A 288,358-nucleotide genomic window follows, 5' to 3' on the forward strand; every position below is an offset into this window, starting at 1 on the left:
TCATCCCCAATGCAGCAATGTCCAGAGGTGGGATTTTCAGGAATGATTGGCTCATGTGGCTTCTGACCTCAGCAGTGGATTAATCTACTGATGCATTAGTAATTTTATGGCATTATGGGGAGGTGGTGGAAATTTTAGGAGGTAGGGGTTAGTTGGAAGATGTTTTAGTCAGCTTTTTCTTTGTTGTGAACAAAAGACCCAACGAGACCAACATAGAAGAGGAAAACATTTATTTGGGGGCTCATGGTTTCAGAGCTCTCAGTCCATAGATGACCAATTCTACTGCTCTGGGCTCAAGGTGAGGTAGAACATCACAGCAGAAGAGTGTGGTAGAAGGCAACTCAGAACATGGCAACAAGAAAATGGAGAGAGCGCTGCAGACCGAGGATAAAACATACACCCCAGAGGCACGCTCCCAATTACCTGCCTCCTGCAATCACACCATAATCACCTGAAGTTACACCAGTTCATCGATAGCAGGGGATGAATGCACCAATTAGGTTAAGATAATCATAGCCCAATCGTTCCACTTCTGAAATGTCTTGCATTGTCTCACAGATGAGCTTTCAGGGACACTTCATATCTAAACCATAATAGAGGACGTAGGTTGCTGGGGGATCTGGTATAGTATTTTCTTGTGTCCCGTGTCCACTCTTCTCAGCTGCCCTGAGCTGAGCAGCTTTCCGCCACCACACTCTTCCACCATGATATTTCTATCTTGGAGTCAGTCAACCATGAACTGAAACTTCTGAAACTATGAGCCAAAATAAATCTTTCCTCTTCTAAATTTTTTTTCCGTGTATCTGTCACAGTGATAAAAAGTTGATTAACACAGTTACAAAATTAACTTGGGGGCATTTTTCTCATTAGAAGCTTACAATCAAGTGTATAAAATATATGTATAGGTAAATAAATGTAACACAAAGTGGAAAGTATGAAGGTTATGTGGGTTAATTAGAGAAGAGTAAGGAAATATTAAGTCATATCTATAGAAACTTCAGGAAAAGTTTACTACTTTAGCTTGACTTGACATTGTGCAGAGTCCACTTCCACAATCCATTCATAGAACAAGAAAATGTACCTGGTAGGAACTAAGAATCTAATCCTAAACAAGGCAACAACAATCCTGCCTTCAAGGTGGCCAGAATGAAATCAATAGTTTTCCAAGTTTCTTTGGGCTAAATTTTTTGTGATATCCACAGATTCCAAGGAAAAAGTAACTAGAAAGAGGAGTTTGGGGCAGTATAATAACTATCATTATTTAAAAAAAAAAAAAAAAAAAAAACTTGATTTCCAGGAACTGTGGACTAGATAACTGTGATACTTACAAGAATGTGTTTGGCAGGATTATTGGTGACAGTCCAAAACAACTCAAATATCCATTCACAGAGGAACGGATAAATTGTGGTGTGTTCCTACAGCATGACATGTACAGCAATAAAAATGAAAAACTATGGTTGTACCAATCAAAATGAATGACTCTTAAAAACATAGTGAGCCAAGGAATTCAGACATTAAAATAATATACACTGTACATTTCCATCCCTACAAAGTTCAAAACCAAGAAACACTAAAGCATAATGTTAAGAGATACACAAGATGGCGGTAAAACTCTAAGGAGAAGCAAGCAAAAGCCCACAGTACAATCAGGCCACGGTTTCCTTTAGAGGGGAGAACAGGTGATGTGACAAGAAGGAGCGTGAGGGACTTCTAGGGCTTAGCATGATCTTTTCTAAGTTGGTTACAGAGATATTTACTTTGTAATGATTTTCCCACTCTATCATTTTGTTTTCTGCAGTCTGTAAATGTGTGCTGTTGAGCAAAACTAGAAGAATGATAAACTAGCACCCATACCAGCCTAGAGACAGGACAGCAGAAGGGTGCCCACCACACATCATGTTCTGGAACCACACACAAGTATTTAACGGGGCTGGACAACAGAAACCAAGAGGGACCATGATCCTTGGTTGGAGCTTTAAGACTACAAGAATGAGGGAAGAAGCAGCTTCTCCCTGCCATGATCAGGGATTGAGATCCATTGTAGTTTGAAGAGCCCCCCTGGGTTTCCAGCCCAATCCCAGCATTTTGTGGCTGAGGGAGAACCAGCCCCTCACCTGGCATAACCAGGAACTGAGGCCCACTCGATGGTCTTCAGCCTCTTCGGCAGCTGGTCCATGAAGGTCTGTGGAAGGCGATCTCCTTCTCCTGCAAGGCTATCCACAAGGAATCAGCCCCGGCTCTCGTGAGTTATATTTCACAATTAAAGGAAAAGAAAAAAGAAAAGGAAGACATGGTAGGCAGACGAAGCTCCTATCCTAATTCCCAGCACCTGTAAATGATACTTATATGGCAAAAGAAATTTATCAGATGTGATTAAGTTAAAGATCTTAAGATGGGGAGATTATTCTGGATTATCCAAGTGAGCCCAATGTAAGCATAGGAGTCTTGTAAAGGAAAGAGGGAGATAAAATAATCAGAGAAGGAGATGGAACGGTGGCAGGAGAGATTGGACTAATGTGACTGCTACAGTTGAAAAATGGAAGAAGATTACGAGGCAAGGAAAATGGGCAGCCTCTGGAGGCTGGAAAAATAGTAAATTCACAAATATGTGGAAATCAAGTGACACATTTCTAAATAACAATGGAAGAAATCACAAAAGAAATTAGAAAATACCTTATTATGAAGGAAAACGAAAATGCAACACACCAAAACTCATTTGACCAAACTAAAGTAGCATTTAGATGCTACAATCAAACAGATGTAAATTTCTGAAACATTTCAAGTCAATATCCTAATGTTCTCCTCTAAGACATTAGAAAAAGAAGAACAAACTAAAATTAAAGGAAGCAGAAAGGAGGGAATGATCAAGATCAGAGCAGAAATAAATGAAATCAGGACTAGAAAAACAACAGAGGAAAGAAATGAAGACAAACATTTTTTTTACAAGATAAATAAAATTGACAAAACTTTAGCCAGACTGATAAGAAAAAAAGACTAAAATTTATAAAATTAGTAATGAAAGAGGAGACATCACTACTAATCTTACAGAAATGACAAGCCTTACGAGAGAGTACTATGAAAACTGTGTGTCAAGAAGTTAAATTTAAGTGAAACTGGCAGATTCCTAGAAAGATAAAAACTGACTCTAGAAAACTTTTTTAAAAGTCTAAGTAGACCTATAATAAGAGTTTTAATTCCATAATTAACTATTTCCCACAGAGAAAAACTGATAAATTCTTTAAAATCTGTTGTCCTAAAGCCAATTTGAAGAAACTCTTCAAAAAATTGAAGAGAAGGGAATACATTTTGACTCATTGTATGAAGTTATTGTTATCCTGATACCAAATACAGATGATTACACCAGAAAACTATAGTCCACTCTCATTTATGAAAATTGATGCAAAAATCTTCAATAAAATACTAGCAAACTAAGTTGAGTGACATATGGTGGAATTTATCCCAGGAGTATAGTTGTTTTAACATCCAAAATCAATTAATGAGCCAGGTGTGGTGGCCTACACCTGTAATCCCAGAGACTTAGGAGGCTGAGGCAGGAGGATCACAAGTTCAAAGCCAGCCTCAGCAAAAGCGAGGTGCTCAGCAACTCAGTGAGACCCTGTCTCTAAATAAAATACAAAATAGGGCTGGAGATGTAGCTCAGTGGTCCAGTGCCTCTGAGTTCAATCCCCAGTACCAAAAACAAAACAAAACAAAAACAAAGATCAATTAATGTAATACACAATACTGATAAATCACAAAAAGACAAAAAACACATGATCATGTCCATAGATGCAGAAAATGCCTTGGACAAAAGTCCATTTCATGGTAAAAATCCTCATCAAACTAGGAACAGAAGAAAACTTCCTAAATCTGAACTACATCATCTATTTTAAAAAAATGTATATATACACACACACTTACTCACTGGTAAAAGACTGAATTCCTTCCTCCTTAAATCAGAATTAAGATAGAATGTCAGTTTTTATTGTTTTAATTCAACATTGTACTGAATGCTATTGTCAGAACTACTAGGCAAGAAAAAGAAATAAACGGCATCCATATTGAAAGAAAAGAAGTAAAACCATTTCTATTCACAGATGACAAGTTCTTACCTATCAAAAGTCCTAAGTAATCACTAAAAAACTACCAAACATAGTAAGTGAATTCAGTAAGGTAGCAGAATACAAAATCAATACACAAAAACAAATTTATTTTTATACGTTAGCAGATGAATGATACGTGAAGGAAACTAAGAAAACAACTCCACTTACAAGAACATCCAAAAGAATAAAACACTTAGGAATAACTTTAACAAAAAAGTGCAGAACTTGTAATTTGAAAACGACAGAACACCCAGGCACAGTGGTGCACACCTGTAATCCTAGCAGCTCCAGAGGTTGAGGCAGGAGAATTGCAAATCCAAAGCCAGCTCCAGCAACTTAGCAAGACCGTGTCTCAAAATAAAAAATAAAAAGGACTGGAAATGTGGCTCAGAGGTTAAATGCCCCTGGGTTCCCCTGGTACAGAATTAAATAGAAAGGAAGGAAGAAAGCAAGAAAGGAAAGCAGGAAACTACAAAATGTTACTGAAAGAAATTAAAGATGTAAATAAATGGAAAAACAACCTATGCTTATGAATTTTAAGACTTAATATTTTTAAGATGACAGTATTCACCAAATTGACCTAAGTTCGATGCTATTCAATCAAAAATCTCTGCTGATTCTTTTTGTGGAATTTGCAAGCTAATCATAAAATGTATATAGACATGCAAAGGACCAAAACAGCAAAAGAAGTATAAAGAACACACAAAGTTGGAGGACTCACACTTACTGATTTTAGAATTTAATCCTAAACTACAGGTTTGAGGACATTTTTTCAGTGTCACATAATCAGGAGTCCAGAAATAAACCTGAACATTCATGTTCAATTAATTTTTTTTTAATATTAGGGATTGAACTCATGAGTGCTCAACCATTGAGTTACAACCCCAGCCCTTTTTATTTATTTATTTATTTATTTTTTGAGACAGGGTCTCTTTAAGTTGCTTAGGGCCTCACTAAGTGGCTAAGGCTGACTTTGAACTTGCAATCCTCCTCCCTTAGCCTCCCAGGCTTCTGGGACTACAGGTACATGCTACCACACCTGACTCTATTGATTTTTGACATGAGTTCCAAAACACTTCAATTTGGGTGAAGGACAACAAATATGCTCAACAAATGGTGTCAAAATAAATAGATAAGACATTTAAAGTGCATCAAACAGGGTTGGGGATGTGGTTCAGCAATAGAGCACTTGCCTAGCTAGCATGCATGAGGCCCTGGGTTTTATCCTTAGCACTACAAAAAGAAAAAGAAGGAAGGAAGGAAGGAAGGAAGGAAGGAAGGAAGGAAGGAAGGAAGGGAGGGAGGGAGGGAGGGAGGATAAATTGTACCATACAGAAATTTCACTTGAATGGATTATAGACCTAACTTTAAGAGATAAAACTACAAAAACTCATAGCAGAAAACAGGTATAAATCTTCATGACATATAAAAGTAGAAATAATGAGCTTCATTAAAATTAAAAACTCCTCCACCTCAAAAACAGCCATCAAGAAATTGAAAGGACAACCCACAGAAAGGAAGATAATATTTTAAAAGTATCTATCTGATAAGGGACTTATTAATAATAAAGAACTCTTACAACTCAACAAGAAAAAGAAAAATAATTCAATTTAAAAACAAAGGATGCAAATAGATTTTGCTCCAAAGAAGATATACAAATAACCAATATGCCTAAGAATAAATATACAATATCATTAGCCAGTGGAGAAATGCAGATAAAAACCACACTAAGATATTTCCTTATGCTCGGGAATAGCTATCGTCAAAAAGGTAGGTAATAAGTTTTGATGAAGATGTAAGAGACACTGTAACCCTGATGAGAACTTTAAATGGTTCAGTCACTATGAGAAGCAGCTGGACAATTCCACAAAATGTGAAGCACGGGGCTGCCATATGACCCAGCGAGTCTACTCCCAGGTAGATACCTAAGAAACATGAAAACAAATGTCCACAAAAACACATACACAGATGTTCAGAGCAGCATATTCATAAGAAAAAAAGCATGAAACCAGCCTGAATGCCCTCAGCTGATGGATGGCTAAACAAAATGTGGTCTGTCCATACAATGGAATATTAACCAGTCCTGAAAAGGAATGAATCACTCTCATGTACAACAGCAGGAGTGAACCTTGAAAACACGCCAGTGAGAGCCGAGTGGGAGGAACAGGGAGTGACTGCTAATGGGTTCTGGGTTTCTTACAGAGGTGATGAAAAGTTTTTAAATTTGATTTTGGTGATATATGCTCTACCCTGGGAACACAGTAAAAACCACTGAATTTTATACTTTAAATGGACAAATTGAGTGATATATGAATTATTGGGGGTTTTAAAAAATATTCTTCTTAGTTGTCAATGAACCTTTATTTTATTTATTTATTTTTTGTGTTGCTGAGGATGGAATCCAGTGCCTCACACATGCTAGGCAATCTCTCTACCACTGAGTCATGGCCCTAGACCCTCTGTTTTGCTTTGATTTTTGTGGTCCTGGAGCTCAAACCAAGGGCTGCATACACCCAAAGCAAGCACATTTCTACTGAGGTGTATCTGTAACCCCAGTGAATTTATTTAAAACAAAATACTTGTCCTTAAGTAAAAATGTAAAAAGGCCCCTCAGGGAGATAGCAACAACTTAGAATGATGGTTCACATTCTAGTCAGGAAAATAGATCCTTTAAAGACCAAGATAAATCCAACTGAAGTCCTATATGGTAATGAAGAATGAGTGTCACTTTGAGGACTCTGGGATTTGGCGAGTGAGGAGAGGCCTCTCGAGCAGGGGCAGAGGTGACGGGTGGGTGTTTCAGGAAAAGCTAGAACTTCAGCCGGGCCTGGAAAATTCATTAATAGAAAGTTGGGAGAAGCAGGGTGTGTGGTCTTGCAGCTGGGTCACATCACGCACAGAGCAGAAAGCACAGAAATGAGAGGTTGTGCTGGGGAAGCTGGGCTTCTATCAGGGGGGTGTGTAAGAAAGCAATTGAAATTTAAGAAACATATCCATTTGATAGGTTAAAATGGTTTCTTTTGTGCTAATTTGCACTTCTGTTATTAGTGAGGATGTATTTGCAATGTTCTTTTTCCTTTCTAATGTATGAGTTCAGTATAAATTATTTAGTATAGGATCTATAATACACAAATATGCATACAGACACGTTAATATTTAACTCATAATTCAATCAGGACTTGAGGTGAGGATATGACAAGGTATAGGAATCTATTTACATTATGACTCTTTTTTTTTTTTTTTTTTTTTTTTTTTTTACAGAGATAGCACATTGTCCCAGCATCATTTATCAAGTAACCCACTCTTTTCTACACAGATATCAGGTGCCTCCTGAATCAATCACCCAAGCAGCAGCTCCAAGTCAAGGGCCTCTCTCCTCTGGCTTCTCAGGCTCCATAGTACAGCACAGGGTGGCAGGGTGGTGCAGTTTGGGAAGCACCTTGCAAAGACTATCCAGAAGGGACTTTATCGCTTCAAAATAAGCAACAAGAGAAGACCACAACACATTCCACACAACACAGACTTTGCAGAAAACATCTAATGATGTGTTTGCTCCCCTCCCTTAGTATCTTTTTTTTGAGGAGGTGGTACCAGGAATTGAACTCAGAGGCATTTGACCACCGAGCCACATCCCCAATCCTATTTTGTATTTTATTTAGAGACAAGTTCTCACTGAGTTGCTTAGCGCCTCACTTTACTGAGACTGGCTTTGAACTCGTGATCCTCCTGCCTCAGCCTCTCAAGTCGCTGGGATTACAGGCATGTGCCAGCCTCCCTTAGTATCTTTAGGTGGCAGAATCACCATTATTTTTCACTTTCCTGTTTTCTTTCATTCACATCTTCTGTGAAAAATATTCAGAAGACAAACAATAAGCATTCATTAAACAAAAATACTGCCAGGACTTTTATTTCATAAATATTTATTTATGTTTGTTCTTCATGGTACTAGGGATTGATTAAATCTAGGGCCTTGTGCCTGCTAGACAAGCACTCTACCACTGAGCTACACCCCCAGCCCTCTCAGGACATATAAATCCTTCAAACTTAAAAAAAAAAAAAAAGTCATCGATATGTTCGGGTCCACCATGTAGCATTATTCTGGGTTCAGGAGCAGCTAGAGATGTGCAAAGTGAACCCAGGCTGGTTCAAGAGCCACCATCTAGGATGTGACCTTAGCATCCCCACTCGACCCTGGTCTACCTAAACGCTTTCTGTGGGTGTGGCATGTCCTTGTTTCCTCCTCTGTGAGGAGATCTCCTGGGAGAATCACCCCTTAACTGAATAACGGAGGGGTGGGGAGGTGCTCGGTGGGAGGTGCCGCACACAAACCCCCAGGGAGAGAGGAAGTCCACAGACCTTCCGTTGATGCAGGCCAATATCTCTTTGGAAGACATACAAAGTAACTTTTTTTCTGAGTTTTGGAGAAACCAAGTGGGGAATCCTCAAAAAGAAAGAGGGGTGCTGGTCAGGGGGGCTGTCTAGTGTGAAGCCCATCTGGACAACCAGTTAAGGTATGAGTGTGGGAACCAGAGCAGAAAACACATTTGGGTTCCACCTGGAGGGAAGGCATGACCGAGAAGGTGGGGTGTGGAATCTGCTGAACCTGAGCAGTCTCCTGGAGGGCCGTGTGCACACGTGAGGCTTCTCTGCGTCAGTTCCTCATTTAAACAATGAGGATATTCTATGTCCCTGGGATGTTATGATGATTAAATGACAAACTACCAAAATATAGCAGGGGCTGGATTTCGCCCCCCCCCCCTTTTTTTTTTTAGTTTGTTCTTTTTAGTTATACACGAGAGTAGAATCCATTTTGATATTTTTATTCAAGCATGGAATACACCTTATTCTAATTAGGATCCCAGTCTTGTGGAAGTACATGATGGTGAGATTCACTGTGGTGTATTCATATGCGTACAAAGGAAAGTTAGGTCAGATTCATTCCATTGTCTTTCTTATTCCTGTCTCACTGCCCCCACCCCCACCCCGCCCTTCATCCTCATTTGTCTAATCTACTGAACTTCTATTCTTCCCCTCTTTCCTCCTTATTGTGGGTTAGCAGCCACATATGAGAGAAAACATTCAACCTTTGTTTTTTGGGGGATTGGCTTATTTCACTTAGCCTGATAGTCTCTAGATTCATCCATTTACCAGTGAATGTCATAAAGCCATTCTTCTTTATGACTGAGTAATATTCCATTGTGTATATATACCATAATTTCTTTATCCATTCATATATTGATGGGTTGGCTCCATAGCTTAGCCATTGTGAATTCAGCTGCTGTAAACATTGATGTGGCTGCATCACTATAATACGCTGATTTTAACTTCTTTGGATATATACCAAGGAGTAGGATAACTGAGTCAAATGGTGGTTCTATACCTAGTTTTTTAAGGAATCTCCATACTGGTTTCCAGAGTGATTGCACTAAGTCTGTAGTTCTACCAACAATGTATGAGTCAACCCTTTTTCCTACATCCTTGCTAATATTTATTGTTACTTATATTGAAAATTGCCAAATTGGAGTGAAGTGAAATCTTCGTGTAGTTTTGTTGTTGTTTTGGAATTTTTTTGTTTTGTTTTGTTTTGTTTTTGTTACTGGTGATTGAATCCAGAAGTGCTTAGCCACTGAGTCACATCTCTGGCCCTTTTCTATATTTTATTTAGAGACAGGGTCTCGCAGAGTTGCTTAGGGCCTTGCTAAGGTGCTGAGCTGAACTTGAACTCACAATCCTCCTGCCTCAGCCTCCCAAGACACTGGGATTACAGGTGTGCTCCACCACCTGGCTCATGGTCGTTATAATTCGCATTTCTCTAATCATTAGAGATGTTGAACATTTTTCATATATTTGTTGACCGTTCAAAATTCTTTTGAGAAGTGTCTGTTTAGTTCCTTTTCCCATTTATTGACTGGGTTATTTGTTTTTGTTTTGTTTTGTTTTGTTTTGGTTTTGGTTTTGGTATTGAGCTTTTTGAGTTCTTTGTATATCCTGGAAATTAATGCTCTGAGGTGCAGGTGGCAAAGCTTTTTCTCCCACTCTGTAGGCTCTCTCTTTATGCTCTTGATTGCTTCCTTTGCCATGAAGGGGCTAGATTTTATTGAGTGGGCGTGGTGCTTTCCTCCACTCTGCCCTGACTCATGTGCACACAAGGCAAGGCCCCTGTCCCCCTTGGGGACCTGGAATGTGCCTTTAAGCAGAACCCCGTGCAGGAAGACCGTGCAGTACGTCTCTGCCTCCGTCATGAAAGCCAAGGCCAGGCCGGCTTTGTCTGCCCAGCATCAAGGTAAAAACGACAACAGCACAGGAAGCGCTGTGATTGCTGCAGAAAACCCCCGTGCTGGCCTGGCCATTGTTTCTCTGGCCCAGCAGAGAGGCATTGTGCAAATTAAACAAACAACAGCAGTGCCCTGGCCTTAAGTTTAAGAGACTTTTCCACCTTCTGTTTCTCCCCTGAGTGTGCCATCCTGGCATTTCTGTTTTATCCGTAGGGTTCCAGCAGACCCTCTGCTTCCCATCACCCCAGGCCACCAGCTCTCTCTCTGGGAGAACCTAATGGCCTGTCCACTCCCCCCACCCCAGCAATGCCCACCCAGGCTTGTCCTGTCCCCACAGCAGCCAGGTGGGCCTTTTCCAACCCCAGAATGGATCCCATTGCTTCCCTGGACACCTACTTAGAACCCAACGAACATCTCCCCTTCACTTCCCCTCACTGCACAGCCTCAAGGGGTCCTTTTCTACCCGGCTGGACACCTGTGGAACCTGTCGCCGCTCTCCGGGCCACACTGGGGCCCAGCCACCCTGGCTTCCCTTTCTCCACTGATGTGGCCCTCCAGCCAGCCCTCCCGGAGACATCCTTTCTCCTGACAGCCCTGTGCAGCTCTGCCCTGCTGGACACCATGGTGGTCGTGTCCTCGGACAGGCCTCCCTACCCACCCATTGGAGGCTGGAGTCGCCTCGTTTGCTTGCTCCACAGCGGTTGTCTGTTCCTTTGTCTTTTACCCATGGCATGACCCTCACTGGGAGGCCAAGGGGCAGGCACCATGCATGACCGTGGCTACTGTGCACTGTCCCAGCCAGGGTTGGGTGCAGAGTAGGTGCTCACCAACACCAGCGAAATAACTGAGGGACCAAATAAGTAAGCAATGGAAAGAATGGATCGACAAAAGATGCCATGGAGCCAGGCGCCCTTCTTTGAAGATACAATGCCACGGCAGGAGGGCAGGACACCCACATATCGAACCTCAGTCTGGCTTAGAGCCCAGAAATCCTCATGGGAACCTTGAGTGCTGATCCTGGCAGAGAACTCAGCATCTGGCATGCCTGCACCTCCGCCCTGGGTTATCTGCATTTCATCTGTCCTTGTTCAGTGTGGGAGATGGGAGAAACAAAGCAACAACAAAAAGAAAAGTATTTTCCCTACTGTCACACACTCAACACAGAAGCTTCCCGCCCCAGGTGTCCCACACGGAGCAGCTCTCAGTGAACACAGCTGTCAACCTGGATTAGAGGCAGATCCCTCAGGTGAAGGATTCAGTCCCACAAGACTGCCCCAACTTTAGACACCCATTACAAATAATCAGTTGTCACCCCCACTTCCGACTGACCAGCTGTAAATGCGGGTTCCTGTGACTGCCCCCCACACAGGTTTGGGTTATTTACCAAGATGGCTCATGGAACTCTGGGAAACACTTTCCTTATGTCTGCCAGTTTATTATCTTAATAAGAGAAATGATAAGGATACAAATAAATAGGCAAGTGAAGAGATACATAGGTCAAGGTCTGGAAGGGTCCCGAACACAGGAGTTTGTCCCCATGGATTCAGGACATACCATCCTCTCAGGGGCTAGATGGGCCTGTCAACCCTGAGGCTTTCCAAACCCCATGGTTTGGAATTTTTTTATGGAAGTTTCATCATATAGACATGCTCAGTTATTAACTCAATCTCCAGCCCCTCTCCCCTTCCCAGAGAATGGGGGCAGGGAGGGTTTGAAAGGTCTAAGCTTCTGACCATGGCTTAGTCCTTCAGGTGACCAGTCCCCACCCGGAGTCCACCAGGAGTCACCTCATTTGAACAAAAAAGATGTTCCTATCACCCAGGAAATCCAAGGGACTTTGGAGCCCGGTGCCAGATGCTCCTATTACTCTGAAATCACAAGTCGTAGGAGCTCTGTGCCAGGAACTGAAAGCAGAGATCAAATATAGATTCGTTATTATATCCCTGCTATGGTTGAACATGTCATCTCCAAAATTCAGATGTTGCCAGTGTGATAATATTAAAAGATGGAATGTTCAAGAGGTGAGGAGGCCGTGAGGGCGGCTCTGTGTGGAGGGGATCAGGTGCCCTTATAAAGGCCTCGACAGACAGTGTTCATCCTTCTTTGTCCTTCTGCCTTCTGCCATGGAAGACACAGCTTTTTTTCCTCCAGAGGATGCACCACAGGGTGCCATCTTGTCAGCAGAGACCTGACTCCTCAGACAAGCAAATGTCCTGGGGCCTTGATCTTAGGATTCCCACCTCTAGAATTGTGGAAAAATTAATTTGTGTTTAAAGATTACCTAAGGGCTGGGTCTGTGACTCAGTGATAGAGTGCCTGCCTAGCATACGTGAGGCCCTGAGTTCAATCCCCAATTCTATAAAATAAAATAAAATTTAATTTAATTTTAAAAAAAATAAAATAAATCAGTTTGGGGAATTCTGTGATAGTAGCAGTAATAAACTAAGACACCCACAATATCATTTTCAGTCATCAGCAAATATTCATTGAATTCCTGCTTTGCCCAGGCATTGTCAAAGGTACTGAGGAATCAGGAATTATCCTGCTCTCACAGAGACTACATTTCCACGGTGGGGAGTGGCTTCCAAATCAGTAAACAAACCCGTAGAAAAGAACATACGGACTGGGCCCCATCAAGCAGAGCCATGATGAAATCACACCCTCAGAAGACAGTGAGCTAGGGCCAGGCAAGTTCCTCACTTTGCCTCAGTGTCCTCATCTGTGAAATGGGCTAATGAGAGTTCCTCCTCTTAGGACCAGGCCCTGTCCTCCTCTGTCTTCATCCCAGCCCACCAAGCCTGAAGCGAGACCCCTTCCTTACTCCATAATGCTCAAATCCTACTCCCTAAACTCACTTCCTCCCACTGTCCCCGCAGCTCCCACTGAGCATCATGCTGCTCTTCCGTTGACAGCTCTGCTCAGGAACAAGGAACTAGGCTCTCAGTAAGGTCCCTGAGTCCTTGCTGACACCACAGAAAAGTCACTCTCAGTGACCTTGCAGCTACCCCTTCCCCAGAATGTCTAGAAAGTGTGTGCCTACGTATCGATACCTAGGCAAGCCCATGACCAGCCCCTTGAGCTACAGCTGGAGATTCTGCCCTCCCAGACACTCACACGCTTTCTAGACATTCTGGGGAAGGGTAGCTAAGTACAGCTGCAAGGACACTGAGAGTGACTTTTCTGTGGTGTCAGCAAGGACTCAGGGACCTTCCTGAGAGCCTAGTTCCTTGTTCCTGAGCAGAGCTGTCAACAGAAGTGCCCAGGGCCCACATTCTATCTACAGATTTGTGTTTTGTTGTGGTTTATCTTGGACATAAACAATAAGTGGACAAATTTAGCACTGGATGTACCGCCAAGCTCCCTTTAGAGAGTCATGCTGTTTCTTTTCTTCCTTTTTTTCCTTCTTCTCTTTGCCCACCAAACATCCAGCACCTGCTGCATGCAAACCTCAGGCTGGGAATGATACAGGGAACCACAGCTGTGAATAGCAAATTTTAATTCGCATCAGAGTAAAATAGGGGCTGAGAACTGGGACATGCATGATGCTGCCCTGCTGGAAAAAGGCTTCATCCCAACCCTGGGGGTCAGCAAAGGTTTCATCCTTGCAGAGTTCTTGAGCTTTCACAGGGAAACTGAGGTTGGAGAAAGGAGTGGAATTCCTAGTACAGGAGGCAGACAGAAGGGCTGAGGTAAAGGCTGGGACAGGAGTCTCCTGGCCCAAGCGGGCAGTCCTCCTGCCATGGGAACCTTGGTCTGGAGGAAGCACAGGATGGAGGGTGTGGTGGATTGGGGAAAACAACAGCAGTGCCAGAAAAACAACTCTAGATACCTACCCTTGTCGGGACAGAGGCTGCCTGGGAAGTGATTCCTATTGTTTCTGTTTCCTCCGTGGGGGCCTGTTTGAGAGGAGGCCATGGGCCTGCTAATCATCTGAGTGGCCCTGAGAGCTCCTTAAGAAGTCAAGAGGGAGGCAGAATAGGAAATGGCCACCTTCAAAGATAAAAAAGATAAGCAATGAGCAAGTGAAACAAGCCCGGATTTGGAGAGAAAATAGATTCAGAAAAACAGAGCTAGAAGGGACTAACATATCATCTCCTTTAACCTCATCATTTTGTAGAATAAGATACCCAGCCCCAGAGAGGTAAAGTGACTGGTTTGAGGTCACACAGCCAGTAGTTCTCCTGACTTACATTATAGTGCTCAGATTACTTCCTGGGGCTGAGAGCAAACGGAAAAGAAAGTTCTAAATGCCTTCTCCCTCCAAATGCAATTCCCAACAAGTCAGAGCAAACTGCCTTTGTGCTTTTGATGAGCTCAGAGCCCAGGGACTCAGCAGGGCCTCCAGGTGAGCGCTGCCCCTTGCGGCCACCACTCCCTGACTTTGGAGATCCATGTCAGGTTGAGACACCTGCCCACCTGCATGGCTGGAAGGCCTGGATATCTGGGAGACCTCTGTTTCCAGTCTCAGCCAACCAGGAGAGCACACAGGTAAGGCAGTGTTCACCTGAGAAGACCTCTCTTCCCTTTACCCCTGCACTTGCCAAGATCAGCCATGACTGAGGTCGGGTCTGAGTATAGTCATGATCACTGGCTTTCTCGTGCTTTGAGGCCTTTACCCATGTCCTCCTCCTCTCCTCAGCTCCTCCTCTACCTGGGCCACCCCCGCTTATCCTACAGGCCCCAGCTCGGGCATCCCTTTCTTTTGGGAGGCCTTCCCCAAATGGGCTAGGGTGCCTCTCCTAAGGACCCCTCTACCCACTGGTCACACTGGATTATAATTTTCTGCAACTAGATGCAACAATGCACACGGTTCTTCCCACGGTTGCCACCATCGTACCACTCTATCCTTCTGGCAGATGTAAAGTGTTACTTCCCCATTTTTCAGATGAATGAATTATGATTCAGAGGGATCTTGCCCACTGTCACACAGTGAGATTACACGAAGCCAGATGGGAGAACAGGACAATGTGCCATGCTGGCAACCTGGCAGGGTCATCTGGAGACTAATCTTCAGCTCAGAGCCCTTTCAAGTATTGCTTCACCAACTTAGAGGCTGCCCTTGCCAGGGTATCTCATCCACGTGCCAGTTGATGTGGGGTTCAGAGGCTTGGTCATCTTATCTAGAAGGGCCATTCTAACTGCAAAACTCCGTATGGGGAGGGCAGAGGCTTTTGCTGGACCTGCCTAACAGTTCACCTTCTCCTTCGCTCAATCCTGCTTCCTTTTTGTGAGGTTGATTCCAAGGCTTCCCCAATAGCTACCCTATGAGTCTGCCACTACCCACAGCCATAGATGCTTGGTTCCAGTGCTGCCCAGTGTTACAGGCCTGGCCTCTGGCATGAGGCCAGCATACAGAGGTGCTTAATACTGATCTGTTGGAAAAATGAATAAATGCACAAATGAAGCAACAGTGTGGTTAAGAAAAGTGCATAATACCCTTCCAGGTTCTCAGTTGCTGTTACTGAGTAAGTAGGAGGCCATCATGTTCACCATGTGCCCCTCCCGACAGTCTTAAACTGCGTGTTTGTCCCCTGAACACTTGGTGCACTGGGGAGGTGGCCCTTCTGCCTGCCCGTGGGTTTTAGTCAGCTTTTTTGTTGTTGTGATCAAAGATCTGACAAGAACAGTTTTAGAGGAGGAAAAGGTTATTTGGTGCTCATGGTTTTGTTACAGAGCTGGGGCCTCCCGGGAAACTGAGGCAGTGTGAAGACCTCTCCCTTTCAAACCCCAATTCTTAAGATCAAGTCAAAGATTTCAGACATGTTGCTCAGAGGAACAAGAGTGAGTTTATTGAAGGGATAGGAAAAGGGGAAGAAGACACTCTCAAGGGAGAGAGTGGATCCTCTCAGAGAGGACCTCTCCTGCGTGCCGCTCCTGAACTCGTTTTATTGAGGATCCTAGAGAAGTTTCCAGAGAGTCCCGCTCAAGTTCACCTATTGACTTTTGATTGACAGCAGAATGACATCAGACTTTCAAGTTCCCACTGCCCTGACAACTCTAGGTCACCTTGGCCCATATTGACCAGCTCTAATTGGATTCTTAACCAGATTTTATGGTTAGGAGGAATTATCCTTATCTCCCTGAGTTTTGGGATCTGGTCTATGAAAAGGGTCACAAAAGTGTCCCCCTTCTCTGGAGTAACTTGGATTCCTCTTATCAACATTATTTCAGGCCTGCATTTCTCCTACAGATAACAGGCAGTTTGCTGAGGAATGTGATATAACCTGTCCACTTAAGCCAGGCAGAACTGCAGGTAAATTGCTTCTTAGAAAAGAAAGCATGTGGGGGTCAGCACAGTGGGCCCATTTCATAGACTTGTTCCCTTAACCTTGAGTTCCCACCATTCCTCCCTGTCTGTCCCCTAAAGGTTTCAGAGGTCTTAGTCCATAGTTGGCCAACTGCATTGCTCTGGGCCTAAAGTGAAGCTGGACATCATAGCAGAAGGGTGCATAGGACAGAAGCAGCTCAGGACATGACAATCAGGAAACAGAGAGAGAGAGTTTATGCACCAGGGCAAATATAAAAGCCCAAAGACTTTCTGCCAGTGACCTTCCTCCTCCAGCCACAACCTAACTGCCTAAAGTTACCACCCAGTTAATCCATTAATGTGGATTAAGCACAGTCTTATGTTAAGGCTCTCATAACTGAATCATCTCACCCCTAAACTTTTCTTGCATTGTCTCACATGTGAGCTTTTGGGGAACACTTTTTTTTTTTTTTTGGTACTGGGGATTAACTCCAGGGACGCTTTATACCATGCTATATCTCCAATCCTTCTTATTTTTTATTTTGAGACAGGGTCTCATTAAGTTGCTTAGGTTTTCCCTGAGTTGCCCAGGCTGGTCTTGAACTTCTGATCCTCCTGCCTCAACCTCCTGAGTTGCTGGGAATATAGGCTTGCACCACCGTGCCCTGCTGGGGGACACCTTCTATCTAAACCATAACACCATGTTATAGATAATGCAGTTTGGCTGTGCAGAAACAAGGACAAACTGGAATGAGTTCAGGATAGAGTTCTTTGGGTGACTAGCAGAAACCAAAAACCGCAGAGAAACCCTCTCCTGCCCCCTCAAGTAAGTTGTCCATCTCCATCCTTCACCCCCGCCCTTGATCCTGCCTCGTGCTGCTCCTGAGTCCTCAACCCAACACCTCTGAAGCTTCAACCAGCAAAAGGAAAGCAGCCTCTAATCAGTATCATGAACATGAAAGAGGAAAACCCTGATGGATGGATAGGCAGGTTGTGTCTCTCCTCCTCTCCTTTCCTTCCCACCCTGGTTGGGTCTCTCCAGTCTGGCTCACCCCTGAGCTCTCAGGCCTTCTTCCTTCCTTCCCACCAGTCAGGGGCAAATGAAGAGGGGACTGTGCAGCTGCAGAAGGAGGACACTTAGTATCCTACCTACTAGTGTCTTAGAAAACTTCATATCTAACCTTAACAGATAAGGCTCTGGAGAGATACCATTTGCTCTACTTTACAATCGAATCAAAAACAAACCCTGAAATTTGAAGAAGCTGAGGAATTTGTCCAAGGTCACATGGCTAGAAGATCAAAAGCCAGGTTGTCTGATGCCAACACTGTTCCTATTATGCAGGGTGGTTTTTGCAGTCCCTGGGGCTTTGGCTTGTGGCCCCTGGATCCTGGGGTGGACAACAGAAGGCTGGCTCAATGGAAACAAAATTACTAGTCAGTGGGAACAGTAACTACAGTTGTAGAAATAGGCCAGGCATGGCGACATTGCAAAATAAATGCAACACCACTGATTTGGGGTCACACATCCCCTCCCTGGCTCAGCCCTGGGTCCTCCCCTCTGGATCTCGACTGTGGCAAATCAGCAGTTAAGCCATCCCAGTATCTCCAAAATCCAGAAGATGGGCTGGGCAGCACTGCCACTCTTTCTTGGAGTCCTCCAAGAATGTGGGTTGAATGGGATTACATTTAAAGCTTCTCTTTTCCTTGTGGTCCCTGGATGTATCAGGAGCCTGAGAAGAAATGGAAATAAGAGGCTGCTGGAGCTGGCAGAAAGAGCACAGCCGTAGGTCCTGGTTCAGCATCCCCTGACCCTGACTTTGCAGATGACTGCCCTACAACTTCCCTGAGCTTGGTTTCCTTTCGCATTTTTAAAACCCAGATAATCAATGATGAAATCAATTGAGAATGAAATGAAATCGAACATTAAATAAAATGTTCTAACCCGGTGCCTCACATACCTACTAGATATTGAATGCAAGTTCGTTCTTGTCTCCAATCCCACAAGCCCCAGAACTGAGACCAGGGGAAGTAAGTGGGATCAGGAGCTCCCCGGATTCTATAAACAGCTTGCCGATTCATTAATACAGATACACTGAGACAAATTTCAAGACTAGTTTTGGCAGAACGAGAGCTATGAAGAAAGTTCACAATGGACATATGCTTTTCTCCCTACTTTGTATTTATTTGTTTGGTTTTTTTGTTTTTGTTTTATTGCTGTTGTTTTTATTATTATTTCACAGCATGGGCGATTGAACCCCATGGTGCTCTGTCATTAAGCAACAACCCTGTACCTTCTTTATAGTTTAAATTTTTGAGACAGTGTCTCACTAAGTTGCCCAGCCTGGCCTCAAACCTTCTCCTCACTCTTAAAACTATTCAAAAAAAAACATTTGTAAACATGTTTCTCCCATAGCTACGCCTCCACCAAAAAAAAAAAAAAAAGAAAGAAAAAAAGTCATTTCACCACTCTTTATCTTTTGTAGCAATTCCAAATATTTCTCATAGCAAGTCAAAAACAAAAACAAATTATCTCGATTATGAGTGAAGAAAGCAAGTGCAGGGTAGAAGTGATTTACCATGGATTTGCAGAGCCAGGGAAGGAAACAAGAACCCTTCAGTCCTATTTCTTTCTAGTTCTTTGGCTCTGATTATTATGTCTGGTTTGAACCAGATGCATTTGTTTAGAGCTTTCTCACCAGGTTACACAAGAGGAATCACCTGAGAAACACCTTTTTAAAAAAAGCAAAGCCAGTCCTCAAGGTGCTGAATTCTGATCTAATTTGTGTCTCTAGACAGAGCTGAAGTTTGGAAAGCACGAAGCACCCCAGGGGTGCAGATGTGGCCCAGGCATCCAGCCATCCAGCCTTTGTTCTCCCCTCCCCTGCCCCTCCCAGCCCTGCCCCTGTGCCCCTGCAGGGCTGGGGCTCCCGCCAGGCTTTGGCACTGAGCCACTTAGAAGATCTGAAGAGATCTCCTTTTCCCCTTGGCTATTATGTTCAGGGGAGTGCTTTGGCTCAAAAACAAGCTTGCTTCTTAAAAAAAAAAAAAAAAAAAAAGAATTATTTTCCCACATTTCCCTGTGAATGGTCAAGGAAGTGAGAATATTTTTCTTTTTTTAAATTTACTCAGGAACCATCTGGCCGTTTTGGCAAAACTGTGGAGACCCTCAAATGCAGCCTTTACAGGGATGCCTGGTATGCCCCCCTCCCTTTTAACTGCTGTGTTCCAAACACTTTAATTTCATTTATATGTGCTCCTGCAGAGTCAGGAGCTGGAAAAAGACAAGACGGGTACAAACCCCCTAACATCAGTTGCCTAAGTCAAATGCTGATCACCCGTCCCAGTCATTCCTGAAGGGAATGCTGGATGGCATAACGGGAGGTCCCAGTTCAAGTCCTGCTTCTGATCACAAATACCAGTTGGGGGCTCTCTGACTAGACACAGGTGCTGGTCAGGGGCATCAGGGTGACTCCACAGTAGCTGAAGATGTTGGTAGCTTGCCTGTTTTGCTTTAATCCTATAGCAGGTAGGGACCCCATTACTCCCAAACCTGCCCAGGTAAAAAATCTAATGGCCACCCAGGGCCACTTTTCTCCTATTTACCTTTCCCACCCCCAGGTCCTTTCCCATGATTTTGTGAGGATTCAGTGAGCAGGCATGGCACATATGACCCGCAAGGGACTGGCACCCAAGATGATAGGTCCCCTTGCTGGCCCAGCCTCCCGCATTTAAAGATCCCCTGACATATGCAACTAGGGGCCACCATTTCTCAGGTGAGGCAGAGGACAGCTGTGTCAGAGTATTCTCAGTGTTCTCAGCTGCTTACAGGAAACACAGTCTCCTGGCCCCACCCCTGGATTCTCCAAATACAAGTCAGAGGTTCTGGAAATTGTCATTTTTAACAGACACATGGGCTCAGGCTCCTGTTAACCTAGAGTCTGTTCTGCCAGCCTTCAAGGAACTGATCCTTTTGACACCCAGGTGAGTCAGGGCCTCTCCTTCCACTGGTCTCTTGGAGAGCAGTTGTGGATTCCTACTGGGTTCCCAAGGATGTCTCTGACACTGACCATCACTTGCTGTACCAAGTTCTCAGGCTTGGCAGGAACTCCAGGAATCTCCTTCAGGCAAGGCAAAAAGCAAGGAGAAACCAACCTCCAAACACACAAACGATAAACAAGCTGGGGCTTTTATTTACATCATAGGACAAGAAAAGGATACAAAAGAAGCCTCTTGGTGAGCCAGTAAAGGGAAAGCTCTAAAATTTAATTCTCTGTAGGGTGTGGTGCTTGATTCTAAAAAAACTGATGAAAAAGAAAAGACAAAAGGGTAATTTGCAACATAATGCAAATTCTTAAATTCAAAGAACTGATTATGAGAACATTCTGGAGCCTGCCCATTATAGGGGAAATGACCACACAGGCTGGGAGAGGGTTTGAAGTCCATACTTGAACCTGACTCGCAGGACAACACCTGTGAGCTTTCGACATTCCTGAGTTAATTCTTAACCAGGGCCAGATATGCTTGACCTTGCAGTTTTTCCAATTTGGGATTTGGAGAAGAGCTCTTCCTTGGTAGACTTGCCAGGCAAGAAAAGGCCCCAGCAGCCCTGGTCTCTTCTTTGGACCACACTTCCATTTCCCTGCATTCACTTCCTGTGACCAAAACCCCACACAGGCCTTGACTGTCCTTCCTTCAGCTCTGGCTTTTCCCTCCACTTAGGTCGGTCTCCCCTTTTCTCCCATGCCAGTGTTAACCAGACAAGCTATAATAATCTCACACGTGTGAAACGTGCTATTATCCATTTTCATCATTTGGGCTAAAACAAGATTGTTTGCTCTTTTCCTCACAAATATTAATGATGCAGGAATTGGGCCCTGGTATATCTTCAACGTGAGTCTCCAGAAAGAGAAGCTGAGTCCAGCTTTATAGCTACCACTTTCTCTTCCACTCATGCCTTTTTCTGTCCACCTGTCTGTCTGTCTCCCTGCATTTTCTACCTCCTGGTTGCACTGGATGGGTGAGGCAAGAGTGCGAAGGTCTCCTGGGGCAATGGGTTGCCACTGATCTTGCAGACAGAGCAGAACAACAGTTCTGGGCATCCTAGAAGCAAACCCACACCACAGGCCCGAGAGGGGTTTTAAGCACCACCATGGCACCCTTGGCCACCCAACTTCCTTCTGCCCCTACTTAGGGCCAAAGGCTCTGCCCTTTTGAGATTCCCCACCACTGAGCACCCAGACCTGGCTCCTGACTTCCATTGTTCTCTTCCAACATCCTTCTCACCCTGTTCTACTTCCTTCACACCTGTCTCCTATTTAGTGGGTTCTTCTCTAAATCGACATTTTCATTCCCAGGTTTTGTGTCTCCCTCTCTCTTTTTCTCATCCCCTGTGTCCCAGGACAAAGCACCCTTCATTGGCCTGGCACAGAGGAGCAGCTGAGCAGTTGTCGGGAGGGACCTGATGCAGCTAGGAGGTCTACAACAAGCCAGTCACACATTTGTGGGGTGAGGGTGAATCTGGCCAGCTCCAAACATGTGGCTGAGCTCGCCTGGGCAGGACCAGGTACAGCCTCTCAGACTACCTGCCCAGCCACCCAGTCTGTGTCCAGACTGCCCTTCCTCCTTCCCTCATTGCCAGCTGCACATCTATGCAGAGACGGGTGACAGCAATGGGTTTTTACCTACTTTAAACAGTCATGACACAACTGTGAACATGGTTTTCAAAGCATCACAGTATTTCAAGAGATTTTTTTTTCCTTCCTTCTTCTCAAACCTGTAATTAAATTCCTGGTGACAGAGTGGTGGAGGAAGGAGATAGGGGGAGAATAACTTCAGAAATAAACAGCTCTTTTGCTGCTCGCAGAAGAGAGGCAGCCCAGGACTGTGAGCAGCCTGGTCAGCCAGGACCTCTCTGCCCAAATCTAGCAAACTCTCTGATCCCAGTCAACACGTTTTTCCTGCTTAAAATCACCATTTGCTCAAATCTGTCAAGTGTCTGTCTCCATCTTTGCCCCTGCCACCTTCATATGAAGCTCTCACCCTTACATGAAGCAAATTAATCCTAATCCCCAAACCTAACCCGGCCTAATTCTCTGCAGGATTGACTACTGGATCCACCATGTCCAAGAGATGTCAAAAGCTCAGCAGATGGCGGGAATGGCCCCATCAGAACACTCTTCCAATTCAACAAAGAAAGACATTTTTTCTCTTCTAAGTATTCTGTGAGTTCAAGTCTGAAATGCTCCTGGGTTCTCACTGTCCCCAGAGCAGAGGCTTCTATTCCTTCTTGTGGTGCGTACCCTAGTGGCTCTTGTTAGCGCACAAAGGATACCACGCTGGTGGCTACTCCAAAAGGGGCAGAGTAGGCCGCTGCGAATCCTTGCAGGCCGATGACTATATAGCGACATCCTTTGGTGATGACTTTCCCGACATTCTGTTTTAAGGAACAAAAGGGAAAAGCAAAGGGTTAGGTTAGGCCACTTTTGAATTCCATCATGAACCATGGTGACACACAGGAAGAGTCATTTAATTGAGTCATTATCCTCAATCTCCCAGGACAAATAAGCAAGTTGCCACGTTTCCATATCTCTGGTGCCCACAACCACATTGGAACATGGGGAGACTCGGAACAGACACCATCTGCTTGCAAAGTGTTTACAAACACAATGAACCCAAACCCCTCTCCTCGTCTCTGTTTCAGCTAAAAGTTACCGGAGCATCTGTAGACCAGGTCAAGTTCTCCTTCATGTGCCTTATCTGAAAGCCCAGCCTCTCTGTCCTCTCCCTATCTGACCTACACATTTGTTCCTTTTGTGGCTTTATCCAAATACTACACACATGTAAGTCTTGCGTTTCCAAAAGAGTCCTACACTCCTTGAGGGTAAAAACCAGAAAACGCCTTCTTGGAATCTTCTCCCTCCGTCTATGCTGGGGTTGGTGCTGGACAGAGGACACCCAAGGGATTCAAATGGAATTGCAACAGAAAATAGCCCAAGGGCTAACATTCATTGCACTGTTGTCCCTGGTTGTTCTCTCCCCACCACCTAATTGTGTCATCATTCTTGGTGACATCTGTGTCCACGTAACTGACCTGAACTTTATCTCACACACGTTGTCTCTCAGTCCTATGACCTTCCCAACTACAATAAACACACCTAGAATTCCTGATCCTGATCACAAAGCTTGCTCTGACTTCCAGTGCTGATTGGCAAACCCCATCATACAGTCTGGTAGGCTGACTTTCCACACGCAAACTCATACAGCTGCCTATCAAGCCTCCCTGCCCTCAGCAACCTCCATACATTAGATGATCGCACTTCTCTCACTGCAAAGATGAGACATCATCGAGGAACTTGTTCACCTTCTCACCATCTTTATAAACCTACTTTTACCTGCCCATGGTTTCTTGCCCCTGCCACTCCTGCCTGTGTGACAGAGGAAACAGCCCTCTTCTGGCAAGGTTGTTCTCTTGAACTTGCTGTCTCCCATCATGCCTTTGGCTTTCCCTTCTCCAGCATCATCCTTCCTTTTTCCATTGGATCATTCCCAGTAGCTTACACTGACATTCAAGTGTCACCTTGACTCCACAGCCTGCCCCAGGGCTTTGCTCTCCTTCATGCCAAACTAACTGAAAGAAATACCCACATACTGTCGCCGCTTGACACTCCTTATTCCCCCTTGCTCTGGCTCCTACCTCTATCCATTCAGGGGCTGCTTGGTCATGGCCTTCTCCAACCTCCATGTTATCTGATCTAAAGGATAACCTCCTGTCTTCCCCCTCCTTGACCTCTCAGCAGCTTCTGACACACTTTGTAAAATAATCATTTGGCCCTACTGACTCCACTTTCTCTTGGTTGTCCTCTGCTTCTCAGGGAGCTACTTATTTCTTTTACCAAAGATTAAAATGTTGAAGGACTTCAGTTCTCAGTCCTGGATCCTCCTTTTCCTCTCTCTGCCTTCCCCCTGCTACCTATAATCATGACTTAGGTTGTGTCATCTATTTCTAGGACTTTATCTCTAGGATGCTGATAACTTCTTGGTTCAGACTCAGATATTCAACTCTACTTGAGATCCCTACTTCTTGAGGTCCCATGATTCCTTTGGCACATATTCTCCCTCCTTGCACCAAACAAATAAACCTAACAAGCTATTGGCTTGTCCCAGATGGACTTTGGCCATTGGGTTTCAACAAGAAGAAAATACAGAGGAGTTAAATTTATCCAGATGGTAAGATGCAGAATAGAAATTCAATCCCAAAGAAATCTTACCTCAAAGCCCATTTCCGTAGCCCTCACAGCATACTTCCTTCTGTAATGAAGACACTGTGTTTACAGTTAACTGTTCCCTACTGAGAGTGAATGCCAGCCCCATTTTTTACTTAATTGTCCTCACTTTCAGCTTCCTCATTTTTACAATGGAATTATGTAGCAACTACCTCATTAGGTTCTTAGAAAGATTAAATGAGCTTATTCGAGGAAAGCACTCAGTTTCTGTTTTGTTTTTTGATTTTTTTTTTTTTTTTTGGTGGTACTGAGGATGGGACCAAGAGCCTAGAGCATGCTGGGCAAATGCTCTGCCACTGAGCTGTGCCCCCTAAGGAGAGCACTTAGAATTATACCCAACATGAGCTCCAGCAACATGGGAGCCACAATGTCAGCTAGTATAACTGTAAAATAGCATTTCCTTCTTCTTATTACATAGGAATTTAGGTGTGTGTTGATGATATGTCTATCTAAGATACTTTGTTCTTTACAGGAAAGTTTCTTAAGAGTATAATTTCCTACCATTTCTGGCTTACTTGGGCCTTCTGTTAATTACGTTTCAGATTCCCCTACAATAAGAGAGTGAGGACAAGAATTCTATTGCCCTCATCACTGTACCCCTAGCATGCAAAAGGATCCCAGGTGTTTTCTTTGGTACCTCTCCAGTTACATGAGGAGCTTTGGGAAAACCAGGTACATCTATGTCCTCTCTAGACACTGCTTGCCTGGACACTGCCTAATTAATTTCTCAGTGAGACACCGGTGTGCACATGAGCACATGTATGCACTTTGTGTGTGTGTGTGTGCGTGTGTGTGTGTGTGTGATGTTGCTAAGAGATACACTTCTATAATTATGTGATGATGATAACAGGAGAATTTTACTTATATGTGTGAAACAACAAAAACCATGTTCTCTGGGAAAATGTGATCCTTTATAAACAATGCCACAGCATCACAATTGCCTGCCTTAAACTTGACATGTTTGGTCTTTGTATATCCATTTTCCTTAACCTGATATATTTTACATTGCTCTGTTGCTTCATCTTTGCAATATAAGGTGGGGGGGAATCTACTAAAGTAGTTCATTAATTGGAACACTGTCAAAACACAGAATTGAGAAATGCAAAAAAAAAAAATCAGCCTCCATTCTAATGTCATTCAGGGAACAGATTTAGGATTTTCTTTCTTTCTTTTTTTTTTTTTTTTTTTTTTTTTTCGGGGATTGAACTCGGGGGCACTTAACCACTGAGTCACATCCCCATTACTTTTTTGTATTTTATTTAGAGACAGGGTCTCACTGAGTTGCTTAGGGCTTTGCTAATTTGCTGAGGCTGGCTTTGAACTCACAATCCTACTGCCTCAGCCTCCTAAACTGCTGAGATTATAAGTGTGCACCACTGTGCCCAGCTGGGATTCTTTGATCTGAGTAAAATTAATCTCTCAGGCACTAAAGGAACATGTGTGTGCCAGGCTGAATAATGGTCCCCCAGATGCCCATGTCTTAATTCCTCAGAACAAGTATATGTGACTCTATTACCTTACATGACAAAAGGGATTTTTTTTTTTTCCAGAAGTGATTAAGTTAAGGATATTGAGATGGGAAGGTTAGCCAGATTATCCAGGCGACTCTCATTTTTGTGGTGCTGGGGATGGAAAGCAGGGCCTCATATATGCTACACAAGTCCACCCATATGAGTATCCTTATGAAGAGGGATGTAGGAGGACTCAGTCAGAAGGCAATGTAATGAAGGAGGCAGAGGGACAGAGAGAGATTTGAAGAATCTACACTAGAAGCTTGGCAGATAGAGGAAGGGGGCTTCTGGAAGCTGGAAGTTGGAAAGGGCAAAGAAATGAATTCTCTCCTGGAGTCTCCAGAAGGAAACAGCCCTGATGATTTTAGTTGTGCAAGACTAATTGGGACTCTGGCCTCCAGAATTGTAGGAGAATACATTTGTTTGGTAGTAAGCCATGAAGTATATGATAATTTATTACAGCAGTCATAGGAAACTAATACAGGTAGGAGGACTTTCTGGGGGCTTGTTCATATTCAATCTATCCCTAATGATGCCCATTCAGTTTCCAAAAGGAAACCATCTATCTTCAAAGATCACTTTCTCTGAACACAAAGGTCATGTCTTCAGTTCTGAAAGGCAGTCAGGACCTAAGCACCAGCCTGCAGTGAATAGTCAGTGATTTTATTCTGAGTTAGAACTCACTTACAAACCAATCAGGAGCTGGGTGCGGTGGCACATGCCTGTAACCCCAGCAACTCAGGAGATTGAGGAAGGAGGATCACAAAACCAGTGTCAGCAACTTAGGACCTAAGCAACTTAGTGAGACCCTGTCTCAAAACAAAAAATAGAAAGGGCTGGGGATGTGGCTCAGTGGTAAAGTGCCCCTGGGTTCAATCCCTGGTAACAAAAAAAGAAGAAAAAAACAAAACAAAGAAAAACCAATCAGGAGAAAGAGCCACCTCTCCTCTACCCTCTCAGATGAAGGTAGAGTTACAGAACCCTTGCCAGGTGCCTGGTAGAATCTAAGACTTCTTCATGGATTAGTGAATTTACTCTCACTACCACCCTATTATTATCTTATAGTACAGATGAGAAGATTGAGGTATAGTCTGACATCACACAGCCAGTAGGTGACCAGGTACACCTTTCTTGCTTGCGTTCTTTTCTTTTTTCCCTCTTCCTTTTTCTTTTTTGTGGTGCTGGGGATTGAACCCAGGACCTAACACACACTAGGCAAGTGCTCTGCTATTGAGTTAAGTCACCAGCCTAAAATGAGGGGCCATTTCTAATGGTCATTCCATGCCTTCTATTTCCTTTCTCCAACCCTCTCCTAGCCACATCATTAACAAAATTTGACTACTTTTCTTACCTACACCTCCCCTTGTTGTTCTCAAGGGTATCTGGGAAAGGTAACCTGTATTTTTTGTTTTTGTTTTTGTTTTTGTTTTAGTTTTCTAAGTTTGCAATGCTGGGAATCAAACCTGGGACCCCATATATATTAGGCAAGTGCTCTACTACTGAGCTACACCCCCAGACACAAAGTGTTATCTTAAATTAAGTTCTGAGGGGGATCTCCTTCTTTCTTTATGCCAACTGCTCTGGCACAGGAAAGGGCCAGGCCAGACTCAAGTCCCAGCTCAGTTGCTCTCTGGCTGCATGTCCTTGAACAAATAGCTTAACTTCCTTCAACTCCAGCCTCCTTCGCTACAAAACAGGGATAATCACAGCTTTCCAAGGTTGCTGAGAGGATTCAGAGGTACTAGTATAAAGTACAAAGCAGGGTACAGGCACCCTGGAGGAGCACAGCAAATTATATTCCTTCCTCTCTAATGCTCAGCAAATAGCATTTGAACAATAAATGCACCATATGCATGCTATTATCACTACTTAAAAATCAACTGGGAACACTGATCTCCAGAAGAGTCCCAGGAACACAGGCTTCCAGAAGGCTGGGCCAGCTCAGCCTTAGGGTCCAGCCCCAGGAGGGACTAGGCGGGCAGCCTGAGAGTGTGAGCCACTCTTTCATGTTCCACAAAGGCAAACACTTCTCTTTAAATAGAAGCAGGAAGGGGCTAGGGTGAGGGATCTGAGAAGTTAACAGGAATAGTAATTGAAAGAAAATGTGTTTGTTAATAATATGGAGCTATTTGCACATCATTCTTTATTGTACTGGACCCTAGTAAGAAAATGTCATCTAGTGACCAAAGCAGGTAAAAATCATCTACCATATTCCTAGGTGAGCCTTAGTTATTCTCATGGCTTTTCAGCAAAAAGAGGTCGCTGTTTTCTTTCTCTTTTTTGGAGCTTGGAACCTTCTCAGTGGGCTCTGAGAAAGTGGAACATGAAATCTCTCTTTTGAATTCTAACATGGGAATGTCATCTCCTTTGGTTTCTTGGATCTACTGAACTAGTGTGTAATCCTCTGGAACTTTCACATGTACACTTCTCTGTTCCTTCCACCACCGATAACATCCCTTTTCTGTCAAAAAATTTTTTTTTAATTCAGGGAAAATTCACATAACATAAAACTAACCACAATTTAATGGCATTTAATGCATTTACTTTTGTTTAGTTTCAAAACATCATCATCATCATCCCAAAAGGAAAGCACACACTCCATTAAGCAGTTATCTCTATTCCTTCCCCTAGTTCCTGGATTCTATTTCTCTGGCTTTACCTATTCTGGATATGTTTGAAAAATAGAATCAAAGAAACACTGTGTAACCTTGAGGTCTGGTTTATTTCATTGAGCACGTCTTTTGAGCAACATCTGTGTGGCAGCATATATCAATACTTAATTTCTTTTAGTGATTGGATGATATTCCATTGAATATACAATCACACTTTATTCATTCATCCACTGATGGAAATTTGGTTGTCTTCACCTTTTAGCTATACGTAAATAATGTTTCTATGAACATTTGTGTATAAATATTTGTTTGAGTAACTGTTCTCAATTTTTGTTGTTGTCATTATATACCTAGAGTGGAATCGCTGGATCACAGAGTAATTCCATGTTCAGCATTTTGAGGAACCTCCAAATTGTTTTCCACAGTGGCTGCACCATTTTACATTGCCATCAGAAATTGTACAAGGGTCTCAATTTCTCTGCATGCTCACAAATATTTGTTACTTTATGTTTGGATTTTTTGTTTTTTTTTAACAATAGCCATCCTAGTAGGTGTGAAGTGGTACCTTGTTGCTATTTGGTGAATCTTAACTAATCCTTCTATGTGCAGTGTTCACTTCACCATGATTTGAAGACTTCCCTGGATTTGACTCATCCTCATCAGGAACTGCTGAGCTCCATGCAGCTCCATGGTGGTGCTCCAGCTATATCAAGTCTCTCTTAGAGGCTGTGGGTCCTCTAGGGCAAGGCTACATTGTTTTCAATTTTGCATTTCTAGTGTAGGCACAAAGCCTGGCACAGAGTGAGTATCCCCAAAACATCAAGTGCCAACCCCTGAGCTAAGGAATCCATATCCTCAGTCTACCAGCTAAGAGGCAAATGGTGGATTCTTTGCGCTCAAGATTAATCCTAGCACAACCTGGAGACTTAAAGTTTATTAAAACCTTATAGTTTTAATTAATATATTTTACCACTCTCTGCTTGTATACTGCTTCCAAAGCTGTGGACATACCTTTCAAGAAAATGATAAATCTAACCTCCCAGCGTGGAGACTGAATGACGGAATGACTTCAGGTTTGATAAGAGATCATTAAAGGACACAGATAACTACACAGTAAATCAGGTGGAGCACATGGCCTTTGGCCAGGACACAGTGAGTTAGTTTTGTGATTCTTTTCTGGTGACCTTATCTAGACCAAGGGAGTAGGGGCAGTGGCAGCTCTCAGCTGTTTCCAGGTAGGGGGACCTGGTAACTGACTTTGGGCTTTGATCTTTGGGAAGGATTCTGTCATTCAATGCCATATCCATGTTTTCTTTCACTCTCCTGACCCTCCCTTCCTCTCCTCCAAGGCCCAGAGTATAGAAAAGTAGACTCAACAGGTGCATACGAACTTGTTGAGCATCCAGGCCCTGGAAATAACCCTGGGCTTTCGGGAGAATAACCCAAACATTTCTCAGCTAGTGGGATATCATGGTGAGGATGTTGCCAGAAAACATGAACTTGGCTGGAACTCCCTACTTCCCAACTGGGTCACCTCCTCCAAGTCATCTAACTGCGCCAGAGCTTTAGTATTTCCATCTATAACAGGACTGATTCCTGTCCTGCCCAAGTAAGTTAAGAACCCCTTGGGCAGACCCTTTGAGAAGGTTATCCACCCGCCAGCAGACGGGTAGCGGGCATCACGCGACCCCGCGCAAGCCGGGCTCCAGTACGTAACACGACCGGCCTCGGGCGTAGGAGTGGAGCTGAGCAGGGTCGCAGGGCAGCCCAGATAAGCTGAGCGGTGACTGACCATCGGCCGGTCCCTCCCGAGCCCCGGGGCGAGAGACGCGCCAAAGCCCATCCCCGCTGTGACTGTGCAGGGGCGCCGCGGCCCCGACCCCGCGGACAGTGGCAGGCGCAGGTCCCTACCTTGCCGTACTTCTTCAGCTTCTGCCGGTACTTCCTCCTGGGCTTCTCGCCGGGCGCGGGCTCCTCCAGCGGCTCGTAGCGCTCCGGGAGGACCGCGAGGTGCACCCTGCGTGCGCTGCGGGCCCCCGCGCGCCGCCCGCCCGCCTCGCTCTCCGCGGCTTCGTCCCCGCACTCCAGGTGCTCCAGGATGGCGTCTGTGTCCTCATCCCTCTCTGTCCGCGCTCGTCCTAGGGGTCCACGGAGCGGGAAGCTGTTCGCCGCCTTATTTCGGAGCCTGGCTCCCACGGTCATGATGTCTCGGCCCCTCCGACGAAAGTCCGAGCGCGAAGAAGACAACCTTTGCTCCCAGTCCGCTCTCCACACCCGCCTCCCTCCCCAACCGGTTCCCGGCGGGGGACTTGGGTCACAGCGCCCCCTGGCGATGGGGTTCGGGATTGCGGCGGCTTCATCCGGCACTGACCTTCCAGGCGGAGAGCCCGACCGCACGCATCCCACCTGTAGGGGAGAGGGGTGCAGAATAAACAAAAGGTCAGTGACAATGGACAAGGGAACGCGTTCAACCGTACTTGCAACGAAATTAATGAACCCCAGACAATGACTCTTTTTGCCTGCGTTCAAGATTATGATAGAGATCATTAGTGAAGATCACAGCGCTAGCGAGGGTGTGATGAAATGATCATGATAATGCGATATTAATGGGAGTGCAAATTGTCAAACCTCTGGGAAGTCTTCAGAAAATGTTTTTCGAGTACCAAAATAGTCCATATTTTTCTAAGAAGTATTTAGAAACACTAGTGTGTCCAGTGTTCATCACAGTGACACACAACGAAAAACTGAAGGAAGCCAACAGGGTTGGGCAAGCTAAATTCTGGTGCATATGACAGGATCTGTAATAATCCTTAAAAATCATGATTTTTCGTATATCACTCTACGAGATACGCATTGTCAGTGTACTATGAATATCAACCCCCTTGAAAAGTCTGGAGGGGTGGTGGTGGTGGTGTTTTGTTTGGTTTTGGTACTGAGGATTGAACCCAGGGGTGCTTCACTTTGCCACTAAGCCACATCCCCAGCCCTTTTGATTTTTGATTTTAAGACATTAGTGAGGCAGGCCTTGAACTTGCAATCACCTTCCCTAAGCCTACCCAGTCTCTCGGATTACAGGCAAGAGTCCCTGCTGTTTTGTTTATGAGCCAGTGTCTCCCTATGTTGCCCAGGCTCAAGCCATCCTCCTGGGTCTGCCTCTGGAGTAGCTGGGCCTACGGGTGCTGTCACCAAGTCCAGCTTTTACCTTCCTTTTTATGTGGTCAAACGTCTCTGAATTCTGGGGAGTACGGAAATAATAGTAACATAACATTAATTTAATAAATATTTTAACATTAATGTTGGGATAAGTTTAAAAATAATTTGAATATCTTGGTATAAGCACATGAAATGTTCATGATAATTTAGCATATTAGAATACAAAAAAATTAGTTTGGAGATTCCAGCTTAAAATGTGTAATCAAGTATTTAATTCAGATTTATACTGGTCAAGTAAATCATTTGATTTAAATTATATTTAGTATTTTAAATACACATAAGCTCTGTATGTAAAATATAATTATGTAAAATATAATTTCACATATATAATTCAATTTAAGGTGAAAGGATACGAAAATGTTTATGATTTACTGTATTTAGAAGAATTACATAGGTTCTTGTTACATAGTTGAAGTACTTGAAGAGAAAGTCAAACATTGTTTGTAAAAATTGCTTAAAATATTTAACAGAATTAAATTAATTAAATGGTACCCTCAAACACACACACACACACACACACACACACACACAGAGGGATTATGAAATTATTAGATTTGTAAATAGTTTAAAACAATATGGTAGTTGAATTTTAAAAATCAAGGAGATTTGTGGATCTTTAATTTCACTAAAGCAACTATTAATTTGTAAACAAATAGAGATCCTCATAGTCCCTTTTCTTTGTATAAAATGGACCTCAGAGACCCCCAGACTGTTTATCCAATGGAGACAGAGGTGGAGCAATGGTGGGATCTAAAATGTGTTTTATCCATACAAAATACTGTTCAAATATCACAAGGCAAAACCCTAGAACAATTGAAAACTAATCTCCAGATTAAATCTCTATAATCAGTGACTGAGCAGGATTCAAGAGGTAATCAGAATCTATCCTCATGTCTTTCCATTGCCCTTTTAGAATTACTCCTCCCCAGGGCTTCCCTAGCTCCTAGGTGAAAACTTAGACAGTCATATAGTTTTTCTTCTTCCATTGAAGTAATAAAAATTCCCAGTGTTGTAAACATAACCTCACTTTATATAATCTTAAATCTTCTAATGTTCGATTCCATGTAATCCTCAGAAACTTGGACTCGATTTAAAGTAAAGCCTCTCTCCTTCCTCAGGCAGCACCTTTAGTGAGCTGTCTGTTATGTATGTGGTGGTGGTGATGGGGTCGCACAGTTTCTCTTCTGTTCTGCCTCACCTAATGCTTCTTCATTTCCCAAACTTGTGAAAGGGTTTCTGAACCCTCTAAGGTCAAAACAGAGAAGAGACCAGAAAGCATTCTTCCCTGGTGTTGTCCAGGTTGCCCTCCCATCATTAGGGCATGTATTTGAAGCTGGCACTTTCTTTCGTTCTTGCTAGAGTCCCTTGTTGTCAACGTTCTACACTATTGGTCATGACCCAGCAAATGTCCTCTAATCCCCGATTGCCCGTACCTACTTCAATCCCCAGAACCTCCATGTTTCGCTAATGCTATGATCTGATTGTTTTCCCCAACAATATATGTGCTAAAATTCTGACTCCCAAAGTGATGGTATTAGAAAGTGGGAGGTAACTAGGTCCTGGGGCTGAAGGCCCCATGGATGGGGTTAGTGCTCTTATAAAACAGGTCCAAGAGAGACCTTCACCCCTTCTGCCATGAGAATCAGGAAGAAACCGAATCTGCCAGTACCTTGATCTTGGACTTCCTGATCTTCAGAATCATGGGAAAGAAATTTCTGTTATTTATAAACTATCCAGTTGGTGCTATTTCAATACAGTAATCTGAACAGACTAAGAAAAAACTGCTTTTCCTATTCTGAGCCTGTGAGTCCTTCAAGATGTGAGGACAGGATTTGATAGGAAATTCAGTGCTTCCAAATCACCCAATGGCCTACAAAGCAGGCTGTAGTCCGTACCACCTTCAGTGGAACTCCACAAAGCTGTTGCCTGTAGTATAGTCAGGAGTTTGGAGCACTAGGAGACTCCACTGGAGCTGTTGGTTGTAAGGACACACCACCTTAGATGCCGTTTAGGAATCCTCCAAAACCCTCAGTTAGCTACAACCCTGTGCCATACCTGTGTACTAATCTGCTAGAGCTTCCATAACAATGTCATCATAGACTGGTTGGCTTAAGCTACAGAAATTTATTTTCTTACAGTCCTGGAAGCTAGAAGTCAGAAAACTCAAGGTGTCAGCAGGTTTGGTTCTCCTGAGGCCTCTTTCCTTGACTTGCAGATGGCCATCTTCTTTCTGTCCTCACATGCCCTTTAGACTCTCTGAACACAACTTCCTGGTGCCTTTTTCTATAAGAACACCAGTCTTAGTGGATTAGGGCCCCACCCTTATGACCGCATTTAACCTTAATTACCTCTTTAGAGGCCCTACCTCCAAATACAGTCACCTTCTAAGGTAATGGGGGTGAGGGTTTTCACATACAAAATTGGAGGGAACACAACTCATTCCATAACAACCTTTGGGGCTTCTCTGGCAAAACCCAGATACCACTGCCCTGAGACTGATATCCTGAGACTGGACCAAACACTGGTATTTTGGCACCAAAATAGCCAGCCCTGCAGAACCGCTTGCTAGCAGAAGCAATGTGAACAGTGGAAGCATGGCTTCCATCCACTCCTCCTTCCAGAACTCTTGGAAGTCACCTGATTAGCCTAAGCTAACTTGCTCAATTTCCTCCAGTCCCCAGGGGAGACTGGATCATGGTTTTTTGTTTGTTTGCTGGTTTAACCTCCTAGCCTCTGCATCCTAGAAGGAGGGAGGGGTGCCGAGGGACAATTCACATCACCACCCATTGGAATCTTTCTTAACTAGTATGAATTAGTAAATTACCTTTCATAGGAGCTAGAACATTGGAGAACTGAGATTCATGAATATGTATTATCTGTCCTTGAGTAAAAATGTTCAGAGATCTCAGAGGCTTAAGAACAATTGCTTATTTGAAATAAATTCCATAAAAACAGTTGTGAGTATTTTTCCATTTGTAGACATATAAAATCATTTGTAATACATGTGTGAATTTAGAAAGAGAGAGATAATATAATATATATGGACCTGAAGTTATACGAATTAAAGTTGCTTAAAATTATTAATTTTTTTTACAGGATAGATTTAGATGGAAGAAGAAATATAACTTTGGAGCAGAAATAAACTAAAATAAACTAAATAAGAACTAAAATTAAACCATGAAACATGATAATAGGTTTAATTTTCCAAAGGTTGCAACTTACGAGGATGTGTGTGTGTGTGGGGGGGGGGGCAGCTTTTAAAAAAAAGATTGATTGACTGATTGATTTTGTGGTGCTGAGGATCAAACCCAGTGCCTCACACATGCTAGGCAAGGGCTCTGCCACTGAGTTACAGCCCCAGCCCTGTGTGGCAGTTTTTAATCCCAGCTAAGCCTTTAGGTTAAACACTTTATTTTGTAAAGTTTTTTTTTTTTTTTTTAATTCGAGGCTTCCTCTACTAAATGTCTTTTAGTTTAAAAGGTGATCAAAATAGATAAAAGGAAAAAATTAACCTTTGCATTTAAGTTTTTTCTCAAAGTATACATCTATGTAAATCATGCAGGTCCTACAGAATGCAAAATTTGAAATTTTGAGCACAGCACATTTGTGTTTCACTTAAGGGTTATATTTCTGCACCAAAGAGAAAGGGAAAAGTTTTGAGGTAAATATAACGTAAACATAGGGTTACAGGTAAAGGTGTTAAAACTGAAATTTGCTACAATCATAAATCATGACACTTCCATATATTGTTTCTTGTGGAATCTGAATAATTTTAAAAATTATGTCTTGTTCCCAGAGAGGGCAACTGCTTCCTGTGGCTGTAGCAAGCATGAAAGGCTGACCATTGAGACCCACCAAGAGTTGGCTGAGCTGGGCTGGGCCGGTCCAGACCCCTAATTAGACTGTGTTCAAGTCTGGTTAGCCCAAGCCTTCTACCCTCGGCCCTTCACTGTCAAGGGTAGGGACTGGAGGACAGAGTCTGAGTTTTGGATCACCCACTGCACTACTGTGGGAGGAAGCACACATGTTCTTGGCTTTGCTGGCGCCTCTCCGGGTGGGGCAGCTTTCTCAGCATTTACTCTGGGGGTGAGGGATGTCTCTCAGGTCTGGGCAATTTTGTACTGGGTGCTTTTTTCAGAGTCCAGTCTATCCTGCCAGCCCACACACTGTAACTAAAAGCTTGACTGGCTTCTCCTTAACCCGGAAGAGGCATTATTAAGTGCCACGCTCACTTTCTGCCCACCTGCACCCAGAGCAGTGACTTGTGCCAGTGTGGAAACTGCCAGGGTCAGGACAGGCCTGCCAGACGGAAGGCCTGTCTGTCTTTGGAATCCTATTCATTGCATCATCCTCTTTTATATCACCAAAGAATATGGCTTTTAATTTGTGTGTGCGTAGATTTATACCTGTGCTATTATCTGATTGAAAATCCCTTTGAAACATTTTACATCAGAAACAGAATCAGAAGTCTCTGGAGGATCAAGTTTTAAAGCATTCTATCTGACATTTAAAATAATTCTTTAACGATATAATGGGATTGTATCGTATTTGGTTGTATTTATCTAAAAGCCACGGAGGGATTGGGAAGACTTCTGAGCTATCTGCCCTTAATAATATGTATAATAGATAAATATATGTACAGAGAAATAAGGTCAGAATTATGGCCTAATAAGTCAAAATAATATTTTGGACAAAATCTAAAATTCCTGCATTAGTATGTTTTCTCCCTTGCCCACAGAATGCCACTGTAATATATATTATTAGAACACACACAAATACATCACACATGTATATCTAAAACACACACATGCATATGCCAACAGCACAAAGCCTCACAAGCATTGTGTAGCACCCAGTGGGTTACCAATATCAGTGTCCCCTGAAAGGAACTGGGATTTAGAAAATCAACTGATTGTACTCCTGGGACAAGAACATACCAAATGGTCCTGGAATATTTTGTTGCCCAAAACACTTTGAAATGTTTGTGTATTTTTGTCAAAACTATCAAATTTGGTTAAGGCTCCATCAGCCAATTCAAGGGCTGTTTTGGCTTAATAGTGACATTTTGAGCACCAAAAAAGAACTAATGGCCAGGTGCAGTGGTACATGCCTGTGAACCAGAAGTTTGGGAGGCAAGACAGGAGAATCATGAGTTCAAAGCCAGCCTCAGCAAAAATGAGGTGCTAAGCAACTCAGTGACACCCTGTCTCTAAACAAAATACAAAATAGGGCTGGGGATGTGGCTCAGTGGTCGAGTGCCTCTGAGTTCAATCCCCAGCAGCCCCCCCCCCCCCCGAAAAAACTACAAATGACTACTAATGACTACAAATAGTTGAAACAAATTATGTGGGTGGAAGCTATGAGTTCACCACAGTATTCTGGGGAAAAGATACAGCATAAAGAGAATATAACTCTAAAAGACTGTCATTTTGAAATGTCATTTTAATATCCCTAAGTGTTTTGACGCTCACACACAATGAAAAGAATGGAAGATTCCAAATCTCCCCAAATTTATGAAAGCATCACATTAGGATACAAGGGAGCCAGTGGAATGGAATTAAGGTGTCTTTGTAGCCAGATGGAAAGATGGTAAAATAACAAAAGTGAGTGAAAAAAGTGCAAAATCCCACTGAAAAAGGGAAGGACTTTTGCCTGAAATCCATGGGTAGGTAGAAGAAATAAGATACGGTATTTGCTAAATCTAAGGAGTGTGAGCCATGAGATCAAGTGCTTTTTGGGAGGCACTGGGGCAATATGCCCTACAGCCAGATCCATAGATTTCCAACTCTTGTGGGCAGCAGGACACACACTGTGTCCTGGGCAGGGGTTTTTCTGACCTCTAGTGGTTCTCTCTGGTAATAACAGGATATAACAATATCAACGTGTCAAAAAAATTTAAAGAAATAGTGTGGCATCTCTGCGCCTTGGACTGGTATTATCTCCATTCAATATGGTAGCAGGAGTCATCTCATACCAAGCAGGATCTTTGACAAATGAGTTATCACTTATATTCGGCTTGATGGAACAAGACTTTCCAAAGTTGGGTCCACAAAGAACAATGTGGTTGTTGGTGGGTGTTTGTCTGGGATGATGTTGAAAGAACTAGCAGCACAGTAGACTGAGATTCCAGAACCAGGGTTAAGAACTTGCTGACCTGGACCAACCTGCTTACAACATCTTTGAACCATTTTGCTTCTGCAAGAAACGAGGCCATGAATGAAATGGTTTCTCAGGCCTCATCTGTCTGTAATATTCTCAGAAGAAAAATGTGGAAGAGTTTAAAAATCAGAACCGATTTCTCAGTCTGGATATCTCTTTTCACAGTTAAATCCCTTTAACAAATAGGATCATACTTTTTAAAAGCAGCAGGTTAAAGAAAATATTACAGCTCACATTTTTTATCTTATTTTGTACTTAACATTGAAGCTAAAGTACTTAGATTAGTCCACCCTTTCCAGTCTCTTTACAAACAGCTGAGAAAAAATATTATGCCTGTTTTATTCCTATTTTGAGGCCACTTAATATTCAAATAAAAAATAATGCATTTTACAAAAGTCATCCTAACGTTTGCAAATTTGGAGCTACTTGTCTTTAAAGGAGACTGTCAAAGAGGTCCATTAAATGAAGTTGTTGGCACTAATAATACCTGCTAATTTTAGAAACAGCAATCAATTATATATTAAAGAATATATGTCTACGTAGGGTGAGCGTCTAGTTCCAATGACCTTGGGTTATTCTTGTCTTTGCTTTAGTCCTTACTATTTTTTCCTTCTTTCATTGCGGTTAAATATACATGACATCTAGTTTATCATCTGAACTACCTTTAAGTTTACATATAGGTCAGTGTATTGGGTATATTCGCATTGCTGGATACATTCGCACTGTTGTTCAAGTGATCTTCAGAACTTTTTTGCAGAACTGAAGCTTTCTATTCGTTAAACACAAATTCCTCATTTCTCCTTTTCACTGGCCACTTGTGACCACCAGTCTCCTTTCTGTCCCTATGACTTTGACTACTCTAGGTAGCTCATATAAGAGAAACCTTATGGTATTTGTCCTGCTGTGACTGGTTTATTTCATTTTGCATAATGTCTTCAAGGGTCATCCATGTCAGAACACGTGTCAATCTCCTGCCCTGATCAATAGTATTCCATTCCTAATTCCATTCCATTGCTAATTCCATTCCATTCCATTTTGCTTATTCTGTCATCTGCCAATGAACACCTGGGTTGCTTCCACCTTCTGGCAAATGTGAAAAGAGCTGCTATGAACACGGGTGTAAAAGTGTCTGGATGAGACCCTGCTTTCACTTCTCTTTGGGCTATACCAAGAAGAGGAATGCTGCATCATAATCCTGTTTCTCATTTTCTGAGGAATCATCATACTGTTTTCCACAGCGGCAGCAACATTTTCACATTCCCATCAGCAATTCACAAGGTTTGCAATTTCTGCACATCCTCCCCAAGACTTGTTATTTTCTGTTATTGATGGATTGATTGATTGCTAGCAGATTGATAACAGGCAGACCTGAGCAGTGCAAACATGAGCCTAAGGAGATAATTCTATGAACTAGGCCAACTGTGCTGGCCTCCACATGGTTTCTTTTCTTTTTTATTCTAGCATTATATTTGTACAAAGTCCTTGGGTTCCTTTTGACATAAATATACATATAAGGAATTTGATTTCAACCCCCACCCCTCTTGTTTCCTCTCTCCTCCCTTTCCCTTTTCTCTCCATTCTGCTGATCTTCCTTTTTGCCTTTATTTGTTTTTGATTGGTACTTTCTACATATACATAAGGAAGATCTGTATATATGTATAACATGATTCCATTAGATTTATTCCATACATGCTTTCTTTTGAAAAGCAATTTACCTGTGGTCCTGCCTGGCTTAAATCAAAAAGATATGCCATATTCCCTGGTAAACAACCTGTTGTCTGCAAGATGAATGCATACCGGAAAAAGGATCCTTCCTGCCTCTAAGGAGAACACAAGTTGTCTTCGGGGAGGGGTGTCTTATGATCCTTACACAGATCAGATTCCAAAACTCAGGGCGCTTAGACAATTAGAACCAGTCAGAATGGGCTAAAGTGATCCAAAGTTGATTTGGACATTTACATGCCCAGTGGGGACTTAAAGTCTAATGCATTCCTGCTGTCAGGTAAAAGTCAAGAACAGGATCTGGCCAGGACTCTCTGAAAACTTCCCTGGGGCCCCCAATAAAACTGGAGGGCAGCAGAGCCATCCCTCTCTTCTCTGAGATGACCCACTCTCTCCCTAGAGATTGTCCCTTTTCCCCTTTTCCAATCCCTTCTCATAGACTGCTACTCTGAGTGTCATGTCTGAAATCTTTCCGGAGTGATTGTCAGAACGGGGATCTGAGGACCTAGGTGGCTGCCTTAGCTCTGCTGTGGACCCTTGCTCACTAATGTGTAAGAGGTGGTCTCTCATTGTGGTTTTGATTTGCATTTCCCTAATAATTAGTGATGTTGAGCCTCTTTTCATGTGTTTTTTGTGTCTTTTGTATCTTCTTTATAGCATGCCTATTCAAACCCTTTGCCCATTTGAAAAATCACATTGTTTTTTGTGGTTGTCCTTGACGTTTTTAAGTACTGTGCCTGACAAGAAGTTTGGTTTCGTTAAGGACTGCTGAGCAAGCTCCAAGAGAGAAAGAGGCCAGGTCCGCTGCGGGGCATGGGTAGGTTTTTTGACCGTTATCATTTAGCACTGTAGTCTCTTACCCAGTCAAGGATGAGTCCCTTTGCCACTATTCACCCCACCTCCTCCAGAGCAGCAGGATGAGGTGGGGGCAAGGAGAAACTCAGGGCACAGAAAAATGAGTAGCTTCTATTTGCAGAGGCTGAGGGGAAATGCTACCTCCTGGAAGGAGGAAGCCAACGGTGCTGGGGCAAGCTGGTAGGTGGCCTGGGAGTGGGTTTCCAGAGGTTAGGAAAGAGCCGAACACTGAGAGGAGGAGCTGGAGGGGATCAGAGCATCACCAGAACGAGAGGCAAGCAGAGAGCGAGCCTGAGGAAGGGCAAGGCCAAAGCCGGAGCCGAAACAGTTTCAAAGATGTGAAGGCCAGCTCCAGGTACTTTAAACCTGTGTTCACAGTATGAGGAACAAGGACCGATTTCCACAAGGGAACAGGTTGAGGTTGTGTTGAAAGTGGACAGTGGTCACAGCTGGATGAGGAGACTTCTTTAAAAGCTATCGCTTAAAAACACTTGTTGGTAAGGGTGGGGTTGTGGCTCAGTGGTAGAGTACTTGCCTAGCATGTGTCAGGCACTGGGTTCGATCCTCAACACCACGTAAAAATAAATAATAAAATATAAGTTTAAAAAACTCAACATTTGCGGGTGTTTAGGGTTATCACTGAATGCTGGGGCAGGGGGAAAGAGGGCCAACAACACACACAACCTTTTTGGCCAAACTGATTCAGCTATGATTCCAGAGTTTCCATAAAAGACAAGCCCTTGAGTGTTCTTATCATATAAGCGTATCCCTGGGGCTCTCTCATCTCTCTTCCTCATCCCAGATCCCTATCAAACTGACACTTTTTCTAAGAGGAATGTTGGTGGATATAATTTTTTCTATCTCCTTATACTTCAGTCATGTCTTGGCACCTCCTATGAATTGGAACCCTGGACAGTTGTCCAAATGGTCCAACTCTTAAGTCCAAGACTTTTGTGACAAAGCAAAGACATTATTTTTACAAATTTGTTCTAATTAGTTATACATGACAGTAGAATGCATTTTAACACATCATACATAAATGGAATATAACCCTTCATTCTTCTGGTTGTACATGGTGTAGAGTTACACCGGTTGTGTAATCATATATGCACATAGGGTAATAATATCCCACTCATTCTACTATCATTCCTACCCCACTACCCACTCACCTCCCTTCACTCTCCTCTGTCCACTACAAAGTACCTCTGTTCTCTCCCCTGCCCCTTATTGTGAATTAGCATCCACATATCAGAAAAAACATTTGGTCTTTGGTTCTTCAGGATTGGCTTATTTTGCTTAGTATAATATTCTCCATCTGTCCATTTACCAGTAAATACCACAATTTCATTCTTCTTTAAGACTGAGCAATATTGCATTTGTATATATACCACATTTTCTTTATCCATTCATCTGTTGAAGGGCACCTGAGTGGCTCCATAGTTTAACCGTTGTGAATTGAGCTTCCATAAACATTGATGTGGCTACATCGTCGTATGCTGATTTTAAGTTCTTTGGGTATAAACCAAGGAGTGCGATGACCGGGTCACTTCCATTCTAGGTTTTTAAGGAATCTCCATACTGCTTTTCATAATGATTGCACCAATTTGCAGTCCCACCAGCAATGTATGAAAGTACCTTTTCCCCCACATCCTCGCCAACATTTATTGTTGCTTGTATTCTTGATAATTGCCATTCTGACTAGAGTAAGATGAAATTTCAGTGTAGTGTTGATTTGCATTTCTCTAATTGGTAGAGATGATGAACATTTTTTCATATATTTGTTGATCAATTGTATTTCTTCTGTGAAGTGTCTGTTCAGTTCCTTAGCGCATTTATTGATTGGGTTATTTGGTGTTAAGTTTTTTGAGTTCTTTATATATCCTGAAGATTAATGCTCTGAGGTGTGTGTGGTAAAGATTTACTCCCATTCTATAGGTTCTCTCTTCACATTATTGATTGTTAAGGAAACACATTCTAAACTAAATTTTTGTTCTAGTCTTTGCTCTCAAGGAAAATGATTGCTAGGCTTCACGGGTAGAATATAAACATAGTTAAAAGAAAAAATTTAAAAAAGCCTTTAAAAACATTCACAGGCTGTTTTTCTTGGGTGGAGGTACTAGGTATTGAACTCAGGGACACATGACCACTGAGCCACATCCCCAGCCCTATTTCATATTTTATTTAGAGACAGGGTGTCACTGAGTGCTGAGCACCTTGCTTTTTCTGAGGTTGGCTTTGAACTTGCAATCCTCCTGCCTCAGCCTCCCAAGCACCACCATGCCTGGCTTTCACAGGCTTTTTTTGTTTTTTGTTTTTTTTTGTGAACCCCTTGATTTACCTGAGGTCAATTATGGAAGTATGACACAAAAAAAGTCACTAAGTCATTATGACATCATGGTAGATCATTATGACACCATAGCCGGTCATTACAACATCATGGATGGTCACTGTAACACCACAGCAGGTCATTATGACATCAAGGCAGGTCATTACATCATGGATGTTCATTATGACGCCATAGTAAGTCATTATAACATCATGGACGGTCAATGTGACTGTCACTATGATATCATGGCAGATCACTGTGGCAACATAGGTCATTATGACATGAACAATCATTGTAACACCACAGCAGGTTATTATGACATCATGATGGTCATTATGATATCGTGGTAGGTTATTATGACACACAACAGGTCATTATGACATCATGGATGGTCATTGTGATGCCACGGCTGGTCATTATGACACCATGTAGACATATATAGTTCCATGTGTGTACATGTCTGTAACTTGCATGGGTATATAATTTTCATGTATAATTTCCATGTGTTTTTCCATAACATTCAATGGGTGATCATAAAAAGCTTGAAGAATGTTGAAGAATAATGACGAATGACACAGAAAGAGGTTCATAGATTTCAAGTAAAAAAGGTATGTTGTAAAGCAACCTTCAATATGTATGATTCCCATTTTGTAAATGACTGTTATATAAATGGGTTAAAAGGGGCTCCTGTTTTACTCTAACAGCCCGGGGCTGTTAGTTCCAGCCTGCTGGAACCAAACTCAAAATTTTTACACATATAGTCCAAATGTGTGTGTATTCATATTTTTAATTTTTTAAAATAACTTTTAGATGTTGATGGATCTTTATTTTATTCATTTATTTATATGTGGTGCTGAGAATCAAACCCAGTGTCTCGCACATGCTAGGTAAGTGATCTATGACTGAGCCACCACCCCAGCTCCTGTACTCATGTTTTAAAAATTGATATAGAGTCTATCTGCTTTGTATAACTTGCAAACCCACACCCAATATACCCCTGCCATAAATAAGATAAACCCTGGGCGTTAAGAGACCCCAAAGGGCTGCAGCCCTTCAGAACTCTCTAACCTAGAAGATCTCTTCCATGCTGGTGAGTGGCACCCCTAAGACATGTAAGCTCCCCTTCCCAGGAAATTTCCTTGCCCTTCCTCCCTTTGGTCAGGGTCCCAAGCTGGATCTGAAAGGTCTCCTGAAGGGCTCCCCTCCATGAAACCTGACCATGCTAATTGCATGCTACTGCATTTCCTGGCTCCCAATCAGTCTCAATCTCCAAATTAACTATAGTTATACACAGACTTTCCCACGGAAAGAAGAATGAAGGACATATGTCAAAATATTAACAATATTAACAGTGGTATATGGACAGTGAGATATTTCAGTTTTATTTTTTTCTTCTTTGATTTGTCTATATTCTCATTGAACATGTATAATTTTATAAGGAAAAAACTTAAAGGTTTTTTTTTTTTTTTTTTTTTTTTTTTTTTTTTTTTTTTTTTTTTTTTTTTTTTTTTTTGGTACTGGGGATTGAACCCAGGGGCACTCAACCACTGAGCCACATCCCCGATCAGTTTTATTTTTCTCAAAAGGGGTATCATATAAAGATGATTTTTATTGCTATTCTGAATTATTTTATCGTTTTCAGCTAGAAAAGTAACATTTTAAGCCCAGAGAAACAACTCAGAGTAAAATTTCTGAATTACTTTAAATGGCCTTTGAGAAAACAGAGCCAAACAGAAGAGGCACCAAGAGACTAAAAAACTAATCAATATTGATTCTAGAAAAATCTTTGGCTTAGAAACGAAGTACTTCAGAAAATGAAAGGTAATTATTAGCAGTTAGTGTTCACTAGGACAAACTATACCAGATAACCTTTTTCTTCCTCCTTTTTCTTAACAATCAATATTGTAAAAAGTATTTCTAGATTTATTTCAGTGAAACATTTGGCAAAATCAAATATGGAACTGTGAGTCATATGATAAGATTTAGTAAGACTCACAACTAGTTAAACGAAATACATGCAGTGTGTGTCAGACCCGGCCCAGCACAGGATGGAGCCGGAAGGAGGAAGTGAGGCAGAGGAGGTGTGTGCTTTGGGAGAGTGGTCATCTTTGTCACTATTGTAACAGCAACAGCATGACCAGTTTTGGGAGAGATTCAGCATCATAAAGCCCATTAAATCCATGATATTTTCATTCTCAGACTGCTTATTATTAGTTAATCTGGAGATGGATAATGATAATCTATACAAATTACTGTTGTATTTAAAAAATTTGTCCAGTTGGTACAGTGATGTTAAACTTCAGAATGCCTCAGGCATAATTTAATTACTGATGATATAAAGAAAACAAACCAACTTAATGTAACGCAGATTTCACTTTAATAGCATTTCAAGAATCTATATGGAAATCCAGTTGGCTTTGTTTATATGTAATAAGACATGAGTTAGATGTTACAAACATGTTTAAGAAAATATTTGCCAGAAACATTAAGGGGGTTTTCTCTTTTGCTTGCTTTACTATTTTCATGGCACCATCTAAGTTAAAATATGACTTACTTATATAGAGATGTACTAAGGCTAGTGTTTCTCAAAAGTCAACTTTGTTGCCGGGCACACACATGCAATCCCAGTGACTCTGGAGGCTGAGGCAGGAGTATCACAAGTTCAAAGCCAGTCTCAGCAATTTAGGGAGGCCCTAAGCAACTTAGCAAGACCCCGTCTCAAAATAAAAAAGTGAAACAGACTGGGGATGTGGCTCAGTGGTTAAGGGCCCTGGGTTCAAACCCCAGTACCCCCCCCCCAAAAAAAAAAAGTCAGCTTTGTTCAATTTCATATTTTAATTTTGAGTAATATCATTAAATTTTTAAAAATTGTTTCTTCTTAAAAAGGTAATCACCAATATTGAAATGCTATTTCCCCAAATCTTGTCCATATTTCAAATGTATTAGCATCAACCTGCTTAGTGTAAGCTGAGCCAGGAACAATTACTAAGAATTTACAGAACATGCCTATTCACAACCAGGTTACACTAGGGCTTTTGTAATTGGATAAACATTTTTAAAAAAGGCAGATGACATACATGTAATATTCCATATCTATAAATTCTTAAACATTGCCATACTACAATATGTTCTGCGAGTCTTGAAAAACTAGTGATGGTGTTTTTCTAAATGATTCACCTTTATCATATATTCTTCTGTTTCATACACCTCATTTCACACTCATGAAAATATATTGTGATGTTGTTATGTAAGTGGAAAGTGCAAATTATTATAGATCAATGAGCTGAATAAAAAAAAAACTTTTTACCATTCTGGCTTTTAAAAAAATTCTAAATGCTATGTAGTTAAGTTTCAATATAAGTGTGTAATCTAATTTTTGGCAATAAATTTCAGTTGGAATATTTAGATAAAATATTAAATTATATACTCCCAAAATAAATCAAGAGAATTCATTTTTAATGTTTCCAAATCTAGAGACTCAGGCCATATGATCATCATATTTAAAGACATCTATAAACTTACTTGATATTCTCACAAATACTCATCATTGGATAGTGGCTCTGTGTTCTTTACTTTAGTTACTGATCACAGCCTGAATCAACAACCCTCACATTTGCCAACAACATCCACAACTGCCTTCATGTCCAGATCAGCTTCTCACCCAAGGGTCCAGTTTACAATCTTATGTCTACAGGACATCTCATTCAGGGTCTGTCACTTCTACCTGCTCTCTAAGTTACTGCACCAAGCAGGAGTCTGTTAGAGAGGGTACACTTGATCTTTATCCTGCGACTTTAACATTTTAAGCATGAAAGCATACTTTTTTCCCTTTATATATCCATTTGGTGGTAGTGGGAAATCAAATCAGAGCCCTGCACATGCTAAGCAAGTGCTCTATCCTGAGCTACATCTCCAAGCCCTTACTTTCACATCTAAATCAGGCAACTTACCATTCATTTTCCACCCCAAGACTTTATTTAATTTACAACAAAGTAGAGGGAATTTTGTAACAAACATCCCAATACTTATCACCTACATTTGACCATTTACATTTTAATAGATTTGTTTTCTGATATATTTTCCTCTCTCCACATTCCATCCATATTATTTTTATGCATTTCAAAGTTAATTGCATATATCAGGTTTAATTCACATTTCCCTGAGGTCCGATGATGCTCATCACTTTTTTCATGAGCTTACTGTCTTCTCATATATCTTTTTTTAAACAACAATCATTCCTTTTACCTTAGGTATTATTATTATTTGGCAAATATCAAATATCTCCCCATTAACTGCCATGAGAAGAGCATACTTTCCTTACACATTTTGTTGTTTTTGTTTTGGTGGGGTACTGGGGATTTAACCACAGAGTGACAGCCCCAGCCTTTTTTTTTTTTTTTTTTTTTTTTTTTTTTAATTTTGAGATGGGATCTAAGTTGCTTAAGGCCTTGCTAAATTGTTGAGGCTGGTCTTGAACTTATGATCTTCCTGTCTCAGACTCCCAAGCCGCTGGAACTACAGGCATCCACCACCAACACCTGGCTACTTATACACTTTTAAAGAATCTCTGAAATTGTTGTATTATAATTATACATAATAGTGAAATTCATTGTGACAAAAATGGGTTTCTTGTAGACAGTATATGGTTGGGTCTTGACTTCTTTTTAATCAGATCTGAAAACTGCAACCTTTGCATTGAAGATTTTAGACCATTTACATCTATTATTAAGACATGGTTGTGTTTAAAACTGCCACTTGCTGTTTTCTGATCTGTTCCTTTGCTCCCCCTTGTTTTTCTGCCTTTTTTCTTACATCTTGAGGATAACTGTTCCAATTTAATTGACAAGTAAAATTTTGTACATTTATACATCACATCAGCAAGTAAAATTTATAAATGTATAATTTACAACACTGTATAAACTTCATATAAAATTTTTACATTTTATCAGCATTTTGATACATGTTGCATAATGTATACATTATGGAATGGGCCAAATCAAACTAGTGTATACATTATCTCTCAAACTTAACATCTGTGTGTGTAGTGAGAACACTTAAAAATCTACTCATCACTGTTTAAATGTACAACATATGGTTATTGCATACAGGCACCATGATGACCGTGAGGTACACTACATCCCTTGAACTTACTCATCCCTAACTATAATTTTGTGTTCTTTTACCAATCCCTCCAACTCCCAGCCTCTAGCTACCATAATTTCACTGTTTCTATGAGTTTGATTTTTAAAAAAATTCCACATATTAGTGAGATCATGCTGTGTTTGTCTTTCTGTGCCTAGTATATTTAACTCAACATACAGGTTCATCCATATCATCACAAATAACAGAATTTTCTTCTTTTTAAAGGCAGAATAGTATTCCATAATATATACAGATCACATTTTTGATATTTGTTCATATTTCCACGTACACTTAAGTTGCTTCCATACCTTATTTATCGTAATGCTGCAATGAATGTGGACGTGCAGATATTTCTTTTCATTATTTTTTTGGTTATACATGACAATAGAATCCATTTTGACAGAATTATAAAAGCATGGGATGTATCTTGTTCTAATTTAGTTCCCAGTACCTCCCCTCCCCTCCCTTTGCTCCCTTCCCTCACTGATGTTTCTGGAAGTGCAGATATTTCTTTGACATTCTGACAACAAACCTTTCGATGTACACTCAGGAGTGGGGCTGTTGGATCTTATAGTTCTACTTACTTCCCCACTAAGTGTGTGCAAATACTCATCCAAGTACTCATCAACACTTATCTTTTGTTTTTTGATAAAAGCTTATGGGGGCTGGGGTTGTGGCTCAGTGGCACAGTGCTTGCCTCCCATGTGTGAGGCACTAGGTTTGATTCTCAGCACCACATATAAATAAATAAAAAATAAAGAAAGGTCCATCAATAACTAAAAAAGACTTTTTAAAAGGTTATGAGATGTGACTGTGGTTTGAATTGTATTTCCCTGATTAGTGATTTTGAGCATTTTTTTTCATATGCCTGTTGACATCTGGATGTCTCACTTGGCTGTTTTCTTAGCTATAAAGGAACTTTTAGATCAATGTAATCCCAAGAGTACTATTTTTAAAAAATTTAATTTTATCTCCTTTGTTGACTTATTAGCTGTAACTTATGTATTTTTGGTGGTTGCTTTAGGGTATATGGTATACAACTTTAATTTATAATTCATCTTAAAATGAAATTAAACCATAAGAACATATATAATAAAAGCTTTGCAAAAAACCTTCAGGTTTTGTGCTATATTGTCCTAAGTTTTACTTTTACACGTTGTATATCTCATAGTACACTGTTACTGTTTTTACTCTTAACATAGTTGGTGTTTTGGGTGTTCTTTATTCTTTTGGATAGATGCAGATTTCCAGCTGGTGTACTTTTCCTTTTGCTTGAAGGTATTTCCTTTAACATTTCTTGTAGTGCAAGTCTGCTGGTGATAAATTCTTTTAGGTTTTGTACATCCAAAACACCTTTATTTTGGAAAGATATGTTATTGGGCATAGAATCTTTATTTTTTTCCCAAAATTTTCTGGTTTGCACTGTTTCTGACAAAAAATTGTTCTTATCATCTTTGTTTCTTGCTCTTCAGTGTGTTCCCCCACCCTGAAGTGTGGGCTTGCTTTTATTTCAATCACTAGTTTTCAAGTAACTTGTGATATGAAAACTTGACTGTGTTCTTCATTGGTGTTTTATTAAACGTTTTGGGTCTACAGGTTTATGGTTCCAGCATACTTTTGAAAAATTATGGCTATTACATCTTCTAATGGTTTTTTGTTCCCCCTCATCCTCCCCAAGGACTTCACTAATATACAGGTTGTCCTACAGCTCTAATACACTATTCTTTTTTTGGTTGTTTTTTGATTTCATTTTGGATAGTTTCTATTCTGTCTTCAAGTCCACTATCTTTTCTTCTACAGTTTAATTTGCTAATTCCATCTAGTGTGTTTTCAGAAATGACAATTTTCATTTCTAGATGTCTGAACTGTTTTTTATACCACTTACTTCTCTACTCCCCTTCACTTTTTCTCTAACCTCTTGAACATAGTTATAATTGTTTTAATGTCCTCATCTAATAATTCTACCATCTTTTCCATTTCTGGGTCAGTGTTCATGGACATTTTTGCCCCACCCCTCATCCTACCTTGTGTTTACCACTATTATCTATGCTATTTTATAGATGTTTTACTGTTAATAACCTCTGAAAAGATTCCTAGCTCTAGTCTTCAACCCAGCTTATAAATTTGTTATAAATTTTTTAAAAACTATAATTTCCTCAGAACTTAGAATCTGATATATATATTCTCACTAAAAATACCTTGCTGAATTAATGAATTACTCTTCTTTAATAACCATGTATTAGAAAATCCCATTGCTCCCCCCAACCATATGTCAAGTCAGTGAGGTTGACTGATGCTTTGTATGATCTGTTAATCGACCTATGAGAACCCTGCCACCATCCAGAATAAGTGCTTCATTTCTAACACGTGTCTGAAAGCTGTCTCTACCTTCGAGCCTTTTCTTGCGTGTACCTTCCATCTGGAGGGTCTTTTCCAGTTTGTCACTTAAAGGGCTTTCCTTTCTGGTGTCCATATAGAACCTACTCTTCTCTGAATTTCCACAGCACCTATTGTCTGTGTTTGTCATGGCATTTTCATTGTTTTCTATTTGAGTGTTTTTTGGTTGTGCACATTTACATTTGTCTTCTCAAATGGATCAAAATCTTGGAGAGGAAGAAACCTTTTCTTACAACTCCTTTACGCATCTTAAGACACAGTAAGTACTCAACAGAGATTTTAAAAATGAAGGCAGAGATCTTGATTAGTTTTACACAGGCTGACAGAATTTTTTACAGTAAACAGGTGCCTCACCAATCATGTTGTACTTGTTGTTCACACTGTGAAATGGTAGTTCTGATGAAAAGCACCTCATAATAAAGCCTTTTGAGTTTAAAATCAAATTCTACTGCACAGAATATTATTGGGTCAAGGTTCTGGAGTATATTTCATCTATTTTTATTTCACAAATAAAATACTGTGCCCTCAGTTTCTACAAAATAATTAATATAACATAAGGGATGTCATATCAAATAGTATTTCCACAGAAGCCAAGAAAATCCTGGTATCACATAGCCAGTTAATATAAACTGGTACTTAAAATGAAAACATTCAAAATTCCTCTAAGTCTTCAAAAGAATATTTATGTTGTTATGAACACATAAAATGGAAATCTAAAGCAAATATCAAGATTTCATTTTTCAGTTTGTAAAAAACAGTGAAGTAAAATTTCCTTTCACAAAACAAGAGTTGGCCAGAGTGAGAAAATGTAAAAAACATCAGTTTCTACTTTGAAAAAGGCCTGAGGTCTATGTTTTGAAAAGCATTTCAATGATAGGAATTCTTATAAAAAAAATCAAATTTCTTTCTCATAATGACATCTTGAAAACCTACATAATTTTACTCCTTGCCAACTAAATTTAGAACACATCAAATAAACTCCCCATTCAGAATATTTTTGTCCTAGTAAACAGGTAATTCACATTCTGATAAAGAGCCAAAGACGAGTGCTTTATTATGAGAACTGTTCAAGTAAAATTTCAGTGGCACCAGTGAAAGTGAAGAAAGGACCGCATCACTCGTTCTGAAGGACACTAGATTAAAAAGGGGCTACAGTTTTGTTTTTGCTTTTTTCCAAACACCACCCTTTGCTAAGGCAAAAATACACTTCATTTTAGAACAGAACTGTTACAGAAGAAAGCTACATCACAGTACAGTACAGAACGTAAAATTCACCTTCGTCCAGAAGCCATTATGGAATGGCAAATCACCTACACTTAGAGCTTTCCAATGCAGGTTAGAACTACAGCATTTATCACAGCTTTATTTCTCTTTGATAAAATCTGAATACTATTTCTCAGGAGTGTGCAGATGGGGCCCATATGTTGATATTACAGTAATTACAACATTAAATAACATTGCACAGTCAACCTCCAAGGCTAATTCAGTATAAAATAACAAGTATTAAAAGGTACCTTTACTAGTGGTTTTACATTGTATACATCACTAATTATGAAAGAAAAGTAAGCAAATGCCCAATTACAAAGCTGCACATTAAAGGCATAATGATGAAGAATAATACAAGAAATTTGGCAAAATACTGAAAACAAATGGGTTACATGGGAACAAACTGAACAGCCACATAAGCATAAATCATTAATAAACTGTTATAAATAGTATGTTTTGTTCACAAGTCTCTTAAGTACTTACAGAGATTATAGAGGCAGGGTGGATGGTGGATGAAGAGGATGGGAGGAGAATGAAGCAAAAGTTCCCAATGCCAGTTAATTCCTGAGGTGGCATTATTTCTTAACTGGTGCATTGATCAACACTGTAAAGATGAGTTTGTGCTATGAAACAGTCCCAATATTATTACATTTTGACAATTACACTGTGGTATTCTGAAGGCAGCTGACTTAAGTGACGTTTACATTATAAGAGCCTGTTGAAGTATTGAATCTTTTCAATTTTGCTGCTACAATTATCAGTGGGACACAAAAACACTTCAAAGTTCAAAAGAAACCTGGTATAGATTTATTTTTTCCTCAGTACTTCTTAGCTCAAGCCAAAGCTATTATTTATTTTCATGTACTTTATTTTAAAAACTCTAAGTGCTGACACTGTAAACATTTTGTATCTTCTTAACTAAACCTTGTTTGATAACAAGGTTAAGAGCAAAGATAAGCAGGAATAATTCTGTGTATAATAAAGCTATCAGCTTCTGGTTTGATTTTAAATATGATTTTAAAACAATTTTTAAAAGTCCATGCTACAATGGTGAAGACTACTTCTGTGCACTTTTAATCTTGGACACAATTTTCAAAATTGCATGATGGAGGTAAGAATTTTAAAAACCCACCAAAATGTAAATAACAGGGAAAAACACTTTCAACTCAAAGCATCAAACGTACATTTATGTGCAGAAATCTAGACAACTATACAAGTTTTTAAGCAATCATATTTTATTATACAATTCTATGAACAGAAAATGAACAGAAATACACAATATACTTACCTGTACATGTGAACCTACTTTTTAAGCTACAGATTTATTATAGTTCATACTGACTTTAATTTTACAGTTCATAACTATGTATAACCTTATTGCATTAAGGGAAAATTCTACATGGGGAGATTCACAGGTGAACCACATTAGGCATTACCAGTACATTCAAAAACTGTACCTCATTTATGGATGTATCATCCCTGTTCCTGTAAATTTGGATTTCTTTATAGCTTAAGCTCATTTGCTATTTTGGATGCAATGTTCTTGAAGGCAATAGAAGTCCCAGATATTCGCTTGAAACGGACCCCATTAAGTGACAGACGCGGCAGTTTGCAGACTTCCATCTCCCACTGCACGAGGCTATCCTGTCTAGCATCTCCATGGACACAGAAAAGTAAAAACCTCTCTTTTTGTTCATAATCACAGTTATTTGCATCTAACACTTTTCGGATTTCTCTCATCATGTCATTAGGGTCCATTGAACTAGTGGTCTTCATACTCCATGTGAACCGCAAAGAACGCGGCTTGGAATCTTTACCCTCTTCCTTGTCTCTTTCTTTTGCTTCCCCTGACGTACTTCTGGAAGCAGAGGATAAAGGGAAAGAATGAAAACAGAATTCCATTCAGCAAAGAAATAAATACATAGATAAAATACGAGTGATCACAACTCAGTGCCTACTAAAGCTATTCAACTTATACGTAGACAGAAATATTAATGTTAGCTCGCTGCTCTAAAGCAGACCTGAGAATGTCATCTGTTTTGACTTTCAGCATCATCCATCTAAAGTAGCACATTTTCTTAAATACATTTGTTTGTGGGAAACAGATTTGCAGCTTAAAATGAAGAACTGAATTTTTTTTCAGTTTCTTTCATACTTCTCTGTTCAAGTTGGCAAAAACGAATTGTCTATCTTCTGCACACAAACACACACACACACACACACACTAGGAACCACTAGCAGGCATCATTAGTATTCTGCTTGTAAAACATATGTATGAAATATAATGAAAAATGTCCTCTTTTTTTGTCCTTTCTGGGTAGAAGGAATGTAATGACTATAGAGGAAAAGAGAATTATTTACACCTGATAACACTGAGAAAGAATGTTGTACTGTAATTGCATAAAGATGTTATATGTACACTTCATGATATTCTCCAATGGCTTCCCATTTCACTAAAGATAACCTTAAAACCATCTGTAAGGCTGCTTTTCTTTTCTTCTCTCTTTCTTTGTCCTGGGGTTTGAAACCAGGGGCACCTTGCCACTGAGCTGCATCCCTCGTCCTTTTTATTTTATTTTATTTATTTTATTTATTTATTTTTATTTTTTTGCGGTGCTGGGGATTGAACCCAGGGCCTTGTGCTTGAGAGGCAAGCACTCTACCAACTGAGCTACATCCCCAGCCCTTATTTTTTTATTTTGAGACAGGGTCCTGCCAAGTGCCTGTGACTGGCCTGGAACTTGCAATCTTCTTGTCCCAGCCTCCTGAGTTACTGTGATTACAAGTATGAGCCACTACATGGGGCCTGCCCCCTCTTCTCTTATCATCTCCCTCCTTATTCACTCTAATCACGTCATTCTGGTCTCCATGCTACTCTTTAAACACACTGGGTATCTTCTTGTCTCCAGGTTTTTACACAGGCAGTTCCCCAGATGGCTGCATGGTTAATTCCCTTGCTTTTTCCAAATCTCTGTTCATGTTCTCCCTGAAGATTCCCCTAACCACCCTACTATACCCTGACTCTGACCCTAGTATGACTCTACTCTATTTTCTCTAGAGCACTAATCACATTAGAATATACTATTTAACCCATTAATTAGGTTAATTATCATTTAAATCTACCACTAGATTGTGAACTCCAAGAGGACCAGGAATTTTGTCTTTCATTCACTGACATACTAGAACTATGTTGGGCACCTAGAACTATGTTGGGCACAGAGTAGCATATGATTAACACATATTTGTTAAATTAATCTACCTCACTGAATTTTGCTTATGGAGGTACCTTCAAAATAACATAGAACAAGAAAAATCTATTTCAAGTAACCACAGGAAAGCAAAATTAGTAGATTGTTCATTAATACCAGGTAATTAAATTTATAAATTATCTAAATACAGATAAATGTTACAACTTTTTAAACTTAACCTAGATCACTAATCTGTGATTTAAGGAAAAAATTACATACTCTGAAAGAAGTTTATAATCCACTATATAAATATTTTATATAAATAATGATATATATATATTTATGTATATATCCGCATGTATACATTATATGTGTGTGTGTGTATAGTGCCTTTCATTTCTATGTATTTGAGTATCCAAAATTTGCTAACTATGCAAACTTGAGAAAATAATGAAAAAGGTAGAGAAAATAAATTTCCACAGACTGTTAAATAAGCATAGAAAGTACTTACTTCACATCTCTACCTCCCTCTCTTTGCTCACTAAATCTAAGCCATTGCATCATAGCTTCTTTGGGCCGGGAGAGCCAACCAGAGTCCTCTATTAGCATCACTTGCATAACTCCAGTGGTGGACTCATTATGCATGCTAGGAATGGAGGGGGCCTGCCACATCACTTGATTGGGCACTCTTTTTAAAAACACAACTGATGGCTAGAAAACTACTTTTCTAAGGTCATGGAACTACTGAGTTGAAAGTTGAAGAGTAAAAATTAGGTGTCTTATTCCCCAGATGATCTTAAGGTGACCTTAGGACAACAGGCAGATATAAGAGGTTATTCTACTGTGTCTCACAGGCATTGCCACTGATAACGTTAGTTTGTAGAAAGCTCCTAGAAGTGCTGATATGAACAGAATTACAGCTAACATTTATTGAGTCCTTCCTAGGCACAGGAGCTGTCCTATGTGTCTGCCATGTATTATTCCCTCATTTACCCCTCACAACAACCCTATGAGGCAGTCAGGATGAGGAAATAGAGGCACGAAGCACTGAAGTAACTTCCCCAAAGTCATACAAGAAGGTCAATGGTAGAACACATCTCCAACCTTCATGGCCTAGCTCAAGAGCCTATGCTTTTAATCATGGTACCACACCATCTCTCTGAAACAAAGGAACCTCATTAGGACTGATGTACCCCACCTATGACCCTTGCAATTTCCTCATTTGTAAAAAAGGTATTTTTTAACCTGGTTGTTGTGAAGATTAAATGACCAGCAAGTACCTTATAGACAGTAGGTATTCAATAAGTATTTGTTCAAAAACAAACCAAAAAAACCCAACAACAATCAAGAAAAGGAAATGTGAAAATTGCTTTGTAACATTTATAAAAGATTAGTTATTAAATTCTTATGTTAAACTAGGTAGTCATACTAAAAGGATAAAAGTGCATGCAGATTAATTACAATATTATTAGTGGCCACTTGTGACACTACACACTACTCAATGTCTCCAGGGGAAACTTAGTGGAAATACACTATGAGATGCGAGGGAGGCGCTAAAAACAAAAGTACTCCATGTTTATTTAATAGGTAGAAAAAAAGTTAAAAATATTGGTTTTGCTTCCTACCATGGGGACTCAGGTACCTACCCTCTACAAAGAAGCAGGTCAATGATTATTACTAAACATAAATATAGCACAGTTTATAAAGAACACTGCATAGCAAGTTTTTCCAAAGCTCATTATGTTTCACATTTCAAATACTTTGAAAAAAAAGTCAAAATTAAATCAAAGGCTTGTGTTGAGCTGCTCAAAATTATTCCTAAATAAAGCTAGATCTGAGAGTTATACTGTATCCCTTAATGTTTGTGTATACTCAAAATAATAATTTAATGCTCTCACTTTCTAAAATTTTCACTTATCAAATATGAACACACAGGCTAACTTGTCTGTAATGTGATTCTCAGACCAGAATCCATAAGACCTGGAACCTTGTTTGAAATGCAAATGCTCAGGTCTCCCTCACCCTGCACTGAGTCACAAGGGGACAGGACCAGCACTATTTTTATTTATTTATTTTTTTAAATCAAATCCTCCCTATGAGTCTGACTGTGCTCAGGTTTGAGACCCCTTGCGAGAATGGATACCCAAGTAGTACTAAAGGTCAAAACCCCCATAAAGTATGGCAGGACACAGTTTTAAAATGTGGCCCAAGACTGACCATTCACCTAAAATACACATTAATATCAAATCTTCCTGCATATTACCTCAATGCACTATTATTTCTGCTATTTGACTTAGGATAATTTAGTCACACTGTAATAGTGAAAAGAACCAGTTAATTTTAACCTATTAAATTTTCTGCTGTAACATATCTGATAGAATAGGAAGGCTTAACCAAGTATACAATGCAAAACAATTTTGGAAAACACAAACTTAAAATTAATTAAACTTAATTAAATGCTAGGCAACATTAGAAAACCCATCCCAATACAAAAATTTACAACATACATACTATCTATTTATTTTAGTTCTATTCATGATTATTAAGTGCTGAAAGTATTTCGAATGTCCGCTTCCATTCACGGGGACCTAGCAGCGAAGTATTAATAGTGGCTCCTCACCTTGAGGTGTCGGTTCTGCCACTGGCTTCGCCTTCACTTGGATCCCTCAAAACAAAGTGAAGGTTGAGATTTAATGATAAAAGTGAAAAATATATCAAGAAAACCTACATCTAAAATGATTTTAAAATTAGCTTGTTGAGCAAACTTCTACCACAACAGTTTTCTATTACTAGGCAGTCTTATACTGTTGCTCACATCTTTCATCATAACTGCATGTTGCCATCATTTATTGAGCGTCTACTGGGTATTGTCAAGAGGAGATACTAGGTGAAAGCTTAGGAGTTTTGTTTTTGTTTTTGTTTTTAACATGATCTTCCAATTCCCAGACACAATTTTAATCATAATTTATCTTTTAGTATAGCATAATCTAAAGATAGGGCTATTTAATAATTACTAGTAGGAAGATTTAACTTCATCTTTTTTATTACATATAAATCTAGTAGTCGCTCAATTGAGAAAAATCACCTTGCAGTTAGTACATACATACATATATTTCTAAAAATAAATACCAATTTTAAATAAGAAATTGACATCACAAGTTATACAACAATTCATGCACAGCAAGTCAATAGCCTACTGAAACAAATGAGTATAAAAACATGTATTCAACCTTGAACAAAAACACTGATCTTACCTGAATATCCACTTGTGAAATAAAACCAGGAAAACACTACTAATTGTCCTTATGTTGAAGGTTATTAATATTGTCGAAGTCTCCCAAAATTTAAACCACTTTGTCATTTTCAAAGGTAATTCAATATCTACACAGGAGTATCAAGTTACAAACCAGTTCAAAAATATTAAGAGATGGCCTGTGATATAGAGCAAAGTACTCTGAAGTAGCTGGGAAAACTCATCAACTTGAATCTGTAAGTTAAGGTTGTCTTATTGTTTTAACCATTCCAGAAACATTTACATTATATCAAAAGTGAAGCAACAGGAAGAAAATCAGTGCCACTCTCCCTCTCCCCAAATTAAAACAAGCTCTACTGAAATGGTTATTAGAAATATAAGTTATCTCATGCCTTGAAGGACCTTATGGCTTTTCTTGACAAACATACTGCATAAAAAACATTTTTCTGTCAAAATTGAAAAGGATAAAACTGTATTCTCACATTCAAAAAGTTTCTTCTATTTCTACTTTAAATAACATTTTCATTGGAAAGTTTAATAAAAATTCACAACCATCTCTACAAATCTAGTTTCATTATAGCAAACTGAAATAAATAAAAAGATTTCTGGGCATGTTTAAAATGAAAAGTACATTTTCAGTTACATGTAGATGTACTGATATACTAAAGAAGGTCAGTGCTCTAATTTGGCAAAAAAGATAGTAATGCTGTTGATCTCTGAGGCAAAGATAAAATGACTTTATAAGAGGGGATACAGATATCACTGGATTTTTCTGTCCTACTTACATTTTGCATTTTAACTCACTCTTAGATACCTACCCTACTATGCCTGAACTTTAAGCAATAGGAATGAAATTTCCTTTATACACTACTTTCTGTATTATAATGAGTTGAAGTAGCGATTGGCTCCTACTCTGTCCAGCCTACCTGCCAGTAGGAACACTGGAAGAACCTTTGCTACTTAGCAATTGTTTCTCACAGCCCAGGGAGTCTGCTCTAAGTAGTCTGGTGGGAGGCAGCTAGGGATACAGAAGGTGTAGCTAGCTATAAGATCACATGCAGTATAGTTTGGCTCTTCAGCACTTAAAACTTAAAAAACAAATACCTTATACATGGCAATATATACTTGACTGAACAGACAGGTTATTCCCTATATAAGAACATGCTATGGTTAGAAAATCATAACATTTGGTGCAGAAGCAGCAAGTCATGTGGGTATTGGGGACAAAGGTTTCCAGGCAGAATGAACAGCAAGTACCAACTCCTGGAACAGATATGCCTAGGGTGTCCAAGGATAGTCAGGGTCCTACATGGCAGATGTGCAACCAGCAAGGGGAAGAGTAAAAGAGAAGGTCTGAAATTGAAAAGAACCAGCAAAAGGGTCTTGAAGGGATACTTAGTTTCTGAGGTGAAAGAAAATTAGAGCCAAGTGAGGAAAATGTGTGTGAAACGCTGCAGAAAGTAAGCTGCTCATAGGAAGGCAGGGGTCATACTAGTCTCCTAAGTACTGCATCAACTGTACCTAAAAAAGTGCCTAGCATATAGTAGGTCTTCAAATATCTATTAAATAACTATATGGCAATCCTTTTTCTGAAACTTCCAACAGACCCTCTCTTAGGAACTTTCTTATTCTGACATTCTGTCCCCCTGACTTTTTGTCCATATCACTTTCTATTATGTTTTCCCCAGAATCTAAATTTTTCTTGCAAGGTAAAGACAAATGTTTTGCACAACACTTAATGTACAACTAGCAATTAAACATTAAACTCAAAACCTATTTTTCTACACTTTAAAATCAATGCAGGCTTAACCATGAGAAGGTTATGGCTTCCTAAAAATAGCTTAAGTAGTCAGCCATATTCCAAAAGCAGATACTACTGATAATCTGATGAGTACCTTGCAAATGGTCAGTCAAGTCCTCTAACTTTCTTGATGACTCTGCTGTGAGCCTCTGATCTTTCTCTAGTGCTGCATAGTAATTGCCCAAATAGCATAAAATCATTGACTGATATGGTCAGAAACTGTGGCGCATTTGAGGACAAAGTTTTAAATTCAACTGTGTGATCCTGGGCAAGTGGATCTATGAGCTGAGTCCATAAATGGCTCCATAACAAGGCAGCAGACTAAAGCTGATTCTTCTCTTTCCCATATCCACTCTTTGAAATCCTAGGAACACTAATGACATTGAAAATTAATGTTCTTTAAAGAAAGTATAATAATTTCATACCCATCAGTTAAGGATCAGTTGAAGTGGCTATATGGATGGAGCCCCTAGACAGAAACAATGGTGCCTTACTCTGGACTCTTAGCACCTTGCACATACTTTTTCTATCACACATTCTGCTTTACATCATGGTTAGCTGTTTTACATGTCTGCTTCTTGCAAGACTGCAAAGATGCCATCTCATTCATCTTTATATCCTGCTTTGCACGTGGCACAATGCTTTGTACATAATAGGCCTAAGTAAGCATTTAGTGGTAACAGTAGTAGGTCAAATTTACATCAGCTGGCATGTGTTCAGCAACCTGTGTGATTAATGTGCATTGTACATGTATGCTAACTTTTTGGGAAAAAAGTAAAACTGTACTGTTTTATTAGATCAGAAGTTTATTATACAAGCATTCATTTTGTGTTTACTATATTTTGGTGTGATGTTAAGATTTTATGAGGTTAAATTACATAAGAAATCTGTGATTCTAGTATTTAGTATTTTTATACAAAGAAGGAAAAAGGTAAACTACATATATATTATTAGTGAGCAATTTAAAAGTATTTTTAAGGGCTGGGGATGTGGCTCAGGGGTAAAGCACTTGCCTAGCGTGTATGAGGCCCTGAGTTCAATCCTCAGCACTGCCAAAACAAAAAGTTTAAAAAAGTACTTTTAAGATAAGAATTATTATTTGAAGGATACAGGTTAGTTCACAATTGATTCCTTTTTCTAAATCAAGGTCTTTAAATAAGAGATAATCTTTATGTTAAAATGCACATTTTCAATCTTTCTTAAGTTCTCGATCTTTCTACCCTATTTGATAAAAGTTTTAAATCCTAATTTTGTCCATTTTTTCCTTTTCTTTCTTAAGGAAAAAGATTTTATATCTTCCTAAAAAGATTTTTGTCCAACTTCTATAAAAGAGCAGCTCTAATGAAATGTCATGAAACTGTTCTGGAAAAAAAAATCAGTGAAAATATCAATGGAAAAAACAAGTTTCTTCCTAATTCCTAGAAGAAACAAAACATGACAGTGCATTGGTACTGACCTGCGAACGAATTTGGATGTGATTTTGCTTATTATACCAGTGGACGTTCCCCTTCTGGCATGTGCAAATGCACCTGTTTCATGGGACGGTGAAGCAGGTGGTCCATTATAAGCAGCACTGCGTCGCTCCCGGAGCTGTTCCCCATGGAAAGTGCTTCGGCTTGAACTCCCTCGGGGAAAACGGGTCCGGTCTGGAGTGGTGGCACTAATACTGTGAGCAGATGGGGAAGCAGCAGGCACTCTTTGGGTTGTACTATTGGGACAAATTAAGATGTATTATTCAGAATAATGACAGTGAATGCTTTTACTCGGCTAAAAACTGAAAAAATAAAAATGGCTATGGCTACTTCTTTTTTGCTCAATTTTATTTGTTCACTACAGAGATGTGATACACGGGTTAGCATTTTAGAATGAAATCAACACATTTTATAAAATTAAAATTACTGAAACAGGAACACAGACAAATGTCTTTTTATATCAGCAATGCCCCACTAGGGTGCTGAATTTACATATATATGTTCATATAAATAAATAAATAAATAAATAAATAAAACTTCATGATCTAAAAATCTGAAATTCAAAATCCCAAACTAATTCTGGTCCCAAAAATTTCAGATAAAGAATACTCCTTTTGTATTCTATTAAACTACTTGGCAATGTGGAACATGAATTTTATTGTTTATTAAAAATCCTTTGATGAAAATCATTTCCTATTTCTAATGTAGGCTTCAGTGATAGCATAATGCTATATGGCATTACCACCATGACTTATAACACCTAATTATTAAAGGGTTAAAATATTCAGATATTCTGAAGTTGAGAAATGCTAAAACAGATTAAAAACTAGAAAAACAGATATCTAATTTTAATTTTATACCTGACAGTTCTCTGAGTTCATCTGTTTCATTGATAATACAAGTAACTTGTAGGAGTCAGTTACTCCTTTGTCTATTTTTTTTTTTTTTTTGAGTATGTTTAAATAGTAAAAAACTCAGTTTACTTAAATGATAAATTAGGCAGCAATATATTACTTCATGGATGGGTTTAAAATAAAATCCTTTTAAGAAAATTCTTCTAGGAAATTATTTGAATTATACAGCAACATTTCTGATAACAGCTAAAGCACATAGTAATTGTGTATGTTACAATTAGACCTTTCCTCCACCACACTGAGTCTTTTCAGAAAACTTTCATGTGATGGCGACTAGCATGTATTTTCAAATGGTTCTATATTTTCTAAAACAACGAAGAAGATGAAATGTGATCAAGATGTTACCCAGGTCGGTAAGCTTCAGAGCCATCTTTAATGGTTGGCAGTGTGACTTTAATAGGGTGACCAGAAGTGGACATGGATTTCTGGTGGCGAGGTCGGGCTGAGGCAACAGCAGAGGCCACAGCAGATCCTGCAGAAGATATGCTACTTGCAGACATCTCTGTAAGGCTTTCGACATGAAATGGTTGAGAAGACCGTGAAAATGGAGAAAAAAATTAACTTCATTAAAATTTAAGAAATAGGTTTTGAAAAGTCTACATTGACTAACACTTTTCATGATTGAAACGCTTGAAAGAAGCTAACACTAGTGGCATTACTGGTGACTATGGCACAATATTCTTGTTAAAAGTACATAGGGAAAAAAATTATATAGGGAGAATTTATCTACTACTGAAGATTTCACATACCTTGCTCTATATATGTGAATGTGAGAAGGTATGAAACAATTTTTGTATATGTGTGACACTTTCAGATGAAATGATTATGATTGGAGGTGTTCTTCACTTCTCCCGAATTACAACTTTGTGTGATGTGTTGCTGTGGTGCACTGTCCTAAATTATTCATAAAAGAAGCCTTAATTATACCAAAACCACTATCTGGAAATATCACCAAAATACTTTTAGCTCATATCATGAATCAATAGGTTAACTGTTGTAAACATAGGGTCTGTAGATTAGTAGTTAGCATAGGAAAAACAGTAAATCATTAATCTATTTTCAGCTGTCTAGCATAAAGGATCTTATGTCCAAGTAAGATACATTTATCTTTGCATATCTTACACTAACAATTTACATGGCTATTCATTGAGAAGAAATGAATATGACAAGGTCTATCCACTCCACTGAAATGATTAGTGGTAGAACTAAGAAAAGAATTTAGTTTAAGTAGCAAAAAGATTCCATATTTGTTTGAGTTATTTTAATAAGTAATTCTTTCCACTCAAGAGAAAATAAGTTAATTTCTTAAAATAATAAATATATTATTTATCATAATTTACTTAAAACACTAAGAATTTCATGGTCTTGTCTAATCAGTTGGCATGGCTACATTTCTTTAAAGGAAGAAAAGTAACCTCTTATTATTTGGATAATAATAATAGCTTGGCAGGAAGTGGAAAGGGAAGGAGAGAAGGAAGCAGTAGCTGCATAAGAGAATAAGATTCAAATTATGAAGAACAGATTAGGATCATATGATCTGCTTTGCTGCAGGGAAATATATACTACCATATATTATTCAGAAATTCACAGGTTTCCAGATTTGCCTCCTGCTTTCCCTAAATATTTTCCTGGTACAAAAGGGAGATGCCTTAGTAAGACGCATGTTACAACCTTACTAGTTTATATTTCTTTTCCTCTTGTTTATTTACAGGCACTTGTTTATTTACAAAAGCACTATGCAGAACAGTGACAAAGATATTACTACTTGGAACTATGACATTTACCTACTGTCTTTTCCATTCTGCAATGCTGTATATCGATCTGTGGTCCTTTCACAGACGTATGTATTCCTTCTTGCCATGCTACCTCCAGTATACACATTGTTCTTCAGTAAGAAAGAAAAGCAATTTTAAAATTAGAACTATTTGTGGAAAGTCAAAGAAATGTGTTTAAACTGCTAAGGATTTGAAAAAAATTCATATTAGAATCTTAGCTGCTTAGAATTTTATATTAATAAGCTCTATCTCCTCTCCTCTGTTCACTCTCATATTTGGATTTTTGGAGAGAAGGTAAACCATTAAAAGAAGCAAACTTATCATGGTTAAAATCCTACAGTATCAGTCAGCAGTCATTTGGAAGCAACAAAAGGCTGGGTTTTCATTCACTCCTTCTTTTTGTGAGCTGCTGGTAGGGAGAGGGCAGAGTATTGGTACAGGCAGCTCCAAGTAACTAGGAGTGCCATCTCCCTACTGAATCTCTCAGGATCCCATGCAATGAAGATGGCACACCTTCCCAGAAGCCTGTGGGCTACCATGCGTCACCTGCTGGACAACCCTTATCACCCCAGCTGATTTTAACAGCAAGTTATCTAAAGCTCCAGGTTAAAGGCACACCTCACAGAGGCTGCCAATAGAGTGGGTCAGTGCCACTCTGAGGATATTTCCTCTGGTCTCAGGTTTTAGCCAGGAGGCAGGCCAAGCCTGAGGAAGAGAAAGAATAAGCAAAACATGGATAGACAGATGGATGATTCTTCACACATACAATCCTTGCCTGGTAACCCCCATTGCCATGCCTGCCAAAGACCTTGACTGTTATCAGTAATAAAATATACAAAAATGATTTTCAAAAAGGATAAAACAATCTTGTTTCACTCTTACTCCAACAGAAAAAGTTATCCTCTTTTTGGATAGTCTAGCTTTCACTATTCTTTAAAATATACAATTAACCTAAAATTTGTTTAATAATGGGGGCTAGAAAGTCCCCCATTATTCAGTTGGGAGAAGGACAAGAATATCTCATAAGCAAAACTGTGTAAGTGCAGATTTAAAACCTTTCAACAGTGCAGGTTGCTAGGCAGAATAAGTTTTGTCATGCTATATGAAAAGCATAAATTAAAAACTATAAAATATGTTAGCTATATGAAAAGCATAAATTAAAAACTATAAAATATGTTAGCAAAAGAGGCTAAGATTATTAAATTTTTTTTAAGATAAGACTTAGTCTATGTTAACCAAAAGAAAAAAGAAATGGAGTTAGGAAACTAACTTGCATTACAATTCTTAAAAAACTAACACATCACTTCATTACTGCATTCTTAATTAACAGGTCATTAATTTCTATCTATGTTAAATGATAAAAAGTTTTATGGCTGCAGAATATACAGCTATGCAGATAAACCATATTTTATTTTGACCAATAGATTTCTAATTATTGAGCTTTTAAATTATTTTCTACTTTGCTTCTACAAGCTATTGAGGAGGTTAAATTATATAGAGTTCATGAAAACTTAAAATCTAGAGGAAAAATCCTAGAAATAATGAAAATAGAGAACAGTGCTTGAAAAATTATTAAAACTGCATGGAGATTACTAACAAGTTACATCAGTCACGCTATGGGCACCAAAAGTACCAACGTAAGAATATTAGCTTTTGACATTTTCATAATTTTGGCTAACTCATCATGAGTCATCTCAGTTTGAATAAACTTGTCAAATTGTGCAGCCATCCATCCCTTGGAAGTCTCTGAGATGTTTCTGACTGTTCTCAATGATGTGTCTTCCCTTCTCAATGTGTGATGGCGAATGGCATCTCCTTCCAAGTAGTACCAATGATGCCCAGGTGTAATAGCCAATCTGCCAAAGCTGCATTTTACAGAGGGGAACTTAGAGTACAATTAGCAAAAGTTAAGTTACAGAAACAGTCTAGCTAGTTCTATATCACATAGGTTCCATACAAATTTGACTTTTATAATTGGCATTCCTATTCAAATAACAAAGCTCTAGGGACTGCTAAGCAGGAAAGACTTTTCTGTTGATGAGCTGGGGGCATGTGGAAACTATCCTTCCAGATTTATTGAACTTCAGTTTGGCAACTTCCCAAGGCAGAAACCAACCATGCAAAGCCTTCTTTGGGCTTATTTTGTAGTAAAGAGATTACATTTTACATAATTATGTCATAATTTTATATATAATATATTATAATTATTATTGCATTCTAAAGCTTTCTGAGTCTCCCAGAAAGAAGTAATTTCTTCTTTCATTTTTCAAAGTTATTCTTTACTGAGAGTTCATATTTTAGTCTTTTTGGCTGCTACCGACTTGCAGTTTTTAAACAACAGAAATTTAAGGCTCACAATTATGGAGCTGGGAAGTCTAAGATTGAGGTGCTAGGAGATGCAGGGTCTAGTGAGGGCCTCCTCCTAGATGGCTGTTTTTTTGCCATAATCTCACATGGCAGAATGGGCAAACCAGCTCTCTCAGTTGCCTCTTTTATAAGGGCACTAATTCCATTGGTGAGGCTCAGTTCTCATGACCTAGTCAGCTCCCAAAGGCACCACCTGCTAATACCATCACATTTGGGGTTAAGATTTCAATGTATGAATTCTGGGGCAAAACTAACATTCAGACTACAGCAGTTCATATCATTTTTGTATTTTGTATTGTTAATATTTATATATCTATGTTTATGTGTATCTATATTGTTTATAATATATTTGTGCTGATATATACATAAAACATCATTACATGGAAAACATATTTATAAGTGTTATTGTCTTTTTGATTAAAAAACAGCACAACATATGTACATTTCCAAAACTCAATATTTGATTTCCAAGTTTTTAGGCTAGCTAAGTGTTTTTCCTCAACTCCTATGTAGTTTTTGGATGGAAATTTCTAGAAATAGTTTTTCTTGTAGCATACTGCAGAGAGAGTTCTAAGTTCCCTTACAAAGAATAACATTCCTATCATTTATAGTCTAGAATGGACATGGGTGATGAACAATGAAATAGGTAATTCAGATAATTTGCCAACAAATTTCACTAAGAATTTATCTATTTAACCTGATTTTCTCCTCATTGTTATCAACTGGTCAGTTTTATATATCTGTCAATATCACCCTTAAGTTAAATATCAAACTAATGTTAAATTATACTGTCATGTCAACAACATCATATTATAAAACAAGAACTTTTACTACTAAAAAAAGTTCCTATTTATAAACATTACATGTACTGTTAAACTATCACTTCTAAATTATCTATGCATGTGATGGGTATTACTTCTTTTTCCATCAGAAATTAAGGAGCCGTGTCATGTTACTTGAGTAGAGTAAGTACTTTTCACTTACTCCATTTTACTGATAAATAATCATCATTGGCAAAAGCTGTTTAGTTGTTCAGTCAATATTTTCACAATAATGCAGAGCTTGGATCATAAATGCTCAAGTTTCTTTCAACTTAGAAATTATCTTAAATAAAAGGGATGAGAGCTGGTATTTTGGCTTAAAGCAGGAAATCAGTCAGCTTATTCTGTAAAGAGCCAGACAGTGAGCTGGTTAGGTTTTGTGGATTACACTTTCAAGATCACCAATAGTTAGGATAATGGGATTAAAATTAAAGGATACATTTTTTTTTTTCCTTTCAGACTGGCAAAACCTATAATGATGGATAATATTCAGTTGTTTATATGCTTGTGGAAAAATACTCTAAATTATCCACCATTTGGTAATTACTCTGGTAGCATTTATTAAAACTTTAAATGTGTATATGGAAAGGCCAACCAATGATGTGTGTTAAAACACAGGAGTGTTGGTGCTTTAGGTGAGGTGAGTGGGAGTGAGGGTGAGGTCTGCACAGACCGAGGGTGACTGTGACAAAGAGAAGGGGATCACCTGCCACTCAGCAGCTGAGGTTAAAAAAGGCTCAGACATAGGCCCAGATCTTTAACAGAAATACATTAATTAGAGAAATGTAGCACAAGGATACACACACACTGGAAAAATGGAACTCTGAACAATCACTCTGAAGGAGAGGTTGAATATTAATATTCATACTGATTAAATAATATATAGCTATTAAAAAGATCTGCATGTTCAGATCTGGCAGGATCCCATGCTTTTCTAAGTGAGAAAAACTAAAATGTACTAGATACGGTATGATATAATTTTTATAAAAAGCAAAATAAAATAATCTGATATGCTCATTTATGTTTTCTTTAACAAAGAAAATATTATAGAATTCACCCAAATCATTAGCACTATTTATTTCAAGAGTTGAGAATGGAAGTCAATGAACAGGAAAGGGGAGACTATTAATTTTACTTTAGAAACTTCTGAACTTCTAAAATTAAATAAGCATGTTACTTTGGTTCCTCAGATTACCAAAATTAAACTAAATTTTTAAAATTTAGTATTAAGTAGCTAAGAAAAGGATTTCTCTACCAATCTTTTCACTTAGGTTAAAAGATGATGATAAATAATATAGAATAGTTCATTTAAATTCAAACTAATGCTTGTTTGTTTGTTTAGTTGTGGATGGACCCTTTTTTTATTTATTTTTATATGGTGCAGGGGATGGAACCCAGTGCCTCTACACATGCTAGGCAAGTGCTCTACCACTGAGCCACAACCCCAGCTCATAATATTTTAAATACCATGCCTTCTTTAAATTAACATGATATGGTTCGTGAACCCACTGTGCACTTCAGAACTAAGGACTCTCAGGCAGCTACTATGTCAATATACAACAGATTATAAATACGAGCAGGCAAGGTTTACATGGGGGAAACAACAGTGAACAAAACTGGACAACACAAAACTGTTTAAGAGCCAGAAAGGCTGACAAGATCTAGAGCAGGGGTCACAGGAGGCTCACCCAGGAAACAGGACTTGAAGTGACCTATGGAAACAGGGTTGAGCAAGAGAACGGCATAAAACTGGGCATGGAGACAGTAAAGCTGAGTGTTTTCGTGGCAAAATAAGATCAAGCTAAGTCAAATGACAGTATACCATGGGGCAGTGGTAAAAAAAATGGGACCAAATGATTTATTTCTGCTATGTGAGATGAGAATACTGGAAACTGTCCTCCAGCTGACAGGGATATAATGGCTTGCCCAGGAAAATTACTTTAAAATATATTAAGCCCTTTTATAATTAAGTCATTTCCAAGTAGTTTAGTAGAAGTACTTCCCCAACCTTTTGTGTATACGCTCCAATCAAGATTTTTTTCCCCTTCTGTTGGTCTAAAAGTTACAATTCTATTTTTGTTCTTCTACTATTCACCTCTAAGTTATTCTAAATTGCTTGCTATTGCTGATTTCTTAAACTTATTCCTATTATTTGTCTAACAAGTCACATGTTTATTATATCCCTTTAATCTTTACTCCATCCTTACCCCCGAGTATTGTTCAGACTTTTGGTTCTGAATTTCCATTATTTCATGTGTGTCTATATGTTACTACAGAGTCTTCATACTTTTCTTGGAAGAATACTTCCAATGGTATGACACCTTCAAACAGTCACTGTGTAGCCAAACCATTGAGACATTTTATGCCCAGGAATATGGTAATCATACTGCATATTTAAACGGCAATTTGACTAGATATAACATTTGGGGCCCAAAGTGTTTTCTTTTAATACTTTAAAGTCATCTGCTCTCTTGCCCTGGAAAAAAGTAAAATTTTCACTTTGTTTTGGTGTCTATACACTCCACTTTAATGAGTCCAGGAATAGGTTTTCCTTCTGGCTTCTGTTTGTCCGAGTCTTCTCTTTCTTTCTTTATTGTTATTATTTGTTCAAATATTTCTTCCCCTTTGTTACATTTGCTTTCTTTTCAAAACCCTTATTATTTAAATATTCCCTCTAGTCTCAGTGTTCTTTTATACTTTCTCTTTATTCTTCCCTGCTGCCTTAGAAGGAGGCATCTTAGTCTGTCTTCTAGCTCTCACTGCATAACTTCTATAGTGTGCTGCTTCAGTTAGTAATGTGAGGTAACTTTATAAATCATTAACTGAGTCTGCTTCAGTTGAACAGTTTATCTGTAAATGTAAGATTAAATGCACTGATGTAACATTAAGACAATGTTACAAACAGGAAAAATAAAGCAGGAAGGTTAATGTAGCATTTTATGTGAAGGCTGTTACATGAAGATTGTTCTATCTATCTATCTATCTATCTATCTATCTATCTATCTATCTATCTATCTATCTATCTATCTATCTATCCATCCATTCACCCACCCACCCATCAGTACTGGGGATTGAACCCAGGAGTGCTTTACCATTAAGCCACATCTTCAGTCCTTTTTATTTTGAGACAAGGTCTTATTAAATTGCTTAGGACCTTGCTAAGTTGCTGAGGCTGGCCTGGAACTTGCAATCCTCCTACCTCCCAAGTCAGCCTCCCAAGTCGCTGGGATTACAGTTGTGTGCCACTGTGCCCAACGGGTTGTTTTCTTAATTTGCATTTATGAAAAGCATGGCTCCCTTTTCACATTTTTCAAATTATGATTCATTTTGAAACATTTCAAAACACAAAAGATAAACATTTAAAAGAAAAACTGATAATAAGTACATTCAACAAATTGCAATACACCAGAAATTTACTCACGCTTGGAATAGTTGAAGATTTTTTCCTCTCTGGACCCACAAGTGGGCTTGCAGTCATCTCACTTTTTGATCCAACTGTGGTGCTGCCAAGTTTACGAGCCACATCTTTGTCCCACTCCTCTTTCTGTTCACTTTCTACACTATTAGCCTGAGGCCTTTTAGAGTATGATACAGCGGGGGGAATGGATGGACCAGCTGTAATTAAAAAAAAAAAAATAGCATAATTAGATAAAATTGATAGAAATGACTGGCATATTTTCTTCTCACAAACAAAAACTCTACAATATAAAAATATCTATATGTTTTACACTCTGAATCGAGATTAAACTATTCAAATAAAGAATCCGATCAATTCTTGCAAAAGGGTTCCTATTTATCATTTGATAATGTAAATCTGTGACAACTACATGACACACAGAGATGTGACTTTATAACGCTTAAAGTAAAAACGTGGGTAGAACCAGCCTGTGTTTTCACTTATTTGACTTGTTCCCCCACCATGATCACTAAAACGCCGCTGCTTCTGATTTGCTGAGATGCTTCGCTGGACCTTCAGGTGAGCAGGGGACTGAAGAGTGCTGTTGTTTAGGTCACTACTGGGCCGGGACCTCTGACACAAGTTTCCACTGGAGAGCGACTCACTGCCTTCGAACTAAAAGAAGAAAGACCACCAGACTTTTAAAACAGGATAATGTTTAGACAAACAAATGCACTCTTGATTTTCTAAATGATTCAAAGCTACATAAGAAGTAATCAGAGCTAAAAGGAGACAGCTCAAAATATAGAACCTTGAGTTAGAGGGAAGTGGATATAATTTGCTCTCATGAGTACCTGTAATTTCCTGTTATTTTGTACAAATCCTTAGCTTAGTCAAAATACCAAATAATATCTACAATTACTGGATGACAATGACATGCTAGACCCTGTCCTAAGCTTTTATTTATATCTGTCACTTTAAACATTACAACAAACCTACAATGTACTACCCTGAACTTTTTGGATAGAAAAACTGAAGAGTCAAGGGATAAAATTTTAAACACATATGCACCTATGTAAGTATATACACATACATATATATACCTACACACATACATAGAAAAACTATATTAAAATATCTACATTTGCATGTTTTACACTCTAAGATTAAATTGCTTTGTTTTCTCCCCATTTACAAAACAAAATTTGATTTATTGGCTCGATCAGGAAATTACCTCTCCTTAGAACTAAACTTGGGGGTTGTTATACTACTTATCTCTATAATACAAAGTAGCCAGATGCTAGCAAACTTTTGGCTAAATGCCATGGTGTAGACATGAGGTTCCCCAGAATCTCATGTGTAAGACAATGCAAGAAAGTTTAAGAGATGAAATGATTGGGGTGTAAGAGTTTTAACATAACCAGAGCATTAATCCCCTGATAGGTGTTAACTGGGTGGTAACTGTAGGCAGGTAGGGGAGTTAGAAGAGGTGGGTCATTGGGGGCATTGCCTTTGGGGTGTATATTTTGTTCTTGGTTAGAGAAGTCTCTTTCTTTCTGCTTCCTGGTGCAGTGCCATGTTCTGAGATGCTTTCCTCTGCCATGATGTTCTGCCTCACCTCTGGCCCAAAGCAATGAAGCCAGCTGTATATGAACTGAGACCTTGAAACTGAAAGTGTCAAATAAACGTTTTCTTCTCTAAAATTGTTCTTGTCAGGTCTTTTGGTCACAGTGGTAAAAAATTTGGCTAAAACACTGCATCACAGACATTCCAATGTGAAATTCAAATTCATATATAGATGACACTAGTAACAAATGAGAGATTAATAATGATGGTGGTAGTTATAACAAATATTAGCTACAATGGAGCACACAGTAATCTGCCGGCAACTATTCTAAGTACTAATTTTTAAAATTCTCACAATGACCCTAAGAGGTAAATGCTATTATTATTCTCACTTTGTAGATAAGGAAACTGAGGCAAAGAAAATTAAATTGCCAAAGTGACACAGCTGCTGTGTGGGTGGGGGAGGTAAACCTGGCTCTGAAGTTCAGGTTCTTACTTAGAGTAGCTTCATTAGATTATATTCAATTCGTACTTCAATTTACCTCACAGACGGGGTGGACTGTATACTTATAAAATTAGTGCTCCCTTTGTATTTAAATTAATAAGACAATTAAAGATCTTAGGACTGAAATTTAAATTCTAAGTAGAAACAGTTAAAAGACTTTAGAAATGATCTTTTGTGCTATTCCCACTTAAAATTCTCTTGACTTGGCTTCTTAGATACCACTTCCTAGCTATCAGTGACCCCACTGAAGATTCTTCTCTACTATAATAATAGCACCGTCCTGAGGGGTTCATTGAGAAGAGTAGTTGAATTATACTTGTTAAATCCTTAGAATAGTTCCTGGCACATGAGTGCATGCAACATGTGCTCTCTGATGATGACTCCAAAATCTCTTAATTCTGCTTGAATCTTTCCCTGCAGATCCAGATCTTTACATATGAATATCTACTACACAGCTCCACTCAAGAGAAATCTCCAATTCAGCCATCCCAACTGGACTTCCTATTCTGGCCTTCAGAATGCATTAAAGTCACTTGACATGCTATGAGACAAAATATCAACTTTTCCTGGGTTTCCACTTACACAAATAGATTTATTTCACACATACATTTAGTTTGAACTGCTCTCACTTCCTTCTGTTTCAGTCAGTGTACTATCTGCAAACCCAGACTCATCATAGTGCCTCTGGCAGGGCTGTTGCACTGAAGCTGCACATTGTACAACTCTGGGGGGACACCATTTTTAGAGACCAGTGAGTGGTGCTTCTTGGAGTCAAGTGGGACAGTGGGCCTGCTCTTGCATAAAATCCCTCCTGATACCCAGAAATGAAATTGGTTCATAATTTAGCCCTTTGATTTTTGAATTCTAATAAATAAGAATGCTAGAATCTTTGTATTTTTATATCACAAAAAACATTTACTAACATTATATCTTATACTCAGCTGTTATTTAACTAAAGAAATAATTCATATTACTTTAAAAAGGAGGAAGACTTACTTCAGGTGGTTTTCTACCTAGAAGAATATAAGTAGCCATAACTTCATCATATTTCTGACTTATCAAGGCATCATTTATTTCATCTCGTGCAAAACCCATGGTGACCATAATGTCTAGGAAAAGAAAGTGTAAATTTTCTGAATGAGCTCATTTTAGTAACAAATCAGCGAAAGTGGGCAAGTTTTCCAAGACCAGATGTGAAAATTAAGTCTTAAGAAATTTAAAGTATAGTTTTAATTTTCCAAACTTTTGCATTATTAACTTACAGATACTGTGTTCATACACACTACACATTCACAATTATTCATACAGAATTACCTACATAGTACATTATATACTTATGAGCCCACTTGATTTCTCAGTGCCTACTACATTCCTGAGCTGACTTCCTTTGTCCAGTCAGACTATCAGTCTGTGTCACATACAAAATCCCTCTTCTTTGGCTCTTTCTCTCTCACTGCATTCCCAACTACTCATGGAATGATTTTTTTTCCTCTCTTAACAGTTTCAGCTTTGGAGAACAAATCCTTCTCTGAAGGGCTCGAATTCCACAATGGTTCTGATTAGGATCTTAGTGCTCTCCCCTGCCACTCTGCCCTTCAGTCAGATAAAAGCCCAGTTGAGATGACTCCTGTGCGTTTCTGATGGCTTTAGATAGGCACAGAGAAACAAAGAAAGCTGAGCATGGGCAGCACACCAGGACCAGGGCAGAGGGACCATGGACTTTGCTAAGGAAGTGAGAACAAAGGGTGAATCAGAGTTCAGACCCTTTTATTGAGTGCTTCTAAAGTTTTGGTAAAAATACATGTTGTGTTTGCTGATATTTATCCATCTGATTAGTGCTGATAGTTAAATCAGTCAGCCCTCCTGTGAGGGACTGATAAAGGAAAAAATTAGGTTTATCTGCATGATTTTCACTTTCATGTTACAGTTGCCAACAACTAACTTAGACCATAATATATATGAGAAAAAACCAAGGAGCTTGAATTTTTAATGTATAATGTTTATCATTAAGATGATAAATATTTTTCTAATAAAAGTTGCTTCCTATTTATATTTTTAAACATCATTTTGTAGATTAAAGGACTCTTACTGTGGCCTATTGTAGCACATCTCACAATATTTAAATACTTACCTATTCTTTTTGTATCATTGAAATCTGGTTCAGGCTCAGTATATGGCTTTAATTCTTCTTCTTCATGACCAACATTCATCCACCGATCTTTCATTATTTGCTAGGGAATAACCTCTATGTTAAATTTGGTCACTTGAAACATTCAGTGATTTATTTTAACAAATGTGAAATTTACTGGTTCACTCAACAAGAATCACATAACATATTCAAACAGTTATTGTGTTTCTTTAGTCCAATAAGAGGTGTGGAACGTTGGGACCCCACATACAGCATCTTAAGATAACTGTGATTATCATTATATCATTATAGTATATATCTGAGTATTATTCCAAATACTCACCAAATATAATGATTCAAAATAACTTTTCTCCCATATTCCTTTAAAAGGAATATTTTCAAATTTGAAGGCTTTAAGAACCTACCAATTTTAACCTTTGCTTCATATTCATACTTCTACGATTACTGAAAAGAAATTTTTGTCTGGTCTTCTACCAAATACATACCTGTTTTTAAAAATCAGTACTTATTCAGATATTAAGAAAGGAGAGGGTTAGTCAGTAAAGACAACTCAGAGAATATGGGAAGAATTGAGCCTAGAGTTAGAAATTAGGTGAAAATCGGGGTGAAGGCAGGTGTTGATGTAAATTACCAGAGGCAGAATTGAGCTGAGGCTATAGAACAACCTATATAGTCCTGGCTATTAAGATAACCTAATGGGGGCAACCTATGGAATGGGAGCAACCATTTGCAAACCATTTGTTGGTTAAGGGGTTAATATCCAGAACTCCTACAACTCAATTATGTAAAAATAAATAACTTGATTTTAAAAAGGGCAAAGAAATTGTACAGACATTTCTCCAAAGAAGACATACAATGGCCAAGAAGCATATGAGAAACTGCTTGTATGAAATCTTAATAATCAGGGAAAATCAAAACCACAATGAAATATCTCAAATCTTTTAGGTTGGCCACTATAAAAAAAACAACAGTATAATTGTTGACTGGAACCCTTGTACAATACTGATGTGATTGTAAAATGGTACAGCACCTATGTAAAATAGCATAAACTTTCCTCAGGAAATTAATAGAACTACCACATGACCCAGAAATCCCATTTCTGATTATGTACTCAAATAGGGTATCTGAGAGATATTTTCACACCTGTGTTCACTGCAGCATCATTCACAATAGCCAAGATGTAGAAGCAACTAAATGTTCATTGACAGATGAATGGATACAGAAAATGTGTTGTATAAATGCAATGGAATATTATGGAATATTATTCAGCCTTATAGAAGAAATTCTGTCACATGCTACAACTTGATAAATTTTGGGGACTTTAAGTAAAATGTCTGACAACTAGAAAAAGACAAATACTACATGATTCCACTTAGATGAGGCCCTAAAGGAGTCAAACTCCCAGCAGCAGAAGGCAGAATGGTAGTTACTAGAGACTGAAGGAGAAGAATATGCCAGAACTATTCAATGGGTTTAGAGTTTTTGCCACAAGATGAAAAGGTTCTGGAGATCTTTGTACAACAATACACATAGTTAACCAAACTGTAATTATAATGAGAAATTGTTAAGAGGGCATGTTTATGCTATTTTTAAAAAAATGTCCTTTTATTTTATTTTTTTTTAAATTTATTTCATTGTGCTGGGGATCGAATCCAGGGCCTTGCACATGCTAGGCAAGTGATGAACCATTGAGTTACATCCTTAGCACCCCCAAAAAAACCTAGTGCGTAAATTACTACCTTCATAGCCAGGCAATGAGGAACTGGCAGCTGGAGATCCATGATAAAATTATTATACAGATGATGGAAAACCTCATTTTCAGCATTTAAAGACAAACTCAAATAATTCTGTATTAATTTTTAAAATGGTTAATTTTTTATTACTACAGAATTCTAGGCTTTCATTCTGGGTAATGTATATTAGTTTTCTTTTTTCAAGCCCTATAAAATATATTCTCCAGCTCTATATTTATTTGCCAAGAGTCTACTAATTAGAAAAATAACTCTCTTTTTATGGCTAATTCCTTGATTGCCTAGGTATTACCCCTCATTTATATTAATATTTACCCAAAGTCAAGCTCTAGAAGACAAAAACTCAAGCAGATTTTTTTCATAACCACTCTGAGCAATGGTAATTTAAGTATATCATCCAATAAGTTAAACAAAAGTAGATCTACTACAAATTTTAAAATAATATTGCTACCATGTAAGTTTTTATTTTTGCTTTTTTGATTCTAGGGATTGAACCAAGGGGTGCTTAACCACTAAGTCACATCCCCAGCCCTTTTTATTATTTTTTATTTTGAGACAGGGCCTCATGAAGCTGCTGAGGCTGGCTTTGAAACTTGTGATCCTCCTGCCTCAGCCTCCTAAGTTGCTGGGATTGCAGGAGTTCACCACCATGCCTGGCCATGTAAGCTTTTAGTGATTACTCATCAATTAAAGAAAGTGTTGGGGAGGTTGCATTCCAAAAGAAAAAATAAGAACAAAGCAGAGCTGCAAATTTCTGCACAATTTCCCCCTTCTTGTTCCTCATTTCTTCCTTCTCAAATAGTATATTTGACAGAAGCCTATACAAGAGTCATGTAGTAGCATATATAGGAAAAAAAAAACATTATAATTGACAGAATTTCCTAGGTTGTAAGGTGAAGACATATCTTTTTTGTATCCATGGTTTTGCTTTCCATGGTCTTATACTGTCTTTTTTGGCACAAATACTTCTTGGTTTTTTTTTCCCTCTCAATAACCACCTTCTTGTTTTTGAAGAAGGTAGTTCAAATAAAATAAGGAAGCTAAAGAGCCATGGGTAAGATAGAATGCAGCTAGATGATACAGTAGGATGCTGTGAAAATGTCCAGGAGGGAGACAAAAGAGGACTGATTTGGATATATGGAGATGGAAGAAAGAAAACAAATTCATCTCAAGACCTTGATGATAAAATTTGTTTTGGTATTAATGAAAAGGGACAAATCCAAGAGAGCTCTGAAGATTTTAACTCAAATGTCAGCAAAATAGGGTTTCTATGAATTAAACAAGAACTATAGGAGCAACAGCAGACTTGACAGTTGAATACAGGCAACTTAGAGGAAAATGACAATAATTCAAATGTTTTGATGTCTCAATCAAACTGTTTATTTGGTAGTCATATCATACTCGTGTGTCCATGTCAAGAAAAAAATATACATACCTGGACCAATGTTGAGTGTATGTATGTACGTGTGTGTACATGTGTGTGTGTATACTGATATGTGCTCTCTCTCTTACTCAGGAAATAAGATTTATTCATGAAATCTAAAGATATTTTAATACACAACATTTGTCTATTCAAAGTTATGCTATTAATAGCAAGTGCTTAAAAAAGACCAAAAAGAATAACTTGCAGTATGTACTGTAGTTTTCTGAGAAAGAATCATTAGGAGGTAGGAAGTGAACCCACTTAAGATATAAGTAGTATTTGAACTGGTGGAAAGTTGAGGCGGAAAGATGTGAGCAGAAGTGAGGATGAATAAACTCCCCTCTCTGACTTGGAACAAAGATGATATGCAATGAAAGAGTGGAAGGTAGGGTTAGTATCTTCTGATGGTTAATCAAAAATTAATCTGAAAGGCAATGGAGAAATGCTACATTTTATTAACAAATAAGATAAACCATATTTTAGAAAAAATACTAGAAAAAGAACAGTAGGCAGTGATACAGAAGAAGCACTGATCTGGCCAGCCTCCTATGAAAGAGATGTGAGGCAAGGCTGATCCAGGAAAAGGAGAAACACAGTGATGAGGAAAGACAACTGGGCAGCCATGAGAGAATCAGCCCAGCTTAACTCTCCCTTCCTGTTACTCCAGTTATTGGGAATTGCCAAGAGTCTACTTAGAAGTGTGTCTCACAACACTTCTAAGTAGAATAACAATAATCTAAGAATGGAAGCAAAGACAAGAAGGAAGAAATGTGCCTAAGGAAGGGTCTCTATTAATTTTAAAGTTGAGGATTTTTTTCTAAGAATAAGGCACAAAAAGAAATAAAATAGAGATATATGAAAGAAAAGAGAGAGAAAGAAGTGCCTGTCCTTAGTTGTGTGAAACTCAGGCTTATAAAAAATCCTTTTAGAGCAATCACAAGAGTTAATGTTAAAAAAAAAAAAAAAAAAAGGCTGAAGAAGAAATGTCTCCAGGAACTGAAAGTGTACTGTGTGATAGAGACGTCATGAAACCCTAGTCTGAGTGGTTTTAGGTAAGGTAAAAAGAACTAGGCCAATAAAGTGCACTAGACATAGGAACCACTTGGATAAATTAATCTACGTCAGATTTCATTTCAGCTACCTCGTGAGAAACAAAGAGGGCAAACAAAGTTAATAGAAGAAAGCTTACTCTCCCATAACTGCAAATGAACATACATGGCTACTTGCTGACTGTGTAAGAGTAAATACTAAGAAAATAATTGCTTCAGATGAATTATAAAGAATCAGAATAATTAACTATAGGAAATATACACTCTACTTGGTACACATTTAAAAAACAGAATTTAGGATGGTCAGACGCAAATAATTTTACTTAAATTATTAAATCTTTGTATTTGTTTTTGGATAGTTTTCTTTTTTCGAAAAAAATGGTTATTATCAATTAATTATTCTTTTTGCTTTATTGTCACTTGTACTACATGGACATAAACAAGATTTTAAAGATTATTTTAGCAGCACCTGAAGAAAGTATTAAAAGTCAAAATATATACTTTACGCGGGAGGGCCAAAGATGACAGAAAGAGAACAATAAGAGGAATGTTACTTCAGGATCAAGTTTCGTATTATGTGAAAAGCAATAAAGTCTATTCTGGCTAAGAATTGGAAAAATAAGACCTGGGGATGCAGTTCAGTGCTAGAGTTCCTGCCTAGGTCGCACTACTGCTACCACAACAAAAACTAGAAAAATGAATGAACATGAACATAGTGGGGAAAGGAGAAAAGCGTTTTTGTTCCTTTCAAATAGAAAAATCTAGACATACGAATATCCAGTAAACAACATAAAACATAAATCCTTTTAAAATCATGTGTGTTACAGTTTCCTATCACTATTAGTGCAAATAGGAAGAGCTGACAGCATTCATACATGCCACCTGAAAAGGTCTACAACTGTTTAAATCTAGAAACAACTACTGGTCAATAGTAGAATGTGAAACTAATTTCATTATTTTCATAGAGTATAAATATAGTGTTTGACTTACAAATCCTTAAGAAACCCTTTAATAAAATATGTAGTTATATCTGGTAAGGAAAAGAAAGGCATATGAGCTAAGTAAGAAGTTTAGTAAAACAAGAAACAAGATTCTCTAAATCAAATTTCAGTGTTAGCAAAACACATATGAAGAAAGACTAGAAGTTACTCTAATCAATAATTCATGATACTTTTGTGACACTGAAAAGAAACAGATGAAATTCTATTTTTTAAAATATGAGAATTAGGAGGAAATATTTCATATTAAAATTGACAAAGCTGGTACAAATCTATAAGGCAATTAATCAGATTTTTAGACAGTTGAGACATTAAAGAGATTATACCTGAGAAAGCACAGTCAATCTATTAATTAAAAATATAGAGTTTTATCACTAACAAAAGAAACACAAACAATTTATAAAGCAATTATAATAAATTACACCAAGGCATTATATACTAGACCTCATTATAGTCAATACTGGATCAAGCCGTGGAGAATAGACATAGTCAAAAGTCTTGAGTCACACACTTCTTTTTGGCAAAGATATACTAGAGCTATCAGATCACTTATACCCTTTGGCCCAGTAATTCCACTCTGGAGAATTTAACTAAGTATATATATCTCAACAGGAAAAATAAAGTACACCATGTTATTTTTAGCAAAAGTAATGGAAACAACTCAAATGTGCAACAAACAAGGAAGGGTTAAATTAATTATGATAGTAACCCAAGGAGAACCTAAGGACACATCTAATTAAAAAGGAGCTCACTCTTACAATAAAACAAGTACATACCCAAAACTTTCAAGCTAAAAAAAGAATGACATAGAAACATTATTAACTGGATAAAAGTTATGTTTACATGTGAAAGATAAGTGTTTTGAAAATAGATTTTTTAAAATAGTTTACAGATTTTTCCTATAAAGCTGATAATAAAGTGTGTACTAAAATAAACTCAAAGACTAATATTATGATTTAAGTCATTGGTATTTCAAAAGTTTGGTGTTAGGTTTCTCTGGGAAGTCTCTTTGGAGAATTGTGAAGCAGACCAATCTCTGTATAGTGAAATCTGCACTATTATGATAATATTTTCAAGGTGAATGCATGGTTTTGAGGTTGAAAAATTTTAGTTTTGATAAGTTGGAACAGAAGGTCCAGATTACACTCAAATATGTCAACTTGAACTTGAGAAGACTGAATGTTTTAACAATAATAATTATAATTTGGCATTTAAATTGAACTCAAATAACTCTTAATACTTTAAATCCTCAACCATGTAATGTTACGGGTAAAAGATTAAAATATTTGGCTACTGTAAATTCATCATCTTTAAGATATAAGGACATATTTTAACTGTTCACAGAGATTCGCAAGATCTACTCTCCCCAAATAAATTTCGTATGTTATTTTCACTCTGCCTATTAACTGAGCTGCTGCCTGAACTCTGGATATTTGGTAAGTGATGCTCAGGTAAAGTGGGTTCCTATGATAAAAGAGGGTCATAATGTAGGAATAGGAAGATTAATGGTCTCTAAATTTCTTGAATTTTCGAACAGATAGTGTTAACAATTCTAACTTTTTAAATATTTCATGTTATTGTCTATGAATAATGGTCGTAGGTAAGCTTAGAAAAAGCATGATATAAAATGGGTCTTTTTACTGCACATGTTCTCCATTACAATATTACTGACATATCCTTTTACCCACAAAGGAAAAAGCACAAAAATCTTAAGTTTAGAACTAATCACATAAACAAATAATTCAATTAAAAAAAAAACTGATAACTGATTCACTGACACAAAGCATTTACAATAATTTCCCAATGGAAGTCACCATCCCTTAACTTCCATCAAAACATATTGAATTTTTTAGTGAAAAATAATTGTGGAAACAGAATTACAAAGCCCAAACTAACCTGAGAGCTCTGTACACAAGGATGGCTCACTATAAGGCTGCCTCCTAACCAGCATGGAGTCCGTGCCAGAAAGCCCCATTGCTACACTAAAAAAGTACAGTTTAAATGAGGTTAATTCTCTGAATCTTCTACCCTTCCAATTAAGGCAAATAAAAGAAGACAAAAAAAAGCACAAGTGAATAATGCATGCTGAATCTCTGAAATTATATTAGTACAGGCCAAAATATCACTCTTAAAAATAGATGGGCAAAATACTTAAGAAACAAGTTATATTAATTGTAGCATCAAAAGGAAGAAAGATTAGACATTTTGGTTATGTGAATCTCTGACATAATTTGGCAGTAACATACTTAGTACACATATAATAGTACATAGGAAATGAATGTAGACAACAGCAATGTGTCAAAAAATAAAAATAACTGCTTCTAATGTGTTCTACTTCTGTATTAGTAAATTTTCTGTACTGATATACAGAAAATTAATGTTTATATTAAATTTTTTAATATCACATACTAATTTCAGAAAGAGCCATGAAGTAGTCACTGGAATTTTCACAATTTTCTTTCATTCTTGTGTCCTTACTAAAAGCAAGGCTTCTGTTTTGGACCCACTGGTTTCTGACACAGGTTAAGTTTTCTTTTTTCTCCAACTAAAAATCAATTTTATTCCCATTTTTATTTCATTTTTAATCTAATATTTCAATGAAGAAGCAAGAAGAAATAACAGTCCTTAGAGAAACCCACTGTGACAAATTTTTAATAATCACTTCACTTTCTCTACCTTAAACAAAAGGCGAACTATATGTGACTTGGTGATTTTCCAAAGAAAACCGGGGATCTAGTACTCTTCAGTTCCTGAAACATCTTAACTTCAAACTTTATATCTGGAGCACAAAAGTTCACTCACTTCCAAGCTGCCTCTCTTTATTGGATTCAGCACTAATAATTTCTTCAGAAGATTTTCACAGTCAGTGGACATGTAGAAGGGGATACGGTACTTCCCTCGTAAGACTCGCTCCCGTAGTTCCTTAAAAACATGAAATAAAGCACTTACAACTAGCTTTTAAAATTATCGTGTCTGGGGATAAAAACATGAACATAAAATTCAGCTGATACCTTTAAATTCTGGCCATCAAAAGGCAAGGAGCCACTGACTAATGTATAGAGAATGACACCAAGACTCCATACGTCCACCTCAGGCCCATCATACTTCTTTCCTTGGAAAAGCTCAGGAGCAGCATAGGGTGGGCTTCCACAAAATGTGTCCAATTTGTTCCCGACTGTGAATTCATTACTAAAACCAAAGTCAGCAATTTTAATATTCATATCACCATCAAGGAGAAGGTTTTCAGCCTAAGAGGAAAATAATAAAAAGGACAATGTAAAAAGCATATATGAAATAAAAATCTGTACTTGATTCAGATCCCAGACTTACATATTTCTTGCCTCTCAGTTTTAAACGCAATACCAAATTTAGAAGCCCGGTATGGTATTTCAATATATAACTGTTGGAGACAACATCTATGTAAGACTGAATTTTAACACCAGGAAAGGAAAGATTTCATTTACATGCACATATGCAACAATTTAAGAAAGGTTATTTAAAACTCATTTTCTCCTTTATGGTTAAGAAACATTGTGGAACTACACCTCAGTAGGATGTATTCTAAAGCATAATCCTATTCTACCTGAGATTTCAACGAAATTTACCTGGAGGAGCTCTAATTTAACAGCATACCCTTGGCTGATGCAAGGCTCAAGGGCATATCTAAAAATCTGCCAGCCAGGGTTCTGTGACTAGTTTATTCGTCCTTTGTCCTTTCTTCTAGAATGCTTCTTCAATGAAGTACTGGTTAAGAGAAACAAAACATAACCATACAGCCTCCCTAGACCTTGTCTATTTTCAACTCCTTTTGCCTCTAGAACTAGAATCTCCTCTGGAGGGACAGTATGTAGGAAAGAGGGAGTTTTGCCCCTGTCTTTGGTAATGCTGGTTTCCTAAAATCTGATCACAGAATCATTCAAAGACAAAATTTTAAATGTGCCTTTTGTAAATGCAAGTAATTCATTAAAGGATTTGCTTTTGTATATGTTTCATTTCAAACTCTGAGTTTCAACTGATGAATAGGCTAACAAAATTAGAGGTTACTTTGTAGGTGTGTTTTATCAGCTTCTGCAACAGTAAAATTCGGCCAAAATGAAAATCAAAGACACCTCTGCTCTATCTTTGGAGGCTCCAACAGTCATTAGCACCAAGAACTCTGCCCCCATCATATGTGTGTTCCCTGTCTCTCACATTCCTTCTTCTTTTCCTTTCACATTCCTTCTTCTTTTCCTTATTTTATGGTTTACTAGCTTGGGACATTTGTTTCCATTTTGTTTTGGAAAATGGAAATATGTCTCACACTCAAAATAGGGAATTAAAAATGTGGTATCACTTATGATATAAATACTACAAAACAAATGCATTTGATAGATTTATATTAGATCCTAACAATTATGGACTGTGAAAAATATGATGTTCTGATGTAAAAGCCTGGTCAGTGTACATTTCTGAGGCTGTCTGTGAGCAAGCTGGACCTTCTTTAGTCTCCCTGGAACTGTCTGGATGAACACTAAGTACCCATGCTACCTCAGACAAGAACTGCAAGGGGTTCTGAGCTGTCCTATGAGGGACAACTAGGAAAAATCTCTCCACTGGATTGAAGGGAGACTAACATGGGTGGTGTTAAACATGATTTTTTTTGGCAGAATGTTTTTTCCATGTAAGAAATGAGATAATAAGCTGGGAGTCAAACACAGAAGCAAGGGGAACGATCTTCTCTTTCTTTGTGCAAGTGATTTCCCCTTAAAATATCTAAGGAAGGAAAGTGAGAAATAGAAACATTGGGAGTAGTAGAAAGTCTGTGAGCTCAGAAAAATGGAGCCAAAATACAAGATTAAAATTTTGACAACTGTTTAGAGAAATTTACTCAAATATAACCCAAATTGGTGCTAGTAATTGATAAAGGCAATGGGAAAAGAAGTAATAAAGAAAAACAGACTTCTAGATAAAGAGGTAAAAAACAATGCAACTTAGATTTGGAAGAATAAAGAAAAGAGGGAAAAAATGAAACATTTTAGCTCAGAGAGATTAAACTTTCATTTTTCTTAAAACTAGTTGGCCACCATCATTTGACTTTCATATTTTTAAAAATTATTTATTTTTTTTATTTTTTACAGACTGCAATGTTCATAAAAACATTTAAAAGCTTTCCTTATTTTGAGCTTTAATGTAGAAAATAGACCATATAGGTGAACATGGATTTGTGCTTTGACCTTGCTTCTGTCTAATGAGACATGAGGTATTTTTTGTTGGGGACAGAGTTCTACATTTATCTATTTAAAACAAGCTAATTAAATGTGGATCATATCCTCTAGTCTTTGATGCTGAATAACTTTATATCCATATGTTTTTCATTTGCTCATGGAAAATATCACCTTTCATAAAGTTACTGTGAGGATTATATAAAAACTACCTTTGCACAGCACCTGGAACTGTCAAAGAGACAGCTCCAAACTTATTGTTAAATATCTGCTTTAATTTAATTAAGATTTTTTGTTATAAAATCAGGAGCTTACCTTAAGATCACGGTGAACAATGCACTTTTGATGACAATACTGTACGGCAGATACAATCTGAAATAAATATTTGGATAAAATAGTCAAAATTATTTTATGGTAAAAACACTAATTTTTCTATAATCGCCACCTCCAATTTAAATAAATTACTAACTCAGATTTCAAAATAACAGTCATTTCACTATTCCTTTAGTTAAGAAAACTATACAGATTTAAGTGATAAAACATTTGCTTTTTAATGTTGAAAATGTGGAAAGGTAATATTGTCTTCCTAAAACATACTATAATATTTTTTGTCAGAGCCCATGAAGTTTTTGTATGAGTTGTCATCATTCTCTATTTACATGACTGAACATGTATAATTTGTATTTTTGGCCAAATGGTTTATTACAATGTTGAAGTAAGTACTTTAACACACATGAATTAGCATTCGAAATAGCCTGCTAGAGCTAAAAAACAAAACTCTGATGTTAGGAATAAAATCAAATGTGTTCAAGGCATGTTTCCTCAATTTATTAAGAACTTATTAAAGTATTTAGCAATATCTTACATCATATTTTTCACAGTCCATAATTGTTAGGATCTAATATAAATCTATCAAATGCATTTGTTTTGTAGTATTTATATCATAAGTGATACCACATTTTTAATTCCCTATTTTGAGTGTAGACATATTTCCATTTTCCAAAACAAAATGAAAACAAATGTCCCGAGCTAGTAAACCATAAAATAAGGAGAAGAAGAAGGAATGTGAAAGGAAAAGAAGAAGGAATGTGAGAGGAAAAAATTTGAGGATTAAAAGACCTCAATGATCAAAATTAAAAATGAAATTTAATCTTACACCTCTCACTAATTCAAAAAAGCAAAGTATTCTACACCTATTTTGTACATAGCCATAATTTTTAACCATTACATATGGCTCATTGGTGATAAGGGCTATACAGGAAAGACAGTATAAATGAATTTAAAGGCCAAAAATCTAAAGTGAGAAATAGATTATAAACAATTTCATGACAGTTCTTTACTATATAAAATAGGGAAATGGGAAGACTCTGACAGCATCAATAAAAGGCTGTTTTGTATTATATCTGATGTATATGACAATAACCATTTTAATGCACAGCAGAACATTCAATTTTGTGGATTCATTTAAATGTAAACACAGTTTGAATGCTGAATGTTGGTTAGTTATTACAAGTGAAGAAAGAAATGATATTTTTTAAAAGTCTAAAAGTGATGTGACTAATAGAAATATGGGTAAAAAAAGAACCTCAAAGTAGAGTGAAACTGATATTTTGGTATTAGAAAGTAATTCTAAGGTATATTGAAATGGTTCAAAGACAGAGAAGACATGAATTCAAAACAAAATAGTCAACATAAAATGAGTAATATATAATTGAATTCATTTGATTCAATAGTTTATTGAGTACCTGCTATGTGCAAGAAAATGTGCTGGTCGCTAGGGAAACACAAAAATGAACGCTACATGGACCCTGCTCTTAAGGAGCTTACAATCTGGAAAGGGAAAACATGTACATGAGTAACTATAAAACAAGTTAACACCATAGAAGCAGTGGTACAAAATAATGAAAGAATAATAAAAGAATAATTTCAGTTAGAAATGCTTCCTGGAATGGGTTCTATTTGATCTAAGCCATTCTTGAAGGATAGAAATATTGAAAATGTTAAGATTTTGGTATGCAGAAGTAGGAGTAAGGTGGCAAAATGCATTAATGACAAGGGGGCACAATGTTATTTAAAAAATTGATGGGAAAATGATGAGATTAGGGAACTCCCTAAGTTCCAAAGTAAGCAAGTACTATAGAACCACTATGTTTTGGGGTAGGATGATTGTGAATGTTTATGATCATTTAGAAGTATGAGTCTTTAAAATACATACCTAACAACAAATATTTGTATCATTAGTCTTTTTAAGCAATATGCTTCAAAACTCTAACACCTAATTTTCACTAAATTATGTTTGCTGGTCACAGGACACTACACATTTATATGCATATTTTATTGGATATACCCACAGGTGATAGTGTGTCCATACTACCAGGCTACTTTTGTATCTCAGATGACAGAAATTTGCTGATAATGTTATTATCTTTTACAAGTCACACATCTGTATGATATAGTGGAGGTGTACTACAAATAATGATTTGCTTATCAGACATTGTCAGAGGCCGTGCATTTCACATTAGACACAACAGTCTCCATGAAAGCAGTTCCATAGGCATTTCTGGAATCAAAAACTCTCCAGGCCTTTAAACTTTAAGAATGGAAAGACAATTAAAGAGAATGCTCTGTATTAAGGATGCATTCTTTTTTTTGGGTACTGGGGATTGAACTCAAGGGTACTTGACCACTGAGCCCCTTCCCAGCCCTATTTTGTATTTTATTTAGAGACAGGGTCTCACTGAGTTGCTTAGCACCATGCTTTTGCTGAAGCTGGCTTTGAATTATCAATCCTCTTGCCTTAGCTTCCCAAGCTACTGGGATTACAGGTGGGCATCACTGCACCTGGCCTAAGCATGCATTCTCACAAAAAATGACCTCTGAGCTAGCATTAATTCAATGTGGTGGTTCATAGTTTACTATGCTAGCCTTACAGGGAACAGATTCTGCCATAGAGAAGTTATGGCTTCTGACTAACAGCAAAAATCCCCATCCACAAACCAGTTTCACTGCATTATTCTATGGTTAGACTCTCCCATCTCAAACATTCTGTAACCCATAAATCTTAAATATTGTGGGAACTTCTTGATGATCCTTCTACAATAGACCTTGAAAACAGGATTTATAATCAGCACTGCACTAACCTTAAGGCTACAGGGTTCAGTGTTTCCTGGGAAGGTACAGTGGTTAGTGTTGCTCTGCCATTACTTACAAGTGGGTCACAAATTCTTACGCTGTAAATAGTGGTTGTGATACTGGAAGCAATACTATGATTTTTTTGTAGCCCCTCAAATTTCAGGAATGCAGAGGTACTTGCTAGGTGATGGCTGATAAAATAGCCTTAACCTGTCACATATGTCTTTGGTGTATCTCACAGTGGGATCAAAGACATGTACTTGTACACCTTTGGTAATGTAGTACATCCTTTTAATGTTAAAAGAAAAAAGTTTATAAAACACAGAGAAAATAAAAATAAAATGTACTTTTATTAATTTTTTAGGAGTTTGAGTTAATTCCAGAGAGAAAAACAAGTTCCTCAGAAATAAACTCCAATTTTGGGGGAACACATATAGATATTAAATATATTTAATATTTACAGCACATAATTTTAAAGAAAATATTTTTCATTGTTTTATATTTTAAATAGCATTAATTTGACACAGCCTCAGCAACATGAGGAATATAAATCTGATTTCTAAATAATTCATACTTTATTCAAAGAACCAAACCAATTTTAGTAATTATTTGAGCTATAAAAAATAATCCTTTTTCTTTTTTTCAGTGCCAGAGATAGAACCCAGGGCTGCATGTGTGCAGGGTATATGAAAATATCTTTGTTATAACTTCCTATCCTGCTTTTGTCCATCAGCAAAGATGGTAAATTCTTTACAATGGCAAGCATTTTCAACTTAACTAATTTCATACAGTACCAAGTATAATTTTCTAAAAATACACATAAGTATTTTAGAAAAGAAGTAAAACTACCTAATTAAAAAAAGTATAAGTAGCATTCATCTTTAAAATATACATTAATATACCAGTGGAAATATTTAATCCCAATTGGAATCAACTTGCAAGTCTACTACTAACTGAAACTACTGTGACTAACAATGAAAGAACAACAACATTTAAAGTGAAGTTTGTAGGATTTACTTAAGAGTAAGCTTGGAATGCATTCTACTGTCATGTACAACTAATTAGAACAATTTAAAAAAAATTTTTTAAAAAGAGTAAGCTTGGACTTCCATCACAGGACAGCAAAGAATTTAACAGTAAGGGGCTGAACATAATTCAGTTTCTTAATGTTGCTTTTCTCATTACTAGTTGTTTTTAACTTCACTGTTTTAATATTAATACTTCTAGGAATCTATCCTGAAAAAAGGACTAAGCATGTCTTTGGTATAAAGCATTTCACCAACTATGCTTAAAAAAGTAATAATTCCATAAGATATAAATAATAAAGTTTTCACTAAAAGAAGTCACTCCACAATCATTTTGGAGAATGCCATGTCCAGAACATCAGGTATTTACCTCCCTTGCCCTTGGGGACATCTGAGTGTTCAGTATGTGAACATACTCATAACTACCATAGAGGCAGATCATACGTGGACATTCGGTGTTGTCCAAACACTGATCATTGAACCTCTAATTGTAGAATCAGTGTTTATGCTTAGAGAAGAGGTACTGAGCCATTTTAAAGGAAAATTTTAAATTCACTGAGGGAAAGTTTAGGATACAATATGTTTTCTGCTGAAACTTTACTTCAGAATATTTTATGAATGGTTTACAATTCATTAATTAGTCATTCTATTATAATTTATTAAGCAAGCTAATTTTAATTACCTCAATCATTAAAATTAAAAATAAAAATTCTAGATAGACTTAAATTATTTTTCCTTATTTTATCATTTCTGTAACAAGTATTCAATTGAAGCTGAATTGTAAATATAAAGGTCTTACCACAATCTTCTGCCACATATGCATCATGGTTCCTTCCCTACAAGGCTAAATAAAATTAACTGTATTCTTTAAATCTGTGAGTTTTAAATTTCTACACATCTTTAATTATAAAAAATAATATAACAACCTCTTAAATAGTACACATATATGCTGTATACATAAAGTTAATAATACTTGATAAGAGTTACTGGATACAGGCATAAAAGGATTAAGTGTTTCTTTTCTATCTTAGTCTAGTCTGCATTTCCAAGATTCAAAAAGTTAACAAGATGAGTTTCACTTTAAAAAATTCGCTATTTATGACCATATAAAAGTAACTATCTGCAAATATTTTAAATTTAAATTCAGGAAAAACAGGCTTCTTTTCCAGGAGCTTTCCTTTCTTAAGAAGTATGACAAATCATACTTCTTTTAAAATCGTACTTTAAAAAAAGTCATGTACTTTTAAAGTCCAGTTTGTGATACTGTCCACTGTACATCACTGAAAATATCAGCAAAACAAAGTTGAAAACTACTTTCCATACCTGCCTAAATTTTGCACGGGCCTCTTTCTCTTTCATTCTTCCATGGGCAACTAAGTAATCAAACACTTCACCTGAATCAGAAAGGTAAAGCAGGCAGTAAAATATATGTAGATTTTTGGTTAACAATATATACAATATCAAGACTTTGCCTTATTTATAAAGAAACTTTTGGCCCACAATTTTCTGCTATGTCTGTGTAAGTCACAACCTAATACACAAAGAGTTAAAAAAATAAAAAAGGAAAAATTCCATACAGAATTGAGTATCTGCAGCAATTTATGATTTAATAAAACTCTTTAAAAATTATAAAAACATAACAAAGAAAACTTGTTTTCTGCTTTCAGGTATTATGTAAAAATACAGTCAACTCTTTATTATTCATCCAAATAAAGGGAAGCCACAGCATAGGTAATCAAAAATTATATTTGGCTTTGTATTAGGGCCTCCATTTCAAACAAAATGTCATATTATGTTGGATCTCTGTTTTAAATTCTTCCCATAACACAGTCTTGGTCAAATTCCATCTCACTACTTAACTACCACATTGATTTTTTTCTTTTTCTTTTCATATTCGGATTATGTTTATTCTTATTCTACTCATTCATTCCGGTAGCTAACTACAAATTATATAGAATTAAATCATCCTTGTATGTATCTCTATTATCCCCAAACTACTTGGAACAGTTTCATAATATCTGTACTTTATTTATATCTTCATCTCTATGACAGAATACAAAGCGCACAGGCAATAAATATGTATTGAAATAATTTGAAAATAACTAGAAGCTAAAGATAATTTTTGCTGGAGCCATTATTCACATGTTCCTAAGTTTTTTCATGTTTTTCTAGTTAGTAATAGTTTAGAAAACAAACCAATCTTTAGTTACAGTATTAAGAATATTTCTCAGTATCAGAGAGAAATTTATTTTGTGTCCCTATAATTTATACCATACATACATGAATATCAAAATTTCATAAAATGACTTAAAGAGTTCTTATACAGTACAGCAGAGTAGTTAAAACCCAAGCTTTAGAATCAGACCAATTTTGGCATGAATTCTGGTTTAGTTCTAAGTAGCTACTAAGAAACATTTAGATTTCTAAACTTCATTAATTGCCTATTCACATGGCTAGTGTGAGGAATAAATGAAATAATGCATGTGCTTGGCACAATGACTGGCATATAGTAAGCACTCAATAAATGATATATTTATGCCTAGGTATACAGTTATATTACATATACATATATGCAATATCAATCCTAGGATATAGCAAAATATTAAAAATCAAATATGTAATGGATGTATGTGAGATGAAACTTATATATCTACAACGCTTAACAATATATTGTATCAAGAATACGTGATTAAATGAGATGAGAACAGAGAAATGAATTGATGCTCTAGTTGATTCATCAAAGCAGTTAATTCTAGATATGTGTTAATAGTTGTTAATTCCAGTTAACCCATCGAAATAGTCAATTCTAGATACGTAGATTTAGGCTGGGAAAGATGTGTGCAAGCGTTCAAAAATTTGAATCTACTCATAGGTTATTCCTAGACTGCTCATACTACAGATAATTATGTGACTCAGCCCTTTGCTTATTATATATTGCTGGTGTATGACTTGCTTCCCCGACTCCATTGTAATCTTCTTGAAGGCAGTGAATTTATCTTTGCTCACCTGTTTATTCCCAGGACCTAGAATATTACTTGGTAATTGTTTAATAAACATTGTTGGCATGAACAAAAGAAGGACTAGACACACTATTCCAGAGTAGCCCTGACACCAATTTTTATAGGTTCCTTTGGATTTAACATTGTTCAAAAATCATAAAGGGTTTCCCTCACTTCCTAATCACTGAAGATCGTTGCTTCATTAGTGAATTAGAATCAAGTGATCGACTCCTGGCAAAGAGGTAGCTGTCTGGCTCAACTCTTGCTCACACTAAATTTCTAGTGTGCATGTCACATCCAATCTTAAACTACCTGGATATTTCAGAAGAAAAATATTCAGTGTTTTATTTTCCAGAGTCACCCTGCCATTTGTGGAATTTGTGGAATTAAAGGGCAAGAAAATGATTCTAGATTTACTGCCACAGAACCATGATACTTGTGTTACAGAATCACTGATCTGCAAGAACCAAAGAAAAGCTATCACCAGGAATCAGAACTCAGTAAGAGACTGGCTGGTTTGGGTTGAATGCCAGAAACCACCTCCCCATCCCACTCCCTGCTGCCTCTCCCAGTTATGCTACTGAAGGAGAGCAGTGATGACCTGCGAGTTTGTTCCTCCAGCCATCGCTCCCCTTCATTAGCACCAATAGAGAGTTGACTGTACTTGGTGGTAATACGTAAATCAGCTCACCTATCAATATTAACACAGCCTTTGGTGGACTTCACAGTAGCAGAAAGGTATGCACAGATTTTAGTGGCCTATAATTTCTCATTTCAAAGCATGCCTAGTCCCCAAATTTATTTATTTATTTTTTTTAGGAAAAAATAGTCTAATTGAACTAAAACTAACATTCCTGTTAAGCTAACAGACTGGTATGGATATCTAACTAAAGGATAGAAAAATAAAAAGTTCATTATGCAATATTTTCAGGTTTATTAGTTTTATTATATAAAAACATTTTATGCAAATTTCCATGACTATATAAATATAATTGTGAAAATCCAATAATAAGCGTTAATGACCCAGGTTTTCATGTTATGTCAGAAAACCTATATTGAAATGTTTTTTTCAGAATGGAAAAGGTTTGTAAAAAGCAAATCTACTAAAACATTTAATTGGTATAAACAACTTAAAATGTAATCAAGTATGTTTAATATTTATAATAAAAGTTCTGAGAAATTTGAGACCATATAAAATATAGTTTACATGCTACAGACTAGAGTAAATCCTCTTTACTTCAGTTTTCATAAAATCTGTCTCACTAAAAAAATCTATTAACTTTGTTAGCTAGAAGGACTAAATATTAAGTTAAACACTAAGTTTTTCTATTGATTCACAAAAAGTTAATAGACCAAATAGTGGCAGCTACCCTTTCTTTTCCAGTTGCTTATATTCTCTAGGCCTTAAAAATGTTTCTTTAAGTATTCTTGTTTTACTTGTTAAATGATTTAATTCCATAAATTTTGGATATATTTCAGAGAAGTCTTAACAAAAATAATTTTGAGTCAATGTATTGTTAGTTTAAAAGAACATGGAGTCCCCGGCCCCTCAGATGGGGAAAAAAAAAAAAAGAACATGGAGAAGATAAATAGATTTTCTATTATATCTTGGCACTTAAAAAATCTACAAATGTATCTTGCTATCTCCTTGTCAATGCAGTACTCTAACATAAAATATATAGACTGAAGCTTATTTAAATTGAAACGTTTTATGGATTATCTTAGAAAATGTACATATATTGAAAATCTGTCATTATGTGAACAGTCAGTGAAATAAACATCTGACCTAGAACAAAGTTTTACTATGGACTTGATTAAATACTTCTAGTACTGAGATTCTATTTAGAGCCAAGAGCTCCTAATCATATCATGACATATTTAAATATGTAAATCAAAACAATACTAAGATTTCAAAACAAAAAAGTCCCTAAGTATTTTTTAAATAAGTCAAAAATTCTATTTATAATGTAGAACCAAAAGGTCTTGAAAACAAACACTGAATTTTCCTTAGGATTATGATTTAAAGGCATTTCAATAAATTATAGATTGATTTATAACCCTGAAGAAAAATGTCATGCTGAACTGTTATTAATTCAGTGTCATTAAAGAGAACTTTTTCAATCCCCCTCATTTCTTACCCCCACTCGCATACTCCATGACTAAATAGAGGGTCTTCTCTGTTTCTATAACTTCAAACAATTTCACTGTAAAAAGAAATTAGAGATATAACTTTTTGATTGTTAGCACAGAATGGATATATTAAGAAATCTAAGGTAATACTTGACAAGTGGAAAATTGGAGTATTTGCTAAAAATGTTTAAAACTTTAAACTCAAAAAGTCTCTCAAGAGTTATTACTCCTACAGAAGAAAACTACTTGCTAAAAAGTGATTTGGAAATAACTTCTTAAGTGAAAAAAGTTTCTGAGATTTAAAAAAAATTTACCTTTTCTAATTAGAGTAAGATAATAAAAACAGAAATCTTAAAATCAGAAAAACAGAAGTTTAATCAAAGCTTAAAAGAGACTATACTATAATGAGGTATCATAAAATATTAGGTAAGCTTTGATAAAAACAAAAAAATCTAAATTTATATGACACAGTTGAAAGTATTCCCACAAATAATCACATTAATAGCTATACACAGATAAGATTTGTAAATGCTCAAGAAACCAGGGTAGAAAAATGAATAGATTTTTAAAGAACTGGCTTTTTACTTTTTACAATTATATATAATAATATATCTGATCAATAAATTTATTGTAAACATGGGGGAAATCAGAACTTACGAAAATAAATGCATTAAAACTGAAAGTATTTTCTTTAAAATAAAAATTTCTTTTGCCCATAGCTAATATCAAACTCAAGTGCATATTATCAAAATACCTGGAATTCATATTATATAAATATGTAAATGGTATGCAATCTCTATGTAGCAAGATACATTACTAAAGAAGATAAAAAATACTGTATGCATGAACTCCAAGTTATATCAATTATTTTGGTAATGAGCAGATGACAGCAAGGTAGTCGAAAATACAAGCTGTAATCTTCAGTTAACTTTCTTATCATCTATTTTTATACAAAGTATCACTTTCCCAGGTTATCACTTTCTTTCAGTTTATATAAAGCATCCTTAAAATTGGACCTTTTCAAATACCCTCAAATTAAGGAAATCATTGTGTTACTAATTGGATGTATAAATTTCATACCTATATTAGGATGATTCAGTATCTTCATTATTCGTACTTCTCGAAACAGCTGTTAAAGAAAACAGGTAGATATATTTCTGTTAAAAAAAAAAAAAACAAGACTCAAGCAGAGAGCCAATTGAAACACTTATTTGAAAAACTCCACCTGCTTTCAAAAGACACAGCAACACTTCGGCAATAAACAGAAATGAAGTGTTTCTCAGTGCCAACTCTGCACAAATGAGCTATGTAACTTAGATCAACAGGTCAGCCTCACTGAGACTGGGTTTCTAAAAGAATTTTAACTAAGTGAAAACAAATGGTTCTGTGCCTGTGTGGTAAGTGAATGCACTATATGCAATAACACTTACACTATATTCAACAACTCTCTGACTAGGAACAAAAGAAAAATACTATGGAAATGAAATCAAATGATCCTTCATAGGATCTTTATCCAGAAACAACCTTCACTGGGGGTCCAACTCTTTAAAGATATCTCCTTTGGCTGATCAGACATTTTAATGAAAGATTCAGGAGCATTTTTATATAGACTTGTAGAATAATAATAAAGGATAGCAAAATATATTCACTACTTTATATAAAACTAAAACAAAATGACAAGAAATTACTTGAAAAACAAATGTTAAAATTTTCTATATGGCCCATTTTTCAAAGGTATGATGTGGCATTTTTTCCATCTCTCCTGTCTTTGCGTATGTGTTAGATTCTAAATCAAGCAATTTGTTCAAGAGAAGAGAATAACCAAGACTTGGTGATATTCCAAAAAGTCTATATTAAGACATATGAGTTGTGTCAGAATAAAATCTAAATTCGGTGCTTCCAGAGGTGACATTCCTCCAAAGAAGATATATAATGGCTAAAAAGAAAACGAAAAGATGCTCAACATTGTTAATTATTAGGGAATCAGAAATCAAATCTGCAATGAGATACAACCTCACACCCATTAGGATGACTAATATCAAAACCAAACAAAGATGCAAACAAAACACACCCCCAGAAAATACTAAGTGTTGGATGTGGTGAAAATGGGACCCTTGTATACTGCTGATGGGAATGTCAAATGATGAAGCTGTTGTGGAAAACAATATAATATGATGAAACACAATATTCTTAAAATAATTAACAGAATTACCACATGATTTAACAATCAGTTCCACTTTTAGGTAGATACCATATTCTCAAAATAATTAAAATCAGGGACTCTAACAGATATTTGTAAACCAGTGTTCACAGCAGCATTATTCACATTAGCCAAAATGTGGAAGCAACTCAGAATTTATCAACAGATGAACAGATAAACAAAATGTGGTATATACATACAATGGAATATTATTCAGCTTTAAAAAGGAAGGAAACTGACACATACCATGACATGGACTGAACCTTGAGGACATTGTGCTAAGTGAAATAAGCCCATCACAAAAGGACAAATATTGTATAACTATATTGATAAAAGGTATCTAAAGTAGAGTGGATGAATTCATAAAGATGGAAGGCAGAATGAGATTGCCAAGGGCTGGGAGGATGTGGGGTGAGAGGGATACTGTTTAATAGGTACAGCATTTGGGAAGATGCAGCGTTCTGGAGATGGATAGTGTTAGCTGCACAATGTGAATATACTTAATGCCATTGAACTGCACACTTAAAGATGATTAAAATGGTAAATTGTATGTACATTTTATCACAATCTGAAAAAGTAAATAGAATGGTACAAAAGTCCATCAATAAAATTTCATCCCAATGGAAAAGCATAATAATACTTCAGGTTTACCGGCTACAAAAAGCTTGCCCTAGCTATCCTCAATATTCCTACACAAGATCTAGGAAGTATATAAGTCTGTTAAGTGTATATATTTACATAAGTAAACTTTTATGAAAACCATAATACTTAATAACTAAAAATTTCACGACAGTAAATGGAATACAAAGACAAGTTCATTCACATTCAAGACAATCCCTTTCTCTAACCATGAAGCATATTCTTGATTTGTGTTTGGCACAAAGAACACTCAGCTTAACCTATCAGTGGCTTTCAGAACACTTGAGATTTCCTCCTCAGTTCTCAACCTATCTTTCTGACCCTCTGCCGTCCTCTTACCTTGTTGACTGCTCAGTCTTCCACTAGATCCTCTCCCTGTTCTTCAGTCTTTAAACAAGGGTCTCCTCAGTGTTCAGCTCTTAGCCCCCTTTTTCTCCCACTCTACACTCTCTTCCTGGGTGCTTTCATGGCTTCAGCAATTTGTTGCAGACCCCTACATTCATATTCCTTATCCAGAACATTTTTTAAATCTCAAAGTTCATATCCACATTATCTACTCCATATTTTCACTTGGCTCACAGGAATACAAGCCCGATAATTGATTTCTCACACTGAATGGGTGGTTTACCAATGCCATTAGATCAAAATCCATGATTGTGAACCCCAAGATCCCATTTCCCTCTCCAGCCTCATCTCATGATGCTCTTGCTCCAGAACAACTGCACTCCAGTCACCCGGCATTTCTCCTCAGTTCTCTGTACTCACTCGGTCCTCCTCTGATACTTAGGGGCTTAAAAAATGTGTCCCTCTGACTGGAATGAATGTTCTTATTTGTTTTTTGGAATATAAAATATTTCAAATCTTTTGAAAAGTACAAAAATCAATATAGTATCTCTGAATTTATCACCAAGATTAAAACAAATGATGTATTGTCCCATTAGGTTACATTTTTATCTTTTTTATTTTTAAGAATTTATGAATTTTGGTTACTATTTTAATAAAGTATTATTAAGACATTCCAGTCAGAACTAGACACTCAACCATCTCTTTTTCTCCCTTTTCATCCTAAGCATTACCCTAAGGACAGTACATATCATTGCACGCTTTTTCTACATGTAGCAATGTTACTTTTTGTGCTTTAAACTTTAGATAAATGGAATCATATTGAATATATCTTTCTAAACTTATCCTTTAAACATCTTGCTTTGAGATTTGTCCCTATATTTAGAGAGAGAGATCTGGCTGATCCATCTTACTCACTGTGTTCTATTGCATTATTTGAAGACACCATCATTTATTCAGTGTCCTACTAAAGATGCTTAATTTACTTCCACTTTTCACTGTGGCAAACATTGCTATAATGAACATATCTGAATGCTTCTCTAAGGTATACCTAGAAATAATTGTTTGATAGTGGGGTATACACATCTTAAATTCTGTTAGGTCTTGCCAAATTACTAGCTTCAGCCTCTGCCCCACTCCGCATCTGAAGGCCTAGTACTGAAGAAATAGCACTGTTTTCAGTGCCTCGATCACTCTACCTTTGGGGCCCCACAGTCCTAATGACTTTTTTGAGCTCCAGGTCACTCATGACAGTGCTGACCTGAGGCTCTAACAAAGGGAAGTAGCTTCCAACCAAGAAGGGCCCCTTGGTGTTCTGGACTCTTCACCTCCCAAACAGGGCTAACAGGTTTTTAAAAAGCGACTATTAGCTTTTCCTGGGCTCTTGTTGAAACTGAACACCTGACCACAGAGGCACAGCCACATTCACTGACCAAACTGCCTTACTTAGATGTGTGAATCAGGACAAGGTAAGAAAGGCAGCACCAGAAGTCGTTTCACACACACACAAATTTATTTTTTAGAGCAGTTTTAGGTTCACAGCAAATTGAGCATAAAGCACAAAGTTTTTATACCCCCTTGCCCTTCCTAAACACACACAGCTTCACTCCCAACCCCATCAAAATCCCAAACTGGAGTAGTGTATTTGTTTTAATCAATGAACCTGCACTTAACAAACCATTACTGCTCAAAGCCTATACTGTACATTAGGGTTCACTTTGTGTTGTATATTCTGTGAGTTTGGACAAAAATATGCTAAAATACCCTGCAGTCTACCTATTTACCCCCAGATCTTGGTACCCACTAATCTTTTTACTGTTGCTCCATAGTTTTGCCTTTTCCAGAATGTCATATATTTGGAATAATATGGTATGTACCCTTTTCAGATTCACTTCTTTCACTCAATTATAGGCATTTCAGGTTCCTCTGTCTTCTCAAGGCTTTATAGCTCATTTCCTTTCTGTGCTGAATAATAGTTCACTGTCTAAATGTTCAACATTTTATTTATCCATTCACCCACTGAAAGATGGCTTGGATGATTCCAACTTTTGTCAATAATCAATAAAGCTGCTATCAACATCTGTGTGCAGGTGTCTGTGTAGACCTATGTTTCCACCTCCTTTGGCAAATACTGAAGAGTGCAACTGCTGAATCACATAGTAAAAGTATGTTTAGTCTGATAAGAAACTACCAAACTGTCTTCCACCATGGCTGTACCATTATACGTTCCCACTAACAATGTGAGAGTTCCTGCTTCTCCACATCCTAAAAGCATTTGGTGTTGTCAGGGTTTTGGCTTTTCACCATTTCCAACAGGTGTGGATATTTTTGTTGATATTTCATTATCGTATTAATTTTCATTTCCCTGATGACATGTGAGGTGAAGCATCTTTCCATATGCTTATTTGCCATTTATACAGTTTCTTCAATAAGGTGTTCGTTCAGATCATTTCTCCATGTTTTATAAGCAAATTATGCTGCTTGTTTTCTTTTCAAAACAGTTTTTGAGGAGGCTGTTCCAATCCTCAATAACACCAGATGCCTGTGGACAATGAGGAGCTTGGAATATACATCAGATACTGGTTGATTCATTTGTAACATGAGAGAATGGGTCCTTACTCTGGGCAGTCCTGGAGGCCCTGGGCAAAAGGAGCCAGAAGTTACATACTCTCATTTCTTCCCTGGGGGTCTCAGGGAAGTGAGGACCTTAGTCTGAGTGGTGTGCCCTTAGGTCAGCAGGGAAGAATGTGCCTAGAATCTGGGTGAATATTCAGAGTGAAGCACTGAAGGTACACTCCACCCTAAGACAGAGAAGATGCTACTCCTGCCTGTTATTTTCCAGAACTGACCACAGGGGTGGAGCTCTGTGAGGTCTCTCCTGTTTTCAGTGGGGACCCCCCTCATAATGTACTCCGTCTTCTTACCTGGGCTTCTGACCCCACCTGGGCCTCTTTTCTCTGAAAACCTGATCCCCCAACCCCAGACTAAAGCTCATCTCCCTGATGGGCACTTCATCAGAGGGCTACAGCCCTTTGCCTCCCAGGGCTGACTGCAAAGGGTGACTCGATGGGTTACATTTTCAGGAGCTCTAGACTTATGGTTTCAATCTTTTTTTTTTTTCCTTCTTTACATGTAACTATAAAATCAAAACTCATAAATCTAATTATCCTAGGTTTTAATGTAACCAAAAAATGTTTAAAAAAAAACAAATATTATGACAGTTTATTTTGTGATGATTTTCATAAAATCATTCTATAAGCACTGAGTAATAAAGTCAGCCATTTAAACATTTTAAAATCATTTTTAAGAAAACTACTTAATTTTAACCAAGTTAATTTTAAAAAACCACTGGACATTATCTTTTTTTTTTTTTATTGTAAACAAATGGGATACATGTTGTTTGTTTGTACATGGCGTAAAGGCATACCATTTGTGTAATCATAAATTTACATAGAGTAATGTTGTTTGATTCATTCTGTTATTTTTTCCCTTCCCCCCACCCCTCCCACCCCTCTTTACCCTCTATACAGTACTTCCTTCCTCCATACTTGCCCCCCTCCCTAACCCTAACTCTAACCCTAACACTAACCCTTCTCTCCCCCTCATTATGTGTCATCCTCCACTTATTAGCGATATCATTCGTCCTTTGGCTTTTTGAGATTGGCTTATCTCACTTAGCATGATATTCTCCAATTTCATCCATTTGCCTGCAAATGCCATAATTTTATCATTCTTTATGGCTGAGTAATATTCCATTGTATGTATATACCACAGTTTCTTTATCCACTCATCAATTGAAGGGCATCTAGGTTGGTTCCACAGTCTGGCTATTGTGAATTGAGCAGCTATGAACATTGATGTGGCTGTATCTCTGTAGTATGCTGATTTTAAGTCCTTTGGGTATAGGCCAAGGAGTGGGATAGCTGCGTCAAATGGAGGGTCCATTCCAAGTTTTCTAAGGAATCTCCACACTGCTTTCCAGAGTGGCTGCACTAATTTGCAGCCCCACCAGCAATGTATGAGTGTACCTTTTTCCCCACATCCTCTCCAACACCTATTGTTGCTTGCATTCTTGATAATCGCCATTCTACTTGGGGTGAGATGGAATCTTAGGGTAGTTTTGATTTGCATTTCTCTTATTACTAAAGATGGTGAACATTTTTTCATAGGTTTGTTGATTGCTTGTCGACCATCTTCTGTGAAGTGTCTGTTCATTTCCTTAGCCCATTTTTTGATTGGGTTATTTGTATTCTTCGTGTAGAGTTTTTTGAGTTCTTTATAGATTCTGGAAATTAATGCTCTATCTGAAGTATGAGTGGAAAAGATTTTCTCCCACTCTGTAGGCTCTCTCTTCACATTGCTGATAGTTTCCTTTGTTGAGAGAAAGCTTCTTAGTTTGAATCTGTCCCAGTTATTGATTCTTGCTTTTATTTCTTGTGCTATGGGAGTCCTGTTAAGGAAGTCTGATCCTAAGCCAACAAGTTGAAGATTTGGACCTACTTTTTCTTCTATAAGATGCAGGGTCTCTGGTCTGATTTCAAGGTCCTTGATCCATTGTGAGTTGAGTTTTGTGCAGGGTGAGAGATAGGGGTTTAGTTTCATTCTGTTGCATATGGATTTCCAATTTTCCCAGCACCATTTGTTGAAGAAGCTATCTTTTCTCCATTGCATATTTTTGGCACATTTGTCTAGTATGAGAAAATTGTATTTATTTGGGTTTGTGTCCGTGTCCTCTATTCTGTACCATTGGTCTTCCTGTCTATTTTGGTGCCAATACCATGCCTTTTTTGTAGTATAGTTGAAGGTCTGGTATTGTGATATCCCCTGTTTCATTCTTCCTGCTAAGGAATGCTTTAGCTATTCTGGGTTTCTTATTCCTCCAGATGAATTTCATGATTGCTTGTTCTATTTCTGAAAAGTACATCATTGGGATTTTAATTGGAATTGCATTGAATCTGTATAGCACTTTTGGTAGTATGGCCATTTTGACAATATTAATTCTGCCTATCCAAGAACATGGGAGATCTTTCCATCTTCTAAGCTCTTCCTCAATTTCTTCAATGTTTTGTAGTTTTCATTGTAGAGATCTTTTACCTCTTTGGTTAGATTGATTCCCAAGTATTTTATTTTTTTCAGGCTATTGCAAATGGAGTTGTTTTCCTCATTTCCCTTTCAGCTGTTTTGTCGCTTGCATATAAAAATGCTTTAGATTTATGCGTGTTGATTTTATAGCCTGCTATTTTGCTGAATTCATTGATGAGGTCTAGACGTTTTCTGGAGGAGGTTTTTGGATCCTGTAAATATGGAATCATGTCATCCGCAAATAGTGACAGCTTAAGTTCCTCTTTTCCTATTCGTACCCCTTAATTTCTTTGGTCTGCCTAATTGCTCTGGCTAGAGTTTCGAGGAAAATGTTGAATAGAAGTGGTGAAAGAGGACATCCCTGTCTTGTTCCCATTTTTAAAGGGAATGGTTTCAGTTTTTCTCCATTAAGAATGATGTTGGCCATGGGCTTAGCATAAATAGCCTTTACATGTTCAGGTATGTTCCTACTATCCCTCTTTTTTCTAGTGTTTTGAGCATGAAGGGGTGTGTTGTATTTTGTTGAACGCTTTTTCTGCATCAATTGATATTACCATATGATTCTTATCCTTAAGTCTATTGACATGATGGGTTATGTTTACTGATTTACGGATGTTAAACCATCCTAGCATTCCAGGGATGAACCCCACTTGATCGTGGTGCACAATTTTCTTAATATGTTTTTGGATATGGTTTGCCAATATTTTGTTAAGGATCTTTGCATCTATATTCATCAAGGATATTGGTCTAAAATTTTCTTTCCTTGATGTGTCTTTGCCTGGTTTGGGTATGAGGGTGATATTAGCTTCATAGAATGAGTTTGGTAGGGTACCCTCCTTCTCTATTTCCTGGAATACTTTGAGAAGTATTGGAATGAGTTCTTCTTTGAAGGTCTTGTAGAACTCGGCTGAGAATCCGTCTGGACTTTTCTTGGATGGTAGATTTTTAATGGCTTCTTCTATTTCATTGCTTTATATTGATCTGTTTAAATTGTGTATGTCCTCCTGGTTCAGTTTGGGAGGAGCATATGTCTAGAAATTTGTCAATGTCTTTGGTAGTTTCTATTTTGTTGGAATACAGATTTTCAAAGTAGCTTCTCATTATGTTATGTATCTCAGTGGTGTCTGTCGTGATATTTCCTTTTTCATCACTAATTTTAGTAATTTGAGTTTTCTCTCTCCTTCTCTTTGTTAGTGTGGCTAAGGGTTTGTCTATTATGTTTACTTTCTCAAAGAACAAACTTTTTGTTTTGTCAATTTTTGAACTGTTTCTTTTGTTTCAATTTCATTGATTTCAGCTCTGATTTTAATTATTTCCTATCTTCTACTACTTTTGCTGTTATGGAATGGAAGTTTTTGTAACTGGTCTCCACTGAACCAATCTGCCAGAACTCTTACTCTACAGTCCCCTGCAAAACTCAAGTCACAGCCCTGCATCCACAATGTGCACAGCTAGTGATGTTCCCTGCACCCTTACACTTTCTGTAAATGATGCTCACCAAAGGTTATTGAGGTCCCAAACATGTTTGTCACTGCAAATAGGTGATTTGGCTAATATATGTGCTTTATATTACCACACCCTCTGCTTAGAGTCTCATGGGGCTAAAATCAGAGTATTGTCCAGGCTGTACTTTCATCTGGAATTTTGACTGGGGAAGGATCTATGTCCAAGCTACTGCAGTTGGCAGAATTCATCTTCTTTAAGCTATAAGACTGCAGACATTGGCTTCTCTCTGGCTCTCAGTTAGAGACCACCCTTACCTCTCCTTGCCAAGTGGGCTTCTCCAACATGGCCATTTACTTCTCAAGCCAGCAATGATAAGTGAGTTTGCTTAGCAAGACAGGCTTATTAATATAATATAATCTTGGGAGTGAAATTCTATTACCTTTTTCCTGTTACTAGTGGGAACCAAGTCACAGGCTACGCCCATAACCCAGGGAAGGGATAACACAAAGGTGTGAACACCTGAAGGTGAGGCTCACTGGGGGTTGCCGTAGAGTCTGTCCAATATGATTAAACTTTACATAAACCAGTGAATTATAGGTTTGTTATTTAATGCAACAAAGCAAATGAGATACTTTGCAAATACTGAATAAAAGCTGTTAACAAAATTGCTGTTCAACTAGGTGTGGGTGAATGAAATGTAAAAGATTAAAATAAAATGTAAGACTGTGCTCTCAGATTGCTTCCTGAATATCATTAAACTCTTCTTTCATGAGCTAAAATAGAACAAAACTGGAAATAGTAGCAAATGTATTGTGAATTTGAGTGTGATTTATACAAGATAACCAAAGTAGAATTCCAATTTGTACACTCAAATTGAAAAAAGAAGCTTTGACCTTATGTTGGTCAATGAATGTACACTCTTGTATTCAATTACAATGTTAAAAGATTGTATTCTTTTAAATAAATTCTCCCTTTCAGCCCATGAAACAGGGCTCGTACCCTAATGCCTCTTACTTTGGCATAGGCATTTCCTATGTACTGGGAAGGGCAGCCAAGGAGCTATGCACGAAAAAGCCATACCACCTCCTTGACTGACTTCTTTTCTTTCTCTTCTGTCTTGAGAAAGCACATCAAATTACAAACTAGTGAGGACAGTATTGCTATATGGAGGGCACTGGTTAATTTAAATTAAATTACTGACAAACTTGGTAGTTTTCTAGCAGGAAAGTGGCTATGATGTATCTTAAAACTAACTGAAACATACTGATGTCTCCTGGTAGCTCCATATTTGAGCATAACTTACCTAAAAGAATAGATTAACCACATATCCTTCAGGCATTGTTCCCTAAATGATGTTACTTTTTTTATTTCATTGCTTTATAAATGGGCTTTTAAACAACACAGTTCATGAATTTAGTCCTTGACCAGTACCCAGAATGTATTTATTCCACTTTTATCAAGAACAGAGATGAGCTGGGGACAGGATTAAGATAATCTTGTGAATATTAAGGTATCTAACAAAAATAGCACCTGCACAGAAATCCACTCTGCTTTTGCTGGGAGATGAAGCATGAGAAAATAGTTATAGACAGGGCCAATGTTCTCATCAGAAATTTTTATTCTAATTAAAACAATAATACACATTCATTGGGGTTCCTGCATCTCAAAGATGTCTTAAATACATTATTCTAGACTTAGTTTCCTCTCCTTCAGCAGTTTTTGACAAAGAGTGAGAATAAAACTGTAACAAATAAGAACATGAAGGTATGTGTGGGTTGGGAGTACATTGGCTAAATGATAGGCAGTTGTGCAAAAGGAAGAGTGGTTGCTTTTGGAAGGAGTGGATATTTTATATGGCATGCTGCTTAAGGACAATAAAATGCCAGAATCCTGTCCCATCAATCAATCCTCAACTCCCTGTCCCCCAGAAAATGACTTGTCAGTTAGATTTGGGTCACACTATAAACTGTGTACCTCCAAAATTCCTGTTATATCCCTAACTCACAGTGTCACATGACTGCTCTTATATACAGATAGGGACTCAGAAGAAAATAAAGGTTAAATGAGGTCATACAGGTGGTACCTTAATTCAGTATGACTGCTGTCCTTAAAGAGGAAGGTACACCAGGGATGAGCTGGTACAGAGGAAAGGCCATATGAGGCCACAGTGAGAAGACAACTATTTGTAACCCAAGGAGAAAGTCCTCTGTAGGGATCAAGCCTCCGCTGTTATCTTGGACTTCTAGCCTCCAGAACTGTGAAAAAATTTCTGTTGTATAAGTCACAACTTATTATGGCATTTTATTATGGAAGCCCTAGCAAACTAATACATTAACCCCCTCAAATCTAGAGGATTTTGGTCAACTAAACTTCAGCCATGGCTTCAGCAAAGATCTAAGATATCTCTTATTCTCCATGACACCCTTTAAACCCTGCCTAAACCTCTTTATTTTTCAGTTGGTCATATAGAAGAAAGAAAACCAAAGTTAATGTCAGAGTCTTCGGCATGAACTATGTGAGCTAGAATGGGCAGGGAGAACAAGGGAAGTGAGCCACATATGCACCAGTGATCTTTTAATCCATAGTAGGTCCTTCCCAACAAGGGTACCAATCTTATCAATGTTTGTCTTTTCTTAAGAAAGTGGACAGGGTTGAAGGAAGAGGCAGGAACTTTAGACCTTTTTTAGAAGTTTATCCTGAAATGGAGAGTTGTTGATTTAAAAAAGACAATTATTCTATGTGTCATATGTTCTGGGTACAAGTAAGGAAAGCAGAAGTGCTTACAAGTGTAAATTAATCACACGCTAGTATTTGAGCTTCCGAGTCTAATTTTTAGCTCTATTTTTTATTTCTCATTTTCAAACTGTGATGTGATGCTTCTAGCATACATAAATTTAGCAACAGAGCTCCAAGTCTACTAATCCCCTTCAAACTCATTGCTTCAGGTTTGATATGAACCAGAAATTAAGGCCAAAATTTTTTGAAATTGTATGTTAAATAAGAGAAATAAATGAGTGAGAGCTTGAGAAGAGTCTTCTGTGACTAAAAAGTAAGAATTTTACAATTTAGACTTGATGATAGCTACTTTAGTTGTTCAGAGGCCTTTACTGTTGTTCCTTCTTGGTTCTTGGCTTAGTTCCAGATAACTGAAGCTAGTAAACAATCTTCAACTTTATGGAAGATATTTACTTTTCAATTCAGTCCTTCCAGGTTAAGGCTGAGTATAGGATTAGCTAAACTCCATGAGCATAATCAATATTTGCCTTGATTATGAGTATTTCCCTTTTTTCCTTCTGATCTCTTATGTTCCTTCTGTCCATTACTCCTTCTGATGGTGGGAAAATCTGTTATATTTAAAACTAGTTAATTGGACATGGCTTAGTCTACTGTCATTCCAGTTACATGCAGAGCATCACAGTGAGGAGCCAACCAAATGCACATCAACTTCTCTGCAGCAGACCTGATAGACTGTGTGGTTCTTTTCCTCATCAGTGTCATGGGACTTTTTCACAGTTTGCTTGGTCTTGAGGCAGGTGGAGGGCAATGCTGTAGCTATGGGAAACTTGACAAACAGTGACCAAGCTATCCTGCCTGGGAGAGCTCTTCCCAGGAAAAAGCCATAGGAAACTGAGGAGGGTGACATGCAGATTTCTTGTGCCTTTCAGTACAGCCTTCTTGGTCTTTGTCTATTTTGTTCTGATTTGAGTTTTAGGAACTTAAATCTTTGTCTTCACTACAATATTTGTAAACATCTCATTTGTATCTCTAACAACAGTTTACCAGCTTATTAATGCAAAATAGGGGCACCGTTTTATCACCCTGCAGGTGACGTTCAGTTCCAAGAGACTGCCAGGTCTTTGGCTATACTCCCTCATAGGTACCATTCACTGAGGGAATACATATGTGATTTGCCTACATTAAGAGAACACTACAGACAACACTTTCAGCTCTTTAATTTCTAGAATCATCAAGTCACTCCTCTTTTGGCTTTCAGACATCTTACTGGGATACCAAACATCAAAATTATTGCTAGTAGTACTATAAAAATTTAAGCTAACTTAAGCCAAGAATAGGGTACACACTTAAGAGTCCAACCTACTTGGGAAGCTAAGATGGGAGGATTGCCCGAGTTCAAGAGTTTCAGACCAGCCCAGGTGACACAAGGAGATCTCATATCAAAAAAAAAAAAAAAAAAAAAAAAGAAAGAAAAAAATTTAATCTTAAGTTCTTCCCATGAAATAGTAGCACAGGGAAAGAGACCTGAGTATAATTAAGTATACACTGGGTTATTCTAGCTAAAATATAAAATAATTATTCAGCATTACTTCCTAAACTTTAAAACTTATAATCAATTTTTCATTGCAAAGCACCAGAAGGAAATGATAGAAGAAAGACTGTCAGTTTCCCAAAGTTTTTAACTTCACAGATAGATTAGGTTATGAGATTCTTATTTCTTATGAACTGGTATCAATTTTACATTACTTGAGTCTCTCCTATGGCCTTGTACCACTTTGGGTACAAGACCGTGTTCAGTAAATGTAGCTGTTTCAGACAGGAAATTAAATAACTTCAGAAAGAAGATATTAAGTTTATAAACATTAAATTTAAAAGGATGGTAGTAATATCATAAGAAATTATGGAAATTCAAATTAAAACAAGGTATAATTTTACATCTATAAGGCTAGCAAAAAATTACAAAACATGAAAATACAGTATTGCCAAGAACGTGAAGTAACAGTAAATATCATACAGTGCTGGGAGAAGTAGACAGTGGTGCAATCACCTTGAGCAATTTGACATTATCTAGTAAAGATGAGGATATGCATGCCCCTCAACCCAGCAATTACACTTGGAGACAGAGTCCTTTATACAACTGCACAAAAAAGATATACATCATAGTGATCATTGCAGTATTGCCTGTAGCAGCAAAAACAAAGTTAACTAGAAACATAAAATGGAAACACAAACACGATCTAAGATACACCAACATGAAAACTGATACATCACAGGGAGAATGAATAAATGGTGGTATAATCACAAAGTGGGATACAACTAAAGCAGTGAAAATAAACTAGACTATATAACTAATATGAATAAAACTATAAGACAATTTTCAATGAAGGAAAACAGTTACAGGATATAAAGTTTAAAAATAAATAATACATAGTATTTTATGTACAAACACATGTAAAATATTTTTGAAAACTGAATGGAAACAAGAAAGATCCAGTTCAGAATAGTAGTTGCTTCTGGGTAGGAAGAGAAAATGAGACCAAGAGGCTGCACACAGGGTTTCAAATATATCTGTGATGCATTATTTCTTTTTTAAAAAAACTTGAGAAAAAACATTTTAGTATAATAAATTTCACAAGAAAGTCATTTTCTTTAATGGAAAAGATATTTAGCTTAAACTACAAGAAAGTTTGCACTTCTAATTATTTCCTTTTTCTTCATCTTCTTTTATTTTACCTCTATGAAATTTTTAAAAATCCCAAGTCACAATCATAGATGATTGGGGAAAGGATTAGGTGATATGCCAGAAAAATCCCAGAAACGTTCATAATTTGTTCAACTTTACAGAGATTTTTCTCCCTGAAGATTATGTGCAGGTATCAAATTCTAGGTTGCTGAGCTTATCCCACTTAAAAATGGAAAGACTGGAAATGTTAATTTGAGAGATACTAGCAAATAGTATACTCTTTGGATATGCTTGCTCTGGAGAGTATTTTTCAAATGTGGGCACAGAACTATATATTAAACATGCCTAATAATATGTCATTGAACACTTTCTCCAATAAATAAAGAGGGCAGATGAGTTTCAGACATCAGATTTTTAGTCAGTAAACTGCTTGAAACAGGTTGATTCTTCAAAGCAAATCTTTTCCCCAACATTTAAATTATTCATATATTAGATTTATATTAATATTATATTATCACTTTCTTTTAAAAAACTTGTTAGAATGGGTACAAGACTGTTCAGTAACTTTTTAAGATAAGAAATTAAATAACTTCAGAAAGAAGATATTAAGTTTCAAAGTAAAAGATACACTTCCCATCAATTCTTCACACTGTATGCTAGAGATATAACTCAGCTATGATTTTACGATAATCCTTATTTTCAGTATTTTGTTTGAAACCAAATCAAGATCCGAGGCATGTTGCTGACCACTATTCACAGAGAATGAAGCAATGAGTAGCTGGGCATTAGGTATAATCTTATTTGTTCACATGGCAATATCACTTTTGCAGAATGAAAGAAAGAAGGAAAGGAAAAGAAAAACTCCAGACATACCTCATCATTACTGATTCATTAATCTATTACTGATTTCGCAAGGCAGGCAATAGTCCTTATAAATATATTATACACATAAGAGGATAAAAGGAGATCAGCTTAAGTTCAGATAAAACCAAAAGAAGTTAACAAAACACTTCTGAAGGTGTGATTAAAATGAATTCTTAAGTATCTTCTTATCTGCCTTTTAGTAGGCACAACTGACATGGAGGCATATTTCACTATTTTTATTTTTTCTTTACCAAGAGAACTTAACTGACAATGCTAGGGAAAACAAACAGACTGCATTTCATTCCACTATTTAATTTTTAGATATGACTGACTAGGAGATGATATTGAGCAGACAGGTAAAGTCAAATGAATGTTCTATAATGAGAACTAATCGAGCTTTGATCCGTTTTTTCCCTCAAAACTTAATAAGCAAAAAAACTTAATAGAAAGCACATCTATGAACATAAATGCTACGAAGAACAACAACGTAACACATAGTGTACTGGTTACATTTAGTGAATCTCAATCTTTCTTTTGCTCTTATTTTCAGAGGTTAAAGAAAACAAAATTGTATCATCGCTGGATGGACATGATCAATGCATGACATATGCATGTATGGAAATATCACAATGAATTCCATTAATATGTGCAAGTTATATGCACTAGCAATTATAATGAAAAATTACATCATTCTTTACATGCTTGTTTAAAAAAAGTAACACTTAACAAAGATAAGCAGAAATTAGTTATCATCAACAAGCAAATTTTTAGTTATTGAGATAAATAAAGCAACATTCAGCTTTATGTTCAAATGTGTCAACAACTAAAACTGTGCTTTAAAACATTTTCTGGAACCCCTTGGTAAAGACAGTGGGAGTCACATTACTGTGTATCCCAGCTATAAGTTATAAATGTCACTAAAAATCACTCAGTTTACCAGAGTAATCCATGGCTCAATCCAGGACAAGAACAAAAGCAGGTGGGCCATGAAGAGAGTCCCTAGGTAGAGTTAGGTAGTTCATGTGTTTCAAAAGAGACCCCAGCACATGGGTGAACAAAATTCTATCTCACTGCCACTCCAGCCCAATAAAAGATAACACCTCTGGGTAATGCATCAGTCCAGGAAGGGTGACTTGTTGTCATTCACACAAACGCATCATTAGCTGAAAGACTGGTAATGTAGAAGACACTTTCTCCCAGAAGAGACCCATAACAATTATTTCGCATTCACAGCAAAAGAAGAATCCAGGAAACTTTTTATGTTCTCACTGAGCAGAAATATCAGTACTATGAAAAGTCAGATTCATTGTCAAATTTAAAAGGATTCTCAGAAAAGTACAATGACAGCTCTCTTAGGAGACATATAAAAGTACACTTGAGTTATGTGGCACTAAGCCAAGTAGGAAGAAAGTTTTGATATCACAAACTCATATTTTTTTAATGTAATGTTAGAATTATGGCAGATGTAGTTAAACACACCATACTAAAACTTTCTTTTCTTCTTCTTCTTCTTCTTTTTTTTTTTTTTTTTTTTTTAATTTTGGCACAAAAGATGATTGAACTCAGGGACATTTAATTGAGCCACATCCCCAGCTCTTTTTAGTTTTTATTTTGGATCTTCCTGCCTAGGTCTCCAGAGCCACTGGGATTACAAGTGCACCACTGCACCTGGCCTAAATCTTCTTATAAGAATCTCTGTTTTGAGATTCCGAAAGTCACTTATGTCACATTTGCCTATGTGACTATGATCTTACTCTGTTCTAATAAAAATCACTACATATATATATGTAATACATATATATAAAATCTCACTATATACAAACAGCATACAGCATACATGACCTAAATAATAAATTACTTGCTTCATTCTTAAAATATGGAAACGTACATCTGAGAAAGTTTTCCCCCTGAAGTAATTAATGAAGTAATAAGAAATAGCTTTTGTTTACCAAGACAATTCCCATCCTAACTGCTTTCTTTTTTCCCCATGTGGTTTTATATCTTCACCCTTTTGAGAAACATTCCTATCTTACTGTGAGTTATCTGTGCTTATGAGAAGGAAGAAGAGTCAAGTGAGGCATAAAAGAAAACTCAACTGTTATTATATTAACTCAGAACTAGATTTTAAACTTAAGAAGAATCCTGAATACTTCAAAATATGATACAAAGTTTTATTTTTCTGAATTAAGAGATAAATTCCTTTGATATGGAGCATGTATTTCAATAAAGTTTATGTAAGTATTCCAAAATCCAAAAATCTCTAAAATCATAAACACTTGCTTTCAAACTTTTTGGGTAAAGAGTACTCAGCCTATAGTAGATATTTTTCAAACAACTACCTAATTATTCATAAACATTATGTTTTATATCATGTCCTTTCCTCATATATGCATGAACTATATAGTACTACACTTAATAAAAGATTTCAGAAAACTGGCTTTAAAGAACTTTATGTATTAATAATAAACTCACATTCTAGTTACATATTAAAATTAATTACCTTTTGTAGACTGGTAGGATTTAGCTGAGTTTTATCTATTATTTTCACAGCAACCTAGAAAAGAGAATCATTAAACTGTATTTGAGACTATATATTTTAATGATTAAAAACTTAAAAAGAAAATGTCTTGTGTTTCATTCCTAACTATGCATTATTTAATTCTATTTGAGTATTCACAAAATTGGTAAAGTTTTGAAAACTTGTCAGCCTTAGAATATATTCCATTGACCTGTCTTTAACCTATCTGATCCTAAGTCAATGAAATTAAACCTTTGCTATTTATTCCAAGTTTCCTTTTTTAATGTAGAAATCACCCCATATCTTAATTGTTTACTCATGATCTCAATAAGCAATAAATATGGGGGGATGGCTTATAAATGTGCAATAATTTAAGTATTATGGGAATAAAATGATTACATGAATATAGAGATTAGCTATGCAAGCTTTCTTACAGCAAACTGACAACATGGATTTGAATATCACTGAAGGCTCTATCTGGTGTTGCCTGTCTGAACAGTTCTTGGGGTTAGAATGAACTAAATTAAATGGGAAATGCAATAAAATTATATATAAAGTGAAAACTTATTAAAGTCATTTTATGGTTGAGATTTTTAAAAATAATGTTCTAATCAGATCTTGTAAGCACTACATAATACAAATGTGGGCTATTTATTTAAATGAAGTCTTTTACCCAAATGTACAGATATAAATATAAAATGTACAATGTACAAATATATAAATTTTTATCATATAAGTACAGATTATTTAAAACACAAGGGATTTTAGAAATTCAATTCTTTCACCAGCTGAGAAAACCACCTATATAGCAATACTTATTTACTGGGGTCTCTAAACAAAAACTAGTGAGGAATTTTCTACATATTTACACTTAGCTTACCTTAAGCTAAGAACTTAAGCTAGCCTTGTTCCTGATATTAGTAGTGATGATAATCCGAAATGTACAGAGAAAACAAAAAATAAAAGACAGAAGGCTGAAAGCTGCTCATTTGCAGCACACTTGATTTGTAAGAGATGCTAACATGTAGGGGTGAGTCTTTCCTAAGTGCTACAAGGTCAAATTTTACACCAGGATATAGATCTGTTTACTAATGTTCCATTCACATGGAACATGACATGTTGCAACTGTCATTTATTCCTCAACATCAACTATTAAGAAAGCTCTTTCACAACACTCTGGAGAGGTCCAGGCAAATATTAAAAGGCATCATGAAAACTTACCTCTCTACCAGTTAGAACATGTCTTGCCAATTTCACTTTGGCAAAATTCCCCTTCCCTATTGTTTTTTGTAAACGGTAATTTCCAATGTGAGGCTGTTCATCTGTTGCTGAAGTAATGGAGTTTCTACACCGGGGGATGTTCTGTCTGCTACTTGATTTGGTAGGCTGGATATGTGGTTCCGTATACCCATCCACAGATGTATGCTAAGAAAAAAGGTATAAGATTTCAACATTAATTAAATTATACTATAAAAGAACAATTAAAAAGACTACAAATAATTTTCATTAACAGTTATTCCTCAATGAAAATATACTATGCTATACAATTTTAAAGTCTGAGCATTCTATTCACAATTTCTTCTTGACTTCGACTCCTTTTACTGGTAAGTTCAACCATTTAAAATGAAATGTTCTTCAGTTTCAAGTATACACTTTTATTTACTTACTTTATTATTTTTGCAGTGCTGAGGGTCAAATTCAGGGCCTGTGCATGCTAGGCAAGTGCTCTATCACTGAGTCATATCCCTGGCCCTTAAATGCTTTGATTGAAAAATGGAAATGGGAAGATAGCCAGATACTTAACAGACCATTATTGCTATAGAGGGTATTGCCCTTTTACATTGAATGACAGCATAGACCAAGATTGTTCATTAGAAGGAAAGAATATCTTTACTCTGAAGTCAAAACAACCTCGTGACATAGAATACTTCACTAAACTAGCCCAGCCACTCAGGATAGCCATTTCATGTTCCCTTATATTTCTTGGGTATATAACGACCAACTGATCAAAGGGTGCCTGCTGCAAGTATACCTCTAATCAAATACTGCCTAACCTCTTCCCCTAGCTCACCATGCCCAGGTAAGATGCATCTATATCCCTGTCCAGGTTCATGGTTCAAGATCCTTTGCATTCCTCCTTAGTGTTGTTTTTGACACAAAGATGTCACTTGTCTCAGTCTCATGCTAGCCTATAATTGCAGTGTATATCTGATCCTGTTCACTTGGGGGCTTAGTATGTGGACTCACAGGTTAAGGTGCCTAACCAACTCTGTTTCTCTAGTTCTGATTATTTATGCTGCTAATTTTGTCTGCTTTATGACATACATAAAAGCTCTTGCAAAAATACAATCATACATGACAAACTTAACGTTTTTCTCTTCCTTCTTAAAAAATAGCTGCAGATGTGCTGGAATGTGGCTCAGAGCACCTTACCTGGCATACAGGAGGCCCTAGATTCAATCCCCACCACAGTAAGTAAGTAAATAAATAAATAAATAAATTTTTAAAAAATAGCTGCAGGTCAAATTAAAAGAAGGGATATCTTATTTGTAAAGTAACTAATTCAGATTCATGTTGCACTAACCTATATAAGCAAAAGCTTGTCTAACACATTATCAGCACATATTTCATTTCTCTTTCTCCTTGATTTTTTCACTGGTGCAAAATTACACAATAATAGTTGGATTCATTATGCCATATTTGTGCATGTATATAACATTTATTCAATCTCCTTCCCCAGTACCTTCCCTTCCTCTCTCCCCCAATCCACTTACTCTACTGATTTCCCATCTATAATAATTATTATTTAATCAGTGCATTTCATACATATATATATATATATATATACAAATACAACATATATAAGGTATATAAAACATATAATATATATTTGCAGGATTCATTGTGGTATATTTGTACATAAACGTAGCATAATTTGGTAGATTCTGCTGAATAGAAATCTCTTAAAAGCAACATCAGTGTGGAGAATCCTCAGAAAACTTGGAATGGACCCACCTTTTGACTCAGTTATCCCACTCCTCGGTTTATACCCAAAGTACTTAAAATTAGCATACTACAGTAACACAGCCACATCAATGTTTATAGCAGCTCAGTTCACAATAGCTGGATTGTGGAACCCACCTAGACGCCCTTCAACAGATAAATGGATAAAGAAACTGTGGAATATATACACAATGGAATATTATTTAGACATAAAGAAGAGTAACATTTTGGCATTTGCAAATAAACGGATGGAATTGGAGAATATCATGCTAAGTGAGATAAGCCAATCCCAAAAAACCAAAGGCTGAACATTTTCCCTGGTAAGTGGAGAATAATATATAATAGGGGTGGGGGTGTGGGGAGTGAGAGAAGAATGGGTAACTTTAGATTATGTAGAAGGAAATGAGAGGGAAGGGGATATGAAAAATGGTGGAATAAGACAGACATCATTACCCTATGTACATGAATGATTGCACGAATGGTATGAATCTACATCGTGCACAACCATAGAAATGAAATGATGTACCCCATTTGTGGACAATGAATCAAAATGCAGTCTGTGAAAAACTTAAAATAAATAATTTTAAAAAAAGAATGAATCTATTTACCAGTCTTGTGCAAAGCCATGATTCATACTCATTTTTCTATTATTACTTTCTGATTTTTTTATAAATAATTTCTTTGTTTTAATTCAGCTCAGGATTCAGGTGTTTTTCTGGGTCTTATACACAACTGTAGCCTCTGGCTTCCTTCTGAATTAGAGGGCCCTTGGGGGCATTCTTACCGTAACCTGTACTTCCATGTAATATAGCATCCATCACAACTTCCATGATAGCATCCATCACATTGTACTATCATTATACAATTACTGGTTACTGGCACTCTACCATGAACAATTCTAGAGCAAGGATGTTTTCTTTTCATCTCTATAAGCGTACCACACTGCAAGTGCCAGATATACAGAAAGGATTCAATAAATAAATAGTTCTCAAAGTATTATCCTAGACCAGCACCATCAGCATCATCTGGGCACTTGTCAGAAATACGAATTCTCCAGTCCTGTTATAGGTCTACTGAATAATAAACTCTGTGGGCAGGTTGCAACAATCTGTGTTTCAACAAGCGTCTTCTGATGCATACCACATTTGAGAACTACAGCAATAAATCACGTGAAAAAGAGTTATTTACTGTCTCTTAGAGACTTTTCTATTATCTGGCCACAAACAAGATTTTAACTCCATTCAATTCTAAGAGTTAACAGATTGCTATAATATTTTCCACAAATGGCATTGACATTTCTCTAACTGAGCTTGTTCTACAGGGAATGCTAACTTGTCCATACTTCAATTCAATATGAATATTCCTCCTTTATGAAGCCTTTTGTCTTTTCACAAAGCAGAGTTTACTCCTCTCTTCTGTTGCTACTTTTATATCCAGTAAATATTTCCACAATTGGAACCATCACACCATCTTATAATTATCTGTCCATGGTCTATTTTTTAAAATTTTAAATAATTATCATTATCATCATCAATAGCATCATTATTTTTCAGTATTGAGTTTTCTCCCCTAGCCCTTTTTATTTTTTATTTTGAGAATTTTTTGAGGTGCTGGGGATTAAACCCAGGATCTCATGCACGCTAGACAAGTATTCTACTACTGAGTCAGATTTCTCTGCCTTATTTTTTATCTTGAGACGGCCTCAATAAGTTGTCGAGGTTGGCCTCAAACTTGTAATACTGCTGCCTCAACCTCCCAAATTGCTGGGATTACAGGCACGCACCAGGTCTCTTTCTGCTATAAATCTAATAGTCCCAAACCTACGTAATTTAACGTAACGTTAGGGACAAAGAAGGCACCACTACACATTACATTGAAGGGGTTTAATATGAGTCCTCATACCCTGGACTTTTAAGGAATGATTCCTTGCTGTCCACATCTGAGATGTGTATAAGAACAGTATTAGTTAAAATACTTGAGATGTACCCGGCTCCTAAAGCCAGTTATAGGTTATATCCTGATGCTAAACCAAACTGACTGAATTTATTAGTTCCAAGTTTCTGTACCCTTTCCTATGTAACTTTCCAGTGCCCTCCCACTTAAGGTAGGGTAAAATTCCCAGTCTCTGGATTCAGTTATGTCATTTTCTTTGGCTAACAGAATAAATTGGATGTAACAGTTTATGAAAGACCCAAGCAAATCTTCAAGTGCTATGTTTCAACTTGCTCTCATAAAATTCTGCCATCACCATGAGAAGAACTTATCCAGGATGACGTCAAAGGAAGATGAGATATACGTGGAGAAGAACCACTCCCAGCTAAGCCCAGATCAAATCAACCGACTCCAGATGACCCTCTGACTCAAAAGAAATAATAAATGACTGTTGGTTTAAGCTACTGAGTGTTGGGAAGATTTGTTACACAGCAATGAAACCAAGAAAGCAGACTGGCAGCTTCTCAGCAAGGTGGGTGAACAAAAAAAGGGGCGGGAGGACTTTACTGGAATTTAAAACTGGACATTCAATGCAGATTGGGGACTCAGGAGGTTCCCAGAGGCACAGCTGCTGCTGTGGCCGGGCCAGAAGCACAGCAAGAGCAGTCCCTCTGCGAGCAAAGTGGAAGGGTTAGGGAATTAAGCGACCTGCATTTTTAGGAGGCCTGAGGCATGCTGTGTACAGAGAATTTAGAGGTCAAGGACATTCCCCAATCAAACTGAAAGGCACACTGCATGATATCCTAGTGTAGGAAAGAAACTGCCATCTCTCTAGGCAACATGCGGAGAACAAAGGAAGGAACCATTTTGCAGCCATGACTTGGGGACCAGCAGCTGAAGGAGGTGATTCCTGGAAAACCCAAGTTTGGCCCAAAATATAGGCCCAGTAAACACACACTGCATGCTATAGAGTGAGTTTACGTGACCAGGAGAAAATCAAACTTGGACAGAGGTTTACACAGGGGACAACCAGTTGTGGAAACTCACCTGGCTCTACTCCTATCTTTCCAACCTGACTGCTTGCAGGACCTCAACTAACCAGGAATTCAGAAGGGCAGGGGCTGGAGAGATTGAGTTTGGAGACTGAACTAAAGACCAGGAAACATTGTGGGGGCGGGGGCTGCAGGTCATGTAGGGGACTAAAAATTGGCTCTTCCCCACACAAGTGGAACCGAGGAGAGATACCTGGGGTACAGCCTTCCAGCATGGACTGGCAATTACTAGGCCCTGGAGATGCACTGACTTAAAATCTCCAGACCAACTGGCATACAGTGAAGAACCTGGAGCTCACCTAAGGCTAAACCTGTCTCCAGTAGTTCTGCCTAAAGGATTACCTCTCTCACTCCAGCAATCCAGGGGTGGAGCATCACATTCCAGAGGACTCCACCCAAAACTGCTGCCAAGAGAAGTTAAGGATCTTTTGAATTCCAATGGAAAGAATTCTTTAACTTATCAAGGTTTTTTTCTTTTCTTTTTTCCTTTACTGTTTAATTGTGATATTAATGGTACATGGACATTTATACACATTCATATTTTTTTTCTCATTTCTACCATTTTTGAAGCTAGTTATTTTTTCATGGATCAGTTTTATAAGGACTAGGATGCTTGACTGAAATATTTTAGTTTAGTTTTGTTTTATATTCTTTTATTTTTATTTTTAATTTAAAATTTTTAAATTTTATATATATTTTTTCTCTTACTGATCTGTTTCCCTTGATTGTTTCCCTCTTTTCTTCCACAACAATCTCTATTGTCTCTTTCACTCTTCCTTTAATTTTTTACTTCTGTCTTCTTTCTTCTTACCTCATACTCATCACATACTATATATATCACTTCTATTCTTTCCCTGTCCACCATCTGAAATTGTAAACCCTTTTACAAACTTGCTGTTTTCACGGTCGGCAATAACTGATCATATTATTTCTGTTTATTGTTGTAATTTATGTTGCAGACATGACAGTAGGAACTATTTGGCTTAATGCTGTATATGTTTACACTGGTGGTTGTTATTATTTGTCTCCCCCTAAACAGTGAGGCACTAGAAACCTTCAGGGACACTATAAGTCCACAAAGTAGAATCTACTGCCTCAGGTCCATACTGTTAGATAGGTAGACACACAACAACATGAAAAAGGGAACAAATTGCCCCAAACTAAGGTACTCCAATAACAGAATCCATCGACAGAACAGTGGAAGAAATGTCAGAGGATCTTAGAATGTACATGGTTAAACTGATCTGCGAAGTAAACGACAGCATAAGGAGTGATATCAGAGAGAAAATAAAGTGAAAGACTTCAATAAGGAGAGATTCTGGAAAAAAAAAAAGCAGAAATTCTTGAAATGAAGGAATCAATAAATCAAATTAAAAATCCACTTGAAAGCATCACTTGGAAGACAAAGTTTCAGACAATGAAGACAAAATATATAATCTTGAAAACAAAGTTGACTGTGGAGAAAAGATGTTAAGAGACCATGAACAGAAATTCCAAGAAATGTGGGATAACCTGAAAAGACTAAATTAAGATTCACTGGGATAGATGGAGGTTCAGAGATAGAAATGAAAGGAATGCACAATATTTTCAATGAAATAGGTCAGAAATTTCCCAAACCTAAAAAATGAAGTGGAAAATCAAATACAGGAGGCTTATAGGACCCCAAATATACAAAATTACAATAGACCCACACCAAGGTACATTATTATGAAAATGTCTAACATATAGAATTTTAAAGACTACCAGAGAAAAAGGACAGGGAAGCCAATCCAGATCTCAGCTCATCTCTCAATCCAGACCTTCAAAGTCACGTCTTGGAATATTATATACCAAGCTCTTAAAGAAAATGGATGCCAGCCAAGAATACTACACCCAGCAAAATTAAGCTTCAGAACTGATGAAATAAAACCTCCCATGAGAAACAAAAGTAAAAGAATTCACAACTAGAAAGCCTGCACTACAAAACATACTCAAGATATTTCATGAAGAAGAAATGAAAAATAAAAGTGAAAACCAACAAAGGGAGGAACTATGCTAAAAGAACAGTGAATCAATGGAGAAACAAATTCAAACTAAAAACCAGAAATAAATCAAAATGACAGGGAATACAAATCAGATCTTAATAACATGGAATGTAAATGGCCTAAACTCATCAATCCAAAGACAGAGACTGGCAGATTGTATTCAAAAACAAGACCCAACAATATGCTGTATCCAAGAGACTCACCTCATAGGCAAACATATTCACAGACTAAAGGTAAAAGGATGAGAAAAAATGTATCATTCACATGGATTTCGTAAATAAGTAGGGGTTTCTACCCTCGTATCAGATAAAGTGGACTTTAAGTCAAAGTTAATCAGAAGTAACAAAGAAGGACATGTCATATTGCTTAAGGGATTGCTTAAGGGAATTATACATCAATAAGACACAATTGTAATTATTTATGTCCCAAACAATGGAGCATTAACATACATCAAAGAAACCCTTCTCAATTTCAAGAAGCAAACAGAATAATACAACACAATAATACTGGGTGACTTTAACATACCTCTCTCACCACTGGATAGATCTTCAAAACAAGAACTAAATAAAGAAGCTATAGAACTAAAAATGCAATTAATAATTTAGATTGAACAGACATATAGAGAATATTTCATCCATTAATGACTGAATATACTTTCTTCTCAGCAGCACATGGATCCTTCTCTAAAACAGACCATTTCTTAGGCCACAAAGCAACTCTTAGCAAATACAAATATATATACACATATATATATGTGTGTGTGTGTGTATATATATATATATATATATATATATATATAGAGAGAGAGAGAGAGAGAGAGAGAGAGAGAGAGAGAGAGAGAGAGAGATAATACCTTGCATCCTATCAGATCATAATGGAATAAAATTAGAAATCAATGGTAAAATAAAAAAATAGAAGCTACTCTACACCAGGAAACCAAATGATACACTAATGAATGATGAATGGATAGCAGAAGAAATCAGGGATGAAATAAAAACATACTTAGAGGTAAATGAGAATGGCAATACAACCACAAAATCTCGGAGACATTTTGAAGGCAGTGTTAAGAGGAAAGTTCATTGCACTCAGCTCATTCATTAAAAAAACAGAAAGTCAACAAATAACCTAACATTACATCTCTAGAAAAAAGAACAAATCAACACCAAAAGCAGAAGGAAGAAAATGATTAAAATCAGAGCTGAAATCAATGAAACTGAAACAAAAGAAACAGTCTTAAAAGACTGGCCAAAAAAAAAGTTGGTTCTTTGAAAAATATCAAGAAAACTGATAAACTGTTAGCCAAGCTAAAAAGAAAAAGAGAACACTCAAATTTCTAAAATTTGCAATAAAAAAGGAAATATCACAAAGATACTACTGAAACACAGATGATAATCAGAATCTATTTTGAAAATTTATACTCTAATAAAATAGAAAATCTTGAAGACATTGACAAATTTCTAGAGACATACGACCTACCCAAATTGAATCAGAATACAAAAAATTTAAACAGATCAATTTCAAGCAATGAAATTGAAGAAGCCATCAAAAACCTATCAAGAACGAAAAGCTCAGGACCAGAAGGATTCTCAGACCTTCAAAGAAGAATTAACACCAATCCTCCTCAATTTATTCCATGACATAGAAAAGGAGGGAACCCTTCCAAACTCATTCTATAAAGCTAGTATCACTCTGATACCAAAACCAAAGACACATCAAGGAAAGAAAATTTCAAACCAATCCCTGATGAACACAGATGCAAAAATTCTTAATAAAATCCTGGCAAATTGCATGCAAAAACATTAAAAAGATAGTGCACCATGATCAAGTGGGGTTCATCCCAGTGATGCAAGGCTGGTTCAACATATGAGAATCAATAAACATTATTCATCACATCAGTAGACTTAAAGACAAGAATCACATGATTATCTCAGTAGATGCAGAGAAAGCATTTGACAAAATAGGAGCATCCACTCATTCAAAACCCTAGAAAAACTAGGGATAGTAGAAACATACCTTAATATTATAAAAGCTATATATACTAAACTCAAGGCCAACATCATTCTAAATACCGAAAAATCAAAAGCATTCCCTATAAAAACTGGAACAAGACAGGGATGCCCTCTTTCACTACTTCTATTCAATGTAGTCCTGGAAGCTCTAGCCAGAGCAATCAGAAAGAAGATAGAAATTAAAGGGACACAAATCGGAAAAGAAGAATTCAAACTATCCCTTTTTGCTGAGGACATAATTCTATATTCAGTAGACACAAAAAACTCCACCAGAAAACTTACTATAACTCATAAATGAATTCAGCAAAATAGTAGGACATAAAATTAACACCCATAAATCAATTGCATTCCTATACATCAGAGATGAATCAACTGAAAGAGAAGTAGATAAACTATCCCATTAACAATAGCCTCAAAGAAAATAAAATATTTGGGAATCAATCTAACAAAAGAGGTAAAAGATCTCTACAATGATTACTACAGAACACTAAAGAAAGAAATCGAAGACGACCTTAGAAGTTGGAAAGATCTCCCATGTTCTTGGATAGAAAGAATTAATATTGTCAAAATGGCCATAGTACAAAAAGTGCTATACAGATTCAATACAATTCATATTAAGGTTCTAATGATGTTCTTCATAGAAAAAAACCCATGAAATTATTTGCAAAATAAGAGTCCAGAATAGCCAAAGCACCCCCAGAAAGAAAAGTGAAGCAGGAGGTATCACAATACCAGACCTTAAATATTACTACAGATATAGTAACAAAAACATACACAGCACCAAAACATACATGAAGACCAGTGATACAGAATAGAGGACACAGAGACAAAACCACAAAAATACAGTTATCTCATACTAGACAAAGGTGTCATAAACATATATTTGAGAAAAGATAGTCTCTTCAATAAATGGTGCACAGAAAATTGAAAAGCCATATGTGATGAAATAAAATTATACCCCTATCTCTCACCTACCCAACTCAAAGTGGATCAAAGACCTAGGCATTAGACCAGAGACCTTGAATATACTAGAAGAAGAAGTAGGTCCAAATCTCCATCATGTTGGTTTAGGAACCAATTTCCTCAACAAGACTACAAAAGCGCAGAGGTAAAACCAAGAATCAATAAATGGGTTTGTATCAAACTAAAAAGCTTCACAGTAAAGGAAACAATCAAGAACATGAAGAGAGAGTATAAAGAATGGGAGAAAATCTGCCACCTGCACCTCAGATACAGCATTAATCTCCAGGATATATAATGAACTCAGAAAACTTAAAACCAAAAAATTCCCAAATAACCCTATCATGAAAGGGCAAAGAAACTCAAAAGATAATTCACAGAAGAAGAAACATGAATGGTCATCAAATATATGAAAAAATGTTCAACACTTCTAGCAATTAAAGAAATACAAATTAAAACTACACTTAGATTTCATCTCACTCCAGTCAGAATGGCAATTATCAAGAATACAGGTAACAATAAATGTTGGTGAAGATGTGGGGCAAAAAGACACACTCATACATTGCTGGTGGGACTGCAAATTGGTGCAACCCCTCTGGAAAGCAGTATGCAGATTCCTTAGAAAACTTGGAATGAAAGCACCATTTGACCCAGTCATCCTACTCCTCAGCATATACCCAAAGGACTTAAAATCAGCACAATATAGTAACTCAGCCACATGAATGTTCACAGCAGCTTAATTCACAATAGCTAAGCTATGGAACCAACCTATATGCCCTTCAATAGATGAATGGATCAAGAAAATGTGGTACACAGACACAATGGAATATTACTCAGCCATAAAGAAGAACTAAATCATGGCATTGGTGGGTAAACAGATGGAACTGAAGGCTATCATGCTAAGTGAAGTAAACCAATTCCAAAAAATCAAAGGTTGAATGTTCTCTCTGATATGCAAATGATGACTCACAATAGGCAGAGCTGGGGGGGGGTGTTGAGAGGAATGATGGGAAGGGAGGAAAGGGAACAGGAAAGACAGAAGAATGAAATGGACATAACTTTCCAGTGTTCATATATGAATACAAGACCAGTGTAACTCCACATCACATACGACCGCAAGAATGGGAAGTTACACTCCATATACAGATAATAGCTCACATACATTCTACTGTCATTTATAGCTACAAGGATTTAAGAAAGAAAAAAGAAAACAATATATAACCGCAATATATTATGTAGTTCTGATTATAAGACACCATCAAAATAAACATTAAAAAAATATGTGTCTTTTCACTGCAAACACTTAGAAGCACATCTTTCCTTGAGAGGACTCCAAAGAAGAGTTTAGGGTAGCTGATCTTACTCCTTCCTAATCAATAGCTTAATTCGCAAGTAGAAAATCTGGCAAGAAGACAATTTTGCTCAGGCTAGATTAAAGAGTGAATTTAATTAGAACCATCCAAACCCTAAGGTTGTCAGATAGAAGAAGTTGTGTTAGCTTAATTGTAGCAGGTATCTGAGTTTTAATTTCCACCATTAGCTGAAAATGAATTCAAATCCTGTCATTCTTTCTTCACGTCATCCACTCAATCCAGCAGACCTTGACTTCCTTCATTTTTTCTGCAGCAGTGGCAACCATGGCCCTAAATCTTGCCCTGCACTTGCTGTGTAGTCAGAGTAACAAGAGGTAGTTTCATGCCTTCTTTAACACTGCATTCCATGAACTGACCAGACTCCAACTCCTAAATAAGAACAAAGGTTCTCCTGCCTATAACACTAACTGAATGATCTTCTACTCACTTGCCGTGTGCATCCTTGGGCACACATAACCTTTATGTGATTACTTCCTTATCTATAAAATGGAGCTAATAAATAAAGTCTCTTTGCCTCAGAACTATCTCAGGTTGTCTGAGGATTATACAAAATAAGATATGTAAAGGTGCTAAGAATACTACTCGGTAAGCCAACATAAGTGTGTGTTAATTTTTTTTAAAAAGTGTTTGTTAATTAAAACTACACAAATGAATGAGACAAAAATAACCCATCTCCTAGGTTCAGTAAACAAGACCATTTCCCTGAATGCCTATTGCTTGCAACAACTTGTGTACCTGACAGGTTTCTAGCCAGTTTTTTTTTTTTTTTTAATTTTATTTCGTCTTCAGTTTTTCTTTCTTTTCTTTTACTTTTCTGGTGGTGATGGGGATTGAACCCCACTGGGGTCTAAGCAGGCTAGACAAGGGCTCTATGGCTAAGCTATATGGCTAGCCCTTTAGTGGGTTTCTTGTCTACAAACAATGTAAACCAATTCAGGCTATTTGAGTTAATAGAAAAGAATTTTTTTTAAAGTCTATAAGTAGCTGAAAAAAAATTCTGAAGGATGAAACTTGTATTCTAGTGAAAGAAGACAAGAATGAGAAAATAGCCAAAATAAAATAATTATACTTGGTAATAAAGGCTAAAAGTGAAATAAACTAAGGTGATAGGTTGACCTGACAGAGTGATTGGAGGTAACAAAAGTATTCCAGATTGGATTTAACAGATGCAAACTAAGCTGAACCTAAAAGACAACAAGGACCTAGATACCTAAAGGAAGAGCACTCAGGCAGTAAAATGAATACACAGAAAAATCCCAAGGTAAGATATGTTTGGTATGTTCAAAGGAGATAAATACATAAGTAAGTAGTAAATTAAGTGGTTAAGATCTACCTCTTGGAAATTCAATGCTCTGAAAGGAAAATCTACAAATTTATATTATAGCATTCAAATGGTTTTCAGTTACAAATATAAATTCCTACAATGATCACACTAAGCCATATTTAAAAGGCAAAGAAAGGAAGGTGCTGTTTCGCTAGCAAATAGGAAAAGAATGAGTAACAAACTAATTAACTGTGAAACAAACAGTAAACAAGAAAAAAAATCTGTTAAATGTAAGCCACATTTCATCCTGAGTGGTTCTCACTAGGAACAAGAAAACTTTTTTTTAAATTCGTTTTACTGTAAACAAATGGGATACATCTCGTTTCTCTGTTTGTACATAAAGTAGAGGCATACCATTTGTGTAATCATACATTTACCTAGGGTAATAGTTTGATTCATTCTGTTATTTCCCCCCCTACCCCTCCCACCCCTCTTATCCCTCTATAGAGTCCCTCCTTCCTCCATTCATGCCCCCCTCCCATCCCCTATAGGTGTCATCATCCGCTTATCAGTGAGATCATTCATCCTTTGGTTTTTTGAGATTGGCTTATCTCACTTAGCATGATATTCTCCAACTGCATCCATTTGCCTGAAAATGTCATAATTTTATTATTCTTTATGGCTAAGTAATATTCCATTGTATATATATACCACAGTTTCTTTATCCATTCATCAATTGAAGGACATCTAGGTTGGTTCCACAGTCTGGCTATTGTAAATTGAGCAGCTGTGAACATTGATGTGGCTGTATCTCTGTAGTATGCTGATTTTAAGTCCTTTGGGTATAGACCTAGGACTGGGATAGCTGGGTCAAATGGTGGTTCCATTCCAAGTTTTCTAAGGAATCTCCACACTGCTTTCCAGAGTGGCTGCACTAATTTGCAGCCCCACCAGCAATGTATGAGTGTATCTTTTTCCCCACATCCTTGCCAACACCTATTGTTGCTTGCATTCTTGATAATCGCCATTCTACTTGGGGTGAGATGGAATCTTAGGGTAGTTTTGATTTGTATTTCTCTTATTACTAAACATGGTGAACATTTTTTCATATGTTTGTTGATTGCTTATAGATCTTCTTCTGTGAAGTGTCTGTTCATTTCCTTAGCCCATTTTTTGATTGGGTTATTTGTATTCTTGGTGTAGAGTTTTTTGAGTTCTTTATAGATTCTGGAAATTAGTGCTCTATCTGAAGTATGAGTGGAAAAGATTTTCTCCCACTCTGTAGGCTCTCTCTTCACATTGCTGATAGTTTCCTTTGTTGAGAGAAAGCTTCTTAGTTTGAATCTGTACCAGTTATTGATTCTTGCTATTATTTCTGGTGCTATGGGAGTCCTGTTAAGGAAGTCTGATCCTAAGCCAACAAGTTGAAGATTTGGACTTACTTTTTCTTCTGTAAGATGCAGGGTCTCTGGTCTGATCCATTTTGAGTTGAGTTTTGTGCAGGGTGAGAGATAGGGGTTTGGTTTCATTCTGTTGCATATGGATTTCCAATTCTCCCAGCACCATTTGTTGAAGAGGCTACCTTTTCTCCATTGCATATTTTTGGCCCCTTTGTCTAGTATGAGAAAATTGTATTTATTTGGGTTTGTGTCCGTGTCCTCTATTCTGTACCATTGATCTACCTGTCTATTTTGGTACCAGTACCATGCCATTTTTGTAGTATAGTTGAAGGTTGGGTATGCGATACCCCCTGCTTCACTCTTCCTGCTAAGGATTGCTTTAGCTATTCTGGGTTTCTTATTCCTCCAGATGAATTTCATGATTTGCTTGCTCTATTTCTGTAAAGTACGTCATTGGGATTTTAATTGGAATTGCATTGAATCTGTATAGCACTTTTGGTAGTATGGCCATTTTGACGATATTAGTTCTGCCTATCCAAGAACATGGGAGATCTTTCCATCTTCTAAGTTTTTCTTTCTTTCTTGAGTGTTCTGCAGTTCTCATTGTAGAGGTCTTTCACCTCTTTTGTGAGATTGATTCCCACGTATTTTATTTTTTTCGAGGCTATTCTGAATGGGGTAGTTTTCCTAATTTCTCTTTCTGAAGATTCATCACTTATGTATAAAAATGCATTAGATTTATGAGCATTCATCTTATATCCTGCTACTTTACTGAATACATTTATGAGTTCTAAAAGTTTTCTGGTAGAATTTCCAGGTTCCTCTAAATGTATGATCATGTCATCAGCGAACAGGGATAGTTTGAGTTCTTCTTTTCCTATTGATATCCCTTTAATTTCTTTTGCTCTAGCTAGAGTTTCAAGGACAATGTTGAATAGAAGTGGTGAAAGAGGGCATCCCTGTCTTGTTCCAGTTTTTAGGGGGAATGCTTTCAGTTTTTCACCAGTTAGAATGATATTGGCCATGGGTTTAGCATAGATGGCCTTTACAATGTTAAGGAATGTTCCCACTATCCCTATTTTTTCCAGTGTTTTGGGCATGAAGGGATGCTGTATTTTATCAAATGCTTTTTCTGCTTCTATCGAAATAATCATGTGATTCTTGACTTTAAGTCTACTGACATGGTGAATTACATATATTGATTTTCAGATGTTGAACCAACCTTGCATACCTGGGATAAAACCCACATGATCGTGGTGCTCTATTTTTTTAATATATTTTTGTATGTGATTTGCTAATATTTTGTTGGGAATTTTTGCATCAATGTTCACTAAGGATATTGGTCTGAAATTTTCTTTCTTCAATGTGTCTCTGTTGGTTTAGGTATTAGGGTGATATTGGCTTCATAGAATGAGTTTGGGAGGGTTCCTTCCTCTTCTATTTTATGGAATATTTTGAGGAGTATTGGAAAGAGCTCTTCTTTAAAGGTTTTGTAGAACTCGGCTGAGAACCCATCTGGTCCTGGACTTTTCTTTGTTGGTAGGTTTTTGATGACTTCTTCTATTTCAGTACTTGAAATTAATCTATTTAAATTGTGTATGTCCTCCTCCTTTGATTTAGGTAATTCATCCAATAACTCACCTCTTTGTCTTCAGTAGCCTGAAGTCTTGGAGGAACTTGATAATGTGGTGCTCCACTAGGAAGCTGGCCTTCCAGGGGTGGTGGCCTTCAGGTGGGGTATATTCCCTGGTGGCTCTGAGTTGGTCCCGAGACTCTCAATACCTCCTCTTCTTGGCTCCTGGGTCTTGTCAAAGGTCCTCTAACCTCTTGTAGGTGTCTCAGGAAGGGAGTTGCCCTTCCAATGATGACGGCCACGCCCTCAGGAGTAATTCAAAATGCACGCACCAGCTATAATGAAGCCTCTGGCTAGCTCCGTGATGGTGACAAACCTTGGTGTGGTGGTCGGGTGGGGTTCTTCAGTGTTGGCATCTGTCTCTGGAATGGTGGTGGGGCGGGTCGGCTACCTGCCGACCCGCCGACGAGCTCTGCAAGGCAAGCACGTTGGGTGCCCACCAATACCTCCATGATATAAGCAGCCTGACTCGCCCGTCAGCTCGCTCCAGGACTGAGACCAACCAGTGATGGCACCAATCTAGGTGCAGGGGTTAGGCGGGGTCGGCTCAGTTATGACGTCTATCTTCACCTGCTGGCTGGGCGGTTAGCTGCCCGGGGCCTACCTCTGCAATGTAGGCGGCCTGGCTCACCCTCCAGCTTGCTCCGCAATTCACAAACTTTTTATATCAAGAGAATCTGGCTTGCACTAGAACTTCTGCTGCTTTCATAATATTTTTCCTCTATAAGAACCGCAATAGGCTTTTCAAGATGGCGGCCTAGAGGGTGGCTGCATTTCATGTTGCTCCAGGACTCAGGATTCAAAAGAGGAGATATTGAAGGACTTGGGACCAACTCAAAGCAGCCGGGTGAGTCTCTCCCGTTGGGGAGGCGACCCGAATGGGGCGGTGGTCCCAGAACGCAGGAAACTTTGTGAAGTAGAGCTGCCGGCGAGACACCCCTCCCCCCGCTGGAGCAGTGAACTCGGACAACTGGGAGCGTCGTAGAGGAGGCTGCTCAGCACAGCGCTGGGACTCGGAGCAACCACTGGGGCTTCAGGCAGCTGCCCAGAGGAGGAGAGGCGAGGAGAGCTGTTTGGAATCAGAGCGACCACTCCTGAACACCGGGGACCTGCCCGGAGGAGTAGGAGGAGGAGGAGCGTGGCCACTTGGATTCGGAGTGACTGCACCAGAGCTACAGGCGGTTGCCAGAGGAGGAGCCGCGTGGCGAGCTGTTTGGACTCAGAGCGACCACTTCTGAACACCGGGGCCTGCCTGGAGGAGGAGGAGGAAGAGGAGGAGGAGAAGGAGTGCAGCGGGTCGTTTGGACTCGCAGTGACTGCATTAGAGCTCCAGGCGGCTGCTCAGAGGAGGAGGCGAGTGGTGAGTTGTTTGAACTCACAGTGACCGCTCCTGAACACTGGGGGGCTGCCTGGAGGAGAAGTGCAATGGGTTGCTTGGTCTCGAGTGGCCGCACCAGAGCTCCGGGCGGCTGTACGGAGGAGGCTTGCAGTGGGTCACGTGGACTCAGAGCGACTGAGAGTGACCGCTCCTGAACGACCGGGGGGTTACCTGGAGGAGGAGGAGGAAGGGGCGGGTCACTTGGACTCGGAGTGACTGCCCAGGGCTATGGGTGATTGGCGGGAGGGAGGAGGAGGCACGCAGTAAGTTGCTTGGAGTCCTAGTGACCGCACCTGAACACCGGGTGGCTGCCTGGAGGAAGAGGCGAGCGGCGGGTCTCTGGGACTCAGAGCAGTTGTACGGGGCTCCAGGTGGCTGCTCACAGGAGGGGCCGCATAGCCAGGCGATTAAGTGCAGAGCAGGGTCCCACGACCTAGGAGGCTTCTTGGTGGAAGAGCCGAACAGAGACAGGCTTAAGGGCGGAGCGAAGGTTCCAGGACTGTGGGCAGGTTCTCTGAGGAGGGGCAGCCGAAGGAGACTCATCTGCGAAGGGTGAGGCTCCCAGGCCCAGGAGGTAGGGACGGGCCCCTGGGAACTTTGCAGAGGAAGGCAGCCCAGCCCAGACGGTAGCTGTAAATTGAGAAGAACCTCTAGGAGGGGAACTGACCAGCAAGACCTCCCCACCGGGTGAGTCTTCCCTGCCGGGTAAGGTTTCCCCACAAGGACGGTAAAACCAGAGACACAAGCCCAAACAGGCCTTGCTTCAGCCCGCAGCCTAGTTCCCCTTTGGATGACCATTGGTCAACAAGTGGAGGCACCTCTGCCCACTAGCAGGGAATATACCCCACCTGAAGGCCACCACTCCTAGAGAGGCAGCTTCCTTGTGGAGCACCCCATTATCAACGTCCTCCAAGATTTCAGCCTACTGAAGGCTAAGGGGGGATATATAGAAATCTTCAGGGACATTGTAATTCGGTGGAGGAAATCTGCAATATCTCAGCAGTCCACTGATACCTGAACAATATGAGAAAATAAGGAAAGAAAATGCCGCAAACAAATCTAGATGTTACATCAATAAAACCCAACGACAGCATGGCAGAAGAAATGACAAAAAAGGAGTTCAGAATGTACATAATAAAAATGATCAGGGAAGCAAACGATGAGATGAAAGAGCAAATGCAGGCACTGAATGATGAGAGGAAAGAGCAAATGCAGGCATTGAATGATCGCACCAATCGACAGTTAAAAGAGCAAATACAGGAAGCAAAAGATCATTTCAATAAAGAGTTAGAGATATTGATAAAAAAACAGAGAAATCCTTGACATGAAGGAAACAATAAACGAAATTAAGAACTCCATAGAAAGCATTTCCAGTAGGATAGAACACCTGGAAGACAGAACGTCAGACATTGAAGACAAAATATTTAACCTTGAAAACAAAGTTGAACAGAGAAGATGGTAAGAAATCAAAACAGAATCTACAAGAACTATGGGATATCATGAAAAGGCCAAATTTAAGAATTATTGGGATCAAGGAAGGCTTAGAGAAACAAACCAAAGGAATGAACAATCTATTCAATGAAATAATATCAGAAAATTTCCTACATCTGAAGAATGAAATGGAAAATCAAGTTCAAGAGGCTTATAGGACACAAAATTAAAACAGACCCACACCAAGGCACATTATTATGAAAATACCTAACATACAAAATAAAGACAGAATTTTAAAGGCTGTGAGAGAAAACAACCAAATTACATTAGGGGGAAACCAATACGGATATCAGCAGATTTTTCAATCCAGACCCTAAAAGCTAGAAGGGCCTGACACCACATTTTTCAAGCCCTGAAAGAAAATGGATGTCAACCAAGAATCTTATAACCAGCAAAACTTACCTTCAAATTTGACGATGGAATAAAATCCTTCCATGATAAACAAAAGCTAAAAGAATTTACAAAAAGAAAGCCAGCACTACAGAACATTCTCAGTCAAATATTCCATGAGGAAGAGATGAAAAACAAAGAAGCAAATCAGCAAAGGGAGGAATTATCCTAAAGGAACTGTCAAATAAAGGAGGAACCAAGTCGTGTCAAATAAATAAATACATAAATAAAATTTAAAAAATGAACCAAATGACTGGGAAACCAAATCATATCTCAATAATAACCCTGAATGTTAATGGCCTGAATTCATCAATCAAAAGACATAGACTGGCAGATTGGATTAAAAAGAAAGATCCAACAATATGTTGCCTACAAGAGACTCACCTCATAGAAAAAGATACCCATAGACTAAAGGTGAAAGGATGGGAAAAACATACCATGCACATGGACTCAGCAAAAAAGCTGGAGTATCCATCCTCATTTCAGATAATGTGGACTTCAAGCCAAAGTTAGTCAGAAGGGATAAAGAAGGACATTTCATACTGCTTAAGGGAAGCATAAATCAGCAAGTTATAACAATCATAAACATCTATGCCCCAAACAGTGGCTCATTCATGTATGTCAAACAAATCCTTCCCAATTTCAGAAACCAAATAGACCACAACACAATAATACTAGGTGATTTTAACACGCCTCTCTCATCACTGGAGAGGTCTTCCAAACAAAAATTGAATAAAGAAACCATAGATCTCAATAACACAATCAATAATTTAGACTTAATGGACATTTATAGAATATACCATCCAACCAAGAGCGAATACACTTTCTTCTCAGCAGCACATGGATCCTTCTCCAAAATAGACCATATATTATGTCACAAAGCTAATGTTAGCAAATACAAGAAGATAGAGACACTACCTTGTATTCTATCAGATCATAATGGATTGAAGTTAGAAATAAATGAAAGAGTAAAACACAGAAACTATTCCAACATCTGGAGATTAAGCAATATGCTATTATATGATGAATGGATAACAGAAGATATTAGGAAGGAAATTAAAAAATTCTTAGAGGTAAATGAGAACAAAGAAACATCATATCAAAATCTCTAGGACACTATGAAACCAGTACTTAGAGGGAAATTTATTTCATGGAGCGCATTTAATAAGAGAAGTAAAACTCAACAAATAAACAACCTAACACTACAGCTCAAAGCCCTAGAAAAAGAAGAACAGAACAGCACCAAAAGTAGTAGAAGACAGGAAATAGTTAAACTCAGAGCTGAAATCAATGAAATTGAAACAAAAGAAACAATACAAAAATTTGACAAAATAAATAGTTGGTTCTTTGAGAAAATAAACAAAATTGATAAACCTTTAGCCACACTAACAAAGAGAGCACGAGAGAAAACCCAAATCACTAAACTTCGGAATGAACAAGTAAATATCACAACAGACAGGATTGAAATACAAAATATAATTAGAAGCTATTTTGAAAATCTATACTCCAACAAAATAGAAAATTTTGAAGACATCAACAGGTTTCTAGAGACATATGAATTGCCTAAACTGAATGAGGTGGACATACACAATTTAAATAGACCAATTTCAAGTACTGAAATAGAAGAAGTCATCAAAAGCCTACCAACAAAGAAAAGTTCGGGACCAGAAGGGTTCTCAGCCGAGTTCTACAAAACCTTTAAAGAAGAGCTCATTCCAATACTTCTCAAAGTATTCCATAAAATAGAAGAAGAGGGAACCCTCCCAAACTCATTCTATGAAGCCAATATCACCCTGATCCCTAAACCAGACAGAGACACATCGAGGAAAGAAAATTTCAGACCAATATCCTTAATGAACATCGACGCAAAAATTCTCAACAAAATTTTAGCAAATCACATACAAAAACATATTAAAAAGATAGTGCACCATGATCAAGTGGGTTTCATCCCAGGGATGCAAGCTTGGTTCAACATCAGGAAATCAATAAATGTCATTCACCATATCAATAGACTTAAAGTCAAGAATCACATGATTATTTCAATAGATGCAGAAAAAGCATTTGATAAAATACAGCTCCCCTTCATGCTCAAAACACTAGAAAAAATAGGGATAGTGGGAACATTCCTTAACATTGTAAAGGCCATTTATGCTAAGCCCATGGCTAATATCATTCTAAATGGTGAAAAACTGAAAGCATTCCCCCTAAAAACTGGAACAAGGCAGGAATGCCCTCTTTCACCACTTCTATTCAACATCGTTATTGAGACTCTAGCCAGAGCAATTAGACAAACCAAAGAAATTTAAAGGGATACGAATTGGAAAAGAAGAACTCAAACTATCCCTGTTCCCTGATGACATGATTATATATTTAGAGGAACCTGGAAATTCCACCAGAAAACTCTTAGAACTCATAAGTGAATTCAGTAAAGTAGCAGGTTACAAGATCAATGCTCATAAGTCCAATGCATTTTTATATATAAGTGATGAATCTTCAGAAAGAGAAATTAGGAAAACTACCCCATTCACAATAGCCTCGAAAAAAATAAAATACTTGGGAATCAATCTCACGAAAGAGGTGAAAGACCTCTACAATGAGAACTACAAGAACACTAAAGAAAGAAATTAAAGAACACCTTAGAAGATGGAAAGATCTTCCATGTTCTTGGACAGGAAGAATTAATATTGTCAAAATGGCCATACTACCTAAAGTGCTATACAAATTCAATGCAATTCCAATTAAAATCCCAATGACGTATTTTACAGAAATGGAGCAAGCAATTATGAAATTCATCTGGAAGAATAAGAAACCCAGAATAGCTAAAGCAATCCTTAGCAGGAAGAGTGAAATAGGGGGTATTGCAATACCAGATCTTCAACTCTACTACAAAGCAATACTAACAAAAACAGCATGGTATTGGTATCAAAATAGAAAGGTAGATCAATGTTACAGAATAGAGGACACGGACACAAACCCAAATAAATACCATTTTCTCATACTAGACAAAGGGGCCAAAAATATGCAATGGAGAAAAGGTAGCCTCTTCAACAAATGGTGCTGGGAGAATTGGAAATCCATATGCAACAGAATGAAACTAAACCCATATCTCTCACCATGCACGAAACTAAACTCAAAATGGATTAAGGACCTCGGAATCAGACCAGAGACCCTGCAGATTATAGAAGAAAAAGTAGGTCCAGATCTTCAACATGTTGGCCTAGGACCAGACTTCCTTAACAGGACTCCCATAGCACAAGAAATAAAAGCAAGAATCAATAACTGGGATACATTCAAACTAAAAAGTTTTCTCTCAGCAAAGGAAACTATCAGCAATGAAAGAGCCTACAGAGTGGGAGAAAATCTTTGCCAATCATACTTCAGATAGAGCACTAATCTCCAGAATCTATAAAGAACTCAAAAAACTCTACACCAAGAATACAAATAATCCAATCGACAAATGGGCTAAGGAAATAAATAGACACTTCACAGAAGATCTACAAGCAATCAACAAACATATGGAAAAATGTTCAACATCTCTAGTAATAAGAGAAATGCAAATCAAAACCACCCTAAGATTCCATCTCACCCCAATTAGAATGGCGATTATCAAGAATACAAGCAACAACAGGTGTTGGTGAGGATGCGGGGAGAAAGGTACACTCATACATTGCTGGTGGGGCTGCAAATTAGTGCAACCACTCTGGAAAGCAGTGTGGAGATTCCTTAGGAAACTTGGAATGAAACCATTTGACCCAGCTATCCCACTCCTTGGCCTATACCCAAAGGACTTAAAATCAGCATACTACAGAGATACAGCCACATCAATGTTCATAGCTGCTCAATTTACAATAGCCAGACTGTGGAACCAACCTAGATGCCCTTCAATTGATGAGTGGATAAAGAAACTGTGGTATATATATACAATGGAATGTTACTCAGCCATAAAGAATGATAAAATTATGACATTTGCAGGCAAATGGATGAAATTGGAGAATATCATGCTAAGTGAGATAAGCCAATCTCAAAAAGCCAAAGGACGAATGATATCACTAATAAGTGGATGATGACACATAATGGGGGGGAGGGAAGAGTTAGTGTTAGGGTTAGAGTTAGGGTTAGGGAGGGGAGGAAGAATGGAGGAAGGAAAGACTGTATAGAGGAAAAAGAGGGGTGGGAGGGGTCGGGGGAAGGGAAAAAATAACAATGAATCAAACAACATTACTCTATGTAAATTTATGATTACACAAATGGTATGCCTTTATGCCATGTACAAACAGAGAAACAACATGTATCCCATTTGTTTACAATAAAAAAAAAATTAAAAAAAAAAAAGAAAAAAAAAAAGAACCGCAATATTGCCTATAATCCCAGCAGCTTAGGAGGTTGAGGTAGGAGAATCTCAAGTTCAAAGACAGCCTTAGCAATGGTGAGGCGCTAAGCCACTTGGTGAGACCCGTGTCTCTATAAATAAAAAATAAGGGTGGGATGTGGTTCAGTGGTCAAGTGCCCTGAGTTCAATCACGGTATACCCCTCCCCCCCCCCAAAAAAAAGAACAGCAATATCTTCTTATTAAAATATACTAAAAATATCAGTTTTCTTATTATGTGCTAGGTACTATATTAAATGCTTTTAATTTTCATAGTAACTATCAAGAAGCATGCACCACTTCAGAGAGGAGGAAAACATGGCTCAGAGAGGTTATATACTATTGGGTTCTGACTTTTCTGGTGTTCATGCCCAGTTCTGTGTGAATATCACCTAAAATGTGTACGTGGTATGTTGAGGTGGGTTGTATTCCTTAAGGAGTTTATATCTCCTTGTCCTGCACGCTGGGTAAAAATGTCAAAACCAACAACAAATTAAAATCTACTGGATTTATAACTTTATGCTATTCCTACTGTTAATAAAGAGTATCATGATCATACAGAAAGATACCAACTTCCAAGTACAATGTGTCTGAGAAAAGACACTTCAGTAATGTAACAAAGACAAAAACAAGAACAAATAGGCATTTGTTTTTATTTAAACCATATAGAAATTAGAGCTAGACAAAAAGCTGGCATTTTGTGGGGATACAGATGTGGTCGTATTTTTTCTTTCTTTAAATATTCTGTCAATGTAAGAAAAAGAAAATTTCTTTGGGTGCTTTAAACTGGCTGTATTATTTCTGATCTTGTTAATAAAGTCAGAAAGTAGCTCAGGAACCAGAAAGTTCAAAGCAACTAAGAAGCAATTAGGTATAATTTATACAATCAAAGAAAAACAGGTACCTTCCAAGTTAATAAAGATCTAATGTCTATAATTTTGCTCACCAGATTCACAGCACATACAAATATACCTTAAAATTAAGACCCAATTTTAATTGCTAAGCTCAAATCCTCCCACAAAGACATAGCATGCTTGCTTTTTATCTAGGCAAGGAATATTTCTTCCATATGTTGCCTCACTAACTTGGCTAAGGTTTATTTCACTTTATTATTTTCACTACACATCAACTGTTGTGAAGCCAGATATATGAGCACTTTATCTTTCCATATGCGGAATTAGAAACAGTTGAGTAAGAAGAGCTCTCCTATTCTGCACTCACAATGGAGCTCAAGTCCTGATTCAACATCTAGTTAATTCAAAATAACACCAAAGCTTCTCACTTCATCTTATTCTTTGAACTCCACCTTCCACCTCACTGTTCAGTAATTCATTTACTCTTTAATAAACAAAAATTTACTTTGACTTCCTTGTGTAGAAGCCTTACTGATTCATATGCTGGAGAAATGAGAGAAAACAAAAGGTCTTTGTCCTTATGAAATTTCTATTTTAGCAGAGGAGGGGAGAAGGAGAAAACGATAAATATACCCACAACTACAGGCTGTGGTATGAGAAATGAAATCAACCAGAGTAAGGGACTGAAAATGAGAGCTGTCATGGATGAGATGACACTTGACAAGACCTGAGTAAAGTGAGGGAGCTAGGATTAGGAGTCAAGAAAGGAGGGAAGACGTCAGAGGGAGAGACACAAATCTGTAAATAATTTTTTGCTAAAGGAAGCACTTCATACTCACTTTTCCCTTTGAAACAACTAAGTTGTAAAAATAAAATTACATTTATTTACATTCTCTTCCCAGGTGTATGTGCACACACACATACTAAAAACCTACTAATCTTGTTCCCTTTGATGTTACTTCAAGTTAAAAGCACCCAATATCTCACCAAGGAAAACCAAATAGGTGCCAGAGGATACGGAAGACTATTGATTCTCAAATGAATTTACATTTTCTCCTTGTGAAAATCTTCTGGCCACCCTTGAAAAGATGATACTGCCCAGAAGAGACAGTAAAATAGGAAAAAAAAACACTCCCCAAATTAACAGTGAATAGATATGGCTCATCACGCTGTACCACAGTGCCATCATAACAGTTACACAGAGCCCTATGAATTCATTAAATACTCTAATATCAAAAGTGTATTGTGATGTTTTATGACAGTCAGTGAACCTGCTTTAGTGAGTGAATATTCAAATGCTCCCAAAAGTGATAATGCACAGTATTACCCCTGAAAGTAGAGATGCCACAGTTCTGTCCCCAAGATGCAGCAATATGCCACTTTCACACACCTGGATCCACTCTTTGGTCAAATGATATCAGCATCAATATAGGCCCTGGTAACTTAGAAACAATAACCAAACTTTCATTTCTTAAAGTTAAGTTAGTAAAAGAGTAAGGCTGATTAACAGATGAATAGCTTGTATATATGTAAATTCACCAGCAGATAAAAATATAATCTCTAGGAAAAAATTTAAAGACGATTCTTTAAAGGCTCTAACGAGTCACAAAGAGCAGGAAAAACCTGGGGGGGCAGCTAAGAATGTAAGATACAAAATGTGGTTTGTTTGTTTTTTATAATTTTCACTGGGGGGCCAACCCTGGTCTAGCTCTAGGTGACTTTATTGAGGCAGAAACCAATAGCTTTACTAGCTACAAGAGTCAGGATAGAGCTGAGAGCTAACAGAATGACTGGAAAGTGAAAGAAAATATTGAGAAAAATGAAGCAGAGAGAACTGAAAATTTTATATCAACTACAGGTGCTTTGCTGAGTCCTGAATTAAGTATGACCAACAGAACCTCCTAGGAACACATCAAAAGGAAGCAGAAGTTGAAGAAAATAGATGGAGATCCAGGCTGCTCAACTCCATAAAGGAGACTGAATTTGAAGTTAGAAAGTTTGCAGAAAACAGATGCACCCTAAAGTTCTTTTTGCAGAGGAAATAGTCTTCAAAAATGAAAGCAAAACCACATTTTTAGATGACAAAAACTGAATTTGTTACTAGCAGACATACTGTAAGAAATGCTAAAGAAAATGACTATGGGGATAAACAATCTATAGAAAGTAATAAAGAGCTCTGTTAAGTAGTAAATATGACAGTACATATTTATCCATTTCTTGATTTCTTTAAAAATTATGCGACTATTTAAAGTAAAACATAATAACACTCTATGCTGAACTTACAACATGTAAGTTAAGTATATGTGAAAACAAAAGTACAGAGGTCTGCAAAATTATAAGAGTCTTATATTAGATCTGAACTGGTACAAGATTAATTCTATGTAGACTATAATAAGTCATGGGGGTATTCTGTAAACTCTAGCGAAACCACTAAAAAATGCAAAAGTGTAGGTAAAAAGCCAATAGAGGAATTAAAATGGATACTAAGAAAATGTTTGATAAATTCAAAAGCAGGCAAGGAAGAAAAAAGAACACCAATAATAAAAACACTCAAAAAGAGATAAAGTAAAAAACACAAAAGAACAAAATTTTAGACTTAAAACCAAACATGTTAATAATTATTCTTTATGTAAATACACTAAAAATTCAATATGAAAAAGAGATTTTCAAGTGAATTTTTAAAATAAAGACCCAATTATATACTGTTTCCAACAGATGCACTTTCAGTGTGCAGATAGATTTAAAGAAAAATGATGGGAAAAACATATATGAACTGTGAGAATGAGAGATGGAAAAGCTATAATACTGTCAGACAAAACAGATTCAACCCCAAAAGTAAGAAGAGTTCAGAACGACACAAAGGCCATCAGGGACACATAACAATCCTAAATGTTTTCTGCCTAATAACTGAATTTTGTAAGCAAAACCTGACAGAACAAAAAAGATAAATTTTTAAAAATCCACAAATACAGCTAAGAGATTTTAATATCATACCCTCAATAGCTGAAAGAACTATACATTAAAAAAAAATAGCAAAGATAATGAAAATGGGAAAAACATTATCAAATTAAAGGTTACAGATTTCTAGAAGTACGTAGTTCTTAGCCTCCAAGTCAAGGACCCTTTTCTTAATCCCTTAAGCCTTGCAAACAGATATTATTTTAGTTCTCTTTAGAATGACAACCTTGGCTTTTTATCAGAGGAGAAGACCATAGTTCTATCTCGTACAGAAGCAAGGTTGAAGACATCATTAATAGTGATCAATACCTATTTCATAAGTATCCAAGCAATGAATGTGCCTGGGTTTAGTTGTGAGAAATATCTGTCTTATCTGGTAAGTATCTTTATTGTGTTATGATATCGTACAATAATGCCTCTCTCTCCCATTTTGGTGTTTCAAGGTGAATTTTCACTTTAAATAGTACAATGGTGGGTGATGTTACTAAAATAGTAGCTTTATTAGTGTAAAAACCTTTAAACTGCTGGAAAAGAATGTTCACTGAGAACAAAACACCTGTGATTCTCCTTCCCTGTGTTCCTACAGCACTTGGACATTCTTTTTTTTGTGTGCGTGTGTGTGGTGCTGGGGATTGAAACTAGAGTGCGATGCAAGCGCTCTACCAACTGAGCTATCTCCCCAGCCCGGGACATTCTTTTATATAATACTTAAAACCTTCTAATGCAACTGTCTTCTTTTTTTTTTAATACTAACTCCTACTAAACCATGAGCTTTTAAGTTGTCAAGTACTGTATCTTTTACATTTCTCTATCATTCAATATAGTAACTATTATATGAATGGTCCTATTAAGTATGCTTTTATTGTAAATACCACACCTGAATACTTTCAGAAACTGACTGATAACAACTTTGATTCCTTAAAAAACAAAAACAAAAAATCAGCTGGGAATGTACTTCAGTGGTAGTGTTTGCCTAGCATACGTGGGGCTCTGGGTTCCATCCCCAGCACTGTCAGAAAACAATGACAAAACTGAACTAAAAATCATCAACAAAATGTAACTTAATTTCAAATATAAAAAAGTCAATTTTATTTTAAATATTTTGTAGCTTTTGGTAAGACAATCATACAGCCATTTTCTAAAGCATAAAACACAAAAACTAACATTTAGCAGTGGTGGAAAAGACTTAAAATAAATTGATGCTGAGACCTCTGATAGCTATCATGCTATACACCACATAAATCCAAGGGGAGATGTACAGTGTAGTGATCCTGCCTGTCCTAATAAAAACATAATATTCTAAACTTTCATATTACAAGTCATCTTTACCTGATCTGTTTTTAGGAACCAGAAATGAAATGGTTTTATTAAAAATCTAAATAGTATGATATAAATAAGAAAAATTGCCAATATACTTTATTAACAGAGATTCAAGGAACCTGAAGAAAATCTTAGCCAACATCACTTAATAATATCTGAAGGAATTATTGTTACAAGTAGTTAGGCAAAGGACCAGAAGGTGAAGCTAATTACATACAAGAAAAAATAATACGATCTATCACTTCAATTTGAAAACTATTTAGTAGGACCAAGTGATAAACCAAAACAGAAATGCCATTATTTCATCAAACACCCTCAATATAGTGACTACTAGATGTATTAGCAGTACTTTTTAAGAAGAAAAAGAACATATGGGGGAAAGATTATTTGTACCATCTTTTCAGTTGGTATGACTACAAGCCTAGAAAATATATCAATAAAATACCTTTGGAAGTACTACTTGAGTTCAGTGAAGTCAGAAGACAGGGGAAACACTGTCAATTACAATTACATTCTGAGAGAATCACTGGGTTCATTCTTAAGTCATCCTTCAGTTTAGATATCACATCCCAGGAAAAACCACACTCCATGTCAGAGCTTTTATTCTATTTCCAATTGTCAGTTTCAATGAAAACTTTTGGTCTTTCTATTGTTTTTAGCAACGCATTGCCCCAGTAATTTCCCCCAGGACTAGGGATGGAACCCAGGGCCTCGTATATCCTGGGCAAGTACTCTACCTTTGAACTACATTCCCAGACCACAAATGTTTAAGTTAATTTTTATAAAAATGACATATACACATGGTCAAAAATGTCCATAACTCTAATAGGCTACTAACAGCAAAAAACCAAAAAATCAGTCCCCTATACCACTCTTTCAGACTTCAAGCCCGCTCCTTCTCCAGAACCTTTCCCCTAGATTTTTCTTTTAGTACTTGCTTAGATATTTCTAAACAAAATAATTTTATATCATCTTAGGTCTTTACTGAATTTTCTACTATGATCAATTAGTATTAAGATACTCTAGTCTCTACTGCTTGTACACATAAACTCCCCTTCCTCTCATTCTCCCAATGTAATATAATCAAATTTCTAGTCAAAAGCATTGTGTTTTTATCATTATGACTTACAAATACTAATTCACTGTAACTAAGTAGCATACTATAATGTTTCTTTTTAAACTTCATGTCAGCTTCACTGTGCTATAATTAATACACAATGAAAATCACCAAATTTAAATATACAACCAGATGAATGGTGACAAATACAGTCAGTCACTGAACACAACAGTAAGTAAAACATTTTCATCATCCCCAAAAGTCCTCTATGCCTCTTTGCTGTTAATATTCTTTCTTTTTTTTCCTCTTTTTTAAAATATATTTTTTTTAGTTGCTGATGGACCTTTATTTTTAAATTTATTAATGTGCTGCTGACGATCAAACCCAGTGCATTGCACATGCTAGGCAAGTGCTCTACCACTAAGCTACAGCCCCAGCCCCTGTCCTCCTTTCTTGAATCTGCTTTTTATTGTGGTATTTTTCACTTTTATGGACTGTTATATAAAGGTCATATCATTTATAACCTTTTGTATCTGGCTTCTTTTAGCAAAATGGTTTTGAGATTTATCCATGGAGTCACATGTATTATTAGTCCTTTCCTTTTTACTACTAAGTAGTATTCTATTGTGTGAAAACATCAGAATTTTTTAATCCATTCCACCAGTGGATATTTTTCAAGTTTTTTACTATTATGAAAACAATTCCCATGAATATTTCTGTGAACATAAACTTTCATTTTTATTTTTGTGTGGACATACACATTTTTATTCTCTTGGCTAAATATTGAGGTGTGGAATTGCAGATTACATAAATATATTCATTAAATTTTTAATTTTGAAGCTAGTATTTGCATCAACTTTTTACTATTTTGCTGAGTTTCTGCTGTATAGATAGCAAAAACTTTATCATGACACATTCCCTTTCCCTTACCCTATGCTGGATCCCATGTTTTTTTTAGTTAAATGTGCTATCTGCCTAAGTTCTGACCAATGGAATCTAAACTTAAGAATTATGTTGGCCTCCAGAGCTGAACTTGAAAGTCAGGAGACACCCCTCCCCTACTATTCATCTCTTTTTTTTCAACTTTTTTTCTGAGAGATTTCTTTTTTAAAGATTATTCCCAAAACTTAGAATAGGCACTGACAAAAAGATGTGTTAAGTAAGGATTTGCATTTGTTGGGAAGAAGAAAAAGACTACCTGTAGACTAAAAGTTTAAAATGTATACTAAAATTTAAGGATGACCAATAAAAGTACAAAAGTTGAATATATAAATTAAATATTAATAGAAGGAAAGAAAAGCAAATAAAGAAAATTAAGCAAAACAACAAAAGGCAGAAAAAATTGCCAAGAAGATCAAGAATAAAAAAGTCCTCGTAAGTAAACAGAAATCACAAAATAACATGGTAGCAATAAGTTCAAATACATGTGTAATTACAATAAATGTAAAAGATTATACATAGAGCACGCTGCGCACATCCGAGCCGCTCCCCTGGTCGCCCACACCAGCCCTTGTGCACACCATGGCCACCACCCACAGCTGCAACCAAGTGGCGCCTGGGGGACAGCAAAGGCTCTCATGACCACATGAAAGAACTTGGAGTGGGACTGACTATGCCAAACCAGTCTGTGTCATCACCCCTGAAGGCCAGAAGCTCAACATAAAACCTGAAAGCGCTTTGGAAACAACACAGTTCTCTTGTACCTGGGAGAGAAGTTTGAACAAATGCAGCTGATGGCAGAATACCACCGCCAGTCTGCAACTTTGTCAATGGTGTGTTGGTTCAGCATCAGGAATGGGATGGGAAGGAAAGCATAATAACAAGAAAACTGAAAGATGGGAAGTTAGTGGTGGAGTGTGTCATGAATAATGTCACCTGTACTCGGGTCTAAGAGAAAGTAGAATAAAAATTCCATCATCACTTTGGACAAGACTTGGCAGCAAGAATGAAGAAGCTCAATTTAATGAGCAAATATCCAGACTGCTTCTTTTTTTTTCATTACTGTGTTCAATTATCTCTATCATACACATATTACATGCAACTATTTCAAAGTGTTGGTTTAACAAAGCTCTTCCCTTTGGTTAGTAAATAAATGTGTTTGTGCTTAAAAAAAATGATTATACATATAATTTAAGAGACAGATAAACCCAAAAATAATTTTTAAAAAACAGGCAAATGCTATCTTAAACAAGGAGACTGATAGTAAATGTTGGGGGAAATTCTACAGCAAAGCAGATAAAAAAGATATAACAGATGGTTCACAGAAAGAAAGTAAATATAACTGAATCATGAACATGGAAGAAAGTTGAACAAACTGAAATAAATAAAATGAAAAACCACTTTTGACCCAAAAGATCAATAAGACTCAAAAAGGTCGAAAATATTTTATGGTGGTATGAGTTTTTCAGTGAAGTATAAAGAACACAAGCAACCAATACTAAAATAAACATTAGAAATTAATAGGCATTTCTCTGATGAAATTAATAGGCATTTCTGTGATGAATACAATAGGCATAGATTTTAAACCTCAATAGCAATTAGATAGTATAAATTTATATCAGTATTTTTTCCCTGTCAGATCATAAAAAGGTCTAAGAGTATAACAATATTAAACATTTCAGTGTAAACTTTAAGAATACAATGTTTGATATATTGCTCACAGGAATGCGAAGTCATAACCATTTGGTGAAACAATTATCTAGTAAAAGTGAAAATGTACATTCCCCCAGACAGGAATTTCAGTACTGGAGATACTCATTCACACAGAAATGTTAACAAATACAGGAATACTCTTTGCCATGCAATTGGTAAGAGTTAACATTTGTAAACAGCTTCAAAGCCTACAGTAAGAGATTGGATAAATAACAACAGTTCTGTCCTTAAATTCCACTCGCAAGTTTGGACCTGGGTTGACACATGGGAACTTAACTGATAAACATTTGCCTAATATAAAACTTTCCTCTGATGGTAAGAGCGTTCATTGTGCCAAAACTGCTTTGGTAATGATGTGGTTTGTGCTCACCAGGTGGTTTCTTTGAGGAACCTGGAATTTTGGTACACTCCAGGCCCACAGCATGCCTGTGTGTGACCCATGGTTCAGTAGGAACCATGGGCGCCTGCTCTCTCATGAGCCTCCTGGCAGACAAGACCTCAGTGCTGACAGTTGCTGGGGAGAGCTGAATGCATCCTGTGAGATCCCATTGAGAGAGGACTCCTGCAATGTTGCTCCTGGTTTCCTCTGTGGTGTTTCCCCTTGCTGATTTTCCTTTTCACTATAATGAATCTTAGCTGTGAGTGTGACCTCATGCTGAGCCCTTCCGAGCCTTCCAGACAATCACCCAACCTATAGGTGGTCTTGGAACAGAAAATGGAACAAAGTATCATAAACTATCAGTAATAATAAGGATTCATTTAATTCTTCTTTTGTTTCAGTTATATATTCAGACTTATATATGGGTAATGAAGTAAAGGCCAGTTATGCCCTAATTCTGTTGATAAATCAAAGTAGAATGATTGTTTATCAATAAATAGACATAACCTTCTGTTTGGTGTAATGCTTATTGTCTTAAATGTTATTTTAATATTAATACTGCTATGGGTTTAAGTACTTTAAACCTAAGAAGCCTAAAGAAGTCTAAGAGGGTTGTGGAGTAATGCTGACAGTCCATTTGAGATTGGTGACCATGAATTTGATGTGGTTCTACTCTATCCAAATGTTTTACCTCTTCAGTAAAAATATTCAAATGCCCAGAAATAGGTTATTGAGATGAATGGGGCATAACTTTCCTATGTTCATATATGAATACACCACCAGTGAAACTCCACATCATGTACAACCACAAGAATGAAATCCTAATTAGAATAAGTTATACACCATGTATGTATCATATGTCAAAACACACTCTCCTGCCATGTTCATCTAAAAAGAATTTTTTATATTAAACAAAAAAGAGTTGGTATCTTCTAGTTCTGATTTCATCTTGGAAGTCATGGAAATGATGGTTAACAAAAATCTATGTTAGGGAAGGAAGTAAAACAAACAAAAATGTTGAGGTAAGTTCCTTGTATCCCTACTTTTTCTCCCCTTTTTAACATGAATGGGTGCTGGATTTCGTTAAAGGCTTTTTTCTGCATCTATTGAGATGATTGTGTAATTCCTATCTGTAACTCCATTTATGTGGTGGATTGCACTTATATTTGCTTATGTTGAATCAAATTTGCATCCCTCAGATGAAACCCACTTGATCATGGTGAACGATCTTTTCTAACGTGCTTTTTAATATGGATAGCTAATATTTTATTAGGATTTTTGCATCTCTGTTCAACAAAGATATTGGGCTGAAGTTTTCTTTCCTTGATGTGTCTTTGTCTGGCTTTGGTATCACAGTGGTACAATATCATACTAAATATCGTACTAAATGAATAAAGACTGAAAGCATTTCCTCTAAAATCAGGAACAAGAAAAGAATTCACACTTTCACCATTCCTATTCAATATACAGTTCTTGAAACTCTAGCCAGAGCAATCAGGCAGAAAAAGGAAAGTAAAGGAATACAAATAGAAAAGAAGTCAAACCATCTCTGCTGATGACATGATTTCATATTCAGAAAACCCCCAAAACTCCACCAAAAGACTTCTAGAGCTGTTAAACAAATTCAGCAAAGCAGCAGAATACAAGATCAACATACATGAATCAATTGCCTTCCTATTCTCCAATAATAAATCTGCTGAGAAAGAAATCAGGAAAACTGTCTCATTTACAATAACCTAAAAAAAAAAATGCTTAAGGCATCACAATACAGGATCTTAAATATACTCCAGAGCTATAGTAACAAAAACAGCACAGTATTGGCATAAAACAGACATGAAGACTAATGGGATTAGACTAATAGATTAGAAGACACAAAGACAACTCCACATAAATATAGTCATTTGATACTTGACAAAGATGTCAAAAACATACACTGGAGAATAGTCTTTTAACAAATTATGTTAGGAAAACTGAATATCTGTGTATGCAGAAGAATGAAACTAGATCTTATCTTTCACCTTGCACAAAGTTAACTCAAAGTGAATTAAAGACTGAGGAATCACACCGAAGTCAGACATTGGTGCTGAGCCTGCCCCCGCACACTGAGGTCGGTCCAGTGCTGAGCCTGCCTGCCCGCCTGCCCCTCTACTGCTGAGGGACACAGCACCTGCCTCAGTGCTGACTCAGTGCATCCTCGCTGGGGATCCCCAGCTCCTTCGGAGGCTGGTGCAAGCACTTTGAATTATTCCTGAGGGCGTGGTCATCATCATTTGAAGGGTGGCTCCCTTCCTGAGACACCTACAGGAGACAGAGGCCCTTTGACAGGTACCCCTATTTACTCACTTATATCCTACACCCTTATCCCATCCTCTTGTTCACAACCAGAAATATTGTAAATAGTAATTGAACTGACCCTGTTTATTTTAAAAATGTTAAAGTCCTTATAGGGGCTATCTGGTTCAGGGCTGCATTTTCTCTGTCTTGGGTGCTACTGGTATTGATCTCCCCTTCAAAGGAGAGGTAGTGGAAAACTGCAGTTTCATAATAGGCCTACAGGGGGCAAACTTCAGTATCTCTGATCTTTACTGCTAGAGGGGAATATACAGAAACAATAGGGAAAAACAGGGGAAGAAAGTGTCCCTAACAAACCAAGATGCTATTGTGATAAGACTCCAATGACAAAATGGCAGTAGAAGTGACAGAAAAAGAGTTTAGACTATGCATGATTAAAATGATCTGTGAAGCAAAAGACGAAATAAGAGAGCAAATGCAGGCAATGCAAGACCATTCCAGTAGACAGTTAAAAGAGAAAATGAAAGAAGCAAAAGAACACTTCAAAAAAGAGATTGAGATTCTGAAAAAAAAAAAAAAAAACCCAAACAGAAATACTTGAAATAAAAAAAACGATAAACAAAATTAAAAACTCAATAGAAAGCATCACCAAAAGAATAGACCTTGTGGTAGACAGAATCTCAGCCAATGAAGACAAAATATTCAACCTTGAAAATAAAATTGAACAGACTGAGAAGATGTTAAGAAGTCATGAACGGAACCTCCAGGAATTATGGGATATCATGAAAAGACCGAATTTAAGAATTATTGGGATTGAAGAAGGCACAGAGATACAAACCAAAGGCATGAACAACCTGTTCAATGAAATAATATCAGAAAATTGCCCAAACCTGAAAAATGAAATGGAAAATCGAATACAAGAGGCTTACAGAACACCAGGTGCACAAAACTACAACAGATCCACACCAAGACACATTATAATGAAAATACCTCACATTCAAAATAAAGATAGGATTTTAAAGGCTGCTAGAGAAAAGCGTCAGATTACATATAAAGGGAAACCAATACAGATATCAGCAGATTTCTCAGTCCAGACTCTAAAAGCAAGAAGGGCCTGGAACAATATATTTCAAGCTCTGAAAGAACACCGTTGCCAACCAAGAATACTATACCCAGCAAAACTAACCTTCAGTTTTGACAATGAAATAAAATCTTTCCATGATAAACAAAAGTTAAAAGAATTTACAAATAGAAAGCCTGCCCTACAAAACATTCTCAGCAAAATATTTTGGGAGGAGGAAGTGAAAAACAACAATACAAGTCAGCAAAGGGAGGAACTACCCTAAAGGAAAAGCCAATCAAAGGACAAGTAAAAAACCAAAAATAAGCCAAAATGAACAGGAATACAAATCATATCTCAATAATAACCTTGAATATCAATGGCCTAAATTCAATAATCAAAAGACATAGACTAGCAGATTGGATTAAAAAGAAAGACCCAACAATATGCTGCCTTCAAGAGACCCATCTCATAGAAAAAGATATCCACAGACTAAAGGTGAAAGGATGGGGAAAAACATACCATGCACATGGACCCAGTAAAAACGCAGGGGTCTCAGTCCTCATGTCAGATAAAGTGGACTTCAAACCTAAGTTAGTCAGACGGGATAAAGAAGGACATTTCATACTGCTTAAGGGAAGCATAAAACAGCAAGATATAACACTTTTTAAATATTTATGCCAAAACCAATGGAGCATTTACGTATATCAAACATCCCTTCTCAATTTTAAGAATCAAATAGACCAAAACACATTATTAGCAGGAGACTTTAACACACCACTCTCACTACTGGATAGATCCTCCAAACAAAAACTGAACAAAGAAACTATAGAACTAAATAATACAATCAATGATATAGACCTAATGAATATTTACAGAGTATTTCATCCATCATCAAGCGAATATACTTTCTTCTCAGCAGCTCATGGATCCTTCTCCAAAATAGACCATATGCTATGCCACAAAGAACCATTAGTAAATAAAAAAAAAAAAAAAACAAAAACCAAAACAGAGATCCTACCCTGCGTCCTATCAGACCATAATGGATGCAACTAGAAATGAATGATAAAGTAACAAACAAAAACTACTCATATACCTGGAGACTAAATAATATGCTACTGAATGATGCAATGATAACAGAAGACATCAGGGAAGAAATTTAAAAATTCTTAGAAGTAAATGAGAACAATGACACAACATATCAAAACCTCTGGGACACTATGAAAGCTGTACTAAGAGGAAAGTTCGTTGCATTGAGCGCATACATTAAAAAGTTAAAAAGTCAACAACTAAATGACCTAACATTACACCTCAAAGCCCTAGAAAAAGAAGAACAGATCAACACCAAAAACAGTAGAAGACAGGAAATAATTAAAATCAGAGCTGAAATCAATGAAACTGAAACAAGAGAAACAATTCAAAAAATTGACAAAACAAAAAGTTGGTTCTTTGAAAAAGTAAACAAAATTGATAAACCCCTAGCCATACTAATGAAGAAAAGGAGAAAAAAAACTCAAATTACTAGAATTTGTGATGAAAATGGAAAGATCACGACAGATACCATTGAAATACATAATTAGAAGCTACAGTGAAAATCTATACTCCAACAAAATAGAAAATATCGAAGACATCAACAAATTTTTAGAGACATATGATCCTCCCAAACTGAATCAGGAAGACGTGCACAATCTAAACATCAATTTCAAGCACTGAAATAGAAGAAGCCATTAAAAGCCTACCAATCAAGAAAAGCCCAGGACCAGATGGATTCTCAACTGAATTCTACAAGACCTTTAAAGAAGTACTGATACCAATACTCCAAAAAGTATTTCAGGAAATAGAAAAGGAGGGAACCCTTCCAAATTCATTCTATGAGGCTAGTATCACTCTTATACCAAAACTAGACAAAGACACATCAAAGAATGAAAACTTTAGACCAATATCCCTGATGAACATAGATGCAAAAATCCTTAATAAAATACTGGCAAATCGAATACAAAAATATATTAAAAAGATAGTGCACTATGATCAAGTGGGGTTTATCCCAGGGATGCAAGGTTGGTTCAACATCCGAAAATCAATAAATGTAATTAACCACATCAACAGACAAAGTTAAGAATCACATGACTATTTCAATTGATGCTGAGAAAGCATTTGATAAAATACAGCATCCCTTCATACTTAAAACACTAGAAAAAACAGGAATAGTAGGAACATACCTCAACATTGTAAAGGCTACCTATGATAAGCCCACAGCCAACATCATTCTTAATGGGAGAAAAACTGAAAGCATTTCCTCTAAAAACTGGAACAAGACAGGGATGCCCTCTTTCACCACTTCTATTCAACACCATCCTTGAAACACTTGCCAGAGCAATTAGACAGACCAAAGAAATTAAAGGGATACAAATAGGAAAAGAAGAACTAAAGCTGTCACTATTTGCTGATGACATGATCCTATATTTAGAAGATCCAAAAAACTTTTAAAACTAGTAAGTGAATTCAGCAAAGTAGCAGGATATAAAATCAATGTGTGTAAGTCTAATGAATTTCTATTCATAAGTGATGAATCCTCTAAAAGAGAAATTAGGAAAACCACTCCATTCACAGTAGCATCAAAAAAAATAAAATAAAATACTTGGGAATTAATCTAACAAAAGAGGTAAAAGACCTCTACAATGAAAACTACAGAACATTAAAGAAAGAAATTGAAGAAAACCTTAGAAGATGGAAAGATCTCCCATGTACTTGGATAGGCAGAATTAACATTGTCAAAATGGCCATTCTACCAAAGGCACTATACAGATTCAATGCAATTCCAATTAAAATCCCAATGACATTCCTCATAGAACTAGAGAAAGCAATCATGAACTTCATCTGGAAGAACAAGAGACCTCAAATAGCCCAAACAATCATGAATAGAAAAAGTGAAACAGGAGGTATCACAATATCAGACATTAAACTATACTACAGAGCAATAGTAACAAAAACAGCATGGTATTGGCACCAAAATAGAGGCAGACAAATGGTACAGAATAGAAGACACAGAGACAAAACCACATAAATACAATCACCTCATACTAGACAAAGGAGCCAAAAACATACAATGGAGAAAAGACAGCCTCTTCAACAAATGGTGCTGACAAAACTGGAAATCCACATGCAGTAAAATGAAATTAAACCTCTACCTCTCACCCTGCACAAAACTCAACTCGGATCAAAGACATAGGAATTAGACCGGAGACCCTGCACCTAAGAGAAGACAAAGTAGGCCCAAATCTTCATCATGTTGGCTTAGGATCAGACTTCCTCAATAAGACTCCCAAAAACACAAGAAATGAAAGCAAGAATCAATAAATGGGATGGCTTCAAACTAAAAAGCTTTTCCTCAGCAAAGGATAGAATCAAGAATGTGAAGAGAGAGCCTACAGAGTGGGAGAAAACCTTTTCCACATGCACTTCAGATAGTGCACTTATCTCCAAAATTTATAAAGAACTCACAAAACTTTTCACCAAAAATACAAAGAACCCAATCAATAAATGGGCCAAGGACCTGGACAGACACTTTACAGAAGAAGACACACAGGCAATTAATAAACATATGAAAAAGTGTTCAACATCTCCAGTAATCAGAGAAATGCAAATTAAAACAACTCTAAGATTTCATCTTACTCCAATTAGAATGTCTTTTATCAAGAACACAAACAATAATAGATATTGGCGTGGATGTGGGGAAAAAGGCACACTTGTACATTGCTAGTGGAGTTGCAAATTGGTGCAGTCACTCTGGAAAGCAGTATGGAGAATCCTAAGAAAACTCAGAATGGACCCACCTTTTGACCCAGTTATCCCACTTCTCAGTTTATACCCAAAGGACCTAAAATCAGCAAACTACAGTAACACAGCCAATTAATGTTTATAGCAGCTTAGTTCACAATAGTTAGATTGTGGAACCAACCTAGATACCCTTCAACAGATGAATGGATAAAGAAACTCTGATATTTACACACAATGGAATACTATGCAGCCATAAAGAATAATATTATGGCATTTGCAAATAAATGGATGGAATTGGAGAATATCATGCTAAGTGAAATAAGCTAAGCCCAACAAAACCAAAGGCCGAATGTTTTCCCTGATAAGTGGAGGATGATATATAATGGGGGTGGGGGTGGGGAATGAGAGAATAATGGGGGAACTTTAGAATATGTAGAAGAAAATCAGAGGGAGGGGGGTATGAAACATGGTGGCATGAGACAGTCATCATTGCCCTATGTACATGTATGATTACACAAATGGTATGAATCTGCATTGTGTACAACCATAGAAACAAAATTATGTACTCCATTTGTGTACAATGAATCAAAATGCAGTATGTAAAAAATTAAAAGCTAAATAAAAATAATAATTAAAAAAAAATTGAGGAATCAGACCGGAAACTTTGCAATTGCTAGAAGAAAACATAAGACCAACACTCCAACATATCAGCATAGATTCCACTTCCTTAACAAGAACCCTAAAGCTCAAGAAATAAAATCAAGAATGAACAAATGGGATGGCATTAAATTAAAAAGCTTCTGCACAGCAAAGAAAACAATTAAGAGCATGAAGAAAGAGCATACAGAATGGGAGATCTTTACCAGCTGCTCCTGCAGTGGGATTAATATTCAGAATATATAAAGAAATCAAAAAACTTAAACAACAAATAACCCAACTGGTAAGTGGGCAAAACAAAACAAAAACTGAACAGACACTTTTCAAAAGAAGAAACACAAATGGCCAACAAATATATGAAAAAATATTCAATGTCCCTAGCAATCAAGGAAATGCAAATCAAAACTATACTGCGATTTCCTCTCACTGCAGTCAGAATGGCAATCAAGAATACACATAATAATAATAAATGCTGATAAGAATGTGGGGGGAAAGGTACATTCATTGTTGATGGAACTGCAAATTAGTACAAAACCACTCTGAAAAGCAGTATGGATATTCCTTAAAAAAATGGGAATGGAACCACCATATGTGACCCAGCTAGCCCACTCCTCGGTATTTATTCAAAAGAACTAAAATCAGCATCGATAAAGTCACATTGATATTTATAGTTGTGTAATTCACAATAACCAAGTTATGGAACCAGCCTAGATGCCTGTCAATAGATGAATGGATTAAGAAAATGTGGCACGAAACTAAACTCAAAATGGATTAAGGACCTCGGAATCAGACCAGAGACCCTGCAGATTATAGAAGAAAAAGTAGGTCCAAATCTTCACCTTGTTGGTCTAGGATCAGACTTCCTTAACAGGACTCCCATAGCACAAGAAATAAAAGCTAGAATCAACCACTGGGATAGATTCAAACTAAAAAGCTTTCTCTCAGCAAAGGAAACTATCAGCAATGTGAAGAAAGAGCCTACAGAGTGGGAGAATATCTTTGCCAATCATACTTCAGATAGAGCACTAATCTCCAGAATCTATAAAGAACTCAAAAAACTCTACTCCAAGAATTCAAATAATCCAGTCGACAAATGGGCTAAGGAAATGAATAGACACTTAACAGAAGAAGATCTACAAGCAATCAACAAACATATGGAAAAATGTTCAACATCTCTAGTAATAAGAGAAATGCAAATCAAAACCACCCTAAGATTCCATCTCACCCCAATTAGAATGGCGATTATCAAGAATACGAGCAACAACAGGTGTTGGCGAGGATGTGGGGAGAAAGGTACACTCATACATTGCTGGTGGGGCTGCAAATTAGTGCAGCCACTCTGGAAAGCAGTGTGGAGATTCCTTAGAAAACTTGGAATGGACCCTCCATTTGACCCAGCTATCCCACTCCTTGGCCTATACCCAAAGGACTTAAAATCAGCATACTACAGAGATACAGCCACATCAATGTTCATAGCTGCTCAATTCACAATAGCCAGACTGTGGAACCAACCTAGATGCCCTTCAATTGATGAGTGGATAAAGAAACTGTGGTATATATATACAATGGAATATTACTCAGCCAGAAAGAATGATAAAATTATGGCATTTGCAGGCAAATGGATGAAATTGGAGAATATCATGCTAAGTGAGATAAGCCAATCTCAAAAAGCCAAAGGACGAATGATATCGCTAATAAGTGGAGGATGACACATAATGGGGGGGAGGGAAGGGTTAGTGTTAGGGTTAGAGTTAGGGTTAGGGATGGGGCAAGTATGGAGGAAGGAAGTACTGTATAGAGGGTAAAGAGGGGTGGGAGGGGTGGGGGGAAGGGAAAAAATAACAGAATGAATCAAACAACATTACTCTATGTAAATTTATGATTACACAAATGGTATGCCTTTACGCCATGTACAAACAGGGAAACAACATGTATCCCATTTGTTTACAATAAAAAAATAAATAAATAAAAAATAAAATAAGCCTCAAAAAAAAGAAAATGTGGTATATATACACAATGGAGTTTTATTCAGTCACAAAGTAGAAGGAGATTATGGCATTTGCTGGCAAATGGATGGAACTAGACAGCATCATGCCACATGAAACAAGCCAGACTCAGAAAGTTAAGGGTAAATGTTTTCTACTAATTGTAGACGCTAGACCAAAATAGAGGGAAAAAAGGTGGTAGGGGGGTGGGAAAAAGGCAGGAAAACAAAAGGGAAAAGAGTAGAGCATCTGAGATTGATGGGGAGGGAAGTGGAACAGGAAAAGAGAGGAATAGTGGGATGAAAATGACCAAATTAAGCTATGTACATATACTAATTATTAATAGACTACAGTATACTTCACCTTAATGTATATCTATAAAGCACTAATTTTACAAAACTATAAATACAAGGAAGACCAGTAGAAGAAGGGAAACAGAAGGAAGGATGGGAGGGGAAATGCAAGGGACTGAAATAGAACAAATTATATTCCACGCTTATATGATTATATCAAAATGAACCCCAATGTAATGTATAACTATAATGCACCAATATTAAAAATGGAAAAATTTAAAAATTTTTAAAAGCTAATGGATAAGAAGTAGAGACCAGTATACCAGAGGATCCAATGAGATAAAAGAATAATTATAGCAAGACAAGTTCAGAAAAAAACTCTATAACACCAGGTACAGAAGGTAGAGATATGGGTCACTGGATTTAGTAACAAAGGAAGTACAGCAAGTTAGGATGCTACCAGTATGAAATGTTAAAATCACCAAGAATTGTTTTAGATTTTTGCAGTTTTAAAATACATGTCTGTTCTATTTTACAAATATTTTAACGAACTGCAAAAACCTTGAGATCATATTAGACATTGTTTAATTATATACAACTTTCATTGGTTAAATGATTCACCATACTTTCTTATATCCCTTTTCTGATTTGTAGAATTTTTCCTAGATGAGTAGGTGATGTATTTTCTGGATATTTACAGCTACTAATTTTTCCTCATTTTAACTTTACACATAAATAATTCAGCTGGATATAGGATAGATACAAAGGAACATTTTCCTACTTATTTCTGAGTATATTCTGGAAGATTGAACTTTTTAGAAACATAACTTATGGATAACCAGAAAATCGCCACAATTAAATTGTGACCCCTGATTGACAAAATAGGAGAAAAGAAACTATATAATTACCATGTGACAAAAATTTTACAGAACTCTAAGGAATAAACCCAAATGCAAAGGAAAATTTGTGATATATTAATGTCAAAGTTATTATTTCATATCAATAGGGATAATAGGTTATTTGACAAATAATACTGGAACAACTAGAAAAACTAAAGTCGATCTCAAGGAGTGAAGTATCATTCTTAAGAACAAAATTAATTTGCAGTGGATTAGTATATAAATGTAAAAGCAAACAAACACAAATAGAAGCATTAGCCATAAAAGTAAGTACTAGTTGAAATAAATGACAAGCTAGTAACTGTTTTTGTTTTTATATCTTAGCATGGGAAATACCTTTTAAAATATGACACAGAGCAGAAGCCATACAAATTTTTGACTAATTTGACATCACAGAATTTAAAAACAACTGGATTTTTAGAAAGTTTCCTAAATCCTTAGCAATGCCCCCACCCCAAAATTCTTTCAATCCTTGGATTTGAAATTTTATTTTCAGAGCTTCTTCACAGCAAAGGAAACAATCAAGAACGTGAAGAAAAGCCTACAGAATGGGAGAAAATCTTTGCCACTTGCAACTCAGAGTATTAATCTCCAGGATGTATAAAGAACTCAAAAAACTTAACATCGAAAAATCCCCAAATAACCCAATCAATAAACAGGCAAGGGAACTCAACAGATACTTCACAGAGAGAAGAAATATGAATGGTCAACAAATACATGAAAAAATGTTCAACATCTCTAGCAATCAAAGAAATGCATATTAAACCTACACTGAGATTTCATCTCACTCCATTCAGAATGACAATTATCAAGAATACATGTAACAATAAATGTTGGTGAGGATGTGGGGGAAAAGGCACACTTGTATATTGCTGATGGGACAGCAAATTGGTATAATATAGAAAGCAGTATGGAGATTTCTCAAAAACCTGAGAATGGAACCACCATTTGACCCAACTGTCCCACTTCTTGGTTTATATCCAAAGGATTTAAAATCAGCACACTGCAGTGGTGCAGCCACATCAATGTTTATAGCAGCTGAATTCACAACAGCTACCTATGGAACCAACCTAGACACCCTTCAACAGATGAATGAATAAAGAACATGTGGTATACACACAGAATAGAATATTAAGTAACCATAAAAAAGAATGACTTTAGGACTTTTTGCTGGTAAATGGATGGATTTGGAGACTATCTTGTTTAGTGAAATAAGTCAACCCCAAAAAAACAAAGGTCTAATTTTCTCTCTGATATGTGGATGCTAACACACAACAAGGGTATGGGGAAGAAGATTAATTCCATGGATTAGACAAAGGAGAATGAAGGGATGGGAGGAGGAAAGGGAAAAGGAAAGACAGTAGAATGAATTGGACATGACTTTCCTATGTTCATATATGAATACACCACCAGTGAAATGCATATCACATACAACCACAAAAATGGGATCCTAATTAGAGTAAGTTATACTCCATGTATGTATAATATGTTAAAATAACTCTGCCATCATGTATATTTAAAAAGAATAAATTTTTAAAATTATAATAGAAAAAAGACGTTTCAGTTTTAGCAATTCATACCATAGTCACAGACAAGCCTAAAAGTGAACGCATATAAAGATTAGATATTACTGTTTTTAAGAGCAAAAAACAGAGACAAGCATAAATGTCCATTAATAGCCAAGTGGTTATGCATGTATAGTATGTTCTTTGCAAATGTGTACATATGTGTATATGTAACATCCTTGCACATGCTTCATTAAGTGTAGAACACGTGAGAGACAGAAATGTGAGTTGTCATCTCTAGGGAGGGTAGCTAGGAGACAGGGAAACAAACCAGAGTACGAGGAACACTTTCTGATTTATCTTTCAAAATACGTGGATGCTGTTCTAAGTGCACATATATTAACTATTCAATATAAAAATGATTTTAAAAATGTGTCTAAAAGAATGTATAGAGAAAAAAGCATCAGCATTCATTAATGTTCATTATTACCATACTTTAATGTTCACTATTACCATACAAGCTAAATGCCATTCAAATGCAATCCAGTAAATAGTTACATTCCAATGTTTATGGCTATAAATGTGGTTGGAAATATGTTTTTAAAAATTAAATTTTGAAGTAGAACTTTACAGGCAAATGACAGAATGACAGCACATTTGCTTAGAACTCATTAAATTAATAAAGTTGGGGGGAAACAAGCAAGTAAACAAAGAATGCATCAATAACCTCATTCTTCCAACTCCAATTAAATAAAAAGTGGTAAGAGAATAGTTTCAAAAGGCTCTACTAATAACCCCTAAGTAGAAAAGATGATGGCCAAGTGCACAGACCACAGGAAAAATGACAAGTTTCTACCAGGCACCTGAAAGAAAAACCACTTGGTAAGATCATCTTGCCTTTATTCAACTCAACTTCATAACTAGTACAAAGGATTGCAAATCCGCTCATTCTGGAAAAAAATAAATAAATAAAGGCCAGAATTCCCCTATGTACTAGATGTGACTCCAAGACCCTTAACATTAAGTGTAATTGTTCCAAGAAAATACATCTTACCTGAGGTTACCTGAGGCCTTCTACTTGATCACCACCACAGTTTCTGTCCCCTTACCTTCATCACTTCCCTCAAGCTGCTCAAGGAATGAAAAGAGACATGACTCTTTAAAACTTACACTCAACTGTCGGCTCAAGTTCTATTTCAGGTGGTAAATCAAGGAGAATCCGCCTACGCTATTCTTGAGCACATATCAAATCTAGATAAAATTACCTAATGGATAAACTATATGGAAAAGATTCCAACCTGGTACCTATGCATAGACACTGGGTGAAGGAGGAAAAGAAGATTCAATCATTATAGAAGAAGAATTACTCCAGGAAATGAAAATAAAAAACACTTTAGATATACCTTCTCTACAACATATACACATTTGCATGTATCTGCAAAAAGGAACACTAGAAGGATAAACTGAAAAGTAATTATTGGGAGGGAGGAAAAAGGATGAGAGAAATAGAGAGAACTCAGCCTTCCCTGAATATACTTTGTTATACAGCTTTAACTTGGAAATCATGCAAATGTTTTAAACATTCAAAGAATAAAATAAAAACTGAAGAAAAAAGTAGTGTTGAAATATCTAATGCAAGATGCAACAAATTAGATGTCAAATTGATGAAATAAACAGAAGGAAAAAATATTTTAAGTGACTTTAGGACTTGACTGTGAATGTATATCCTTAGTGGAATATACTTTTAGGCAAAGCATTCTGAATTTATCATTCAGTAGCTTTATTAATATTATTATCTTGAGAGCACACTCTTATATAAACACATATATAAGCTAAAATAATTGATTATATACTATAAAAATTGTCTCTATAAAACCAAAATAAAAATCCTGTGATATTAAATTCAAGATAAAAATATCAGCTTGAACTCACTGTTTTAACAAAATGCCAATTTCCTACTTCTAATGTTCTATGTAGAGCAATAGGATAACTATGGTTGACAGCAATTAATTATATATTTCAAAATAGCTGAGAGGATTTTGAATATTCCCCAAATTAATAAATGACAAATGTTTGAGGTGATGGATATAGATCTGATCATTATATATCATATACATGTACTGAATATCAAACTGTACCCATGAAGTATGAAAATTACTGTGTAAAATTTTAAAATTTAAATATACTTTAAAAATGTAAAGGTTATTACATTACCCGATTTTGTCCATGAAAAAGGCCAAGTACCACAGATGACCCAGTAACTCTCTCTAGAGAAACGACTGATTCCAGGACTGGGGGTAAGGAGATGTATGAAATCAGTTTGGAACAACCTGTACCACAAGCAAGCCTGAAAGGATTCCCAATGTCACTCTGCTAAAATAGCAGATCTAGGATTAAAACCCAGAAACTATGGCTCCAGAATTCATCCTCTTAACCTAACTAACTAATCTAAACTAATCTAAACCTAACTTAACTAATCTAAACCACCTCTTTTAAACAAGAGAAGTTAAATTAAAAGGAAGAAAGAAGATGAAAACCAGAGACCAGAATAGAAGAAAAATATCTGAACTTACAAGCATCCTTTGACAGTTGATTTCTTTCTCCACTATTCACTCTGTTTGGTTTTCACATTTTCCTCCTGCCCAATCTCACCTTCTCAGACTTTTATTTGCTTCCCTTCTCCTATACTTCCAAATACTAAAGGACCCCAGGAATTCAGATCTTGGTACTCTTCCTCTCTCTCTCCATACTACACCAATTGTCTTAATTATTTCACCTAGTCTCAAAACTTAAATAACCCATATGCAAAAAAGTTGCACAGATTCCTATCTCCAGCCATCTCTCTTGAATCCCAGACTGTTATATCCAGCTGCCACCTTGACACCTCCATTTGGATATTTGTCAATATCTCATCCTCAGCAAGTACTAACTTGATCTCTACCCCTAAGCCCTTTCTCTCTTCCCACATTCACTATTTCAGGAAATCCTATTGGTTTTACCTTAAAAATAAATACATCCACTCTCATCATCCCCACTGCTACTAAACACCCAGATTATTGTATTTGCCTCCTAACAGGTCTCCATGTTTCTAACCTTGCCTCTCACCATTTTCTTCTCAGTATATGATAAACATAGAAGACAAGACTATTTCTTTTAAAACATATGTGTTATCAAGATATTCTTTTGTTAAAGATCCTGCATCAGATCCCTGTTTTACACATGGTGAAACCTAACTTCTTGTAATGGCCACTAAGGCTGCTCATTGAAATGTGGCCCCTTAAGCTGGGCATGCTGGCACACACTTGTAGTTCCAGCCACTCAGGAGGCTCAGGTGAGAGGATTCCCTGAGCCCAGGAGTTTGAGGTCAGCCTGGACAACATAGTGAGACCTCATCTCAAATCAAAAAGCAAAACAAAACAACAATAACAAAAATACCGGACACAACTACTTCTCTGACCTCATTTAATACCATACCCCTTCTCCCTTTGCTCCAGCCAATCTAGTCTCACAGGTATCCTTCAGGTAGGTCTGGCATGCTCATAAGAAAGGACATCTGCTCTCGCTGTTCCCTCTGCATGGAACATTCTACTTTCAGATAATCTGTCAGTCCAGCTCCCTCAGCTCTCTCAATTCTTTTCCTAAATCTCATTTTCACAGTGAGTCTTACTCTGACCTAATACCACACATCCCCAGGCCTGCTCTATCTAGTTATCTATTAATCTACCTATCTATCATTAGTGTTCTCCTCCTTCCCTCACCCTCCTAAAGATGGAGATATTTCGCTTTTCATTTAATGTATCCAAAACACCTGAGAAATTGCAACTATCAAAAAACACTAAAAAGGTTTAAAGAAAATAATTTAATAAGCTAAGCCTATCTGTGGCATAACTGAGCATGAATGGGTTATACTAACCTAATTTTAAAACAATAACAAAACAGGAGGTGTATCTAAATTTGACCATATGCTTACCTGTAAGAGACTCATCTAAAACAAATGGAATTTTAAAAAGGGTTAAAAATTACAGAATATGTGAAAACATGCCAGGTAACTATTAATGGATAGAAAGCAGGGGTCATGTGGTAATTACAATGATAAATTTTAAAGACAAATCTAGGCTCAAATAGTACCTCTATGCCGCTTGGCTATGTGACCTTTGGAAAGTTACCTCTCTGAGCCTCCATTTACTCATCTATAAAATTGTGGCAATGACCTATATGTGAAAGGGTTTTAATGAAAATTAAATGAAAGAAAACATTTAACACAATGCCTGGCACATACTCAATCCCAGAACCCAATGTAATTTTTGTCCTTATACGCCAAAATTTTGTCCTTATATGCAAATGCCTTTCAATATTTCTGATATCAGAAAGACAATCCTGATCAGAGCTGTTTTAAACTAGGGGGGAAAAACAAAACAGTAATTCTAGTTTTCATGTAACTATGCAGGTATCTAAAGAAATCCAAAAAGACTTTAATATAATAAATGTTAACCACATAATTGGTAGCTAATCCTGTGTCTCTCCTCTCTGAGGCAAAACATACCTACATACTACACACCATCAGAGGTTTCTCAAGTGTTTATTCTATGACCAGCAACTCCACTTCTAAGAATTTAGCCCACAAATAAACTCCTGCATACATGAATATAAAATGACATATGTGAGTGAGGACCCAGGTCCGCCTGCCCGCCAGCTTCAGTAAAGACCCAGGCCTGCCCACCCTAGAACTTCAGTGAGGACTCAGCACCCACGCACTGCAGCTCCCCATCTACAACTCCTTCAGAAGCCTCTGCAGCCATCTTAGATTATCCCTCAAGAGAAGCTGCCATCTTTAGGTGTGGCAGCTCCCAACCTCAGACACCTGCTAGATAGTACATGCTCACTGTCAGGTACTTCTCATGCATCAGGCTATTGAAGACTGGGAGGTTTGAATAGTATATGACAGTTACATTGTAGGGTTTTTTATTTTAATTTTTAACTTTTTATTTTTTAATATTTTAATTTTTCTTACTCTCTTTATTTTCCTCTTATTCACCTGTCTCTTCGGAGCCTCTTTCTCCCTTTTCTCATGCTAACAACCAACTTCTTTTGATTCTGTTCTGTTTTCACTCTTCCTATGATCTAGGACCCCTAAATACTCACTTCTTATCCCATTAACAGTTACATCCTATACCCCTCCCCATCCTCTTTGTCCACCATTAGAAATTGTACACCTCACTGCAAACCTGGGTTATACTGCAGATAATAATCGAACTCATCCTCTGTTTATTATGACACTATTGTTAACATCTTAATATGGGCTATTTGGTTTAAGGCTGCATATTGTTTGTATTGGGTGCTGCTAATATTGATCTCCCCCTTAAAGGTGAGGTATTGGAAACCTGCAGGGACATTATAAACCTATAGGGGGGAAACCATAATACCTCAGATCCACACTACTGGAGGGGAAGATACACAAACAACATGAAAAAACAAGGGAAGAAAGCGCCCCAAACAAACCAAGATGACACATTAATAGAATACTTTGACCACAGGAAGAAATGTCAGAGAAGGAGCTCAGAATATACATAATCGAAATAATCCATGAAGTAAAGGATGATATAGCAGAGCAAATGAAGGCAATGAAAGATTACTTGAAAAAAGTTAAAAGAGCAAATGCAGGAATCACAAGATCACTTCAATAAAAAGATAGAGATTCTGAAACAAATAAACAAATCCTTGAAATGAAGGAAAATAACCATATTGAAAACTCTATAGAAAGCATTACCAACAAACTAGATCACTTGGAAGACAGAACCTCAGACAATGAAGACAAAATATTTATCTTGAAAATAAAGTGGACCACACAGAAAAGATGGTAAGAAATCATGAACAGAATTTCCAAGAATTATGGGATAACATGAAAAGACCAAATTTAAGAATTATTGGCATTGAGGAAGGCACAGAGATACAAACCAAAGGAATGAACAAGTTATTCACATTTTCTGATGAAATAACATCAAAAATCTCCCAAACCTGGAGAATGAAATGGAAAATCAAATACTAGAGGCTTACAGGACACCAAATGTACAAAATTACAACAGATCCATACCAAGGCACATTATAACGAAAATGTCCAACATGAAAAAATAAAGATAGAATTTTAAAGACTGTGAGAGAAAAGTATCAGATTACACATAGGGGGAAACTAATACGGACATCAGCAGATTTCTCAGCCCAGACCCTAAAAGCTACAAGGGCCTGGAACAACATATTTCAAGCGTGGAAGAACATGGATGCCAACCAAGAATCTTATAGCCAGCAAAAACTAGCCTTCAGATCTGAAGACAAAATAAAATCCTTCCATGATAAACAAAAGTTAAGAGTTTACAAATAGAAAGCCTGTACTACAGAATATTCTCAGCAAAATATTCCATGAGGAGGAAATAAAAAAAAAAAAAAAAAAAAAAAAACAATGTAAGTCAATAAAGGGAGGAACTACCCTAAAGGAAAAGCCAATCAAAGGAGAAATCAAGTCAAGTTAAAAACCAAAAATAAGCCAAAATGACCGGGAATATAAATCACTTCTCAATAATAACCCTGAATGTTAATGGACTAAACTCATTAATCAAAAGACACAGACTGGCAAAAGACCCAACAATATGCTGCCTTAAAGAGATTCAGCTCATAGACACCCAAAGACTAAAGGGTGGGAAAAAAATATACCATGCACATGGACTCTGTAAAAAAGTGGGGGTTTCCATCCTCACTCACATCAGATAAAGTGGACTTCAAGCCAAAGTTAGACAGAGGGGATAAGGAAGGACATTTCATACTGCTTAAGGGAACCATAAATTAGCAAGACATAATGATAGTAAATATTTATGCCCCAAACAATGGTGCATCCTCGTATGTCAAACAAATCCTTCTCAATTCCAGGAACCAAATAGACCACAACACAATAATAGTGGGTGACTTTAACACACCTCTCTCACCACTGGATAGATCTGCAAACAAAAACTGAACAAAGAAACCATAGAACTCAATAACACAATCAAAAATTTAGACTTAACAGACATATATAGAATATTTGATCCATCAATGAGCGAATACACTTTCTTCTCAGCAGCACATGGATCCTTCTCTAAAATAGACATATGTTATGCCACAAAGCAACTCTTAGTAAATTCAAAAAATTAGAGATACTACCTTGTACTCTATCAGATCATAATGGAATAAAATTAGAAACCAATGATAAAATAAAAAACAGAAACTACTCCAACACCTGAAAACTAAATAATCTGCTATTGAATGATGCATGGATAGCAGAAGACATCAAGGAGGAGATAAAAAAAAAAAAAAAAAAAACCTTCTTAGAGGTAAAAGAGAATAATGATACAACATATCAAAATCTCTGGGACACTATGAAAGAGGTACTAAAAGGAAAATTCATTGCATGGAGCACATTCAAGAAATGAATAAAAGGTCAACAACTAAGTGACCTGACATCTCAAAGCCCTAAAAAAGAAGAACAGATCAACACCAAAAGTAGTAGAAGACAGAAAATAATTAAAATCAGAGCTGAAATCAATGACACTGAAACAAAAGAAACAACTCAAAAAATTGACAAAAAACAAAGTTGGTTCTTTGAAAAAGTAAACAAAATTGATAAACCCTTAGCCACATTAATGAAGAGGAGAGAAAACACAAATTACAAAAATTTGTGATGAAAAAGGAAATATCATGGCGGACATCATTGAAATACAAAACATAATTAGAAGTTATTTTGAAAATCTATACTCCAACAATATAGAAAATCTGGAAGACACCAACAGGTTTCTAGAGACATATATATGGTCCACCCACACTGAATCAGGAGAATATATACAATTTAAACAGGTCAAATTCAAGCAATGAAACAGAAGCTGTCAAAACCTACCAACCAAGAAAGGACCAAATGGATTCTCAGTCGAGTTCTACAAGACCTTCAAAGAACTAATGCCAATACTCCTCAAAGCATTCCATAAAATAGAAAAGGAGGGATTCTTTCCAAACTGGTTCTATGAAGCTAGTATCACCCTGATACCAAAACTAGACAAAGACACATCAAGGAAAGAAAACTTCAGACCAATATCCCTGATGAACATAGACACAAAAATCTGGCAAACTGCATACAAAAACATATTAGAAAGTTAGTGCACCATGATCAAGTGGGTTTCATCCCAGGGATGCAAGGTTGGTTCAACATTCAGAAATCAATAAATGTAATTCATCGCATCAACAGACTTAAGGTTAAGAATCATACGATGGTTTCAATAAATGCAGAGAAAGTGTTTGATAAAATACAGCACCCCTTCATGCGCAAAACACTAGAAAAAATAGGGATAGTAGGAACATACCTCAACATTTAAAGGCTCTAAGGTCACGTCCAACATCATTCTAAACAGAAAAACTGAAAGCATTCCCTCTAGAAAAGTGGAACAAGACAGGGCTGCCCTCTTTCACCACTTCTATTCAACATTATCCTTGAAACACTACCCATAGCAATTAGACCAAAGAAATTAAAGGGATACAAATAGGAAATAAGAACTCAAGCTATCACTATTTGCCAATGACATGATTCTATATATAGAGGATCCAAAAAACTCCACCAGAAAACTTCTAGAACTAATGAATTCAGCAAAGTAGCAGGATATAAAATCAACATGCATAAATCTAAAGCATTTCTATTCATCAGTGATGAATCCTCTAAAATAGAAATTAGGAAAACCACCCCATTCACAATAGACTCCAAAAAAATAAATAAATAAAATACTTGGGAATCAATCTAACAAAAGAGGTGAAAAACCTCTACAATGAAAACTACAGAACACTAAAGAAAGAAATTAAAGAAAACCTTAGAAGATGGAAAGATCTTCCATGTTCTTGGATAGGCAGAATTAATATTGTCAAAATGGCCATACTACCAAAGGCACTATACAGATTCAATGCAATTCCAATTAAAATACCAATGATGTTTCTCATAGAAACAGAGAAAGCAAACATGAAATCCATTTGGAAGAATAAGAGACCTAGAATAGCCAAAGTAATCCTGGGCAGGAAGAGTGATGCAGGAGGTATCACAACACCAGACCTTACTACAGAGCAATACTAACAAAAACAGCATGGTATTGGCACCAAAAAAGACAGGTAGATCAATGGTACAGAATAGAAGACACAGAGACAAACCCACATGAACAGTTACCTCATACTAGACAAAGGTGCCAAAATATACACTGGAGAAAAGACAGCCTCTTCAACAAATGGTGCTGGCAAAACTGGAAATCCATATGTAGTAAAATGAAATTAAATCCCTACCTCTCACCCTGCACAAAACTCAACTCAAAATGGATCAAGGACCTAGGAATTAGACCAGAGACTCTGTATCAAATAGAAGAAAAAGTAGGCCCAAATCTTCATCATGCTGGCTTAGGACCAGACTTCCTTAACAAAACCCACACAGCACAATAAATTAAAGCAAGAATCAATAAATGGGATGGCTTCAAACTAAAAAGCTTTTTCTCAGGAAACAATCAATAATGTGAAAAGAGAGCCTACAGAATGGGAGAAAATCTTTTCCACATGCACTTCAGATAGAGCACTAATCTCCAAAATTTATAAAGAACTAAAAAACTTTACACCAAAAATTCAAAGAACCCAATCAATAAATGGGCTAAGGAACTGGGTAGACACTTCACAGAAGATACATAATTGATCAACAAGTATATGAAAAAGTGTTCAATATCTCTAGTAATTAGAGGAATGCAAATCGAACCCACCGTAAGATTTCATCTCACTCCAATTAAAATGACTATTATCAAGAATATAAGCAATAATAGGTGTTGGGGCGGATGTGCAGAAAAACGCACACTCATACATTGCTGATGGAGTTGCAAATTGGTACAGCCACTCTGGAAAGCAGATGGAGATTCCTCAGAAAACTTGGAATGGACCCACTATTTGACCCAGATATCCCACTCAGTTTATACCCAAAGGACTTAAAATCACCATACTACAATAAGGCAGCCACATCAATGTTTATAGCAGCTCAATTTACAATAGCTAGGTTGTGGAACCAACCTAGATGTCCTTTAAAATGAATGGATAAAGAAACTGGTATATATACACAATGGAATATTATTCAGCCATAAAGAAGAATAAAATTAAGGCATTTGCAAGTAAATGGATAGAACTAGAGAATATCAAGCTAAGTGAAATAAGCCAATCCCAAAAATTCAAAGACTGAATGCTTTCTCTGGTAAGTGGACGTTGATACATAATGGGGTAGTGGGTGTGGGAGTAAAAGCAGAATGATGGAAATTTGGATTTTGTAGAGGGAAATGGGGGGGGGGAAAGATAGTGGAATGAGACAAACATCATTATCCTATGTACATGTATGATTACAAGAATGTTGTAATTCTACATCATGTACAACCATAGAATTGAAAAGTTGTACCCCATTTGTGCACAATGCATCAAAATAGTCTGTAAAAATAAAAATAATTAAAAAATAAAATAAAATGACATATGTACAAGTCAGATGCATTTACTCCAACGAAATATTTATAACAACAGAAGGCCAGAAACATCCTGAATAGCCATCATTAAGAAACTTGAGGGTTTCAAGATGGCGGCCTAGAGGGTGGCTACATTTCATGTTGCTCCAGGACTCAGGATTCAAAAGAGGAGAAATTGAGAGACTTGGGACCAACTCAAAGCAGCCGGGTGAGTCTCTCCCGTTGGGGAGGCGTCCCGGATGGGACGGTAGTCCCGGAATGCAGGGAACTTTGTGAAGTAGAGCTGCCGGCGAGACGCCCCTCTCCCCGCTGGAGTAGTGAACTCGGACAACTGGGAGCGTCGGAGAGGAGGCCGCTCAGCACAGCGCAGGGACTCGGAGCAACCACTGGAGCTCTGGTGGCTGCCCAGGGGAGGAGAGGCGAGGAGAGCTGTGTGGACTCAGAACACCGGGGCCTGCCCTGAGGAGGAGGAGGAGGAGCGTGGCCACTTGGATTCGGAGTGACTGCACCAGAGCTACAGGCGGTTGCCAGAGGAGGGGCTGCATGGCGAGCTGTTTGGACTCAGACCACTTCTGAACCCCGGGGCCTGCCCGGAGGAGTAGGAGGAGGAGGAGGAGGAGGAGCGCGGCGGGGCGTTTGGACTCGCAGTGACTGCATTAGAGCTCCAGGCGGCTGCTCAGAGGAGGAGGCGATTGGTGAGTGGTTTGGACTTAAAGCGACTGCTCCTGAACACAGGGGGGCTGCTTGGAGGAGAAGCGCAGTGGGTCGCTTGGTCTCGAGTGGCCGCACCAGAGCTCCGGGCGGTTGCCCAGAGGACCCGTGCAGCGGGTCACATGGATTCAGAGCCACTCAGAGTGACCGCTCCTGAACATTTGGGGTGTTACCTGGAGGAGGAGGAGGAACAGGGAGGGTCATTTCAACTCGGAGTGATTGATTGCCCCAGGCTACGGGTGGTCGGTGGGAGGAGGAGACACGCAGTGAGTTCCTTGGACTCCTAGTGACCGCACCGGAATACTGGGCGGCTGTCTGGAGGAAGAGGCGTGCGGCAGGTCTCTGGGACTCAGAGCGATTGTACGGGGCCCCAGGTGGCTGCTCAGAGGAGGGGCCGCATAGCCAGGCGATTCGGTGCAGAGCAGGGTCCCAGAATCTAGGAGGCTTCTTGGTGGAAGAGCCGCACAGAGACAGGCTTAGGGGCGGAGCGAAGGTTCCAGGGCTGTGGGCAGATTCTCTGAGGAGGGGCAGCCTAAGGAGATTCACCTGCAAAGGGTGAGGCTCCCAGGCCCAGGAGGTAGGGACGGGACCCTGGGAACTCTGCAGAGGAAGGCAGCCTAACCCAGGCGGTAGCTGTAAATTGAAGGAAACCTCGAGGAGGGAACTGACCAGAGAGACCTCCCTATCGGGTGAGTCTTCCCTGCCGGGTGAGGTTTCCCCACAAGGACGGTAAAACCAGAGACACAGGCCCAAACAGGCCTTGCCTCAGCCCGCAGCCTAGTTCCCCTTTGGATGACCATTAGTCAACAAGTGGAGGCACCTCGGCCCACTAGCAGGGAATATACCCCACCTGAAGGCCACCACTCCTAGAGAGGCAGCTTCCTTGTGGAGCACCGCATTATCAACTTCCTCCAAGACTTCAGCCTACTGAAGGCTAAGAGGGGATATATATAGAAATCTTCAGGGACATTGTAAGTCAATAAAGGAAATTTGCAATATCTCAGCGGTCCACTGATACCTGAAAAATATGAGAAAACGAGGAAAGAAAATGCTGCAAACAAATCTAGATGTTACATCAATAAAACCCAATGACAGCATGGCAGAAGAAAAGACAGAAAAGGAGTTCAGATTGTACATAATTAAAATGATCAGGGAAGCAAACGATGAGATCAAAGAGCAAATGCAGGCATTGAATGATCGCACCAATCAACAGTTAAAAGAACAAATACAGGAAGCAAAAGATCATTTCAATAAAGAGTTAGAGATATTGAAAAAAAAAACAAACAGAAATCCTTGAAATGAAGGAAACAATAAACCAAATTAAGAACTCCATAGAAAGCATATCCAGGAGGATAGAACACCTGGAAGACAGAACCTCAGACATTGAAGACAAAATATTTAATCTTGAAAACAAAGTTGAACACACAGAGAAGATGGTAAGAAATCATGAACAGAATCTACAAGAACTATGGGATATCATGAAAAGGCCAAATTTAAGAATTATTGAGATTGAGGAAGGCTTAGAGAAATAAACCAAAGGAATGAACAATCTAGTCAATGAAATAATATCAGAAAATTTCCCACATCTGAAGAATGAAATGGAATATCAAGTTCAAGAGGCTTATAGGACTCCAAATACACAAAATTACAACAGACCCACACCAAGGCACATTATAATGAAAATGCCTTACATACAAAATAAAGACAGAATTTTAAAGGCTCAGAGAGAAAAGAACCAAATTACATTCAGAGGGAAACCAATACAGATATCAGCAGATTTTTCAATCCAGACCCTAAAAGCTAGAAGGGCCTGGAACAACATTTTTCAAGCCCTGAAAGAAAATGGATGCCAACCAAGAATCTTATACCCAGCAAAACTTACCTTCAAATTTGACGATGAAATAAAATCCTTCCATGATAAACAAAAGCTAAAACAATTTACAAAAAGAAAGCCAGCATTACAGAACATTCTCAGCAAAATATTCCATGAGGAAGAGATGAAAAACAAAGAAGCAAATCAGCAAAGGAAGGAATTATCCTAAAGGAATTATCAAATAAAGGAGGAAACAAGTTGTGTCAAATAAATAAATAAAATTTTAAAAAATGATCCAAATGACCGGGAAACCAAATCATATCTCAATAATAACCCTGAATGTTAATGGCCTGAATTCATCAATCAAAAGACACAGACTGGCAGATTGGATTAAAAAGAAAGATCCAACAATATGTTGCCTGCAAGAGACTCACTTCATAGAAAAAGATACCCATAGACTAAAGGTGAAAGGATGGGGAAAAACATTACCATGCACATGGACTCAGCAAAAAAGCTGGAGTATCCATCCTCATTTCAGATAATGTGGACTTCAAGCCAAAGTTAGTCAGAAGGGATAAAGAAGGTCATTTCATACTGCATAAGGGAAGCATAAATCAGCAAGATATAACAATCATAAACATCTATGCCCCAAACAGTGGCTCATCCATGTATGTCAAACAAATCCTTCTCAATTTCAGAAACCAAATAGACCATAACACAATAATACTAGGTGATTTTAACACGCCTCTCTCACCACTGGACAGATCTTCCAGACAAAAATTGAACAAAGACTATAGATCTCAATAACACAATCAATAATTTAGACTTAATGGACATTTATAGAATATACCATCCAACCAAGAGTGAATACACTTTCTTCTCAGCAGCACATGGATCCTTCTCTAAAATAGACCATATATTATGCCACAAAGCAAATGTTAGCAAATACAAGAAGATAGAGACACTACCATGTATTCTATCAGATCATAATGGATTGAAGTAAGAAATAAATGAAAGAGTAAAACACAGAAACTATTCCAACATCTGGAGATTAAACAATATGCTTTTATATGATGAATGGATAACAGAAGATATTAGGAAAGAAATTAAAAACTTCTTAGAGGTAAATGAGAACAAAGAAACATCATATCAAAATCTCTGGGACACTATGAAAGCAGTACTTAGAGGGAAATTTATTTCATGGAGCGCATTTAATAAAAGAAGTAAAACTCAACAAATAAACGACCTACCACTACAGCACAAAGCCCTAGAAAAAGAAGAACACATCAGCACCAAAAGTAGTAGAAGACAGGAAATAGTTAAACTCAGAGCTGAAATCAATGAAATTGAAACAAAAGAAACAATACAAAAAATTGACAAAATAAATAGTTGGTTCTTCAAAAAAATAAACAAAATTGATAAACCTTTAGCCACACTAACAAAGAGAAGACGAGAGAAAACTCAAATCACTAAAATTCGGAATGAACAAGGAAATATCACAACAGACAGGATTGAAATACAAAATATAATTAGAAGCTATTTTGAAAATCTATACTCCAACAAAACAAAAAACCTCGAAGACATCAACAGGTTTCTAGAGACATATGAATTGCCTAAACTGAACGAGGAGGACATACACAATTTAAATAGACCAATTTCAAGTACTGAAATAGAAAAGTCATCAAAAGCCTACCAGCAAAGAAAAGTCCGGGACCAGATGGGTTCTCAGCCGAGTTCTACAAAACCTTTAAAGAGAGCTCATTCCAATACTTCTCAAAGTATTCCATAAAATAGAAGAGGAGGGAACCCTCCCAAACTCATTCTAAGACGCCAATATCACACTGATACCTAAACCAGACAGAGACTCATCAAGGAAAGAAAATTTCAGACCAATATCCTTAATGAACATCGACGCAAAAATTCTCAACAAAATTTTAGTAAATCGCATACAAAAACATATTAAAAAGATAGTGCACCATGATCAAGTGGGTTTCATCCCAGAGATGCAAGCTTGGTTCAACATCAGGAAACCAATAAATGTCATTCACCATATCAATAGACTTAAAGTCAAGAATCACATGATTATTTCAATAGATGCAGAAAAAACATTTGATAAAATACAGCACCCCTTCATGCTCAAAACACTAGAAAAAATAGGGATAGTGGGAACATTCCTTAACATTGTAAAGGCCATCTATGCTAAGCCCATGGCTAATATCATTCTAACTGGTGAAAAACTGAAAACATTCCCCCTAAAAACTGGAACAAGGCAGGGATGCCCTCTTTCACCACTTCTATTCAACATCGTTATTGAGACTCTAGCCAGAGCTATTAGACAAACCAAAGAAATTAAAGGGATACGAATTGGAAAAGAAGAACTCAAACTATCCCTGTTCCCTGATGACATGATTATATATTTAGAGGAACCTGGAAATTCCACCAGAAAACTCTTAGAACTCATAAGTGAATTCAGTAAAGTAGCAGGTTACAAGATCAATGCTCATAAATCCAATGCATTTTTATACATAAGTGATGAATCTTCAGAAAGAGAAATTAGGAAAACTACCCCATTCACAATAGCCTCGAAAAAATAAAATACTTGGGAATCAATCTCACTAAAGAAGTGAAAGACCTCTACAATGAGAACTATACAACACTAAAGAAAGAAATTAAAGAACACCTTAGAAGATGGAAAGATCTTCCATGTTCTTGGATAGGAAGAATTAATATTGTCAAAATGGCCATACTACCTAAAGTGCTATACAGATTCAATGCAATTCCAATTAAAATCCCAATGACGTACCTTACAGAAATAGAGCAAGCAATTATGAAATTCATCTGGAAGAATAAGAAACGCAGAATAGCTAAAGCAATCCTTAGCAGGAAGAGTGAAATAGGGGGTATTGCAATACCAGATCTTCAACTCTACTTCAAAGCAATACTAACAAAAACAGCATGGTATTGGTACCAAAATAGAAAGGTAGATCAATGTTACAGAATAGAGGACACGGACACAAACCCAAATAAATACCATTTTCTCATACTAGACAAAGGGGCCAAAAATATGCAATGGAGAAAAGGTAGCCTCTTCAACAAATGGTGCTGGGAGAATTGGAAATCCATATGCAACAGAATGAAACTAAACCCATATCTCTCACTATGCAGGAAACTAAACTCAAATGGATTAAGGACCTCGGAATCAGACCAGAGACCCTGCAGATTATAGAAGAAAAAGTAGGTCCAGATCTTCAACATGTCGGCTTAGGACCAGACTTCCTTAACAGGACTCTCATAGCACAAGAAATAAAAGCAAGAATCAATAACTGGGATACATTCAAACTAAAAAGCTTTCTCTCAGCAAAGGAAACTATCAGCAATGTGAAGAGAGAGCCTACAGAGTCGGAGAATATCTTTGCCAATCATACTTCAGATAGAGCACTAATCTCCAGAATCTATAAAGAACTCAAAAAACTCTACTCCAAGAATTCAAATAATCCAATCGACAAATGGGCTAAGGAAATGAATAGACACTTCACAGACGAAGATCTACAAGCAATCAACAAACATATGGAAAATAGACACTTCACAGAAGATCTACAAGCAATCAACAAACATATGGAAAAATGTTCAACATCTCTAGTAATAAGAGAAATGCAAATCAAAACTACCCTAAGATTCCATCTCACCCCAATTAGAATGGCAATTATCAAGAATACGAGCAACAACCGGTGTTGGCGAGGATGTGGGGAGAAAGGTACACTCATACATTGCTGGTGGGAGTGCAAATTAGTGCAGCCACTCTGGAAAGCAGTGTGGAGATTCCTTAGAAAACTTGGAATGGACCCTCCATTTGACCCAGCTATCCCACTCCTTGGCCTATACCCAAAGGACTTAAAATCAGCATGCTACAGAGATACAGCCACATCAATGTTCATAGCTGCTCAATTCACAATAGCCAGACTGTGGAACCAACCTAGATGCCCTTCAATTGATGAGTGGATAAAGAAACTGTGGTATATATATACAATGGAATATTACTCAGCCAGAAAGAATGATAAAATTATGGCATTTGCAGGCAAATGGATGAAATTGGAGAATATCATGCTAAGTGAGATAAGCCAATCTCAAAAAGCCAAAGGACGAATGATATTGCTAATAAGTGGAGGATGACACATAATGGGGGGGAGGGAAGGGTTAGTGTTAGGGTTAGAGTTAGGGTTAGGGAGGGGGGCAAGTATGGAGGAAGGAAGCACTGTATAGAGGGTAAAGAGGGGTGGGAGGGGTGGGGGGAAGGGAAAAAATAACAGAATGAATCAAACAACATTATGTAAATTTATGATTACACAAATGGTATGCCTTTATGCCATGTACAAACAGGGAAACAACATGTATCCCATTTGTTTACAATAAAATAAAATTTAAAAAAAGAAACTTGATTAAATATATCCATACAACAGAATACTAAGCATATTTTAAAAAGTAAGATCTTTATAAAGAGATATGGAATAATCTCTAAGGTATAGTTTTAAAAGAAAAGAATCAAGGAAATAAACGATATCAAATACTGCCATTTGTGTAAAGGAGGTCAACATTTGCTTGTAAAGCTGTTCCTTGGTATCTATGGGAGAAAGATTCTAGGAACCTCCATGAATACTAAAATCTGTGGATGCTCAATACCATTATATGAAATGGAGCAGTATTTGCATTTAACCTATATGTACTCCATACACTTTAAATCATATCTACATTATTTATAATACCCATACAATGTAAATACTCTGTAAATAGTAGTATTGTTTAGGGAATAATTAGAAGGAAAAAGTCTGAAGGCGTTCAGTTCAGGTGTAATTTTTTTTCTAGAATATTTTCAATTCATAGTTTGTTAAATCTGAGAATGCAGAACTCACATGGATACAGAGGACCAAGTATATATGCATAAAATATTTCTTCCTAACAACTCTAGGCTGGGAAGAAAATTTACTGGATACCCTTTTGAACTTTTAAATATTTCATTTATTTGCATGTATTACCTGTCATCAAATTTATTTAAACAAAATATAAGAATATTAAGTAGCTGCTTTCTATCTACTAAGTACTTTCTAAGCAAATAAATATAGTATGCCTAAATTCATTCACCAAAAGCCAACTGAACATTTACTATGTACTGACATTTTATCTTCAATTTCATTTAATTGCTTGATGAATATGGTTGTTATTAGGGATCTACATACCTGTTCAAATCCCACTTATTGAGTCTGGCAAGCACAGTGTATTTTCTTTACATCAACTCACATTACCTCCTCCCTTAAAATAAAACAAAATAAAAAGTCCTAGCAATGGTTTGCCATCAGTAAACTGCTTGACCAATAAAAGTTTCAAGCACAAATATCTTTTGGTCTGTACATGGATACTCACTGTAGAAAATTTAGTGGTAAATGTTATGGTGAGCTAGGCACAGTGGCATGTGCCTGTAATCCCAGTGACTCAGGAGGCTGAGGCAGGAGGATTGCAAGTTCAAAGCCAATCTCAGCAAAAGCAAGGCGCTAAGCAATTCAGTGAGACCCTGTTTCTAAATAAAATAAAAAAACAGGGCTGGAAATGTGGCTCAGTGGTCAAGTGCCCCTGAGTTCAATCCTAGTACCCACCCTCCCAAAAACAGTTACGGTAAAATGGTGTGACTCATTTCTAGTATTAAGAAATTCCTCAAGGTTAGTGAGCATAGATTTATGTCTCATCTAGCTGTTCCTCTGATCCCAAGTCCCACCATGACCAAAATACATTGGCAATTACTTGTAATTCCTAAAATCAGGAATAATGTTACTACCAGTCGAATAATGATATTAATAGCCACCATTTACTTAATACTGACAATATCTTTTGTATTGAGTGAGTACCTTTTTAGATGTAATTTTACTTAATCCTCATTGAAAACCTAAGAAACTGAAAATATTATCCTATTTAAACATGAGCTATCAGAAGTATGGAATGCAAAACAAATTGCCAGTGGTCCTACATCTGGTAAAAGGCTGTCCCAGGAGTCTTATTCTAAAGCCTGTGCTCTTCAATAGAATGCTAAGCTACCTTCCCATAACTTTTTCCTAACCCCATATTAACAATCTCTAAACCGAAAGTTGTTCGTTAGGACTCCTTTGAGAGCTGAGTGTCTACAGAGAACTCATGTCCTTGTCAGCTCTCATACACAAGGTAAGGTTTGCAGGGCAGGCTCTGCCCTTGTTGCCAGAGACCTGTGGTTATTCAGCCTTACCAATTAACTAAAAACAACATGGTGAAAGGAAGAGATCAAAGACCTGATGAGCATTCCTAAGGACAAAGAAAAATCTCATTGGTTTCTCCCACTGGTCACCATACCACTGGCAGTTAGTTTCCTCTATCTGATTATACAGCCACACCATTGGGCTGGGGAGGCCTTGCCTCCTCCCCACTCCCATACACTGTTGCCCCAAATTTACCCCTTTTAGTAGATCCAACACAGGAGCTCAAATAGGGGGTGCAGAATAGGGCGAACCCTCACAAAATAGTCCAGGTGTAAGCACACTTGCCCTTCAGTGTTTCCTTCTGCTTCTCCAAAACAATGAGGACAATGTCAACAAATGGAGTACTATGGACCACTCTATCAAAGTAAATGTTAAAAAGAGGATTTTACCACAGGGACACTGGTGGCTCTCCAAAAGACCTCAACATTATAAGCATGATCTGAAATAGACTATTTGCTGATAGAGACATTTACAGGTTCCAAGTGATGGCTGCTGCTGAAAAAACAAAATCAATACAGCTTAAATGTTCAGTGAGGAAGGAATGGAAAAAAGTATGTGATGAATAGAATGAAAATGCAGATATTTTCCTCTTAAGTTGTACTCATTTTTCATATCTGCTATTCTGTTCTTAATGCAAGAGCTATTGCAAATAATGTCCTACTGAAATAAAAGAACAGAAAGGCACACATTTGGGAGTTCATATCATTTTGCATAAAATAAATAGCTTTGTACAATGTAGGTAAGTTTTTCCAGAATCACAAAAACAGAATGGGGAAAAAGGAGAAAATGTAGTCTTCTAAAGAAGAGAATGAGAATAAAAAGAATAAAGTGGAAATCATATTGAACAATATCATCTTTGGTATTTGAATAAACTGCATTAGATGAAAAAAAAAATAGTATTACTTCAGGAATAAGATAAAGCTCCTAAACTTCACATTACACTGTTTAACAGTGTAATACTGAGAACTTACACTGCTGAAGGAGTAAACATGACTATAAGAAATGGCCCAAAATATTAAAGGTTAGTGAAAAAAAAGCTAATAGTTTCCATATGATATGGTAATTAATAAGATTAATAACGCAGGGTACCATTTTTCTGTCAGAGTTGTTTTCTAACATCAAATAGTTATTCTCAAGCTATCTGAGCTATAACTCTGTTGCTCTTCTTTTATAAATCTGTACCATAAGGGTTCTATTTAGATAGCATATATAGGAAACAGTTTACATATATGTCTGGGTTTCTACCGTTTTATCAATTATCACTATAATTGAATAATTGTGTTATCACCAAAGGACATAGAAAGTGTTGGCTAATTTATCTCAGACCAAGCAAAATACCGATACAAGATGCACAGCCTCCAACCGGTTCTCATGTGTGGAACAAACAACCGGATATCCAAACACATTTGGGCCTCTGACTGGGTTTCCCCAGTGCAGCATCTTATGATCAGATTACACACAGTCTTCAGTTAAAAAATACTACTGCAATCCAAGCCACAAAAAGAAATTACAGGTCAAACTTAAAAAAAACTCTCAATTATTTGTATTAAATGAAGAGCAGAGAGAACAGAGAGAAATGAAATCTACAGGCTGTTTAAAAGTCAATTAATGCAATGGTTCTATATAGTCCCTCACTAAACTAATGTTTTTTAATGAATAAGCACATAATCCATTTTAACCTGGCAACCCTTCTCTTTTCCACTTGTCCTCTAATAGAAGTGCTGATTTACAATGAAATGCCCAAAAGGAAAACTGCATGATGAAGAAGGAAATTCTCTGGGTATAAACAGGATTATCCATCTTTTAAAGCAAAAAAACATGGCTGGGTTCAAACAAAATATTTCCATTAAAGTACGTTTTGGTTTTCATTTCCACAGACAGCACAGAGGTTAAGAGAAATGAGTCTGAATAGGCCACCCAGTTTGAATTTTGGCACTGCAACTTATTAACAGGGTGACCCTGGGTAAGTTATTTAACTTGGGCAATCCCAGGTTACCATAAGTAGAAAAAATGGACAAGAAAGCCCACTTCAAAGAGCTTATGCTAAACTCTCACTCAACTGCACACATGGACCTTCTCTGACCATCATTTCTAAAGTAGATTCATGCCAATTTATCTTTTATCCTTTAACTTTTATTTTCTTCACATATCTTATTACTAATTATAATTACTAACTATAATATGAGAGAGAAAAAAAAAAAAAAAACACCTGCTTTCATCTGACTTCCCCTGTAAAAATTAACTTGTCTTATTTACTCTATATTAGTGATTCCTAGGAACAGTGCCCAGTATATACAAATAGGAACTCTTATATCTGTTTAGTAAATTGATAACATAGTAAAGGGTACTTTGTACCCATTCAATAAATGTTGGCCTTTATTATTCAGATAATCAGTATCTTTGACTTCTTTTATCTCTAAATAATTTCTTTCACTGTCTTTGCAGGTTTTATTTACCATTCACAAGAATCAAGAATTATATTCATTTACTACTTGAAAGGATTTTCCTTCCAGGGTTAAGAGTTGCCATCAGGATAGATTATTTAAGTTCATTTCGCACATTTACTGAATGCCACACTAGCAACCACATTCTGTTGATACAGAAATTAAAGACAATCCCAGCCAATCTAGATTGTGTCTCAGTATAATGGCTGCCTCTGGCCAAGCCTCCTATTTCACTGCAGTATGAGAAGGGATATGGATATGTTCCAAATGTTACTTGGTTGAGGGATGTAAGACTTTGTAAAGGGTCCTGAGCTCCTAATGGAAACCTTTGTTAATTACATGGTTCTTTGGGTAACTTTAAACTCCTTAGCTCATTATGGCTAGTTTTGCCTTAGCTACTATTTTTGTTGATGATGAGAGTACACTCAAAAGGCAACTGGATTATGATCTAGGTTCTCACATAAGCAAGTCAGGTGTTCCCAAAGTAGTCCCAACAGATGGAAGTTTATACAGGTTCTCAGCAAAATAAGGAAGATATATTTGTGTGTGTTTGCAAATTTAAGTTGTATTTGAAAATGTAAGCTAGCATAAGATTGTCAGAAGTTCTCTCTTAAAAGGACCATCCTTCATTTCAAGACCATGTTCTCCGAACAATTTGCTATTAAGCTGTCCTCTCTAATAAACCATGCTGGTAGTTCATGATGAGTTTTTTCCTACTTATTTGACAAACAATTTGGTAATGTCATCCCATAGCCCAAACATTTTTGTTTTTGTTATTATTTTTTACAAACCTTATCAATCTATGAAATTCTGAAATCAAGAACATGTAGAAGTAAAAAAAAAAGAATACAATTAACAGCCGCCTGGCCAAACTCCAAATGAAGAACATTTGATCTTTTATTCATTAACACATTGTTTCTTTTTATTCAGGTTCAGTTTTCATTAACCTACAAGTCCAACTGATCTTATAACTCAGATAACACTAACAAAACTTTTCTGATGATGTGTTTGAAAATGGTAAGGACTTTCTAGGAAGTGCTTAAATCTTGTCATGCACTGATAGAAACACAATTATGGAATTCCTCTATGACTTTTTAAATTCACACATGACCCTCTAAATAAATTTTGTCATAGAGAAGCTGAGATCATTTAATTTGGCTGTGATTAACTCTTGTCTGCAATATTTTAACTGTGATATGCAAAGCTTTCTTCAACCTCAAAATCTCCAATTCATTGTCCCTTCCCACTCATCCCTGCCATGTGCTCACCTACTTCCTTATCAAGGTTATATGTATGCCCCAGTTCTTTATTACAACCAGTCCCTCACAAGTCCCCCTTACTCCCTCCTGCTTTCCTCTCTGAAGTTTTTTTGGCAACTCCCCACCATTCTGAAGCCCAATCTCCCCTATACTAAACACCTGCACCTGAAAGTTCAACACTATTAGACACATATTCAACAAAATTACATGACTTCACTTAAATTTGTGGCAACAAATCCCAAATGAGGACCCAACACCACCTGATAATACTCTGTACTTGAAGTACGTTCACTTACCTTTCTCGAAAATTTCCTTTGCATGCTATCTTTTCTCTCCCCTTGCATCCCTATTTGCCAACTGATGCCTTTGCTTATCAGTTCATTAAAAACACAGAAAATACTGGAAAGTCACTTGGTCATCAACCTCAGAAAAATACAGCTGATCCACACCTCCAAATTCTCTGCCTCCATAACCTGTTCCAGCTATTATCAAATTCTGGAGTGTGGTAATTGTAGATACCGAGAGAATAAGGTCATCTGTCTTCTCTGTTGCATTTATCAACAAAGAAGTAGCTAGTGACCTTGACAAGACTAGTCCCAGTGGAATCTTGGAGAACAATCTGGCTGGAGTGGATTGAGCTGAGAAGCAATGACAACTACAAAATGTCTTCTAAGAATGTATTTGACAGGCTGGGGTTGTGGCTCAGTGGTAGAGTTCTTGCCCAACATGTGAGGCACTGGGTTCGATCCTTAGCACCACACACACACCCCAAAATAAATAAATAAATGAATAAATAAATAAGAATGTTTTCGACATAGGGAAGCAGAGAAATAGACTCAAAGTTGGAAAGAGATATGTGGTCACAAGAGAGTTTTCTCTTTTAATATGAGATATAGAATATATTTATTTGCTAATGGATAAAGTCTATTTGTGAGGGAGTAATTGATGATTCAGGTAAGCAAGATCAAGTACAAGAACAAAAGCCCTTGAAAAGTTCAGACTGAGTGGGATCTACAACATCAGAGGTAGTAACAAAGCTGAATACTGAATATATACACCCAATTGTTCTAAATATATGTGTAATTCAAATATACACAGATCTATCTATATAGAGAGTTTCTGCTATTTTGGGGGGAGGTTGGACATACTATATTCAGATTCATTTCATTTGCCAAGTTTAGAGAGAAAAAAAATCCTACATGTTGCCAGGCGGTGGCGCGCACCTATAATCCCAGCAGCTCAGGAGGCTGAGGCAGGAGGATCACAAGTTCAAAGTCAGCCTCAGCAAAAGTGAGATGTTAAGCAACTCAATGAGACCCTGTCTCCAAATAAAATATAAAATAGGGCTGGGGAAGTGGCTCAATGGTTGAGTGCCACTGAGTTCAATCCCCAGTACCAAAAACCAGAAAAAAACCCTACATGTTATCTAAACAAAAATTGTGTAACTTCCTTACATGAGTAGTTATCAAAAATCACCTCCTTCTAAATGCACATTAATCATTTTGATAATACTTTATTAACATTTATTAAAATTTCAGGATGTTGTGTTTCTTAGCTTCAGGGCACACTTGTCATATTCTCATTTATGTGGATGGTGCCCCCAGTCTTGCACATAGCCTATGCAGTCCTTAGTGGCCCTGACCTCCATTATTTCACATGGATAATTAAACTGAGGCAATAACTAATGTGACTACATAAGCAACACAGATCAGCTTGAAAAGTTAAATTACCCACAAAATACTGTAGCCAGTGTGTGTGGTAAAAACTTTGTACTCAACAGTAACTGTGGTAGTCTTTCATTGTCATTTTAGCTAAGCTGCAACTATGTTGCCCCAAATTACCTTTCCTCCAGGGTTCTGATTTGATTTGTCCTTTGCCCACAAGTGAAATTTGTGTAAGACTTGGAAGACATATGTTACTTTCTGGGCCTACATCAGCTACTTTTGCAGTTCATACTGTGAGCTAAATAAAAATACAGACTCACAGTCCCAGAGTTGAAGAACTTCAAGACCCGTTCTTGAATGAAGGAGAGACCATGTATCCTTGAAGGAGGACACTGCTATATACAACAAAATGCAAACTGTAAATCTTCTCTTAACCTTCCCTAAGGGAATGACAATTTACTAGGGTGATTAGTCACTGGGGATATAGGTGGAGAAATTCAAACTGTCTCCAATCTAACTACAATTCCTGGAAACCCAAAACCCCGTTGTGTTTTACCAGTTAGAGCAGAAGCTTATGGAAATCAGATTATCAATAAACTTCTGTATCAAGTCAAGTTCACAGGGGGAACCACTGGGTCCTCAAACCCATCTTGCAGTTACTTCCCCAGTACTGGAATTCACAATTGAAATACACACACTCAGCACCCACCAGAACCCACAATAATTCTCTGACCTGTGAATTAAGCACTGTTATACTAGAAAAGGGCAAGTAGAAACCATGAGAACTCCTTGGGCTTACCAAAGTAGTAAGCCAAAAGAAATTTTATTTCCTGGAGATATTGCAGAGATTACTGCCACCACAAAGAATGTAAAACATGAAGGGATGGTAATCCCCACCACACCTCCATTCAACTCACCTATTTGGTCAATGCAGAAGAGAGATGAATCTTAAATAATGACAACATGTTATCTAAATTTAATTAGTTTGCAATCCAATTACAACTGCTATTCTAGATTTCTTGCTGGATCAAATTGTCACACTCCCTGGCACCTAGTATACAGCTATTGACCTGGTGAAAACTCCTCTCCCTCAATATTTTTTAGTAAAGAACATCTGAAGCAGTTTGCTTCATTCACTATCCTACTTCAGGGCTATTTCAAATCTTCAACCTTATGTCACAATCCAGTCCAGGGTTACTCAACTTTGACACTGCAGACATTTTGAGCCAGGTCATTCTTTTTTGTAGGAAACTGTCCTGTACATTATACAATGTTTAACAGCACATTTGGTTTCTTCTTGCTAGATGCCAGGAAGTCCTCAATCCCCAGCCGTAATAAACAAAAATGTCTCTAAACATTGGCAAATATCCCCTGGGAAGAAACGTTCCCTGACTGAGAACCAGTGATCTAGTATATGGCATTTTCATCACTTTTCTTTTCACAAGACATCAAACTGGTCCTTTGTGTTGATGATATGCTGACTGGACCTGGTCAACAGGAAGTAACAACTACTCTAGATACCTTGATAGAAGCATGCCAGAGGGTGGGAAATTCATCCCACAAAAACTCAGGAGCTTGTCTCCTTAGTGAAACTCCTAAGAGTTTATTTAGCTCTGTAGCCCATGTCAAAACATCTCTTCCCAGGATGAAAAAACGAATTGCTGCATTTGGGCTCTTTTACCCATAAGATGCCCCATGTATTTGGATTTTGAAGGTCATGTAAACTTTATTACCATCACATCACAGGTCAGTCAAAAGTCTGTCAGCTTTGAATGGTGGTCAGAACCACAGGGTTCTGCAACAGGCCTAGGCTGTCACGGATGGAGCTCTGCCACTTGAACCCAGAAATATCAATGATGCTTCAAGTAAGTATCTGTGGTAGACAGAAATCCAGCTTTGAGGCTTTGGCAATTCTCTAGAGTAAACCACAGCACAGACCCTATGAATTTTGGAACAAAGATATGCTATCCTTTGTCCTCTTTGGAACAAACAGGTACTGGGGTATTGGCCATAATCCCAAAATATAATTCTGAATGTCATAATCCAGAACACTGACATCACAAAATATCAAAATTCCTGTATTCCCATAAGATCAAAAACCCAACAATAAAATTCTGAAAAAATAATTTTAAAAAACTCTTTAAAAGACATTTATTTACATTTTTAAAGAGGATTTATTGAGAAACATTAAAAAAACAAACATTTCATAGACCACCTTACACAATAGATAACATAGATATTTTTGCAAGTATAGACACTATAGTACACTAATGACAATTATACAACTGTATCATTTATGAGTAGATGAACCGTATTCATAAAGAAATAAGTCAAAAAGCAAAACATATAAAAAAAACACTATGGTTGGTAATGAGTTGCACCCAGCTTTATAACTATAATCATTTGAAATACTATGAGACAACCTGTCTTTTGATGAAATTGATCCAAAACCAAAATAGGTCATCACTGCATATATAGTTGCCCAAAGAATTTAGATATCAAGAAATGCAGGTATACAAAAAGGACACCTCTTCACTTATTGGGAAAGTTCTACCATTTTTACATACATGCATAATGTTTACACACACAAAAATCAACATTGTGACAAAGTACTTTCATAAAGTCAAATTTGTAAAAAAAAAAAAAATACAAAAAAAATTAGAACTCTACAAGTCTTGACATAATTTGAATGTCCAGTACTGGAAACAATGCTAAGATAAAATATAAGGCAGAGCAAACTGTAAAAATAATAATAATACTGACAATTTAAGATAGTAGAAAAACTACAAAAAGAAAAATGAAAAAGAAAATTTTTTTTAAAAAATCGACACATATGGAAAAGCATATTACAGGAATGGATTATGGGCAATTACATGGAAGAAGTCCATAAAAGCTGTCTGGTTTTCACAATCATTAACTATACTGTAAACTCTTGCATTGGATGCATAGTGGTTTTTTTCATTTAGGGCACAGCCTCTCCTCCAAACCTACATTCACATTCACTTTCTACATGGCACTGTTCTTCTGAAATTCTTCTGTGATTCCACATATAAGGATGTAAACATTCCCCGTTAAAATTTCCCATTTTACATGTCATGCTTCTGTGGTGTTTTGGGTAGTAGGAAATCCATTCTGCATGCACACATATACAGACCACAAATTTGGCTGAAACTATACTAGCAATGAAACAACACTTACTATGTGTCTTATTATCCCATTCTACACATCATTTTCTAACTCATCAGTAACTGTGCTAGCTTCTTCAAGATACATGCTGCTTTAACCAATGTCGTAAAAATTCCTGGAATTATATTAATCTCAAGGAGTGCTAATGCAGATAAATACGGAACTAGGTTTTTAGGTATTCATTCCACCTAATATGATGCAATTATCCTGCATACAACTAAAAATGCACAAATTTTCCCAGAATTTGGCTTTCTACCCCTATCCTTTTTTCAACAGAAACTGCAGTTTCTGGGATTTCAGCTTTCAGAATTTTAAGTCAAAATTTGAATTTTCAGGATTGTGGTTTTGGCGATTTTAGACGTTAGGGATTTCCACAATCAGGATAATGGCATTTAAAATTGTCTTTCAGGATTACAATTTTCATTGTTGCTGGCTTGCCACTGGTCCCAGTAGAGATGAACAGTTGGTTATAGGCCACCAAGTTACCATTCAATGTAAGCTTCCCATTATGACCTGGCTGTTGTCACTCATTAAGTCAAAAAAGTTAGGCATGCATGGCCAACATTCTACTACCAAATGGAAGTGGTGTGTATTTTAGAAAAGGCTTGAGCAGATTCTGAAGACACAAGTTATGCCTTGAGATGCCCCTAATCCATACTCCTGCTATCCTTCTACATTCCTTATTCTGTCAAAAATCCACATCAATAGCCTCATGGGGAGCTCCCTATGACCAGTTGAGGAAGGAAGAAAAAATCCAAGCCTTGTTTACAGTTGGTTGTGTATAATATGCTACTACCACACAAAAACAAACAGAACGTTACAGTCACATACTGGGGTGGCATTAGAGGAAGAAGGGTAAAGACAAAATTCTTCAGTGAGGAGAATTTATGAGCAGTGTGCACTTGGTTATTTTGCTTAGAAAGAATGTCTAGTATGGATCTATAGACATTCAGAAACTGATGCTAGTGGCTTGGCTGAATGATCAAGGACTCAGATGTTTAAAATGACTTGAAAATTAATGACAAAGAGGAAGAATGTGAATAAATCTCCCTGAACAAGCAGAGCATATGGAGATAGTTGTGTCCCATCTGAATTGGTACTCTTCAAGATGATTCAACTATGTTATCAGCCTCTCTTCAGCCACCCATCCTTACTCAATGGTCTCATGAACAAAGTAGGTACATTAGCAGGAATGAAGGTTATATGTGGGCCTAGCAATATGGACTAACATTCACCAAGGTTAATTCGTCAAATGCACAGGATGATCCTGAGTTCCCAAAATGATACCACTCCTTGGCCCGGGGGCGGGGGGGGGGGTTGTCAGGTTGATTATACTAGACTGCTTTCATATTTTCATATTAGAAAGAACAGTGCTTTATCTATTCTCATTGTTTTTTCTCACTGGAATAGATGCTTACTGAAGACATGAATTTGTCTTCTCTATCCACAGTCCTTCTTCCAAAGCCTCCAGTGGTAGACTTGTAGAATTAATTTTTACCATCATAGTATTTTTCACTGTCACAGTACTGCTTCCAGCATAATAGGGTCATACTAGAAGAATTCACCAGTTTTACAAGATTTTCCAATATTTTGAAGCAGCTGCCTTGAAAAAACACAGGAATAGCCTTTTGAAGACTATTATAATGCCAGCTGTACGAAAACACCTTGCAGTGTAATATCTTCCAGGATGCAATATGCACTCTAAATCAATAAGTAATATATGGTTCTATTTCTCTCCTAGCCAGGAGTCCCAGGTCCAAGAAAAAATAAAAGGGGGGGGGGGGTAGGTACCTAGGGAGGAGATGCTCCTACCAAGTGTCATGGTAATGGTCCATTGAACTACAAGTTGAGATTACGTCATAGCAGTGAATCAATAGGCAAAGGAGGATATTATACTGCTGGGGTGACTGATCCTGACTATCAAGAGACAACTGGGTTGCTATGATGTATGACTGACTGTAAAAGGATATATCTAAAATGCAGGCACTCCTCTGAGGCGCCTCTTTTTTCTCACATGTCCTAAGAGAAGTCAGTGGAAAATTACACTAACCCAATAGAGTCAAGATTTCTGATGGCCCAGGCCCTTCAGGAATGAAGGTTTAGGTTACTTCACTAGGCAAGGAACTACAATCAGCTGAAGTGTTTGCTGAGGGCAGAGGGAATTCAAAGGAATTATTAGAAGAAAGTAATTATAAATACCATATACAACCACGTGAGCAACTGCAGAAATAAGGACTTAATACTTAGGAGTATTTATCCTTATTTTTGGTATGAACAAATTTGGACACATATTAGCTAATTCTTTTCTTTCTTTTTATTCCCCTTTCTATTTGCCATCATTCACATTAAATTGTTAACAATAACTTTTTATGTTAATGTTAAAGTTACAGAGCATTAAAAGGGAAACATGACTGTGAAGAGAAATGAACATCACCCAAAGGCTGATAAAGGGACTTCACATCTTCTTTTGAGGAATCAGAATAATTTATATATCTAGGATGGCTGCATCATATTAGACAAGATAGTTTTGTTATTATCTTTATTTGGAAGTTAAGTATGATTAAGAGAAGTGTGGCCACATCACACACTTAAAAGACATGGCCAAACTGAAAAGGCACGGGCTGTGATGGTTTCTAGTGTGATGACTCAGCCAAGCTGGAACTGTTTCCCAGAATTTCCTTTTCCCTGAGGTACTGAGTTAGAACTAGCCACAAGAGAAATTTGCACAAGTTTTGGAAGGCAAATAAATGAAAACAGCAGCCATGTATGTGCTCTGAAGGTCAGTGAAGAGTCAAACACAGCTGGAGCTCACATCTAACCTAGCTGCTGTGCTGGCACATCTCAGGGGCATGGAGTATGATCAGGTCTCACAGCTCCTTCAGCTCCCACTGGATCACCTGCTTTAGTTGCTAGGAATTCTGGTCCAGGTGATGGGCAAGTCTCTGATAAAGTGCACCAGCTTACCCTGCAGTTCACCTATCTTAGAATATGGAAAGCAGTGAGATAGGAATCAATTTCAATTCATTTGTCCCTGCAAGTTCCAATTTGTACTTAACTCTCCCTCACATCACATCCATCTTTCCTTTCCTTCCTGACTCCTGGCCTTGTGGGTTTCAGCTTCTTAATACTAGACTCTGAAGCAGAAACCATACACAAAATGTTTAACAATTCCCACAATTGTACAAGGGTAATAGCATAGTAAAAGCCTCATTCTAATTTGCTCATAGGATTCCTATTCCCTGGCTATCCTCTGATGCAATTATATAAAGTTAAATTGTAATGTTCTTACTTTTAAAAGGTATCTGAACATGGAATTGTATTTCCAATTTAAGTCACTATTATGTAAACATGACTACGGTGAAGTTAATTCCTCTGAATTTTAAAAAAAATACCTATTAAGTATTATTTTTAGAAAGTTAAAGAGAAATATCTTTTCTTAAAGAGAAGGAGGGCAAATATAGAATTAGAGGAACTTCTCATAACTCCACCAAAACCCTGCTTATCAGGTTAGTACTTACAATTTCTAAGGGGCAAAAATATAAGCTTTATTGTTCAAAAAAGACAACAGTAGAAAAACATTTGGATTCCAGCATACACAATGACGTTTTCAAAATTATCTTAATCTGTAAATCCCTGACTTAGGACTTGTCTTTATCATTTGAATTCACTGAAATCAGTGCAGTCTCAAGAGAGAAATTCCATTAGTATGTTTAAAGCAGTGATCAATTCAAGTTTATTTGTACTCAGTCTAAAGGTATTCACGTGAAGAAAATGGTAAGCATGGGAAAAAAGGGAATCCCAAAGAACATGAATTTAGTTGTGTATTTTCATCACTGTGGAGTAGGAAGAAGAAATTCTGATTAGAAATTATGAATTTTCTTGTCACCTTAGTTTTGATTCCTTGTCTCTTTGGTACCATTATTGAATACCTACTATCAAAAAGTATGTTAGATAAACTTAATAACTTAAACAGGCAACTCTTCAATCAGATGTGTATTATCCTCATTTAATAGATAAGGAAACATGCCCAAAGATATACAGCTTATAAATGGATGAGCTAGGAGTAAATCCCAGGGATGCCTTGCCTACAAAGTTTGTGCTCTTAAACATTACACAATACCCAGGTGTGTCCACTCCCACAAAGGATATCCATGTCATTAAACAACCACCCTCCTAGGTACCTGCTCTAAGTTCCTGTTCACTAGGCCATCTGCAGATAATTTTGGGTCTCTAACATTTAATACAAGCATTCTAGAAAACTGGAAAGTTACACCTCCCATGGTAAATGTAGTATTTTTTCTTGGTATAAAAATGAATATAAATCTATGACTTAAAATACAGAAATTTTTAAAAAATGAAAATCATGTATAATCCCATAACCTTGAAACACTTATAACTCTGCCATATTTATATCTTACAACCTTAATCTGAGTGTAGTAACATCAATAATAACAACAGTAGCAGCAACTAGAACTTATATAACTCTTACTAGGTGCCAGGTACTGTTCTCAGAACATTATATGTGCTCCATTAATTAAACCTCACAACATCCCTGTAAGGTAAGCATTTTTGCTTTTCTCTTGTGAAGATAAGAAACCTGAGGCATAAGGAAGTTATATGGTTTCCCAAGATCCTGACTCGTAAAAGACAGGGCAGGGATTTGAACCCGGCCTAGCTTCAGAGCATGTGCTCTTAACCAAAAAGTCACACTGCCTCTGTATTTGAGCTGCAGTGTGGGAAAGGCATCAGGCATTTCCTCCTGTTCTCCTGCTACCCACACTAACACGGCCAGAGGGCTGAGACACATGGCCCTGCTGAAGCTGAGCCTGTGTTTTTATTTTAGAGGCCCTCCTTCCTAACACACTCCCCTACACTCCAAAAAGCTCCTCTGGGAAGGCGTGCACTACGGTTTTCCAGAGGACCCTACAAGCTAACACAATGGAACCTCCAGAGAATAAGAGAAAACATCTGCCTAAACTATGTCCAAAAATATGGTGTTAAATTCTTTTTAAAACTCCCTAGTTCTTTCATTCCCACAAGTACAAAAGCATCATAGCAATCTTCTGCCAAAAATTACAATAGATGTTTGTTCTTTAAATCATTACATTTGATTTAACACGTTAATAGTTAAAGCTCTATTCCAAGACCTTTAGTTCAGTTACATTGTCAATCCAACAATCCAGTAATTAATGTAAACTAATAATCCTATCAACTTAAATGTCAATATGCTTTCTAAATAAATTTTTCTGAAGTAGACTGAAATTTTAGCTTATGACTTTAACTTATAAACATGAATATGAGGAATATTTATCCAATATACCTCAGAAATTTATAAAAAATGACAAATTTAAAAGTCAAATATTGTGTCTTATATCACTTTAGAGCTTTTAAGTACTTCATTATTTCCAGAGAATAAGTGAATTTTAATTGTACATATTTACTAAACATCCTCTAAGTTGCTGCTATGTGCATAGCACTGTGCCAGGATACTGTAGGAAGGGGAATGTAAGTTACTGACATGTTCTTGCTGATTTTAATCCAGCACAGAAGGGGATTCTGCAAACTGCAGGCACCATTGCTTGCTTGATACGGCAATCGGAAAGAATTTTTGGTCTCAAGGAGTTTGCAATATTACATGTGGGGCAGGCTTAAGAAAATCAAGGTGTAGTTTATTTTGTATGTCACAAAATGCATACATAACAGAAAGAGCAACATGAATAGTGGATTCTGGCATAAAGAGCTGCAGATCTCCTCCTTGACACTTTCTTGCTTTGTTTTTTTCTCTTCTTGGAGAGAAAGGGAGGAGGGAAAGGTTCAAGTGATCAAAGAAGCTGGGATTAAATCCTTCTCTGAGACTTCCTCCTTAAGATGCCCTTTGGGCACTGGTAGTTAAGAATTCACTAAAGGGTTGGGGGTGTAGTTCAGTGGCAGAGCACTTGCCTCACATGCTTAAGGCCCTGGGTTCAATCCCCAGTAGTGAGGGGGTAAAACGTCACTAGAAAGCCAATGCCTAAACAAGTGGCCACTGGAAACTAACTTTATTTCCTTCTATTGAATGGCCTTTAAGCAATAAAAATTATTTAGAGTAGCCAGAAGGATCAATGGCATGATTTAGTAATGCTATTCAGTTAATAAATAATTTTTGTAGAGAAAGTATGTAAGACATTTACAAATTAGTACCTAAAGGAGATGTGCCAGTAAGATCCACAGAGAGGAAACGGTAGGTGACTTGTACAAGATAAACTAGCTAAAAACTCATTAATACCACAGTTTTCTGACCTGTATCCCTAGATTCTTGCTCTTTTCATTATTACAAACAGATTGAACATTATCTTTAAAAGGGTGTACACCCCTCTTGAAATAACTGAAGTTAAGAGACAGTGACAGATAAATCTAAATCAGACAAAGCAGAGGCTAAATAATCTTCCCCTCAGGTCAGGTGTATTCACCACTGATTAAAAGCCAGACAATGCAATTAAAGGACAATCAGTTACCAATTCTAACATTTACCCTTCATATCACCCCATTCTTCTTCCTTACATCTAGAGCAACTCTACTTTCTAATCTACTGATTGTTTTATGGTTACTATGGGATTCTCTAACCTTTACTCCCAACACATACCAACAGTGCCATATGTACAGGATTTCATTATGAAATATAAATCTCTTCTTAACTGATGTTAAAGACAAATTTATTGTATACTAAGCTTCTTAAAACAGAAAGACATTTTTTTAAAAAAAGAAGACATACAAAACGATTGTAAAAGGAAAGAAAAACCAAGTTCAAGTCTGAATATAGCAAAGACAGCTGGGGATTTATACCTAAGAAGCAGAGGTGGTGGTGGGATTGCGGGAGGGTGGGGGTTAGTATATGGAAAATTACTAAGAGGAGACATCATTGATGGGGGATGAAGAACCATACCAGGTATCAAGGGTGATCTGATACTAAGGGTGGTGATCTCATTAAATTAACTGAGCAAGACTCTTTGCTAAGACTGGGCTATGCAGCCCCCAGCAAGGACAGGATGGACACAGAAGGCCAAGATCAAGGCCTAGTTGAGAAGGCTCAGAGGAGCCTAACTCAAGTTTGGTCGAGAGTCTTTGTCATTAGCACTGGCACCTCTCCTTTTCCAAATCCTTCTCCCAATATGCCAAATAAAGTACTTATAAATGCTATATTAAAAGCTCTTTCATGGACGATGACAAAATAGCTCACTAAGTTTAAAAACTGGAATGATTCTAAAACATGTAGGCTCTCAAGAGAATACAAATCTAATCATGTTGACCCTCTACTTTAATCCTCCAAGAAATACAGCAGCCTTGGGAGCCAGTCATGCTAAGACACACAGGGCCCTGTCTATTCTTCTGTTGAGTACTCCCTTGTTCCCTTGTGCTAAATATTGCCTCCTCTATGCTATGGCTCCCCTCCTCTCACACTCCCTTCCTTTCACTGTCAGCCCCAGGACCTTTGGGCATAGGCGTTCCCTGAGCCCAGTACCCTTTCCTTTTCACCAACTCAACTTTCTGCAGAGCTCCTTAGTCTACATGCTGTTGGAATCACCAGGTCCTGCCTCCCCCTTCCTTCCTTGTTTAGTGTTCTGATCAGTCAGATGACAAGGAACTGTAACTTTCTACTGCACTTGTTTGTCTCTATGTCTATCTCCCTCTTCAGGCTCTGAGTCACTCCAGAGCAGGGAACAGGTTTCATTTGCCTTTGTGTCCCTATCATCTTCAATTGTGATGAAGCAAAAAGAAAAGGAAATAAAATAAACCCTCTCTTCAAGTTGTGAAAGCTATACTGCTGATCCCAGAAGGAAAGGCAGACATACTAAACCTGTTTCCACAGCCTTTACTGGCAGTTCACTAAAATTCTGGATTGTTTCTCAGAGTCTGTTTACTCCCTGAACTAAAGTGAGAAAGTGAGCAAAATGGTTGTAAAAAATACTTTCTTGGAAGAAAGAGTCAGCCTATAAACAAAGACAACATACGATGAACTCTTCCTTTTGCCACCATCTCCCCTCCACCAGTACACTTAATCACATAAAACTGGGAGATGGAAGGGAAGAACATGGAATTTCTCGTTACCCTCTTCCATCTCACAGCTACAAGTGCCTAATTCATATAACTTATTACCTCTAAACCACACAATTGCCTGGAATGTTCACCTACCAAACTGGTTCATCATTTTTCTGAAGTCCACTTTCTATAATACAAGCATCAATTATAATTATCCTTTCCTTTTAGTTGAAAGATGAGAATAAAGTACAATCATCATCACATAAATCAGGGTTTTTCAAAGTCTAGTCAATGGATATTTGCATCAGAATTACCTAAGGGATTGGGGAAAGAGATTCCTAGACTTTACAGAAATTGAGAACATGTGACAGATAAAAGAGGAGACAGGGAATATGAATTTGAAACAATCCTTCCTTTTTCACTATCTTGAGAATAAATAAATAATAAAGAGCTTGATTTATTAAGTCGCTGAATAAAAAAAAAAAAAAAAAGCCAAATACCATGTTAGATAACACAGGATCTATAGAAGTAATGCTAGAAGTAGTATGTGGCCTCAATGTATAACTGAGTTAGAAAAAGTTTATACATGAACAATTAATGATCAATGCTAACTCCACAGAAGAGAATGGACTCTTAAAGTATCTCTATATTTAAATTTTCTTAACTAGGGGCGCCCCCATAGGAATACTGACTTAAAATTACATATGAATTCTTACAAATAGATTATACACATTAAAAAATGTGAAACATGAAACTTTTTTGAAAATACACAAGTAGGGGATCATCTTAATTATTAAATTATGATGCTTACATTTTAATCCATCGATCATATGAAAATTTTTATAGAAGTTCTTCTAGTAAAATTCTACCCTCCCTGATAATAATTAGCTCTTCTTGAAAACTAATCTTTTAATAGTTATAACAAATGGTTTCCCAAACTCATCAAGATTTTTGAAATGGAAGACATAAACAGCTAGAAAACTGTGCACATTTTTAAGCATGCCAGCATGAAAATCTCAGAAATGACACATACAAAATCACATTAAGTATGGAAATTTCTGAACACCTATTTTTTTTATTTCCTTTGCAGTGCTAGGGATCAAACTCAAGGTTTCATGCATGTTGGACAAGCACTCTATTCCTGAGCTACACTCCCCAGCTCTTGAACACCTATTTTCACAAAGCTTATTCTAGTCTTTCTGCAATACAATATGCAAGATATTGTGAGGGGTGCTCTGGAGACAGGGGAAAAAAACTTATTTATTTTTTTTTTTTTAACATGTGCTGTGAAAGTGGAAGAAAGTAGGGAAACATCCAAGGGCAAAACAAAAACAAACATAAAAAACAATAGAAACACCAGCTGAAAGTGACCACAAAAGTCAGAGTTACCCTGGGTCAAATTCTAAGTCTTGACCCACTCCAGCTCACTCAATGAACCAGGGTAGATACAGGAAACTAAACTGTCCCACCCAATAGGTTCTCAGCAGATGCAAACAGGAACCCTCTCTGCAGGAAGGCATCCTCAATTTAGACTCCCATGTTTCACACAGACAAAATGAGGCAAATGGGAGTTCACCAACAAAGACTAGAACAAAAAGAAACAATCAATGTGAAAGAGAATTAGGTGTCACAATCAATCAATCTAAGCCTCCAGGACTTCAGGTAATGGAATTAGCACAAAAAGAACGTAAGTAACTATACATTAAATGTTTATGGAAATGAAGATGAAATCATAAAAAATAAGCAAGGACCAAGAGACCAGAGTTGTTTGAGGAAAATCTTAGAACTTGTAAAAATTAAAAATAGAATTAATGGCCTGTGTTGTGGCACGCACCTGTAATCCCAGCTGTTTGGGAGGTGGAGGCAGTAGAATTGGGAGTCTGAGACCAGCCTCAGCAAATTATCGAGACCCTAAGCAACTGAGCAAGACCCTGTCTCAAAATAAAACATAAAAAGGGCTGGGGATGTGATTCAGTGGTTAAGCTCCCCTGGGTTCGATCCCCAATATAAAAAAATAAATAAATAAACAAAATAAAAAATTAGAACTGACGAAATTAAAATTTCAGTAGGCCCCAGAAAAGCAAAACAAATAAAAATAAATCAACCAATAGGGAAAGGGAAGAGTGAAGTTTTGGGGGACTGCTGGAAGGATTGTTTTTGGATGCTGATGGAACCCAGCATACTCTTAATGCCAACCCCAAAATAAAAGAAACACACAGAAAGAGAGTAAGAGAGGATAGGATGGAAAAAGGACTATAAAACAGACAAAGCAATTTATAAAATGACAATATTAAGTCCTTCTTTATCAGTTAATGTAGTTACATTAAATGAAAGGACTAAATACCCCAATCAAAAGAAGTAGCTGAATGGGTTAATAACGTAAGATCCAACTAAATGCTGTCTATACTAAATGCTCACTCTAGATTTGAGGATACATGCAGGCTCAAAGTTAAAAGATAATAAAAGATATTCCATGCATACAGTAAAAGCAAACAAAAGAGGGGTGGCCATATTTATATCAGATAAGATAGACTTCAATTCAAAAACTGTCACAAGAGACAAAGAAGGACATCACATATCGACAGAAGGACCAATTCATGAGGAAGATATAACACACATACACACACACACTCACACACACACTAACTTCCAACATCAGGGGACCTAAATTTATGAAACAAACACTGACAGAACTGAAGTCAGGAATAGACAACATTACAATAATAATAGAAAATCTCAGAACTCTATATTCAATAGTGGATAGATCATTCTGATAAGATCAATATGGAAACAAGAGGACCTAAAGAACATTACAGGCCAAGTGGACCTAAGAGACACGTAGAGACATTCCATCCACCCAAATGTAGCACAATATATTTTCTTTACAAGCACACACACAACATTCTCCAGAATAGACAACATGCTTTATCACACACACAAAAAAAATCTTAACCAATTAAGATCAAAAGAATACCAAGTATCTTTTCTAATTACAATGGAATAAAACTAGAAATAAATGACAGAAGGAAAGCTAGAAAATCCACAAATAAACAACATATTCCTGAACAACCAATGAGTCAAAGAAATCAAAGGGAAAATTAGAAAATATCCTAAGACAAATGATAATAAAAACACAACACACCAAAATTTTTGAGTTACAGCAAAAGTAGCACGAATAGGAACATTTATAATGACTTCATTGAAAACACCTACATTACAAAGAAAAGGCTCAAATAAATGACCTATGCTTCAAGAACTAGAAAAAAGAACAAACTAAGTCCAAAGGAAGGAAGGAAATGATAAAGAGGAAACAAGGAAGAAATGAAAAAAAAGAACAAGAGTTTTTTTTGTTTTGTTTTTAATGATCAATAAGACTGACAAACCTTTAGCTACACTAAGAAAAAAGAGAGGGCCCAAATAAACACAATGAAAAATGAAAGAAGAAATATTATATACAACTGATAACAGAAATAAAAGGGAATGTAAGGGATGCTACAATAAATAATTATACGCCAACAAATTGTATAACAGAAATGAATTAATTCCTAGAAACATAACCTACTATGATGGTTAATTCAGAGAGCTGGTAAAACACAACATCTGTTGTGTCCGTGAGGGTGTTTCTGGAGGAGATCAGCATTTCAATCAGTAGATTTAGCAAAGAATATCCCTAATCAATAAAAGAATTCGTGGGTACAAACAATAAATCTGAATCTTCGGGTACTTCATATGTCCCACATCATTCAATCCACTGAGTGACTAAATAAAACAAAAAGATAAAAGGAGGAAGAACTCTCTTTTCTTGAGCTGAAACATCCATCTTCTCCTGGTCAATGAAGCTCCCAGTTCTTTGGACTTGGACTGGATTATGCTACTGGTTCTCCACCTTGCAGAGATGCTCTCCAGCAGGTACTTCTCAGCCTCCATAATAGCATGAACCCATCCCTATAATTAATCTCCTCTTACAAATACCTCTAAAAAATTCTATTGGTTGTGTTCCTTTAGAGAACCCTAATGAACCTACCAAGACCAAATTATGCAGAAATAGAATCTCCAAACAGACCCATAACTAGTAAGGAGATTGAATCAGTAACCAAAAACCTTCTAACACAGAGAAGTCCAAGACCAGATGGTTTCAGTCACAAATTCTAACATTTAAAGCATTAAGATCAATCTTTATCAAACTTTTCCAACAAACTGAAAAGGAGAGAGCATGTCCTTCCTCATTTTACAAGGCCAGCAATACCCTGATACCGAAGTCTTAAAAAGATATTACAAAAAATATATATATAACTGAATGCCAACATGCCTAATGAATACAGATGATAAAACCCTCTAAACAAACAAATCTAAAAACAGCAAACCAAAATCAATGCTATGGTAAAAGAACCAGGACCAACTGGAATTTACCATGACCAATTGGAATTTATGCCTGGAATCTGAGGCTAGTTCAACACTGAAAATCAGTGTGATACACCACATTAATAGAAAAAAAGAGATGAAAAACCTATGACCATCTCAATAAAAAAAAAAAAAAATTAGATAAAATTCAGAACCCTTTCATAGTAACAACATTCAACAGACACAAATGGAAAGAAATTACCTCAACATAATAAAGACCACATACAAAAAGTCCACAACTAATATCACACTTAGTGGTGGAAAACAAAACTTTCCACCAAGAACATATCCTTGCCACTTCTATTCAAACACAGTTACCAGAAGTCCAAGCCAAAGCAATTAAACAAGAAATAAAAGGCATCCAAATCATAAAGTAAGAAGTAAAATTGTAGATAATACAATAGGTAAAAAAAAACCTAACTAATACACACACAGACACCCATACACCTGTCAGAATAAACAAATTCAGGAAAGTTCCAGGATACAAAATTAACATACAAAAAAAAATAAAAACTGTCTATATACTGTCAACATCTGAAGAGAAAATTACAAAAACACCAAAAAGAAAAAAATAATTAGAAATACACTTAACAAGGAAGTGAAAGACTTGTACACTGAAAATTACAAAACATTGCTAAAAGAAATTAAAGACAAAGAAACAGAAAAACAGCCCATGTTCATGGACTGAAAGAATATCAAAATGTCCATACTACCCAAAAGCAATCTATAGTCAATGCAATCCTATTAAAACCCAATAGCATTGTTACTACATTTATTGGTGCACTATAATTATACATAACAATGGGTTTCATTACACCATATTCACAGACATACACATAATTTAATCAATTTCATTCTTTAGAACCTTCCTTTCCCCTCCCCTCCTCCCTCCTCCAATCTGCTTCCTCTATTTACTGATCTCTCTTCTATTATTATTATTTTTAATTATAAATATAAATATACATATAAATATAAAAGCAGGATTCACTGTGGCAGATTCATACATGAACATAACATAATTTGTCAGTACATTCCCCTATATTTCCCCAAGACATTCCCTCCTCTCTCCCTGTCAATCCCTTTCTTCTACTCTCTTGGTCTCCCTTTTATTTTCATGAGATCTTCTTTTTTATTCCTTTTTCTCCATTTCTATCTTCCTCTTCCTTATTCCTTATCATCCCTCACCTTTCTCCCTCTCCCTCTCTTTCACATATGAAAGAAAACTTTTAACCCTTGACTTTCTGAGACTGGCTTATTTCACTTAGCACATGTTCTTCAGTTCCATCCATTTACCAGAATATAACACAATTTCACTCTTCTTTATGACTGAGTAAAACTCCACTGTATTATAACACATTTTCTTTATCCGTTCAATTGTTGACAGACAGTAGGCTGGTTCCATAATGGCTACTGTGAAGTGCCCTGCTATAAACATCCTATGGCATATTTTCACAGAAATAGAATAAACAATCCTAAATTCACAAGAAATCATGAAGAACCCTGAAGAGCCTAAAAAATTTTGAGAAAGAACAAAGTTGAATGCCTAATGTTTCTTCACTTCAAAACAATACAAAGTTATAGTAATCAAAATGGTATGGTACTGGGCTGGGGTTGTGACTCTGTGGTAAAGCACTTGCCTGGCATGTGTGAGGCACTGTGTTCGATTCTCAGCAGCACATATAAATAAACAAATAAAATAAAGGTTCATCGACAACTAAAACAATATATATTTAAAAGAAGGGGGCACTGCAGTTGTGGCTCAGCAGTAGAGCACTCACCTAGCAAGCATGAGGCCCTGGGTTTCACCCTCAGTACCACATAAAAATAAAATAAAGGTATTGTGTCCACCTGCAACTAAAAAATATATATTTAAAAAAATGGTATGGTACTAATAAAGATAGGCATATGGACCAATGGAACAGAACAGACAGCCCAGAAGCAAACGCATCAAATACAGTCGAATCATCATAATCGAGGGTGTCAAGGTGACACAAAGTCGTCTTCTCAACATTAGTGTTGGGAAATGAAATATATACATACAAAAGAACACAACTGGACCCTTGTCTTACAACATATGCACATATCAACTCAAAATGGATTAAATATCCTAGAATATAAAACAAAAGTTCATGACATTGGTCTTGGCAATAATTTCTTAGGTATAACATCAAAAGTCAGATAAACTAAAGTAAAAATAAGCAAGTAGGACTATATCAAACTAAAAAGCCTTTACATACCAAAGAAAACAATAGAGTGAAAAGGCCACCTAAAGAATGGGAGAAAACGCCAGTTACATAAGTGATAAAAAGATAACATCCAAAATATATAAAGAACGCCTATATTTCAATGGCAAATAACTAACTTGATTTTAATAGGGGCAAAGGAACTGGGATGGTGGCATACACTTGTAATGCCAGCTATTCCAGAGGCTGAAGCAAGATGATCATGTGCTTAAGTCCAACCTGGGCAATACAGTGAGACCCCTGTCTCAAAAAAGAAAAAGAAAAAAATGCAAAATACTTAAATAAACATTTCACCAAAAATGACACACAAATAGCCAATAGATACATAAAAAGATGATCATAAGGGAAATGCAAATCAAAACCACTATGAGATATCACTTTACATCTAATGTTAGGATGGCTATTATCAAAAACACAAATAAAATAAGAGTTGACAAGAATAGGAAGACTGGAACCCTATACTGTTAAGAAAGTAAATGGTACAGCTACTGTGGAAAACAATATTAAAAAGAGAAATAACATATGAGCCAGTAGTTTAACTGGGGATTTATCTAAAAAAATTAAAATCAGTATCTTAAAGAGATATTTACACTCCCATGTTTACTGCAACATTATATGCAAGGCCAAGAAGTAGAAATAACCCAAATGTTCATCAATACACAATTAAACAAAATGTGGCATATAAATATAATGGAATATTATTCAGCAATAAAAAGGAAATAAGTTGTCATATATTAAAACATCAATGAAACTTAAGGACATTATGATTTTTAAAGAGTCAGTCACAGAAGGATCAAGGATAAAGGATTCTAATTATATGAGGTATCTAAGATAGGCAAACTAACTCATCAAAGCAAAAAATAACAATGGAGGTTGCCAGAGGCTGGAAGGAAGAGGAAAGAGTTATTATTCAACAGGTACAAAGTTTCAGTCATACAACAAGAAAATTTTCTACAGATCTGCTGTACAACATGGTCTATGGTTAACAATACTGCACTATACACTGAAAATTATGTTATAAGGGTAGATCTCATGGGATATGCTTTTTGCCACAATTTAAAAAAAAAATCAACAGATGGGTTATGAGAGATTTAAGTACAACTGAAAAAAGGTGGATCTAAACATATTACATAGGGTAACTGTAGTACAGACTGTACTGCAGCTTCTAGTAAAGAGGAAATATGAACAGTAGAAAAACATGACTAAGGGGTTAAGACATACGGAGGACAGAATAAAAATTTTTAGCATATCTAATCAGAGTACCAGAAATACTTCAGAGAACAGAAGACAAGAAAGAAAGAGATAATGGCTCATGCATTTCCAAAACTGATGGAAAAAAATCAATCCGCAGAATACAAGATACTAAAGAAATTACACAGCTTGTCATTTAAAGAGACAATGAACTAGGAAACTAAAAGAAGTTAAGGCATACAGAGTTAAGGTCTAACATAATCAGAACACCAAAAAAAGGAAAACAATAGAGACACCAGAAACAAGGTAATAATTAAAAAGATAATAGCTAGGAACTGTCCAGAAGTTATAAAAATGATGAATTCATAGGTAGAGAAAGTAATCAGGATAAAAAGAAACCCACGTCTATATGCACTGCAGTGAAACTACTACAAAAAATACTACGAGAACTTTAAAGAGACACACAAAAGATCACCTGCCATGTGGCAGATGACTTCTGAACAGAAGTAATTGGGCTCAGTAGACAATGGAATGCCATTTTCTGAGCAGTGAAAGAAACTATTAACCTAGAGTTATGAACTGAGTCAAGTTATCTTCAAGAATACAGGCAAAATACATTTTTAGACTTACAAGAGAAAGTTTATGACTGACAATCCTTCGTCAAAAGAACTTCTAAAGGGAAAATGACCTCCAAAGCAAAGTCTGAGGTAGAAAAAGAAATAATAGTAATGACAATAATTACCTGAAAATTACATGGCTAATTCTACACAACATGGGCTTTTAAAAAAAGACTGAACAGCATATAGATCAGAAAGAAGAGATAGATATTAAATATATTTCTTCTTCCAAGGCTGTGTCCCATATTCCCACTTTGAGAAAACCAGTGCAGACTATACACATACACCAGTGGTGAGCTACAACAGATAGCAATGTTGGCTGCAATCTCCTCAGAAGTCTTGTAAAAACCACAAGCCGAGCCGCAAAGGATTTGTAAGTATGGGGAAAAGGGGAAAGTGCAGGGCACTCCAGAGGAAATAGTAAAGGTTCAGGAGTAGAGCCAAGGAAGGAGGCATAATCTGTTCTTCCTTATTATATCACTGCCTATGTTCTTTTAAAATCTCCAAGACAAAAACAAAATACCTCCTGGAAGCCGCAGCATGAATAGAGCAACTGTGGAAAATGTCTGAGATTTAGTATGACCTTGAGCTTTCTGAAGGCTTCAGCCTCTTATGTTGTACTATGTAATGCTGCTTTTGCATATAACACTAATTTCAAAGGGGAATGCTATTGCACTGATCCTTACTACTACTCCTCACAGAGGTAGGCATTGGAAATACAAAATAAAAGAGACAAAGTCAGGCGGCAATTAGATTGCAACATGGTAGTGAGACAATGGGAGGGATGCACTGGGTACTAAGCAGAGCCAAGGGTGGCTGCAGACACATGCTATCCTCTTGCCTTTTCGCACTATTAGTAAGGATTCCCCTGGGACAAAAACTGATGGACATCCTGGTTACACTAAGTACTTGGCAGAGTCATCACTGGGAGTTTCAGATCTACCAAAAGATTCATCATCAAAGCCATTTGTAATCTCAGTAAACCGGGAGGCTGAGGCAGGAGGATCAAGAGTTCAAAGCCAGCCTCAGCAGATTAGCAAGGCACTTAGCAATTTAGTGAGACCCTGTCACTAAATAAAATATTTTTTTAAAGGGCTAGGGATGAGTCTCAGAGGTTAAGCACCCCTACGTTCAATCCCGGTACCAAAAAAAAAAAGAAAAGATTCATCATCAAGAATTTCTTGTCGTAAAGGTTTCTGACTCTAACCAAGTCAATTTTAAAACATCCCACGAAGCAGTAAGATCAATTTGCTTCATACCAATCGAAATTTCAACACAGAAAACTAACCAGGGCATTTTTGACACATAAAAAAATAGCATAATCGGTTTTTCCAAAACACTAAAAGAATTTTATATTGTTTCAGTAAAAAGCACATAGAGAAATAGTAATGTATTATCTGTATCTATACCAGAATTATTCAAGTATAATCTAACAGAAGGAAAAAGAGAGAAAGAAAAATCTGGAAACATGCATTCTTTTTTCTGGACTGAAAAATCAAACACATTTTGCATAGATTCTATAAACTACAACATGTCTTTCTTGCTTCACTAGGAAGTGTTTATTGCCTTAAAAGTTAATCATTGGTTATTCTGTTGTATTTAGCCAACTGAGGCCTATTAACAAGGCACACACAAATCCTTTATCTAAGAAAATACCCCTGAAAAAGTACACACAGAATGTTCTCAAAGAAAAGCAATTCTTTCTCACTCTACTGTACACTGCCATGGTATGTAAGAGATCAGTGCTATAACATTCTCCTTTTGAATTTTTAAGTTTATCCTGAATATGTAGATTAGTGACATCAAGAAGGGTAGAGAGTACATATTTCCAAGAACACAAAATCCAAATATGTTATATGTATGCTACAGATATAAAGAAATTTTTACATTAACTAAAAATGACAAAATACGAAGATGGTTTAAAATTATCATAATTTGTTAACTTTAATTTCATAGGGTAATAAAATGTTTTTAGTTACTATCTTTGGTATTCCAAAAGACACAAAGCCTTTAGTAGTCCTACAAATATAAAAATTTTCATAAATATTTTATATGTCAATTAAAAATGACTATAAACAAATGTAATTTTGATTGGCATTAATATTTATTACTTCAAGTCACTGATTAAAGGTAAGTAAAAATGGATAATACCATTACTACTAAACAAGAATAGAGACTCCAAAGATGATTTAATAGGCAGCAGTGCTAGCCCCTTTGGTAAACACCTATAACACTCATAAACCAATTTAGCCCTATTTATACATTGTCTTCAACTGTATATGGACTTGAGATCACATTCCTTAAAGGGAGAGGCCTTGTATTAAATACTTCTACATTTCCTTCCAGCTCAAAGACAGAGTTGAGTTTACACTTATTGATTAATTAACAGCCACAGTAAAACAGATATTTTCCATGGCAATTAGGAGATAATTAGGATGTGGGTAAAGTAAGCTAAATGAATAGATAGTTATGCACAACATAATAAAGAACAAGACCATAAATGTGACTTTGAAATAACATTCAGAAACTGAGCAAATGAGTTTATACAGCATAATTATTTTCAGAAGGTACTCACAACAAAATTTATCACACTACTATTCTTAGCTTTAAAATCTTTTTTTGTCTTCCATGTGATGCTGTATTTTGTACTAATCCTTGATGCATATTTCTATAATGCTATCTCATGTCTGTGTAAAGTGTCTTATTCATTCAAGGATGAGAAGAGCTGTACTATTCAAAATCCAAAGGAAAATAAAAACAGTGTATTTTTCCACTCCTCCTAGGTTAACACACACTGTACTTTGCTAATAAAAACAAAGGTCATCATCTGTTTTACTTTTCATTCACACTCATGAGTGACAGGAATTTTTTTTCTCAATTCCTGTTAGAAAAATCCTGTACCAACCTGGCTTTAAAATCTACTTTAGCCAAATTCATCTTTCTCTGATCTTCTTCAATCTCAGTCAAAATCATGCATCAATTATATTTTTCGAAAACCAGTTATAATGCAAATTAAGTGACAAAGTATGATAGTGGCAGCCTTACAGTATCTTTCCCATTTTAAATGCATGACACTGGAAGGGACAAAAGCATACTCTGAAACATCTTCGTGGGTCCTCTAACAATGGTCTTTTACTACAATTTCTTTCCCTTCATATAATCATATTGTTTTCTGAGCTCAACCACTCTCCAATATTAAGGAATCTGTTTTTATCTCCTCCAACACTTCAAAAGTGAGCTTGTATCTCTTCTCTTTCACACCTTTTATCTCAGAACGCCAAAGCACTTCATTAGTTTATTTTACCAAACCGTTGAAGCCATTGGTACATCGGGCACTGGGGGCCTAATGAGTCAACCAGACAACCAAAGAGCTCTGGACACCAAACCAAAACTTAGTACACCTCTAGCTTCTGAACACTAGCCAGAAAATCTCTCAAGGTCCTATTCACAGCTCAGGGGCTTTTAGAACAAACAAATAAATCATAAACATAAAAAACCCTTTCCCACAAAGGAACCTGCACACACACACACAACTGTACTTTTCAGAAGGTGGAAGTATGACTGGTCTTCTTCTTTTAGTTTTGGAGAGTTTAAACACCAGGGACATCTACATCTTGATAAAAAAATAAATAAATAAATAAATAACTCACTCCTGAGGGCAATTTGATCAGACAGAAAATCCTTCCTTCAAAGAAATGCACCTTGTGACACTCCAAGAAGGAGAGATATTTAAAGTAAAACCTGCCCTGAATCATTACCACTGACTTGGAGGACAGAACAAAAAAAGTCAGTTTGCTTCACAGGGCTTGTAAATATTTTCTGTAACCCCAGAACCACAGAACCTTTTCGTGAAAATTCTACTCATCTCTACTACAATATCACTCACAGCAATAATAAACTCATACACACACACATCTCTAGTTCCATTCCCGTCCTTCTCCCTTTGGTGCCAGTGACCCAAAATGTGGACACAATGTTACAAAAAGCAAAGTCATGGGGCAATGCGCGCGGGGCGGATGGGGCGGGGGGGGGGGGGTGTAAAGGATTGAAAGATCCAGAAAAGCAAGGGTGTAAGAGGTAGCTGGCTCTTCGGGGATCATAAAGCAACCCTTCATTCGGGTGGGGACACAGAATGCAAAGGTAGAAATAAAGCTCTCCTGGATGCCCACTCTGTCACCGCCTCCCTCCTCTCTGCCCTCCATCACCCCATCCTGTCCTGGAGGGCCACCACGGGGCAAGGGGGCGCCGCTCGCCGTGCCCCCACCCTCACCCCAGAGGAGAAAGGGGCGAAATGGGGCTGGACTGAATAGGGGCTGGGCAGCGGGTGAGGGTCATGCCAGGCTCCAGGTGGAGACCCTGCTGGTGGCCGCCCGGGGCCAGAGGGCGGCCCCAGCGAGGCTGAAGGGAGACGGGAGGAGGGTCTGGCCCCCGCCGCTTCTGAGAGAGGCTTCAGTTACTCACATTCTCAGTGTCCCGCTCGTTCACCGTTGGCAATGGCGTCCGGGCCGACATTTTGTGCGGGCGGCGGGGCTGGGCCGGGGTCTCGCCGGTCCGGCTGGGGTGCGGGCCCCGGGGGGCGAGAGGAAGGGCGTGCAGACACGAGCACCAGGCCTGGCGGCGGAGAGCGGCTCCCGCAGGCCGCGGGCGGTGCAACAAGCGGCCCCGGCGGGGGCCCGAGGGGAGAGGACGCGGAGGAAGAGGAGGGGGTGCCGCTTCCCGCGGCGGCGCCGCGCGGGGACGCGGGCTGGGACGAGGGAGGGCTCCGGGCGAGGGCGGCTGCCGGGCGCGGGCCACGCAGCGAGGCCGGCAGGATGCAGCGGCGGCCGGTGCGCGGCGGGGAAGGGGAGCCGGGGGATGGGGGGCGGCGGGGCTCCGCTAGGCTCTCCGGCCCATGGCTGAAGGTGAACCTGGCTTCGCAAATCACTGCCTGGCTCGTCCAAGAGAGCGCGGCTTGGCGGCGGGAGCCGCGGCCCTAACAGCGCCGCCCGCGTCGCTCCCCGCGCCCCGCCTCAGGTGTGCGGCGCCGCCCGGCCCAGCCGCATCCACGCGCCCTGGGCCCCGCGGCGGCGGCTCCCCGGCTCCAGGCGCCCAGACCCTACTTGGTCCGCGCGGTCACCGCCGCCGCGCCCCAGCCAGGAGGAGCGGCCCGAGCCGGCTGCGCGCGGAGCGGCGGGCGCGGCACGCAGCGCCCAGAGGCACTTGGCGGCCGCCGCCGGGTGGGCGGGCGCCAGCCAAGGGGCCTCTCCATTCATTCCCTCATTAGGGATGCGGGGCCGCCTCCTCCTCCTCCTTCCGCGCTCCCGGGTCCGCCTGCCCCTGTTTATTTTTGTTTCTCGCTCCACCCGCGGAGTTTATGGTCCTCTAAAAGCGTCTGTTGATTTTTATTTTTATTCATGTTTGGGTTTGCTGAGTTGGGGTGACATGGAATAAACACCCCCCTTTATTTTTATTTATTTATTTATTTTTTGGTCCATTTCACTGGGGAAGGATTGGGTAGGATCCTGCCCTGGATCCTACACCTTCTCTCTCCTGCTCGGGACTTTTCCCATTCTTAATTCCTCCTCTGCCCCAGTACTCAAGCTTTCTCAGTTCCTGCCCCAGCCCGAGCCCTCCTTCGGTTCCCTTCTCCAGGGAGCCCTTGGTTCAGGGTCACCCTCATAGATGGGACAAAGGGCACAAAAGCCCCCCAAGGCATCAGCAGCCTCGGAGGGGGACTGGAGAACCCTTTTAATACATGGAACTCGGGCCCCGACGGCGCGGTCTCCTTGCGAATGGGGTGCGTGGAAGAGGACTCCCTGCATCCTGCAGCACCCCCGGAGTGTGAGACCCGAGAGTCACGACATCTACACTGACTGATCGTCACTTCCTGGGACACAAGGAAGTGTCACTTTGGCGAGCTTATTTATTAGGGAGGATGGACAGCCATCTCGAATTCTGGCCCTGTCCCACACCTTCCAGGTGGCTTTCTCACCCTTCCACCCACCACTCATTACATCCTGCAGACATCAACGGATACAGTACAGTGTCCAATACCGTACTGTGTCCAAACCTATTGAACCCTTTAATAAGCAACACAGCTTTCCTCCACCTTACTAGACAGCTTATTTAGCACACTCAGCCTCTAGGACAAAAACCTTGCCATCTCTAATTCTCTTCCTTCCAATATTTCTTTTTCACATCCTTTCACAGATAGGAAGATAAAAGGAACAATAGATAGGAGAAGATAACTATGTGTATTAGAGCTACTTTCATAAGCCTCCAATGGGAATCTTGTGGTGGGAAATTCCTCCTGTCTCTGGAATTCATCCATTTGAAGGAAGAATTCCTCCACCAGATGGTTTTTATCCTGACTTCTTAAAGGTTGTTTCTAAAAAGTTAACACTTGACCCTTAAAACATGGGACCAAAAGACCTAAAAATAGCACTCGCCAATCCTCTGAGAGGGAAAAAAATTCTCACCCAGTGTACAGTCGTTTCTAGAACACCATCTGTGTATTTATTTCTCTAGCATTTTATATTGTAAACACTTCCCAATTTCACAAAGCAAATATAAATCACAAGACCCCTTCGGTGGTCATCACCGCTCCTTATATAGCATTCAGGCTTTGGAACTGCAAGATTGCATCCTGAATTATGGTGTGTATCTAGAAATGCCATGCTTTGCAGAAATTCTTCTGAATCACCAAGACATATTGAAGTTGCCAGGGCATAAGCTTGTACTTTCTGATCAGCTAGAGTCACTGCTGCCTATGGGGGCCGTTCGTACAACCGTCACCGGTATCATTGACTATCGCAGTCACTCAAAGGGGGCTTGCATCACAATAGTACTTACATTGACCAGGGAATAAACAGGTATCTCTGAAAAGATGTTCAGCCCCATTGAAATATTAATCATTCTTTCAGCGGGTAACTTGGATCTTGCTCTTCAAAGTGCACTCACTTATTATCCTTTATCTTATCCTTGTGTTGACCCTGGCAGGCATATTTATTTCCATTTTTCAAAATTCCACTAAATTGACTCATTTGAGATCATGGATGCATCAGGTTAATGAGATACAGAAGAAGATAACTGGAATATGCAGTACAGTTCAATTTTGCACCAGTCACAGAACCCACAGGGTCACCTCTGTACAGTATAATGGTTAATGAAAGACAGAGCGCAAAGGAGAGCCCAGGTTTCTGGCACAGTAGCTTCTGCAGACTTTAAAATGTACATTAAAAGTCATGGGCAACTCTTTTAGCTGTGTTATACTTGCTCACATTATGAAATATTACATAATAATAATAAGGAATACACACTTGTAAGTCAAGTCCCAAAGCAAATTTTATGCCCATTGAACCACATTCAAAAGGGATCCTTACTGGATAACTCAAATCCATAATCATGTCTAACAGAATAGACTAGATACATCTGTGTATATCAAAAATGATATTCAAATAATCCTTCTTAGTACCTACAATCTTAGTACATAATGAAATGCACTTTGGATAGGTCTAAAAAAAAGTCGTCGTGGTTTTGATCTCTTCTCCTTTAAAATGGCATAAGACAGTATTGTGATACAATCAAAACTTTAGCCCTAGTCCTTAATGAAAACGCTCATGAGCAAAATTTTCTTGTGCAGCTTCTTGTGCCCGTGACTATGGAGAAATAAGAGGAATATTTTAAGGCTTTCAAGCAATTGTCTTTAAGGTTATTAATTATATGTAGCATGTTCAATTTAGAGGTTTCTAACTTAAGGTGTTAGGGAATTAGAAGTTTCAGAAGAAAACTGTAGTTCTAACAAAACAAAAGAGAAGTAAATATATACAAGGTCCCAAACATAAGCTGAAATGTGCTAAAAGAGCACGGGCCTCTATCAGCCATATGAAGTGGCATGTTTAAGAACTACACTGTCCAATACCATAGACCCTAGTTACATGTGGTTCTTGAACCTTTGACATGTTGGTCGAATTTTTAATTGCATTTATTTTTAAATAGCACACTTAAGAACAAATTTGATTCCATGATAGGAAAATTTTAAATTATGTTTGAAAAAATTTAACAAATCTACCTTGTCCACTATACATTTTTAGAATCCAAATACAGATCAAGAATATCTGATGAAAATGTATCACTAGAATTAGGCTGTGCTATAAAGCACATACCAAATTTTAAACTTATGGTTGGAAAAACAAATGTAAGATACTTTGATAAATATTATATTGATTACATATTAAAATTCTAACACTTTGACACATTGGACTAAATAAAATGTTATTAATTTCCACATTTTTATTTCTTAAAGTGCAGGTAATGAAAGATAAACTTACATATGTGCCTAACATTGTATCTGTTGGACAGCATTTCTCTGTGAGGTCAAAAGTGAGAATAAAGAGGTTTAGTTGCTGAAGAATCAAAGGCCTCGATTAGAAGCTATTAGCTTTTTTTTTTTTTTTTTTCTTGTGGTGCTGGTGATTGAAATCAAGGCCTTGCACACACAAGACAAGCACTCTACCAACCGAGCTATATCCCCAGCCCACTATTAGCTTATTTTATGGTCGAGTGATACCCAACAGAAATTTTGGGGGTACTACTCTACCAGGTGCCATACTGTGCTATTCAAAGGGAATATTCTCCACCTAATAGTTATTAGTGGTTAGTGTAATCTTTTCAGAGATAAAACATGTTGAAATCATACAAGTGATTGTTAACAGATTGTAGTCATTTGTAGACAAAGAATTTATCAAATGTGACAGATTCAACAGTTAACAGTAAAGTCATAAAACTGCACCCTTCTTCTACCATGTGATCTAAATATGTCTAATACCTAATAGACTTGACTGGTCAAAAACTATTTTATTGAGGACACACTTTATTTCAGATACTACAGGCTACGTCCAATTTTTCATTTGATCACACAAGAAAACTTCAGGATGACAGTTCCATAAGGTAATAAAGAGCTGTCCCAGGCAAGAGATATATGGTTAATGGCCATCAGGAAAGAACCACCAGTTTGTTTGTTTTTTTTTTTTTCTATAAATAAAGTGGGTCCTGATTGTGTTCCCATGGTTAGCAAGGTACATTTTTGTTGTGTGTCAACATATGCTGCTCAACATGTAGAACCACTGAAATGAGCAAAGCCTCAAGAGAAAAGGTATATGTATCATGTTTTAAAAACTGTAAGCCTATTGCCTTTTACATTGTGCATATGTATGGTCATGGAAGGACCTGAAAGTTCTGGTGATTATTTAAATGACACTTGTCTCCATTGCTATCAGTTGTACAGAGATATGCCAACCCAAGAATCAGCCCAATGCACTTTCTAGGTTGTGCCACTCCACATTCACAAACACCATCTAAGTCTAAGTGATACTTACTCTCCTTCTATTTCTCACAAGCACTCTAGGCTCAGCAACACTGGACTGTTTGGAATTTCCCAAACACACTATACTACTTGCCTCTGCCATGCTCTTGTATCATCTGTTCTTTCTTCCTGAAAAATCCTCCCAACCTTTTGTTGCCTGACGATCTCAAATTTGATCTTTAAAAATCCTGCCTTGGAAGCCATTCCCAACACCCCTATTTTCCACACTACAGTTACTACTCCTCCTGATCTACCTTGTACACTTCTACTGTTGCTCTCCTTGCACTGAGGGGCCCCCTATGCAACTGTGCATAAATAAAGGAAGGAAATATGTCCTATTTAATTCTTTTTGCCCAGGTCCTAGCTTGGTGCCTAGTAATTCATCAGTACCCAGTTTCTTAAGGGACCTTTATTGATTTGTCCCATGTTGTAGAGTCTCCTAAACTTCCATATTCTTTTGAATTTCTAAGAAACATCATATAGGAGTTGAGAATACATTAAAGAGCATAAGTGAAGTTTACAGCCAGGGGTAGATAAGAGTTCACATGATATACAGATTATCTCCCCAATAAAATTATTGACTGGGAGGCAGAGTTACTCTGTTCTTTGGCCTAAAGCTCAACACAGTGCTACTAACTTTATGGCTCTGTGACTTTTCTGTGATCATTCTTGCTTAACCATACATAGGAATTGTTGATCACTGATATTTTAATAAAACAGTCTTTTGAAAGAGTACCTGAGAGGTTGGGGATGTTACTCATATGCTTATCATGCACAGGGCCCTTGGTTCAATTCCCAGCACACACATACACAGAAAACAAACAAATGAGAATCTGCATAAACCAAGGTATACTGACAGCAGGTTACTTGGTCAAGAGAAAGTCCTTCAAAAGCAGTTTGAAAATGTTAAAATGAAATAAGATGACAATGGAGTGCTATAAGCAATAGAGCTGGCAGACCAACCCTGGGGAGCAAGTATCAGGAATTAGGTGGCTCCTCCTAAGCAAAAGCCTTTCAACAGACTGAGTATCATTGTCACTTGGCAATGCAACATTGGGACCAAAAACAAAACAAAGCAAAACAAAAAAACAGCAAAGGACAAGACACATGGAAGTGACATTTGGTCGTGAGTTACGCATTGATCTTTGGCAATGTTTGAAAAATGCAAACAAAAACCAACATTAATAGCATCATCTTCAAATAAAAGGACAATGGTGCATATAGATTCATAAATTTATAGGTGTGGGTACGCCCACATTATTGTAACTTCCAAAATATAGTTTTGTAATATCCCATAGAAAGCAAAACAATCCTTTGGAGTCTTACGATAGCCACCTTAAGGTAGGAGTTCAGTTATCTTTCATTTGGCATTTGTGACTACAAATGCAGCGTAATGTAATTCAATACCTTTCTAAAAAGTCTTCCAACTTTGAATATTTGATTTCATGGACAATACATTGAGTGAACTTCTCTCTTACTTTCTTACACTAATTTTGTTAGGATAAAATATTAGTTTCATCATTTCCTTCCATACATTTATTCAATTCCTTCACTTATTTTTCAGTGAATTGCTACAACACTTAAATTTTGATGGTCCTCTTCCTTTCTTTTGTTACTTGGCTTTTCATTAATTTGTTCATTCAAAAAATGAATTCATTTAAAAATTAGCCCTGCCAGCCAGTTGTGGGGGCACATGCCTATAATCCCATCAACTCGTGAGACTGAGGCAGAAGGATGGCAAGTTCAAAGCTAGCCTCAGCAATTTCGTGAGACCCTAAGAAACTTAGGGAGACCCTGTCGCAAAATTAAAAAAAAATAAAAAGGGATGGGGATGTGATCCAGTGATAAAATGCCCCTGGGGTCAATCCCCAGTTACCTAAATAATAAATAGAGTAAAATTAGCCCTGCTAATGCCCCAGCACTATTCTTAGCTTTTCAGAAAGAGCAACAGACAAAAGAGACAAAAATCCCTGGCACATGAAGTTACATTTGGATAGATACTTTCAGTATCTAGACAGTTCGCAAGCTGCGGCTTCTATGATGCAAATAACACTTTATGTGTTGATAATTTTCTCTTTTAGCATACAAGCACTCAGATTTAAAATAAATTGCATTAACTAGGTCTTTTCTCCAATCCAAAAGTACCTGTAATTGTTTTCTCTTAATATCTTGGCCCTTATCCAACAAGCTTTTGTGTAAACAGCTTTAACTGGTTCCACCAGTAGTTTGGGTGCTTTAAAACCATAATAAAGATGCCTTCCTGAGCAGGTGACTTGTATTTGATCTACATCTTGTAATATTACCCCAGCTTTATTATACTGACACCAGCATACTTAACTACAGTTCATCATTATGAACTGCTTTATCTCCAATCACTGGTAGTTTTCTTCCTTCTATTTTCATTAGTTCCAGATAAACTGTTAATATTTCAGTAGTTCAGCAAAAATCACAGTAAATAAGAAACTATGTTTATGACCATTTTAGTAGTACTTTTTTTTCAGGTAAAAGAATGGTTTCAGAATGTTCTTCCCTGTCCATCCTTTAAAAGTTAAGTCACCCGTTTTCACTTTAGTATGAACTATATGTTTTACTTTTCCTTCACAGGTCCTGTAATATTGACTAACGGCGGTGCTGTGAGTCCAATACTGAATCTACAGTGCCTAGCACAGCGCCTAGCATATGCAAGTTACTCAATTCACTGGTTAGAAGAAAGAATAGTAGATTTACCCATTTCTCTGAATTTGAACATATGTTTTATATCTTAAATGTCTTTCAGATAACCTTAGTATATTGCCACTTAAATGTGAAGAGCCCTTAATCTTTCCAAACTGGCTCTCCATAGTCACCCATTGGGTCCTTGCCATCCACTGCTTAGGAGACCAATTGCCAAGCCTCCCAGATTAAATTTCACTCTGTCTGCCAATATCTTCCTTTTCTCATTCTAAAACAAGTGCCTAAATACCTAAATGTCTCTTTTTGAAAGCATTAAAATCACAGAATATGCATCTCAGATGATTGCCATAGCTAGAGATCAGTTTTACTTACAGGTGAAAAAAAGTATGTCCCTTTTTCTATCTATTCATCTCACGTTAAATTCTTAACACCAAGCTACAATCAACTGCATACTACTAAGAATCTACTGTGTGCTCTAGTTTGTTCTAAGAGGAACTTGATACAACATACAATTCTAACTTGTTGCAATTAATTTTTACCTAAATATACTATGACTTACAGAGCAAAAATTGAGCTGAATCTTTAAAGTGGCCACTCTGAGGAAGCATATATTTAAAACAGTGATATTCTTAAGAATTCTTAAGAATTCCTCTTTTTCAAGCACCTTTTCACCAGTGGCATGCTCTTCTGTGTATTCTCAGTGGTAGAAAATCTTTGGATTTTGACAGTTTATTTTCAATGAAGACTCATTCAGAAACAACTTTGATGAATAGTATGGATGATTAAATTATTCCCACATATGATCAAACAATGGAACTATAAGAATGAAAACAATATTTTCTTGTATTCATCAAACTGGATCATTCTTTAAAGCAGAATTTAAAACACTGAGATAAGACATCTTAATTTCAAGTAAAAATCCCTGAAAAGTGACTACCTTAAGATACATACTCACTGGTTTGTAATAACTTCTACCCGTGATCATATGGTACATCAGTTAAAGGAATGCTTAGCCTTAAAGGAGTGACATGAGAAATTAAAGAGCAAAATACAATGCTAATTGTGAAGTGTCCAAAGGTTTCTAGAGGCAAAGGAGGGGGAAGAAAAGCCTTTATATAGGAGGTCGCTGTACATCACCATCTTCTTCATTGAGAGCTAATATTTATGTGGGTTTTTGTAAAGTCTTTTGTTACATTATCTCCAGTAATCTAGTAAAAATTTCAGTCCATTCCCCAAAGAAGAGATAATGTCTTAACAGGTGAAATGGTTTGACTAGTAGCATACCTTTTTATGACAAATAGACCTGGAAATTCAAGTCACCCAACTTTGACCCCAGGCCTCTTTCCATTCATCTCTGAGTCTCTCACACGTATTCACGGGCACCCATGTAATGATCGCTGACTTCGAAATCCACATCTCTCTCTCCTTTTTACTCTGTGAGACTTCTTAATGAAAATCATAAGTGCAACTGAGAGTTAAGGACGTAAAAATATATGAATTACTGTTGTGAACCTATTCTGTTATAAATGTGAAATAAAATCAGGCCTGGCCCTAGAGGCAGGATCTAAGCCAAACTGTACTATGTAGTTTGCCTGATGTTTTCATATGGATAAAATCAGATTAGAATTAAAACCAAGAGCAAACTAGAATTAGGAAAGCAATAGTGAAAATATGTAACTTACAGCTCGGAAAGTATGTGGTGAAAGGAGGGGTTGGAGGGGAGAGAGCTTATATTCAGAAATGGAGAGAAACAGCCTTGTTGACAGCTGGGAGAGAGCTGTGGACTAAGGATATTACTAAAGGCATTAGATCTTTTCTTTTGGTGGAGGAAGGTCAAATTGCTTAAGCAATGATCATGATAGAGATGACTATAAGTGTATTCAATCAGTGTATGTGGAAGAGAGGCAGGCTATCACACAGCAAAGGCAGTGGGTCTGAAATCCACCCAGACCTGCTGTGCAGTTCAAGTGTGTGGTAGTTGGAGAAAATATGTGAGTCATCATATTGAGAAAAGAGTGGGTAGAGTGGACTGAATCTCGGAAGATTGAGGAACCATTCAGTTCTCTTCATTGCAATTGGTCTAAAAGAAATAAATTTCTCAAAGTAGTAATAATCAGACCTTCCCTGAAGGCAGGGCCAGCTTTATGGGCTGGTATATCTGTGCAGTCACACAGTGTCTAGCACTCACAATCCCTGAGCTTGGTTTAATGTTCTATTTTTGCTATTTTGAAATTCTGTGTAATGTTTAAAGAAAATGTCCTTACATAGGTCCCCAAATTGAAGTAGCCAATCCTGCTTGCAGAATTGTTCCGAGGCTTAAGTAAATTAATACACATAGAATGCATAAAATGTTTCCAGGTATCATAATTAACTCTCCACATTGTTAATTACTTTTGTTGCTCTATCATTATCATTATTATTATTAATCATGCTCCAGAAACATGGGAAAGCCAGTGATGACCTCAGTCTGTGCAAGCTTCACTAACCTCATAACTACCAGCCCAAGGAGCATAAATAGTCAGTGAAAGATAGGCGTGTCCTAGAGGCCAACGTCAATTTTAATGACCATCTTCCTATCTCAGATGAACAAACGTGGGCCACTTCCATTAAGTCAGCAAAACACAAATGGCAACAAAAACAATCAGCAATTGGGAAGTAAGACCTTATGTACTAAGATTTGTATTAGAGTCACACAAGAAAACAGAAAACTGCTACTATTTAACATCTCCTGAATGCCCTGCAGCTCACATTTATTATCCCTTTTAGTCCCTGTCGTAATCCCATTGGAGCTGGCCCAGTCACACACACTTATGGAATGTGCCCAACTCTGCCATACCCCGATGCCACCAGAGGGAACAGTCCCTGCTCTGAAGGAGCTCACAGCTGAGTTAGACCAGACTGCTACAAACCATGTTTCATAGGATCTCATCACACACACACACACACACACACACACACACACACACACACACCCCACAGAGTCAAAAGCACCTACAAAGCAAAGTAACTACATAGAAATACAGAATTAAAATGCACAGATTAAGACCACAGGAGACAATGGAGTCAGAGTTACAGGGTTCATTAGGAAGGACCTTCTGGGGAGCAGAGCTTTAAGCTCCATCTTAAAAGTTTAAAAGGACAAATATAAAATGAGTGAATCAGGCATTCTCTGAAGGGAATGTAAAGGGGAAAAACCTGGAGGCAAGAATGAGCATGCTGTGGACAGGACATGACACATAGCTCTGTTTCACTGGAACAAAGTTTTAAGCAGTACAGAATCATCTGTGTAAAAGAAAAAAATATATATATATATTTAAGGACTCAACATATGTGCATTTATGTGAGCGTTCTCTTTCCCAAATGGAATGTCACTACTGGTTGTAGAAGCATTAGCATCTACCGAGATGGCTTAAAAATGAGACTGGGAACCATTGCTTGCCCTTTTCGTTTCCTTAATAATTTTCCCCCAATGGGACTTTTCATTCCTCCTTTTCTTCTCTGAATCTAGCAGCACTCACTCTCTTGGGTCTATAGATGCCAGTTTTAAAAAAAGAAAAGACTTTCTATTTTCTTAAGTGCAGAATACAATCTTTATTTATAGTTGAAATGTATTATTGTGCATTTTCTGACATTCTTTCCCAACAAAAGACCACAACTATTTCTAGTGAAAGAAGATTTTGCAGTTCAACATGTTGAAACTTGTTTTTGTAAGATACTTTAATACATTACTAAAGAAATATGTTTGCTTTGCTTTACTGTCTGTTATTTTTAAAGACCATTTATTTGTGAGACTAAGAGCTTTAAATAAACAAACACAATCCCAGCCCCCAGCATCTCCTCTGGGGAGGAGGTGGGATCTGGATGTTAAACTGAACCAGATGATGGAATGATGGGAAATCTTGGTCTGACTCAAGGTTTCCATGTATCTTGGATATTTTCATTCCCTGCGCCTCAGTTTCTTTATCTATGAAATGGTGACTTTTTGCAGTAAATTGTTTTAAAAATATGTTTTTCCTATGTATCATAAAAATACAAAGTCTAGAGGGCTGGGTATCTAGTTCAGTGGTACAGCTTATGGTTAGCAAGCACAAACTGGAAAAAAAATCTATGAAACACAAGTCATCAGAATAAAGAATTTCACCTCTGATCTTTCAGATGGTGACAAAAATGTCACTGAAACAGTGCATTAATTTTTATGTGACCCAACTCTGGGGAAGTTCATAGCTCTGGTCTTGGACATTTTTAGGTTTCTCAACATACATACATTGCTCTAGAACAGTGCTTTTCAAATGGTTCTGACAGCCTCAATTTCAAATCTGTTGGAAGCTAATACTTTTGTAAAATACAATAAGAATTACTTCATAGAAAAAATTTTAAAGTAAACATACAAAGTTAAATTTAGCATTAGATTCAACAGATGAAAAATTACTGTCAAATTCTGTACATTTCTAAACACTGCTCATCTGTTAGCCCACCAACAAATAAGAGCGAAAAATTCAGATTTGGCATGAGTACATGAACCAACCATCCTTTGAGTAGCACTACTCTGAAGCACACTCCCTGAACTCTCATCCACCATGTCTTCCTATGTCCTCCCTCTAAACCTTAACACTAATCCAATGGCAGGACTCTGTGTAGTAGAGTCTGAAGGCCAAGGGCATGGTTAGTAGCAGGACTTTAGAGCTGTCTTCTCCTTTTTAGACACTTGAAGCATCTTCTTAGCTTTGTTTCTTCATTTCAAGGCCCAAAACTAAAACAGCAATTTCTTTATCATTGGGAACAGGCTCAGCCTTCTGGTAAAGAAAGCTAACATAGCCTGTCCCTTAGTTATAATGGTTAGACTTCTGATTTTTCAATTTTACGATAGCAGGAAAGTAATGTGCATTTAGGAGAATTGTGTTTCAATGGACACTTAGAGTTTGGATCTAGGAATGTCTGCTGAAGGCCCATGTCTTGGAGGCTTGTTTGCCAGCTTGTGTGGTGCTATTGGAGATGGTGGAAACTTTAGAAGGTGGGTAGTGGAAGAAGTAGTCACTGGAGGGGGCGTGTCTTCAGAAGGGATATCTTGTCCTTGCACCCTTCACCCCCTAGCTTCCTGGCTGCCTGCCCTGAGGTGAGAGTGTATTGTCATACACTCTCAGCACCATGATTTTATCTCACCTGAGGCTCAAAGCAATGGAGCCAGCCAACCTCGGACTGAAACTGTGAGCCAAATCACTCCTTCCCTGAGTTTAATTTTCTTAGGTATTTTAAACATGAACATACATTAACATTGAGTACCCACACAATCCTTCTGTTTCGCTTTTAGTACAGTATTTGATAAATTGCATGAGATATTTAATACTTTTTATTATAAAATAAGCCTTGAGTTGATAAGTTTACCCAACTCTAAGCTAATGTAAATCTTCTGAGCATTTTTGATATAGGTTAGGCTAAGCTAAAATGTTTAGTAGGTTAGGTGTATTAAATACATTTTTGACCTATGGTATCTTTAGGTATGAGGCTTTATCCAGATGTGGTCCCATCATACATAAGTCAACGTGCATCTGTGTGCTCGGCTTGCCTTAGTAACTCCACAGTTGCACACCACCTTGTAGGGGAATTCCTGAGTCCTGCTCTGGCTGTTGCTAAGTCAGACTTGAACACATCCAAGTGAAATGCCAGATACTTCATGTCCCAATTCCTGGTCCAGAGACCATGAAGCCAAGAGAGTTGGGATCTCCAGAAGTGCATTTGTCCTTCTTCCCAGCCTTAGTTTTTGGTGACCTCTTCCACCTCCATTAATGACATCTGCCTCCTCAAAAACTTCTTCCAAGCAGTCATCCTTACTCATCCTTTGGCAAGAATTTTTCTCTAATGAATGCATTCCTGTAATAAAAGATAAATAGAAAATAGAGAAGAATAACCAATAGGTAGCTGTCTGCATAACTTTAAGACTGAAAAGAAAGAGTCTCCTAAAACTTTGATAAAATCCAGTATTCTCTTCTCTCCCACCTCTTGACTATGACATAATGATGTAATGAGGTTGCCCTCTCTTGACTCCTGCTTCTACATAGAACTATCATTAAATTAAGAATGATTTATCTGGAGTCTGAAAAAAAGAGGGAAAAAAGATCCAGAAATCTTTAGAAAAAAAAGAAGCCAAGTATATATGTGAATTTTTCTGTAAAATGAGAACTTTTTTTAGTCAGATTTTCAAAAGAACTCCATTTTAAAAAAGTTTAAAAACTTCTACTTTAAGCAATTAGAATGAAAGAGCAGCTCTCTTTCTGGATTTTTTTTTTTTTTTTTTTTTTTTTTGGTACCAGGGATTGAACCCAGGATGCTTAATCACTGAGCCACATCCCCAGCCCTCTTTATTTCTTATTTTGAGACAGGGTCTCACTAAGCTGCTTAGGGCCTCACTAAGATGGTGAGGCTAGCTTTGAATTTTCAATCCTCCTGCCTCAGCCTCCCCAGTTGCTGGGATTACCGGCTTGTGCCACTGTGCCCAACTTCTTTCTATATTCTCCATCTGGGTTCTCCAGTGTTAGCCTTAGGTCTTGTTTGATATTTCCTCTTCATCTAAACACTGTAATTTTCAAATTTCATTTGTGATCCATAAAATGAATCCTTATAGGTATTCAAAAAATGAGTAAGAATACAATGAGATAATCCCTAGTGTCTTGGGCATGGTAAAGGTAAGTACTATTTCATAATCTTCTTATCATGTGCATGTATTGGATCTTAATGTAACATGGATTTCTTTCATGGGCTATGGTCAAAATAGGTTGAAAGCTATTGTTGTAGAGCTTGTTCACAGACTTGAGTTGTTCAAGGATCATCTGAGCAGTGGAATAAAATGTGGATTCCCACAGAACCTGCCTATTACAAACCCTTTCAGGAGCTATATACAAGTTCTTCCACTGAATTTGATGCAGGTAGGCTGTGAACACACTGGGGAAATACTCCCCTGGAAGCTGTGACTGAGCACATAGACTTGGGAGGTGCACAGATCAGAAGAGAAAGACCAACTCACTTGTGTTTAGGATCCTGGCAGATTACTCTGTGAACACGTGTCCTTATCTGCAAAATGGCATTGGATGTCCTATCAGGTAGAGTAATTGCAAACATTATAGAAATTAGCCTGCGTGCAGGGTCAGCTACATAATTTGCGGAACACAGAGCAAAATAAAAATGGAGGGTCCCTTTACCAGCAATTACTCAGAATTTCAAGATGGCAATCGCAGAGCATAAATTGAGTGCAGAGTCCTTCTGAATCCTGCGTCTTGGGCAACTGCACAGGTTGAAGCCTGCCCTGGGAGTGGAAAACATCTGATTCAGGGCTTAATGTATAGGAAATGCTCACGAACGGGCAGCTTTATATAGCTAGATCATATGTAAGTATAAATATGTGGCAGTCTATGTTAAAGTAGTTTAAACAAAAGCACTCACCTATAAATAGACCAAAGTATTATTAGCAGGATGTGAGCTAACTTCTATGATGCTGATGTGAGCTGATCTGAACTTTCTTCATTAGGATCAGCAATGCTGTGTACTACTGTCTGTTTATTTGAAAGAAGAATCATTGTATAAGTATAAGAACTGAATTATTTCTGGTATGTCCAAGACCCTGCTGCAGGGTCACAGTTGAACAAATGACCACCCACTTTCAGCAGCAGTGACTGGAGTGTGTGGCAAAAGCAACTTCCGTCCCCCTTTCCTCCACTAAAGTCTCCCAGGAACTGCTCAGCAGCCTGATGAAAGCCCACTCAATCAGTACAAGTTAAATAAAGCACTTTCCAGATCTAAGAATAATTCTCAGAACTTCATGTGAAGTGGAAATCAAGTATTATTAACATCAGTGCAGAGATGAAAAAACGACTTGTAAGAAAACTTACTAGCACTCTCTGGGCAACTTCTCTACATGCTTCCATTGTTACATGCCCCCAACTCTCCAAAGTATATTTCTACCAAGGCCTTCTGTTGTTGATCTACACTCTCTGAAATTAAATACATTTCTTCTTTAACTTCAAAAGAGCTTAAAATCAGATGTTGCAATGGCCTTTCTTCTTGATATTTTGTTTTGTTACAGTATCCCAGACCGAGACCTTGAAATTTTCTGTATTTTACCCTACCCTCCTATCCCACCTAACATACAGTGTTTTGTTTTGTAGTTATTTGTGTGCTGCTCTAACGCTCCTACTGGATTCCAGTGTCCAGAGACAGGAACAGTGATTCATTCTTTGTTCATGCTGTGCCAGCTCCAAAACTGTCCCATTCTTCATACGTTAGCGATAGACAATGAAGAAGGCTTGCAGCTGACCCTTAGATTTCACTATCATTTTGAAATTCCACTTTGAATTCCATTTTGAATTCTTGCTTGTGGTGTGCTTGGCTTGCTGAGTACAGCTCCAATCATCTGGTGACTACAATGGTGAATGTCCCCCAACCATGGGATTTATGACAAACCACGATTTACAATTCTTGCATTCCCATTAGAAAATATTTGCTTGAGATAGAGTTGAGGTATGAAGAACTTCTTACTCTGCTAGGTAACAAGGTGACACATAATTTAAAACTACTTAAATTTAAGTACCTTAAATCATTTCTTATATCAATTTTTGATGTTTTAATACCTGGGAACTGCTTCTCAGGTATATCAATCTATCAACAGGTTTAGGAATAGTCCATCAATCAAGTTAACATGCTAGGTCAAGTTCTAATAACCATTACAAGGTATAATTTTTTACTTGAAGCATTAGGAAATTGAGTGGAAGATGCTGGCTATGAAATTAGAAACAAATCAAAAAACATTGATGTTGTATAACTGTCTATAAATTTCAGAAATGATTATAAAATTATCAGATTAATATGTGTATGATTGAGTGGAAAGAAGCTTTCATGGGGGTAGTTCTGGGCTTAAACGTTGAAAGATGAATAGGTTGTGGGTGGGTGGATAGAAGGGAGGCAAGGGAAGACAGCAAATAATAAAGGAGGTAAGTCTAATTTTAGCATATATGAGAAATTAGTCAGGAAAACAGCCTGCCTAAGGGTAGCAGTTTATATTTAGGAATAGCAGTTACCTGAGTTGGTATATTTAGGTAAGACTGGAGCATTAGTCTTAGAATGATGAAAGGACTTTGAATTTGATCTTATAGGCAACAAAAAACAATTGCATACTCTTTTCAAGTTAGTGACAAGAAGAGCTTGGGTATATGAATTTGTCACTGGCACATTTGATGATCTGGGAGGATGAGGATTATGGGGTGGCTAGGTGGTAGATGTTCTGCTGTAATTCATGTGGGAGATCATCAGAAGCTGGACAGATGGAGAGGTGTAAGAGTAGAGGGGAAAGAAGAGCAAAATAACTGGGAATTTTTGAGAAGCCTTAATCAACACATAAGCGCTCTCCAGGTGCATCCTAAATGCCAGAGCTTCTGCAAAGGCCCAGAGCTTCTGCAAAGGCCTGGGGAACCAATGGTAGACCAGATGAAGATGGCCCTATGTCTTAGAATTTGCCATCTAGTGAGGGAGGAGGGGACCAGACAATAAAAGAAGCAGTCAGTACAGTGCCATGGGCATTCTTTTTAAAAAATATTTTTTAGATATCGATAGACCTTTATTTTATTCATTTATTTATGTGTGGTGCTGAGAATTGAACCCAGTGCCTCACACATACTAGGCAAGCACTCTACAACTGAGCTACAACCCCAGCCCCATAGTTATTCTAATGGAAAGAGTGGGGTGTTCTCCAGGTACACATACAGGAGATTCCTAGCCCAACTGGGACAACAACAGGGATGAGGAATCAGGGAGAATATCTAAATATGATGGCATCAGACATAACAAATCAAGGTCAAAGAAAAGTATTCTGCAATGCAACAAATGGAAAGGATGATGCCACATACAAAATTCACACAGAGAGCAAATGCATCTGAGAAGTGGCTCCCAATCTTCAAATCATTTCTCTTTAACAAATGGCAGAGCCTTGGATGTAAGTCTTCTTTTGGTCTTGAAGATAAAAGAAACTAATCAGATTCGTAGTCCCGCTTTTCTCATTGGAAATACAGAGTCTTCAAATAGAGAAGGAAGGTGACAAGATCTTTGCTCTAAGAACCTGCCAGTTGTAGGGAGAACATGAAACACTTTATGCACAGGAGACAACGATTCGTGCCTGTTTTGCATATCTGCCATACCCCAATATCTACTTAAGCTAATGAAGTTGTTTCTCCATTTACAAAGACCCACTTGAAAGAACAAAGGGGAGCAGGGATACTCAGCACTCATGAGCTTAGTGAGGAGAGGTAGGGAAAGCACATGAAACAAGTTCATGGACCACTGATACTTATGTTGACCTCCTTCTTTAATAAAGGGAATACTATGAGATGGACATGCACATGGAGATATCCAATTTTCAGGTGAACTTGGAGCTCAGCGGAGAGGTCATGAGATGCCCTATATAATAAATTTTTCCTTTGAAAAGAAGATATGAAGCAAATATCAGAAAATGTTGACATCTTTAAAGTCTTGCCAGTGAAGAAATAGGAGGCTGAATCACTTTCACAATGATATTCTTGAGCTAATTTTTTTTTTGCAGAATTACTTTTTATTACATAAAATATTCCAAACACAGAGAAATGTTAAGGGAATCATTTAACAAGCACACCTGTCAATCAACAACAACCCTGAGCCTTTAAATCAATTTATCCAGAAACCACAAAGGCTGGCAGACAATAAAATCCTCTTCTTTCCCACCTCTTGCCCCATTCTCTGGTTCTCATCCCTCTCTCTGTCTTCTTCCCATTTTGTTACGCTGTTCTAGCTTAACTTCCCCTTTCTCTTGAGCATGTTTTTCCATCATCATGTTCATTAAGCACCTTAAAAGATGTCACCTTCCCCTCCACAAGCTTAAGTTCCCCACATCTTCATCTGTATCACCCCAGTGCTCCATAATTCATCATGGCTCCTAAGAGAGATAGTAACTGATCTTCACAAAATTCATATGCCCAAACACTCCCTCCTTCCTACCCTAGAGAGGACCCTCCAAAAACAATTTATAAACTCAGTAGTTCCTTATTATTTGAGGTTTTGCTTGCCACAATTTCAGTTACCAGTGGTCAACTGTGGCATTATAGAAGGATTGTATAACCTCATATTGGGACTGGAATGTGTAGCACAGTGGTAAAGCACATGCTCAGCATGCACAGGCCCTGGGTTTGATCCCCAGCACCAAATAAATAAGTAAACATCATCACAAGAAGGGTGAAGAAGAAATTTTGTGTGAGAGTACATTTTATTACAGTAAATCATTATAACAGTTCTATTTTACTATTGGTTATTATTGTCAGCCTCTTACTGTTCCTGATGTATAAATTAAACTTTACACAGATGTGTGTGTATGCATAGGAAAAAAATATAGTCTGTATAGGGATGGTACTATCTGTGGCTTCAGGTTTCTGCTAGAGGTCTTGGAATATATCCTCCACAGATAAGGGTGGACTACTGAACCAACAGAATTCCCAATAGAAAACAGCACTCTCTAGACCAACCCAGTGCTATTCTGTATCTTTCTTGCTGTGTTCTCTGTACTGGGTTTACTCTTCTATTTTTGCTCACCTGTCACCTTCCTCCTTAGCTTCAAGCCTGCATAAAGGTTATTCAGTGTCATAAACCACCAAATATTATCAACCATGTTGAATCCCTTAACATCAAAAAACCTGTATAAATATTTTAATCCCCATAGCCAGGTACAGTGTGACTTAGCAAATTGAATGCTGAATTTAGAGCTCTGAATTTAAATGCCTCTACTTTTTAAATTATTTTTTTTCTAGTTCTTCATCCTAAGTAACCTTAATAATCCAACTCCATCCTGGAATCTTCTCTGGGTATTCTTACTGTATTATGTCCCTTTTCCGAGTGACCACAGAATTACTAGTAAACTAACACAATAGAAATCAATCTAATCACACTCATATTTGTATTGTGATTGAGTTATTTCACCAAGACTTTTGCATCCCTTCCAAGTGAACCAAATTGTAGGTTGATTAAAATAAATATGAATACATGCTCATATCTGTTGTGAGCAAAGAGAAGAAAAGACAGAATGATAAAGGTCAGTTAAAGTGCCACCATGCTTTTATGTGGGCACTGGGGCATGACTAGATAATTGCTCGGTCCCCACCAGCCTGTTCATGCAGCTCACTGCCATTGCATAACTAAAAAGTGTCAGTGGTATATGTATCATGGGTCAACTAGTCCTTCGAAGAGACATGAACTGGAACACAGTAAGAGCAGGGTAATGCCCCCTGTATATTCATTCACTCCATAGCTGCCTAAAAGATTTAATGTTCCCAATTTTATAATACATCTCCCAAGAGGTTCCATTTCTCATAGCTGAAACTATCATACCTTTTTCTAATGTAATTTATTTTTATCCTTTCCCTGAAGCTTCATGATGACTTCAGTGAGAGTAAATGTGAATTCAAGTAACAGCAGAACTGCCTAGACCCTAGGTCCTCAAATAGAATGGGGTGAGAGGAAGAATTCATGTAAGCAGGACAAGTAGCTGTTGGGAGGTAGTTAGGTAGATTGATAGACAGATAGAGAGATAATATAATTTATTGAATAATTACTCTGTACCAAGGACTGTGTTAATTCCACCACAAAGATCATCCCATGAGTTAGATATACTGTATTACACTATGTTCTAGAGATGATGAAACTGAGAATAATAGAGGTAAACTAATTTTCCCAAGGTAAAAACCTCATAGTGTTGTAGTGTAGGATTTGATGTCAGACAGTCTGGTAGTAGAGCCCATGTTCATTGTTTCTTCTTCTCCTTCTTCTTCTCCTTTTGTGGTACTAGGGACTGATCCAGGCCTCATGCTAGTCAAGTACTCTTCCACAATCTACATCTCCAGCCCTTGTTAAAATTAATATTTTGAGACAGGATCTCATATAATTGCCCACACTGGCCTCCAACTTTTGATCTTCGTGCCTCAGCCCCCTGATTAGCTGAGATTACAGGCATATGTAACTACCCCTGTCTCAGAGCCCACATCCTTCATTATTAATATTTAATATTCTTTTGCATATAAAGAGAAAGTTCAAGCCTATCAAACTTTTTCTTCATGCTAAGTTTATACCTGGAATGTCCTCTCGAGGCTCGGTTGTTAAAGGTTTGGTCTCCAAGTTGATGCTATTGGGAGGCGGAGGACCCTTTAGGTGGTAAAGCCTAGTAGGAAGTCTTAGACCATTTGGGGCCTGCCCTTGGAGGGTACTGTGGGACACTGATCTCTTCTTCCTCTCCCATTTGCATTTCAGCAATAAAGTGAACAGTTTTGCCACACACTGCTACCAAGATGTGCTGCCTCACCACAAGTCCAAAAGCAACAGGGCCTACAAACCATAAACTCAAACCCCAAATCTATGTGCCAAAATTACCCCTTTCTCTTTTTAAGTTTATTTATCTCAGATATTTTATTATAGTAACAGAAAACTGACTTACATACTGCACTTTTATTTTATTGACAATATAATACTTGAGAATACTTGAAAAATTTTTCTCAACATTGCTGTGTAGAAAACTTGGGCACTGGAAAGGATTTAGATAAATGATGTCTCATATCTCCTTCATCTGTAGGATTGTCCTAAATATCTTACTGCATGAGGAGAGCAAGTTTCATTGGAATTTAACTTTAAAATTTAGAGAGCAATAGATACAGTCCTTTGAGACTAATTTTTAAGTACTAAGTAGTTGGAATTGTACTCAAAGCATTTGAAGAAAGAGCATAGCCAAATTGGTGTCTTCAGAAGATCATTTTAACCCTATCTCTTTCCACTCACCTCTAATACTCATACAAACATATTCAGCTAATTTCACTTTCTCCAATATCTCTTTTCAAAGATTGCCTTCTCTAGAAGTTCCTTTCTGATCTCTCCTACCCAGCACACTCTTATGTCCATTTGGTGCATGTCTCTGTCATAGAGTTTATTATACTATCCTGTAAACCTTGATTTTCTTGTCACTTTCTTCTATATTGAACTACATGTGTCTTAGGAATTATGAGCATTCCATCTTTGTATGGTAGCTACAGTCTAACTGATGGCACTGAAAAGACACTTAATATTTGCCAATAGTTAATTAATTTATTAACCATGACAGCAGAGAGCCTCTGTTATGTTTTAGATATGAGGTGTCCCTCCAAAGCGCATGTGTGAGACAATGCAAGAAAGTTTAGAGGTGAAATGATTGAGTTATGAGAGTTTTAACCTAATCAGTACATTAATCCCTTGATAGGGATTAACTGGGTGGTAGCTGTAGGTGGGTAGGGTATGACTGATGAAGGTCATTGGGGGTGTGCCTTTGATGTTTAAATTTTGTTAGTAGGGAGTAGAGTCTGTCTGTGCTTCCTCGTGGCCATGTCCTGAGCCACCTTCCTCCACCACGCCCTTCCACAATGATGTTTTGCCTCACCTTGGGCACTGATCAATGGAGTCTGTCATATATGAACTGAGACCTCTGAAACCAAATAAATGTCTCCTCCTATAAAATTGTTCTTGCCAGGTCTTTTGGTCACAGTGATGGAAAAGCAGACTAAAACAGGGTCTTAAGTCTGAGAGAAGTACCCTCATCCTTATTTCAGGGAATCGCTGGCACACTGTACATACTTCAAAAGTGTGAAAAAAAGAGAAAGCTAGGCCAAGAGTCAAGAGTGATCAGAAAAATAAATAAATAAATAACTTACAAAAACCCTTATGGTTTTCAGAGTAGAGGACCTCAAAGAACCATTGTTCTCACTTGTCACTTCAAATATTAAAAAAATGTCGTTGCCAGATTCCCAGGAGCCACTGCTGTTGACAGGCACCATGGTGAGCAGGTCCTTTCTGAGACTTCTTGCTTGTTGGTGGGGTACAAGTTCAGAAAGGTTTGAGGAAGGAGCATGGCCTTGCTTTTCACTGTGCTCTGTCATAAAGTTTTCTTGCCAAATATTTTTTTAGAGAGAGATTTAGTCCAAGGTCACAGGTATAACTTTGCATACCTAGAATCATGTTTTCTGCTCCCCTGAACAGCTATCTTCCTGTTGGCTGATTTCAATTCTGCATTCCAAAGGAGCTCAAGGCATACCTCTTCCAAGAAGCCTTCAGTGACCTGCTCCCCCGGACTTATTTAAATGCCCTCCTTCATGATTTCTTGCCAGGTGGTCCATGTTTTGTTGTGGCACTTACCACTGGATTGGAAAAGGGCTGGTGAACTCCTGTTTTCTACCAAGCTGGGAGTCACAAGTGGTCAGAACCACATCCCACATTTCAGTGTTAAGCCCTGTGCTGCACGAGCAGACCCTTGCATCACTTCTCTCCCTGTTTCCTCCTGGCAGTGGAGTGAGGGTAAAGGATAAATATCCTTCTCTGTTCTAATGGTCTTTGCTTTTGGTGATGCCCATGTTTGCATACCCAATGCTGCAGATAGCAGGGAGAAAGTTTATACAGTGGCTTTACCATGTTAAGACAAAGACTTATAATGGAAGTAGGCTTTAATAAATTCCAAGAGCTCTAAAAGCTTCAAAAATCAAAAATGTAATTTCATTAGATGACACCTTCTTTTCTCCCTCCAGCACAGAGCCCAGCTCTCTGCCCAACAAACATTAGGGAAAACGGGGTTACCCTGAATTGACACTCCCTGGGACTTCATAACAGTTGGGAGGGCCATAGTGCTGCCGATTCAAAGCTGAGTCCAGCTGCTATCCTGGGATGAAGGATCACAGGGGGAAGATGCTGAAAAAACCGTTATAGATTTTCCCGGCAGTGGCTTTCAACAGACTGGAATCGAAATGATAATTGGTGCAGACGTCTTCGAGGTCACCAGTGAATAGGAGAAAGCTCTCTGGCTTTCTATAATAGCAGTCTCTGCCTGAACACAGTAATAACCTTGAGGACGGTAGCTTGAAAGATGAATTCATGTGGGGAGAAAGTCTAAGAATAAGTCTAAATAACAGCTGATAGTCTTTCAGAAACAAATGCTATAATGAGAATGAAGGATTTCTCTTTAACAGATTCTTTGCTACCAATTCAGGTAACCAAACAATTGCACCCCTGTTTTATCAGGAAGTAAACCTTCAAAATTAACAAACTCAAGTCATTAGTGGATATTTTCAGTAATGAATGTATGTTTCTTAGTGGAGGAGAGAGAAGTTAGCCTTTCTTTGCTGGCTGCAAATGACCTTAGACTATACTGCTAAATAATACATGTCCATTAACTAGTCTTGAAATAATTGCATTGAAACCATTTTTGTGATCATAAAGAACTGCATTTTACATCAAAGTGCAGTAAGATAAAAGTACTCCATATTGCAGATATTAGCCAATAACAGGTAGTATTGTAAAAAGGATTCACTTTCATGGCAACCAAAGACTCCACATGTCCCCTAAATATGGTCTCAGCAGCCTGTGGCATCTAACTCCTCTTCCCCCATAAAGTGATGAACTAGGAATCAAATCATAAAGGTACACAAGTTGCTCAAAAAGGTAAATATGTAACTTGATGGAGAAGGGAAGTTCTGTGTGTAGACTCTGCCACGAAGGCAGGAAAGTTCTTCCAATTAGCTATTTGTCACCTTAGAAAGTAGAGAAAATGGGCTAATACTCTTATCAACTCCTACAGTGACCAAGGAAGTGGGCTGTAGAAATGCAGAACATCATTTTATCATTGGAAGGCCATGAGCATCTTCGCTTTGCACATGACCTACCATGTCATCAGTCATCATCATCATTACCTGAGTTTTTATGTACATACTCAAAGTTCTGTACAATGATGGTATTTTGCATGAAGAACTAGAAAAGTTGATCTTTTCCATTTCCATACTCCAAGGAGAGAAAGCATGATAATTTTTTTTTCTCAAAATGAAGAATTTGCATTACTGTTATTTAGTAAGAACATTCTTATGCTTTTTAGAAGAACCAGGAATGAATTTGGGGAAAAACCATAGGAGTCCTATAAAGAGTTCAAAGTGAAGAACTTACAGCAGGTATATGCAGACAAGTAAAAACTTTAAATGTACCAGTTGCCTTGGTGATAGTTCCTCTGCATATATGGTCTGCCTGCTGCCATGTGATACTCTTCCTTAACTAATTATTATTGAGGCAAATGTTCCCTGTGTGTATTCTGTTGTGTCACATGAGATAAAGGTACCTATAAGCAAAGAGCACAAATGTTTTCAAATATGCTCCTTGCTTTAATGAGGATGGTTTCCCACTTTGGTCAATAATTCTGAACCCTCAGATACAATTATGGAAGGTGGCAAGGGGTCAAAGCAAGAAAATCAAACCTGTTAGTAGCTTTCCCTTTCATATTTTCAACAGTCCCCACTCACCCTATAGGCTTATAGGAAGACCTACAAACTTACAGGTTCTGAATCTATACTCCTTAGTACTTATTTAGTATTTTTAATGGTAACAATGAAATACTAGTAAACTGATGAATGAACAATTTGTTTACCATTACTTGTAAAGCAGCAACATCAGGTCATGTGTACACTAGGCCTTAGGTGATAAGTGAAAATAACAATGGAAATACTTCTCCCCCACTTCACCCACTACTAGAACAAATTAGCTGAGATCATCAACTTATACAAAGAAAAGGTTGACTCTGGAACTGTCAGTTCATGATTGATTGGCCCTGTTGATTTGGGTTTGTGGTGAGAGTGCATGGTAGAGCAGAACTGCCTATATCAGGAGCTATGAAGGAAAAACAGGAAAAGGAAGAAGCTGGGGTCCCTCCATCCCCTTAAAGGGCATGCCCCTAGTGACCTAAAGACCTTCCACAAGGCCCCTAATTTTAAAGGTTCTATCACCTCCAAATAGCAATGACCTGGGGACCCATCCTTTAATGCAAGGGATTTGGGGTATACTTCTCCAGACCATAGCACCCCCTCATTCTCCTGTGGGGTGCCTCTACTACCTGCCATCATGTCGGGTATAAAAGTAAGGGAAGGATCAAGCTGCACCTGCCCAGAAGTACTACTCCCCACTTTCAGCAGAAACCTCCTTGCTGGCGTTAGTCAGTTGGAAGTACCTAAAATGGTTGTAAAACCACTCAGTAGATCAGAACATTCTTTTTATATATAGTAGCATAATTTGGGAAGGTTGTGAGGTTACCTGTAACATCTCATCCTGTGAATTTCAGCTGATGAAAGGTTTAAATCCCTGCAGTAGTTGTTGCTGCACACAGAGGCCAACTCGGACTTCTGATTTCAGTCCTTTTCTCACATCTCTTGGTCAAAAGGTTGTTAGAATGATTATTTAATTTAACTAGGGTGAATTTCTAAAGTTGTTTCCTGGGCTTTTTCACGGTGTAGGTTTGATTCCATATACTTTGAAGGACCTGGGGGAATATGATATTGATCCCAGGTTAGAGACAATGCACTACCAGAAAGATCTCATCTGTCTTCAATAAGAAGTGACTCAGGACAAAGTCAACCAGCACCACTAGTGAGTTAGTATCTGCCGCAGCTGAAGGGGTGGCTAGAGCAGCGGACAGGACAATGTTGAGAAGAATATAGTTACTTAACATCATGTACCTCAGTCTTCACACACGTAAAATGAAAATAATCATAGTACCTACCTCATGGAATTGTCATGAGCGTTAATGGATCAATCACTGTGAAGAATATAGTACAGTACTTGAATATTCTTGATAAACGTCAATTGCTCTTATCTTTATTTGTTTCTCAAGCTGCCTAAGAGAAATGGGAGAATTCAGCAAGTCCATTTAATGGGACAAGTCTGAAAAGGGACTGGGGAAAGTACAAAGGAAAGTTTCTAGTCCCCTTGAAAGTCCAGAGAGAAGCAGGGCATTCTCCTGTGGTCAGTATTTAAGGATTAGTATTTTGTTATTTTACTTTGAAAAAATGGATTTAAGGTAGGATCATTTAACATTTATAACTTAGCAATTTATGTCATCCTAAGGAACCACCATTTAGCCAAAGGGATAAAGAAAAAAAATCTTACCAGTAATTCAGATTTTGCTAAGAAGCCCTTAGCTTCACAAATATTTTTAATAGAAACTTCAAAAATTCTCAGCATTAATATTCAAACTCTAACTTAAAACTCAGGTTAGGGTTGTGCTATGGTTAGAACATGTTTTTTCTCCCAAGGGTTCATGTGTTGGAAGCTTGGTCCTCAGTGTGATTGTGTTAAGGTGGTGAGATCTTTAAGAGGTTGGGTAAGACGGTTAGGTCACTGGGGGCACTGTCCTTGGAGGGGACTAGGGTACTTCTAATGGGACCACAGTTAGTTTCTGAGAGAGTAAGTTTTAAGAAACAGTGAGGCTGTTGGGTTGGGGGTATGACTTAGTGGTAGAGTGATTGCCTGGCACGCACAAAGCCCTGGGTTTGATCCCCAGCACTGCAAAAAAAATTTTTTTTAAAGTAAAGAAACAAAATTAAAAAGCAAGGCTGACCCCAGAATCTCTCTGACTTCATTTCCAGCCTTTTGTTATTTTTTGTTTTTGAGACAGGGTCTCTCTAAGTCACTTAGGGCCTTGCTAAGTTGCTGAGGATGGCTTTGATCTTGAGATCCTCCTGCCTCAGGCTCCCAATCTGCTGGGATTAAAGGCTTACATGATAGTGCCTGGCCTTGCTGCTATTAAGGACAGAAGGAGGGGCTGGAGTTGTGGCTCAGTGGTAGAGCACTTGCCTTGCATGTGCCAGGCACTGGGTTCGATTCTCAGCACCACATAAAATAAATAAATAAATAAATAAAATAAAGATATCATGCCCATTTGCAGTTAAAAATATTTAAAAAAAAAAAAAAACAACAACAACAGAAGGGAGAGAGTCAGATAGCAGGATAAAAGTCACGATTTCAGGTAACCTAATCACAAAAGTAACATCCCATCACTTTCACTCTTCTCTGTTGGTTAGAAGTAACTCACAGTCACCCTCAAACTCAAAGGGAAGAGATTATACAAGGGCATGAATACCAGAAATCAGAAGTGACTGAAGTCCATCTGAGAGTTGGTCTACCACAGGCAGCATTTCCCAAACAGGGTTCCTGGACACACTACAGTGCCTTAAAACATTAACTGATACTCTTGAAGACACAGTGCATTCAACCAAAACCAGTAATTTTTTTCATCTAAATTTTCTTTGAGAAAAGCAAAATATGCTTTTATATAATGACCTCAAATATTATATGACAATCTGCTGTACTCAAGACTTTCCTTGAAAGATTACTACTTGATATAAGACTGCAAAATGTTCAACCTCTACAGTGATGCATAAGCAGCATTGATTTCAGGTTGATCCATGTCATTTATTCAATGACTGCTGCTGTATGTATCTCGTCTTACAATTTCAGCATAAATTAATATTTAATGTTTCTTTTATATTAAATATTTATACTATACAAACTCATTCTCCCTAGATCTGACTCAAAGAAGGATGTTTTCAAATTTAAAAAAAAGTCTTGAGGTTCTCAAACTGTGTCATAATATAATACGCAAAAGTTGGTCAAATAACCTTCATTAAAAAGAAGTTTAAAGTTTTGCTGTCTTACGATGAGTTAGCTGTCCGAAATGAAACAATGAAATGAAACAATGCATTATTCTGGAATAATCTAAATCAAGACTAACAAGATTCTGCAAAACACACTGTTTTGGCTTTCTTTTCCTCTAACACATCTCTACAATATGGATTATTTCATATTACTTTGCAATGAAGGGAAAACAAAATGGATCTAATGCTGTACTTCTCATTTGGATTTTGACTCAATAATATCATTTCCAAAATTCCCCAAATTAATATTTATGGGAAAGAAAGACAAAAACTGTTTTCATTGTAAATGTTTGTATTTTTCTGATGACATATTTTATATTAACGTGTAAAATAAAATTTTATGTTTTCTTTTAAAATTTCACAATTTCACTATTTTCAGTCTGACAACCTTCTAAAATGGACAATAACTATTGAACCTTAAATACTTATGCTTTTCTTTGTCCTATCTTCTACTGAATACTTTGTTTTATAGTTAGTTCTTTTGTGACGGTGGCAGGAAAAAAGGAGAATTTAAGATTGGGAGAAATTACAAGATCAAAAATCACAAAGAAAAAAAATAAGAAATTTGAAGGCAGGGGAAGATCATCAGAGTTTGGGGAAAGAGAGAAGGGGACCTGAAACAACATCTGTTAATAATGTAGTTTAGTGTTGAACAAGATGGGAAAGCTACTTGTTTTTCTTTGTACTTTACAGTATAATCTCAACTTTGCTACCTCCTCAGGATAACTTCAGTAGTTGTCATTCCCATCCTGTGAGTCTTTCTCCAAAGCCAGTTTGTTTCTTTCAGATGTCTCTGTGCTGAGGTGGGTCTTCCTGTGGGCACTCGGGAAGTTGCCTGTCTCCACAGCTTCCTTTGTTTGTCCTATGCTAATTCTGACAGTTCTCCTAGTTTCCATAACAGAATATTCACTCTACAGGCATTAAAGTACCAGGAATATTTTACTGAATTTCATAGCAGAGACCCAGGAGATGTTTCCTTCATTGTGTGAATGACTTCATTACAAATTTCCCTTGGGTCACGTCTCTCTAGGACTGTCTTCTAATCTGCCAGCTGCCAGGTCTGCTTGTTCCTGTTTGTCCATCTCCCTTTTTCTCTTTCCCCATTGGCTTATCCCTCTAGCCTTTCTGCTACTTCCAGACCTGCCTGATTATACCCAAGCCCATCATCCCACATGGCAAACCATATACTCTCCCTAGAGATCCATGTAGGACCATGTATAATTGTTAAAAATATAATCAAAAAGAAAAAAGATCAAATTTTAATCGTTTTAGACAGTAATTGTTTTATCTGTCATTTTTCTGGTACAAATATAAACCAAATCCCTGTTACATCTCTATAATAACCTGTCAATGATCTATCAGTACATTTAAATTTTAAAGGATTTTGATGTCAGAGTGGCTCAGGAAATTTGGCTTTCTGCACTTCCAGACCTGCCTGATTATACCCAAGCCCATCATCCCACATGGCAAACCATATACTCTCCCTAGAGATCCATGTAGGACCATGTATAATTGTTAAAAATATAATCAAAAAGAAAAAAGATCAAATTTTAATCGTTTTAGACAGTAATTGTTTAACTGTCATTTTTCTGGTACAAATATAAACCAAATCCCTGTTACATCTCTATAATAACCTGTCAATGATCTATCAGTACATTCAAATTTTAAAGGATTTTGATGTCAGAGTGGCTCAGGAAATTTGGCTTTCTGCACTTCCAGACCTGCCTGATTATACCCAAGCCCATCATCCCACATGGCAAACCATATACTCTCCCTAGAGATCCATGTAGGACCATGTAAAATTGTTAAAAATATAATCAAAAAGAAAAAAGATCAAATTTTAATCGTTTTAGACAGTAATTGTTTTATCTGTCATTTTTCTGGTACAAATATAAACCAAATCCCTGTTACATCTCTATAATAACCTGTCAATGATCTATCAGTACATTTAAATTTTAAAGGATTTTGATGTCGGAGTGGCTCAGGAAATTTGGCAATATGCTGTATGGCTAAGCATGGCACCCTAAATCCTAATTAGGCAGGAGGGTCCAGATAGAGTAGTTAGTTCCGAAGGATAAGTCATAGTGCATAGGTGGGGGAGAGGCTGGAAGTTTATTTGTCCATTAAGTGTTTGTTACAACGAACACCTGTCCTGAACCAGACACCAAGCTGGGTACTGGAGCTACAATAGGAAACAAGATAGACATGGCCACTGCCCTCATGAAGTTCATGGTCTCAACAAGCAATTAAACAAGCAACTTGAATACTATCATGTGCTTAAGTGGCAGGGGAAGTGCAGAATGGAATGAGGCAGTATTCCAAAATTCCCTAGCCCATTTATGGAGGATAAGCAGAGAAGGGTGGGGAAGGGAGAGGAAGGGTCTTTTGCACACAGGTAATAGAGAGCAGAGAAGTAAGGAAGTAGAGAACATGGGCAACTTGAAGGTGTCAAGAAAGGAGCTCGTTTTGATGGGGACATGGGATGTGGGAGTGATAGGGCAGGTACAGCCCAAGAAAAGTCTGGAGAGGAAAGTTCCATGTTTGCCTCCCACTTCCTCAGATTCCTAACCTTCAGCAGTGAATCTAGTTTCCTTAATGCTTTCTTATGCTCATCTGAAACCAAGGCTCAATCTGAGCTGGTACTTGAACTGCATCCCCTTCTGTCTGGAGGAACCCAGAGTTTCTGAGTCTAAGATAGCTCTGCAGAATCTCAAAGTCACCCCTCAGCACCTGACTCCAACTTTCTAAAGCTGGGACCTGCATTTACACTATCGTTTAACTTTATGTCCCTTGCCTTAGTTAGGATGCCTATCAGAAAAAAAAAAAAAAAAAAAAAGTTAACAAAATATAGGCTTTTATTGATATAATTAATTTAGTCTGACTTTAAGAACTTTACTGAGAATTTCTTAACCAACCTTTAAAATAATATCAACATTCTGGTTAATTACAAATTGAATTTGAAATCCTTTTCCTGAATGTTATCCATATTGGAGACAAGAATAAAAAAATTATGAATAAATTGATTGAATAGCTGGTAATAACCACATCCTGGAGTTACACAAATAAAATAAAATAGGTCTTCAAAGTATCCACAGTCTAGGAAATATTCATAAAGGGCATTATTACAACCCAGACCTGAAGAATTGAGTTTAAAACAATGAATGGCTGAATAGAGCTCACCTAGGAGGTGATGGTTCAGATCATGGGGAATTGTTTCTCTTTGCCCTTTTCCTCTTTCCCTTTATTGTCTGATTAATGGTATTCATTCACTTTAGGCCCATATGTCCTATTACCATGCCAATGTCATAATTAGGTAAAAAGACTTCCTCAGTGAAAGTGTGCTGGACCCAGATGGCTCAAATTTGATAGAAGGGAACCTGCTCTTGACTATAGTAATCTTCTCTTCCTTAGGCCCCTCCTCTCCATCTTGCCTTCCCACTGACTTGTTGCTCCAGTTGGCCCACAGATCTCCTCTAATCAGCAGGCAGCTGGATGGTAACCTAGCTTCTTCCCAGACACCCCAGGACTCCCCACCCCAACCCAGGAATGAATGTTTAGAAGATAAAACACCTAACTAGAAAAGACGTACAGAAAGACATGGAGACAGAGACCAAGAGAAGCAGAATCTAGCAGACATGGAAAGGGAAGTCCAAACAAATTAGAGGAAGGGGAAGACACAATTTCAAGCACCATTTGTCATAAACTTATCCACTGATTCTTTTTTTAAACTCAGCATCCTAATGGAAAATGATAACAAACAATTGAGGTTGTGGAATAGAATCAAGTGATATATTTCTTCTTTTCATGCACCTGGTAGTCAAGACCCAAGGACCCACACTAAGAATAGAGTACCCTCCCAGTACAGAACAGGAAAATTTGGGTATTGTAGTTAGACTCAGTTATCAGGAATAGTTATCTTTTTCATTCATTTGTTTATTTATACAACAAAAATATATAGAAGCCCTTTACATGCCATATAATCTGGATCCAAGATATATGTAAGACATGGGCTAATAAGGGGATGGCTGAAAAAAAATAAAAAAGAAGATGGCTGAGTACTAGTCAGTGATTAGAGTATCATATATTAGAGAAAAATGTAAGCATCACAAAGGGAGGGAACCACATGTGCTGTTCAGAATTCTATCCCTAACACTCAATGCTACACCGGACATGGTAGATGCTCATTAAGTATGTGCTAAATCATGTATATGTGTGTCAAATACACCACGGGTTATGATAGCATGGAAGCAGGACATATCATGAGGCAGGATCCAGGAGAGAAGAATGTCCCGTTGAGTTTGTTGGCCACATTAGAGTGTTCCCATTTTGCCTGATGAACATGATTTCATAGAGCAGTACTCAGCTGCTGTATTATGAATGGAATCACCAGATGATTTGAATGATGAAAAATAAGTTTCAGAAGGTAAAATATTTAGAAGTAGGAAGGCAAAGAAGCTTCCTGGAGAGTGACTGAAATATGATGAGTAGGGAAGGGAACGGAGAAGCTCAACAGGAACAAAACTCAAGTGGCCAGAGAACAGGAGGTCTCAATGAGATTTAAAGACCAGAGAATGGGAATGAGGGGGAGGAGGTGGGATAAACAGGGGAGTACTGAGGTCTAAAGGATAGGATACTGAGGTTTAAGATTTCATAAATGGAGCCATGCAGGGTAATGTCAATTTCCAGTGGAGATGCTGGAATGAAATAGACGCCCTCCGAGAGAGATCAGAGCAATCTGAATTCCTAGGTGGTGGGTGGATCACCCTTGCTGTGTAGGACAATGCCAGCAATAGGACTGGAGGAAGAGCCAGAAGTCAAAGACCTCAATGGGGCAATGACAGGGACATCGGTAAGTGACAATGAGCTTCCCAGATGAATCTTAGCCAGGATTCTCCCAGAAAACAGCGTCTGAGTCAAGAGCTTACAGTTAGTTGATTCTTGAACAAGATCCTAGGGAATATGACTGGAGGAAGGTGTAGGGTAATGCAGGCAGGGAGAAAAAGCCAACGTAAGAGCATGCTTACGTGAGGAATCATCCCTCTAGGTGAACAGGGCTCTATCCTGGTCAGAAACCTCTGAGAAGCCATGCAGAATGAACCTCAGAATTCATGTACTTTCTCCTTCCCCCATTAGTCAGGGGCTGTCTTGTGGGGCTTGAACTCCCTTTTGTTAAGGCTGCAACAGAATTGTTGAATGGGATGCAGGTTTCTTCAGGTGTCATACTCTAAGGCCTCTGTGAAGCCCCAGGTAGAAATCAAATGATAACGAAGTACAGCTGAGGCAACATACTATATCAGATTTACACCTGCCAAGAGCTGGTTGTCACAGCCATGGCTGGAATAAGAAGTGGGCAGAAAATGGGAGGTAGGGCACGAGAAGGGTGTGACATGGCAAAGGAGTCATTGTTATTAAGCAAATAAGAAGTCCGTGTAGGCACTAGTGACCAAAGGTCCAGTTAGAGCTTTAACCTAGGACTCCAGAAGAATGTGGATGAAAAGTCATCTTGCACCTGAGCAAGACTAAAGAAGGGGACCAGATGGGAAGATCCGTGCTCCCCCGGGCATCCAGATGTCTAGCAGGACTTAACAGGTTTAACCAGGTCTAGAAACCTAATCAAGGCATGGCTGACTGTGAAAGCAAGCTGTGGCCTAATCAGTGGTATCAACTTATTAAGAGAAACAATGTCTGAGCTCACAGAAGTCTAATTGGAACAAGGAAATTTGTGACGTGTATGTGTTTCCTGAAGATTTTCTAGGAAGGGGCTAGAAGCAGAAAAGAAGGTAGCATTTAACTGAGCCTTGGAAAACTCTAACTTATACAGATGTAATTTATCTGATCCACTCAGCAGTTTTATTTATGAAAGTAAATTAACAAATTAGCATTCTGACTTAGCGAGAACTCTTTGGGGAGTTTGTTTAGCCAGTGCAGCTCCCCCGAGCCTCAGCAATTGAGCTTGCTAATAAATCAAGCCTGTGGACCTCCAACGAAGAGGATCATGTATTGTTCTGGAATTCAGTGACCAAAACAGAGAACTGATGCCTGGGAGGTCCTACATTAGAGTCTACCTTAACTCTTTCTCTGATATTTTAAAACTTACATTCTGACTTCAACATCCTACTACTGTGACATAACATACAGAAACAAAATTATGTCTATGTGGCATTTGTTAACCTATTGCTATATAAAAAATTATGCCCAAACTTAAAACAACCCCCATTTATTGCTCTGAAGTTTCTCTGCCTTGAAGTTTGCTAGTTTCTGCACTTCAGGGTCTCTAACAGGCTGCACTCAAGGTGTCAGCTGTCACATAGTCATCTTAAGGTTTAACTGAGCAGGATCTTCGTCCAAGTTCACATGGTGGTTGGCAGCATTGTGATTCCTACAGACTGTCTGATTGAGGGTCTCAGTTTCTTGCTGGCTATTGGCCAGAGGCCGCCTTCAGTTCTATGACACATGGACCCCTCCAACATGGCAACTTGCATAATCAAAATTTGAAAGGGAGTTCAGCAGAAGCAAGAGGAACATTGCAATTTTTGGACCTTTATCACAGAAATGATGCCCCATAATCTTTGTCATATCTTTTGGATAGAAGAGAGTTACCTGATAAGCCCATATTCATGAAGAAGGATTCTCAAAGGTGTGCATCCCTGGGAGGCAGGGGTCTTTGGCGAGCATCTTAGAGGTTACCAGGCCACCATGTATTGTGGTAGATCATCATATATTGTTCTAATGGGGACTGTGGCTCATTGGTGGTACAACATAGATTGCATGGAGAAGGAAATCCAAATATAGTAACTTAAGGACACACATTTAGTTCTCTCTCTCAAAAGACAAGTGACCAGCCAACAGTTTGGGGCAAAGAGGTGGTAATGCCTCCCCAGGGATCAGCAAAACGGATTCCTTTTATCCCATTACTCAATTCTATTCCAGGATGTGGAGGACTGTGACACTTCCTCAGACAGTCCACACAGATCAGGCAAACTTGAAAAGAGACCCTTTCCCAGTTGAACCTTAAGATGCCTATGTCCCAGATGATGCCAGACCTGTTAGAGACCCTGTTAGAGATCACGAAATCTGTTAGAGACTCTGAAGTGCAGGAATTTACTGAGCTCTGCCAGGATATGACCTACAGAAACTAGGAGGCAGTCAATGTGAGTAGTTTTAAATTGGGGGATCAATTAATATATGGCAATAGTATAATAAAGTATATAAATTATATTACATATACATATATAAAATTATATACATAAATTATATATACATATATGAATATGCATATACATCTATATGTAAAATAGTTCTATTCCCCATGGTTAAAACTGGATTACTAATTACTACTTCATCTTCATTCTCCTAATACCTGGGAATTAAATTTGTTTTGAGGATGTGATGCAACCGGGAGATTGCACAGATCACGCCTACGCACATCTTACTAGTAGGTACTTGGGCACAGGACCACACAGAGCTACAAGGAGGCTGAAAACTATAGTCTCTTGCTGGTCCATCATGTGCCTGTCAAAACTCAAGGCAGGCATCTTATTAAACAAAGATGAGAGAGTGAATAATGGGGAACAATAAGCAGACTGCACCACAGTTACCAAGAATGGATGGAGAGTTGAACATTTGTTACCTTCAGAACACGCAGCAAATGTTTATTTGTCCCAACTCTGACATTGTCTTTATCGCTCCAATGGCTACCTGGAAATTAATATATACTGGCAGACCTGGTGGGCAATCCTAGATGAGCAATTTTCTGCTTGATTAAAATACTAATTCCAGTCTTAATGAGAGTCAGTTCAAGTGTAATGTTTTCTCAAATTGGAAAGAAAAATTAAGTTCGTTACAGATTAACTTAACATCATGTAGCTGTACTTCGTTATTAAAATCTTAACTGTTAAAACCCAAACTTATAAAAATAATCAAAGTATTGGGTAATTACTAAGATGAGAGAACACTTTTTATACATTTCAGTGCTATAGTCTATAAAGTCAAGAAAGCCTCTGTGCATTTATTTAAAGAGATTATTTTAAAAGGAAAAAAATCTTCTGTATTAGGTTTTGATTGCTATGTTGTTCGTGTCTGAGAGGCATTTTCAGTCACTGGTGGTAGACTAATCCCAGTCAACAGAAGGAGACTGGGATGATGCCCAGTGTTTTTAGTATCTCTAGCATATGTTTTATCTTTTAGTAACACACTTACTTTACAGTGTACAGTTTCTTCTGGTTTAAGTAAGAAAGACTCCAGGTTTTTAAAAAAGGTTTTTACTTCTGTGAAAAACTTTCTAAATTGTATTGTTTGTGCCAACAAACAATACAATTAGGTTAATTTTACAGCTAAGGAATTCCCACTGACTCTATCTATCTTGAACTCTGTCAGCAGAACCACTGACCAGGATAACAACTGATGAACATATAGAACCACCAGAAAATTAGGATGACTCTTTGAGCTGACATTTCCAAATCCATCAAACCTTTTTCTTTTAATAGTTATCCTATATAAATATATAGGGAAGATCAGTGGAGTAGAAGAAAGGGAATAAAAGGGAGGAAGGAAGAAGAAGGGGAAAGATAAGTGGAATGAATTTAACAAAATCATGTTATATTCATATATAAAGGTACCAAAGTGAATTTCACCTTTATGCACATGTAGAAGAAAGAAGTTTAACAGAGCAGAAGAGGGAGAATAGGGGAAGGAAGGAGGGCAGGAAAAGCAGAGGGAATGGGGCTTCAAATTAAATCCCTTACATGTAAGATTTTGTCAAAATTAATCCAATTACTATGTATGAATATGATATTCTAATAAAAATCATTTAAAAATATTTATCTTAGTCTGATGGCATTTTGCATGAGGTATAAGAAATTCAGATGCATCTCTGGTCTTTTATCTAGCTATCAACAATTTATAACTGCATTTTGGATATTTTCCTTCTTCTTTTTTTTAAAGAAAATACAGTTTAAATGATGTATCTTCTAGCACAAAGTATCTCAAAATGGATTCCATGCAACTACTTTGGGAGTTTTACAGTACTCTTGAAATCACAAGTTTGGTCTCTTTGTACACAGACTCTTAAAAGGGTCTTTGACATTAAAAAGGTTAAGAACAATCATTCTAGTGAATGAATGACATGATAGTGAAGTAAAACCTTAAAAACAATAGAAATAACAAAAATTATCACTCATGGTACAATTTTTATGTAGTAGGTATTATATTAAGTACTCAGTGTAAAATAGATCATTTTGTTCTCACAACAACACTATGAAGTACAGAAGTGATATCCCCACTTACTATAAAGAGAGATGAAGCATGGCATGTTTCAGGAGTGTCCTACAAATAAGGAGTTGGACTGCCAAATGGATAGAAGTAAGATCATTCAGCTACGTTTAAGTCTAGGAAACAAAAGTCATGTGGAATCATTGTTCATGACTAATAAATTGTAGAATCCAAATCTGAATTCCGTGATCTCATGCCAAATCCAGAGCTCCTGATTCCAATGAGTTCTAGCCTTTTGTTGTATGAGTAGACTTAAGAGAAGTTTGCCTTATGTTAATGAGCAAGATCCACTAAGAGGAAAGTTCAAAAACAGAAGAAATGTTGGAGTTTATTATTCTAAGTTTTTGGCTTGGGTTTTTGTTGTTTGTTGTAATTTGTTCATCCATCCAGTCAACCAACCATCCATCCATCCACACTTTCATCCATTCATTCACATGCATATCAAATATTTACTGAGCTCCTACTATGTGCTAATCATGGTGTTAAATGCTGGGGACCCCAAGATTAAAAGACATGTCCCTCTTCTGAAAGGGGTTTATAAATTAATGGGGACATAAACCCTCTAACCCACAATAACAGTAGAATGCAAAAGAACCAAAGTGAATTTGTGAACACACTACAATAAGAACATAGAAAAGAAAGACTTAAATCTCCCTGGAGGAGTCAGAGATGATTTTTAAAAGACAAAAAACCCTTGAAATAAAATTTTAAAGAGTAGATTTAGGAAGATAAGCAGGAGAAGGTACAGATGAAGGAAAGGGAGTGATAAAAAGAGAAAATACGGCAGGTTCAGGGAGCATCTCACAGTGTGACCTTATAAAAGCATGAAGAGTGAGTTGGCTACGGAGGTGTGTTGAGGCACAATGACAAGGCTGCTCTTGTGACTGTGAAGATGATGATGAAGCTACTGACCTCAGGTGAGCAGCACCACGACAAGGTTTCATCTCAGTGTTAAAGGATTGCTCCAGCAGCACTGGGAAGGACGAACTGAGGAGGTCTCAGACTAGAGGCTGGCATATCCTCTAGGAAGCAATGCAATGATCCAGGACTAGGATAGTGGCAGTGGGGATGGACTCTAGAATAGTCGGGTTGTAGACTCCATAGACTTGATGCTTTATGGGGTATGGAGGAAGTGGGGGAATAGAGAGGCCAGGATGACTTCCTGTGTGTGGCTTGTGTAACTAGTGGGTGATAGTGACAGTCACCAGTTGAGAACACAGCACAAGGGATGGATCTGGTAAGAGGAGAATTTGAGTTCTGTTGTGGACTGTTGAATGCAAAGTGACTTCATATATCCCACTGGAGCCATTCAAAGGCTAGAGACCTCAGGCTACCTGGTTTCATGGCAGCATAAGATGGACTTAAGGAGAAAGGGCCTTCCCCAGTTCTGTGTCCTCTTTTGCCCCCAAAGCTGCTTTTGCTCCTAGTTTCAGAAACTTATGAGAATTAGTTTCTTCAACATCAAATTCTTTCTAATCCCCTTTCTTCCAAGGTGGTTCAGAACCATTTAGAGGGACCTAGCAGAGCATACCCCAAGCCATGCTCCCTATTATCCTATTTCTTTCCCCAATATTCATGTTTAATCCTTTTTCCCTGGCTTCACCTAGAATGCTGAAGTCCCTATGCATATGGACAACAAAACCCAAATACCTGTCTGGTTGGGGATGAGAAGATGCCCACACACCCTACCCCATTTAGCGATTCCTCCCCCTGCTACATACATGTGTGGAATAAAGTCTAGGGCAGGAGTGAAAATGCTGATAGTGGTTTTTAACATCTTTTTGTTGACCTTTATGTTTTAAAGTTTTCTATCTGTGTCATATCACAACCTTTAAAAGATAAAGAATTTATAATCTCCTCTCAGTAGTCCTCAGTGCCTGTGCCGGAGGTCGTCTCTGTGACAATGAACCAGACCTGGCCCTGAATGCCAGCGGTTAATCCTGCACACCCACTTTTCACATCCGCTCAGCCCCTGCTCTCTGTGATCAACAGGCAATCACATGTCCAGTGAAAGGCAGAACCCATGTGAAAGAGATCTGATCGCTGTGAGCGTTCGCCCTATTACGGGGAGCGTGAAGAGAGATGTGCGGCAGGCTGTAATCAGAGCAAAAAAGAGGCTCTATCCTCATCAGCTCTGACATCATCGCACATCGAATGGAAACCATGGCAATGAGTTAGTAATGTGAAACTGGAGTCGCCTGAATGCTGCAACTAAGATGAGGGTGGAACCACAGGAAGGTAACTGGAGGAGGCGGTGCCATTCAGGACAAGGGCGAGACTCTGGCTTCCGGTGTGAATAAAGCAGGGCCCCAGGGGCACATGGCAGAGGGTGACAATGGTGCCACCACCCAGGGCCTTATCGCCCGGTACCTGTCAGGTGATACCCCAGCCCAAACAGGAACATCACCTAACACCATAGAAACACTGTCCCCCGATTCAGAGCTCACCAAGGGGAAGTTAAAAATTAACCATGGCATTTACACTACCCCTCTGCACCCCTTTAGAAACATCTCCTAGCAGAGGACTCTTTGGCCCGCTGGCACTGCACCCTTCGTGGTTATTTTTTACTTCCACAGAAAACAGAAGCACTATTTCTTTCTTTCTTTTTAAATATTTTTTAGTTGTAGATGAACACGACACCTTTATTTATTTATTTTTATATGGTGCTGAGGATGGAACCCAATGCCTCACACATGCCAGGCAAGCACTCTACCATGAGTCACAACCCCAGGTCCAGAAGCACTATTTTGAACTGTGACTCTTTCTACAGAAAGGCCTACTAGGAGAGTCAAAGCTGTTTTTCTGACCAGTGTCCTGGAACTTTGGGTGCTGTGATAGCCCCAGGAAGCAAGCAGTCCTGGGGTTAATTGGAATTCTAGAATTTGAATGGCCTGCCTTCCAGCTTCCTTGAACCTCTTCTGACCAGGGGTTGCTTCCCCAGGTCCACTTTTACTTCTAGGCGAGCACTTTATATACCTGGATTTGGAGACCTCAGATAAGTCTCTTCAATACTCCACTCCTAACATGAACTAATTCAGACTTCAAATTTTATCATTTGAATCATTCTTCTCCTTTGACCATAGTTAAAATTCAGTAACAGTAAGTTCATTTTCTAGTAAAAAAAAAGTGAGTGAAGGCAACAATGTCTTTCTCTCATTAACCCAGGTCCCTCTTGCGTGGAGTTGCCTCAGATTCTTTAGCCCACCATGGTCTTCCTCATTCCTTAATTCCTACAGGGTCTGTCTTTGGGTGCTAAGCACCTCATATCTATACATAATACACCATGCCGTATGGATCTGTAGTCCAGTGATTCTCTACTTGGAGAAATTGCATCTCCCAAAGGATATTCATCAATGACTGGAGACATTTTTTGGTTGTCACAACTTGGGATGGTACTACTAATGTCTAGTGGGACTAAGAGCTCAGGATAGACCCTGCAATGAAGAATTATCCAGCCCAACATGTCAACAGTGTCAAGACTGAGAAACCTTGCTTAGTTAATGGATGCCACTTTTGCATTTGCAGCTATATTAATACTATATTAAAGAAAAATTCAGCCAGACCTAAAATGGGAATAAGGTTTAAACTTCATCAGTTATCTACAGTGCAGTGTGAATTCTTTTAGCAGATTCTTTGTGAGAACAGTTTTAATGGGTGAAAGTAGACCATTCGGATATGATGCTAAGGCAAGGTATGAGAGTGGGCAGACATAATTCAAAATTAAAACCACAGAGGAAATTTCACCTTGACTTGGATAGGCTTTATATTTGCTCCTCTAATGCAGTTGGTTAATTTATCAGCATGTGCATCAAAATCCCCTGGGGGAGCTCTTTCAAAATAAAATATACTTAGGTCTCATGCCTGAAACACGCTTAGAATTGAGCGTGGGTGTGTGCTTTTAAAGAACTTCTCAGGTGACTATGATGTACAGCTAATCTGCCACAGACAATTATCCAGTATGCCTATCATGCTACATTTTCCTTCCCTAACATGAGTTTCCCATCTTAAAAAGACTAACCATGATTGTCCTAGTGTACGATCCCTGTAAATTAAGATGGAAGATACCTTGCTGCTCTGCTTGAATCCTTTGTCTTGAGAGATAATAACCCCCAGGGCCAACTCCACCAAATTTCCATTACCAGGCTCTGGAGCAGAGGCAACATTACCTGAAGTACAATTTCTACTCAGAACAGTTCCTCAATCTGGGAGATTAGCCACCTGTGAGCGGAACAGCAGCTACCAAGCACTCTCAGGAGCTTTTTCATTATGTAAGGATTCAGAGTTTTAAAGCAACTCAGTGCCCTTTAAAAAAGTCCATTCTTTTATTTGCTCACTCCTTCCATCAGTCAGGCAACAGCTGTATTGGAAACTGTCCATAAAATTATGCCATGTGTATCTGAGATGGTGATATTACAAAAATAGCTTCCTTGGAGGGAGCTTACACTCTAATAGGGACACAAAACAAAACAAAACCCATGTAAAGATGAAAAAACAAATAGAATAAAGGAAAAAAAATACTTTGAAACCTATCCAATGAGTCATTTATCTTCTTTGTGTTTCAGTTTTCTTTTCTGTATGACAAGGAGGTTGGATTAAATGGTCTACAAAATCCCTTCCAGCTTTCAAATGCTCTAAATCTGTCATGTTGTAAGTGTGTGCCCTGAGCGTCTGTGTTCTCCTTGACAGAACCTCAGTGCCAAAGGGGATGTCAAACATCCCCTTCCAGGAGATACCACCAAAGCTCACCTGTATATGTCAACTTCTGCTAGCCCTTTGCACTGTGGCCATCATGGGTTCTCTTCTTCAGATGAAGGCTTTGCCCCTTGCAGTTTGAGAGTCAGTTCTGACACGGACAGCATATGGTTGCCTCTGTTAGGGTTTGGACTTAATTGGTTCTGCTGCCTTGGACCCATGGGCTATCATCCTAAGTGCCTATATACTGTGTCAACTTTGTCCTGCCTGGCCAGCCCAGTATTAACTCAACCTGCATGACGTGGATTGGTTTTTGTTTTGTTTTCTTGCATTTGTTTATTTGACAAACTTCACATTCATATTCGGATCAGGTTTTTTCCTTGTCAACCAGATGTAGACATAGACATATGAGCAGCCCTTGCCACACAGAGCCCACAGTCCACTTCTGTCTGCTCCTGGCCTTTGAACCCTTCCTCAAAACCATCTTTGTTGGATGAGATTCTGCTGTGAAGTAATAAACGCCCAAAACTCATACTCAGGGTTCTGACTGCCTTATCTATGAACTGAATCCCTCTGCTGATAGGAAACCTGTCCAGATCGCAAACCAGTGCACTCTCCCCTCTTCTCCTTTCCTCTCCTCTCCTTTCTTCTATTCTCCATCTTCTATATGGGCCTCCCCACCTCCATGCAGCCAACTGACCTCTTCCCACTGTAGGTCCTGTCTGGTCTTGGCTTCCTCCACTAACTCATCACCCTGTTCTTGAAGTGCCGGTTGTGGCCAATTCTTACTGAGTAATGACAGAATGGAAGAATCAAGTCACCCTCCCCCTCATCATAATCAGGAACATTTTTATTCAATATGTTCTTAAAGCATCTTGCTTGAGATGTGTCACAATTAAAAACAGGAGTCTTTCAAACAGATGCTGTATGGTTAGTATAGTCATGGAGCATTAATGGCACTGAAGTAAGAGCTAGGACAGTTCCCACCAAACACAAGCATCCAGAGCCATATTTTGCAAAAATTGAGTAATGGAAAGTGTTCTGCCAAGACTCAAGTTTGCTCTTTCTCTGTAGTCATGCTGCCAGAGTAAGGAGATGCTGGTGACAGACAAAGCCAGCATTCCTTGGGAACATCACTCCAAAGGTTCTACTATCTGTCCCTCTGCATTCCCACCCCCACCCCATCACAATCCAGTAGGATTTTAATATGCAGTACATATATGCTTCTCTTTGACTGGGGTTGAGGCTTTGCTGGAACCTGTAAGGTTGCCTTTCAAACATATGGGCAAATCCTCCCTTTCCAGTCTCCTCTTAACCCAGAATCTCCTACAGCATGGAGAGGGAAGGCAACACTAGCCCACACAACAATATGGAGATGTTTATCCAGAGTCAGAGGCTCAGCCTCCACCCTGACCTGCCAAACACACTGTCAGCAAAAGTTCAGGATCCGTCTTCTTTAAGAAAAAGGACTCTGAAGCTGCTGTTTCCCAACCCAAAGAATTCCAAAGGAGAGCTGCAATGGAAATTGCTCTGACCGACACAGTGAGCTATAAATAACATTTTAAAGTCATCAAGCATGTCGTCACCTGCTCTCATATCATTTCTTTGGAGCCCCACTTTCCCACCCCCTGCCAGATGGGTAGAATCTCAAGTCCTGGACTGATAACCTGTGTTTCCTTCCTCACTGTTGAAGGTTACAACAAAGATACAAAACCTGCTGAATAGTCTCCATATGATCACCTTCATCCAACCCCCAAATCTGTTCCAGATTCCCAGACATCTCTAGGCATCCTAGCTGTGGAGGGAGGACAGCAAGCTATGACTCTAGCTAAACTGTTACCACTCTAAGTAGCCTTTAACCAATCATCTCTCCTCTACCCCACTGGCAAAATGAGGAGGATACTTTACTTGGGTACTACATACAGTTAGGATTTGAGAAGTACTTGGAAATCCACAGAGAGGTGGGAGCCAACCCTCGGATACCAGGTCTTGGCCTGCAGCACCTATTAATTCTCACACCTGCCTTGTGACTTAGATGTCATCTCCAATTTTCAAAAGAGGAAATTATATTTCAAAAAGGCCAAGAATTGGCTCCAGATCACATAATTGATAAACTGGACTAAAATTCTAATTATGAATTTTGTGGCTCCAAAAGCTAATAGCTAAAAGTATTATATTTTCCCTGAAATCTGAATATGTACTTTAAAAAATTCACTTATTCAATAAAAAATTCTTGTGTACCTAACTACATGCCAGGTATTTGTGAAACTTCAATAAAACAAAATTTCTTGGCCTTACCTCATGGAGATTAAATGCTAGTGATAGGGCAGGCAGGAAGGCAGAGAGATGATATTTCAGTTTTTATTGCTGTTGAAAACACAAATAGACACACTAAAAATGCTACATGAAGAATGCAAGATTCTTCAATGAAGCTGAATGTATTATTATGGTCAAAGCCAAGAAATTCAACCATTAATAAATCTCATTAGCAAAGAAATGGATTATCATTCTTATAGTGGAAGACTAACAATTGTTAAATTCTATATCCACAGTCAACAGGGGAATACTGTATATTCCTGAACACTTATTAAAAGAATTAGATGTTCATGAGTAGATGATTTTTTTTTTATCATAACATGCAAAGGTCTATATTTCTATACCATTGCCTAGATATGGAAACTAACTCTCTAGGGGACAAATTGGTCACAGTCAGTCCAAGGTCATTCCTATAACGTCCACGTGCAGCCCTGAGTGGAAAATTAAATGATTTACTAGCAGAGATGTGAGAGAAATTTGGAGAACACTACAAGAAAAGGTCTTAACTTCCTATGCTTCAAGTAATAGGAATTAGCATAGAAAGCATTTACATAAAGATCTAATAGAAGTCAGACTTTCCCTATTAGAGCTATGACTTTCCCACTAGAAAGGACAGTACTAATAATAGGATTCCTAGAAGGTGAAACCACCTAGTATTTCTCTACTGCTCAGCATAGAAAAGGCAAATGACTCAGCACTTGGAATATAAAGTTACGGTTACACATGTTGGGTGAAGTACTGGCCCCATTGCCTGGACCACGCAGCTTTACTTTACCAGAGCATGTAGGAATCCAAAGAGTTGTAGACAATTGTTTTGATAATTATTTCACTTTGGGCTAATGAGTTAAGGACAAGTGGTACTAATAGTTGTTCAAATTCTGACTCTGCCACTTTTAAACTGTGTCATGTTGGGCAAATTACTTAATTCTGTGTGTCTGAATTTACCTGTTGGTAAAGTGGGAATAAAAATAGTACCTATCTCAAGAGGTCATTATAATAGTTCACTGAGTTAATATGTGAGAGAGTAGTGAGTTGACTCACGTCTGGCACCAGAGTAATACTGCATAATGAGGGAGATGATTATTTAGGGTTGTGTGTCTGTAAGGAGAAATGGGATAATATTCTGACATAGTCCATTTTGCTGTAATAGCCCTTGAGATTTTTTTTTTAATGATGTTTAAAGTCACACAGAAACAACTTCCTGCCATAACAAAATTGTCTCAACAACAAAAATCTGAAACAAACCATCACATAGTCCCTCAGGTTACCAAGTACACAATCATCCACTTAGACAACTGAATACTGCATTTGCCTTGGCCAATTTGACTGCCCCATCTACACCTAAGAGTGACTGACATCCCACCTCAGAGTAGATGAGGAAATCATGACACTTCAACAGGAGCAAAAGAACTAAGCAGTAAGAAGAATTCTGTATGAACACAAAAACAACTGGTTAAAAATCCATTTCTATGAAAATATGGGTAACTTTCAGAGATTGAGTTAAGAAAGGAGATTACACCAAACAGCAATGATATGATTACAATTTTGATTACACCAGATTTCAGTCTAGGAAGCAAGCAATGCTATAAAATATTTATTTCCTATCTCTAGGGAGATTATCATATCTGGCAGCCTTCTGCATGATTTGCCAAATAGAGTACGAACCAAATAATGAATCCAGTGAAACTTTACAGTTGCTACAAATGAGTCAGGTAATAAATCGCGAAGCTAACTGGTTCTTTTCACATGCACTTGGGCCATAACATGGGGTTCCTCAGGGAAAAGAAGAATATATCTTGATGTTGTTGAAGGAATATCTATTTCTTTTAATGTCAGTGCCTGAGTTCCAAATAATGACCTTGATGTTCACTTGCCACAAAAAGGGAAAAAAGATCTCTTGAGTTCTCTCACCTTGAACTTTATTTCTGGAACAAAACCTTCACATAACTCCCAGAAAGACTGTTTCCAGCTGGAAATCCCTATGGACAGCTAGTGGACCAACATATTTTCTTATAGCCTTAACAAACGATTAATATGTACTAGGAAGAAGAGTTGGCTATCCCCCTGCATTTTAAGGGAGGGAAAACAAGTTTTTAATCCCGTAGGTCACCAGTGAATGAGTCCCTCCAGGAGTCTCTTTTGATAGTATCTTATTGGAAGACTGGTGGAGTGAACAAAATATCCTGCAATAAAATTGAGCAGATAATACAAGGTTATGTATATGCTAATATATCAATTAAAATAATTAGCCTGTTGATTTCAACATCAGAATATTCCCATTCAAAATATTTTGGGATCTATATTACCCACAAAACATTCTAAATTAACATCTCCAATTTGCTAAGAGAGAACCTAGTTTTAAAATGTACAAGAAACTTCCTAAATTTAATTCAATTTTTTCCCTATATATTTGCCCACAACTTGTTTGGATGATAAAGAAACTTGAATATCCTTTTGGAGCTTTGTATTAATTTAATAAGCAAAGGAACTACAGATTTCATTTAAATATCTGACTGGATACCATCTGGCTATAGTTTTTCATTAAGAGGAGTCTGATTTTAATAATTAAAATTATTACTATACTACTACTAATAATATTACTAGTAGGAAAGTACATTTATTTAACCAAATGTATTTTCAAAGAGTAGAATTTTCACCCTAAAAAATAACTATATTGTCCTGTTGTTCAGCAGAGTCCATTACTGTTCCTATAAGAAATACTCAAGATAATCAACTTATAAAGAGAAAAGATTTATTTTGACTCACAGTTTTTAAAGTTTCAGTCCATGATCAGTTGGCCCTGTTGCTTTTGGACCTGTGATGAGAAAGCACATCATGGCAGAACCATGTGGTGGAGCAAAACCTCTCGCCTCATGGCCAGGGAGCAAAAGAGACAGAAGGAAGAGACTGGGATCCCACAAGCCCTTAAGAGAGCACACGTACAACAATGCAATACCTCCTATTAGGTCCCACTACTTAAAGACTCTATTAGCTCCCACTAGCACCAACCAGGGGACCAAATCTTCAACACATTGACCTTTGGGGAACATTCAACATCTAAACTGTCACATTCATTATCATCAATGGGTCAAACTGAGAGGAGAAAGGCAGAACTAAGGCAGGGAGAACCAGCTAGAAAAGTAGTAGTATAAAAACAGAGTTTGGAGCCAAAGAACTCTAAGAACAGGAGCAAAGAAAGACGAAAGCCTGTTCACAAGATTTGGAGAGCTCACTGTTGCAGTGTCAGCCCTGCCCCAACTGCTTCCCAGAATGTAGGTGGTGAGGTATGTGCCAGCACAGGCATGTCTCCCAGGCCTGGCTCTTGCTGATCCTGGGGCTGGGATGGACAAAGTTAGGCATGGACTGACTGATAGTGCCTGGCACCAGGACAGCAGTGCTTTGACCAAACGACTAGCTAGCTAATTTGATTGAAAAATGTCAAATGGGTTTTTTGAAATTCATAAATTATTCATTCAAAGTGAAGGAAACTCAGCCTGGCATATAAACAAACCAACAAATTAATTAATTAATTAATTAAAGATTCATCAACAACTAAAAACTATATTAAGAAAAAAAAAAAAAAAAGGAAAAAAATTCATTTCCAAAGTGAAGGGAACTCCTGCCTACATAAATGGGTACAAATAGATTTTAGGTCCAACAATCAGGGTAAAAGAGCTTTAAGATTTATTTGAAAAGTAATAAAGCATATACACATGTCATCTATTATTACTATGCCATTATTTTCCTGTATCTCCATTATTGGATTCATTTATTGTTAGAATCATATTTCCAGTTTGGGCATGAAAGCTAAATTATTCCATTTTAGAAAATGTACAATTTGAGACCCACACTGAATTTTTTTTTTTTTTTGCATGCAAAGAAAACCAAATTACTTGTTCTTGTTGGCAGTCATGGATTTCTTATGCTTACTTCTTTATCTGCCACCAAACTAATTGGTCTCGAATCCATTGTGACAACATTTTAATTATTTACTAGTTAATTCTCAAAAGCAATTTCAACATTAAAGTGTCTCTTAAGAGCATGTACAGAACTCTCCAATCCCATATAATAATTTTATACAATATTCATGCAAACCTAGATTTTCTGAGATCTTTATAAATGTATATAACATATTTTTGTATTCAGAAAATAACCTTAAGTTTCTATGACTATGTATAACATAGTCTCTGCGTGATAAATATGGGTATTCTCTGAACACCTTAATTCTTCACTATAATTTCGGTTTATCTGATGTTAGTTTTAAAAAAATCAACACAGAATGCAATGTTAAAAAAAAATAGTTCCCTACCATGTGTAAAACTATACCAACCTAGCATTACTCCCAGAAATAAATGCCAAATGAATTTAAGAGTTATTCTTAAAATGTATGTCAGAAGAAAATATAGTAAAATGTATCTCTAAATTTGGAATAAGAAAATAGTTTATAAACAAGGCAAAAAACCCACAAAGGAAAATAGTGGTAGACTAGAGCAATTTAAAAAAAATTAAACTTTTTAAAATATATATATATATTTAGATGCTGATGAACCTTTATTTTATTCATTTTTTAATGTGTGCCAAGAATCAAACCCAGTGCGTCACACGTGCTAGGCAAGTGCTCTACCACTGAGCCACAAACCCAGCCCTAAAAATTTTAATACAGCAAAAGATACCATACATTAAAATTAAGTTGCATGACAGAAGAAAAAAAACACTGTAACATACTTAAAGGAAAATAATTAATATCTAACATTTAGTAAATTCTTACATATTAATAAGAAAATGCCAAATGACCCAGCTTTAAGAAAACATGCAGAAGATGAAAAGGAAAATTGATAGAAAGTTATAAATGAATGATAAAATAATATTCAAATTCACTATTGTCTGAAAAATGAGTATTAAAATAAGTGTAACAATTTTTGCCATTAGAATGTTAACAATTAAAATGTTAATTGTTTGATTAGGAACTAATGGGTAATATAAAATGCAAAAGGGAGTGGATGTGAAAATCAATGTAAATACATATATACATATACACACACATATGCATAATCTTTGATTCAGCAACTTCCCCTTTCTAAAGAAATACTTATTTATCTCCACAAAAATAAATACACAAGAATGTTCATTATTAGCTATATAGGGAAATGGGCAAACTATATATATTACATGCATAACATGAAATACTGGTAGCCATTGTAAGAAGGAAGTAGAGCTGCATACACTGATGTGCAAAGCTCTGCATGCATATAAAACAAACAAATAGCAAGTCTGGGGAGTCCCAGATTGAGATGCTAACAGATTCAGTATGATGAGAGGACTGGTCACATATGACCAATTTCACTCAATCTGGAGATGCTTTCACATTTTAGTGAAATCCGTTGTACTTGAGAACAGGTCCTCCAAATATATATATATATATATATATATATATATATATATATATATATATATATCCTTTCTGTCTGTCTGTATCTCACATGCATATGCACAAAAACACATATTTATTTATTCCCCAGGTGTTTGTTGACTATGAACCTAATTATAATGCTGTTGTAAGTGTGAAGTGGTGACACTTTATCATCGCCCTAAGAAGAATTTTCTTAAATTTCCTGAGACATCATTCCATCTATTAGGACAGCAATGGTCTGCTGCAGTTTTCCATGATGAATGATTTCAGGTCATTTAAAACAAGCTCTTTTTTCCACCCCACCCGCCTCAATCTCCAACTGCTTAGAGGGAGCTGAAAGAAGCAGGTGTCAGGGTGAGGGACCGTCAAGGAGCTATCTATACAAATGTGTGTGTAGTATAGCCATCCCATTTTAGCGGGGGAGAAAAAAAAAGAACTAACCTAGATACATATGTATGAATTCATTTGTTTTGGAGGTAATGAATTCTCACAAGAAGGAAATAGAACATAGGACCAAGAGATTTACAGGATACTTGCAGTGTCTGTAGAGAGGGTGACAGAGCAAACACTGAAAACAGGGCAAAGACCAAACGATGAAGAAAAGCAGAAGCAGTCGCAGAGGCCGGGCAATTACCTCTAGCTTGAAGAAAGGTTAACTGAAGGAGTCCTAGGTGTGTGATCCAGAGGAAAGACAGTAAAGCACACAAGGTTGCTGGGGTCAGAACCACACAGATTTTGCAGGCTTTAAGCACTGAAATAGATTATGAGATACTCTGGTACTCTCCCTATATGGAATTTCAAATAAAAAATACCACTGCATAACCCAAGTGAAATACAGGAATTTGCAAAGTCTTTTAAAAATATTTGATAAAAATTTTGCTTCATTTTTATTGCTTCACCAAGCATATTTTCAGGCTACCTTCTGGACTGCCTATAAGATGAGCTTTCACTTGGGCTTGGACTGAGTAGCCGCCTAGGAAAACTCTTGTTCTTGGGAATGAGATGATCCAGAGGGTCCACCTAGCTGGCTTGAGGTCAAAGGAAGGGAACTGATTCTTACAGGATGGTGAAAAAATGCTGGGCTACTATGTGTGGGGTGGGATAGGTATTAAGGTAGGAAAATGATCACCAAGAAGCTGAAAGGCAGTTGGTGAGGATTCTTCACTTACAAGTGAAAATATGAGCTGACCATAACCAAAGTGAAGTTCAAATCTGTCATGAGCGGTGCTTTTAGATCACCTCCTTGTAACTGGGAGAGAGGTTGAATAAGTTATCTCTAAGGAGGGGAGTCATCTGCTTCCTGTCTGAAACCTGTTACCATTATTTACCTCTAACTGATTTTTCTGCAGGTCTTCTGGAAGCTTGGAGAACAACAGGCATATAAGCCAAGTGGAATATAGACTCAAGAATCCTTGTGTTAGTGAGCTCATACATCATCCTCATACTGTGCAACCAGCTGCTGCCCTACCCTCAAAGCCTCTGCCAGCAGGAACCAGGGGCACTCAGAATAGAGCCCTGTAAAATATCACACATACAGTGGCACCACCCACTACTTCTTCAGGTCTACTCATTTCCCACTTTCCAGATATGTAGTCTTAAAATTATTTCTACTCTATTAAACCCCAACATATCTCTCTTTCTTCACAATAGTCAATATTTTCAGATGGCAGAGTCCTAGCTTGACTCAAAGTTCAAAATTCATTAATACTATAGTTTGGATCTTGAATGTCCCTTAAAGGCCCTAGTGTTAAAGGTTTGGTCCCTTTAGCCTAGGTGGCACAACCCTGTCGGGAGGTGGTGGAATCTTTGATAGATGGGGCTTTGTGGGAATTCCTTTGGTCATGAGGGAGAGTCCTTCAAGGGGATTGTGGGGCCCTGGCCCTTTCCTCCTCACTTTGCTCTCTAGCCACAAGGTGAGTGGTTTTGCTCTACTACATACTTTTACCATGATGTGCTCCCTCACCACAAGCCCAAAGCAATGGTGCCAACTGATCATAGAATGGATCCTTCAAAACTATAAGTCTTTTCTCTTTATAAGTTGATTATCTCATGTACTTTGTTGTAGTGATGGACAGTTAACTAACACAATTACCCTTGCACAAAATTCTACCCTTTTTATTGGCCCAATCTGAGGATTTTTAGCTTTGAAGCAAATTATATCTTTGCATTGGGACAGCCCTACTCCTCAACTACAAAAGAATGGTTCTCAAGTGGATTCTGTTTCTATAAATGTGCCTTCCTTTCATACGATGGTCATATATTTTTTGAACTTCAGGGAGTAAAAATCATTCTACCATCACTTTCATTCAGACACACTGAATGTTAGAAAAAAACATTGAAGTATAGAAAAAGACTTCATAATACTGTATTTTGGAAATCAAAATTTTGAAATTGTTCTTATCAGAGAGATTTACTTGCAGAATAACCTGCCTCTCGCACTGACTGGCAGGATAAACTAACTCAATTTACCAAGTAAAGTAGACAAATAGAAATATTTCCATTTACTGATTAGGCGTTCTTCAGAAGAGATTTGTCATTTCTGTGTGGTATTGAACATGCAAATGTAACAAGTCTCTCTCTGCCTCTCTCTAGATTTACTTAGTTTTTCTATATATATTCCTGATAGTTTCAAAAGAATTATCCTGAACCCATGTGATACGCAGCAAACCATACCCTAATAGGTCTAACAGAAGGATGGTGAAAGGGGTCTGACCAATGACATCTGGACCTAAGATACACGAAAAAGGATAACCTTGAAGTTCAGAAGCTACAGGTGGGTCATTCTAATGAACAACAAATGGTGAACTTTTAACTTCATATTGTAATTTATTGTGAGTGATAGTCAAGTGAATTATTTAAACTCTTTAATTTATAGCACACTATTACTAATGGTGAGGTGAAAGCCTTCTCACTTTATATATTATTTCATTTATTCAACAAGTATTCATGAAATATAAACCATGTGCCAGGTTCCATTCTATTGAGCAGGGATGCTACATTGAATGAAACAAACATCTTTGCTGTTAGAAAGTTTACCTTCAAGAAGGGTCAGACAGACCATAAATGATATGGTGAATAAACAAGTAAATGTCATAGTATGTTTCAAAATGGTATATGCTATGGAAAACCTAATAAAGTACTTCCCAAATAAGATGCAAACACAAATGCAGATTCTAAAATCAAAATGCCGGAGAGCCAGGAAAAATACATTTCTCATGGGATCAGAGAACTGGCTACCTAAAAAAATGTCACTTCATTCCTAAGCCATAGGACAAGCATACATAAGAGAACAAGTGAGAACAGAAAGAGAGAGATCTGGAAAGACAGGCTGTTTCAGCAATATTTAGAGTTCCAGAATAGTCTAACAGTCCGCTTAAACCAACCTTTGGATGATCTTAGAGGGCCATTGCTTAATCATTGACTACAATTACTGTCTTTTATACCAAAATACGTCTTTCTCTTCAAGTGAGAGTCAGGCAGCATTAACCAGATCTTACATTTGAATTCTAGACCACTCTGTCAAACTGTAAAAAGGCTGTTTCAATTGTTATTGAATGCAATGTTGACAGAAATTCAGAAAGTATAGCCCCTTTTTCTAGACCCTGCAACCCATTTAATAAAGTGCCCTCCGTGGCCCTAAAGAACCTGGTAACTGGCATTCATTCCATGGTCCTAGCTTATCTACCTCCTCCCTGAGTTGTGAATCCCTACAAAGCAGAAACTGTGTTTTATTTTTTAAATTCTTGGAATCTAGCTCAGTGCTTATCATACAACAATCAATTTAAAAATACTTAAAGAATGAATAAGCAAATCTTTTGTAATGCTGCTGCAACTATATTCCTTGCTGTGAGTGATAGAATTGCAGGGATTGATCGGGAGTTGGGCGTTCTTGATTAAGAAGAAACATCCAAGTAATTTTTGTGGCTTCCCCCTACCAGCCTACCTCTGTGCTTCTTAGAAGTGATTTTTCTCTCTTTCTCTGGAGCTTGTGCTTGTCCTGTCTCTGCTCAGCTGGAAACAGGAAAGACCCTCGGATCCCACCTGGTTATAGTCTCAACCCGAGTGAATACTGGTAAAACTTTTTCACCAGCAACTGTGCTTGTTAGTGGACCAGGGATGGAATGGAGTGAGTGAGGGTATGAAGGGAAGATGTGATTACTCTGGCTGCTCTTACCTGATATGACTGGGGTGCACGACGGTATTCATCTATCCCCCAGGATATCATCTGCCTGATTCGTGTAGCTGGATTTTTGCCTTGAAATCTATGTCGTGGTGTGCCATCCAGCCCTCCTTGTTCCCTGAAAGAGTACTGCCTGCACTCCAGGACCTTTTTGTCGCTAGAGCTAGCTTCAGGTCTTAGTCAACTTGGCTAGTGGTCAGAATCCCTGTGAAAACACTTACCTATCTCCTCCCACAGATAGTTGATCCTACTCCACAGACCTTTAGAAGGTGGACCTCTAGGCCATGTTTTTTAATGACACCATTACCTACAAGATTTGAATCCCACTTGCCTAGAAACTCCATCTCTGCACCCCATTTAGTAACAGAACTAGATAGTCAAGTCCTTTAAAAGAGGATTTGATCTATAAACTACCTAGTTGGGGTTTGATCAGCATTCTGGATTAATGCAAATTATAACTGGATCTAAATCAGTACCTGGGTTATTCTGAGATGTATTTCCTCCTTCCCTAATGGTTACATTTCTTGCTGAGGCCACAGGAGGACCAATCCAATCTACTTTATTGCACTGCATTGACATGCATTCACATGCAACATTTTAATGTAAGCCAGTCTCTAATCTCCTTCTCATGGAACATTTCCCCCCAAAAATATCTGGAGTTCCTCTGCCATTTAGGATGTGAAGTATGTATTTTAGCATATGTAAAAATCTAAGAAATCAAGGAAATCAAAATCTCCCCATTCATAAGTTTTTTATGTCTATTCAAATCTTTTTTAATTTTGATTCATTGTACACAAATGGGGTACAACTATTGTTTCTGTGGTTGTACATGAAGTAGAGCCACACCATTTGCTTAATCATACATGTATGTAGGGTAATGATGTTTGTCTCATTCTGTTATTTTTCCTTTCTCCTACCCCTCCCCATCCCTCATTTTCCTCTATAAAATCCATCCATCCTCCATTCTTGCCTCCTTCCTACCCCCCATTATGTATCATCATCACTTATCAGAGAAATCATTCGTCCTTTGGTTTTTTGGAATTGACTTATCTCACTTAGATGAAATTCTCCAACTCCATCATTTACCTACAAATGCCATAATTTTATTCCTCTTCATGGCTGAATAATATTCCATTGTGCATATGCACAGTTTCTTTATCCATTCACCTATTAAAGGGCATCTAGGTTGGTTCCATAATCTAGTCACTGTGAATTGAGCAGTGATGAACATTAATGTGCCTGCATCACTGTAGTATACTGATTTTAAGTCCTTTGGGTATAGGTCAAGTAGTGGGATACCTGGGTCAAATGGTGGTTCCGTTCCAAATTTTCTAAGGAATCTTCCCACTGCTTTCCAGAGTGGTTGCACCAATTTGCAACTCCACCAGAAATGTATGAGTATACCTTTTACCCCACATCCTCGCCAACCCTTATTTTTGCTTGTATTCTTGATAATAGACGTTTATCTAATTTATCTCAATAAAATCATAGGGTAGTTTTGATTTGCATTTCTCTTATTACTAGAGATATTGAACATTTTGTCATGTATCTGTTGATTGCTTGAAGATCTTCTGTGAAGTGTCTGTTCATTTCCTTAGCCCCTTTATTGATTGGGTTATTTTTATTCTTGGTGTAAAGTTTTTTGAGTTCTTTATAGATTCTGGAGATTAGTGCTCTACCTGAAGTGTTTGTGGCAAAGATTTTCTCCCACTCTGTAGGCTCTCTGTTCACATTGTTAATTGTTTCCTTTGCTGAGAAAAATCTTTTTAGTTTGAATCTGTCCCAATGATTGATTCCTGCTTTTATTTCTTGTGCTTTGGGAATCACATTAAGGAAGTCTTGTCCAAAGCCAACATGATAAAGATTTGGACCTACTTTTTCTTCTATTAGGTGCAGGGTCTCTGGTCTAATTCTGAGGTCCTTGATCCATTTTGAGGGTAAGAGATTTATACAGGGTGAGAGATAGGGGTCTAGTTTCATTTTGCTGCATATGGATTTCCAGTTTTGCCAGCACTATTTGTTGAACAGGCTCTCTTTTCTCCATTTTATGTTTTTGGCCCCCTTATCTAGTACGAGAAAACTGTATTTATGTGGGTTTATCTCCTTGTCCTCTATTCTGCACCATTGATATACCTGTCTATTTTGGTGCCAGAACCACGCCATTTTTGTTACTATTGCTCTGTAGTAAAGTTGAATGTCTGTATTGTGATACCACCTGCTTTGCTCTTCCTACTAAGAATTGCTTTAGCTATTCCTGGTCTTGTATTCTTCCAAATTAATTTCATTATTGTTTATTTCTATGAGGTACATCATTGGGATTTTAATTGGAATTGGATTGAATTTCTATAGCACTTTTGGTAGTATGGCCATTTTGACAATATTAATCCCGCCTATCCAAGAACATGGGAGATCTTTCCGTCTTCTAAGGTTTTCTTTAATTTCTTTCTTTAGCGTTCTATAGTTCTCAATGTAGAGGTCTTTCACCTCTTTTGTTAGATTGATTTTCAAGTATTTTATTTTATTTTTGGAGGCTATTGTGAATGGGGTAGTTTTCCTAATTTCTCTTTCAAAGGATTCATCACTGATGAATAGAAATGCATTAGATTTATGAGCATTGATTTTATATCCTGCTACTTTACTGAATTCATTTATAAGTTCTAGAAGTTTTCTGGTGGAATTTTTGGATCCTCTAAGTATAGAATCATGTCATCTGTAAATAGAGATGGTTCAAGTTCTTCTTTTCCTATTTGTATCCCTTTAATTTCTTTGGTCTGTCTAGTTGCTCTGACTAGAGTTTCAAGGATGATGTTGAATAGAAGGAGTGAAAGAGGGCATCCCTGCCTTGTTTTAGTTTTTAGGGGGAATGCTTTCAGTTTTTCTCAATTTAGAATGATGTTGAACATGGGCTTAGTATAGATAGCCTTAACAATGTTGGGATATGTTCCTACTATACCTATGTTTTCTGGTGTTTTGCACATGAAGGGATGTTGTATTCTATCAAATGCTTTCTCTGCATCTATTGAAATAATCATGTGATTCTTAACTTTAAGTCTGTTGATGTGGTGAATTACATGTATTGATTTCTGGTTGTTGAACCAACCTTGCATCCCTGGGATAAAACCCACTTGATCATGGTACACCATTTTTTAAAATATGTTTTTGTATGCAAATTGCTAAAATTTTGTTAAGAGTTTTTGCATCTATGTTCTTCAGGGATATTGATCTGAAGTTTTCTTTCCTTTATGTGTCTTTGTCTGGTTTTGGTATCAGGGTGATATTAGCTTCATAGAATGAGTTTGGAAGGGTTCCCTCCTCTTCTATTTCATGTAATACTTTGAGGAGTATTGGAATGATTTCTTCTTTGGAGGTCTTGTAGAACTCAGTTGAGAATCCATTTGGTCCTGGACTTTTCTTGGTTGGTAGGCTTTTGATGACTTCTTCTATTTCATTGCTTGAAATTGATGTATTTAAATTATGTAAGTCCTCCAGATTCAGTTTGGGTGGATCATATGTCTCTAGAAACCTGTTGATGTCTTTGAGATTTTCTATTTTGTTGGAGTATAGATTTTCAAAATAGCTTCTAATTATGTTTTGTATTTTAATAGTGTCTGTCATGATATTTGTTTTTCATCACAAATTTTAGTAATTTGAATTCTCTCTCCTCTTCATCAGTGTGGCTAAGGGTTTATCAATTTTGTTTACTTTTACAAAGAAACAACTTTTTGTTCTGTCAATTTTTGAATTGTTTCTTTTGTTTCAATGTCATTGATTTCAGCTCTGATTTTAATTATTTCCTGTCTTCTACTATTTTGGTGTTGGTCTGTTCTTTTCTTTTTCTAGGGCTTTGAGCTGTAATGTTAGGTCATTTATTTGTTGACTTTTTCTCCTTTTATTGAATGCACTCCATGCAGTGAATTTTCCTCTTAGTACCTCTTTCATAGGGTCCCAGAGATTTTGATATGTTTTGTCGTTGTTCTCGTTTACCTCTAAGAATTTTTTAATCTCCCCCCTGATGTCTTCTATTATCCATTAGTGTATTATTCATTAGTGTATTTTTCATCTCCAGATATTGGAGTAGTTTTTGTTTTTCATATTATCATTGACTTCTAATTTCATTCCATTATGATCTGATAGAATATAAGGTAGTATCTTTATCTTCTTGTATTTGCTAACATTGGCTTTGTGGCATAGAATATGGTCTTTTTTAGAGAAGAATCCACATCCTGCTGAGAAGAAAGTGTATTCACTCTTTGTTGGATGTTATATTCTATGTATGTCTGTTAAGTCTAAATTATTTATTGTGTTATTGAGATCTATGATTTCTTTGTTCAATTTTTGTTTGGAAGATCTGTCCAATGGTGAAAGTGGTGTGTTAAAGTCATCTAGTATTATTATGTTGTGGTCTATTTAGTTCCTGGAATTGAGAAGGATTTGTTTGATGCACATGGATGCACCATTGTTTGAGGCATAAATATTTATGATTGTTATGTCTTGTTGATTTATGCTTCCCTTAAGCAGTATGAAATGTCCTTCTTTAATCCTTCTGACTAACTTTGGCTTGAAGTTCACTTTATCTGATATGAGTCCATGTGCATGGTATGTTTTTTCCCATCCTTTCACCCTTATCTGTGGATGTCTTTTTCTATGAGATGAGTCTCTTGCAGGCAGCACATTGTTGGGTCTTCCTTTTTAATCTGATTTGCCAGTCTATGTCTTTTGATTGATGAGTTTAGTCCATTAACATTCAAGGTTATTATTGGGTTATTATTGAGATATGACTTGTATTCCCAGTTATTTTGACTTATTTTTGGTTTTTAACTTGACTTGGTTTCTCCTTTAATTGTCAATTCCTTTAGGGCAGTTCCTCTCTTTGCTGACTTACACTGTTGTTTTTCATTTCTTTTTCATGGAATATTGTGCTGAGAATGTTCTATAGTGTAGGCTTTCTATTTGTAAACTCTATTAGCTTTTGTTTATCATGGAAGGATTTTATTTTGTCTCCAAATCTGAAGGTAAGTTCTGTTGGGTTTAAGATTCTTGGTTAGCATCCATTTTCTTTTTTTTAAATTATGTATTTTTAATTTTTTTAGGTGTTGATAGACCTTCATTTTGTTCATTTATTTGTATGCACTGCTGAGAATCAAACCCAGTGCCTCACACATGCTAAGCAAGTGCTCCACCACTGAGCCACGACCACAGCCCATCTGTGTTCTTTTAGAGCTTGAAATATGTTGTTCCAGGCCCTTCTAGCTTTTAGGGTCTGGACTGAGAAATCTGCTGATATCCATATTTGTTTCCCCCATATGTAATCTGATGCTTTTCTCTTGCAGTCTTTAAAATTCTATCTTTATTTTGTATGTTAGGTATTTTCATTATAATGTGCCTTGGTGTGGGTCTGTTGTAACTTTGTACATTTGGTGTCCTGTAAGCCTCTTGTATTTGATTTTCCATTTCGTTCTTCAGATTTGAGAAATTTTCTGATATTATTTCATTGAGTAGATTATTCATTCCTTTGGTTTGTTTCTCTGTGTCTTCCTCAATCCCAATAATTCTTAAATTTGGTCTTTTCATGATATCCCATAATTCTTGTAGGTTCCGTTCATGATTTCTTACTGTCTTCTCTGTGTGGTCAATTTTATTTTCAAGATTAAATACTTTGTCTTTATTATCTGAGGTTTTGTCTTCCAAGTGATCTAGTCTGTTAGTTATGCTTTATATTGAGTTTTTAATTTGTTTTATTGTTTCCTTCATTTCAAGGATTTCTGTTTGGTTTTGTTTATAATCTCTACCTTTATTTTTTTATTTATGTATTTTTTTTATTGAAATGATCTTTTGCTTCCTGCATTTGCTCTTTTCAGTGTTCATTTCCTGCATTTGCTCTCTTATCTCATTGTTTGCTTCTCGGGTCATTTTAATTATGTACATTCTGAACTCCCTTTCTGACATTTCTTCTGACATGCTGTCATTGGATTCTGTTGATGTAGCATCTAGGTTTGTTTGGGACACTTTCTTCCCTGTTTTCTCATGTGGTTTCTGTATCTTCCCCTGTAGCAGTGCAAATCCAAGGTATTGCAGTTTCCCCCCATAGACTTATAGTGTCCATGCAGGTTTCCAATACCTCACCTTGAAGTAAGAGATCAATATTAGTAGCACACCATACAAACAATATGCATCCTTAACTCAAATAATCCCTATGAAGATATTACTGCATTACCTTAATAAACAGAGATTATGTTTGATTATAAACTACCACTTAACCAATAGGTTTGTAATAGGATCACATTTTCTATTGGTGGACAAAGAGGATGGGGGGTGTAGGATATAAAGTTAATGAGATAAGAAGTGAGTCTATATCAGGAATGGTGAAAGCAGAATTAAAAGAATTGATTTTTAGTATGAGAAAAGGGAGAAAGAGTCTCCAAGGAGACAGATAGATAAGAAGAAAATAGGGTGAGAAAAGTACTGATAAAAGAAAAATGGGAATAATAGTAGGTATAATAGGAATAATTATAATAATAATATTAATTTTATAAAATTCTACAATAAAACTATACTGTACTGTTCAAACCTCCTAGTCTTCAGTAACCTGATGCCTGAGAGGAAATTCATAATGTGGTGTCCCAAGAAGGGTGATGCCCTTCTAGGGATGGAAGCTTCCAGGTCAAGAAAAATCCTTGCTAGTGATCAGAGGTGCCCCCACGTATTGATAGATGGTCAAATGCAGTGTGGACATGGGGTGTGGGCACTGGAGACCAAGGGCTGGGACCAGACCTCCTCTGCACAGGAGATGCGCGTGGCAGCCCTGGGCTGGGTCTCCCATTCATAAATTGTGCTTGGCAAATGAAAGGTCAATTAAGTCCTTTGACTCAGTTCCAATTTTAGGGGCTTATGAAACAGGAAGAAAGATAATAGGCATCATAGCTGTCACCACATTGCTTTATGTTAATAACTTTTTTTAAAAAAAGAAAATTTATAGAGACCAAATCATCAAAAAAGGTTGGATAAGTACATTGTGGTACATTGATACAAGTATTCTGCCATGAAAATGATGGTATAAAAGTATACTTCTTAATATGGAAAAAGGTACCTAATAAAGATAAATTTTAAAAATCAAGTTGTTAAATAATATAAAAACTATGATCCATCTATATGAGATAATATGGCATAAATATATACAAAGGTAGCTAGGAAGAAGGTTATCAACGTTACCAATAATTACCAATAATTCTCTTCCAGTAGTGGAATTTAGAGTGACATATTTTTCAGAATTGTTTGAATTTTTAAGACAGATTGAAGAAGAACAAATTTATTTTATTTTGAACTTTTCCTCTCAACAATCCTTCTGCCTCCTGCCATTCTTCTATCTTCCCTTTTTTATATTCTTTTAAACCCATGTTTACAGCAGTGTTATTCACAACAGCCAAAATGTGAAAGTAACCCAAGTGTCAATCAACAGAATAATGGGAAAAAATATTAAATGTATGCACAATGGAATATTATTCAGTTCTAAAGAGGATGAAACTTCTGACATGTACTACAAGATTCAGAAACACTGAGAATTTTATATTAACTAAAATAAGTCAGCCATGAATAGACAAATACTGTAAAATTACTTATATCAGGTAAAAAAGGGAGTTAAAATCATAGATAGGAAGCATTATGCTGGTTGTCAGTGGTTGAAGGGAACGGTTATTGTTTAATGGGTACATAGTTTCAGTTTGGGAGATTTAATAAAGAGTTCCAGAGAAAAAAGTTAGTAATGGTTGTACAACATTGTCAATGTATTTAATATCATTGTACTAAACACTTCAAAATGGGTAAAATAGGGGTTGATGATACAGTTTAGTGGCAGAGTGCTGACCCTAGCCCATGCAAGGCCTTGGGCTTAATCCCTAGCACAAATAAACAACAAAACAAAATAAAACTTATAAAACACATAATGGTAAATTATATCTTATGTGTATTCTACTACAATTTTAAAAAATAACTTCAACAACAATGAAAAAGGACATGAATTTTTACATTTAAATCTCACTGGAGAGAAAGAGATACAAGATGGCAGACTAGAGGGAGGCTGCATTTCTTGTCACCCTGTAACTTGGGTTCAAGCAGAGGAAAATCTGTCTCTCTATGAGGCAGTTTTTGCTGTTCATCAATCCCCTGATCTTTACCTCATTTGTCCATCATGATCACCCACCATCTGCCAGCATATCACCTACTTTTTGAGTGCAGATCGCCCACTGACTGCCGCCTATCATCCACCATTTGCCCATTTTCCTGCCTCTTGCCTGCCCATCGGCTGCCTTTCACCTACCCATCACCCACCGCCCAAGGTCCACCTGCTAATTGTTCACTGATAGCCTGCTACCCACTGCTGCCTCAAAGTCCATTGTCACAGTACCCACAGACTTGGTTACACATGGCTGCTGCTATTTTGGGACAACAGCCAGAACTGCAGGACCTCCAACCTGACCAATAATTCCTGCCTCCAGGACCCCTGTCCCGACCAACCCCACTCCACCTTCAGTATCACCAGCCTTTCCTGCACCCCGCAATGCAGCTCCCCATTTGCCAACATGTTTGGAAGCCAGTGCAGCCATCTTGGTTTATCCTGGAAGTGGAAGCCCCCATCTTTAGGTGGGGCAAATCCCATCCTGAGATGCTTGCTGGAGACTGGAAGCACATTGTCAGGTACCTCTCATGCATCAGGCTACTAAAGACTGGGAAATTTGAATAGTATATGACAGTTATATTGTAGATTTTTTTCTCTTTTAGAAAAATTTTTAGTTTTTATTTCTTTATTTTTCTTGCTCTGTTTTCCTTTCATTTACCTATTTTCTCACAGTCTCTTTCTCCCTTTTCTCATGCTACCAACCAACTTCTTTTGATTCCGCTTTCACTCTTCCTATGATCTAGTACTTCTATATACTCCTTTTTTATTCCACTAACAGTTACATCCTACACCCCTCCTCATCCCCTTTGTTCTCCACTAGAAACTGTAGACCTAATCACAAATCTATTGGTTATACTGTAGATAATAATCAAACTCCTCCTTTCTGTTTATTATTACATTACTGTTAATGTCTTCATAGGGGTTATTTGGTTTAGGGCTGAATGTTGTCTGTACTGGGTCCTGCTAATACTGATCTTCCCCTTAAAGAAGAGGTTTTGGAAACCTGCATGGTCACTATAAGCCTATAGGGGGGAAATTGCAATACTGCAGATCTGTACTGCTAGAGGGAAAGCTATGTGAACAACATGAGAAAACAAGGGAAGAAAGTGTCCTAAACAAACCAAGATTCTATATTAATAGAATCCAATGACAGCATAGTAGGAGAAATGTCAGAAAAGAAGTTCAGAATATACATAATTAAAATGATCTGAGAAGCAAACGATGAGATAAGAGAGCAAATGTAGGTAATGAACGATCGCTCCAATAAACAGTTAAAAGAGCAACTACAGGAAGCAAAACATCATTTCAACAAAGAGAAATTCTGAAAAAAAAAAAAAAAAAAAACAGAAATCCTTGAAATGAAGGAAATAATAAACCAAATAAAAAACTCAGTAGGAAGCATCACCAACAGACTAAATCACTTGGAAGACAAAACCTCAGACAATAAAGACAACGTATTTAATCTTGAAAATAATGTTGACCACACAGAGAAGATGGTAAGAAATCGTGAAATGACCAAATTTAAGAATTATTGGGATTGAGGAAGATACAGAGATACAAACCAAAGGAATGAACAACCTATTCAAAGAAATAACATCAGAAAATTCCCCAAACCTGAAGAATGAAATGGAAAATCAAATACAAGAGGCTTATAGAATACCAAATGTACAAAACTACAACAGATCCACACCAAGGCACATTGTAATGAAAATGGCTAACATCAAATTAAAGATAGTATTTTAAAGGCTGTGAGAGAAAAGCATCAGATTAAGGGGGAAACCAATACAAATATCAGTAGATTTCAAAGTCCAGACCCTAAAAGCTAGAAGGACCTGGGGCAATGTATTTCAAACTCTGAAAGAACATGGTTACAAAGCATAATTAGAAGTTATTTTGAAAATCTATACTCCAACAAAATAAAAAATCTTGAAGAAATCAACAAATTTCTAGAGACATATGATCTTTCCAAACTGAATCTGGAGGACATACACAATTTAAACAGATCAATTTCAAGCAATGAAATGGAAGAAGCCATCAAAAGCCTACCAACGAAGAAAAGCCCAGGACCAAATGAATTCTCAAGTCAAGTTCTACAAGACCTCCAAAGAAGAACTAATACCAATATTCCTCAAAGTCTTTCATATAGAAAAGGAGGGAATCGTTCCAAACTCATTCTATGAAGCTAGCTAGTATAACCCTGATACCAGAACCAGACACATCAAGGAAAGAAAACTTTAGATCAATATCCCTGATGAACATAGACACAAAAATCTGCCAAATTGCATACAAAAACATATTAGAAAGTTAGTGTACCATAATCAAATGGAGTTTTTCCCAGGGATGCAAGGTTGGTTCTGAAAAGTGAAAAGGTGCCCAAACAAACCACTTTGGATGTGGGAAGTCACACAAGAGGTTTTATTAGGCAGATGAACAGTGTCTGCCCTGAGGAGAGAGAGAGCGTGAGAGAGAAAGCATGGCAGGTGTGGGGGGGTGCTTCTCTTAAGTAGTTGTTGAATTTTCCAGGCTGAGAATGATCGGGCCAATTGCTGAGCAGTTAAAATTTGTGGGCTAGGGATTAAGTCAATAGCTGCCAAGCACAAGTTGACAGGTGGTGCAATGGCTGGCTAGGATCACAGAATGACAGCTGGGGTGCTGTCATGTCCCCTTGCTTTCCCCCACAGGCGTGTCCTGGGCCCAACCACCCCGGAAGGAGTCCCACAAGATCGTAGGGTTCGCTGGTTGTAGGCAACCTGAGGCCCGAGGCCAGAGCCAGACTGCAGGGCAAACCTAGTGCCTGCCTGCTGCCTTCCGCTGCAAGCGGACACTGGGCAGGTTCACATGACAGAGTGCTGTGTCTGCAGTGCGGACCTGCCGTGCTGCGTCAGCTCACTGAGTATTTTATTCCCCCATTTTTGTTTTTATAAGAAAATTCCTTTGGGCACATGGGTGAAGATCCATCTTCAGTAACTGCTTCCTGCTGGGTGTGGGCGTAGAACTGATTCAGGGAAGGGAGATGTCATTGCAGCAGGCGGGGGTTGAGAGCACTTATAGCCAGGCTCCGATTCTTTCCTGTGAGGTCCTGATATTCCTGTAATACAGGAATTAATACCTGATTGGTTGACACAGAGGCAGTACTCTTCCTGAGAGTACTTCCCTTTTCTAGTGAACCCACAGGGTGACTTCCAAGGAAGATATGCACCTGGAAGCAAATTGAAAGAGAGACACTCCTGATCACCTGCTCCAAAGGGGTGCTGTTGAAAGTCAAAGAGCTCTTAAAGTCTAGGGTTCTAGCTAGGTGATGAGAGAACCCCACTCTCACGTACATCCAACATCCCTGTGACATGAAAGGGTTCGTTAAATTGAGTATGTGTTAAAAGTGGATATGTAAAATGGGTGAAACATCCCTGGGGACAGTAGGAGTCAGTCTTCCAGCAATCCCTGGGGCAATCTGGGAGAGAGGAAATGGCTGGCACCTGGACAGATCTATTGGGGGGAAAAATCCAATAGTTAGGAAAATGGCAGACAGGTTGAATAGCAGGGGAGGCAAGAATGTAGCTGGCAATCCAGTCCTCATGGCTGGGTGTGGTTGTCTGGTGCCTTGGTGTTCGGTCCTCAGCCTCTGGAACAGGAAGAAGGGTGGAGGGCTTGACGGCCTTCAGTTTAAGATGGAGAGGTCCCACTAGGGTAGCCAAGTATTGCTTGGAAGAAGCCTGAGGGTTAGAAGCTGGAGAGAGGTTTGTGGATTGAGAGTAGAGCTTAACCTGAGAAATGTGTAGCCACCTTGGTAAATCTTGCAACTTGACAGTCATTGGCATAGCCAGGATCACTATATGGGGTCCCTGTCATTTGGGGGATAGAAGGGCTGTAGCCTCCTGAGGAGGAGAGATAAGAACATGGTCTCTTATTTGAAGAGGTTGAGCCAGGGAGCCAAAGGTTTAGGCAGGGAGGAGTCAGTGTAACCCCATAGGAATGCTCGAATGTGGTTTAGGAGAGGAATGGATATATGAGATGGAAGAGAGAAAGAAAGGGGCACTATCCCAGGGGGAAGGATGGGACAACCGTACATCAGCTCGAAAGGTTATTAGCAGGTTTCTTTGGGAGTGAATGAAGATGCAGAAGAGCAAGGGGCTCAATAAAGGTAATTTATCACTTCAATAGACTTAAAGTTAAAATCATATGATTATTTCTATAGATGCAGAGAAAGCATTTGATAAAATACAGTACTCTTTCATGTGCAAAAAATTAGAAAAAAATAGGGATAGTAGGAACATACCTCAACATTGTAAAGGCTATCTATGCTAAGCCCTCAGCCAACATCATTCTAAATGGAGAAAAACTAAAAGCATTCCCCCTAAAAACTGGAACAAGACAGGGATGCCCTCTTTCACCACTTTTATTCAATATCATCCTGGAAACACTAGCCATAGCAATCATGCCAAAGAAATTAAAGGGATACAAATAGGAAAAAAAGAACTAAAGCTGCCACTATTTGCTCATAACATGATTCTATATTTAGAGGATCCAAAAAACTGCACCAGAAAACTTCTAGAACTAATGAATTCAGCAAAGTAGCAGGATATAAAATCAACATGCATAAATCTAATGCATTTCTATCCATCAGTGATGAATTCTCTGAAAGAGAAATTAGAAAAACTACCCCATTCACAATAGTCTCAAAAAAAAAATAAAATACTTGGGAATCAATCTAACAAAAGTGGTAAAAGACCTCTACAATGACAACTACAGAACACTAAAGAAAGAAATTAAAGAAAATCTTAGAAGATGAAAAGATCTTCCATGTTCTTGGATAGTCAGGATTAATATTGTCAAAATGGTCATACTATCAAAAGTGCTATACAGATTCAATGCAATTCCAATTAAAGTCCCAATGACATTCCTCATAGAAATAGAGAAAGCAATCATGAAATTCATTTGGAAGAACAAAGGACCCAGAATAGACAAAGTAATCCTGGGCGGGAAGAGTGATGCAGGAAGTATCACAATACCAGACTTTAAACTCTACTACAGAGCAATAGTAACAAAAACAGCATGGTATTGGCACCAAAATAGACAAGTAGAACAATAATACAGAATAGAAGTCAGAGAGACAAACCCACATAAGTACAGTTATCTCATACTAGACAAAGGTGCCGAAAATATACAATGGAGAAAAGACAGCCTCTTTAACAAATAGTGCTGGCAAAACTGGAAATTCATATGCAGTAAAATGAAATTAAACCCATACCTCTCACCCTGTACAAAACTTAACTCAAAATGAATCAAGGATTTGGGAATTAGGCCTGAGACCCTTCACCAAACAGAAGAAAAAGTAGGTCCAAATCTTCATCATGTTGGCTTAGTACCAGACTTCCTTAACAAGACCCCCAGAGCACAAGAAATAAAAGCAAGTCAATAAATGGGATGGATTCAAACTAAAAAGCCTTTTCTCAGCAAAGGAAACAACCAACAATGTGAAGAGAGAGCCTAGAGAGTGGGAGAAAATCTTTGCCACACACACTTCAGATAGAGCACCAATCTCCAAAATTTATGAAGAACTTAAAAAACTTTACACCAAAAATACAAAGAACCCAATCAATAAATGGGCTAAGGAACTTGGCAGACACTTCACAAAAGAAGATATATAGGTGATCAACAAATACATGAAAAAGTACCCATCACCTCTAGTAATAAAATAAATGCAAATCAAAATGACCCTAAGATTTCATCTAACTCCAATTCGAATGGCTATTATCAAGAACACAAGAAATAATAAGTGTTGATGTGGATGTGGGGAAAAAGGCACACTCACACATTGCTGGTGGAGTTGCAAATTAGGGCAGCCACTCTGGAAAGCAGTATGGAGATTCTTCAGAAAACTTGGAATGGACCCACCATTTGACCCAGCTCTCCCACTCCTTAGTTTACACCCAAAGGGCTTAAAATCAGCATACTACAGTAAAGCAGCCACATCAATGTTCATAGCTGCTCAATTCACAATAGCTAGATTGTGGGACCAACCTAGATGCCCTTCAATGGATGAATGGATAAAGAAACTGGTATATATCTACAATGGAATATTACTCAGTCATAAAGAAGAATAAAATTATGGCATTTGCAGGTAAATGGATGGAGTTGGAGAATATCATGCTAAGTGAAAGAAGTCAAGCCCAAAAAACCAAAGGCCAAATGTTTTCTCTGATAAGTGAATGATGATACATAACAGGAGCAGGGGGCAAGAGAAAAATAGAGGAACTTTGTATTGTGTATAGGGAAACGGTGTGGTAGGTGGTTGGGGAAGGAAAGATAGTGGACTGAGACAGACATTATTACCCTATGTACAGGAATGATTACACGAATGGTGTGAATCTACATTGTGTACAACCACAGAAATGAAAATTTGTACCCCATTTGTGTACAATGAATCAAAATGCAGTCTGTAAAAAAAAAAATTAAATTAAAAAAAATCTCAGTGGAGAATCCAAAGACCCCAAGGGCCACCGTATTTGGGTAGTGGAGGTTAAAGATTGTGGTAACCTGACCTTTGTCTCATGGAGGAAACATTTTATCATTCTTCTTAGTTCCCAGAGGAGGAAGGAACAATGATAAGTTTGTGAAATGTGTGAAAAGCAGAATAACAAAGGAAAGGGGAAAAGGAAAAAATTGATGTAGAAAAAACAAAAAGTGATACTAATTCACCCACACAGGACAAGATGAGTATGTACTAATACCCCTCATCCACAAAGACAGATGATGCTGGGCACAGTGGCACATGCCTGTAATCTCAGTGGCTCAAGAGACTGAGGCAGGAGGATCTCGAGTTCAAAGCCAACCTCAGCAATGGCAAGGCGCTAAGCAACTCAGTGAGACCCTGTCTCTAAATAAAATACAAAATAGGCCTGGGGATGTGACTCAGTGGTTGAGTGCCCCTTAATTTAATCCCCGCTACCAAAAAAGACTGACAATGATGGCTTGAACCTTTTTGAAAAACCAGTCCCCACTTGGAATTGTGGAGGATGATGACCAAACCCAATCATGTGCAGCCACTCTCCAAAGATTTTTCCAGTGTTGGTCTTCAGGGTTTATGTGCAGTGGGAGCAAGTTTTACATTTAAGGAGACTAAGGGGAAAATAAAATATAAATAGCATCTTTGTTCAAAGGAGAGAATACAATTTCTGGATCTAAATATTAGAAAAAATCACTTGAGTTCCAATGCTGGGATGCTGGCAGGAAGACTTGGCAGCTGGGTGTGGGGGTTGGGTGCAAACTAAGCCTAGTCCTCTAGTGAGGGCCCTGCTTGCCCAGCAGAGGCCAGCTCATTGAAGTGCCATTTTCTCTTATCCAATGATTTGCAAGAATCATCCAAATGACACTTCTAGGTCTTCTTCCCTTCTGCTGCTTCCAAAGCAAAAATGTTCTGACCCTCAAGGGCATTCTAAACCAACCGACCTTGAATGCTTGTAGTTTCCCTGAACGGTTGCTGCTTTCTGTTGGCTGGACCAGGAGAAAGAATGATCTTGCAATTTTGCCTTTCTTTGGCATTTCCAATGTGATAGGCACATTATTCTAGTTGTCTTGTGTCTTTACAGCAGAAGAGACCAGAACTATTAATGAGGAGTTTTCAAATACAATAGGTTTTGTAAAGAGAGATGTCATTTGCTTAGGGTGGTATTGAAAGGTAAGAAGTTTGGAATTTCAAAGGTCAAAATTCCTTTCTTTTGGGCTGGGGGGTGTATAGTTCAGTGGTAAAGCACTTGCCCAGTATGCACTAGCTCCCAGGTTTGATCCCCAGCTCCCCAGTACCACCATCAAATAACAAAAAAATAAAAAATAAAAAATAAATCATTTCTCTGGATTCTATGTAGGGATAAGAGCAACTAAACTAAAAAGAGAGATTTGGGGCTGGGTCAAATTGGAAAGACTCTGTAATTTGAATGTTTGAAAGAATTCTGAGTATTCTGTAAAACTCAACTAATAGATTTCACTACAGACCTTAGCCTTTGCTTACAGAAAGTTCTAGACAGGAACATCTGTTTAAGAACCAAACTGAAGTGTTCAAATGAAACTTAAAATAGCACTGTAAGTTACTAAGAATGACCAAATTGACAGAATAATTATATAAATCCACTGAACATTTTTGTTTTATTCAGTTATTTCTGCTAAGTGTTTTATACCTTTTCTATAACATTTTGACTCAGCCACTGGTTCAAATTCCAGCATCACCTCATGACTTATTCAACATTCATCTGGTTATTCATTCAATGGCTACTTTACTTAATTCTCTTTTTTCATAAAAACAAAAGCCATCACTTGCCTTTTGCAAATCGAAGAGATTCTCCATTATATCTGTCTGAGGAATATTACTGTCATAAAAATGTTTTGTAGACTGTTGTGGCACACGACTGTAATTCCAACTACTTGCGAGGCTGAGGTAGGAGGATCATAAGTTCAAGGATAACCTGGGCAACTTAGTAATACCCTGTCTAAAAATAAAAAAAAAAAGAATAAAGGAAGAAAAAAATTGTATGTACATTTTTAGACCTATGACCTTAGTTCATATCTAATGTGATTTGAACAATTCATCTTAATTCCTTATATTTGGTTTTATTCTGATTGTTCACTCTATCCATTGTTAATTGTTTTGATCAATATTCTTTTCCAGATAAAACTTCTCATCAGCCTAATGGAAGCAGTCAGTCAGACTCAACTTAAATAGATTCACATCTTTCTAGAGAAGAAGGCCTGCTAGGGCCAGGCACTGTTGCAGAGATTAAAGGTGCAGTTTCTTGTTCTTGCTCCATGCAAATCCACATGGTATCAGCAACAGCACAAGGCAGAGGGCCATAAGGGCATGGTATTGTTAGAAGAAGAAAGAAGAAGAAACCACAACCATTGCAGGAATCAGAGAAGATTGAAGATAGAAAGTGATCCTGGAGTTAAGTCTCCTCAAGGATGGATAGGATTTCAATAAGTAGAAGGAGAGAAAGGCATTTTGACTGTAGAAAACCATAAGCAATAAAGAACAGGCAGAAACCAGGGTGTGCACAGGAACAGCTAATAGCTCAGTCTGGCCGGAAGACAGAATGTTTGCGGGAATCAGAGCAATGTTAGGAAAGGCAGGAAAAACAGGTTGAGGTTGCAGATTCATGCTGGTGTGGGGATCTGTTAACCTGAGACACAAACCTCTATTGTGGAGGAACAGCACCTGGCTACTATTACCCTCTGATCATAAAACCAATGTCCCTTGTCCCTTGTTCAAACTCCATGCTCACCAGTCCTACCAAGTCACTTTTATAATGTGTATTCGATGCCTGTAAAATGACCCAAATCCTATAGCAAGACATATGAGGTCTTGTACATAGATCCAAATCCAGCCTACCTGTCCATTTCTACCTCTCTTAATTTCTCCCCACAGTAAATCACTGCAGAGATGAAGGAGTGGAATCTTACAATCGACCTGGGTTCAGGGTCTTGGGGTGAGGTACTTCAACTGAGATGAGGTTGACGTGGAAACTGTTTTAGTCAGCTTTTTTGCCACTATGTTTAAAAGACCTGACCAGCACAAGTGAAGAGCAGGAAAAGTTTATTTGGGGGCTCACAGTTTCAGAGGTCTCATTCCATAGGCAGCAGATGCCATTCTCAGGGCTCAAGATGAGGCAGGACATCATGGTGGGAGAGTGTGACAGAGGAAAGCAGCTCACATGATGATCGGGAAGCAGAGAGAGGTTGCACTTGCCAAATACAAAACATATACCCCAAAGCCACACCCCCAATGCCCACCTCCTCCAGCCATACCCTACATGCCTTCAGTTGCCACTAATCCCATCAGAGGATTAGTTCACTGATTGGGTTAACACTGTCAAAACCCAATCATTTCTCCCCTGAACCTTCTTGCATTGTATCACACGTGAGCTTTTGGGGGGCATGTCACATCCAAACCATAACAGGAGCTACAGAACAAGGGGTCAAGGGAATGCCAAAGACAGTGCCAGAAGTAAAGTTGGAATCAAATCCAACCAACACATCCATCCACAGGGCTGCAAAGAGTAAAGCCAAATATGGAAACCAGAGTGACCCAGGCAGACAGGCTTATTTAATATGATGTGGAGGAGGCAGATCCTGGAGAAATTCCAAGGTTCTGGAGCATTGTCCCAGGGACTTCTTTATATGGGTATATCAAAACAGCTCTTCAGGATGTTGTGAGTCTCCAAAGAATTGATGTTTGTGACATCATCTGTGGGTGGGAGGGAACTGTTGGTGGACCGTGATGTCCTTCCTAGAGTTTTTCCATGTACATCTCCCTTTCCTTATCATGCACACCTTCTCTCCTCACCTACTTGCAGTTTCTTGTGCCTTTCCCTGCCACACTTTAATGGAATGTTCTCCTTGAAGCTCTACCTGAATTTCCCTGGCAGAAAAAAGGCCCTTCTTCCCTAAGCTTGCAAAGCACCTCATATATTGTCTTAGAGCCCAAGAGACCATCTTTTCCAAACTAGAAATTGGTTCATATATTTTGACGAGTATGGGGTACAGATATTTAAATGGGCTCTGTTTAGGAAGATCAGGTTCATGAGCTTACCATATATAAAGCATTCTCTCAGAGTATACAGCATCTTACATCTTTCTCCCTGACTCAGTTTCACACTTCAGAAGTACAAGAATCATTTCTCTTCTTTGGAATTATTTCTGCAACAGCGACATACTCAATAGGTGACAGATTCTTGGCTTCTCAGATAGTAAACATTTGTGGAACAAATGATCTATTTGTTTTAAAAAGAATTATATTATTTCATTTGCCAGTTTATATTTAATATCATACCTAATCAACAACATAAAACTTTTCTTTTTAACTCAAAATAATAATTCTTTAAAAATTTGTTCCTATCACAGTGTTTTGAGATTTCTTTTTTTTTTCTTCATTAAAACTTTGATGCTCTTCCAATTATTTTATATTTTTTTCTACCAGAAATCAAAGTATACAATCACTCCCTTGTATCAACCTCTGCCATTAAGAAAAAGAAAGAAAGAAAGAAAGTACCAACTTCTGCTAACGAGCCAAGTTACCTTTCAAAAGGCAGAGCTGGAATGGGAGAAGGAACCAAGATGAATTGGCTAAATCACTTTAAAGGTGAACTAAGGTCACAGCTCTAGAAACGGGTCTCAGTGTGAGCTGCGAATACAAGAAAAGAAAGAGAAAAACAAACAGTAGGGGTTGACAGCAGGATGAAGTTGAGAAGAAGCAGGATCCAGGGAAATGAGAGGACCTGGTTGAGGGAGTGGGTTCAGAAATTAATGTCATGGCCCCAACACTGTTCTGAATGCCCCTCCTTTGAGGTGCTTGATGTGTGGTAAGTGGGGAGGGCTGTGGTAACAGAAAGGAGCTCTGCAGGGCTGCACCATCATTCCAGGGCACCTGAAATCATCTTTGGGTTGTTCCTCCTCTTCACAGAATCTACAGGATGCACCAGGCAGTACATCAATGATTATTGCTTAGCTGTCTGAATAATTGGTTGGAAGCCAGTGTAGGCTACATTCCTCTTGATACTGCTTTAATGATTTGAGGATCCAAGTCCTAGGATGCCGCTATATTACTTGGGAACCAGTTCAGCAGTCAGAACAAAGGACAAAATAATCATGGTTAAAATAAGAGTGGTGTAGGTTTCTCGGGAACAGTCTGAGTGAACAGCCTGTGGTAAACATGGAGGTTTCCTGGTAGTGGGGACCCAGATTCTTTCTATACATAATTTTCAACACACCTCCTTTGTCTCACATGGGTGGCTCTAGTTCCCTGCATTGAATTCACTTTTTTTTTTCTACCTGATAAAAGAAGACGAACAGGGATGTGTACATTTCTTTCATTTTACAGACAAAACCTAGAGGTTGTACATATCACTTCTGCTGACATTCACATGCCTTAGCCACCTCCAAGGGGTGCTGAGAAATGTACTCAGCAGAATAGCTCACAGAGAGTGAGAACAGATGACAGAAAGCTTTGGTCTCTTGTCATGAAGTGTTTCGGTTCTCTGCTGGGTCTGTGCTGTATCTAATACTGCTTATTTCTACACAGAGCTAAGGACAGAGGCCTGGATGCTGTGGAGCTCTGGCCTTTCTAGGGCTGTCCATTTCCCAAAGCAGATGCCATGGGCCAGGGGTAAGGAGCAGTTAATAAATTTGGAGAAAGCCTGGATTATACAAAATAAGAGGTTGGTTTTACCCCACAGCCTTATAAGCTCAAAAGGTACCATTAAACTTTATAAATTTCCAAGAAGACTCATATGTGACCTTAGAACCATTTTTTTTTTCTGTAATGCATATTTTGCTAAAGACCATCTCATGAGAGAGGTGTTCTGTGGTGCCTATGTAGAGGGATACTACTCTAAGTATTTAACCAGAGTCCCCTCCCCATCCCTTCTGCAGGGTCCAAGTTTTACTTCTGCTTTTTCCAATGTTTGCTGTCAGAGCTGTGTACCTGATACCAAGTTGTTCTCCTTCTCACACTCTGCAGCTCGGCTTCCTCCCTGACCCGCCCACTCATGCCCCACTCACTTACTAGCCCCCAAATTGCTTTTTCATGCCCCTGGTGTGGATTTGGTCACTGATTGTTGGACCTCTCTCTGAAGTCATTGTTCCTGTCAACTTTTGTGGAAGTTAGAAGTTTAGAAGTTTCACCTTCTAAAGGTGAAACTCAGAAATACATACAGATATGGGTCCCCAATGCAAATATATATATATATATATATATTTTAGGCCAAGTCTGTATCTGAAAAATAACCAATCAATTCAGGCAGGAGAGGGGCTTCCTGAGCTTCCTGTTTTAATAAAATCAAACAGTTGTTCAAGTGATGCTTACACTTTTTTCTGTTGTTGTAGCATCACCAAACTGACAATGTTAATCGATCACTTACTGAAACATAATGATAGGCTTTGAAGAGAATAAAAAAATTATAAAACAAGCTGTCCAGACTCCAGGAGATTGTGGTATAGATGAGGGGAAAAAAATCAAAATATCTCATACTAACTCTTGAGTTCCTACAATAAAAAGGCCAGATAAGGCATTAGTTCATTCTATACTGAAACCACAGACAATCCCTGCTCCCTCCCCAGGGCCTCAATGTTTTAGTTGTTCTACCTGCAAACATCAGAGATCACCGATCATTTGAGGAAATTTTTCCAACATGCAAGAGAGAAGCCAGATTGTAAAAATCGGTCAACTTATAGAAACTCTGCAAAGAGAGAAATTTCAAGAACTATTTAAAAGGTAAGAAAATAGATTGTGTTCCTGAAAGAAAAATCCAATGTTATGAAAAGAAACAATCAGAACACCATCAAGCTTTCTTGAACAGTAAATCATGAGTCTAAATTTTTTTAATCCAATAAAAGGATTTTGTGATATAACAAAATCAATCATAAAGTAGATCAGAAAGGAGAAAAAGGTAAAAAAGAAAGCATAAAAATAGGAGAGCAAAGAAAGCTAGTATCAGAAGTCATAGAATGCAAAAAAAAAAAGGAAGAGAGGAAATATCAAAGAAATAGTTCAAGAAAAATTTTCTGAAACAAGCCTTCAAGTACTCATCAGAGTAAGTGAAAAAATAAACAAATAATAAATGGGCACAGAAAGGTACAGTACTATGAAATTTTCCAATGCTAAGTTAAAATCTTCCAGAAAATTGAATGGATAAGTCACTTCAGAGGAGCCGGAATCAGAATGGCTCCAAATGTCACAATGACAACATCAGCTGTAAAAACGCAGTGGAGTATACTTGGTACGAGGAAATGAACCTGGGGGTGCTCTACTGGACTACGACCCCAGCCCTTTTTATTTTTTTGTTTTGAGACAGGGTCTCACTAAGTTGAAGAGGCTAGCCTCAAACTTGTCATCCTCCTGCCTCAGACTCTCGAGTCTCTAGAATTACAGTTGTGTGCCATTGCGCTTCTGGCCAATTGATTTTTGACAAGGGTACCAAGATCATACAATGGGAAAAGGATGACTTTTTTAAAAATACTTTTTGAGTCGTAGAGGGACACAATATCTTTATTTATTTTTTTATGTGGTGCTGAGGATGGAACCCAGTGCCTCACATGAGCTACGGCCCCAGCCTGAAAGGATGACTTTTGAATAAATGGTACTGGGAAAACAGAATATCTACAAACAAAAGAATGGATTTGGATCATTACTTTAGACAACATCGAAAAAGTGACACAAAAGGGATCAAAGACATACACGTAAGAGCTAAAACTATAAAATGCTTAGAAGAAAACAAAGGAGATAATCTTCTTGATAATGGATTTAACAATGATTTTATGGATCTGACACCAAAAGCACAGTCAACAAAAGAAAACAGGGATCAATTGGACTTCATAAAGCTAAAAACTTCTATGTATCAAATAACATCATCTAGAGAGTGAAAAGACAACACACAGCATAAGAGAAAATGTCTGCAGGTCATATCATATGTATACAAGGTCATATCCAGGATACATTCAGAACTCCCACAACTCAGGGACAAAGGACCAACCTGATTAAAAATGGCAATGGACTTCAATAGACATTTCTCCACACAGATGACCAATAAGCACGTGAAGGAACGCTCGGCATCACTTGTCATTAAGGAAATACAAGTCAAACCACAATGAGACAACACTTTTGGCCCATTAGAACAGCTATTATTTTTTTTACAAAAAGAAAATAAACATTGATTAAACTATAGAGAAAATTCTTTTTTTGTCTTTGGTTTTCTGAAATTTCACATCCCAGTGTTCAAGTGCAAGGACTTTTGTCATTTCCATTAACTATGCTGGCCTTCATTGGGCTCTTTCCCTCAAGAAACATGTCTTTCTTCATCATCAAATGTTAAGTTTACTGCTCCTTTAAAAAAGTTTCCTTCCTTTCATTTTCTGTCTTTTTCCTAAGATTCATATTGATTTGACTAGATCTTTTTACATCATCCTACTTGTTTTGAGAGATTTTCCAGACTTTTATTTTCAGTTCTTTTATCAAAAAACATAGTCTCCCTTTTCATATTGTTATTTCATAAATACTATCTGATATCATTTCAAATCTAATGTTAAACAGAAAATTTTCGTAGCTAGTTCTTTTCTGTCTTGTGAATTATCTATGCAAAACAGAATGAAATAATATGCTTATCAGACAGCTTCCAATATCAGAGCAGGTTCTGAGAACTCCAGGCAATAAGTGATCAGATGGCATATATAGAAGCGTAGAAGTGAGACTTAGAAAACAACCTAATTGGCTTCAACTTAGTCCATCAGCCAGCTTTAGTTGCTTGGCTGTGGGGCTTCCTGCAACTCACCAAAGCTCAGTTTTTCTGATTAAACTCCATATTGTTTGAGTCCATTGGGCCTAGTGCAGGACACTAATCCAAATCAATAGCCCCTTATACTTTTATTTAACAGAAACTACTTGATGGTAGACACAGCAAATAGAGGTCAATGGAGAAAGATCTGGCATAGAATCCAGAGGACCCAACTTAGCACAAAAACAGAGAATTTTCAGATGTCCGCTCTGAAGGCTATGAGGGCAGCTGAGAGTCTGGTCTCTGGAAAAGCTACAGTAGGGTGGGTAAAGTGAGATAAAGATTGGAAAATTTTGAAGATATGATACATTATGAGAATCCAGAACAGAAAATTAGCAACCCCAGAAATAACAGAAAGCTGTCCAAGAAAGACATAGATCAAATATTAAGCAAACAAAAGCATCTTGAGATTTTAAGTAACTGATGCAACATAAAAAAGAATATCCATTTGACCTTGTAGCTAGGAACATTTTATTTTAATTAGCCCACGGATCTTTCCACTGGACTCCGAGAACAGAAAGTAATCCTAGCCCTCAGCATAGCACAAAACAATAAAAATAATGTAAAGCATGAATTGACTTTTAACTTCCAGAGTCAACTAAGAACTCAGCAGAGAAGAGTTTATTGCCATAGAAGAAAATATAAATGTCAATTTCAACAACGATATAGAAGTAGAAAGATTTTTTTTCCCAGAATGTGAATGAAATGGGGAAAAGGGAAAAAAATAGAAAAGATAAAATATCTTTATTTTGTGCAATGGATAATTAAGTGATCCTGTACAAAGTTGGCATAACAAGAAATAGAGATCTTAGAATATTAAAGATGAAAGTTTCAAGGTAACTAATAGAAGAACTAAAATAAAACCATAAACATTAGGAGGAAGATGGGGAGAAAACAGTGTAATACAAGTTAAACGTTCAACGTTTTTGCGGAATGGTCAACAGATACAATATGTAGATAAATAAAAAAATAGGAATATCATCATACATTGCCTACATGACAGGATATATTCCAAAAAATGCTTCATTAAGAATTTTATCATTACTTGAACAGCACAACATGAACTCACATAAACCTAGATGGCAAAGCCTTACACACACCCAGGTTATATGGTATTACATATCATAGCTGTTGCTCCCAAGGCCATGATGGACAAAATTAAGCACAAGAGAAAATGATGCAATTGGAAGAGGTGGTAAACATGGGAGGCATGAGGCTGCTGCTGTGTAACAGGGCATACTGCTCTAGAGCAAACTTGTTTTGAATTAAGTAGAAGGAGTATGCGCTAAGATAACAAAAACATACAGTATATTAAGTACCTAAATCAGTAGTAGTTATTAGTTATCATTAGCAAGTACTATGCACTGTATATAATTGTGTGAGCTGTGCTTTAATACCACGGGCAGCACAGCAGATTGACACCAGCCTCACCACAAACACGTGACTGATGTGTTGCACTGTGACATGAAGATGGCCAAGAAGTCACTAGAAAGTTTTTAGCTCTGTTGAAATCTTATGGGACCTCCATCACATATGTAGTCCATCGTTGACCAAAATGTCATTATACAATGCACGATGATATGAACACTTTAGATATTTGGATGCACCCAGAGAACTAAAAGCAGAAAAAATCAAAAGAGCTTGCTGGGCTGCCGTTGTGTCTCTGTGGTAGAGTGCCTGCCTAGCATGTGTGAGGCACTGGGTTTGATCCTCAGCACTACATAAAAATAAATAAAATAGAGGTATTGTGTCCATCTACAACAACAACAAAAAAATAAAAGCTTGCTTCTGGTAAGCGGCGTTGTGGTTGGGGAGGGAAGGAGAGGAGGACTACAGTATTGCCTTACACTAGAAAGTGCTTTTCATCACTTTTCACATGTAAAAGAGTGTCCTGATCCTGAAGTGATGGCTCCTCTGAAAGCCATGGCCCTTATTTAAGATGTCAATGGCTGCCCAATGCTTCACAGGAGTTCCCTGAGACCTTAGCGCTCCAAATTAATTCAGTCGTCAGAAGCAGTTGAGAAAGGTTGCCTTTGCAAATGGATGTGGAATGAATGGTCCACAAAGAGAAGAGTGTAGTAATTTAAGACAAAACACTAAGCACCCCATCTCCAGAAACCAATTTTGTTTCCTTCAAACCAATGCACATCTTGACTTCTTTTGATTGAGACTCTAGCTCTTTTCCTCTTAATTTGATTATCTTTAAAATTTTTGACATGTCACTGTTTATAGCAACTCAATTCACAGTAGAACAGTGAAATCAACCTAGATGCCCTTCAACAGATGAATGGATCAAGAAAGTGTGGTACATAAACACAATGGAATATCACTCAGCCTTAAAAAAAACTGAAATTATGGCATGTGCAGGTAAATGAATGGAACCAGAGAACATCATGCTAAGTGAAATAAGCCAATCCCCAAAAAACCAAAGGCCAAATGTTTTCTCTAATAAGTGGATGCCGATCCATAGTGGGGGTTGGAGGAGAAGGGAAGAATGAAGGAACTTTGTACTGTGCAGAAGGGAGAGAGAGGAGGGGTGGGGCAGTGGGGATGGGAAGGACAGTAGAATGGGATAGTCATTATTACCCTATATACCTGTAT

At 37.7% G+C, this 288,358-nt stretch overlaps 2 protein-coding genes across 5 annotated transcripts; both read right to left on the reverse strand.

The window, feature by feature from the left end:
• Window positions 1-20,793: 20,793 nt before the first annotated feature.
• Window positions 20,794-31,310, reverse strand: LOC306642167 (required for drug-induced death protein 1). The gene is made up of 2 exons (XM_079107716.1): window positions 30,942-31,310; window positions 20,794-23,058 (listed from the first exon to the last, which is right to left on the reverse strand). The coding sequence occupies exons 1-2, from the start codon at window positions 31,230-31,232 to the stop codon at window positions 22,939-22,941; spliced, it is 411 nt and encodes a 136-aa protein (XP_078963842.1). The 5' UTR covers window positions 31,233-31,310; the 3' UTR covers window positions 20,794-22,938.
• A 22,013-nt stretch (window positions 31,311-53,323) lies between these two features.
• MARK1 (microtubule affinity regulating kinase 1) lies at window positions 53,324-208,450 on the reverse strand. 4 transcript variants are annotated; one of them, XM_079106785.1, is made up of 18 exons: window positions 208,317-208,450; window positions 114,758-114,961; window positions 113,519-113,572; window positions 96,107-96,155; window positions 95,035-95,100; window positions 91,221-91,291; window positions 86,056-86,112; window positions 83,551-83,787; window positions 83,342-83,461; window positions 75,301-75,400; window positions 74,166-74,278; window positions 71,620-71,773; window positions 71,123-71,316; window positions 64,523-64,623; window positions 63,084-63,248; window positions 61,809-62,060; window positions 57,919-57,963; window positions 53,324-53,968 (listed from the first exon to the last, which is right to left on the reverse strand). In XM_079106785.1, exons 1-18 carry the CDS (start codon window positions 208,365-208,367, stop codon window positions 53,614-53,616), a joined length of 2,388 nt encoding a protein of 795 aa, XP_078962911.1. In that variant the 5' UTR covers window positions 208,368-208,450; the 3' UTR covers window positions 53,324-53,613. The 4 variants fall into 4 exon arrangements, 3 of the variants coding, with proteins under 3 accessions (XP_078962911.1, XP_078962912.1, XP_078962913.1); XM_079106786.1 differs by lacking the exon at window positions 57,919-57,963; XM_079106787.1 differs by lacking the exon at window positions 208,317-208,450 and having other exon boundaries at window positions 96,107-96,183; window positions 114,758-114,830.
• Between the last annotated feature and the right edge of the window lie 79,908 nt (window positions 208,451-288,358).

The sequence above is a fragment of the Sciurus vulgaris genome, assembly GCF_902686455.1.
Source record: "Sciurus vulgaris genome assembly, chromosome: 12".
Classification (NCBI taxonomy): Eukaryota; Metazoa; Chordata; class Mammalia; order Rodentia; family Sciuridae; genus Sciurus; species Sciurus vulgaris.

Coding starts and splice junctions, on each gene's coding strand:
- LOC306642167 (XM_079107716.1), bottom strand. CDS start 31,232: ATGACCGTGGGAGCCAGGCTCCGAAATAAGGCGGCGAACAGCTTCCCG. Junction 23,059..30,941: donor AGCTGAAGAAGTACGGCAAG/GTAGGGACCTGC, acceptor TCCTTAAAACAG/AATGTCGGGAAAGTCATCAC.
- MARK1 (XM_079106785.1), bottom strand. CDS start 208,367: ATGTCGGCCCGGACGCCATTGCCAACGGTGAACGAGCGGGACACTGAG. Junction 113,573..114,757: donor ATGTTCTAACTGGTAGAGAG/GTAAGTTTTCAT, acceptor TCTCTTTTCTAG/GTTGCTGTGAAAATAATAGA. Junction 96,156..113,518: donor ATCCTACCAGTCTACAAAAG/GTAATTAATTTT, acceptor TTTCTTTAACAG/CTGTTTCGAGAAGTACGAAT.